The sequence below is a fragment of the Pseudorasbora parva genome, chromosome 10 (assembly GCF_024679245.1).
Source record: "Pseudorasbora parva isolate DD20220531a chromosome 10, ASM2467924v1, whole genome shotgun sequence".
Classification (NCBI taxonomy): Eukaryota; Metazoa; Chordata; class Actinopteri; order Cypriniformes; family Gobionidae; genus Pseudorasbora; species Pseudorasbora parva.
The window spans coordinates 38,978,928-39,239,519 of NC_090181.1; the positions used below are offsets into that span (position 1 = coordinate 38,978,928).

Sequence of the window (260,592 nt, forward strand, 5' to 3'; positions counted from 1 at the left end):
TTTGACTTGACTAGTTTAAGCATGCAGCTCATTGAAATCCTCTATAGGGTTCCTCAAAGGACCGGACTTGAGGAACCCTGCTCTATTGCGTATGCAACAGATCTCAGATAAATCTGCCTTATGCACAATTTCTAAAGAAGTTGTGCAACTCACATTTGAAGCAAACAGTTTCACTAATAAAGATGAACGATTTTGCCGCTAACCAGCGATCTCCATGCATCATCTGTGGGATTGAGCATTTTGACGGGACGGGCTGTCCCTGGTGCACACTAAACCTTCCAGTATCAGAAATATCACTGATGGAGCGTCTGTCAGTTTGTGTCCTTCATCGGATGAGTATAGAGCGATGCTGTCAAACAAACCATCATTCTGAAAGAGAACTGCATGTTGTAGTTCTTGTATGTTGTGAAAGTAGAACTGCAAGGGGAGGGGTCTCTGTCAGTGATTTAATCATAGAAATATTGTTGAACGAGATGACTTGTCCTTATTTTAGAGAGGTGACGATATTCAAATAAGGTTTTTAAAATGTAGGCGAAGTGTCACTAATTAAACAGCAAGTATATGTTCAGCTAATTGTTTTATATATATATACATATATATATATATGCTACATTCCAATCTCGGAGCCTGCCCTCGTAGAGCACTCCAAATAAGCTTATTTTAGTTGTTTACACCATTCAATCTTTTATAAGTGTGAACTTGTGAAAACTGCCACAGGTAGCTAATCGGACATTATATTCATTTTTTTTATTAAAGACTTATTTTTGGAATGTTTTTTATTAGGATAGGACAGCGAGTACACAGGAAGCGAAGTGGAAGAGAGAAAGGAGGGACGGGATCGGGAAAGAAGCTGCCCACAAGGCTATCAGCGCAGATGCATTTAGCTTACATAAATGTCATTGCAGGTTAAAAATCTATAAATCAAAATATTTATTTATTTATTTATAAATAATAATAATGCGTTTGATTTATATAGCGCTTTTCAAGGCACTCAAAGCGCTTTACATTGAAGGGGGGAATCTCCTCAACCAACACCAATGTGCAGCATCCACCTGGATGAAGAGAAAGGATAAAGAGAAATCTCTGCACCCAAGGCTCTGTCGCATATGGCCTCTATTGTGTGTACTGTACAGTGTGATTTCCAGTAACATTCATTTTAGGACTGTTTGTGATTTGGTGACTTAGGAGTTGATCAGGAGTTAGGAGCAGATTTAGGAGCTGGTTTTAGCACTAAACAGCTTTGTTCGTCGGCTAGAGGAGAACTGGCACCCCGACTGACCCGACTGTTTTCTCCCAAGGCTTTTTCCTCCATTCTGGCCCTGAAGGAGTTTTGGTTCCTTGCCACCGTCACCTTTGGCTTGCTCAGTTGGGGACACTTAAATTTGATCTTTATTACCGATCTGCCCGCATTGACACTATATGATAATTGCACTGAGCTGATGACATCACCGTTTTCCGAATCAAATTGCATGTTGCATTATTTTCCTGTTAACACTGTGAAGTTGTTTTATAAATATAAAGGACTTGACTTTGTGAAATACTCTCACAGCCATTATTTTTGAGTGTTTCTCCTAAATCGGCAAGTTAGGAGCTGCTTTAGCCTTAAGAGGTTTTGAGAATCAAACCCATGACACATTTAGTGGAACTATAAGCAACTTTAGGTGTGTTTAGTTTAGGGTTGAACTTTTAACAGTTAAAGGGTCAAAAGTACATGTCATTAACAATGTTTATCTGAAGTAATACGCCCTGATCTCCATGTTATCCATCCATGCTCATTAGGAAACTTGTTTCTGGACAGAACGTCAATTAAATATTCCATCATTACTGAAATTGCCTAAATCCAAAGCTGAATATGGTAAATAATTGAACTGCATAATCATTAACCAGAAAGTGTACAAAAAGCAGACAGCGGAAACTTGAATCTTAGCAAACAGGAAGGATGTCTAAACACAGTCTCTCTCCTGTGAGAGTTTAGCCGTTGATACTCAGAGCATCATCTAAGGCTATCCCTTTTGAAAACACTGACTCGTTCACTACTGCAAAAAAATGACTCTTTTGTTTGTGAAATCATTTCCTTTTTAAAATGAGGCAGTCACAGCGGTTCTAGTGCCACTCAGCCTTCCTCTCTAAACTCCATTATAAGACGGCAATCTCAGGTCAAGGCAATCAGTCGGCTTTAACAAAGAGAACGGCTGCTGTTCTTAAAGGATGAGATGCAGTGACTTTAATCACAGCTCCGCCTCAGGAAATGACAGCGAGACTCCTTTAACCAGACTAGTTAAGACTTCAGCTTTATGCGTAACTGAAAAATCCATGCATTAAAGGTGGAAATCAGACTAATATTGACTATATCAATTTGATGTTTAGAGTAGTGTGCCTGAAAAAAGGATGACCATATGAAAAAGAAAAAATGATTACAAGATATAGTGCCCCTTATTATGCTATTTTAACGTTTCCTAATTTAGTTTTGGAGGTCTCCAACAACAGGTTTACATGAAATGGTAAAAAAAAAAAAAAAACGTTCATTTTCACAAATAGACAGTTTTAGGTAATACTGCAGACGCTGTAAAACACAGCTGGCCCTGGGCCCTACGTAAGTATTTGGAAAGTCAAGGAGGATAAGGAGCAGGTCTTGCTCATTGCACTTTACTGGTCCAACCGGAACTGGTTCCCATAACATGAGCCCCTGGCCCATTCCACTGGACTGAAAGGAAACATCTTGGCTACTTGGAGACGTGTGTCCCGTCGCCATAGTTGCTGTACCTCCGCTGTACAGCCGAGTCGCTAAGGTCGGCTACTCAGCAGAAAAATAAACAGGGGTTGGACGACTTCAGAATCTTTTGCAGACTACATTTATGTCATGAAAGCAGAGTCAATGCAGAGTCGCCGATTATGCTAATGATGAACAAGCCTGAACCTCGAGCTGACACTGAACCTGGGTTTCCTTGTGCACAGCACTTCACACAAGGCTACTGCTTCTACATAACAGCTGATTTTGATCAGTTCTTTTGTCTTTGGGTCATTATATTTATCACAGATTTCTGCTCGCTCAGACACAGATAAAGTATTACAGTAAAGATTACATTTATATGAATTAATTCTACCTAGCACCGTCTCTCTACTAATAATGAAGGTGTGGGTTTTAGTTACAAAGAAATATATGTTAGAACTGTTTTTAAGCTTTTTTTACTGATAAATCACAGAACAATGTTGACAATACATCTCTGTGCTACTGAATGTTTCTTTGTGCACGTGAACTGTGCACTGTCTGTGTGTTTAATCGTTTGTAAATAAAGTGTAAAAGTGACTTTGGATTTGTCTGGCTATCACCAGACCAAGCTCAATTTAAAGGGGTGGTTCCGTGTTTTTTTTTCTAGGCTTGGTTGTGTTTATGGGATGCAGAATAACATGGTTTAATAAATCTTTTTTTTTTTAAACACCATATTTTTCTTATATTTGACCTTTATTCCACACCGCTGTCTCCACTGTCCTTTGAACAGCTCGTTTGCTTCCTGCTTCTATGAAGCCCTTCCCTCCAAAAAACGCAATGGTCTTAGATTGGTTAGATGGCCAAATGTAGTTTCATGTATTTTTATTGGCCAAAGTGCCAAGCACAGGTTGCCGGAAATGCCACACCCCTTACCATCACGTGCAGAAGTCACATCTGTGGTGTAAATAATTAGCCTGGGTCTGCCCTCCTACGTACATCCGCTCAATTTTCATTTTCCTTCAGTACTACGTCTGGGACTGCTGTGTAGTCTTAGGTTTTCTCCAAACAAATTTTTACCGGTCCAATCAGCGAACAGAGGGAGTGGCTGAGAACGATGCCGTTGATGTCGAGCGCTAGTTTGAGATGTAACGTAAGTTCAGTAATGGCGCGGAGAAAGATGCAAACTAAACCATTCATTGCATTGTGGCACCGCTGCCGAATATCCAGAAGTTAAAGCCGGAGCAATAACAGTCTTTGCTGGGGTTTGTTGGTGGCCAGCCATGATGTTGTGGCCCTCCAACAGGGTAAATTCGGGAAAAGTTTGAATTTCCAGATCGCTTCGTTAGTGAAGGAGTTGGCTGAAGCTATTCGGACGGTAGAGCGCAGTCTCGGGAGTGCCCCCCGGCCTGCGAGGGGCGATGGGGGTATGTGGTGTGACAGGCAGCAGGGCGAGGGACCGCGAAAGCGGGCCGGTGATTAGTGTTGACGAGTGCCAGCTGCATGGCACACCGGTCTCATCTCGCGGCCATGTGACGGGAGCATAAAAGGAGGAGCAAGGGCTGCGGAAGACGAGAGAGGACCAGGCCTGGATTTATGTTGAGTTTTGTTTTACGTGTTATTATGTGTTTGTGGGCAGTCGTCCGTGAGGGGCTGCCCACGTTTTATTTTGTGGGTATTTGCGGGCAGTCGTCCGTGAGGGGCTACCCGTGGTTTTACTTTCGTTTTGCCTATTCATGTTGAATTAAAGTTTTGAAACGTTCGCCGGTTCCCGCCTCCTTCCTTCCCATCTAAGATTCGTTACAAATATATTTTATATAAATAAACAATGTCCGCGGTGTGATTACATATAAGTTTGTTAGTGTTTGTAGCCGTTTGTTGGAGAAGTGAATCTCCCTAGCGTAGCCAAAACGCTTTGGCATAGATGCAACCAAAACACACTCAAAAACTACACATTTAAAAGACATGTACTTATAGGTTTAGGCCCATAAACAGCAGCTTCTGCCTTTAATGTGGGAACTGCTTCATCTTTTAGTGAGCCTTTGAGCAAATCCAGTATTGACCTCGTGAAGATTCTTGAAGCTGTCTTTTGTGAAATGTGCAGCACAGATGTCTAAATTTGCATTGTAACCAGCAGGAACTGAATTAAACACAAATTGTAACCATTGCTCCCGAAGTCCAGCATCCCGAGGAAGGCGGAACACAGAAGTCGTGCACTTGGAGTGAAAATAACTTTGGTTCAGTGGCATGTCAGCAACACTCTAGCCTACTGCAACAGCTCTCTCTTCCGTAATGAGTTCGCAGTCACATTGCCCTCGGCCACATTGTTGCGTGTTCGCGGGGGCAGTGTTCATGTTAATAGCAAGCGGCAACCACCCGCAATCTCTCTTGAAGCCAATCCGGAAGTAATGTAAACTGCAATTCCTCAACTGGAAGGGAGCATAATCTCTACAGCCTGGTACAAATTGTGGGTTTGGCCTGTACGGCTAATTTTGATCTTCATGACAACTGTGAAAGGGGTGAATTTTTTTATAACTCATTCGTTTACGTTATATAAAGACTTAAAGTTCAGCATAATTAAGGGCGTGGTTACAGGTGGGTAGCCATTTATCTGCTGTCTATAGTCACCTAAGCTCCGCCCACACTCCGCCTTTTTGCCTATTTTCTGTTATCCGGGACTCACGATGACTCGCTCGCAAGATGGCAACGCCCAGCTCGAACCTACTTTAAGCTTCAGAGCGGCTTGTTGGAATCCTATGGGTGACGTCACAGACACTACGTCCATATTTTTTTACAGTCTATGGTTAATAGCAAGGGTTTATGATGTCACCAACCCGGAAAGGAAGCTTGTTGTAGTCCAAACTGGTAGTTTTTATAGGCAATAAACTGCCATAACTATACATCATATCTCTGTTTGCATTGACCTTTCAGCGCAGTAACTTTGCAGATACTGTTTATGCTCAAGCAGCAACATTACACACTAACTAAAGTTAAAAAAGTGAAATCGCATGCAACCACCCCTTTAAGATTGAACATTGGTCTGGGGAGTCTGCTCTGTATTTTCTACTGTGAAAGGGGCGTGATCAACTGGCATTATTCAAATTACTCTGTACGCAATTGGATAATCCTTCAACGAATCAGACCACAAGAGGCATGATCAACAGGCAATGACCCATCACTTCTCTGTCTGTTATCTAGTTAAACCTGCCCAATAGCGTGCCAGGTGGATAAGCCAGTCTGTGATTGGTTCCCGCAAAAGTGTAACAGAATGAATGTACAGGTTTCCAGACTGAGTTGCCGGGCGAAATCAAATCGCTGGCAGATCAGGCTGGGTTTACCCAGTCTAGCTTCGAATCAATTTCTTCACAAAATGATTCACTGTTTTGAACCAGTTAGAACAGTCTAAATGCGAAAAATGGCCAATTGCAGGTAATGCCCTGGTCGATATCGGTCAGCAATATCAATGTTTGTAGCAAACATAATATGGGTGGTGATTTTTGTAGAAAGTAGTATTGATTCGGTTTTGTACAAAGCAAAGGATTATTTATTGTTTTTCTTTTGCAAAGCCATTAATAAAAACAAATGTGATTTCCATCAATATTGTTAAAAAAAAGGCAGTGGCTATTTACAATGTGCAAAAAATGGCAGATTCTGTTTGCACCCAATATAAATATAATCTTATTTAGATTCGGTGCAAATAGTGACAGAAGCAACACTACAGATCTGTCAATAGTGACAGATTCATACAAACTTGTATGAGATTTGTACAAAAGGTGAAAATATTAGCACACTATAAATAGACACTGCCTTAAAAAACTTCATCATTGCAACATACTGTATTACAAACACTTCATATGTAAAGCAGAGGACTACTGAAATTCACTCAAATGACAAATTGACTATTATTATGCAATCAGCAAGCCTGGACATTAGTGCACTTTAGCTGAGCTGATTCAGTCACCTGCATGATTTAAATCAAGACCATCATCTCATAGCTTGGGATTAAAAGGGATAGAGGCTTTCTGGTGTGTGTCCTTCATCCAGGAGATTAGGATTTTATTGAGCTCTGCAGGACTAAAAAGAGACAAAAGAGACTACTATTAATATGGCTCAAAGATTAGAGATCATAAGCAAATCATTAACCCTGTAAAGCCTACTGTATTATTGTTACGTACATTTCTATGGCCTCTTAATAATCAACATGATCAAAACCTTGATTAAAAAAACTGTGTACTACATGCTTTAAATTACATTGTCTGATTTATAGTTTATGCTTTTTTATTGAGTAAAATACCTTTTAGTATAGTGTAAAAATGTCCACCTTCAGCGATTATTGGATTGAAATCTTTACTTATTATTATTTTTATTAAGTAAACAGAAGGAGGACTTTTATATTGTTAGTAATATTTCAAGGTGAACACTTACTGGACTGTGGCAACTTAGATTTACTTGATTATCTAAACCGTGTTAAAATGTATCAAATATGATCTATCAGGCTTTTGAGAAATGTTTATTTGTTCATCATTATTATATATTGCGTTACATTATGTTTTAAATCTACAGAGTTTTGATAATAAAACGAAGCATTTAAATATAATATACATAAGACATATCATTGGGAGATAGAGCGACAACTGATAAAATCAGCAACTGCTCTGAATTGCATATTTAGAGGTGTTTAGAGGTGGTTTTTTCCTCCTCAAGTATGAGCTCCATTATTTGTATGTCATATGAGCCATAAAAGCCTGATGTATCAAATATGATATTCAACAAAAACACATATGCAACACTTTTTGACTAAAGGTTCGATTAAACTTTTCCATAAAAAAATGTCAGGCTTTACAAGGTTAGCACACTGAACATTAATACTTACTGTTAGTTTTTTTTTTTAAGCAAACAAGTATTTAAATCAACACATTTAGCAAACCTCAGTGAGCATATTTCCTATCATATAGTTAAAGATCATCCCACAAAACCGCTCTGACTCGTGTGTAAGTTCAGACACTTAACAAGGGTGTTTTCGTCTTAAGGGGTCACAGGGTCACATCACATGTCCTGTTTTGAAAATGAAGCAAGGCGTTTTCTTACAGGTTCTGAACGTCAGCGTACATCTATTGATTGCTGAAGTTCAGTGGAGGGTGGAGAGGTTGATGGGTCAAGAGATGGTAAAATAATTTACGGCTACAGGGGTCAAGTCATCAAGCCCTCGGGTCAGTGTGGAGAGGACAGTTCAATCGCGGTCTGCTCTGATAGCAGGACAGGTAATTAACATGACAAGGACATTACCATTATGTTTGAGATTCACCCAGCAAAAATTATTTTCTTACTTAGTATTTTTGAATAATTTTCTAGTACAAGTGTTTAAACGTTCTTAAATCAAGATACATTTATTTGAGAAGCAAAATAATATCAGATATTTTTAAGATTATTATTATTGAAAGAGTCTTTAGAAATTTATAAAAATTAATTTGAGTTTATGCTCAAAACAAGAAAAGAAAAAAATCTTTTTTTAAAAATGTTCTGACCCCAACATGTTTTCACTGTTATAAAGGTAGGGTTCTATGACATCTTTTGAAAGAGTATCACCTGATCAAAACACAGGCGATAGAATTTGTAAAATAATATGATCTTCAAAACATTAAAAGGGGGGTCTAATGCTATTTCATGCATTCTGACTTATTACTCTGTTAAAGAGTTGTATTCTCATGCTAAACATGGACAAAATTAGCCTGGTTTTACCAGACTCTCGTACATTTCATTTGTACATAGAGTCTGGCCACTCTCCATTGACAAGGGTTTATTTCCGCGAAGGCGGGCACCCTGTTGAGGTTTCGCCTGTTTCACTCATGGAAATCCGGACCAATTCAAATGTTTAAGTGCTTTTATTTTAATTTGTTTGAGCGGTGATGAAATATATTGCTCTTCTAAATACTTGCCAGCATTTTAAGGAAATTCAAGTCTATAAATGCATCCTAATAACAGCAAAGCAACCGTATGGTGTTCTGCAGTGGTCAAAAATTATTACAAACAGTGCATTTTGAAGTGATATATTGTTGAAAACTCAAGATGTGGATTCGGACAGCTGTTACATCAACACGACCTTGCGTTTGTCAAAAGCAATCGGTAACTCGGCCGGGGATTTTTCCGTGGGTGGTGAGAGACGGACGGCAATAAAATAACTGACCAGTGCCTGTAACTTAAATGATGGCAATACCTTCCGACCCCACGAGAAACAGTTACCGTCCGAATAGCTTCAGCCAACTCCTTCATCACTAACGAAGCGATCTGGAAAATCTAACTTTTCCCGAGTTTACCCTGTTGGAGGGCCATAACATCATGGCCACCAACAAACCCCAGCAAAGACTGTTATTGCTCCGGCTTTAACTTCTGGATATTCGGCAGCGGTGCCACAATGCAATGAATGGTTTAGTTTGCATCTTTCTCCGCGACATTACCATAGACAGTAAAAGAAATGGACGGAGCGATCCCATCGCTTACTACGGCGTTAAGTGATGTCAGTATAGGAGCACTCACTTCCTGATGGCTGAGCGAACTGCGCAGGCTCAGACTGAGCTTGACGACGTAGATGTGACGTGAGCCTCCTGTCTGACAGTTGTAGGTCTTCTAGTAGTTGTGGAAAGTGAAAGCTGAATCACGTTGTTTAAATATTTTCTCCCGTTGCTTTTGGCTCACTATGGGCTTCTCCCCATTCTTCCCCCTTGACTTTATCAGAGTTTATGTCTTCACGTCCCCCCAACTGTCTCATAGACAGTAAAAGATTGAACTACATCTCAAACTAGCGCTCGACATCAACGTCATCGTTCTCAGCCACTCCCTCTGTTCGCTGATTGGACCGGTAAAAATTTGTTCGGAGAAAACCTAAGACTACACAGCAGTCCCAGACGTAGTACTGAAGGAAAATAAAAATTGAGCGGAAGTACGTAGGAGGGCAGAGCCAGGCTAGGACAAAATGGGAAAGAAAGAAAAATAGTTGGCCATATAACAGAGTATTTCTGTGCCAAATACACTCCTTCAGGATTCAAATGAGTTTCGTAAAGCTCTCTATGATATCATAAAGGATGTGTGGCGAGGTGACCGAGCGAGAGACATGGGAGGAGCGAGTGGGACCGGGGACGTGATTGCGAAAGAGCATCACCTGTGAGCCACACCGGTCTCGAGGCCTCTCATGAGGGAGCTCGGAGGCATTTAAGGACGAGCGACACCGGTGAAGGACGAGAGAGGACCAGGCCTAGACTTTACGTTGCGTTTTGTTTATGTTTTGTTGTGTGTGTGTGGGCAGTCACCAGATAATGTAGTCTAAACAAGTAACATGTTTTTGGGAATAAAACATTACAATAACCCACACTACTAATGGTGATTAACAATCACTCAATGTATAACATCAAACCATGCAAATTATTATTATTATTGTTATACTTAATTCTCAAATTGTTCATGTTAGCAGCATTAGCATTGCGTGACTACGTGTATTTAGTGTTTATTAGCTTTACCTGAAGTAGATTTTTCAGTATAATTATTTTGCTTTTGACTACGGGTGAATCTCCAGTTGTCACTGATGACGTATTTGGGCCTTTCTGTATTACAATTCGCCATCAAAATGATTGAACAATTATTCCAGCTGCTGTGACGTGACGTAACGACGCAAAGACATGCTTGAATTTACAGCGAAAATCCACATACCACTCAAATTATAACACTATTATAAGCTTACCTTTGTGAATGGGGCTAAGATAAGGAGATAGCTTTGAATACTGGCATGTTGTGTACTTGCTCAAATTGATTTTGGATCATTTTTAACCAAAAAAAAGATACAGACTGCAGCATGTAGTTATTATACATTTTTTTGTTATCGAGGTAAGCTATATGAAAATAAGAAATGTTGCTTTGGCAAGGTAACTATCTGAAATAAAATACATTTAACTAAATTGTATTATATATTATACAAATATAAATATTTTAGTTTATTTCAACTAAAGTTCATTTTATTTCAAGCAAGAAAAGGTTTTTGTTTGTTTTAGTTAACTAGTTCAGTAGTGACTCCTGTGTCACAAAGCATAAAATCTCACTATTCTAAAACAAGTCTAATTTATTTATGCAAAAAATTTATTTTGGGTTGAAATATAACTTAGACATATACATATCCTTTCCCATTTTCATTAGAATCACTTTATATTAGGTGGCCTTAACTACTATGTGCTAAAATTTGAATTAATCATTTAATACAATGCACTTATTGTGTACATCCATGTTTTTACATTGTACTTATATATTTTTTTTAAATACCTACATGTAATTATATCTGTACTTATATTTTATAATTACACTGTTCGACTCTTCCCTTACACCTAACCCTACCCTTAAACTGAGCCATACCACTACACCTGTCATTAACTTTACCCGTATCCCACCTCTATCAGCAAACATGTTTTGCAATAAAATATAAACACAACAAGTACATTGTACTTTTTGATGTAAGTACATAGTAGTTAAGGCCTCATAGAAAAGGATGAACACATTTCAGAACATATCAGATTCAAACATGCATCACCCACGTGAGCCAGCTAACCTAACCTGACATTGTATTAACCTATTTTATTCTATCAATTATTTCTTTAAGAGTAAACTGAAGTACTAAAGGTCAGACAGTCTGTCTTTTTTTTTTTCTCTCCAATTTACTGGAAAGCAAGTATTCCTGATACCTTGCTGACATTTAAGCAGCAGCACCATGTAATTTTAGAGCTGTTCAAGCATGTCCCTTGTCGCTATATGAGTGTTTAATTGTTTAATGTCACTATATCTGTAATAAGTCGTTCTTGTAATGCAGTACAGGTCCTTCTCAAAAAATTAGCATATGTGATAAAAGTTCATTATTTTCCATAATGTAATGATAAAAATTAAACTTTCATATGTTTTAGATTCATTGCACACCAACTGAAATATTTCAGGTCTTTTATTGTTTTAATACTGATGATTTTGGCATACAGCTCATGAAAAATCTATAAAAAAAATTGCATATTTCATCCGACCAATAAAAGAAAAGTGTTTTTAATACAAAAAAAGTAAACCTTCAATTAATTATGTTAAGTTATGCACTCAATACTTGGTCGGGAATCCTTTTGCAGAAATGACTGCTTCAATGCGGCGTGGCATGGAGGCGATCAGCCTGTGGCACTGCTGAGGTGTTATGGAGGCCCAGGATGCTTCGATAGCGGCCTTAAGCTCATCCAGAGTGTTGGGTCTTGCATCTCTCAACTTTCTCTTCACAATATCCCACAGATTCTCTATGGGGTTCAGGTCAGGAGAGTTGGCAGGCCAATTGAGCACACTAATACCATGGTCAGTAAACCATTTACCAGTGGTTTTGCAACTGAGCAGGTGCCAGGTCGTGCTGAAAAAACAAATCTTCATCTCCATAAAGCTTTTCAGCAGATGGAAGCATGAAGTGCTCCAAAATCTCCTGATAGCTAGCTGCATTGACCCTGCCCTTGATAAAACACAGTGGACCAACACCAGCAGCTGACATGGCACCCCAGACCATCAGTGACTGTGGGTACTTGACACTGGACTTCAGGCATTTTGGCATTTCATTCTCCCCAGTCTTCCTCCAGACTCTGGCACCTTGATTTCCGAATGACATGCAAAATTTGCTTTCATCCGAAAAAAGTACTTTGGACCACTGAGCAACAGTCCAGTGCTGCTTCTCTGTAGCCCAAAAGTGGCTTGACCTGGGGAATGGGGCACCTGTAGCCCATTTCCTGCACACGCCTGTGCACGGTGGCTCTGGATGTTTCTGCTCCAGACTCAGTCCACTGCTTCCGCAGGTCCCCCAAGGTCTGGAATCGGTCCTTCTCCACAATCTTCCTCAGGGTCCGGTCACCTCTTCTCGTTGTGCAGCATTTTTTGCCACACTTTTTCCTTCCCACAGACTTCCCACTGAGGTGCCTTGATACAGCACTCTGGGAACAGCCTATTCGTTCAGAAATTTCTTTCTGTGTCTTACCCTCTCGCTTGAGGGTGTCAATGATGGCCTTCTGGACAGCAGTTAGGTCGGCAGTCTTACCCATGATTACGGTTTTGAGTAATGAACCAGGCTGGGAGTTTTTAAAAGCCTCAGGAATCTTTTGCAGGTGTTTAAAGTTAATTAGTTGATTCAGATGATTAGGTTAATAGCTCGTTTAGAGAACCTTTCCATAATATGCTAATTTTTTGAGATAGGAATTTTGGGTTTTCATGAGCTGTATGCCAAAATCATCAGTATTAAAACAATAAAAGACCTGAAATATTTCGGTTGATGTGCAATGAATCTAAAATATATGAAAGTTAAATTTTTATCATCACATTATGGAAAATAATCATCACAATATGCTATTTTTTTGGGAAGGACCTGTACATTTTAATATCCCCATCATATTAAATACCTTAACATGGTGGATAAAATGTAGTCAATTGATAAAGATGCTAATCATAGTAATTTTCATTCGTAATCATGTGAATATTTTTTAATTGTACTACTCTGGTTTAAACGGCCCTACTTTAACATTTTCTTAAAACCTGCATTTTATTAAGATATTCCAATATTCCAAGTTTTTTTTTTCTTCTGTGAATGAAATGTTTCGAACAAAACATCTTCAAGGGAATGTTGTTTTAACTGGTCATCAATTCATAGTTTTTTCCCTGTATTCCCATTGTAAAATCCCTTTAACTTTCATCCTTTAGGAAGTGATAAAATCTTTTTTAAAACATGGGCACAAACATCAGTTTACATTGACCCTTACCACTCCATCTGAGTCCAGTGTCCACACTCCTCAATGTGGCCTCTGGTGAGGTTGGGGATCTTCAAACAGAAACACATCTGATCAGTTTACTGAATGACATCACATGTAATCTCACTAAGTTTAGGCAAAGGCCCTGTTTACACCTAGTATTAAGATGCTTTTTGGTCAATCGGATCACAAGTGGACTCTAAATACAGGTGTAAACGGTCTAAAACATTTTGAGCTTGTCCTTCCAGAGGTAGTCGCAAATGTATCTGGTATAATTTATTAGACCCATATTAGACCCATCTGGACTAATTTATAAGACCAGATTGCTTTCATAGTGTAAACGCTCTTAGTTAACTGTGCTCGATCAGCAGCAAAAGACCGCCTAATGGTGAACATTATGGGAACTGCGCTAGCCTAACAGGATTTAAACTTTGTGCTTGGTACCTTTTTCTTGTTCAAACCAGACTTGGGTCTTCAACAGACAATGTTCTCTCACCATTTCTTATTTCTGACATGTTCAGCTGGTCTTGCAGCTTTCAGAGCACTAACTAAAGCTTATGCTCTCCATATGTTTTTCTGTTGTCTCTGTGTGCATTCATATGTAAATTGTGTGAACTTATTTTTTTATTAGATCAAAAGTTCTGGAAGAAACAAATTTACCAACCCATAAACTCTCAACCTAGAAGAAATCAGGACAGAAGTGGTCGAAAGTAGACAAAAGAGACCACTTGAACATTCATGAACATCTTGTAACATCAACATGAACATCAGTAAAACTCTCCAAGTTGTGATTAAGGTAATTCTTTCATGATGTAAACGCAGCATTAACATAAAATAATAACAAAAGCCATCTCACCAGGTTTTCCATGCCTGTGGCAAAGGCTGGCAGAAGAACGGGGTCCTTTCCTGCGGTCACCATTAAAGCTGGCATCATGATCTGTGATGGAGAAGCATTTTAAGTTATGTACTTTCTACTAACCAAATCAGATTTGACAGTCTTAAGGAACTGAATGAAAAACAAAACGTATATAGTTTATTTGAATGAACTCGGTGCATTATGCATGAAGAAAATTAAGCCTATTTCAGCTCCATTGAGAATTTTTTTCTTTTGATTTTGGGGTGGATTATAACTCAGATGAATACTTTACCATTTTCTTTAGCCTCACCTGGTATATGCTGAAGTAATATCACAATTTTATAAAAATTTCTTAAGACATATCAAGTTTGATTGCATTTACTGCGTGAAACAACATCTAACACCAATCAATCAGCATCAGTATTTTTTTTTTTTAAATAATAAAGATGCACAATTAGTGATGCACCCAGACTTAAAAAACTTGAGCTCAAGTAATGGAGGTGCATTGTAGGTGGATATTAGGGCAAAGGGAACAGACGCCATCTGCTCCACTCAGGCCACATGTTAGTGCTAGATGTGCTGTGGATTTGCTGGAATAAGGGGCACTTGGGTATTTCTGACAGTTATGGTGTCAGAGATCTGGTTTGCTGGCAGAGCTGGAGAACGGTGAGGACACTTGCCTTGCCCCTTGGCCTGGAACTCATCCAATGCCAGTTCCTCTCAATGTTACGGTACCAGTTCAGAGGACCCCTGGGACAAAACAAGACCCTCAGTGACAACATGTCATCCACCATGTGCATGAGCATGCATATATTATCAGTGCCTGAAATTTAAAGGTTTAGCTCAGATATAAATAAAAAATTGTCTTTCCAAACCCATATGATTTTCTTTCTTCTTAGTATTAAAAAATAAAAACAAAACTTTTGTTGTGGATAAAGTTGACATTTACCATCTGAAATCTCGCAATTACACACAAAGTAAGTAAAATAAGAAATAAAATAAATAAGTAAATATTCATATGCCTGTATATAAGACATAAAATAATACACTAACACGTTTCTCTTAAGGGGAGCTTCTTCCTCCATGTTGCCCTATTATTAATATGGTCGTAGGGTAATGAAAAAGCACACATCCCATCCAGACATCACTTTTGACCATTAGAAGAATCAGTGAGTTGTAGACACAAGACCTGATTCAATCAGATCGGTCCAATTCACAAATGAATCGTTCATTGTGATTTGCAAAAGGATTTTAGCGGTTAATTGAAGAGAATCAGTGAGTTCACAAATAGCAATATCAAACTGCTTTGAGTGATATCCTATATTGGACCACTAATTCCAATCATAACCTAAGCCCTAACAATAACTGGCACTGGCACTTAAAATCAGATGGAAATGAGAGCTTAGTACGGGTTGTTTTTCCCATTTTCTCAGTGTACCTGAAGCCGCTCTTGGTGTACTGCTGGACGTAGTACTGGAGAGCAGACTCACTCAGAATAGCACTGCGGGGTGGATCCTCGGACATCCCCACAAACAATCCACCTGATAAACAAAGGAGCAGACAAGGAAAACAACGATAAGGCCAGTGCAATCATGCAGGCTTGTGAGGCCTTCCGTTCAGTGTGTTCACCTTTTGTCTCAAATGCGACTCGAATCAAACTTGCATTCATTTCTCAATACAAAAACATTAAACCAAATCAGAAGCTGAATGAATAACAGAAGCCGTTTTAATTGCTGAAGCTAATGATGCTGCCAATCACTCTCCATTGTTGTCCACTCACCATCAACTAATACAAATTCCAAATATTAGTCATAGTTTGTTGTAAGTTCTTACCTCTCTGGCAGACTCCATCAGTGCTTAGCTTAGGAAATATACCCTGGAGATTATAAAGAGAAGATATTGAAGGTGGTTGCCTTTCAACCAGTATAACAAAACAGTGTTCATGAAAAACATTTCTTACCCTACCTTTAACGTTATGTTTAGTTTTGACCTTAAACCTACCATGTTCAGACAGGAATGTTCACATTAAAGCATTTCATGCAATGGGCTTAAAGAGTTTGCCCTTTTAAAGCAATTTAGTTCACTAATCACAGACAGTCATGAACTAAATATGATTTTCATTTAGGTACAATGATAGATACTAAAATTCACATTACTATATGGTTTCTAGAGTGTTTGTCCAAGTCCCAATAATATTCTAGTTTTTAAATATGACTCAGTTCCCTCCTTCACTGAAAGTGTGTCAGATTTTTTCATACAGTCCTTACTTTGTATTAAGAGACTGGGTCAGATTTACTAACAGCCTGCTCCAGCGCAAACCCTCTTTTGGTGATAAAAAACTACTCCCAGGATTTACTAAAGAGACAGTGAAAATTAGAGTTATTTTTGCAGCTGACCTTATTGCATATGCATTTATAGGAGCTTCCCTTTCAGATGCAAAATTTATGGGAGGAGAGAATTTTACATGAATCAAGCAAGGTGATTTACTAAGGTCTGTGCCTGTCAATTTACTGATGTTTGTGCCATTATTTACCGTCTAAAAAAGCATGTCTTAAACCAGACGCTAATTTGTTGCTTTTGGCAGATTGCGTTGGTCATTATGGAAATGATCCGGCTGTGTCTGTTCTTTAATTTGCATGCTGTCAGTAGATCGCACGCAGAACGACAAAAAAACAGCGTTTTTTTTGGATTTGCGCTCTAATGCTGATTTGCCAAGTTTAGTAAATCTGGCCCAATACTAGGAGTTCTTTCTTTTTAAATGGTGTTTCTACATGCATGATACATGCATGGATGTGAATGATACCTTTAATTGTGCAGCTGGTTGAGGAAAGCTGTACTGTATTACTTTTTCTTAGCGATCAGGCTTTCAGTTTTTACTTGACAAAGTTGACAGACCATTAAATGGGCTAAAAAAATCCAGACTTACATATATAGAAACCAGAATTTCAAAAACACTCCGCAACCACATTACAACACTCTAGCAACCATCAAAAAAACACAAAAAACTTGTTGACGCTGAAAAAAAAAGAAAAAAGGCATTGACTTTTTTAGTTTAGTAATGAATAAGATGGCTCTTTGTTGGGTAAATGGCATTCGGTTTGTGTCTCCGATGACGTGCACATGTCCTCCCCCACGGTGATTTCCTCATTTTATGGGTAGTACGTGCAGCAGAAGGGGATTGTGTCTAGAGATCCCCGTCTGCTCTGACACCACAGCCCACGCAGTCATTAAGATGCGGCGTGTGGCTACCTGCGCCTGAGTGATGGCCAGCCTGCCGTTTGTGATTCATTAGTCCAGGATCAGAGTCCCGGATGGGAGCCCTTTAAGTGGCCCTCATTATGATGCTGGGTCATTCAGCACCAACCGCATGGCTCGGCTCTTTGATCTCCATCAGGGATGGCTTTTTGATGCTGCTGATAAGCAATGTAAATTTCTAACAGATAACCGTGTCACTTTAGATGAAGGAGGAATTTTCCTTGTGGACAAGATTCTCACTCAAGCAAGATGTTGGCTAGTGTAACATGAATTATAACGCCTCTATTGAACAACTAATTAAGATTATTATCTCTGATAAATCTGCGTTTTAACTTCGTACTCACAAGTGACTAGAACATAGTTTTTGAGCCAAGAACCCTTGTTAAAGGATCATTTCACACACATATGTGCACACACACACATACACACGCGTTGGTCTATGTGGTTTACAGGGACGGCGTAATGGTTTTTTTATTGTACAAACCGTATTTTCTATCCCCCTACACTGCCCCTGCCCCTAAACCTACCCATCACAGGAAACATTCTGCATTTTTACTTTCTCAAAAAAAAACATCATTTAGTATGTTTTTAAAGCTATTGAAATATTAGGACATTTGAAATGTCCCCATCAACCACATTTATAGTGTAATACCAGTGCAATACCCATGTAGTTATACAAATTTGTGTCCTCATAAACCACATAAACAGGCTCACACACACACACACACACACACGCACGCACACACACGCGCACACACACACGCGCACACACACACGCACACAAAAACAAATTACTTGGAAAATGCTATCATTAGGCTTATAGGAATATAGTGCATTTACCAAAACACTTTTATGGTGTTTTTTTTCCTGTTCTGGTGTTGACAGACTTGATCAGTATGAACGGTCATTGATTGGATATGAGCTGCATTAATGTTTTTTCTATGCTTTGTATCAAACGCTATTGAAATAAAATGAATTAAAATCTGAAACTTACAATCTCACTACTTGCAAAAAACATCAGTTTGAAGGTTCGTTCAAGGTTTTTCTCCAATTCAGCCTCGGCAACACCCTGATACAAAAGAATATTTATATGCACAAATACTGATCAATTTACAGTAAGGTACTACTAGTTTACATTTGTTAATGCTTTGACTAACACTGAGCAGTACATTTGCTACAGTTTTTCTTTTTTTTTTTTTTTACTTTAGTTAATAAAAATACAACTTTGTTGTTTAATATATTATAATATAAACATTATTTGTTTTATATATATATATATATATATATATATATATATATATATATATATATATATATATATATATATATATATATATATATATATATATATATATATATATATATATATTATATATATAATTGCTAAGAAATGAACATCACGCAATTCATTGGTGATATTACTCACAGGCTTCTGAAAATATATCTGGTAATCAAAGATTGGTATGGCCTTGATTTTCTCCATTGGATTTGTTTTTGGATCCACAGGAAAAAGGGGTGTGTTGAGAGATGCCACGGCCCTGCATGTCAAAGGGAAATTATTAGTGTGATCACAAAAGTGTGATTTTTTTTAATGTGCGCAACATGACGACATGTATTCTTTTTAACCATTTTGTTAATGATTCTCTGCTTGAAATGTAGTACCTCACTCTCTCAGGATGATACTGAGCCATGTTCCACACCAGAGAACCGCCCCAGTCGTGGCCCACCAGAGTGACCTGAGGAATGCCCTGTGGAGCAGAAGGACTAACTTTTCAATTCATCTATGCAATAATTATCAAAATGGGTGAAATTCACAAATTCAAATAAATGACAAAATAAATAAATAAAATTGCGAAATATTTATATAAATACATACATACAAATTTCCAAAAGCAAAAAAAAAAAAAAAAAAAAAAAAAAAAAATTCACAGAAGGCTAAATTACATAAAATCGCTGATGGCAAACTTTTGAAGCAATTGTGAAGAAAATGTTTAATTAATCATAAGTAACGTAATTTTTTTTGCACGATTAACACCAATATGGTTTTGATGTCCCCGAAACTTGGGCCAAATTGTGTTTGAATACATCTGAATATATCAGAAGAGCAAACCGTCTGAATATATTTATACATCATGAAATCTCATGACCCTAGCAACAAGCTGAAGGATCAATGAATCCAAGTTTGATTCTACCTAATAACAGATAAATATACATATAAAAAACATTCATATTAGAGAAAACTATGTATGAATCATGTCACCTTTGTCATGCACTTACTCTATATAAACTGTGGTACACCTTATGTTGAGGGGATTCGCTATGAAATTGGTCTGAGATCCTCCCAGCCGTAATTAGAGCATTCAAAGGCATTGTCTGCACTTATTCCCAAGTGATAGTGCTTATAAGGAGTGAGATGTCATCTGACTCAGCTGACATCGACTGGAGACGTGCTAGAGTATAAATTTGTAAGTCTCGACTGAAGACGCCCCAGGCTAACTTAAGTCGTAGAGGAAATCTACCACACAGAACTGGCCCAGTTTTCTAGGCTACTCTCTCAGTGGAGAAAACACAGATAATTTCCCGTAGCACAATGTGTGTTTCTCTCTGCCTTATTTACATGATTAGACCACCAACTGTAGTAGGTAATTAGAGGATAATGACCTCCTTCACATCACAATGACAGCCAGCCCATTTGTCAATACCCGCTCTCTCCTCATCTCCATCACTCTTTCTCTCTCTCTCAGTCTCATTATCTTGCCGTTTCTTCGCCTCCTAAAGCTGAGCTTTGACTCTTTTCACTTTTATTTAGCTACCAGAAAAGCTAAGTTTATTAAATTCATTCACAATATGTACACAGTCATTATTATTCTTATGCCTAATATGATGAAAAGGTCTTTATTAAAGTTTTTTTTGTCCCCTCACATTGACATTTAGAATATCTAATTATAACATTACATGAATCATAAATTATATGCCTATTTTCAATTGAAAACATTAGTTTGCCTGATTATTTTTGTCTGTGGTTTCTATCCTAAAACAGCTGTCAAATATTTTGATAATTACATCTTATCTCGCATGTGCACATTATGACGATTAAGTGAAGTGTGAAGCTGCACTGGAATTCAAGCTCAGCGGCTTCTGTAAGCATGAAGCCCGCCTACTTTGATTTGATTGGGCATCTTTGATATTAACAAGCGGTGACCGAGAGGCAGCTCAGATAAGAAGATTAGAGTTAATACTATATTAGGCAATTATTTCACAACCTTTATCATATACATAATATGAAATATATGACCTAATAGCTGGCTATGGCCATAACTGATAAGCCTTGAACCTTAACTCGAGGCATTATCACACTAAAATAATAAAAGTTTTGGAAGAGAAAGCACACAATTATTCAGAAGTCCAATGTATTCTAAAGCAGGGCATCAGACTAACATATATATATATATATATATACACACACCAATCAGGCATAACATTATGACCACATACAGGTGAAGTGAATGACTATTCATCACAGCACCTGTTAGTGGGAGGGATATAAAAGCCTTCTATAACTACATTCATGGCACAACATGAACATGGTATCTCCTGGTTTCCACATCAGCAACGTTTAATGTGATATCTTTGGTTTATAACAGAGAATTCTGGGCTAAATTTAAATGCTACTCACTAGATCTTGCAGTGATATTATTGATACTGAGGCGAATTCAAATGCTTTTTCAATGGATCTCCCAGTGCTGTGTAGTAGTGGTTCTGAGCCTGTTCTGAGCTCGCGCTGCACTGTAATATTGCTCCGAGCTGACAAACTGTCTGCTAGAAGTGATAGAAGTATGATATTTTATATGCAACAAAAATATCAGTTCTTATCAGTTGGGCAACTTGGTAATTGCACCAGTGCGACCCATAACTAAATGTATTCGCACCACCAAGAAAAAAGGTTGCTCACAGTCTGGAAGCATTAAGATTTGTCCTCACAGAAATTACCATTACAGCCAGAAAGGAGCATTCACATATTTCCAGGTTTGTTCACTGCATTCAGTTATATACTTCTTCCTGAATTCTGAGCCTGGTTTCTCCCAAGGTTTATTTTTCTCCATCATGCCTTGATGGAGTTTTGTTTCCTTGCCACTGTTGCCTTTGGCTTGGCTTGCTCAGTTAGGGACAACATTTTTGATGTAAGTTATTTAACTAAATATCCAAATATAATTAATTTATTAGTCTTAATAACTATAATACTGATCTGCCAACATTGTCGCTATATGATAAATTAAAATAAGCTGATAACATCACCGTTTTCTCTAGAAAGAATGTACAGCCGAATTAAATTATTTTGCAATATCGTCCTGTCTAACACTGTAAAGCTGCTTTGAAACAATAGTCATTGTAAAAGCGCTATATATAATAAAGTTAATTCGACTGAATCATAAAGCTTCAAAAAGCTGTACAAAATGCCATGTACCAATGGATAAGCTCACTGGACAGCAAACTATTTCAGCAGCTGTGCAAAAGCTGAGTAGAGCAACTGTCCAGACAAAAATACTGCAATAATAATAATAAGCAATCTAGCATATAACATGACCGTTCATATTTTACTGTTAGAGGTCTACATTAAATCATCATATTTTGAGGTTCTTGGCTGTGGTAGAGAAATGGGACCAAAGATCACTGTGATCATGATCATTATTATACTGTGATCTTCATATAGCCTATAGGACAATGTCCCACTGCATGTCACTGACAAAGAACAAGCTGAGAGAGTCATACGTCGTAGCTAACAGACATTGATAAAGTCTGGTCAAGTGAAAAAGACTGTCCACAATAAAAAATGAATATTCAAACTGCAGATATATTGATATTCCTTCAAATAATCCATAGCAAAACCTGAAAAGACCAGCAAAACTTGTGCATGCATTTCAGGACAAATTCACTGAACGGTTGCACCACTTTTGCACACAGTGCACAAACACTTGTGTTTTATTCACAAACCAAATGCAAATCTGGTGTTATCTACATTACAGCCTTGAAATCCACTGGTCTGTTCAGCAGAGATTGTGAACCAACTCTTTTGAGAAAGATAAAAGAAAAATAATCTTTGTTAGATGCCCCTAAACCTGGGGGAATAATGTGCAACACCAGCTTAACACTTTAACGTTCACACATTCACTCAAGCAAAAGTAAAACTGTACTCAAATGAAAATGGCTTGAAAAGGGGAAACTGCTCTTGTTTTATTTCCTGTCATTAAGCCTCAGTTCAATGTGTCAGTTTAACACATGGTTCTCTTTTGAGAGGTGCAAAACAGCAGCACTCAATGATCTGATAATGAGCAACACTGAAACCGTAGACCAAACTAAAGCTATTTTTACACAACAAAGATGTGCTAAAAACATACAAGTTTTTCCCTTCGCGTTTTACGCATACAGACAAAATTGTTGTCAAAACGATCCCCTGTATTCACGAAAACGGCTAAAAATGATGTATTATGCATGCCAGGCCCGTACTTGACGATGTTACTTTGTAAAGAGTTTCTATAAACTGAACATATAATGCACAACATAACCGCTTTCACAAAACAGTTTGCATTTTAATGTACAATAAGCAAAAATAAAGTATGCAGCTAAGTTTATGTACAAGAAAAACAACTATCTGTACTGATTCTGTGGGTTGCCATTAGTAGATGTCAAAGGTTAGGAATCTTGAAAAACACAACTAAGGGCTTTTAATACTTCACCTCAGGGGTTTTAACCACAGGTTAAGGCCATTTTTAACCTTTTGTTTAGCAACATGCCATACTTTCTTTTTTAGTTTTGAAAAGGAGACAAACTTCTAACAAGAGCAGTGTCTTTACTTCAAAGTTGTGAGGAAACGGAAGTAGCGACAGATCTTTTCTTCTGTAATGTGAGACATACAGTAAATGCAACACATAATGCACGACATTACCGGTTTCACAAAACAGTTTTTGTGTAAATGAACAGGAAGGAAAAAGCACAAAAGAATTTCCATTTTTAGTTTTAAACAGTATCTTGTTGGCCCCTAAAACCGCCATTGTTATCTGAGCAGAAGCGGTTATATAACGTGTGCTGACAAACTGCTTGTTTTGCCACCTTTAACATTTACAAAACACATGCAGTTGCATTTGACAGTATATGATTACACTCGCGAATCCTTCTCCAAATTGAAAGTAGATCCTGATATAAATAAATTACTTGCAATGAGTGAGTCATTCGCTCTTAATCCTAGTCGGTACTTTTTAATGAATAATCTTTTCATGAATCGTAGATAAGTGCAACCAGCACGGACAATCCCATTATGTGCTGCCAATATATGCTCTTTTAATTCATTCTCAATTCAGACTGCAAACTCACAACTCAGTTAAAACATTGTTTCTTTTGCTGTGGCACTGTAGATTCAGTAGCAGCAAAGGAAACAGCATTTTAGTTCTTTTTTTCTGTCTGCTATGCAAAGGAATGCAGACATTCAGGAGCATAACGTATTTCAACGTAAACCAATTCATATTAAGAACCGGTTCACAAGACCCAAACTTCAGGTATGTCTAACATGACACCGCCCTGCATCAAATGTTTTTCAATAATATAATAAATTACCTTCCTCAATAATCCTGTGATTATATGTATGTGTGAAAGCAAAGACAGTACATACCATCTTATCCAAGAATGTCACCAAATCCTAAAAGGCCACAAAGGAGAGAAAAAATGTATCAATTTTGTGCAACATAACAGATCCGTTGTGTCTAATTTTTGATGGAAAAGTTTTGCTCACCAGCATGATCTGTTCTTGAGAGTACTCCTCAATGTCTGCACAGACAGATGGGAATAAAATAGAACTTATTCTATGTTCTGTATCTTTTCATACGATGTTAATAATAAATATTAGTTTACATGTTAACTGTATATTCTATCAGAAAGATGACCCTTAATAAAATGCTTACTTAAGCCTTAGTATTTTGATTGCATTGTAATCATTTTATAAAAGCAATTAGGCCTAATGACATGCACTGTCATTCCACACACAATTAAACGTCAAATCCCATCACAGACGTGACCCGATAAACACATTAAAAAGCAATGCTGCTAGTTTTCAGTCTCAGCATGATGTCGCAGCGATCACAAGGGAACGAGAGTGCTAGAATCCCTTCAGGCATTTATTTCGGTTACCTGGAAATTCATGCTGCTTGAAAAAAGGAAGCATGACATTTGAGCAAGTAGCGCACTCCGCACGCACACGTTTAAAACAAACTCTCAGCAGCAGTTTTTAGGATCTCTTACCCATGCATTTTAGGGTTTAATGCAATTGCAAACAAAGTTAAACCTGTCCTGCAAACATTGATGACAGTTACTGTTGGTAAAAAAACAAGACAAAAAAATATAGCTAATGTCAACAAAAGTAAGCAGTTCTCAAAGCATAAAAAAGTTCCAAGATCAAAAAAACATAACCTATTATAAATGCCTATCTTGAGTGTCCTTGATAACAGGATGCAATTTAAATAAAAAAACACTTGACTTCCTAACACGATGTTTTAATGAACAGTGCAAAAATAAAGCATCCAGCTATGTTTATATGTGTGCTGATTCTGTGGGTTGCAATTAGTAGTTGTCATAGGTTAGGCATTTTGAAAAACACAACTAAGCTTTTCGTACTTCACCTTGAGGGTTTTAACCACAGGTTAAGGCCATTTTAACCCATTGTTTAGGGATGTGCCATACTTTCTTTTTTAGTTTTGAAAAGGAGATGAACACTGCTTCTTCTAACAAGTGTCTTTACTTCAAATTTCGGAGAAAATGGAAGTAGCGACAGATCTTTTCTTCTGTAATGTGACATACGGTGTGTTAGGGTGGGCATAGTCGACATCGGTTGTGGCCTGTCCAGTTATAAAAAGGTAAAAAAACATGTTTTAAAAATGAAAACATGGATGTAACAGGTCCTATAATATGCATAAAGGGTGAATTTTCATTGAATGCTGATTTTACCATCCAAGACCTAGACAAAGAATGCATTAACAGCAAAGAAAATTCAGAAGAAAATACAAAGCATGAGACATAATGTATTTTAATTATTACAGACCAGGTGGTGCAGTGGAGTCACCGTATCCCTTCATATCAAGAGCCAGAACCCGGAAACCAGCATCGGCCAAAGCCGGAATCTGATGAGAAACAATAAAGAACAACAATTGTAACACTTTACAATAAGGTCCCATTAGTTAACATTAACTGAAATGAACTAATATTAGGAAATAGTAATAATGAGCACTAACACAACTACATTTACGGATTACTTATGCGATGCATATTTTTTTCGTACCTTTACTTTATAATTTAAAGTCTACTCTGTTTCAAAGTCAACACATGGCTTTTTTTGCTTTGGGTAAAGCAAGACAAACGGCATTTAGGTAAACGAGGAGACATGGAGAGCACTCGTCCTTTCTTGGAGATGGAAAAACAAAGTTATTTATGACCTGTAGGATCCAAAAGACTAGATTTGTTTGTCTATTGTAAGTATTAATGTAAAATATTTTAGATTTTACTATAGGCTATAACATAGGTCTATGTTTAAATGTTTTGCTACTTGAGCGAGTAACGTAATAAATAAATCTAAAGTACTAGGGTATACAAATATACAGTATAAATTAATTAATTTACTAAAATGTTGTTTAAATGTAGTGCGTTTAAACGTGACATATGTAACATGACATATAAAAGAGTGTATTGCAATGCTGACAAGCCATGGTCAGTAACAAAAAAATAATGGATTTGAAATAAAAAAGGAATGAATAAAAGTTGTGCTGTGGTAAACAACTGCTGATCAGTTGCACACTGCAGACACAGCATATGTGAAAGCACAACAGCATCGCATACACACTGCATACAGACTGCTGACTGAGTGTGTGTGAAACAGGCGTATTATGCCTAAGTGATTTAAACTTATGAACTTCACAGTCATTGAACTGAAATGAATCAACACTGACTTGACTTGAGCTGAATAGTGAGTGACACCATTGTTTTTTAGATATGCTTTACAGCAGAATTCGAATGCGTCTCATATTTGATGAAGTTTGCATCATTGGTTCTGTATCATTATCAATCAGTATAAAGCACTAAAGTAGCACTAAAGTAACTAGAGGATTGCATTTCTCTACTCTTCCTTTTATTATCCAAAGCAACTTACTTTTTTTACAAATCCCCTAAGGCGTATTATACCTGAGGTTTAATAGTGACAGCTCATGAATCACCCTTTTGGTATGGGTTACCAGCTCTGGGCCCGTATTTATCAAGCATCTTAGAATTACTCACAAGAACACTGCTAAGAATTGACTTGGAAAATTATTGGCTCAAAGCTGCGCTTAAACGTTAGTTATCAAGACTATCAAGTGTAGGACTAAATCTTAAGTGTCAGTCTTAGAGTTGATTTACGACACTTTGCTGTGCCACAAACAGGATTTTGGATGATGTCATAAGCATTAACCAATCACTGAATAGATGTCCTTTTTTTAAAAATATTCTCAGATAAATTAACATTGAATGGTGAAATTCCTAAGAAGAGGTTACATTCAACACACATTTGACAGTAAAGAGTTTTCAAGAGAATACATGGAGGAGGAACTGGCAGGTGGAAGCAGTGATTGCTACTGCGTGCTGAATTAGTTGAACAGCGTTTTTTTTTTTTTTAATAATAACGCCCAACATTAACCAGCGCTAAAAGATGATGCCGGCTCTGTCCAAATTGGACCGTTTGATTAACTGCTCGTCGTCAAACATTTCGAACACATTCTCCCTCTCTTGAAAGATTTGCACACGTCTGGTTCTCCTCAGTGCCATCACAAGCCCCTACTGGCAACTCCTAACCACTTGAGAGACCTCTCGAGCTGTCTTAAATAACTGGGAGAGTAAGAGTGATTCTTAGCGTTAAGAAATTTGATAACTTGCTTTTATACTTAAGTTTGAAAGTAGGAGAAAATGTCATGATTTCTCAGCACTTAACACTAAAATAGCAATTTGAGAAGCTTGATAAATACGGGCCATGATCTTTAACCTGCCATCGTTAAGCTATGCCAAACCCGATTTCATGATTTCACTATCTTCAAAAAGAGATAATGTTGATGTTCCTCACCTGATACCGCCAGGAAAACCAACTCTCAGGGAAGCCATGACACAGGAGAACCGGTGGTCCATCTCCAATGTCCACATAGTGGATCTTCACACCAGGCTGAAAAACAAAAGAATATACTTTTCCTGACCTTTTCTGTCAGCAGCACGTTGCTATTGAACTTTGGCACAATTATGACAGAAATAAGCATCATAAATTACCTTAATATTCACATATCCATGGGAGACTTTTTCAGGATCACAAAAGTGTGGCTGGAGGTCACCGGTGACCTGTTAAGTCAAGTCAAGTCAAAATGTATTTCTATAGCACATTTAAAAGCAACAGTTGCACCAAAGTGCTGTACAAAACGTTGAGCATATAAAAAAGAAAGCATTAAAAGAAAGCATGCAGTGAATGTCACACTATAAACATTATAAACACATTACTGAATACAATCAGAAAACTTTCACATAAAACCCTCACTAATCTTAATCAAAAGCCAGAAAGAACAAATAAGGTTTAAAACTGGCTAGCAGACCTCACATTACAGGGCAGACTTTTTCACAGTTCAGGGACCACCCATAGATTTACAGTAAAACCGTGGGACAGTTTACCCAAAAGAGACCCAAGTGCTCTTTGGGGAAAGTAAGGAATCAGAAGGTCGCTAATGTATTTTGGTGCGTTACCAGATAAAGCCTTGTACACAAAAACAGTAATTTAAAAAAAAACTATTCTAAACTTTACAGAAAGCCAAAGTTAAGTTGCTAAAATGGAGAAACGTGATCCCTCTTTTTTGGACAATTTGCAGGCGACAGATCGCAGTTTAAGGCAGACCAGAGTACAGGGAATTACAGTAGTCCAGACGTGATGTTATGAGAGCGTGGTCACAGTCTCTAAATCTTTCGGGGACAGAAACTGTTTTAATTTCGTAACCTGTCTCATATGAAAGAAACTGGCCTTTACCACTGTATTGATTTGTTTCTCAAAATGTAATGAAGAATCAAGTGTAATTTCTTGCATGTGGTTGAACAGTGGCAGAAAGAGAATCTAAATTAAAAACACATGGAGGTCAGAGGGAAACAGAGGTTGCTAAAAAAATCAGTATTTCACTTTTCCTTTTGTTTAATTGCAACAAAAAAATGATTAGCCATCAAACATGTTAAGCAAAACATCTCACACATATGTAGTAAATATACAGGTCCTTCTCAAAAAATTAGCATATTGTGATAAAGTTAATTATTTTCCATAATGTAATAATAAAAAATAAACTTTCATATATTTTAGATTCATTGCACACCAACTGAAATATTTCAGGTCTTTTATTGATTTAATACTGATGATTTTGGCATACAGCTCATGAAGACCCAAAATTCCTATCTCAAAAAATTAGCATATAATGAAAAGGTTCTCTAAACGAGCTATTAACCTAATCATCTGAATCCACTAATTAACTCTAAACACCTGCAAAAGATTCCTGAGGCTTTTAAAAACTCCCAGCCTGGTTCATTACTCAAAACCGCAATCATGGGTAAGACTGCCGACCTGACTGCTGTCCAGAAGGCCATCATTGACACCCTCAAGCGAGAGGGTAAGACACAGAAAGAAATTTCTGAACGAATAGGCTGTTCCCAGAGTGCTGTATCAAGGCACCTCAGTGGGAAGTCTGTGGGAAGGAAAAAGTGTGGCAAAAAACGCTGCACATGAGAAGAGGTGACTGGACCCTGAGGAAGATTGTGGAGAAGGACCGATTCCAGACCTTGGGGGACCTGCGGAAGCAGTGGACAGAGTCTGGAGTAGAAACATCCAGAGCCACTGTGCACAGGCGTGTGCAGGAAATGGGCTACAGGTGCCGCATTCCCCAGGTCAAAACACTTTTGGGCTATAGAGAAGCAGCACTGGACTGTTGCTCAGTGGTCCAAAGTACTTTTTTCGGATGAAAGCAAATTTTGCATGTCATTCGGAAATTATGGTGCCAGAGTCTGGAGGAAGACTGGGGAGAAGGAAATGCCAAAATGCCTGAAGTCCAGTGTCAAGTACCCACAGTCAGTGATGGTCTGGGCTGCCATGTCAGCTGCTGGTGTTGGTCCACTGTGTTTTATCAAGGACAGGGTCAATGCAGCTAGCTATCAGGAGATTTTGGAGCACTTCATGCTTCCATCTGCTGAAAAGCTTTATGGAGATGAAGATTGGTTTTTCAGCACGACCTGGCACCTGCTCACAGTGCCAAAACCACTGGTAAATGGTTTACTGACCATGGTATTACTGTGCTCAATTGGCCTGCCAACTCTCCTGACCTGAACCCCATAGAGAATCTGTGGGATATTGTGAAGAGAAAGTTGAGAGATGCAAGACCCAACACTCTGGATGAGCTTAAGGATATCGAAGCATCCTGGGCCTCCATAACACCTCAGCAGTGCCACAGGCTGATCGCCTCCATGCCACGCTGCATTGAAGCAGTCATTTCTGCAAAAGGATTCCCGACAAAGTATTGAGTGCATAACTTAACATCATTTTTTGAAGGTTGACTTTTTTTGTATTAAAAACACTTTTCTTTTATTGGTTGGATGAAATATGCTAATTTGTTTGAGATAGGAATTTTGGGTTTTCATGAGCTGTATGCCAAAATCATCAGTATTAAAACAATAAAAGACCTGAAATATTTCAGTTGGTGTGCAATGAATCTAAAATATATGAAAGTTTAATTTTTATCATTACATTATGGAAAATGATTAACTTTATCACAATATGCTAATTTTTTGAGAACGACCTGTAGATAGAGAGGGTCTCGATATCGTCTTTTTTGGAGGCAAGGAGATGACCCAAAAGCCTCCAACACAACAGATTGCTTTAAAACAACATGGTCTTGATGGGATCTATGTAGTTTAGGGTCAGAATTCCTTACTGCTATTCCTGTAAGCTTCTGGATTTCATTCAGAGCCTCAGTGATGTCCTTGACTTGAACAGCCGTTATTCCCAAACCTTCAGCTGCCTTGATGCTTTCTTCTTCCACATCCAGCCAGAGTGCCTTAAACAAGTAAATTAAAACAACATTTGGTTACATCCTTAACTAGCAGGCTTTGAATCGGCGGTGGACCTTCTGAAATAATTAACTGCACCTACTTCTTGAGGTTTAACAGACAATTTCTCAAGGGCCTTGTTGAAGATATCTGGCTCCGGGATTCTGGCACCAGCATGGCAGGATCGCAAAACCAGATCAAAACGGCTTTCCAAAACGGAGAGAATCCTAGCGATGGTATCTCTCTGAGGGGTGTCATCCACCCACACATTGGCCAGGACACACGTAGCAATGCCTTAATAGATAAATTAACATGCTTTCTGAGAAAAAGATAAAAGGCATATATTTATATTTTCATGCCATGCAATATACCATGACGCCGAAGGATGGTAGCAGCATCAAGAACAGTCTTGTTGAATTCTACCTGACCAATGAGATTGAAAAGCTTCTGAGCTGAGAATTGGTCAGGTAAAGAGACACCCTGATCAGCCGCTACCTTCTGACAATCAGCTTCAAACTCAGAAATCATCTGCAAGAGGTAAACGGACACTAATGACACAAGAGTAAATATTTTTGTTGCACTAAAGCAGACTGGATGCTTAAATGTATCATGTTAAATGCATATTATGCTGAAGTAAAACATACTGAATAGCACTGACTAAAAATATTAATCCTACTCAACAAGAAAAACATAGTTTAGTTTAGATATAATTCATTTTTATGAAATGTCAATGACCTGAGTTAGGGTGATTTTCCCTTTCTCCGAGCGATACAAAGCATTCTCACTGCCAAGTTTTGCAATCACATTCTTTATGAAACCCCTAGAGAGAGAGAGAGACATACCTTTAAAGTTTAAACCAGTTATTTTAATGGTAATGTTAATAAACACCTAATCTTAGATAAAAATGCTTAAAGTTATGTTGAAAATATAGTTTTGAAAATATGTTGAAAATATAGTTATAGTTTTTTATTCATATAATTAATAAATAAAATAGTCACAAACCTTGAAATACCAGAGGTTTCCTCGAACTTCTGAAAAGTCTGGGAGAAATTAGGGGAAACAACACCACCCCACAAACTAAACAACACTGCCTTCTTCATTGGAAAGTAGTTTTCCTTTTATTCAAAACGAACAAAAAAAGAACAGAGGAGAAAACGTTATAAACTTTGTCACGTGCTTCTGCCTGGACAAAACCACACAAAAAGAAAACACAAAGGACAAAGTTCATTGCTGAAAGCTGCCAAAAAGTAAAGTTCGGTTCTGTAAAGCCCTACATTTACCTGATATACCGCAGATTCTGGGAGAGTTCGCGTGAGTGACAGCAGTGACCACAGAATAGGCTTTTGCAACTTCTAAAATACTACTAGACTGCCGTGGTTTATGAACGAACTCGATGAATAAATACAAATAGTCCTACTATGGCGAAGGCAAAAATAATTGAATATTAATCACGTAACTTGACGTTCAGCAAATACGCGTGCCTGATTGGCTGAAATGCTGATCGCCAGAGGATCGATCGCTCGAGGGCGAATCGGCGAATTAACGAATCCTGGTCATCTCAATATTCAATAATACTAAATATGGTGGATAATATGCACAGGGATGCAGGAACGTATATAATTAGAGCAGGTCCTGGACGCCCCAGAAAGGTTACCAAGTAACGTCAACAGACCTATTTAATATTCATAAGCGATGCCTTGACTATAGTAGGCTATTTGAAAGCGCTCGAATGTCAAAAAGTTGTATTAATTGCAAACTTTGTCAAATGTTTGTATTTACAGACTATATCATTATTAAAGTATATACGATAATAAGTTAAAATATTATGCTATTATTAAATATTAAAATATATACAATAATTAAAAATATAACTATATTAATTAATATTAAAATATATACGATAATAAATTAAAATAATATGATAACTATATATTTAATTTGATAACGCTTTGTAATAACAAGAGCAAAAGTTTTTTTGTAGAATAAATAGAATCGGAGGAGATCGAAATCCTCAACACAAGAATGAACCGAGCTGGCTCTTGCATTAGGTGTATATGTGTGTATATGTATATAACAGCCTAATTCATTATTATGGAATATAATGTTTATGCGGATTGGCTAATCCTAAAACAAACTCATGTTAATATTTATTAAATTATTATTGATTAATGTTGGAGGATTTGTTTCAGTCTCCCCCTCCCACTGGTCCATATGGAGACGCACAGCATCATCATTGGCGCTCAGTCCGTCAGTGCGAGTCTGATGCCAGAGCAAACACTGCCCGACCATCACATCCAGCAGTCATGACAAGTCATTTCACACGTTTATAGCGGACTTCTGCCTGATGATATGGGGCTAAAACATTTGAAATTATGTTTGAAGAATCTGTGGCTGTTCTTTCTTATTGTGGAACACGTCAAACCTGGTAAGTGCAGTCCTTTTTTTATTAGCGAAATGATATAGTATTATGTGCTACTTATGTGTGTATCTATTTAAAATAATTTTCATTTTTGAATAAAACACGTAGCCTACAATGTAATGCAAAGTAGCCTACAGGTTAATCAGAAAGTTTTTGATGAAGTGGGCAATTGAGCGTTAGTATTTGATGAACGTGATTTCACTGAGTGCAACATGTTTCTGACCTGGATCATCATAGGCTATTGCTGATCCTGGAACAACATTATCTACCAATCAGATTTGAGGAATAGGGTTATAGTTTATGTGAAGTTTAGGCTTAGAACCAGGGTTAGGTGCTTCTATATCAGTGTCATTAGCTATTTCCCTCTGATTTTAGGGATAAATTGGGTGTATAGTTTTAGGGGTAGGGACATGGCTAGGACTAAATTGTTGTTAAATGTTACACAATTTGTTGATCCAGGAACATGTCTTGGCAAAAAATCTTTGTGACCATTAGTATTTTATTCTCATCTATCTGTGGATGAAATGCATATTAATAACATTGTATACATTATTTTGCACAACAGTAGTACATTTTATGCTTAGTAACACTTTATTTCAGTGTTCTCGTTACACATTACATGTAGTTTTTGTAGTAATTACTATAAATTATGCAACATTGTGTGCAGCTAACACTAAACCAAATATAATCCTAATCCTATCCTAAGCTTAAAGTAAATACGTGTTAATTACTATTACTCAAATAATTACTACTACTTGCGCTAACAAGATCTGAAAGTAATGTGTAATTCTATTTCTTACATTCTAAGTCCATTAGTCCAGCTTTAAACAAGCTAAAAATTCTGTACTTATGTATATAGCCTACAGTAGGAATCAAAAGTCATACATAGACATTCAGAAATTAATATAATTTTTTTCATTACAACAAATGAATTAAACAAAAAAGTATTGTTTTTTTTTTTTACCTCAATGTATGTTTGCATTGCATCGGTTCGTGTCCCCGTGTGACTCCACTCTGCAGATTCTAATGTGAAGTTTCCACACTCTGTACTAAGAAAAAAAAACCCATCACAAATCACCGGACGGCTGGATTAATTAGAGCTGACTGCAGTGATTAAGGAACAAATAGTAATTACAGTGAGGAGGCGGCTCTGCTCGGCCAGTCTTTTATTTCACCCAGCCATAACTCAGTTTGTGTGACGTGACCTCAAGAGCGACCTATTCAGTGTTGCGCATCCCGCACAGAACCTTTCCAAAACATTTATCAGACACTTTGTAATCAATTACAGAGCTGAATTAATCAGTTGTCTCTAATAAAATAAAGTGCATGATCAAGACCAGTCAGACACTCTAACATATCTCTTGCAGCGCTATCAGATGGTTGGATCCATGCGCATGCAGAAGACAAACTCTTTCAAAAACTCTTCATCGGTTACAATAAGTGGTCCAGACCTGTGCGGAACATCAGTGATGTTGTTATCGTCAAGTTTGGCCTCTCGATTGCCCAGCTTATTGATGTGGTAAGTTGATATTTTGCATGTTTTCTATGCTTGATACTTGTGTTGGTCATAACGGAGAGGCAAAAGCATCAACGCACTAAAACCTGCTGAAATGCATACAAATGTCATTTTTGGCCTGAAAAAATCTAAGAACTGAAGTGTGTGTTAATGCTAATAAGAGGGATTGCTAGGGTCTCTGTAATATTACAGTCTCCAGAAATGGATCGAGTCCCTTTTCATTTATTTATCTTCTAGACCAAATTTTTGACGCTAACGTCATTCTCTGATATTCTACAGGATGAAAAGAATCAAATGATGACAACAAACGTTTGGCTGAAACAGGTGACTGTCTTTATATTTAATTGAAGTGATCAATTATTGATATTGTGGTCAAAGTTTAAACCAACAACTAATCAATTAACCCTTCAAATAACCTTCATGGTGAAACCAAATACTATAAACACAAGATGTTCTCTAAACCTCAATAACCCCAAATTAGATCAATATCAATCAAGCAACTGATGAACTGGAGATTACGTTCAGTAGCCAGTTTTGCCTAGTGCTGACCAAAGAGACATATACACTGATGATCCAAAACAATATGACCGGTCACAGGTGAAGCGAATATCATCAATCATCTCCTAACAAGGCAACATATTAAAGTCTGGGTAGATTAGATTGTACGCAAACAATCAGTTCTCGAATCTTTGACATGGCCAAGTTGTTATGGTAAGGCGACTTCAGAGTATCTCTGAAACGGCAAGTTCTCAAGTTCTCTGAGAATTTACCAACAGTGTCCAAGGAGGGACAAACCACAAACCAGAGTGAGGGTGTTGGGCAACCAAGGATCATCGATGCATGAAGGCAACAAAGGCTATCTCGTCCATTCCAAGCCAACAGAAGATCTATTCTGGCAAGTCACACCAACAGAGTGCCTATGATGACCTACAGCGAGTGTCGGAACTGGACCTTGGACTAGTGGAAAAATGACGCCTTGTCCGATGAGTCCTGTTTTCACACATTATGTGGACGGCCATGTACTTGTGAGCGTTTATCAGGGGAAGTGATGCTCCGGGGTGACGACAAGCCTGAGGAGGGAGTGTGATGCTCTAGGAAATGTTCTGCTGGGAAACTCTGGGTCTGGCCATTCATAGGGATGTAAATTTGACACGTGGTGCCTACCTAAACATCGTTGCAGATCAGGTAAACCCCTTCATGACAAAGTCAAGTCACCTTTATTTATATAGCGCTTTTTACAATGCTGATTGTTTCAAAACAGCTTCATAGTGGTAGCTGGAAAATAATGCAACAGAATTTGATTCGGCTGTAAGGCCGCTCTGGGAAAAACATTTTGGTGAAAACGTTCCCTAGGGAAAGCTCAGTTCAATTCTCATATAGTGTCAATGCGGGCAGATCAGTTATATAGATGAATATTTTGTGTCCCCAACTGAGCAAGCTAAAAGCCAAAGGGATGGAGGAAAAAAAAAAAAACTCCGTCAGAGTGACAGAATGGAGGAAAAAAAACCTTGGGAGAAACCAGGCTCAGTCAAACCGTGTTTGATTATGATAGGCAACATTACAAGTTAGAAGTCAGATTAGATAGGAACATTCAGAATAGTTGTCTAGTTTCATCTGGTTGAAGATTGGCGTCATCACGCAGGAGACGGGTTTGTTGAGGATCAGTGGCACTCGATGCCGTGACAATGAGGCCTTCACAGGGGTGCAGTGGACATGGCGCAATCTGCAGACACTTTGGGGTTTGCGTTGTGGTCGTATCTAGGTGCAGGTACACAATCTGATCTGGATATGGCCTTGATCTGGCTGACAACAGTAAACCTCAGGATTAACAGAGACTAATATTAGCATAGATGTCATTCTTCTTATGATGTAAACAAGTACATCAAGTTTTATAAACCTGTCTCTTGCGTGATACCCAGAAATTTTGAATATTCCGATCTAATATGATTTCTGACCTGTAAGGTTGCCAGAATAATAATCATACACTGTTTGATAATAGGCCAGTTAGTCAGGAGTTTTGGTTCCTTGCCACTGTCTCCTTTGGCTTGGCTTGCTCAGTTGGAAACACTAAAATTACGATCCAAGTTATTCAACTAAATATACAAATAAAATTAATGAATTAGGTCTTATTTAATTCTATAAACTATAATACTGATCTCCCAACATTGTCGCTCTATGATAAATTAAAATGACCTGATAACGTCAGTTTTCTCCAGAATGACTGTACAGCCAAATCAAATTTATTGCAGTATTGTCCTGTTTAACACTGTGAAACTGCTTTGAAACAATCGTCATTGTAAAAGCGCTATATAAATAAAGTTGATTGATCGAGGAAGAGTTCCCAATGTTCAATAGTGTTCCCTGCACTTTCAGAAAAAAGGGACATTAATATCACTGGGATGGTACCTTAAGGTACAAACTGGAAAAAACTACCACTATGTACCTTTAAGGTACTACTATGTACCTTTAAGATACTAATACACACTCTTAAAGTACTGATATGTACCTTTTAAGCTACTAATATGTACCATTTAGGGATACAAAGATGTGCCTTTTCACTTTTGTACCTTAGGGTACCGCCCCAGTGACAGCACTGTACCTTTTTTTTGAGTGTGTTGGAGGTGGCCTCTTTCAGCAGGATAATGCCACACTGCACACATTGTTCAGAAATGGTTTGAGGAACATGATGAAGAGTTCATGGTGTTGCTCTGGCCTCTAAATTCCCCAGATCTCAATTTAACTGAGCATTTGTAGAATGTGCTGGACCAACAAATTTAATCCACGGCGGCTCCACCTCTCATTCGACAGAACTTAAAGGGTCTGCTGGACACAGGGCATCTTCAGGGCTCTTGTAGAGTCCATACTTTGACGTGTTGTTGCCGTTTTGGCAGCACGCGGAGGACAAATTGCATATCAGGAAGGTGGTCGTAATGTTTTGGCTTATCTGTGTATAGTAACACTTTACAATAAGGTTTCATTTGTTAACATTATTTAACTATTAGCCTTTTTATAGCTCAAACAGTAGAGCACAGCAATGCGAATATCATGGGTTTGATTCCCTAGGGAAAGCAACAACTGATAAAATGTGTATTGTGAATGCAATGTAAGTTGCTTTGGATCCTACAGGAATGGAACGATTATAAACTGCGCTGGAACCCCTCTGAGTTTGATAATGTGACGTCTATTAGAGTCCCATCAGAGATGATTTGGGTGCCTGACATCGTCTTATATAACAAGTAAGTGTTTATGAAACATACAGGAATATTTTGCCAAGGTGGTCATGAGATTTCGGACATTAGTCACCTCAAGTCAATTTTATTTTTATAGTGCTTTTTTTTACAATAAAGATCGTTTCAAAGCAGCTTTACAATGATACCAGGAAGATGCATCTCGGCTTCGTTCCTATCATTTCATTAAAGGTTATGTTTAAACTAACACGTGTCCTGTTAAAATTCTGGAAGAAAGTCCAAGTCTTAATGTCTCTATTAATATCTGCAGCCCCTAGATCCAGCGCTCTGTGGTTTCTGTAACATTAATATGTGAAATCAAACGGACATGGCGTGAAATAAGATGTTAAGCACTGCTGTAGTTGATTAAAAAAGGCGCATGTTTTAATCTCCTAATAAAATGTCAAATGATTTGTCTATTTGCAGAAACACCAGGTCTGTCTTTATCTAGGAGGTGAATTTGATCTCGACAAAAGAGAAATTGAGGTCCTCTTGCATCATCAGACCTGAAGCAAAAACGAAAATAGTGATGTAGATATTTTAAGTAATTATCACAATTGTCATGGAACATCTTCCTAGAGGCAATAAAGAAAGTTTGTACCCCAGATACATCAAAGACACTTCCTATAATTCATCCATATTTTAAAGAAAGCCCTTTTAAAAGGCTCATATAATACTTTTTGTGACTCATTTATAATGTTAGTAAAGTTAGTGAAGTGTTTTTTGGTCCTTTGATTGCAACATGCAATTTTCTTTTTTCTTTGCTGTGCCCTTAAGACTATAGCTCATTGCTTTTATTAATTATTTTAGTCAACAATGACGCATTAAAATGGTTAAAAGTGACAGTCAAGACACTTATAGGAACCCATCATACACCTGGTAAAATGTGACGCCAGGCAAAACGCAAGTGTTTTTTGCTAGTTTTAGCCTGATGCAGTTATCATTTTCTTTCAGGGGGGGGGGGGGGGGGTGATTCATGCATACTGAGCTTTTTACACTGTTAAAGACTTTAACAGTGTAAAAAACATAGACAAAGTTTCAAAAACTATCCTAAACATAGACAAAGTTTCAAAAACTAATGTTGGACGTTTGATGGAGTATTTCTGTGTTAAAAATACTCCTTCACTTTTTCGAGTATGGCTCGGGTTGACGTTAATAGATCGGAAGGTCCTTGTATGGGCCGTACGGGCTCTTCTCCCGGAAGGGTGCGCGCGAGCGTGACTAGAGCGAGAGAGGAAATGCACGCCCATAAACACTCTCAGCTGCAGATCCAGTCGATCCAGGTGCCGCACTCCACTTTATTCCTATGGGTGACTTCAACGCTTCAGCACAGCATTCCGGGAAGGCAGCGCTGCATTTGAACCGATTTGAACGCAGAAATGACGGGAAGCTTCACAACATCGCTTCAGTCGCGTCGCAAAAGTGGATCTCCACCGTTCACTGCTGTCAGGACTTTACCAAATCATACCAAAGAAGTGTGTTTTTGACAGAGCGGTCCTAGCGATAAAGGTTCGGTCCTGCTTTGGAAGCAGCCGGTGAATAAAACTGCTTCAAATGTCTATGCTGTTGGCTCGTCACATGAGTAAACATCAGTAAACGACACGATCGCGTGCTTCATCATTCAAATACGCTAACGGACTCTATTGTAGTTCTCTGTATAACGAGCAAAACCGTTTTGCTTGCTACTTTTAAGGTCTAGTCGCATACAATAGTCACTAAACCGAATCATGTCCTCACAAACTGCGAGTAAAGACACAGAAATGTTGACAGTCCACTAAATACAGTACATACCACAGAGACGGACATCCTGCTGTTGCTGTTTCTCCTGTTCAATTTATTCCAGCCTCCGAATGATTCTGGATCATATCTATTAGCTGAGCTCGATAGCCATGAGTTTCTCCACGCTTGAGGACGTCACCGTTTTGCGCGCTCATCATTCTTTAGCTCCGCCCACACGATGCGCCTCCAGGCACTCGGTTTTTTCCGGAAAGACTTGGTACAGCCCATATTTCTTTTATAAATATAATAAAACTAAAGACTTTTCTGAGATATGAAGGATGCAATACTACTCTATAGGTACTCAAGATTGACATGAGATTGACTGAAACTGAGTGTTTCACCCCCCCTTTAAAAAGCTAATGCACTCGCGCCCATCTGTTCGCTGGTCTGAAAACGAGGCGTGTTCAGGCGCATTGGTATTTTGAGGCAACCGGAAAAGACTGCGTCATTGACCAACAAAAACCTGGTCTAAAGTCAATAGTGCAGTATTTTTTGTGTTACATAAAGGTTAATAATATGCGCCTATAGGTGGGTGAACAACACATGAACACTGCTTATTACACACACAGGGATGCACAGCAGCACACAAAACATTTTGAAATATTAAAAATAAGGATTCCTCTCTGGAGAAGCGTTCAGTCTTTCCGATTGCAAATGCCATGGCGTGAGTGCAACTGGCTTTTAAAAGGAATAGAGATGATACTCTGATTGGTTTATAGCACACTACGCCTAAAACACACACCCATGACTCATAATGAGACTAGGGACAACCCTTTTAGACACCTTATTAAACTAGCAAAAGTGGATTCGGACATGCCCTAAGTGCACCTGCATCATGTGCTTCAGACCACGCGCTCAGATCGCTAAAAGAGATAGCTTGGCTTGCTCAGTTGGGGACTAAAATTGTGATGCAAGTTATTCAAAAAATATCCAAATAAAATTAATTTATAATGTCTTAATTAATTGTATAAACTATAATACTGATCTGCCAACATTGTCGCTGTATGATAAATTAAAATAAGCTGATAACATCACTGTTTTCTCCAGAACGACTGTATAGCCAAATCAAATTTTGTTGCAGTATTGTCCTGTTTAACACTGTGAAGCTTTGAAACAATTGTCATTGTAAAAGCGCTATATAAATAAAGTTGAATTGACTTAACGCATGTGGTTTTGTCTACAGTGCAGATGGCGAGTTCGCAGTGACCCACATGACCAAAGCCCACCTGTTCTACACAGGAAAAGTGAGTTGGGTTCCTCCAGCCATCTACAAGAGCTCCTGCAGCATCGACGTCACCTTCTTCCCGTTCGACCAACAAAACTGCAAGATGAAGTTCGGCTCCTGGACCTACGACAAGGCCAAGATTGATCTGGAGCAGATCGAAAACACTGTAGACTTGAAGGACTACTGGGAGAGCGGAGAATGGGCGATCATCAATGCCGTGGGAACCTACAACACGAAGAAATACGATTGTTGTTATGAGATCTACCCGGACATCACCTACTTCTTCATCATCCGCCGCCTGCCTCTGTTCTACACCATCAACCTCATCATACCCTGCTTGCTTATTTCCTGTTTGACCGTGCTGGTGTTCTACCTGCCATCAGACTGTGGAGAAAAGATCACGTTGTGTATTTCTGTCCTTCTTTCCCTCACTGTTTTCCTGTTGCTCATCACTGAAATCATTCCCTCGACGTCTCTGGTCATTCCACTCATTGGAGAGTACCTGCTCTTCACCATGATATTTGTCACCCTCTCCATAGTCATTACCGTTTTCGTGCTCAATGTGCATCATCGATCGCCCAGCACTCATAAAATGCCCAGTTGGGTCCATTCTGTGTTCCTGGACCTCATTCCCCGCTGGCTCTTCATGAGACGCCCAGAACCCAAACTAAAGCACCGCAACACGGCCAACCTCAGCGCATCCAAAAGCTGGCTTCAGCAGGAGAGCGAGGTGGACGGCCAGAGCTGTCAGGACACGGAGTTCGGGGTTGGGATGGGAATATCCACGTCCATCTCGTCCCCATCCGCCACGTCTCTGCATCTGTCCGACTCGGAGCCTTTACTCCAGAAGTACGAGCTCCAGCAGTTAGGACACGTGGTGAACCTGTGCCAGCATCCAGCAAAGCTCACAAACCTGGTGTCAGACCCCAGCCTTAGCTTCTCCCCGCGTGTCCTGCGAGCCCTGGAAGGGGTGCGCTACATCGCTGATCACCTGCATGCTGAGAATGAAGACTTTTCAGTGAGTGACTCGATCGATTATGAAAGCCCCTTTCTGCCACACAAGAAAAAAATCATATGCTGGTCAATCATAATCACGCGATTAATAAGTTATATTTATAGATAAAAGATAAAAGGGGGAAATTATGCCAAAAAGTCATAGTTATGAGATAAAAAGTCATCAAATGAGAAAATAACGTCAAATTTTTAATTTGTTGAAATAATGAAAATATAATTATAAGACAAAATGTCATAATTATTAGTCAAAAATCACAACATACTAAGTGATAATTATAAGATTAAATGTAAATAATGAGATAAAATGTTATAAATAAAGTCATATGAGATAAATAGTTGAACTTATGACAGTCATAATTATAATATAATGCCATAATTGTGAGGAAGTCGAATTTATGATATAGTAAGTCAAAATTATAAGACATAATGTAATAATTGTCAAAATTACATGTCATAATTATTATTAAAGTCATCAATTGAGATAAAACTGGAAATTGGCAAGTCAAAATTATGAGAAAGTCTAAATTATGAAATACTAAATGAGATCCTAAGCAATTATGAGAGAGTATGTTGTAATTTTAATTTATCTCGTAATTACAACTATCATAATATAACGTCATAACATTTGATAATATTTGAAATTGACATCGAAATTGTGAAAAGCCAAAATTATTAAATGAATGATGTGCTTTTTATAAGATTAAAGATCATAATTATGACAAGAAAGTTGTAATTGAGAAAGTAAAAACGTAACAAATCAAATTATTATTATATTATTATAAGATAAAATGTTGTGAGATTAAGTTTAAAAGAAAAACTAAAGTAGATATAAAGTTGCACTTATGAAAAATAAAGTATGGTAATAAAAATAAAGTTTTGTAATTGTTAGATGTCTTGAATTATAGAAATTTTGTTGCATTTACTAGAAATAAAATTGCAGTTATGACAAAAATGTTGACAAAAGCAATGATTTTTTTGTGTGTCTGAAGTACAAAAGAGCAGCGAATATTGCATCATGTTTTTCCACCATCTTAACAGATATTCCTCTGCTTCATGGCCACTGACCTCTTTACATTGATCAGTTTTCCTGCTCTGAGCACTTTTGAACGTGTTTGCTTTTTGACAGGTCAAGGAGGACTGGAAATACGTGGCAATGGTGATTGACCGTATCTTTCTGTGGATGTTCATCATCGTGTGCCTGCTGGGGACGGTCGGCCTCTTCTTACCTCCCTGGATATCAGGAATGATCTGAGTGCCTGCTTTAAGAGCCGCGGCACAGACCAACATCCAGGGACCTTTACCAGGGACCATTAAAAAGATAGCAAACAGTTTGTAAAAAAGGTCTTTTTATTTCATCTCCTTTTGATGAGAGATATCTGCTTATTCAGGGATTATTTGAGGACACAATTCATTGTTACAACAGGAAACACAACCGAGCTCTAGCTGAATGGCCTGACATTTAGCACTATCAAACTGCACCCGCGTCCTGTCGTTTCCATGCATAAACAGTGGGGCCGCCACCGCCACAATATGCAAAATTAACCTTTGGGAAAGAGGCAAACGCTTATGTGACCCTGATGGCTGGCAGTTCAATTCAGTTCACTCTTTACCCTTTATCCACCTGTTCAATGAATCGTAGATTACATTTCGTGCCGCTTTCAACAGCAATTATCTCCAAGGTCAGAAGGCAACTATTTATTTCTAACTTTGTCATCTTTGAAAACGCAATGCTTTTGATATTGCGAAGGTCGTGTAATTATGCTAGACGGGTCTGTGAACCGTGCGGGTCAATGATTTTTAAATGGGACCTGGGAAAAAAATGACGTTCTGCTCGTGCACTGAACTAAAACACTATTTTGCCAAACATGGAGAATTATTAAAGCCAAACAAATAACTAGGATCTTCCTTTATCACGAATGAATCATGACATGAAAATGTCTTACTTCATTAATAATGCAAGTGAGACTATCTGCCAGTCATTTCCTTTAACAGCTCTACTTCACAGCTAATTGAATAATGATAAATGAGACGACATCATAAGCATTGTCGCCCTCTGCTGATGGTAGTGTAAAGCACAACTGATCTAAGTCCTGCATTCCCAGTGGCATGGAAAACCTAGAAATAAACAATTTGATCATTTAATCACAAGGCAAAAATAGAAAAAAATGAGATTGATCTTTGTGAGTGCAAACTACATGAAAGAAATCCAGATTGGTTAAAATGTGAACATTGATGAATTTGAAATATATTAAATATTATATTATTTTTAATTTATGGAAGCACTGAAAACTCAGAACAATTAAAAGTATTTTTGTGATACTAAAGTTGTACTCTATAGAAATACTATTATATTGATGCTCCATTTATTTTCTATAAAAACATATGAAGGTTAGAGAAACAAATAAATAAATGCTTTGAAAATGACAAAACTGCAAACATCTGTATTTATTTCCTCCCACAAACTGCAGAAATGAAAACATTTGACTTAAAAATTATTACAAGCATACATTTGTGAAATTATATCTAAAAACATTCAACAGCGAAAGCACTGCTTTCGTTACCTTTCGGAAGCATAAATAAAGCGAGTTGTGCCAGGTCATTTACAATTAAATTCATCCTCTAGCTTTCTCATTGAATGAAACCACCCGTTTGATATCTAATCAGGGATCAGATCTAGGGTGTGGTGGATTTGGCTATATTTGCCCGCACTCTGGCCTGGTCCACAGCGTCCAGAAGGTTCTTGGAGTCCATGGCTAGCGTGTGAGCGGCCGTCAGCATCTGTTTCTTACACTCGTCCTTCAGAGACGTGACGGCGTTCTGCTGAGCCAGACGCATCTTACTGATCAGTTCGGCCAGATCTTTATTCAGCAACTTCTGAGTTCCTTCAATCTGGGGAGCCAGAACAACATTTTATACTACATTTAAAGGGATAGTTCACCCAAAAATGAAAACGTGATGTTTATCTGCTTACCCCCAGGGCATCCAACATGTAGGTGTCTTTGTTTCTTCAGTAGAACACACATGAAGATTTTTAACTCCAATCGTTGCTATGTGCTAGTCATATAATCATGTGAATGGGTAACAATTCTATGAGAGCAAAAAAAACATGCATGACGACACATTGATATCTTAAAACACAAAACGATCAGTTTGTGTAAGAAATCGAGCTGTATTTATATAATTTTTTACCTCAAATGCAACGCTATATCCAACAGCCTGGAACACGCATCACTTCCGGTAAGGTCAATACACACGCTCTGGCGTCTCTTCCGGTATACACAATCTGGCGTAGTTTACGGCAACGCCAGAAGTGAATCTCGTACACGACGCCAGAGTGTGTGTATTGACCTTACCGGAAGTGAAGCACTTTCCAGGCTGTTGGATATAGCGTAGCATTTGAAGTAAAAAATTATATAAATATGGCTCGATTTCTCACACAAACTGATCGTTTTGTGTCTTAAGATATCAATGTGTTATCATGAGCCACAGGGCTCTGTGCATGTTGTCTAAGCGTGTTTTTTTTTGCTCTTATAGAACTGTCACCCATTCACATGCATTATATAAATTCTTCATTTGTGTTCTACTGAAGAAGCAAAGACACCTAAATGTTGGATGCAATGGGGGTAAGCAGATAAACCTCAAATGTTCATTTTTGGGTGCATTCTGGGTAAAACCCTTGTGGGTTTGAATCCCACCATCTATGAGGCTTCGTTCAAAATATCTCACCAACCCAGCTAACAAAAATGTTCTAAGAACGTTTAACTTATTATCCCATTAATTTATGAAAACATTATTTTCTGGATGTTCTCTGCACATGAAAGGGGGATATATGTAGAATTCATAAACCCTTGTTATTAGCGACACTGGTGAACTGCAGCCAGCAACTTATTGCTCCTGCTCACACCTGTGCACACGCGACGCACATGAGACTGAAGGCCCTGATATTCTCAAGGCAACTTTCCTTTTTGTTCTTTGCTTTGAAGTAAAAATAAATGCGCTTTCCTCTCAATAACAAAAAAAAAAAAAAGCGATGGTGAGAAAACAGCCGTTAAGAAAGCATCTGATCGTAGTGATGTGGATTTGTTTGCACCAGCTCTGCAATTGACCATATGCATGGTTAGTTCCTGTTTTTCGATAAGCCAGCTTGGGCATTTCCGATGAATTGTTAGCTGCCATTCTGTACTGGCTGTACAGTGACACAAAACCATCAATGGCTGACTTTTTAACGTTGTATTATATTTTAATGCATTTCTTGTGCAATAAAGACTAAGCTAATGGGAATGTTGGAATAAGAAACACACAAATCATTTTCCAGCACTTCAATGTTATTTTTAATGTGATGACTAAAAACATTACTTGTTCATCCTTCTGATATCTCCTTTTGTAAAACCAAACGTTTCAAGAAGTAGGAAATACAACATTTTATAGAAAACACTTTAAAGGTGGACTAATTAACTTTTCCGTCTGCTAGAGGTCGCCTATTTAAAACAAAGGCGTCAAGTTTGAGCGCAGAATCGTGGGATATGTGGACTTCACCTCACAGCCGGTGGAAGAGAATCGGGATTAGCCTGACAAGTCAGACCCACATCAAGATGTTTGGTCTGGAAACTCACCATAGACAGGGCTCAGTCCGAGGGGCGGGATAAACGGTTGTCTTTCAAACTCCCTCTGCACGCGATAGGATAGCGCTACACCAACCGGAGCAACGACGGTGAAGGGGAGCTCGCTGACTGATTAAACATTCGCCGTATCCGGTCGGCTAAACTCCGAACACATCTTCCCTTTTTAAGAATGACTTCAGTGCCGCTCTTTGTTCTTTTCTCAGAGGAAAGCTTAACTCCAAGTCTTCCGGAGGCGCGGGCAGAGCTGAGTCGAAAGACCGCCGTTTGCCAGTTTCTGTGTTTACTAGAAGACTGTGTTACTAGAAGCACGCAAACGCAACTCGGCCGTCGTCATTATGGCCCCGCCCGCCGACTCTATAGCCTACCTACACGATGTGATTGAGCCGTCCAGATTCTGAGGAATACAGCTCAGATAGGAATTGAGAGTTGCTAGACCACACTTGCGGGCAAATTAAATTTGCTGCCGCTAGGGTGCGTCTAGATTTCTAGGCTAAATCGGGATAGGACTCAGGCAGAAATCAAGTTCATGGAAGCGATTACTGACGTTACTGTAGTATGAAGCGGAGCAGGACCGAGTGTTGTGGAGCTAAGCAAGGCCACTGGAGCGATAGTTAACAAGATGAAAGCAACACACAGGACTTTGCTTTTCGCTTTTCCGGTCATGAGAATGAGTTAACGCAGCTCTGTTTATCATATCAGATACATTTGTTACTCTGTGCGTTCGCTCAGCGGCTGCTGTGAGACTTGTTGCACACTGCTAAGAGTAGAGTGTTTCTGCAAAATAAAACCGGAAACCGAGGGTAACGCAGATATGATGCAATTGACAGGCGACTCGCTCAGACGTTCCGGTTCACTGGTTAAAATAGCAATTCTCACACAATTTACAAATAGTTGAAATATTTGGGATATTGTAAGAACTCAACTGAACAAAATATATAACACTGGCCTAGTGGTTTTTTGATATTTTACTGCAAAAATTTAACAAATTGCAGCTTTAATTTAAAAATAAGACCACAAAAAATTAAATACCACTATAACCAGTAGATGGTGGGAAAGGAGCATTTACTATCTCATATTAGCCATTTCCAGTAACATTTTTTTCCATACGTTTTGATTTTAAATGATTATTAAACATTAAAAAATCACTAGGCTTACAAATAAATTGTCAAAGTGATGTGTGACGTACTCACAAAGTCTCATGAAAAACATTGACTTTACTCACAAATGAATTACACAGAAAGCAGCACCGCGGAAGCTGTCAGTCGGCACACGTATTAAATCTCCCATTTTGTTAATGAATCTAACTAAAGTGCACAATAAATCTTTAATTTACACACTGTAAATTAAAGATTTATTGTTGGTGCCTTTTTTCTACATGAAAGTGTGAAACTTATCATCAAATACACTGCGTCACTGACAGATGCATTTTTTATGTCGTTTTACATTTGAATAACTAAATGAATGCTAGGCCTGACTATTTAAGTGACTATATTGTTATTTTATTATGAAGCAATTATTACACCATTGATGCTGTTAAAGTTACCTCAGGGTATTTAAGATACCGACACACCAACAAGTGACATTTAAATGGAAGTTTTCCAGCTGGATTATATTATAATAACGTTCCATGCATATGGTCAATCATGTCGACAGATGAGGTCATTAAAAATTACACTGCTAAGATGTTTGATTATAAAGTATATTTTGAGACTATTGGCTACATCGATCTGGCTATGTGAGACTATAGTTTAAATGAAAGGCTCTCTGGAATTTGTGAGTGACACATCCTTTTGATTTTTCCTGGCAAAAGTCACATTAAAATAAGTCTACAGGCTTTCATAGACAACCTATTAGTTTGAGAAAGGTATCGTTTCGTTAGCTGTTTAAATACAAAAAACGATTACATGAAAGTTTTTCCATACGACCCTCATTTTGTAAACATTTTTAGAACGTTACTTTTGAACGTTCCAAAATGAAACACATTTCAGAAAAAGCGTTCCATGAACAATGTATAAATAATCTTTCTGTTCTGTAACATTTTTAGAATTATATTGAAAGAACAGATAACTCTGACCGAATGTTCTATTAATGTTTCTGGCAAAATGTTTGCTTGTACCTATCCAGAACGTTCTGAGAATGTTCTCTGTTAGCTGGGAATTCACTACCTCCACACTTACTTCCGTTCTGATGGACTCGTGTAAAGACGGGAGGATCTCTTCCACACTTTGGATCAGATTCCGCAACGTCATTCCTACCGACTGCCAAATAAGACAATAATGACCTTATCAAACAGAAACGCGAGCATTAAGCATAAACGACTAGAAAGGTTCAAAGTTTCCCTACCTTCACCACATTGACGTACTCTGAGGCTGGTAACGTGTTGACATCGTTCTTCAGCTGTACCACGACCTTCACCATCTCCATGACGTTATGGTAAACCATGTCATCCGTGCGATCCAGTTCTGCTGTGGGCGCCGGCTATGATGTCAGAATCAGTCTGTGTTAATGTGTGTATCAAATCATTGCAAATAATGTTAATGTGTGGATTTTATCAGATCAAATTATGAGAATTTTTCTTGCATTGTGATTTAAACCATAACAGGGTTAATTTAGTTTCTTAATTTTTTTCATTAAAGGTGCTCTAGAAAGAAAAATTGAATTAACCTTGCCATAGTGAAATAATAAGAGTTCAGTACATGGACATCACATACTGTGAGTCTCAAACACCATTGCCTCCTACTTCTTATGTTAATCTCATGCATTAAAAAAAAAAACACAGAAAAATAAGTGAATCTTAACATAACACCAACTGTGACGCAATCGTTGGGGATCATTAATATGTACGCCCCCAACATTTGCATATGTCCGAACATGTTCATGTCAGGCGGAACTGACGGAGCCGAATCATCAGGTAAACAAGCGTAATGTGAGGATAGCGAAAACGGCAGCTCATGGAAATAAATGTCATGTTTCAGGCTGTGCAGGGGATGTGAGGACTTTTCATACCCTTCCCACAGATAAAAAATGTCAACAGTCATGGTTGATGTTTATTATAATCGGATACCGCAACAATTTAATTTAAAATTGTTCGTTTGCTCTGCCCATTTCACCGAGGACAGTTTTTCTAACCTGGGAATAAATATCAAGCAAGCTTTGTTCAGCCTCTAAAACTGAAGAAAGGGGCAATTCCAACTATATTCCTGCAAGCAGTAAATAGCGATTTTATCCACTTATTGACTGTCTAAACAATTTCTGATTGAATTGAAAGTTTTTTTTAGAGACCACATTGTCTAGATAACGCAAGATGCTAGTACAGTAACAATAGGAAACACCAAGTACCATACAAAACTAAATAGTGTGTCTAATGACAAAATATTATTTTGTATTACAAAATACAACCGTAGATATGTATGTCATACTACGTTAGTTTAGTTATTTACAGATCGCTCACTCGATCCTTCTAGCTAATGTAAACTTTTCCCCTTAAATAAGCCACATACCCTCTATGTAGATATTAAACAGTTTAACATATTGTTTCAACTCATTCTAGGGCACCTTTTTTGGTAATTTTGTTGCGTTTTTGTTATGCTGAAAAAGGCTACAGCCACTAGGGAATATCAGTTATAACGTTATAACTGATATTCCCTAGTGGCTGTGGCCTCTTTCAGCAGGATAATGCGACCCCACAAAGCAAAAATTGTTCAGGAATGGTTTGATGAGCACAACAATGAGTGAAGGTGTTGATTTGGCCTCAAAGTTCCCCAGATCTCAACCCAACTGAGCATCTGTGGGATGTGCTGAACAAACAAGTCCGATACATGGAGTCCCCGCCTCACAACTTACAGTCTTTAAGGATCTGCTGCTAATATCTTTGTGTAAGATACCACAACATACCTTCAGGGGTCTTGTGGAGTCCATGCCTCAACAGGTCATGGCTTTTTTGGCAGCAAGGGACCAACACAAAATAATGTCATAATGTAATGCCTGGGCGCTATATAAAATGCTTTTGTGGTTTTAGACTTGGTTAAATAACCATTTGTTTTTTACTTCTTTAAAAAGTTACCAGTCTATCAATTTTATTTGTTCCTTTCCTCTCATTTGGTGGTGTTGACCAAAACTACTGCAAAGCTTGGAGACAGGTTTCAGTTCAACTTCACCAGGGCTGAAGTCTAAAGATATTTGGGGAGGGGAATCTTCCCTCATCCTCTTTCTACTGACCCATTATCAAGGTGAGCTCAAAAGGCCCAAAGCTCATCAGGTTTTAGTCACAGAGCTCCGAGTAAAACCCGCCGCTTTGATTGCTGCCATCTGCTCGTCTGGAAACTTCCAAAGGACGGCTAACACCTTTACTCAGCGGCTTCAAAAAGAGATCAGAAGTCTCTGCTGCCCTTCAACCCTTTCCCTAGCCACATTAAAAGAGCAATTACCTGAGCGGACACCCGCGGGGGCTTCTCTGGGGGACCCTGGACATGAGCTGAGAGCGAAACACAGCAAAAAACAACGTGTGACAACATATAAAAGGCTTTACTGTGGATCCTGTAAGTAATCATTAAGATTATAACAGTATTGGCTTCTGAAATAATAATTATTAAAGGAATAGATCAGGAATATTTAATCATGTGAAACCAGCGGTGCATCAACAACAGTGTTACTATCATTGTTAAATAAAACTGAAGCTAAAACCATCAAAAACTATTATTTAAGGAAAAAAAAGAAGCTGTAATAAAATAAAAGGTAGCACTTTCTTTTAAGGCGACGTAGTTACACATTACTATGTGTACTTATTATAGTTACAAGTAACTAACCCTAAACGTAACTCTAGTAAGTATAGGTCCTTCTCAAAAAAATTGCATATGTGATAAAAGTTCATTATCTTCCATAATGTAATGATAAAAATTAAACTTTCATATATTTTAGATTCATTGCACACCAACTGAAATATTTCAGGTCTTTTATTGTTTTAATACAGATGATTTTGGCATACAGCTCATGAAAACCCAAAATTCCTGTCTCAAAAAATTCGCATATTTCATCCAACCAATAAAAGAAAAGTGTTTTTAATACAAAAAAAGTCAACCTTCAAATAATTATGTTCAGTTATGCACTCAATACTTGGTCGGGAATCCTTTTGCAGAAATGACTGCTTCAATGCGGCGTGGCATGGAGGCGATCAGCCTGTGGCACTGCTGAGGTGTTATGGAGGCCCAGGATGCTTCGATAGCGGCCTTAAGCTCATCCAGAGTGTTGGGTCTTGCGTCTCAACTTTCTCTTCACAATATCTCACAGATTCTCTATGGGGTTCAGGTCAGGAGAGTTGGCAGGCCAATTGAGCACAGTAATACCATGGTCAGTAAACCATTTACCAGTGGTTTTGGCACTGTGAGCAGGTGCCAGGTCGTGCTGAAAAACAAAATCTTCATCTCCATAAAGCTTTTCAGCAGATGGAAGCATGAAGTGCTCCAAAATCTCCTGATAGCTAGCTGCATTGACCCTGCCCTTGATAAAACACAGTGGACCAACACCAGCAGCTGACATGGCACCCCAGACCATCACTGACTGTGGGTACTTGACACTGGACTTCAGGCATTTTGGCATTTCCTTCTCCCCAGTCTTCCTCCAGACTCTGGCACTTTGATTTCCGAATGACATGCAAAATTTGCTTTCATCCGAAAAAAGTACTTTGGACCACTAAGCAACAGTCCAGTGCTGCTTCTCTGTAGCCCAAAAGTGTCTTGACCTGGGGAATGCGGCACCTGTAGCCCATTTCCTGCACACGCCTGTGCACGGTGGCTCTGGATGTTTCTACTCCAGACTCAGTCCACTGCTTCCGCAGGTCCCCCAAGGTCTGGAATCGGTCCTTCTCCACAATCTTCCTCAGGGTCCGGTTACCTCTTCTCGTTGTGCAGCGTTTTTTGCCACACTTTTTCCTTCCCAAGACTTCCCACTGAGGTGCCTTGATACAGCACTCTGGGAACAGCCTATTCGTTCAGAAATTTCTTTCTGTGTCTTACCCTCTCGCTTGAGGGTGTCAATGATGGCCTTCTGGACAGCAGTCAGGTCGGCAGTCTTACCCAAGATTGCGGTTTTGAGTAATGAACCAGGCTGGGAGTTTTTAAAAGCCTCAGGAATCTTTTGCAGGTGTTTAGAGTTAATTAGTGGATTCAGATGATTAGGTTAATAGCTCGTTTAGAGAACCTTTCCATGATATGCTAATTTTTTGAGATAGGAATTTTGGGTTTTCATGAGCTGTATGCTACAATCATCAGTATTAAAGGTCCCATTCTTCGCGTGTTTTCGAAGCTTTGATTATGTTTACAGTGTGCAATATAACATGAGTTCATGTTTCGTGTGTAAAAAAAACAGTATTTTTCACACAATTTACTTATCTGTATACCACTGTTTCCTCTGTCCTAAAACGGCCTGATGATTTCCTTGTTCTATGAAGTCCCTCCTTCAGAAATACGGAACGAGTTCTGATTAGGCCAGCGCTTCCAGCGCTGTGATTGGACAGCAGCTTAGCACACTTTGCCCGGAAAGGTCCCGCCTCTTACCATAATGCGCTCAATGTTATTGCAAAAATGTCTATATTGCCTTATCAATTTGAGCCGGAATCAGACCCGGAGAATATCGAAGAGGATCGATTACAACCTGCTCAGGAAAGACTTTTGCTGGATGTTTCAGAATGGTAAGCTGTCTATTCAGTAGTTTAAACTGATCATTACAAACACCAACAATCGATGGTGTCTGAATGAATTACTACACTTTTATATACTAAGTTTTTCGGATAAGTTTCAATTACCATCTAACGTTAGTTAACAAAGCTAAACAGCGTTGCACTTTGTGTCATGAGTTACATAAACTGTTAAACGGACCGACTTAAATAATAAAATACACTTACCGGTTGTGCACCATAAAAAACGCCTTCTCCAGACAAAGAGGGAACTGCATCATCTTTTAAGAATAATCTTTCTGCGAATCCGGCATTAAACTGATTGAGATTGAGGAAGCAGTCCTCAGCAAAATGTGCTGCACATAGTTTCATTGATCTCTACGTACAGCGTCCGTGGGAAGGCCAAACAAAGGTGATTTAACTCCGGGATGAAAATAACAGCGTTTCAATGGCATGGCGACAAACACACTCTACAAAAACAACGCTTCCTATTCTCGACCTGCGAGAGCAAAAGGACAACGCCCACGAATTTGCGTGTTCTTGTGGGAGGAGGGTTCGTCAACAAACGGTTTTAGTTGCGTCATTAAACCTGGCAGTGCAGAGGTGTAGTCCAAACCGGCCGTTCGCTGTAGGCTTTGAAAGGGAACTTCTGTTAAATAAAATATCTCGCTTGGCATTGAACTTTGAGCTTTATAATTTTACAGGTATTATTTATGCTCTAACAGCAACATTACACACTAACTAAAGTTTGAAAGATGGAATCGCAAAGAACGGGACCTTTAAAACAATAAAAGACCTGAAATATTTCAGTTGGTGTGCAATGAATCTAAAATATATGAAAATTAAATTTTTATCATTACATTATGGAAAATAATGAACTTTTATCACATATGCTAATTTTTTGAGAAGGACCTATATATATATATATATATATATATATATATATATATAAGTAATCAATATTAATTATTTGAGTAAGAATAATGTAACTACATCACCCTGAAATAAAGTGTAACCAAAAGAAATATCACGGTAAAAACAAAATTTTGGGAACTAATTGAAATGGACACAGAGCAGCAGTCCTATATTTGGACTCCTTAATACAGTTACATTTACAGACAGTTTTTGCAGGAGTGACAACTGCATTCTACATCCAAACTCACAACTGTACATTTTTTAGACTCACAACTGCATTCTTGAACCGGACAAGACAACTAGTCAGTTACTTCATAAAGTGCGAGTGCAAGAGAGCCACTGTGCACTGCACAAAAGCATGCCTACCATTGCGGGTTTTCATGTGTGGTTTTGGTAACTTGCAGTGACAGAGATACAAGGGCTTTAGATCTAGTCTCCGCTTCCGTCAGTTTTGTGCTACGCTTATACATGACTCAGTTGCTCCGCTCTCCACACAGATATAAACGCTGCTTTCGTTTAAAGGTCCAGTAAGTGATTTCTGAGAAACACTGTTGAGAGTGGATCGGACATAGCAGCACAATACACTTGTAGCTAATCAGCAGTAGAGGGCAGGTCCACTCATGATGGGGGAGGAGAGAGAGGGAGACAATCAGAAGTAGGGGCAGGTCCAGTCATCATGGGGGAGGAGAGTGAGCCAATCAGCTGTAAGACGCGTGTCCACTCATGATGGGGGAGGAGAGTGAGCCAATAAGCTGTAAGGGGCATGGCCACTCATGATGGGGGAGGAGAGAGAGTGAGACAATCAGAAGTAGGGGCAGGTCACTTATGATGGGGGAGGAGTGAGCCAATAAGCTGTAAGGGGCTTGTCCACCCATGATGGGGGAGGAGAGTGAGCCAATAAGCTGTAAGGGGCATGTCCACCCATGATGGGGGAGGAGAGTGAGCCAATCAGCTGTAAGGGGCGTGTTCAGTCATGATGGGGGAGGAGAGAGGACTCTTGTCATCTTAAAAAGTGAAAAGATTTTTCAGTTTTATGGACGCTGTCATCTTAGATATTACTTGGTCTCTGTCGCTATTGTTACTGGTAAGAGAAAACAGGACTGACTCTTGTTGCACGTTGATACAGACTGTCAGGACCACTGTCATCAAAGCTGATTGACTATAAGCATAGTTTGGATTGACAGTATGGTTATGTTCTGGGCAAGAACTCCCTGCGTATAAATGCAGCCTAGCATGGATGGGAGCAGGGAGAGCAGCAATAACCAGAACATAAACAACATATATGTACTGCAGATATCATTAATGTTGATATTTAAATGCACAAAATTATTCGGGAATTTAGTCTGATTCAGGGGGGGAATCAGACTACCAAATCCTGACTGACGAGTGGAGAAGTGGGTAAATGAGCTCTGGAGAAAGTTACATATGTAAGAAGAAGCTTACATATGTATGCAAACATCATATTCCTATAGGCCGACGTGATCAGCTGAGAGTCAGCTGATAAGAGCTTGACTAAGGTAACCCGCCAGAACTGACGCTATGCTTGATTTGAATGGGACATTGAGACAACAAAAGCGGTTGTCAATTCCAAAAACTGACAGTGTCAATGCAGCCTAAACTTTAATTAAAAGCAGTAAAATGAATAAAAACTAAAAATAAATTAAAGCTATATATATATATATACATATCACAATAATCCCTACAGCGAAGGATTAAAATAAAAATATAAAAATAAAAGCTATAATAGTATATATATATATATATATATATATATATATATATATATATATATATATATATATATATAGTAGATATAGTATAGTAGATATAGTAGACTAGTAGAGACTATATATTTATATTATATATGTATATATATAGTATTTCTGAAATGCTAAAACTGATCAACGCAGCATTTTTGAAACTGAACAGCAACTTCAAGGCTCTTATTACTTAAAGCAGCACTAGGTAACTTTTCAACCTTCATAATATATTTTTTAAGACTCTTGTGATGATACATCGACTTACAATAGGTTGAATGACACGTCTGCCATAGCCTGATGGGGTCTGTATCGTTTTTAATCGTACTTTTAAACTTCGGGTTTCGGGTAGTAACCCGAGAAAAAAAAAGAACTACAAAATTCGACTGCTTTACGGCACATACGTCACTTCCACCAACACACACACTTCCTTACATTCGGACGTGCGAGCCCAACTTTGTTCATCGGATAATATAGTCATGTCTGAAGCAGCAGAGACAAATAAGAAAGAAAAGGTTTTGTTGAAGGAAAGCAATAAGAAGAAACGAAAAAGTGATCGGATTAAAGGCTGGACGAGGATCAACATTGGACCAGCGTTTGCTCGTTGGCGTGAGCTGAAGGAGGCGTGCCCGACCGATGCTGTCATGCTTGCTATGGTTATTACCTACCACTCAAACATTGAACTGAAGTATCATATAGATTCTGTAAAACGCTAACCAATAGACTACTATAATGACGCTGGCTTGTAAACGTGAGCTTCGTGATTATTTGGCGTTTGAAAAAAATAAAACCCATGAAATTATATTCATATGACATGCTGAAACATATGCCACTGACTGTAACGTTACCTGGGATGAAGACATTTCACAAGCGCCGCCAGAAGAACACCTGCATGTGAACTCCTATGGTGAACTCCTGCAGTGTTCAGGGGAACTGTTAGTGCTGCACCAACCCACGGGGACGCTTTTATGAAGTTATTTGGCCCACCCCGCACCACTGTATATATTTTTACAACCCGCCGCGCACCCGCGACCATTAAATAGACATACGGGGTCCGTGGGTTATGAGACGACCCGCGCATCACTAGATCAGGGCTATCAGGGTTGTCATGTCAACAAATGCACGCGTGATGGCATCCCCTGTTGTAGGATGACAGAGTTTAGGACAGTAGTTGAGGAGATTATTTTTTCCCAACTGTAGGGGGACCCCGAGAGCAAAAGTTGCCAAGTGCTGCTTTAAAAAATACAGAGCACAATAATAGCATACAGGTTTTAATGATTGATTTTGGGTGAAATATTCTTTCAATTCCTGATTAAATAAAATATATGTAATTGTGTGTTAAAATGAACTGACCTTGTTTTGTCTCGTCTTCTGACATCTAAAATAGAGAAAATATGTTAGCAGTGTAAAACAGTGAAAGAGAACGGTCATGATGGGACAGTATAAAAGAAACGTTAAATATTTAGTATATTACCACTTTAGCCTTTGTGTCATCATTGGCAAATGGATCCTGAATGAGAAACATGAAGATGAAATGCTGTTCAACCTGATAAACTTTCATAATATACGTATTTTAAGAAACTAGATCAAATATAGGCTGGAAATACATGCAAAGAAAAGTCGTTTCAGTGAAAGATTACAATTACTAATATCGTTTTCTTCTGAATAATGTGCACTGATTAATCATGCATGAAAACATGACCATAAATAACCTTTTTTATTTAACAGTCTTTTTAAGCTGTGCTGAGAAAATATTTTAATTGTAAATCTGTAACTGAAATTATACTGTAACCTAAAGACAACATTTTTTTTTTTTAATTGAACATGGCAGGAAAGAGTTTTCTGGGAGAAGAGAAATAACATTTTGCTAACGCTCACATAAAAACTTTTGTTCCCTATCTGGGAACTCGAGCTGCATCGAAACGTTGTGAGAACGCCTCTGCGTGATTGCGTCGTGAAGCGCGTGTAGAACCAGTCCAATAAGAAGATCGAACGTCATAGGCGGGTGACGTCATCGACCGGAAACTATAAAGCATCCGCAAACACAAACAGAAACTAGCTTCTGTGCCTTCAGCAAGCGATCTGTGTGAACCTGTCTGTCTATTTGGTGTTTTTGTCTGTCTATTAGAGAGAATTTTCCACCTTTGTTAAATATATCTGATATATATTATAACATAAAGAGAGAAAGAAGATTATGGGGAGTGAACAGCATTTCACAAAGTGTGTTCATCCCTGCCCTCGTTACATCACGGGTGGGGATACACACTCATTGTGTGTGGCCTGTTTGGGAGCGCAGCACGCTCAGGCAGCCCTCGAGGGGGCTGCTTGCGAGCATTGTGAGCATTGTAAGAACACTGCGCTCCCGCCGGGCACTCTTCGAGGAGGGTGCTTCGGCTCGTGTTCCCCGTGGCTCGGGTCCCGCTGCTGCCGAGGTAGAGCGGCGGCTTCAGTCGTGGGGTTCACAGATGGACCTTACAGAGGGGTTTGGGATGGGCCCAGCCTTATCTCAGCCCTCACCTGTACCACTGTTACTCGTCTCGGGGTTTGAAAGCCCGCCCTGCGGTTTCTTCCTCCCCGGGCGGGGCGCCGGTGCTCCAACTATCCAGCTCTGAGGAGGTGGACGTTGAGAGCATCGCGACTAAAGATTCGCCACTTCAGTCACCTGTTAGTGAGGAGCTCATTGAGGTGCTCACGAGAGCTGTGGCCAGGTTAAATATCGACTGGCCGGCAGAAAGATCTGAATCCCTTCGAAAACAGAGTAAATTAGACGAGCTCTTCCTGCCCTCTCGTGCAGCAGAGCCTCAACGTCGGGGCCTGCCGTTCTAAGAAACCGGCTTTGTTGGTGGGTAAAGCGTACTCGGCGGCAGGTCAGGCCGTGGCGTGCCTGCATAGGATGGCAATTATGCAGGCATACCAGGCCGACCTGCTTAGGGACTTGGACGGTAGAGATGAGGTGGGGGGAGATGTCATTAATGAATTAAGGCAATCTGCAGATCTTGCTCTCCAGGCCACCAAGGAGACGGCCAGATGTGTGGGCCGTTCTATGGCAGCCCTGGTGGCCACGGAGGTTGAACCCCACCGAAATTTAGGAGAGGGAGAAGAGCTTTCTGCTCGATGCGCCGCTGTCCCCTGCGGGCCTCTTCGGTGATGCAGCACAATCTGTCACCGAGAGGTTCCAGGAGTCGAAAAAGCAGGCAGCGGCGCTGAAACAATTCCTCCCTCTCCGGGTCCAAGTCCCAGGGGCTGCTGCAGCTCAGCAGCCCAAAGAAAGACCGAGTACGAGCTCCTTACATAGGGCGCAGCAAAAGCAGAGCGTCGCCACCCGCACTCCTCCACAGAGAGAATGGGAGGCGGGGCGGTGCTCTCAGACGAGGCCTTCGAGGGGTAGGGCTGATCTGAGGACAGTCCTTATCGCCAAGAAGGCCTCCTCAAAGCGATCCTGACGGCAGAAGGGTCAGGCCGCTGAGGGTGATGCCCTCTAGGGGCCGCGCTGCCAACCCCGCCGCAATGCCGGGGTGTAGACGGTCCCCGCGGGCCACCCAAGTGCATATATATGCACACATAATTATTAAGCATGTTTCTTTGATTCACATCATGCATTGATATTGTCCTGACATTTTCTTTTAGTGGCCTTCTCAAACTTTTGCTGCAGCAGCAGTGTTTATTCCTGCCTTATATATTTTTTCATAATAATCTACTAATCTTCAGAAGAGAAGTGAATTGTGCCGTCTCGCTTGCGAGATCAAACCGATTCTCTCCATGTTCCGTGATGGACTATTTGCTGCACGTCACACTTTCAGGTGCACTCACTGGATCAATTCTGGATAAAACCGGAGTTGATAGAGAATGTTTATACTGAGCTTTGTGAGACCACTAAACCTGGTTGGAGTAAACCTCTAAACCTACTCTGAAGGAGTTTATTAAGCTAGCTTCATGCAACAGGCCTCAGAAGGCCTTTAAGAGAACCTTGCCAGAACATAAGCCAAAGTCCTGCGAACGTTTGCCGTTAGCTGGGATGGCTCTGACAAGAGACATTACTGATGACTCACCAGAAGCTTCTCTTCTTTCTCCAGCCACTTATTGTCCTCCAGCATTTCCTGTTTCTGCCTCCGTAAAGTTTCCTGCACACGCTGTTTGTCCAGTTCCCACAGCCGCTGGGCGTCTTCCTTACTGCTGGGCTCCATAAATCCACGATCCTTCACAAACACACAGAAACATTAACTCAGTGAGCTGCGGAAAAGTCCATCAATATGCCTACTCCAAATGATGCAGTCTTTAAAAAGTGGCCCAAAAATGTCTTCTTACACCATTGTTTTTAATTAAAATACTAAAAATATTATTACACATTTTTTTAAATTATCATTATTTTTTTTTTAAATAACTAATTAAAATAAAGCTGAAATAATGTAAATAAAAAATAAAAAAAAACTTTCAATAGAAATTATGCCTTGGCAACTAACTGAAATAAGAACTAAAATGGTTAAAACTGAAATAAATATAAATTAAACCAAAAAATTAAAAATATCAAAAGCACATAACATTTATAAAACTTACAATGAAAACTAAAAGATCACTATAATAGTATATAAACAATTATAAAACAGCACACTCTTGGACTATACCAATTTTTGTCAATAAGCATTCCTGTAGCTCAAACAGTTCATGCAACGCCAAAGTCATGGAATGCGAAAACTGATAGAAATGTATTTACATTGAATGCAATGTTAATGTGCCAAATGCATAAATATAAATGCATTGAATAAGAATGTCCCTCCCTCAAGAGTTATAAATACCATCTTGTTATAAATACCATATAGAGACCTGCTTTTGACTAACATTAGCTTGTAGCAAATCATAGTTTATCTGTGTCTTCTGTTGTGGTAACATTCATACTTTATTTCCTGTCTCAACTATGAAAAGGTCGCAAAGGAAGTGGCTAAAATTGATTGATTGCGAGAGTTTCTTTTTTTAGTCTATGGCACAAGCTGTCAAGGGTGTTTTTGCCAGGCTGTGAAAAACTAAAGGCTGCTTTTTATATTTAAAAACTGGATGATTTCTACCCACCTGAATTTTCTGTTTTAATAAGAAATATATCAACACGGGAAAGACAACTGTCTCTATTAAGCAGTCTCACTGGGTCGTTCAAGGTTATTTCAGTGTCCGGTGGTCTGTGTGTACAATTGGCCGTTTTAAAGTCTTATAGCTACACTGCAAAATATGAATTACTTACTTAGTTTCTTGTCTTGTTTTCCAGTATAAATATCTAAACTTTCTTAAATCACGTTATTTCAGCAGTTTGATTCATTAAGCTCCGAGGCCTCAGGAAGCTGTGTTTGAAATCGCCTATCACTATATAAGTCCTTTTTTGTCCCGCACAAAAACTATTCTGGTCGCTTCATAAAATGATTGTAGAGCCACTGTAGTGAGATGGACTTTGTAACGACGTCTTTAGTGCCTTTTATGGGTCTTGAGAGAGGAAATGACATTGGTGTCAATGAAGGCCTTTCTGAGCCATCAGATTTCAACAAAAATATCTTCATTTTATCTTAATACTTCTTGACCTCTCTGCTGCCTTTGATACGGTTTCACACGTCATTCTTCTCAATCGCCTCTCAAATCTCATTGGCCTCACTGGCACTGTGTACTCCTTGTTTAAATCCTATTTTACCAACAGGTAACAATACATCACCCTTAAGGATATTTGCTCTGGATTGGCGCCGGTCTTACATGGTGTGCCTTGTAAGAGGATCGGTAAGAGTAAGAGGACCTTGTAAGAGGATAGGATACAAGGATCGGTACTTGGCCCTCTACTGTTTAATATCTATTTGTTGCCTCTTGGGATGATAATCCGTAAACATGGTTTACATTTCCATTGCTATGCTGATGATACCCAGCTCTACATCAGTACTAAGCCTTCCACTCCTCTTCCACCAATGCCACTCATCAACTGCCTGAGGGACATAAAACTCTGGCTGGACAGTAACCTTCTTAAACTCAATAAAGACAAAACAGAAGACTTCAGTGTTTCAGTGTTTCAAAATCAGTGTTTGCTCCACAGTCACTTCTTAAGAAAGTTGATGACTTCAGACTTGATGTGGGTGGCTGTTCAATATCAGCATCTCCTCAAGTACGCAACCTAGGCGTCATCATGGATTCCACTCTGTCTTTCCAGCAACACATTAAGCACACTACTAAAACAGCATTTTACCATCTCAAGAACATCTCTAGACTCCGGCACTGCCTCTCTGACTCTGTATCCGAGACCCTAATCCACTCCTTCATCACGTCCCGACTTGATTACTGTAATGGTGTCCTGTTTGGTCTGCCTAGCAAAGCTACTGACAGACTCCAGTATGTACAGAACTCTGCGGCTAGGATGCTTACTCACACAAAACTTGGATCTCATATTACTCCATTCCTCAAAAAACTTCATTGGCTGCCAGTTAAATCAAGGATCAAATATAAATTTCTCCTCCTGACGTACAAATCTCTAAATGGACTTGCACCACAGTATCTGACTGATCTACTCCATCCTTACAACCAAGCCCGGTCCCTGCGGTCCTCAGACAAGGACCTGCTTGCTGTCCCAAAGTCCAGGCTACGGACGTTTGGTGACAGAGCCAGCTGTGTTGGTGCTCCTTCACTCTGGAACAAGCTTCCTCATTCCATCCGCTCTGCATCATCTCTAGCAACCTTTAAAAAACAACTTAAAACACATCTCTTCACTGAGGCCTATGGTCCATAACTGCTCGGTTTGCTCCCCCCCCCCCCCCTTCCCTTGCTGTTTGTTAAGCGTCCTTGGGTTTTGTGAAAGGCGCTATATAAATTACAGTTATTATTATTATTATTATTATTATTATTATTCATTTGTGTTCCGAAGATAAACGGAGGACTTACGGGTGTCGGACGACATTAGTAATTAATGACAGAATTTTTATTTTTGGGTAAACTAACCCTTTAAGAGAGTTTAAGTTTAAAAAAGAATAAATATCTGCCAGTGGGGTCAGAAATTTTTTTAATTAATTCAAAGGGAAAACAAGTTTATTTTTCTGACCCATTTGTCATAAATGTTTCTTCTTTTAGGGTGCGTTCACACTTGTAGTTCGGATAGTTTGGTTCGTTTGGTCCAGACCAAAAAACAAAAACAAAACATAATAGTCCTGGTCCGCTTAGCGTTCACACTGGCATTTTTAACAGCGAACCTAAAGTTACCGAAGCAAAGGCATAGGGAGACGGTCACAACCTGATTGGTCGGCTTATATGACGTAGGAGCTCGCTTACCGAACATTCAAAACAATGCTGTGTGCAGATTACACGCGCGGGCATTTTATGCCTGTACATATGGCATTATGTTTTACCAGAGAACTCTTGAAGAGCTCATGAAATGTTCACAACATTCAAAACAACACTGTGTGCTGGATTAAACGCGATCATTTTATGCGTGTACATATGGCATTATTTTTTACCAGAGAACTCATGAAATGCTCAAAACATTCAAAACAATGCTGTGTGCTGGATTAAACGCGATCATTTTATGCGTGTACATGTGGCATTATTTTTACCCGCTGAGAACTCATGAAGAGCTCATAAAATGTTCAAAACATTCAAAACAGCAGCAGGATTTCCTCCGTTGTGCAGAACAGAGAGGGCCGCTGTCGTCTGCACCTGCTAATAATGGGCAACACAGGAACTTTGATGAGAAGAGCCAGGTATGCTTTTTGTGTGTTTTTTCTAGCATTTTCGAAACGTGCTCGTCTGACCAAATATTGATTAGGCACTTCCTCGTTGCTCCACGTTTGCCCTGAATGCCCTCTAACGTTAAAGTAACTCATTTTGGATACACCGATCTTTCCTCGTCGTCAAATCAGCTGCATTATGCGTCGCATCTTGTGACATTATACGTCCGGTTTTTGGTCCGTTTACATGTCTTTGGTCCGTGTTGCGTTCATATATCAATCGAACCGCACCAGAGTTCGTTTGGAAGCGGACCGAGACCCATCTTTTTAGCGGTCTCGGTCCGCTTGTTTGGTGCGCACCAGGGTTCGGATGGCAGCGTTCACATATGTTCAAATGAACCGCACTAACCGAGCAATCGCACCGGGGTTCGTTTTAATCGAACCAAACATGACAAGTGTGAACGCACCCTTAGTGTCACTGTCTCTTGATGATGGATGTGGTCAAGAAGCTGTCAGTGATCAAAATATTGATTTTGAAGACGTCGAAAAAGAGTTTGGAGAATATGCTCGAGATCGCGAATATGAGCAGATGCTGAATATACTGGTAAACAAACTCTGACGAGGACAGATGATGATGGTATTAACATCTGCTCAAACTGAATCCTTCCAAGCTCCAAAAGGTAACGAAATAGGTTTTATTTTATTCTTCTGTAAGAGTAATTAACATCAGGAGTTTTATATTATCATGACAGGTAGAAATCTATCCATGTAAAATATAGATCCGGGTCGCTAACTATCATGGTCTATGTAGTTAACAATGATTTGTTCTGCGGGACTGTGTTTATTCCTCTTGCTTTTTGACGGACACCTGTGCTTTTAATATTGTAACCCAACCACGACTATATCGAGACACGTTTACCACCGCGATAGCGCGAATATCTTCAATATCGTTACATCCCTAGTCATGAGTATGAGGTAACGCAGCTCTGTTTATCATATCAGATAAATTTAATTGTGTTTAAAATTATATTATGAAATATAATTCATAATATAAATAAATAAAACCAGAAACCGAGGGTAACGCAGATATGATGCAATTGACAGGCTCAGACGTCCCGGTTCCTTGGTAAAAAAAAAAAAAAAAAAGAACAAATTTCTCACAATTTAAAAATAGTTAGACACGTTTGGGATATTGTAAGAAACTCAACTGAACAAAATATATAACACTGGCCTAGTGGTTTTTGGATTTTTTACTGCAAAAATTCTACATAGTGCACCTTTAAGAAATGTTGTATTTGTACTAGAAAGCAAGACAAAAATACTGAGCAACAATATATATTTTTTTGGACACACAGGAGCAGTATGTTTGAACTACTGAAGGCAGGTGGCGCTCTTACCCCCATACTGCCACGGTGAGGGGGGGACAGCGGCAGGGTTAGTCTGCAGCCAGATATGAGCGCAGACAGGCGTACTAATGCGCAGAGACTCAGGCAGCTGAAAAGTTGGCCACGTGAGTAAAAACACACAGAGAAGCAAAACTAAACCACACGCTAAAACATTTTTCACACAATGGCATGCATAACATGGCGGTTTTTAGCACAAATGCAGAAAAGCAGGCCAAAGCCACGCATACTGGAAATGGTGCGATTGACCTAGATAGATGTGACCAACATGAAGCTGTTTATAGGTACAAACAAAGGCGAGTACAGTTTATTTTAAATGCATCATCCACAGAATAAAATACAGGTATATTGCTCAGGAAATGTGATGGAAGTTAAGTTTCAATTCAGTATCAAACTTGTCTTAGATATTTGTCTTAAAATTTCTTTGAAATAGATACAAATTAAGCTATAAAAGGAATGTGGATAGCAGCTAAGACTATTTAACTGTGGGAGATTTTGTTGAGATAAGTTTGAGTTCATATTGAGATCTCAGAATATGAAACTTTGAGGAGATCTCTTCTGAAACTAGAGGAGTCTTTTCTCAGCAAAAGTCTCTCCTTTTAATTTAATGACGTCTATGAGAAAGAAATGAAATACTAAAGAGATGTTTCCTCTGGACCTGCATTTCAAACATTACAATGGAAATCTACTTATAACTACAAAGGGGCTGCAGTTTGTGCAGTTTAAGCAACTACGACAATAAAGGAGGAAAACTCACCTGCCAATGTAGATGTGGATTGAGAGTGTTGAAACCTGATGATTTCATTCTTGATGGCTTTTCATTCAAAAAATAATAGAGATTAAAAGTAAAAGAGTAAGTATGATAATAGTACAAGACAAACAGTATGAGAGAAATAGAGTTTGAAAAGACAGACACCTTCGGTGGAGCGTCAGCAAACGGATTTATGTTTATGGAGCGGGTTCTGCCTCTCATCTCTTCCACCTCCATCTCCTTCTCCATTTTATGAACATCACTGTGGAAAGCAAACAGACGGTTGATGTTATAGTTTGTATCATTTTTACACGTATTATTTATTATTATTATTTACATTTTATTTTATAATTTTTACATATACATGCATGCATACATATAGGGATGTCAAGGTACCAAAATTCCAGTAGTCTATACCATTTTCAAAAATATTATTAAATTCAAGAATAGTTGAGTTCATTATTTATGATAATACTCATTATAAGTAAATAATACATAAACACTTTAAGGCTGTATGCTGTTTAAACATTGTTTATAGATCATGTGAAAAATAAGCAACCATCTAGGCATAATTATTTTTATTAGTAGAGGTGTATTATTATTACATAGAGACGTAGCTAAATGGACTGTAGAACAGTAGCATAATAAATTATGTTAATTTCTTCACATTACACCTAACTTTTATTTTGATGGGTTGCCGTGAAGACCTTTGAATGTCTGTGTTCATGATATGACCGTTTCCTCAAATGAAACGGTAAATTCTAATGAAGTGATGGTTCATGCGTTCATGTCTTCATATAGTGACATGACAGCGAACGAGTGTCACGCGCTTGTGTATTTTGCAGTTTAATATTTTGAAGTTCAAATATACTCGGGAGTCCGTACTACAGAAATGCTGGGATCGTCACATTTTTAACATTTCAGTACCAACTTGGTACCGAAGTACCGGTACTTATGACATCCCTACATACATGCATACATATTTATTATATACTTTTTTATATTTATATTATTATTTACATTTTAGTTTAATTCGTTTTTTATTTTTAATCCTGACCACTTATAATGTTAGTCAGTGTGATTTACATGTTTATTTTGAATATATTTTTAACATTTTAACTTTATAATTAATCTAATATTTTGATATAATTTTGTATTTTATTTATTTATTTATGCAATATATATGTATATGTATTAGGCTGTCAATCGATATTTTTTTTTTCAGGTTTAATTGCACTCTTGTTGTGTGATTAAATGCAATTAATCGCACACTTATTGATTGTAAAATGTAAAAAAAAACTTAACAGAAGTCACAGTGTATAGTGTGTGTACAGAGCAACAACAACAAACAATATTGTTTTTATTTTAGATGTCAAACTGCCATACCCAACAGGACCACATGGAGACGCCAGAAATACTCCTAAATCAACTTGCTTCACTGCAAAAATCCTACGATTACTATTCACAACAACGTACACGTGACAAATTAAAGGGTTAGTTCACCCAAAAATGAAATTTCTTTCATTAATGACTCACCCTAATGTCGTTCCACACCCGTAAGACCTCTGTTCATCCTCCAAACACAGTTTAAGATATTTTAGATTTAGTCCGAGGCCTTTCTGTCCTTTGAATGTAAGTTTATGCCCACTTGCTGTCCACGTCCAGAGGGTAATGAAAACATTATCAAAGTAGTCCATATGAGACATCAGTTGCTTAGTTAGACTCTTTTGAAGTGTCGACAATACATTTTGGTCCAAAAATAACAAAAAATATGACTTAATTCAGCAGTCTTCTCTTCCGTGTTCCTCAAATAAAGAAACGGTTATAAATCATGATTCGGATCATGTGTCAAACTGGCAAACTGCTGAAATCACGTGACATTGGCGATATGAATCACGAATCAATCTGCTGATTCACGACCATTTGAATCTTTATTTGAGGTTTGAAAACAAACACTGAATAGAAGACAATGCCTATAAATGCCAAATAAAGTCGTATTTTTTGTTATTTTTGAACCAAAATGTATGGTCATCGCTTCAAAAGAGTCTAACTAACCAACTGATGTCACACATGGACTACTTTGATGATGTTTTCATTACCTTCTGGACGTGGACAGCAAGTGGGCATAAACTTACATTCAAAGGACAGAAAGCCCTCAGACTAAATCTAAAATATCTTAAACTGTGAACTGAGGTCTTACGGGTGTGGAACGACATTGGGGTGAGTCATTAATGAAAGAAATTTCATTTTTGGGTGAACTAACCCTTTAAACATTATCCTTCCTGTGTGTGTCTGAATATGAATGCAAAGTGTGATCAGTGATCGAGAACACACACATGGTTTGTTCTTTGCGCATCAATATAACAGTCTCTCACTTGCTTATTGTTTGACAGCAAAAAAGCGCTCTTCAGAAACAAATCGGAGAATACGACAGAGCTCATGCTTTAAAGCAAAGCACACACTGTAACAAACAATTCAGTAAAAACACGATGTGAGCTTCTATTCTCAATGATATGTTTGATGTAATCAGCCTACGGCTGGGCGATATGGCTTTAAAAAAAATCCCAGATTTATGATTGAAATAGTTTTCCCCCCTCCTACTTAAAATCAATCTGCAAACGACAAAGAAATTGTTCAAAACAAGTTCTAACTTTATTTTGTTTATGTAAAATATTTCCAGCTTGGTAGCGTACCCGAGGTTCAAAACTTTCAGTGAATAAACCCCCACTGGGTTTCACAGTATGAATACGGCACCATCTCTTTGGCCATATACAGTATACATATCAAAGGTTTATGAATTGATATGCAGATAAAATTAACTTTTATTAACAACAGTAATGCACAAAAAAGTATAGGGAAAATTTAAATATTATGCTCTTATTAAATATAGGTTACCATTGTTCTTTAATGTAGTCTCACACTGAACTGACCTAGAGCTTTAGTTTGATTATTAAAGGAACTCTTTACTTGTTGTCTGTGTAATTGAGTCAAAATTTGAAGTTTCTCATGAGACTTTGTGACTTCCTACTTTTCTCCATATATTATCTACTGGTTATAGTGGGCATTTCATATCTTTTTAAAATAAAAGTGCTTGTTTGCCACAAAATGGTCTACACGCATAAAAAAAAACAAAAAACAATTGAAGATTTCTTCCACAATACCCCTTTAAACTTTTAGTTTTACAAATCATCACATTAAAAATAACATTAAAATGGGATATTTTGAGCTTTGGAGTGCTGGAAATAAGTGTGAAGCTCTTAAAAACCTTGGAAAGTGCTTGAATTTCAATCTCAAAAAGTTGTACGAACCATGAGATAAATAATGACAATAACATTAAATCCACGTGGTGTTACTACAGTAAATCATGGTGAATGTTGATTTGGTCTCCTCCACATCAGCTCTGTTAGATCTGATATCTGAGGTTTATAACAGAGAATTCTGCGGCGAACGCTTCCACTAGATCTCGCAGTAGCGATGTTATTTAATTCTGTGGCGAATTTTAAACACTTTCTCACAGGATCTCCAGCGCTGTGTATCGGTGTCCTTCACAAGATCGGCCCGTGTATGAGCTCGCACTGCATTCGTTGTCCGCGCAGCTCAAATGAGTGCTCGGGGTAGTGCGGTTCGACTTCAAACACACTTTGCAGCGGGGTATTGTTAATTATTCTGTGAAAAACCGAACCAATTATGAATGACACTGTATGTTGTAAGACACTGTCCTTGTTGTTTGTGTACCCTATATCTATGGCAAACGTGCGGGTGAGTTGGATTACTGGATCACTGAAAACTTTCCCAGAGTTTAAAATGGCCTGATCACAAACAGAGAAGCAGAACCAGAAGAGTTAAGCCCTATTTACATGGGATTAGTATTATCTGGGGACCTCTGGTGATTTGTAATAATTGTAGAGAATGCCGGTGATCTTAATCCTGTGCGAATCGGCCATGTCTGTATTGTAAAGTAAAAATTCCATCACAAATTACCTACCATATTTTGCCGAACACAGAGGTCCTGTGAAAGTAGTCCCATGCGGATCAAAATCTCTGTGATTTGGCCAGGATTAGGCGGATCGTGTATAATTTTTGCAAGGTTTTTGTTTCCTGTGCGCATTTCTATCTTTATCTTTCACGAAGAATGGAGGCTGCATTCATAATGCGCACTGTAAGGAATTCCCGTGCAGCCGCACGGATTTCTTTCACTTTATAATGAGTATCAATTTGGGAGCTAATTGCTTAAATGGTGTGTTGAATATTATTATCAATACTATTCTTAATGAAAAACACAACAGAACAGTACAATGACAAGCTCGCTTAAATGGGCGCTTTTACATTTAGCTTTGAAACAGAATCTTCCGCCGTATATTGTCAGCTTCTCACTCGTGATAAATGAAATCTGACTCCTGCCGCTGGTCTGTGCTCAGTTCCGTTTTTAATTGTAGTGTCTGTTCTCTAACTGAACAAAATTATTTGTATTACTATAAAACTATCAAAATGATATTGATACACATGACTGTTTATGATTTCATACAGCTATATCTATAACGAAAAAACATTTACAAGTCTTGATATCATATCCGGGAAATAAGTCAGTAAATTTGAGTAAAATTACATTAGTTAATTATAAAAATTACAAATAATACTATATATATATATATATATATGTAACGAGTGAATGTTGTTATACTAGATTATTGAAATAAGAAGTACTTCACTATTAATTTTGGATTAACTTTTATTTTGAAATTCGTTTTGGAAGAAAAGTCTGACCTATAGTCATGTGATCATAAGCATAATATGCTTGTAATTTACAAAGTATTTTCATTTCTTTATATTTGTATATCTGTATTTTGGGTTTTTGTCTTACTGATTTATTTGTGCAATTGTAAAAAGTTAAAAACGTACTATGCGTAAGTGACGTCATGACGCAAGTGACGCAAGTGTGAGGTGAAAGCTGATGTAGTTTCCGTGCGCTGGATGTCATAGAGAGAGGTACGTTTTTACTAGCTCCTCGCAAATTTGCTTCAATTGTGTTAAGTAGTTGTTGTTTAGCGATTATCTGTGGAAAATGAATCAGAGGTTGTTAATTTGAAGTGAGAACATTAAGAGTACATTTAATCGATTTATGAAGTTTAGTAATGGCCGCTGTTGCACGTGCGATATGCTGATCGCGGTTTGTTATAGAACTATGCATTTTATGAAGTTAAATTTCCATTCATGTTACTTGAGTACTTGAGTTGAGTACATTTGTGAATGTGTTGTATTTGTTTATCTCTAATGATCCATAGGATAGTTAAATGCATTTTCTTGCATATGTATTTACATTGAGACATTATGTGATGATTGACAGACACAGCTAGACCAGAGATGTTGATGGATTGTGTCTGATGGTGTCTGTTTTGTTTTGACACAGAGAGAAACCTCAAATCGGACAAATAAGAGTAAACCATTTCAACTGCATCATCGTGTGGGCTCTTATTATTATTCGTTTAGAAATAATAAAAAAAACAGTTAAACACAACGCAGAAGAAAACCCATTATATATATATATATATGCTGTTTGAGCTCTGAAATGTGTACAAATGACTCCTTTAAAGGTTAAAACTGACAACCCTACAGGTCTTTGATGGCTACGGCAGACCCACCAGCAATGAAGCTGGTTTATAATTTTCAGAATTTTAATTTTAATTATTTTATTTTTTATATAATTGTTTTGAATTTGTATTATTATTTACATGTACAATATCTATTTATAATAATTTACATTTTTTACTACAATGTCCACTTACTGTACCACTGTACTTAAGTGTTGGTCAGCTTGTATTATTTTTATTTGCCGTTTGATGACTAGCGATGACGTACCTCAGCTTGCACACTAGCTCGGCGAAGCTGGGCCTCTCACGGGGGATGTATGCCCAGCAGCGAGTCATGAGGGAGTAGAGGGTTGGCGGGCACCTCTCGGGTTTGGGAAGACGGACGCCCTGCTCCAGCTGGTTTATCACATCCTTGTTCTCCAGCCAGAAGAACGGCTGCTGGCCTCCACTCATGATCTCCCACATGCACACAGCTGAAAAGAGAAGCACAGAAAGCCACTAAGAATCAGGAACTGCAAATGTTTCTCTTGAATTGCTTTATATGCTCATTGCAAAACTTTGAGACATTGTGAAAAGTTCGGTTCGTCACAAGAATCAGCAAGAATGACAACAGGAAATAGGAATTTACACCATGAAGATGGCTTAAAAAATCCTGATGATTACATTGATTTATTGCCTAATATGATCAAAACGGTGATTCAGCTTTGAAAAGTCTGCATTGCACTTTGCAAACTTGTCACAACACGTTGTGCATCTTTAAACGCTTTTATCTCACTAACGCTACGTCATGCTTCAAAGTCACCAACCGAACATCCAGACATCACTGGACGAGGTAAACCGTCTGAAGTTGATGGACTCTGGCGCCATCCATTTGATAGGTAATCGAGTCACGGAGGCTTCGGAGAGAGAACAAGGTGTCATTAGACAGCATTCAATATAAGAAATGAGAGTGTAACTGCTGGTAGTAGTGAGATACAAATTTAAACGGAGAGAGATGTGTGACAGAAGTCAGAACTTGCCTTTGTAATACTCTTCCTCTTCTATGTATCTGGACAAGCCGAAGTCTCCCAGCTTCACACAATCTGGTTTGGCAACGAGCACGTTTCTCACAGCAATGTCTCTGAAGAAAAAACAGTGAACCGAATAACTTTATTATTATCTATGCACCACTAAAATAGGCTTTGTGCAACCACATGCATGAAATATATAGATAACCATCAAAAGTAGATGTGCAAACGCTCCACAGGTGTGAAAAATAATAAAACACTCTTTTTTAATGCATGTGTGAGGTGTGACAAGTCCTAATTTTGTATTGATACTTATAATTATGAATGCATTTATACTTTTATTAAGCAGGGATGCATTAAATTGATCAAGCATGACAGTAAAGTCATTTATAATTTCTCTTTTGAACTTTCTATTCATCAAATAATTCTTAAAAAAATAACTATTTTCAACATTGATTATATAACAATAAGAAATGGTTCTTGAGCAGCAAATCCTCATACAAGAATGCTTTCTGATGGATTGTGACACTAAAGATTGTTCAACTGTTTAATAAGTTACATAATGTGATTGTAAGGTTTCGATTTTGTATTTGTGATGGAACTTACTGTAATGTAAGGCAATTTTTTACACTTTGTCTGAAAATAAAGTCACCATCATCATGATAATAATTATGTAATAATTCAGCTTTTAAATTGTATTTCACATTATTAATGTCTTTACTGTATTTTTGATCAAATAAATGTAGCCTTGGTAAGCAGAATAAACTTAAAATAAAATCAAGGTAGATATCCCTTATGAACAGAACAATTTATTATAATAAATTTATTATTATAACAATTAATAACAATTTATTATTGAACAATCCCAATGTGTAAAAATATAATGTGTTTTTAGTACTCTTACAATTTTAGCTAAAATAATTGGCAAGACAAAGGTATCAGTGTATTTATTCCAAAAATATTTAATGCTATTAAACATTTGAGTTTTGAGATGTGGTAGAAATGTTCATGACACTGAAAACTGCAGGGGGGCTGTTGAATCTGATTGGTTGACAAACGTTCTAAGGTGTGCTATTATTTTCACAGAAACTTACGACAAATATAGTTTAAGGCAGGTCTTGACTGCATTACCGTTTCATATAACGTCGCCAAATTATTTAAGTTTTTTTTTATGTCTTAAAAAAAGCAGACAACAGCAAAAGAACCAAAACCTACAGCGACGCACTTCTGCTCAATTTTCATTTCCTTCAGTACTCTGTCTGGGATATATTCTCTGTTTTTCTCCAGTCAAATTTTAACCGGTCCAATCAGTGAACAGAGGAAGTGGCTGAGAACGATGACGTTGATGTTGTGTGCTACAGTCTATGGTTTGAGATGACATATGTCATGAACAAACATTAGCAATTGGTCATGGCAGATCCAGAGTGGTTCTGGGCAGATCCAATAGTTTCAAACTTCAACAGAGTACACGGCTTCAAGAAAGTTAACGCTTGTCAATGGAGATTGGCCAGAGTCTCTCTACACAAATGAAATGTGCGAGAGTCTGGTAGAGCTAGGCTAAGCGACACTGACCATGCAAATAAATATAGAAAACAATAGGATAAAAACAAATTATTTGGTTAAATTACATAGGAAATACATATACTCTCTCTCCCGCTCTCTGCTCTCCCACTCATACACACACATACAGTGCGGACACACACTCGCAAAGAAAGGTGCTGTCAGCACTGCTCTGATAATATTATCAGTAAAATAGTTTAGCAAATTAAAACACTACATGACATTTCTCACTAGTGAGGTAATAACGACGCTGTTCTTACTGTTTCGTATTAGTAAACGCTGATGTCGAACACTGCTTATAGGTGACTAGGCTCTCTCTAATAACTCGCTGCATTAATAACTGCATTAGTCTGCTATCACTAATATCAGCCTCCGTTACTAGCTCTAAAATTACGTTTTGGAAAGAGCAGCGGATACTTAGGTTTAGTTGCGTAAAAAATAAGTCCTGCACACAAGTATTTTAAGAAAATATATATATAGATGAAATACATCATCTGAACAATGTTTTGAGGTGTGCTAACCATGGTATAAGTGTCGCGTCGCGACCACATTAGCACCGCGGGTGTGCATTATTTTTCTTGTTAGTGAAAAAAAAAAAAAACTTGAAAAAAATTAAACTTGTAAGAGTCGAAAAGGGCATATCATTTTGAATATGATTTCTCCACAGGAACAAAACTACTCATAGCTGAAGAACCACCCAGGCAGATTTTGTGTCTATATATACTTCACTGCAGTTAACAGAAGGTGTTCGACCTATGGCCTTCATTTCTTTTTCCATTGAAACAGACTTGAAATAAAGTGTTTGACACTCTTCTCTCCTGAGACAAAGTTATTAAAGTGAAAATTCATGAGAAATAGATGTTTGTAGCATGTCAAACAAACCTGATTGTACACAAATTCATAGGTTATAAAAGCCTTTCTGTTCTTCATAAATGTGTTTTTAAAACAATAACCAAACAAGAGCAAATGCCCAAAAATTTCAAATGAACTAGGTAATAATTATTCACAATAATAGTATAATGTATTTAAGCAAAAGAGAGACAGGTGTGCCGGCGTACCTGTGTACCATGTTAACACCCTCTAGGTAAGCCAGGGCTTTACTGATCTGCAGGCTGTACAGGATCAGGGTGACATTAGTTAGTTTTTTCTGGTTCTCCGTCAGGTAATTTCCAAGCTGAAGGAAACAGAAAAAAACGGATGACATTAAAGTCTGATTAACAATATTGCACAATGAGCAGGGCCAGATTTACCCCTTATTGTGAAATTGGCAAGAGTGCTTGATAACAGATATAACAGAAAGTGCCTTTAGAAGTCAAAATACTGCAATAAAACTGTTCATTAAAGGGGAAGTTACACTTTGGCAAAACTTGAGGGTGAGTAAATAAGTGAATTAATTTTCATTTTTGGGTGAACTATTGTTGAACTATTATTCTTAGTTTAGTGCTACACCTATCAAGGTTTTGCGTTTGCTTGGAGCCATACGCTCTTTTTTCCTCGAAAATAAGAAACAACAACCTGATGTCACTTGTCTGGCTATCACCAGACCAAGCTCAATTTAAGACTGAACATTAGTCTGGGGAGTCTGCCTTGTATTTTCTACTGCAAAAGAGGCGTGATAAACAAACATAATTCAAATTACTCTGTACGCAATTGGATAGTCCTTCAACCAATCAGACCACAAGAGGCGCGATCAACGGGCAACGACACATCGCTTCTCCATCTGTCATCATGTTAAACCCACCAATAGCGTGCCAGATGGATAAGCCAGTCTGTGATTGGTTCCCGCAAAATGAATGTACAGGTTTCCAGGATGAGTTGCCGGGCGAAATTAAAAATCGCTGGCAGGTCAGGCTGGGTTTACCCAGTCTGTAAGTTTGCATCATTAATTCTGTTATTTTCCTGGTAACTGCTGTGAAACTGAATAAAGGTGACTTGAGAATTTTCCTTTCTACAGACTTTCCTGTAAATGAGCAAGCCACTGTCAAGTCAATGAAATGAGTGAATCTCACCTCTCCGTGCTGGTAAAGCTCCATGACAATCCACACGGGATCCTCTTCGATAATTCCTATGAGTCTCACGATGTGCGGATGGTCTAGTTTCTTCATGATCACTGTATGATAACAATGATTTAAGGTTATTATTGTTCTATTCAGGCATCAGTTTGATTCTACAGGTGGAGGGTAAACTAAAGCAATTAGCCCCATGAAGCCATGGATTATAGTGAATTTGGAAGAGGTAAGGGCCGTTGTTAGTCATGATGTGGACCTGTTCTAAATTCACTGCAAATCACGGCTTCACTGAGCTTATTGTTATTCCACATACCTGGAAAGGTTTCAAGAATTAAACACACACACACACACACACACAAACACACACACACACACACACACACACACACACACACACAAACACACACGGTGCTATTGATAAAAAAATATTCTTCTGCTAAGCAATGTAGTTCTTCAGAAGGGGAATGGTTTCCAAGAAACATACAGATGAAGTGGCGCAGTACTGCTGATGTAATGCGAGCACAGGTGTATGCTTGTATGAGTAATTTACAACAGCTTTAAATGCAGGTCAACCAATCATTCTCAAGGACCAGAACAGTTTTATCACCACTTACAAGCTTCACTCATGAACTTCTCCTTCACATCAGCTGTGCAGTCCTTGCATGTCTTTACAGCCACATTCACTCTCTCCCCTGTCTGAATAAAGACAAGATTTGTGACGTTCCTGTCCAGGAAGCTGAACTTGAATAGTTTTCAAGTGATTTCTACTAAATCCTTGTGATCGGTTAAGCTGTATATTTTGGTATGTAGGTATATGACTGATGCACTAACCTTGCTTTTATAAATCCCATCATGAACCTCACCAAAGAAACCTTCACCCAGAATCCGGCCAAGCACAACGTCGTTTCGTGAGAGGTTGAATTTACTTGCTGGAATATAAGAGGAATGAGATAAAGATGTCAAATAGATAAATAACAAAAAACATTAATCAATCCCTTACAATATATTTTGGTTCTTACTTGCAACTGGTTTATTTTCTGGTATCTCTGAATAAATATCTGAACCTGTGAAAAAAACAACTTTATGTATCTAACTATGTTATATACAATGTATATATATATATATATGTAGTAGACACACACGCACACACACACACACACACACACACACACACACACACACACACACACACACACACACACACACACACACACACACACACACACACACACACACACACACACACACACACACACACACACATATATAGTTTTACATACTTCTGCTTTCCATGGCAGAGCTGGTGTTTTCCATACTGCTAGAAAATTAGACAGGATCAATGAGACATATCAGACATAAATCAAATAAATAAAAACAGGTATAAATATTATATCCATATATTATACACATATATGTATGCTGTATATAAACATTTACACTGATCAGGCATTATATAACTGGCATAACCTTCCTAATATTGTACTGGTCCCCCTTTTGCTGCCAAAATAGCCCTGACCCATCAAGGCTTAGACTCCACAAAATCCCTGAAGGTGTGCTGTGGTATCTGACACACGTTTAAGTCCTGTAAGATGTGAGGTGAGGCCTCCATGGATCGGACTTGTTTGTTCAGCACATCCCACAGATGCTCGATTGGACTGAGATCTGGGCAATTTGGAGGCCAAATCAACACCTCAAACTTGTTGTTGTGCTACGTGTCAAAGTAACATCCACATGGATTGCAGGATCCAAGGTTTCTCAGCAGAACATTGGCCAAAGCATCACACTGCCTCTGTTGGCTTGCCTTCTTCCCGTAGTGCATCCTGGTGCCATGTGTTCCCCAGGTAAGCCATGCACACGCACCTGGCCATCCATGTGATGTAAAAGAAAACATGATTCATCAGACCAGGCCACCTTCTTACATTGCACCGTAGTCCAGTTATGATGGTCACGTCCCCCCTCGTTGGTGCTTTCGGAGGCTTAGCATGGGCACCCTGACTGGCAGCCCCATACACAACAAACTGCGATGCACTGTGTATTCTGACACCTTTCTGTCAGAACCAGCATTAACTTCTTGAACAATCTGAGCTACATTAGCTCGTCTGTTTGATTGGACCACACGGGCCAGCCTTCGCTCCCCACGTGCATCAATGAGCCTTGGCCACCCATGACCCTGTCACCGGTTCACTGCTGTTCCTTCCTTAGAGCACTTTTGATAGATACTGACCACTGCAGACCAGGAACACCCCACCAGCAGCCATATCAACCTGTAGCCCAAGACTAGTTTCCCACTGAAGCTAAGCAGGGCTGAGCCTGGTCAGTACCAGGATGGAAGACCAACTGGGAAAACTAGGTAGCTGCTGGTAGAGGTGTTAGTGAGGCCAGCAGGGGGCGCTCGCCCTGTGGTCTGTGTGGGTCCTAACACCCCAGTATAGTGATGGGGACACTGTACTGTTAAAGAGCACCGTCCTTCGGATGAGACGTTAAACCGAGGTCCTGACTCTCTGTGGTCGTTAAAAATCCAAGGTTGTCTTTCGGAAAAAGAGTAGGGGTGTAACCCCGGCATCCTGGACAAAATTTGCCCATTGGCCTCTGTCCATCATGGTCTCCTAATCATCCCCCTCTCCTGATTGGCTTAATCACCCGGTCTCCTCTCCAGCAATCAGCTGGTGTGTGGTGAGCGTTCTGGCACAATATGGCTGCCTTCGCATCATCCAAGTGGATGCTGCACATTGGTGGTGGTTGAGGAGATTCCCCCCTTCAATGTAAAGTGCTTTGAGTGCCTTGAAAAGCGCTATATAAATCGAACACATTATTATTAATTATTATTATTATTACAAGAGCTGCAGTTTTGGAGTTGCTCTGACCCAGTTGTTTAGCCCTCACAATTTGGCCTTTCTCAAACTCACTCAAATCTTTACACTTGTCCAGTTTTCCTGCTTATATCACATCAACTTTGAGGACAAAACTTTCACTTGCTGCCTAATATATTTCACCCACTAACAGGTGCTGTGATGAAGAGATAATCAGTGTTATTCACTTCACCTGTCATAATGTTATGCCATGCCTGATCAGTGAGTGTGTGTGTGTGTGTGTGTGTGTGTGTGTGTGTGTGTGTGTGTGTGTGTGTGTGTGTGTGTGTGTGTGTGTATCACAGCTCACCTGCAGGGTAAAGGAGGTAGAGCGATTCTTGCATCTTTGTCTGATAAACATAAACGACAGTTAGTTTGTTATTCATATTGTGGCAAACACAGCGTATGGCAAACACTATGTGTTTCTATATTAGTGATGTTAAAGCACTGATGAGTTGAGACAAACGAGAGGAACTATTTACATTGGTTTCATTAGTGGATACTAATTTAATTTAGATAATGTTGGTTTCACAACCTGGTAACATAAAATAATAAAACATATGAACCTTTATTGGGCCGCACTATTATAGTCGCCTCGTTTCTGTGCTCCAAGCGACAGTAGCCATCGATTAAATCCACCATGTTCTCCGCGATGGCCAGAGAGGCTGTGCTGATCGAAAGAGGCTGAAAAGACAAAACAAAAAGGTGAAATCTTTTTATATGCATTATTTTAATCTTCATAAGAAAATAAAGGAAGGTAATCTGATTAATCAAGCCTTTATTTCAGAAAATGCATTCAGACACGTGTAGCTGTATTTACCTGTTTAGCTCCTTCTATAGATATGTGTAGCAGTGTCTTTCCATCATTCTCAAGGGTGTATTTAATACTTTGAATTTGCGCAAATGTAGCAAGACAGACCGGCTAATGAGGAAATATTAAAGAAAACTATGTTAATATGCATTAAAACCATTAAAAAAACTTGCATTACTTGAAATAAAAAAAGAAAAACCGTAAAAACGCATTCAAAATATTTTTAACACCATAATAGTATCTAACACTGATAAAATAACACCGGCACAAAATAAAAAAACAGATATAATAATAATAATAATAATAATAAACATCCTACAATGTGTATCTGGAGCACTCTGTCTCACACCAATGATTATGAGGCTATATTTTTCCACTGTGGTCTAATGACGAACAGAAGTGGTTCTTATCACTTCGGTGTGCAAGTTCTGCGTTTTAGAGTAAAGGCAGAGCGGTGAGATTGACATGTTAGGGGATGTTCTTACCACAGAGTTTTTATCTGTGCGTTGCCGGATACCTTTAGGGCCAATGACCAGATCCACAGAGACGCTCCATCCTTGCTGCAAAAGACATTTGCAGCATTTACGGTGTCACAATTACAGCTTGATCTACATTGGTCACTTAAAGAATACTTTGAATCATTCATTCATGCATTGCTAACAAAATGTGAAAGCGACATGTTATCTAAAATACAGAAAGATAACACAAGCACATTTTTTTAACAATTTTTTTTGACAAAAAATATTTTAGACAAAACATATTTTTTTATATGTTGTAAGAAATGTGTTAGCCATGGCAAAAGCTACTTTTTTGCCGCATTTAATTACACAAACATTTCCTTCCAGATTTTTATCTAATGCAATGACATTCACACTTCTGTTTTTATCTATACAACCGATCTAATCAAACGAGCAAATGGCACACATCAACCATTATTAACATGGCTGTAATTTACAAAAACAACAACATACCACCAGCTCACAAGGAAACACCTCTTCATCAAAACTGGAAAAGACAGACAATGTCTCAAAGAACTTCATGATACACTGCTCCTCCTTCAGCAAGGCAAACTGCTGGAACGTTTGCTGGATCAGTTTTCTCAAGTGCTTCGGCTGTTTTCCACCACACAAAAACCACAACTTGTTAGTGAGTACTGGATTGCTATGCTGCCTTATTCTCAAAGAGGTCAAGAAGAGGCTTTTACCTTCATACTGCTGATTAATTCTTGAGGAAAGAACAATTGCAGGCCGACATCTTTCCTGAAAGGAGCAGAAGTGCCATTAATGCACTGTGTGTATTCTTGTGTAAAACTATCTAACAGCACGAGACAAACTACTTACTCCAGCAGTTCAAAATTAGATTTTTTCTCCAGGCCGTTGGCATTCATATCTTTATAAAACCTCCTGTTAGAATTAAAGAAAAATTGAAGAGATGTCATTTGAAAATCACATTTCTGAAGCATTCTATGTATTATGTTGTCTTTCATTATTATATTTATGCATTTGACAGACGGTTTTATTTTATGCAGTTTTTGCATTCCTAAAAATCAAACCCATGACCTTGGTGTTGCTTGAGCAAAAATAAGGCATCATAAGGCGTTCCTGTAGCTCAAGCAACACCAAGGTCATGGGTTTGATTCCTAGGGAATGCAAGAACTGCATAAAATAAAAACAGTCAAAAGCATAAATATAATAATGAAAGACAACATAATTTTTAAATTAACACATGAACAGTTAGTTGTTAACCTTTTAATTAACAACTTTTTAATTAACATAATCACCATCATTACAAAGTGGGTTTCTACGGAGCCCTGCACATGACATGCAGTAAAAAAACTAGTAGGTTAAATCTTGTGCACAATTTACTATTTTTTTCCCTCGATTTAAAAATAGTGTGCACGTTTAACTAATTAGTCCCCCAGATTTGCTAAATCGTGTATACGAGTTAAGCCTAGTTCAGACTGCACGATTTTCAAACTCGTCGGGTCACTGCTCTTTTCACACTGCATGACTATCTGGGGTATCATTCAGTCACTGCTGTGTTCACACTGCATGATGGTTTGACGATAGAGGAGTTCACACTGCATGACTGTGCAAGAGGAAGAATCCCCGACAGCTCTCTCTCTCCGGTGCGCAAACTACGTTTCCCAACTACACGTGCAATGTGACAATTAAACGACGCGAGAACACACGTGAGATCAAACTCGCACGAGACTTGGAATTGTTATCAAAAATGATAAACTGCACAAAGTTTGCTTCAAATTGTATGTGCGCTGATTTGTGGAGAAAAAGAAAAAAAGATTATGGCGGAAGAAATTGTTGGAGAGACAGAGGGAGCCAGGATTGTGTTCTGTAAAGACAGTTTGAGGTTAATAAATAATTGTGTAATGTGCTGCTGCTGTGGCTGGATGTGCAAATGTTTGGCCTTTGTTTCGGTTTGATAGAATTGTAAATATATCTATTAAAATACTGATATTCTGCTCTATAACTCCTCCCCGAACCTCCCGCTGCCCTGTATCTCACTCTCTCATTGGCTGTCGGTCTTCGCCGATGTAATTTTCAGTCAGATAGCAGTTCACACAGTCTGAATCGCAGACAGGTCCAGATATTTAGCATGCTAAATCTCACCGGCGTCGGCGTATTCGTATTCACACTGCGTGATTGTGACTCGCGTGCACGAGCACCGATTTGCCTATGATCTCGGGCATTTGTCGGCGATTTTTCAAAACCTGTCGGCGACTCAAAATCGGGGCAAAAATCGTGCAGTGTGAACTCGGCTTTAGCAAATAGAGGGAACGAAATCGTAAATTGTACGCACTATTTACCTTTTTTTTCTTGCATGTCATATGCAGGGCTCCGTAGGGTTTCATCTTGTTATATTATAAATTGTGGTATTTAAAAAAAAAAAAAAAAACTTGATTTCATGTAAAGTACTTGGTTGGTTCTTATTGTATTTTTTTTGTGTGTGTAAAGCAAGTAAAGTTGTATTTCTTGAATGAAAGTGCTACACAAAAAGTTTATAATTATTTCTGAATATATATATATATTTTTTCAGTTTACCAACATTGTTAAAAGGTTTCAAAATCTACTGGAATAGGTTTTCATGCTTTAATGTGAGAAAACAATATCATTATTGTTAAAGGTCCCATGGACATTTTCATTTTATGAGGTTTTTCAACATTAATACGAGTTCCCCTAGTCTGAATATTGTCCCCAAGTGGCAAGAAATTTTGATCGGTGTAAACCGAGCTCTAGCTGTCTTTCTCTGCCTTTGAGAAAATGAGAGCCCAGACGAGCTCATCCCGAATTCTCCTGTTCTGACGTCATTTTCCTCCTCTTCCTCTGCTTTGCCCGCCCAGAGAATTATTAGAGAATGGATTCAGTTTATCAGTCGCAATGTCAGCTCAGGCTTTACCATATGGATTCAACAGCACCGCCACAAACAGTGAGTAAACAGTGTTCATTAATGCCTGATCTGGGATCAGTGACTTCTGATGTGTAGCTAATCATTCAAGTTCACACAGTCTTTCTTTATAAATCGTTTAATACGTTCAGTCCCGCCGCTGGACGTCTTGATGCATCAGCGAATCAAGCCAGTGACAAAAACCATCAACTTCACATAGTTTCTGTTAGAAGCAGGAACAATTCTGTTATTTAAATGATTAAACTACATAGAGCGATCAAAGAAAACACTTTATAATGTTCAGATCTGTCAATCCCACATAGCCTATATCTGCAGTGCACACTTGCCCAAACTGCTGTTAAGCTGCTCAACAGAAGCTCTTACTGTATCATGTCGATGTTGTGTTTGTGAGCTGTGGTGAAACCATTTTGTGAGAGAAATAACGTTGCAAAGTTCACTCGTGTTTATTCAGAGCTCTCAGATACAAACAAAATAAACTAGCGCTCTCAAAAACTCGGTACAATAACACTTCCTCAGCAATATTTCCCCAGCTCCGTCTCTCTGCCTGCGCCTGACTAAACCACGCCCCTTTTGCCATATCTCATTTCAAATGCAAAGAAGTCAGCCAATCACAACAGTGGGTGTTTTCACACCAGACACGCCCTGCTCAACGGCTGCCGTGAGACATGTTGCACACTGCAAGCAGAGTAAAGCGCTTCTGCCAAATAAAACCGGAAACTGAGAGTAACGCAGATATGACGCAACTGACAGGCGACTCCCTCAGATGTCATGGATCCTTGGTTAAAACAGCAATTTTCTCACAATTTACAAAGAGTTGGAAACATTTGGATATTTTAAGTACTCAACTGAACAAAATATGTAACACTGGCCTAGTGGTTTGGATATTTTACTGCAAAAATACTACATAATTTTTTAAGCAAGATTTCCTATTTCACATGTTCAACTTACCTGATCTCCAGACAGCCCAGCTGCAGAGCCATCCCATCACTAACTTTCCTAGCAATATGCTGCATGTAGTCACTGCGAACCTGCGGAATGACAACAGTCACACGCCTTTATTCGCCTTTTTAGACGTGCAAACCACCATCAAACAAACTGGCATCACTTCAGCGCTACATCAGACATCCAGGATGCTTCAGTGCAAATGGTGTGACTAGTGTTTCCTAAATAGGATATGGGGTGGTAATTTTGATGAAACACTCCCTTGTGTGACAGGTACCGACCTGCTGGTAGAAGTAGAGCATTGTAGTTTTGTCTTCTTTTAACTTCTGCAGGAAATCTGGAGGAATGTAACGGATCTTCAAATCATACCTGATCATGACAGAACAACAAAAACACGGTTAGTAACATATACATACAGAACTTATTTCCAGAACTGCAGAGGCGGACAGTAGTGGAGTATTTTTACTTTCTACTCAAGTACATTTTTAAGTATATACTTTATCAGTGTTTTTCTTTGGAAAACTATTACTTCACTGCATTCCAAAGCATAATACATAACGTCATACTTTTTACTGCACTACATTTCATGAATAAAAGTTGTTGTTTTCTTACCTTTAATACTTAATTACACTAAAAATGTTGTACTTTCTTACTTGTACTCAAGTAAAACTTTGAATACTTTTACTTGAGTAAAAGTATACAGTACTACATTTTAATGTAATTAAGTATTAAATAATATTCAATATGAAATGTATTGCTATAAAAAAGTACAATATTATGCTTCGGAATGTTGTGAAGTAAAAGTTTTCCAAAGAATAACTCTGATAAAGTACATATACCTGAAAAACAAATTTCTTGGAAATTAAAAATACTTCTTTTACTGTTCGCCTCTGCAGAACTGTAAGACTATACTGAGTAAAAACACCCGACATTGTTTGACATTGATTTTGATCATTCAGTCATCCTGCTTACAATTAAATCAAAAAGGCACGTGTAGGTCAGACAAATATAACATAACATTTTTAATGAAATAACCACAAATGTCTTTTTTGAGCTCACATCATTATCAGTATTATTCAACCCCCAAGTGACATTCAATCTTAGTTCTTAGTAAAACATCCTTTTACAGTTATAACAGCTTTTAAACGTGAAGCTTAGCTTGACACAAGTGTCTTGCAGCGATCTACGGGTATCTTCGCCCATTCATCGTGGGCAAAAGCCTCCAGTTCAGTCACATTCTTAGGCTTGCGCACTGCAACTGCTTTCTTTAAGTCCAGGAGTAACGCATTACAAAAGTAATACATTACAGTAACTTATTGCTTTTTGCTGTAACGCAGTAGTGTAAGGCATTACTAATCAATTTTCAGTAATATTTTACTCGGTACATTTCCAGTAACGCTTGCGTTACCCAGCCCCCCCCCCAAAAAATACAATAACACGAAAAAGGAAACGGAAAAAAAGGCGGGATACATTAACGCATGAAAAATGCAAGTTATTACCTGTTCGTGGTCATTCAATAGCCGCGTGTGGTGTCCAGGTTAGTAATTAAATACTAAATGACAGCTTCTGATATATTTTTGTATAGCGATTTACAAATTTTCATTTTCCTTCAATTCAGTAACTTACTTCAATTTATCTCCCTCTTGCTGGTGTACATTTGGATATTGTGTGACATAGTCCAGTGAAGGCGTACGTGTTTATTGCGGATTTTACAGAAGTGCCGCACGCATGATTTCAACCTCTTTGCTCGCGCTGGCCAGTGGAAAAGTGGCTAAAGAAGGTTTAAAGGCTCTGTCGTTTCAAAGAATAGCACAACGACAAGCGCGTCAAAGAACGGACGAGAGACGAGGCGCGCGCTGCTCTGCCAAACTATAGGTCTATAAACAACACTTGGGTGAAGATGACAGAATAAGACTACTGCACACCGTGACACCGTCGTTTAGATTTTTTATAGTAATACAGTCATTTAGTTCAGTTAGAGAACAGGCCGTTCAAATAAAAACGGAAGCATGAACCGAACGTGATCTTGAGCTGACAGATGATCGCAGAAGATTTGGTTTCAAAGTAAAATGTAAAAGCGCCTATTAAAGGGGGTTTGTCATTGTGTTGTGTATTTCATTAAGAATAATAGGCTAATTTTAAACCGAAACTAAAAATCTGCTTGGCCGCACAGAGCGCGCATTTACTAACGAGCTGTCATTCACGGTGTGCGCGCACTGGCGCGTTTTCAGTTCATATGGAAGCTTAACTTTTATAGGAATTCATTGAAAGCACTCGCTTTGCCTCCGCTCCCGTTATTAATGCCCAAGCGGCAGTGCGCATGTTCCTTTCAGTGAATAGTGATTTAAAAGCCCAGATATCGGTGTTGTCATCACACTTTGATTAACTGGGGGAAAATGTCCCCACCGTCTCATCCCTATACTGTACATTCGCGAGATGGATGCGCATTGCTTAGTTTATCAGAGATATGGACAAGAACGTAGGCTAGTCAAATGCAAATGCAGTCTAATACAACCTTTTTCTAAAACCGAAATAACTATGTCGAAACAATAAGAAAAGAACAAATGCGCATATTGTCATAACTTAGAGTTTACACAGTTCTGTTGTGTCTATGAACAGAAGCTATTCCCAGATATTGCCAGATAATCACTTTACCTCTAAAATAATACTTATAACATAGTTGGATCGTCATGATTTCTTGCATTGTCTTGAGCATTCACTTTTTGCCAATTCTCTATTGTTAGCCTGGATAGCCCATGTCATTATGCTTCATCATATCACCTTCTACTGGATGTAAAATGCCCTCTGCCTACATTTTAGAATGTTAAGAGCTACTTCTGAAGTTATTTTGGTGAAAGTAACTCAAAAGTAATACAGGAGTAATGTAACGCATTACAATTCTGAGACAGTAATATTGTAATGTAATGAATTACTTTTAAATAGCAGTAATAAGTAATCTATAATATATTACAGTTTGGAAGTAACTTGCACAACACTGTTTAAGTCCCACCAGAGGTTCTCAATGGGATCTCAAAAGTCTGGTGACTGCGATGGCCACTTCAAAATGTTCCAGCCTTCAATCTGCAACCATGCTCTAGTGGACTTGGAGGTATGCTTGGGATCATTGTCCTGTTGAAAGGTCCAACGTCTCCCAAGCCTCAGGTTTGTGACAGACTGCATCACATTGTCAACCAATATCTCCTGGCACTGAAGAGAATTCATGGTGCCTTGCACACGCTGAAGCTTCCCAGTACCTGCAGAAGCAAAACAGCCCCAAAGCATGATTGACCCCCCCGCCATGCTTCACAGTAGGCAAGGTGTTCTTCTCTTCATAGGCCTTGTTCTTCCTCCTCCAAACATAGCGTTGATCCATGGGCCCAAACAGTTCTAATTTTGTTTCATCAGTCTATTACTGTCTATCTCAAAACTCCTGTGGTTTGTCCACATGACTTTTGGCATACTGCAGTCGACTCTTCTTATTCTTTGGAGACAGCAAGGGGGTGCGCCTGGGAGGGCATAGAGGCCTTCATTACGCAGGGTGCGCCGTATTGTCTGAGCAGAAACTTCAGTTCCAACAGCTGACAAATCTTTTCTCAGTTCCTCAGCATCTTCTTTCTGCCACGACCAGTTAGCGTTTCAACAGTGCCCTTTGCCTTGAATTTGCGAATGGTGCTTCCTATCGTGTCTCTTGATATGTTTAACATCTTTGTAATCTTCTTATAGCCATTGCCCTTCCTGTGAAGAGTAATCGCCTCTTCTCTTGTCTTCCTGGACCATTCTCTTGACTTCAACATGTTTGTAACCACACCAGTAAATGTCTAGAAGTAGCTTTAAAGCTGCCTAATTGGTGCTTATAAGGCTTTATTGCTGCTCTCTGACATCCACAGGTGTTTTCAATACCTGATTGAAAACACTTCAATGAACCTCTGTTCTTCAGAGTGGTAGTCTTTAAGGGGTTGAATAATTGTGTCAATGAAGAATTCACAAAATAAACATTGACCACTGTATTACAAAACTAATTGATGTCATTTTAGTTGCATATGGTTCTTTAAGAAGTCCTTGTAGGATTTCATTCTGAATGCAATTACAAATGTACACTAAATTCCCTAAAACCATTTACAGCATTGGGGGTTGAATCATTTTGAACAGACCTGTACATACATACAAACAAACAAAGACACACACACCTCCACTCCGCCTCAACGTGCTGTTGTTCATATTTCTGCTCCACTTCTGCTATGGTGAGGTTCGGGTGCAGCCAGTGAACCTCGTCTGATTTGAGGTGTTTGAGCAACAGACCGTAACATTCTAAGAACATGATGTTGGGACCAAGTCGTCCGCTGTCCAGGATGGACTTGATAATTCTCTGTTTAAATAGAAGATTCAACATTATTTTTATATCACTAATAATTGTCATGAAAATAATGTCATAATGAGTGTGATCCCTCATTGCTTCATTATTGCATTAATTAATTATTAATGTGTAAAAATGCACGTTCATCTTCTCACCCTGATATTCCAGGAACTTTCACATTTGACCAGTTTGAAGTTCTTGCCCAGGTTGGCACTGTTGCTTATGAAGCACACTTTGAGGATTTTCACCGACCCCCTACAGTTGTTTCCCGTCTCGGCGGACGCCTGCGGTGGACCGGGAGGAGGCGGCTTCCATGACAACGTACTAGTGTCACCCGACATCTCTACACAGGCTCACCTGGCTATCAGCTCTGTGGAGAGAAATATCACATTCAAGCTCAGGCACGAATATGATGCAGCCGAAGGAAATCAATGCTTGACAAAATAACACAAAGAATTGTGAATTCTAGAGATGAATCCTTGTATTCTTAGAATCGATTAGTCATCCTGTTTTCAGTTAGCCTAGAAATCTAGACGCACACTAGCGGCAGCAAATCTAATCTGCCGCGAGTGTCGTCTAGCAACTCTCAATACACTTCTGAGCTGTAAAAACCAAACTCTGGTCAGGCCAATCACATCGTGTAGAGTCGATGGGCGGGGCTTAACATTATGATGGCCGAGTTGAGCTTGCGTGCTTCTAGTCACAGAAACTAGCGAACGGCGGTCTTTCGAATCAGCTTTGACCGCGACTCTGGAAGACTTGGATTTAAGCTTTTCTCTGAGAAAAGAACAAAGAACGGCACTGAAGTCATTCTTAAAAAGAGAAGATGTTTTCGCAGTTTTGCCGACCGGATACGGCGAATGTTTAATCTATCAAAGAGCTCGGGTTTACGTTGCTCTGGTTGGTTGAAGCTCTATATCCTATTGTGTGCAGAGGGAGTCTAAAAGACAAGCGTTTATCCCGCACCTCGGATTGAGCCCTGTCAATGGTGAGTTTCCAGACCAAACATCTTGATGTGGGTCTGGCTTGTCAGGCTAGTTTTCAGTTGATGAATGAATGGAATATTGTAAGGTGCCTGCCATCCAATAAATCGCAATAATATTTGTGCCTTGCTACACATTTGGCGCTGTGTCATGAGATTGCTCTGGCGCAGCTCAGCTCAAGAGAAGCAGCACATGAACTGATCTTCTTTTCCGCCTTAATACCACAGTGCGAAATAAACATGAATAAGCATCTGAAACTTACCGAAATCCGTATCACGTTACATGCAATCGCTCAATTGGTGTTTCAACTGTGTTTTACATCAGTAAAACAGCTTGTAAACAATGTCACGTAGCGTCACATTTACCTCAGAAAAACCCTATCCAGTGTCTATAAACTCGTTAGTCAGCTAGAAAAAATAACTCCAGAGAGGAACATTTAGCTTAATATATGCACCATATCACATATTCATTATCATTTTTAATGTTCTTCAATATTTAATGAATGTTTGAATAAATCTGGAAAGTTATGATGACAGCCACCATTTAGATGTTTACATTTCATATAACTTTTATTATAAAAAATAAATAAAAATGTAATTTATGTGTAGAAATGATTATTAAATCATGATTATTTCTTTTTAAATATTATAGTAGGCCAATGAAGCCTAGGCTATAACTAACTCCCGTAATTAGTTAAGAGTTTAGTTTCCCTTGAACAAATGTGTAATGTATTGTACCTGATATATATCTAAAATATTCAATCAATATTAATCAATAAAATCAATAAAAAAATGTATTAAAAAAATGAAATCAATAAAAATAGATATATATTGAATTGAATCAGAATCAAAATCGAACTGCAAGCTTGTGAATCGAAATAGAATTTTGAAATTTGTGTCAATACACAGCCCTAAAAATAATTAATAACACTTAAATTCTACATAGAAAAAGCTATTTGGAAAAACGATTAATGATAATATTAATAATAATAATAATAATAAAGGATAGATTATTACCATTAGTCCGCTGAAAATAAAAAAATTATAGTTATCAGAAAAATATCAGCTTAAATATATTTTATGTAGAACATAAACTAATAAAAGTTATGAACTAAAATTAAAAAGCTATAATAATAATAATAATTTGTATTATTATATAAATAATAATGTGTAATTAATTATTACAAATTAAGTATTAGTAATAACAACTAATATACTGTAAATATATTAATACTAATAAATTACTAATAAACAATTATTCTTCTACTGAGCATTAAAATTAATTATAATAAAATTATGATTCAAAATCTTAGAACTATCTGACAGTAAGCTTAACTGTCTTAAAAACAGCTTACATATAGTTTTATTTGAAATGCTATTAAATTTATTCTAAAACAATATTTTGACACATTTCATACACATCTCATTATTACACATCTCTGCAGTGTTTAAAGGACATGACGTTCTTGACTAATCGCACTATATTTCTACATGTCAGCACATGAGAGACCAATGCAACATTTCCTACCTGGACGCGCTCCATGTCTTTGATGTGTGAATGGGTTTACTCCTGTGTTACCATATGATGCCTGAGTCACAGGACAGACAACATGACAAGTAAAAAAAAAAACATGTTAAACAGCAGCAACAGCCTTTCAGTCTCTCATAGAAAGAAAATAGGAAGTGAAATGTAGCATGGTTAAGCTTCGCTAAGAGTCTTCTACGATAATATGAGCGGCAGTCCTACAAAATTTTGATTTTTAAACAAGAATATTTCTCTTAAACGAATCAGCATTATCTACCGCAACTCTGGTTTCCTGTCATGTGGTTTTGAGAGATGTTATAATATGCGTTTGGAAATAGTGAAGGTGTTAAAGATTCACACATTTGCCTTTGTAAAGGAAACAGAGGTAGAGAGAGAGGGCGAGAGAGAGATGTAGGACATTTTAAATAACTGTCCCTGAGCATTGCTTTTCTATCAAACTACATTTAGTTGGAATCAATTTTCAAAATATTGTGACCATTTTTTAAGATGGCTTAAATATTCATGAATCATAATGACATCCCACATCATGCATACACACACACACACACACACGCGCGCGCACACACACACACACACGCACTTCACCTGCTCAGATAAAGCTTCATATCTTTGACAATGCTCAACACTTGTTGTCCCACACCAACATTAAAAAAGCGTTTCATTCTGAATATGGAAACATCTAATAAGGTTGATAACACACCAGCACCTATTGAACTTCCTTCTTATTGCTACACTGGTGACTTCAAGGTTTGAAACTGTCATAATCTCAAATTCAAATATGAAAATGAAAATGCGTAACAGACCTGAAAATGAGCTGATGTTCAATCCAGCTTTCTGTCACTCTCTCGTCCGGTGTTTGTTTAATTCATATGAATCCAAACTAAGAGAGAGTGAGTTTAACTCCTGACGTGTGTGTTTTGGACACACCCCACGCGTGCCACTGACTTCCTCAAACTTCATGCCAGTTCATCTCTCTCTCTCTCTCTCTCTCTCTCTCTCTCTCTCTCTCTCTCTCTCTCTCTCTCTCTCTCACACACACACACACACACACACACACACGTATGTTAGGTTTTCAAGTTTTATGGGGACTTTCGATGGACATAGACCCATCAAACTACTTAGTATGTGAGAGACCACATAGACTGCATTAGAAGCTCTGTTTGTGAGGACTTCACATAGACATTGTTTTCCATACAAAGAAAATATTTGCTATAACATCCACAAAAAACATGGTGACATTATAAGATATTTCACAAATTATTAGATATTTTACCCTGGTAAAAAAAAAGCTCTTCTCTTCATACAAAGTTGTTTCTTTGACTGAAATCATTAAATTTTCTTGAATTACTTTGATTGAGTATTATGTGATAAAAACAATATAATAAACATTATATATTATTATCGTTTTTATTTTGTTTATTACATTTGTTTCCACAATTGACATAATTCACATTCTAATATACATATTTAACAAAATAATAATACAATGCTTTAAATTCTGATATGTTATAATAATATAGTATTTATTATTATTAATAATAATAACAACAACAACAACAACAACAAATACATGCATCCACACATACATACATACACACACACAACCACATACACACATATATACATACATACACACATGCATACACACACACACACACACACACACACGCATACATACATATAGACCTACATGCGCACGCGCGCACACAAACACACATACATACCTACATGCATACACACACACACACAACAGTGGGTCAAAAAAAGTATTTAGTCCGCCATCAATTTTGCAAGTTCTCCCGCTAAAAAATATGAGAGGCCTGTAATTTTCATCATAGGTACTATTCAACTATGAGAGACAGAATGAGAGAGAGAAAAAATCCAGGAAATCATATTGTCTGATTTTTAAACATTTTATTTGCAAATTATGGTGGGAAGTAAGCATTTGGTCACCTACAAAAAAGCAAGATTTCTGCTCTCACAGACCTGTAACGACTTCTTTAGGAAGCTCCTCTGTCCTCCACTCGTTACCTGTATTAATGGCACCGGTTTGAACTCGTTATCAGTATAAAAGACACCTGTCCACGACCTCAAACAGTCAGACTCCAAACTCCACTATGACTAAGACCAAAGAGCTGTCAAAGGACACCAGAAACAAAATTGTAGACCTGCACCAGGCTGGGAAGACTGAATCTGCAATAGGAGAGCTTGGTTTGAAGAAATCAACTGTGGGAGCAATTATTAGAAAATGGAAGACGTAGAAGACCACTGATAATCTCCCTTAATCTGGAGCTCCACACAAGATATCACCTAGTCAGAATGATCACAAGAACGGTGAGCAAAATCCCAGAACCACACGGGCGGACCTAGGTAATGACCTGCAGAGAGCTGGGACCAAAGTAATAAAGGCTACCATCAGTAACACACTACACCGGCAGGGCCTCAAATCCTGCATTGCCAGACGTGTCCCCCTGCTTAACCCAGTACATGTCCAGGCCTGTCTGAAGTTTGCTAAAAAGCATTTGGATGATCCAGAAGAGGATTGAGAGAATGTCAGATGAAACCAAAATAGAACTTTTTGGTAAAAACTCAAGCTGCCGTGTTTGGAGGAGAAAGAATGTTGAGTTGCACCATACCTACTGTGAAGCATGGGGGTGAAAACATCATGCTTTGGGGCTGTTTTTCCTACAAAGGACAACAGAGCTGTATAAAGGAAAGAATGAATGGGGCCATGTATCGTGATTTTGAGTAAAAACTTCCTTCCATCAGCAAGGGCATTGAAGATGAAACGTGGCTGAGTCTTTCAGCATGACAATGATCCCAAACACACCGCCCGGGTAACGAAGTAAAAAGTAAAAAGCATTTCAAGGTCCTGGAGTGGCCTAGCTAGTCTCCAGATCTCAACCCCATAGAAAATCTTTGGAGGGAGTTGAAAATCTGTGTTGCCCAGCAACGGCCCCAAAACATCACTGCTTTAGAGGAGATCTGCATGGAGGAACGGGCCAAACTACCAGCAACAGTGTGTAAAAACCTTTTGGCGACTTACAAGAAAACATTTGACCTCTGTAACAGTTTGAACTCTATCATTGTCAACAAAGAGTATATAACAAAGCATTGAGATGCACTTTTGTTATTGACCAAATACTTATTTTCCACCATAATTTGCAAATAAATTCTTTTAAAAAATCAGACATTGTGATTTTCAGGATTTTTTTTTCATTCTGTCTCTCGTAGTTGAAGTGTACATATGATGAAAATTACAGGCCTTTCTCATCTTTTTAAGTGTGAGAATTTTTGGTGGCTGACTAAATAATTTTTTGCCCTACTGTACATACATACACGCACACACAAACACACATACATACCTACATGCATACACACACACTTACATAAATACATACGTGCACACACACACACACACACACACACAATGATACATGCACACACACACTACATACATGCACACAGACACATATATATGCATACACACACGCACACGCACACACACACACACACGCACACACACACACACACAATGTAAAAACTCTTATGTTAAAGTTCGGTGTGTGTGTCATATTTTGTCATAGTGAAAGTGTGTTTAGAGGATGTTGAAGAGGAAGTGTGTTCTACAGCAGAGGGCACTACTGGTGTACACTGCAGATCTCTCCAGCGAATTACAGATTTACATGTGATGCATTTTAGATCTTGAAAACTGAACTGCTATTTGAAAACAAAAAAAAGTAATTGGAGCTGATGGCAGTGTATCTATGTGTCATGTGATCACTGGATCCTTTGGCTAAAAGATGACAAATGAACACTATTCAGACCTTCACCATGTGTCCTTTCACTTTCTAAAGAGGTAAGTAATTTTTGTTTTGACAGAATTTTTTGTTAACTACATCAAATGATGCTCAAAAAATGCAAGCAGATTATGACAATACACTTCAGATGCACAGAGAGAAAATATATTGATATAAATCTCCTTTCGGATCATGAAAATATCCTTTCACAACCTTCACTCAGATCAGAATGTTCTGTGCATCAAAATAGGCTGTCTAAAATAGTTTACTATTTTAGTTTACAATTATTTGTTTATTTCCTACATTTAATTTCCTCTTAACTGCATCAGTTTGTATAAATATTTAACTGGAGATGGAAACAGAAGGTTTCAGTTAACAGGTGCAACTTTATGATCAGATAAGATGATGAAAACCTCACTGCAGAACCAAGTACAAATGTTTCGATATTTCTTAAAGCTGAAGTCCGTTTTTTTTTTTTATTACAAGGGGGCGTAAGTTGTGAAATAATAGTGTATATGTTTTTAGAGTTTGCTACTTTATTCCTTTTAAATGAAAAAAATATAATGAAAAACACTGGAGAACATGACAAGACAGCCTAGGGGAAATAAATACAATTATAGCTAATTGTGATCTGATCAGTGACCATGTTTGCATGCACATAATTTGCTCATTATATAATAATAATAATAATAATAATAATAATAATACAATTTATTTGTATTGCATTTTACATTTGGAACAAATCTCAATGTGCTACAGTTAAAATCATTAAAAAAAATACTAATAGATTTAATAATTTAAAGTCATAAGTTCTCCTAATAGGAAATGTTTTAGTCCTTTTTTTAAAAGTCTGAAGAGCTTGAGGTGCCCTCAGATGGTCGGGTAGGGCATTCCAAATCCGAGGAGCGGAAGAACAGAATCACCCATAGTGCTGAGCTTAGTCTTAGGAAGATGGAGGTGATTTGAGTTTGTTAAACGAAGTGATCGAGCTGTAGTTGAAGGTGTGAGTAGTTCTTTCAGATTGGGGGCATTTCCATAGATGCACTGGTGGGTTAGAAGGGACATGTTATATTAAATGTGTTGATGTATATTACACGACAGTTACATTAGCATAACATGACCTAATTCTGATTAATATCGGACAATTCTTATGCGTGCAAACGCAGTCAGTGTCTGTGTAAATGACAGTAACAACCTTTTTGTACAACACAAAAGGCTCTCGTCCTTAAATAACTCACTTTTGCAATGTGGTGGGTTTATAACTACAGATTTTATAAATCACATGCATTGTGTATTGTTAGCTTACTGATTTGAAATGAAGATAAGTGAAAGTGTTCCGCTCACTGGACATCAACATAAGCAAACATAAAATTCACGTTCAGTTATACATGCATCATTTATCTATATTGAAAGCATAATGATTAATTAAAAGGAGACGATCAGCTCATAATTGACCCTTATTCACTATGAAACTGCTGATGGCAGCAAATCTGTCCATGCACGTTCACCACAACACATTCACAGAAACGCTGACCTTTCTCAACGCGTGAATGGAGTTGTGGCTGTAAGCTGACAATACGCGCTAAAACAAGAATAATGCAACCATGCAACTAAGATTTATAATGGCAACATTTACATTTTTTGAGTGGAAGATGCACATCGCAGGACCCCATGTACAACAACACTGTCATTATTGATTTTGATTCTGATGGTACATTTTGTAATGCAGCTTTCTATGCACCAATTACCATTGGAAAGCCATCGGAAACTTTTTATCCTCCTCCATTTTACAGATAAAGCGATGAGACAAATAATAGCAGGTTGAGAAAATAGCTTGCGGTTATACCCCGGAAGTCTCTCAGCTTAAAGAGAAAGATGACATTTCCTGAACTTCCTTGAACCCTCTCAGGCCTTTAGACATTTGCTGTGGCTATAAGAGTACAAGCACAATTCCTTAGTCAGCAGTATGAACTGAACGCACTTCCCATTTTCTGAAGTGCTGTTGAGTTATTCGTTTTTTTGTGTGTTTTTTTTAATGCGCTGTTCCGACCTCGTCTCTGTTTGTTATGATACGGTTGTGCATCTTATGGTATTAAGGGCATCTTGATGGGTCATTTTGATGCACTAAAAAACTGCATTACGGACAAAAAGAAAAGAGTGAGGTAAGCATTATCACTTTTTATCTCAGAAATACATGCAGCATGTGCATCTTCTAAAGATGCCCAAACTGCTAAGACAATTTTAAATACAGATATAAAACTGAATAAAAACAAAATCCCTTATTTTACATTGTCACGTTACATGTAGTTACTATAGTAATATCTATAAAGACACCTTAAAACAAAGTGTAACCAAAAGAGTGTTTGATTTTAATTATTAACCTCTGTTTACTGTCAATGAACAGATAGTCAGAGCATAATGTCTTAGTGATACTTGCATGCATTAACCTCAGCGGGGTTGCGGATCGGTGTTGCAAACTTTGATTGCGTTATAGGCACAGTTATGGTTTAAAAAAGCTCAATGCAGTCTAACATATGTTGAGCCAAATATGAGTGGCAGTTTTGTACAAAAAAACAAAACAAAACAAAAAAATGTTGCACTTGAAAACACAGCACCTGCACAGTTTACTAGTCGACTGTACTGTTATAAGCAATAGGTGAGTTGGGTTTACCTCAAGAATAGAGGTAGTTCAAATTAAACTTGAGATGTAACCTTTGAGATGCAACTAATTTTGAGATAAATAAATAACAGTCATATATATTATTATCTTAACTCATTTATGCTTGGGGCACACAAGATTGGATGCGTCATTGTATTAGTGGATTATTAATTGTATGCAAACACAAAGTAATTTCAGAAACCTATAACAATTGTCACTTTTGAAATATAATAATAATTTGATATTTAGAATAAATCGAATTTATCTTTTTTAAGATTTGAATATTTCACCCAAGCAATTTGATGGAGGAAAACATAATTAAGGCCTGATTTCACAGAAAAAGCCAGGATTAGGCCTTAGTTAAATTAGAACATTTAATTTTTATAAACGTGCCTTAGAAACAAACATTACTGGAGTGCATTTGAGACAAAACAATGGCGCTGAAATATTTTAAGTTATGTCAATGCAAGTTTCTTTCAGTTAAAACAGCTCAAACATGCATTTTAGTCTGGGACTAGCTTAAACCTCGTCTATGAATCCGGGCTTAATATTAAAATCTGATTTTATTTTTCTTTAACAATTGTTATAACCTGGGACTTTATGTATAAAACTTTCCGTAGAAATCATCCTAAAAGTGTGCATACACACAAAAGCTTTTAGATTTATAAAAGCATGTATGTGAACATGTGCAAAATTCCTTTCATAAAACCCAGTCAGCGGAAGATTGTGGCTACATGCATCTCCACCCCGAAGTAACCGTATATGGAGCTAACAACGCCTAGCTTTATTATTCATAAGGTCATCTGCATATCATTTCCATGCAAATTCTCACCTACATGATAGCATGTTTAACAATACAAGATATTATGAAAATATGAGATTATCTGCGGTCATTGCACTGCATTACATTACTAAAAATCATTCAGTATCCTTGCATTGTTTTAGAATAAATCTAAATAGTAAATACATTTCAGAGAAAGTTTTCAGAGAAGAGTTATTCTCAATATTGACCACTCCACTGGCCAAGTATTTTTAATTTCTTTAAGCAAATCAAATTGAATTAATTTTGCCTATAAGGTAATAGGAGTTGAACGACTTCCATTTTTTTAAAGTCGACATTATGTGATGAAAGTCGAGTCGATGTCGACTAGTCGCTGATGACATTATTAATAAACAAATAAACCTAAACATTGAGCTGAGACGCGAACTCGGGTCTTCTTGAGCACAGGACAGCTATGGCATATGACACAGCACTGCCCATAAGGTTATTAATCCTACATAACAGCTTTTGTATCAGTTCTATTGTCTTATGGTTGTTATATTTCTCACAGATTTCTGCTCGTTCTGAATAAGATACAGATAAAGTAGCACAATAAAGATTACATGTATATGAATGCATTACTAATTGTGTGTGAATTAATTCTACCTGGCAACGTCTCTCTACTAATAGTGGAGCTGTGAGTTTTAGTTATCAAGAAATATATGCTAGAACTATTCAGATTCTAAGCCATTTTATTGATAAATCCCAGAACTGTGTTGACAATACATTTCTGCGCTACTGAATGGTTTTGTGTGAGGCGCGCGATCTCCGCGTGATCAGGCTATGTGTGTGTGTGTTGCAATCGCACGCAGTTTAGCGCGATGATTAACTTATGTGTACAATAAGTGTGCATTCTCCCAATCAATTTTCAGCATCCATATGGTAATCAAACATGTCTTGTGGAGAGCTCTTGAAGTATGCATTTATTTGTCATTTTTAACCAAGGGGGTAATCTAGCGCTCGGAAAGCGTTCCACCCCTAGGGGCTGCCATTGCTAACCAAGCCATCACCTGCTGTTAGCATCCCATTGACTCCCATTCATTTTTGAGTCACTTTGACAGTGAATAACTTTACATCTGAGACGTTTAAAGACTCCATTTGTCCATTGTTTATTTCTAAAGAAACAAGACAATGCATAAAAGGCTCCGTTACCTTGTATCTTACACTATCGCCCCGTAGAAGCTGTTTTTGTAAAAATAGGCTAACTATTGCGTCATAACCAACGCGACTCTGTCGCACAGTTGAGAAATTACCGTATAGACCTGAGGAGACGCTCGCAGGCAATCTTTTACTGTCTATGAGACAGTCGGGGGGACGTGGAGACATAAAGTCTGATAAAGTCAAGGGGGAAGAATGGGGAGAAGCCCATAGTGAGCCAAAAGCAACGGGAGAAAATATTTAAACAACGTGATTCCGATTTCACTTTCCACAACTACTAGAAGACCTACAGCTGTCAGACAGGAGGCTCACGTCACATCTACGTCGTCAAGCTCAGTCTGAGCCTGCGCAGTTCGCTCAGCCATCAGGAAGTGAGTGCTCCTATACTGACATCACTTAACGCCGTAGAAGGCAATGGGATCGCTCCGTCCATTTCTTTTACTGTCTATGTTTTTAACTGTTCAAAACAGAGCCTGCGTGTCAGGAAATTGCTTATCCTGTTGCGCCCTCTATAGGCCAGCGACTAGTCGACGTCAAGCTTAAAGCGTCATGACAGACCATTAAGGTCGACTAGTCGGTGCAACCCCTATAAGGTAAACACATATTTTAGGATGTTTTATATATTTTTAATTGAAACTGATAGGCCTTATTTTTGGCAGTGTAAATAAAAAGTCTGAGTCTGACTCTTATTTGCGAATAGGGAGGCGTTCAGATTAGCCAGAGTTTTGTTCAGAGCGTGACCTCACTGAAATCTGCACTCAAAGCAGAGATGAACGTGCGATGTACGCAGCAGAAGATTCATTCAGCATACTGTTTTTGTTCTATTGCAGCAGCAAAAATAGTTTCAAACAAACACAGCAGGACCACAGCACATCTGATATGACCATAGACTGTAAAAAAATATGGACGTAGTGTCCGTGACGTCACCCATAGGATTCCGATAAGCCGTTCTGAAGCTTAAAGTATGGGCGAGCTGGGCGTTGCCATCTTGTGAGCGAGTCATCGCGTGTCACTCCCGGATAACAGAAAATGGACAAAAAGGCGGGATGTGCGCGGAGCTGAGGTGACGCAATGACTATAGACGGCAGATAAATGGCTACCACTTGTAACCACGCCCTTAATAATGCAGAACCTTAAGGCTTTCTATAACGTAAACAAATGAGTTATAAAAAAATTCACCCCCCTCACAGTTGTCATGAAGATCAAAATTAGCCTTATAAGCCAAAACCACAATTGGTTCCAGGCTGTAAACATGTTTTTTTCTGCTTTAAAGTTGACAATTTTAACATGGGGCTCAATCAGGGCTCAATGAGATTCTGCTCCCTTCTGGAGCCTGCCTCTAGTGGCCAGTTGAGGAATTTAAGTTTACATTACTTCCGTATTGGCTTCAAGAGAGATCGCGGGAGGTTGCCGCTTGGAAATGACTGGCATGAAGTTGGCTTGACGTTTGAGATTCGCAAATTAAGGGACCGTCTATAAAGTTACATACAACATCGGTATACACGTTTCTAACTTCAATAGCATTTGAAGAGAATGACTTACAGTCATAAAACTGAATGAAATGTGTTCATCTAAGTGACAGGTATGATGCACACCTTTTGGATATTTAATACAACAAACTGTCAAATCATATTAAAATATGGATATGCATTATTTCACTAGGATAATGTTAGGGCTCTTACACAAAAAAATGCTAGACTTAAATGCATTATAGCTGATAGAACACTAATGAGAATATTGCTTGAGAACACATTTACAGAGATAATATTAGATTAGACCAAATTATTATTATTTATGTGTTGCTATTGACGACGGCCATTATAAGAACATTATAAGCTGCTTGATTTATTTGTTGTTTGTTGATTTTCAAATGTATAACTTGTTGAAATGTTTAAAGTGTGTGCATCTGTTCTTTTTCTTAACACTTTCATCTAATTTGAACAAAACCGCGATAATATTGATAACCGTGATAAATTGGGTCACTATAATCGTGATGTGAAATTACCATACTGTTTCATCCCTATTTGCGAAACATTTAAAAAATAAAACGTGCCTTTCCTTCAAATTCTATCCTTCAAACACAATAGTATTGGGTTTCTCATTAGGCTACTGTCTGTCTGCACACAACACCAATAGCACCTGTGTGATGCACAGCTAGTATCACAGACTCATTTAAACTGGCCAACGGACCGCTCCATCATAGTGCGAGTCCTTCGATGTATGCCATTATACCATTTACGTTGCTTAGCCACCTGCTTAGACGCATTCAAGTATGCATCATTGATCATTATTAGTGTAAAATATTTTCTGCTATTTTTAAAACAATTTAAAGCACAATTATTATAAGCCAAGCAATTATTGTTAGTGAAAACGTTAAAACACAGCATGACATAGGAAAAGTGTTCAAAAGGAGCAATTCCACTACATGTATTTCTATGTAAAAAAAATTTTAAAAAAATGTTTTTTTGTTGTTGTCATTTCTGGATAATGATTTCATGAAATGGCAGTGCTTAACTCCATTAATGGCCATGTGCATTTTACTTTCACTTTAGAATTAGTGACATTTCGGGGGCGGCAGTTTGCTTGAATGGTGGGTTTCATTGATATTCTTAATGAAAAACACAACATCAGCATATAATGACAAACTCAATTAAATAGGCGCTTTTACATTTCGTGTTGAAACTAAATATTCTGCCATTGTCTTGTCATTCAGCTCCTTGCTCTCTGATAAATGAAATCGGACTCCTGCTGCTGATCTTTGCTGCGACTCTCTAGGCAAGTAATGTAACCGGTGTGCGGTCAACACTGTAAATTATCGCAGAAAGCCTACAGCCTAATATAACTGCTTCCTTATTAGATAGTATTAAAAATATCTAATTGGTAGTTTCCCCATGGTATCGATGTGAAAATTGTGGCCACTGATTTTGGAAAACTACTATCCACAGTGGCTGATGAGCAAAAAAAGTAACAACAACTTTGCCTCAGTAACCACTGAATTCCAAAAATAATGGACACCGTCAGTCAATGAAGCGAAAATTGTTACACCAAGAAAAAAGAGGGCAGACAGAAAAAAAGAACCATCAATTGATGCTAACCCGAATGCCATTTAGGTTTTAAGTCTCTCATTTTATAAATATCTATGATTTTTTTGTATTATTATATATATATATATATATATATATATATATATATATATATATAAATAATAATACAAAAAAGTCATAGATAAGGGTCGAGTTGATGATGTGCCTCAGTAGTGTCTTTTTTCAAGACAGTACAGATCTTTCAGTTGTGTTTGTCTGCATGCACGCATTGCTGCCTTTAAGTTTATTTCAAAAGGTCTAACAGTCGCCTTGTTCCACTCACTGGTCAGAGTCTGACGGCTTCACGCACTCATACTAAAGTGAAGATGGAAACTTTCGAAACCACAGTGCGCACTTGAGACACTCAAATGCTGTGTTAATCTGATTCATAGTTGAAAAAAGGATCTGTTAGCACACTTTCTTCAAACAACACACTCAACATTTGGTGTTTCTCAAACCACACATGGGTAAAAGTACATGCATTTGTTATTCTCTACATTTGGACACTTTGTTTTGTAAGACAAACCTCAGATTTGTAATACTTTCGGTTGAAAGAAAGCTTTAGTAAGTACATTTTTAAGCCAGTTTTGCTATGAGAGATATTAAATTCACTGAATTTACGTGAAAAGGTTTGTACACCAAAAATATATATCTTTCAAAGAGCTCTTAGATACAGATCAAACTGCCATTCCATGTTCTGAGAAGATCATGTGACAGGAAGTGATAAGATGGTGTCTATACTTCATATTCTAGATGTGAGAGGAAGCCTCAGACTGAGTCATGGTGTGAATTTACTGTATCTGCTGTGGGCGGAAAAATAAGATATTATTAGTTTGCTAAAGACAGATTCCAGTATGTATGAACATTTTTATTAATCTCAGGCACGATCTAGACTTTGACACGTTTAAAAAAATAAATGGAAATAAACTGTGAACAAGTTATATTCAAGTCAACGTGAAATAAAAATATGCACTAAGTGTGGATTTGGTTTTTGAACTGCTAACAAAGGCTGCATTTATTTGAACAAAACAACTACTATTGTTACAACTAAATACTAATTTTGAAATGTAATTTATTCCTGTGATGCAAAGCTGAATTTTCAGTACCATTACTCCGGTCTTCAGTTTCACATGATTCTTCAGAAGTCATTCTAAGGCCTTGTCTACACTTATATTTTTTTGTTTGAAAATGTTTTTCTCTCCGTTTTGGCCTTCCGCCCACACTGAAATGCTCTCCAAAGCCTAAAAATTTGAAAACGCCATCTTCGCATTGTAGTGTGGACTATGAAGACAGAGATATTTGAAAACGATGACGCATGTTTAGTCATGTGAGGCATATTGTACCAACCACTATTGTGCCAATTATGTGTTATTCACATTCACACAGTTGCTCAAATATGTTACTTTGCACACTTCATATCACAGTCTTGCAAGGATGACAGGAAATGTACTTGCATTTGCTGTCCTGTGGCAAAACACGATTTTAGTTTTAAAACAAACATAATTTGTTGACCAAGTGCGAACTGGACGCATCAGTGAATGGTGATATATTTTGCTAAATAAAATGTTCCTGCCAGAAGAATTGCATGATAACTTTGATATCTGTATCATCTCAATGAGCTTTTAGTGAGATAAATTTGGTGTTTACTGACGTTTTAGTGTGGATGAGAAACTTTTTGGAAAACGCAATCCAATGATGATTGTTTCAAAGCAGCTACACAGTTTTAAACAGGACAAAACTGCAACAAAATTTGATTCGGTTGTACAGTCGTTCTGGAGAAAATGGTGATGTTATCAGCTTATTTTAATTGATCATTTATAAGGGGCGGCAGTGGCTCATTGGTTCATGTAGGTTGTCTACAAACTGAAAGGTTGGTGGTTCGATCCCCGGTTCCACCTGACCAAGTGTCGAGGTGTCCATGAGCAAGACACCTAACCCCAGCTGCTCCCGACGAGCTGGATGGCGCCTTACATGGCTGACATCGCCGTCGGTGTGTGAATGGGTGAATGTGAGGCAAGATGTAAAGCGCTTTGGATGGCCATAGGGTCTGTTAAAAGCGCTATATAAATGCAGTCCATTTACAGTGTATTAAGTACTGAGTAATATAAATTAACTACATGTACTTACTATAGGGTTAGGGTTTGGTTTAACGTTAACTGCGTGGAATTATGCATAATTTACTAATTTTCTAGGGAGTAATGCAACTTTGCAACGTATTACTTTAAAAGTAACTTTCCATTACACTGGCACCAATAACATATGGAATCTTTATAACTCGCAATTGTGAGAAGAACAACAAAAGTCAAGTTGCAAATACCCGTATATATATATGTATATATATCAGTTATATGTCTCATCTCATCGACTTCCATTCAAAATGCATATATATATAAATGCAGTCCATTTACCATTTACCATCATTTACCGACAATTTTGGCAGATCAGTATTTTAAATAGAAATCTAGAAGCATTATAAATGTATGTTAATTTAATGCAGTCTTGCAGAATAAAAATATAAATGGAAAAAAAAAAGTTACTAACTTCAAACATTTTAATGGTAATCTAGTTCTAGTTCTGGTCTTTTTATTTCAGCAAAATAATATCTTGCTCTGTCTTCTTTTACAGGAAAACTCTATTTTTAAAATCCGGAATAACCAATGACTGAAAAAAGTTTCATGAGGACATTCAAACCACCATGTAATCACATCCCCTCCAAACATTAGTTTAACAGTACAGAAGTGGCACTTTAATCTTTCTAAAGATGACAGAAAACCTGTATGAGACGAATCAGTTCACCAACCACACCAACGGGACCTATTTGTTCCAGCACAGCCCAAGTGCGTTAGGAGTAACTCATTACGGTGTGCCAAACGTGAGCTTGATCCAATCATCTCCGATGTCTCCGCAACTCAACCACGAGCAACTAACATCACCTGGCACTCCAGCACATGAACTTTCTCCAATGCTTGACATGCCAAACAGTGTTGGGAACTGGGAATATAATCAGTTTGGAAGGTCATCATGGGGATCTTCGCATGAAGAAATATCCGAAACCAATCGAATGTACCCGTTTAACGTCACGTCTCAGAACAACTCACCAATGCCTTGCAAAGACAATGGCAGCGCTTCTCATTCTCAAAGGTTGGACTCGTTCTCGCAGGCCTTCCCTACAAAAAATATTCACCTTCTCTTTGGTGACAGTAACAGGACAGCTGATAAGCACTCAGAAAGTCCCATTTCAGGGGGTTTGCACTTACCACAAGGTCTTCAAGAAGGATCGGACAGGCAATCCTTGGAGTCGCCCATTTTTAATCCAATGATCAGTCAAGGCCAAACGCAAGCGATATGTGAACAATCTGGATTCCATCTGTCAGAGAGCCAACATTCATTGCAAGGCCTTTACCAAAACCACCAGCAGTTTCACTATGGATACCAGCAACACAAACAGAAAGTGAACAACATGGAGCAGGTAAACAGGAGTCTCCATAAGCCACAGAGCCCTTGGCATCATCAGCACGGTTATCAAAGCCACCCAATGCCATACCCAATGGCCTTGAATCAACAACAAAGAGGGATATTTGCACATAAAACTCACAATGATTCTCTAGAAAGCCAAGAACCTGCTCAGTCCCCAACCTACGACCCCCGTCAAGACTTTAAAGTCCCAGACCAGCAGATCTACCATTACCAGGAGCAACTGCATCTTCGTTCACTTTCCCAACCTGGCAATCCTTACCTCACCCTTCAGTCTCAAGATCAACCAATCCCTGCAAAGCAAAACAACATGTTTAGTGATCACTCCGCACCCAACACCCCCGTATTTTCAAGTCCCAAAGAAAATCAGTCTGGTTTCAACTTCCCTCATAGAAGTGAAGATCTCTGCAGTCCTGTTTATCAGAGCAAGAGTCCAGCTGTCTGTAAAGCTCTTCCACAGACATCTATAAGGGGAGATATTTTTCATAATTTCACCACACAGTGGTCACAGGTACTGTATTTTTTATTTTTTATTACTTCATTAGCAATATTTTGTATTTAAGTTAAAGGATTCTAAAACATGTCTTTCAGGCATCTTCACCAGATATTCAAGATGAGGCTATTTCACCTCATTTCAGGTTTGATTCTAACCCTAAATCAGTGCTTTTCAGAAAATTGTGATGTTAATGTTTATCATATCTTAATGCCTCATTTTTGCATTTAGCAGATAAGAGCTGGATGATAATATAGTTTACATATTGTAATAATATAAACAACCAAGAAGTGAAGGTTTGCTATAGTATATACGCATCACGATAGTCCGGGTTGGGGTAAATATTAATTTATAACAATTTGGGGTCACATTTTATTTTAAGGTGATGCAGTTACATTGCACTTACTGAAAGATTCAGTCCACTTTAGAATGAAAGATACACCTTTAATGGTTTGAGGGTGAGTAAATCATGGGGTAAATGAACACAACTGGAGTTATAATAAATATCCTGATGCTTCAGCACTTTATTTATTTGTAGCTTTTTTTTTAATGGCAATGAATGGGGCTCACAAGCAAAAAAGTGCATCCATACAAGTAATCCATATGGTTACTAAGCGCCTTCTGAAGCGAAGGTTGAATGCTGAAGATAGTCCGCCAGAAACTAGACATTTTCCTTTATGAATTTTTAAATGACTGTTTTTCTTACAAAACTCAATTCGCAAGTGTGCATGCCAAAGGCAACTATGGCATGGAATGTAACACATTTATATGTAATATAATATAATATAGTCGGTGGATTTTGATATCTGTAGAGCAGAACCTGGGTTGTCAAGAGAGGAGGGATCTCATGCAAAGATGAGATGCACCGTCTGTCAGAGGGAGTTCAAAAGTCTTCCGGCACTGAATGGCCACATGCGCTCACATGGAGGATTGCGGACACATCCCACACCCATCAAAATGGTACGAACTACACTCATATGGATCATCAATGGGATCGTTCGTGTAAAAGATGTCATTGGACATGCTGATTTTCCCCATGGCTTCATGTTTTTTTTTCTTTTTTTACCAGAGAGATGGGCACATTCATCTGTCTACTGAGGTTGCTCAAACCCATCCCATCATCTTACCTGTGTCAGTACCGGTCAAGGACTACCAGACCCCAAACAAACTTATGCTCAACCTTTTGTGCCACCAAAAAGATGATGAACAAAGCGGTTTAAATAAGTGTGGTGCACAGTCACCCCTCCCGTCTGTACAAAACCACCCTTCCTGTGTGAGTTTCTGGCATTAATACAGTTATTTTTAGCTGCTGTTTAGAAAATTAAAAGCTTAAACATTACGATCTTGAGCATCACTTCATCTTTCTGAGAATGTAGAAGACTAACTATACTTAAAATGGGTTTTAAATGTAAAACATTTTTAAAAACTTGATTTATGCTGGAAATATTTAGTTTTTTCTCACAAATCTATTTAATGAAAATCTAAATCTATTACAGTACATCTACGTTGAAGTAGATGACGTCCTATCAAATAACCCCTAAAACAAAAACGTCCATCTTCCTAATGCCTTCTGCCACCAGATTTGCATTAGAAAGTGGCAAATTTATGGCTGTGATGTAAACTAAAGGCTTCTGGCTATTTCATCAATCTCATGGCAATTTGTAATTATGTTATGCTTTGGGAAACCGTATGAATTTGTACAATCTGATGACTTATGCTTAGAGTTGGATCTTTATGCTTAGGTTTTTTTTTAAACTTTTTTTAATCATACAAAATCACCAGCTTGTAAAATAGAATTTCTTGTGAGATCGCATTAGCTATTTAAAGTCGGCATGAAACTGAGCGTCTTTCCTTCTCTATTGTGACGTACTATATACAGTGTTGGGTATAACTAGTTACTAAGTAATTAGTTACTGTATTTTAATGACTTTTCCCTTGAAAAGGTAACGTAAGGGATTACTCAAATGTTTTCTGTAATTAAATTACAGTTACTTTTGATGTAATTGAACTAAATACTGTGTATAGATTGTTGAACAATTATAGATAATAATATAGTGGAATTACATCAACATTTTTTTTTAAAATAACTTGAAAATGCATGTTTTTTCAGTATCCTTCGCACATTTGTAATACTTTGGACAGTTAAAAAGAAAAGTTAATGTCGTTTTAATATTTATTTGAATTCATTAAAAGAGCCGTTTCATGTCTATCCTTGAATCATTAACTTGTCGAGTTTGATATGGGATTTAGAAAGTAATTAGTAAAGTAATTAAATACTTTTAGGAGAGAGTAATTTCTACAGTAATCTAATTACACTATTGAAGATGTAATTAGTAACTAACTAGTAATTAATTACTTTTTTAGAGTAACTTACCCAACACCGACTGTATATTTGAGTGAAAAGACTTCTCAGAAAAGAAAAAATAATTAAGGGTGGGACTTAATTTTGTCCGTCCGGAACTGATGGGATGGTTATATCACTGTTTACTGTAAACTCATGTGAGTGACAGCTTGCTTTTTCAAATTAAAGTTTACAACGGCACATAAATTGTAAAATAATGATTAATAGTTTAATAAACACTAAAATAACTGCATAAACAAATTAAAAATAGGAAATAAATTTTCCAATTTACTCGTATTATTTGTGATCTACATAAACAAATTGTGTTTCTCTTCAAAACATGACTTCTTAGTTAATGCAATTCTCTAAAAATGTGCAATCTACTATAGTAAATTATAACAATAATAATAATTTTTGATGCTGACATTACTGAATGTGTAGTGCCAAGCATGCTTTTTATGGAATTTGTCAGTTTCAGCCATTACACATTACTTTTTGGGAAGAGTGGAACTTTTTCTTAGGCTGAAGACGGATACATATAGAATATGTTTTACTGCTTTATTTAAAGACTTAACATTTAGCCGGCTAATATGAGCAACTGTTGGCTAACAGTTCACTAGCTATATAGTATATGATTCAGTGATATGATAAAAAGATAAATTGAATAAATTAAATCCTATCATGGAACCATGTAAAATCCCTTTCAAAATGACTTAAAGGTGGTGTAAGTGTTATTTCAAAACTGTTTTACAAAACGGATTTGGGCAGAGTCTAATAACAAACTTGTAGCCAATCAGCAGGTATGGGGCGTATCTACTATTGATGGTGAGAAAAGAGCGCTCAGTGCACGTCATTATTATTTAAAACACACGACAGACATTAGCTGAGAACTAACTTATATGCTGGCTTTTGCTTGAATATGCTCGTGTCATGTTCGCTTGTTTGTTCATTTGCGATCGTATTGACGCTCAATTCAGCGATGATAGAGACCCGTTCATTTCCACACCATATGGAGCATCTAAATCTCCTTACTGTGTGTTTCAAGCGTCAGCTCACAAAATGTGACTGACAAATAAGATACTATACTCCTAATATATGTTTGTTTCCTCTTTTCATGATCTATATAACCCTTATCCGGTCATAATTGTAATATGTCGTTAGCTGGATTCGTGTACTATCAAGTTGTTCTTAAGAACGGTTTGTGTTTTTGTTATAGAAGGGGTGACTTTTTCATTGAATATTCAACCTGGATTAGTTACACACAGATTCTGCCATAGTCGTTGCCTGGGTTAATTATGTGTGGGGCGGAGCTGTCAAAATAGGGTGAGACCCCTTTGGGGGTAGGGGCGTGTTTGTTTGGGTGATTTGAAATATCAACAGCAGTTACCAGAAAGCACTTACCCCACCTTTAAGTTGATAATGTTAGAAAAAGAAAATTTATTAGAAAGTTATGAAAAACATTATGTTTGTGTTACTTAATTGAGTAATGTGATCTCTGATCAGATTTTAACCTCACGTGTCACATTACGCATTCTAGATAAAGAGATCCATCTCGGATGAAGAATGTGCACCAAAGCAGGTTAAGAAGAGATACCGTCACTGTCTGGTCCCGTTGATGATCCCTCCGGCCAGTGCCGGTCAGGAGTCCAGGGGTGCTGTGCTCTTCCGCAGTCAGCTGAGGACACCGAGCAGTTTGGGGGATGACGTGCCGTACACCCCTCCGCCCATGCTTAGCCCCATACGCCCAGGCTCGGGCCTCTTCAGTGCTGTCAACGGAAGAGGCAAGAGCAGCGGGGTCGGATCTGCTGCAGACGGTAGGGAAATTAAACTAAGATTATTATACCTCTATAGATCCTATGACAATAGCAACGATTAAAGAGTTATTTTTACTCAAATCAGGCCTGTTCACACCCAGGACCATAACTATAACGATATAGTTCTAAAAGTCATTCTAAATGTAAAAAAATATCAGAGTCCACCTCAAATAACTAAAATAGCACAAGGGGGAGGAATGATGTCGTTGGAATAATTTTCAGAACTTCTATTTCCAGTTAAAGGAAGTGTATGTAAGATTGTGGCCAAAACTGGACCTGCAATCACTTTCAAATGACTGTAGAGCGGTGTATCCCCTCTCCCCTCCCCCTGACTCGAGGTTACCAGATAGGCTGCAGGATCCAGCAGTGGTAACTAGAGCAGATCTGGCAACCCTGATGCCCAAACACTACTGACTTCTTGATTGGTAGATAGATGGAGGGCGGAGCTTCAGGCCAAGACACAGCATGTCAACAACATCATCAGTTAAGGGCTGCAACAACAACTTTTAAAGGTCCCATTCTTCGCGTGTTTTCGAAGCTTTGATTATGTTTACAGTGTGCAATATAACATGAGTTCATGTTTCGCGTGTAAAAAAACAGTATTTTTCACACAATTTACTTATCTGTACACCGCTGTTTCCTCTGTCGTAAAAACGGCCTGATGATTTCCTTGTTCTATGAAGTCCCTCCTTCAGAAATACGTAACGAGTTCTGATTGGGCCAGCACTTCCCACGCTGTGATTGGACAGCAGCTTAGTGCACGTTGCCCGGAAAGGTCCCGCCTCTTATCATAACGGGGATATACGCGCGCTCAATGTTATTGCAAAAATGTCTATATTGCCTTATCAATTTGAGCCGGAATCAGACCCGGAGAATATCGAAGAGGATCGATTACAACCTGCTCAGGAAAGACTTTTGCTGGATGTTTCAGAATGGTAAGCTTATGGATTAGTTTCAATTACCATCTAACGTTAGTTAACAAAGCTAAACAGCGTTGCACTTTGTGTCATGAGTTACATAAACTGTTAAACGGACCAACTTAAATAATAAAATACACTTACCGGTTGTGGTCCATAACAACGCCTTCTCCAGACAAAGAGGGAACTGCGTTATCTGTTAAAGGGGGGGTGAAACACTCAGTTTCAGTCAATCTCATGTCAATCTTGAGTACCTATAGAGTAGTATTGCATCCTTCATATCTCCGAAAAGTCTTTAGTTTTATCATATTTATAAAAGAAATATAGGCTGTACCGAGTCTTTCCGGAAAAAACCGAGCGCCTGGAGGCGTATCGTGTGGGCGGAGCTAAAGAATGACAAGCGCGCAAAGCGGTGACGTCCTCAAGCGTGGAGAAACCCATGGCTATCTCAGCTAATACAGATAATGATCCACAATCAAATCTGAGGGAGAAATAAATTGAACAGGAGAAACGGCAACATCAGGACGTCCGTCTCTGTGGTATGTAAGTTACTGTATTTAATGGCCTCTCCACATTTGTGTGTGTTTACTCACAGTGTATGAGGACATGATTCGGTTTATGGACTATTGTATGCGACTAGACCTTAGAAGTAGCAAGCAAAACGGTTTTGCACGTCAGAATACTGTAACGTTATACAGAGAACAACAATGGAGTAACCGTTAGCGCATTTGAATGACGAAGCACGCGATCGTGTCGTTTACTGATGTTTACTCATGCGTCCGTAGCCAAAAGCAGAGACATTTGAGGCAGTTTAAGTTAACTCACCGGCTGCTTCCAAAGCAGGACCGAAGCTTTAGCGCTGGGACTGCTCCGTCAAAAACACACTTCTTTGGTATGATTTGGTAAAGTCCTGACAGCAGTGGTGTGTAAATCCATTTTGAGACGCAACTGAAACAATGTTTTGAAGCTTCCCGTCATTTCTGCGTTCAAATCGGTTCAAATGCAGCGCTGCCTTCCCGGAATGCTGTGCTGAAGCGTTGAAGTCGCTCGACGTCACCCATAGGAATAAAGAGAAGCGCGGCGCCACATAAGTGTTCACGGACGACTGGATCTGCACCTGAGAGACTGTTTACAGCGTGCTCTAGTCACGCGCACGCGCACTCTACCGGGAGAAGAGCCCGTACGGCCCATACAAGGACCTTCCGCTCTTATTAACGTCAAGTAGACCCATACTCGAAAAAAACTCGCCGAAACTTGTGAGAAACCGGAAGGAGTATTTTTGACACAGAAATACTCCATCAAACGTCCAAAATTAGTTTTTGAAACTTTGTCTATGTTTAGGATGGGAATCCAAGTCTTTAACAGTGTAAAAAGCTCAGTATGCATGAAACAGCATTTCACCCCCCCTTTAAGAATAATCTTTCTGCGAATCCGGCATTAAACTGATTGATATTGAGGAAACAGTCGTCAGCAAAATGTGCTGCACATAGTTTTAAATTGTGATTATAATTTTCAGGAACCGAGTTAACCATAAACTGTAGCCATTGATCTCTACGTACATCGTCCGTGGGAAGGCCAAACAAAGGTGATTTGACTCCAGGATGAAAATAACAGCATTTCAATGGCATGGCGACAAACACACTCTACAAAAACAACGCTTCCTATTCTCGACCTGCGAGAGCAAAAGGACAACGCCCCCGAATCTGCGTGTTCTTGTGGGCGGAGGGTTTGTCAACAAACGGTTTTGCGTCATTAAAGCAGGAAGTGCAGAGGTGTAGTCCAAACCGGCCGTTCGCTGTAGGCTTTGAAAGGGAACTTCTGTTAAATAAAATATCTCGCTTGGCATTGAACTTTGAGCTTTATAATTTTACAGGTATTATTTATGCTCTAACAGCAACATTACACACTAACTAAAGTTTGAAAGATGGAATCGCAAAGAATGGGACCTTTAAATGACAATATCCTGGCCGGACTACTGTTGTCAGTGATATAAGTATTTGAAATGAACATGATTTTTTTAATGTCTAGTCACATATCAGGGCCATTTTATGATTAATTGAAAATACATTTCTTACATACAGTTCCTTTAATGAACGATAAAAAAGTTGACAACCTATCAGAATCTATCCTTCGTTATAGTTATCGCCCCTTTGGTGTGAATGGGCAGGCCTTTTTATTTTAGATGCATGGTGAATGCTTGTTACAATTGCTGTATTTTCACCATATATGCATTATCCATCTTTATACAAAACAGGTGTCGTGGATGACTGCAGTGAGGCTTCAAAGAAAAAAGTGTTTAAAGTAACTCCGTAAGTAGTTGTTTTTATGTAAAGACGGGTGCAATTCAATGCTACTAATGGAAACAAATGGAATGTTTTACATTTTCTGAAGAAAAAGTGAGTGTTACCTGTGCAAAGTTGCTGCCATGATGCTTGGTGTTGTGGGTGGTTGAAAGGAGTTCATCCTCAAGTCTCAGCGGCATTCTGTTCTTTAAGATGATGAGCACATGTTGATGGTATGAAATAAAAGAAAATATTATATTTCAATGCTTTTGTGTTCACACAAAACGTTGCACATGCTAGCGAAAAACTTATGAGAGAACACAAAGGTTTTTCACACAAATTAGGGATGTCATGAGAACCGATACTTTGGTATCAACATTTTCAAATCCTGACAGTACTTGTTTTTCTACAGTAGCCTACCGATGGTACCGGACATTAATGCACTAGGCCGATAGCATGTTTCTTCAGTAGAACACAAATTAAGATTTTTAACTCCAAACGTTGCTCATATAATGCATGTCAATGGGGTCTAATTACAACTAGACCCCATTGACATTCATCATACGAGCAATAGTTCGAGTTAAAATCTTTATTTGTGTTCTACTGAAGAAAAAGACACACCTAAATCTTGGATGCACTGGGGGCAAGCAGATTTACATCCCATTTTCATTTTTGGGTGAAATATCCCTTTAATGTGAGACATAAAACCTGCTAATGTCTACTATTGGCTGTCTCTATTATTAATGATAATCAAACGACAAAAGAAAAGCTTATATTTAATAGCTTCAGTAGCTCGTGTCATGAGAAATCCTGTCCCCCTGTGAAATAGTTTCCGGTTAGGACCCAACGTGCTAGCTGTTTTAAATGCCTGATCAAAAGCTCATACATTGTTCTCGACAAGCAATTGTTTAAAAATAAATTATGAATTCATTGTCATACTAAGTGCACACAAACAATATTTATTCTAAATATGTAACTGATAGCTATAATGGGAGGAATTACATGCCTAACATATTGTAAATTATTTCAATTGATAAACTAAGTTATAATACCCATACAAAATCACAACATAGTAATGTACCTACAATTTAATAATAATAATAACAATAATAATATGCAGAACAGGTGCACAAAATAAATACAACAGATTTTTTTTATTCTATAAACACTAAAGCGGGGCTAGGGCTTTTAGGATGTAGATTGGGTGCAACCGTGGTGTATAACTAAGCTAATCGGGTAGCTGTATGCTTTGCCAGACTAACTAAAAAAAACACATTAAGAACAAGATATGCTTAATTTTGCAACTTATATCTTCAGCTATATACTAGTATATGAAACATATGATTTGCAAGACATTAAAGGTGCCCTGTGTAAAAATGTAGGTAAAAATATCCAAAAAATGACCTACACGCATTAAAAGAATGAGAAGAAATAAGGGTGATGATGTCATTAAAAAAATGTCAAGTTATAGTGCTGCAGAGATATCAACCTTAATTAGCAGTAGCATTACTAGCCCCAGCCCGACAGGTATCGTAATACTAGTCTCGGCCATGGGAGGCGGTATGCGGGCATCATAACCACCAGCCAACCTGGCGTACTTGAACCTGATGTCAATCATGTGGAAAGTACAGCCCACTACTTCATTTCAGTTCAGGGAAGAGTGTGGACAGATGGCCGAACCCCTTGGCCCCTTAAATGTATCTAATATGATAAAAAATAGCTGTTTTTACCTGACCGGAAAAGCGGAAGTGCGGGCGCCCGGCGACTGTGTCCTGTCCCGTCATAATAAAAGTCCCGATACCCGCGAGCCGTTTAGAATAGGCGCCCTCCAGTGGACGAAAAGTTGCATAGTGCACCTTTAAAGACTATGTTAAAACAATTTAAACAACAAAAATCAAAACGTGATTTTTGTAAGAATTGTAATCAGGCACTAAACAGATTACCCATTAAAAGTTCTTTCAGCCAATACAATCGCTCTGGGTTCCAAAGCGAACACTATTTTACAGGGGGACAGGATTTCTTATGACACCGGCTGCAATGTTCTTCCGCAAGATTCTTCATGCAGTTTTGCTTATTAACCGCTAGAGCCCGAAAAGTTATGGACTACAGCTTTAACTTGTACAGTTATGACCATTCAGAGTTATTTTATATTTAATCGTTTAATTCCTGTGGTATTTTTAATTGAATACTACTATTAAACCTACCTACCAGAAAAAATATGCAGCATTGTTTAATTTGTGTCTTTATTCTAATGAATTTATTTATGCTACTGTTTCTAATGCATTAATTTCATTCTTGCTTCATTACTAACTATTGAAACAAGTTAGGCTACCTTTTTGAAATATTATATATATATATATATATATATATATATATATATATATATATATATATATATATATATATATATATATATATATAAAAGAAACGTTAATGTTTAAAGGTGCACTATGCAACTTTTCGTTCACTGGAGGGGCGCATATTCTAAACGGCTCGCGAGTATCGGGACTTTTATTATGACGGGACAGGGCACAGTCGCCGGGCGCCCGCACTTCCGCTTTTCCGGTCAGGTAAAAACAGCTATTTTTATCATATCAGATACATTTAAGGGGCCAAGGGCTTCGGCCATCCGTTTTGATGCGTGTAGGTCATTTTTGGGATAGTTTTACCTCAATTTTTACACAGGGCACCTTTAAGTATTATTATTAATATTTTACCGCATTATAGACTATGGTATGGGGTATTGTGTACTTTTTGTGGTATCAGTATAGCCTACTAGATTTTTGGCATCGTGACATCCCTAACACAAATACAAAAGCATTGAAATTGGTTTTCCTCCCATTTCATATTTTCCCCTCCATATCTGCAACAACAACAACAACAACAACAACAACAACAACAAAACCTTATTCACTTAGAAACCTAATATTACACTTCTACTCAAGTTGCATGCTTTGAGGTATGATAATCATAAAAGTGGTTTAAAATTTAAAAAAAAATAGGCACTTCACCTTTAAGCTACACATCATGTTACTGTCAACTGCTTGATTTATTGCATTTAAAAATGTCAGATTAAAATAACTCCGTAATCAGCTCTTTCATGTTCTCTACAGTCGCATTAATGTTGGTAAAGAATTTCAAGCAAAGATCCCAGACATTAAGAGTAAACCCCTCATAGAGGATGATAGCCATAATGCTGTTCTTCTGTGGTTGCCCACCAAAGACATGGACACCCCTGAAAACCAGCAGAAAGGTAACTAAAACACATTTGTTTTACTTTTGTGCTTAATGAGTTAAGTGCAGCAGCTATAGTGCTTTTACAAATGCCTACAAAGTAAAACATAAAATCATCCCCCAGAGTTAACTAGGCTAACTATGCAAAAATTATAGATTAAATAATAGATTCATATGATGTCCATGTTATTTTTAGGTTTCACAGTAAAAAAAAAAAAAAAAAATTCTGACTACCATACATTTTTTCCTGTTTCAGTGGACAATCTTCTGAAAATGGCTTGCTCTAGTGTACTACCAGGTGGCGGAGCAAACATAGAATATGTCCTTCATTGTCTTTTTGAGTGCAGCGGAGATATCATGGTAATTCTTTTTCTTATTATCGCTTACTGACACTAAAACTTGCCTAAACGGCCTTAAAATAACTATTATGTTCCAGAATACCCTTGAAAAGCTTCTCCTGTCTACGCTAAACACATCCAGCCTCAAAACAGACTATCATTACGCAGGTGCGTGACTGTTCATGTACCCAAAAATAAATAGAAGATCTTCATGTTGTCTTTCCTTTTACTGATATATGCAATAATTCCTTCCTGAGGAAGTATGAGATTAGAAATTACAGTAAGTCAAGGGACTTAAAATACTAAATGTGCCTCATTACAGTATTTCTTCTCTTATCATCAAACAGGATCAGACAGGTGGACACTTCAGGAGAAACGGCAGCTGAACAAAGCACTTTTAATTCATCACAAAGACTTCTATCTAGTCCAGAAAATGGTAGTTGCAGTCATGCAATAAAAATGAATCTGTTTTTTTATTTTATTTTTGTAAATACATTAGTGAGTTTGGTGACTGTGAGAATGTTTTTTATGTATTTAGGTCAAAACAAAGTCAGTGTCTCAGTGTGTCGAGTACTATTACACATGGAAAAAACGTTTGCGTCTGGGTACGAGAATCAGTGCAGCTCTGGCTACTCCTGTTCAAGACCAGCGGGTGAGTTACAACGCAGTTTACGAGTAATACTCCTCTGAATGTCTTATTGCATTGCATTAGGAAACAAAATATTTTTTTAAATATTAAAGCAAGTGTCATTGAAAGGTGCAGATGCTTTGATATAATCAATGTTATCTAATTCAAAGACATTCAGACATTTTTAAGAGTGATTTAAGTGTACACATACTTTCTGCAGTCACTTATTTATCACACTAGTTAATTATTACATGCATATTATTGTATGTCTGTTCATTTATGTAAGGAAATGATAAATATTTTTAATGCATAGCCTATATATTTCATTAGGGAGACTGGGCGATGAACAACACTCCAGAACCAAAGAAAGAATCCAACAGCAAAATATCAGAAAACTCCAGCGCCATGTTTGTCTGTGAAGTGTCAAACTCTGTGAGTGTCTGTGTACATACTGAAACTTCTAGGTGCTTTCTCCACTTCCTGTCATTTACTAGTACGCTCACACCTTTTTTTCTAAAGCATGCTGTATTAGCCTCTGCCTTCTGTCACATCTCTTGTACTCACTCATCTATATATAGACTCACCTTTCTTCAATATATCTATATTAATCTAAGATGTGTTACTGTGTAGCAATCACCAAGCACCTATGGATGTCAATTTACATAAATAATGATCAAGTAATCTATTAATCGATAACCTTAAAACCGAAGCGGATGCTATATTTATATTTATCATGTTACTTAACAGCCACTTGCTTAAAGGTGCCCTAGAATGAAAAATTGAATTAACCATGGCATAATTGAATAACAAGAGTTCAGTACATCAAGGTTATTTTCGTAAACGAAAACTGAAACTAAGACTAAAACTATTGGTCAAAAAACATTTTAGTAAACTGAAATAAAATTAAAAAATCTGAATAAATAAAAAACTAAAACTAAACGAAACTAACTACTCCTACTAAAAAACTAACTGAAATAAAATAATAATTAGCAAAAATAAATATTCGTTTTCGTTATTAATAAGCCCTATTTCATGTGGTGGAAAATCTGACTGTGGCGGTTGAGGGAGTGTCTGTATATCGCGCTAGTGCGCGTGAAGTGATCTGAGGAGGAGATTAACCGCTGCCCTGTGACGGACGCGTGCAGACAGGCAACACATCGCTAGTCCTAAACGGCAGTTCACAAAGAATCAACGCGTCCGTGGCAGTGAAAGGGGAAATAACACAAGGTAACGAGATGCACGTTGAACTTCTTTTAACTTAAGCTCACTGTTTTAGAAGCAGGCGCAAAAGTCAGCAACTAGTAGCAAGTACTAGCCTACTGTCCGTTTGAGATTTCATGTTTGCATAATATTGACAGGCTCAAAGGTATTATCATAATCATTTACTACTAATAATATTATTGTCTGTGTGGAGACATTTCCCCACAAAATAGGGAATACCAGGACACACATACACACACGTTTGTTTCACTATATAAGTGAGGACATTGCATGGACTTCCAATGATTTTATATCAGGTTAATGATATTTTATATCCCCTAACCCAATCCCTCTCCCCGAACCTACCCATCCCAAGAACGTGCAAAACAATAGATTTAAATAAAAACATGTTTTGGCCGATTTATAAGCCTTTTTAACTAGTGAGGACCAGTCAAATGTCCTTACTAGTCAGTTATCATAATATTTTACTAGATAAGTGAGGACATTGGTCCCCTTTACAATTATAGCACAACACACACACACACACACACACACACACACACACACACACACACACACACACACACACACACACACACACACACACACACACACACACAGCACAACAGTGTGTTGGCTGTATTCAGATGACTTAAGCTGTGGTCTTACACTGCTAGCCTACATTGTACTACTGAAGAAATTAAAATAAGCTTTTAATTGTTTAACAATATTTCATCTTTGTTATGAATGAGTTTGTCTGGAATTTATAATTTTTACTTTTATATTTTACGTTGCATTTATTTTGTTCTTTAAGATAGATCCTCTGAGTATTACCCTATGTCAAAAATATCAAATATAATTTTTTAATATCAAAATATAATTTATTTCATTTTTAATCTCCAGATCATTGTTTGTATAGGTCATAGTTTGACTTAAGCTTTTTTGCTCAAAGGTGAAGACCCAACTTTATGCATGTTTTGTAAGACCTTCCTGGGTTTAAACAATAATGCTTGTTTATCAAGTTATTTCACTTAAGGATGTTTAGTAAGATTAAACTCTAATCAGTGCAAACATTAAACTTTGCTGAAATTAAAACCCTTGATTTGGTCTCTACACTTCATTATGGTAACTCTGCTAAACTATAATTACTAAAACTAAAACTGAAACGAAATAAATAAAAACTAAATAGAAATGTATTTGCAAAATAAAAACTAAACTAAAACTAGCAAAACCATTTGTAAAACTAACTAAAACTAAACTGAAATTTGTAGCAAAATTGAAAACGATAATAAAATAAAAACTAATTTCAAAAAGCAAAACTATAATAACCTTGCAGTACATGGACATCACACACTGTGAGTCTCAAACACCATTATTTCCTCCTACATATGTAAATCTTGTTTGTGAAAAACACCACAGAAAAACAGGCCATAACGCCATCTGTGACGCAATCGCTGGGATCATTAATATGTACGCCCCCAACATTTGTAAACAGCAGTGCATGCATCACGGGAGGATAGTGAAAATGGCAGGTCATGGATATAGATGTTATTTTCCAGGCTGTGCAGGGAATGTGGACTTTTCATACCCTTCCCACAGAAAAAAACTGTCAAGAGTCATGTATATCTATAACCAGATACCGCAACAATTTATTTAAAAGTTGTTCGTTTGCTCGGCCCATTTCACCATGGACAGTTTTTCTAGCCTGGACAATAGCAGGCTTCACTTAGCTTCTGATACCGGAGAAGCGGCAATTCAAACTATATTCCCGCGAGCAGTAAGTAGTGATTTTATCCATTTATTGACTGTCAAAACTATTTCTGATTAAACTAAAGGTTTCTTAGTGAGACAACATTACGATAATATCCCCTCCCCCTGTGTTATCTAGACCCCACGCAAGTTGTTAGTACAGCAATAATAGGAAACTCAAAGTAGTATACATCAGTATGACATATGTCAAAGTTAAAGGTAGGGTAGGTAGGAATTGGTTAAAAAACTTTTTTTCCAAATTTGTTTAAACTTTCTTTATATATCAATACATAATTAAAATATAAGTACTCTGAAAAAGAAAGTATAAAAATTGAGTGTCTGTAGACCTCTCACGACTGTTTTAAAGACAGCTCATTATTTCCATTCACTCCACCTTCTTCCTTCTGGGCTCTTTCCAAAGCCACGCCCCCAAAATACACGAACGCGCTACACTGGCCGCTCAGCTGGAAGACGCATTATTTATCTCAGACCAGCAGTGTGCATGTAGAGACAGAATCAGAATCACATGTAATAAAACATAACTTTATCAGTATGAATATAAACCAATAAGATGTCTTTTAGTACTCACTATCAAGCTAGATTACCGATACTGGTAAAGTTTAAAATATATTTTTGTTTGATTTGGTAACGAGCTAGTTATCTTTATAAGGCAAAGAAAATGGGTAGCATCATGTTTTTCCAATAACATCAGTTATACTGTGATGAAGATGAATTTCGGGTAAGATTCATAACATATACTGTGTTTTGCATGTAAGAGTTTCCATGATGAAAGCATTGTTGATTAGTAGCTAAAGCTAACTTAGTTCTAAAAAAAAGTTCCTGGATGCGGTGTACTCGCTTTTACACATGCATTTTGTTATCTAAAGTTAAATTTTGCGAAATTCAACACAACAGCGATCAACTTGAGCTAAACATATTGAGTATTTATCATCTCTACTAATGGCTAAGTGTACTACCTACCCTACCTTTAATAGTATTTCCTGCCAGTGTAGTCATACAAATCTACAAAATACAACTGTAGATACATATGGCAATCCCTTTTGTCTGATAGAATTATAATGTAGCCTATAGGCTATTTTCATCAACAACACACAACTCAGGAGATAACTATGTTAGTTTAGTCGCTTACTGATCGCTCACTCGATCCTTCTAGCTAACGTCATCTCCACCGCTTGAGTTAAAATGATAGTAATTTGACAAGGCATCGTCAATTTGTTAAAATAAAAAACAATATGAAAAAAAAACCACTGTAGGCTAACTTACTGTACTGTAAAAAAAAACATATTTGTGCGCTAACGTTACTCAGTTCGCTGTTTAGTTTGTGAAGAAGCTATCATTGTAAAATCAAACAGTGGCATTACAGTAATTAAAATGTTCAAATTCAGCACAACAGCGATCAACTTGGCTAAACATATTGAGTATTTATCATCTCTATACTAATGGCTAAGTGTATAACATTGTAACTTTATGCTAAGTAATGTTATTAGCTATATTAGGCAGCTTCATGTGCTCTTGATACATGCTTCATGAAAACATAAACCAAAAAATGTATAATCAAAATGAAAGATGACCTGTCCAGCAGAAATACAGCCAGCAATGGGTCGTTTTTCAGGTCCCTCAGTTCTCACCATCGTTGAAAAGCCACGCTGATATTTACTCGCGTTAGATTTCTTTGTTTATCCAAAGACTTTCTGTGCATTGCCTTTACTCGTACTGTCTTCTTTTTTGCATTGTTTGCCTTCGCTGACTGCAAAACCCTGCACTGTGAATTTTGAATGCTCTTTCTCTGCCATTATTTTGCCTAGGTTTCTTGCCTCTTGAACTGATTAAATCAAATGAGCACTCGCATGTGGGCAGATCCTGTAGCGAAAGCGGTGGTCGTCATGGTAGCGAGAGAGAGTGACAGTCGCCCAAGCCAATCATTTGTTTCGTCCCGAACGAAAATAATGAGCGGTGTTTATTGCAGATTAAAAAGTCTAGAGTCACTCGATTTTTATACTCTCCTTTTCAGAGTACTTACATTTTAATTATGTATTGACATATAAAGAAAGTTTAAACAAATTTGGACAAAAGTGTTTTAGATCAGTCCTACCTACCATACCTTTAATAGTATTTCCTGCCAGTGTAGTCATACAAATCTACAAAATACAACTGTAGATACATATGGCAATCCCTTTTGTCGGATAGAATTATAATGTAGCCTATAGGCTATTTTCATCAACAACACACAACTCATGAGATAACTATGTTAGTTTAGTCGCTTACTGATCGCTCACTCGATCCTTCTTGCTGACGTCATCTCCACTGCTTGAGTTAAAATAATAGTAATTTGACAAGGCATCGTCAATTTGTTAAAATAAAAAACAATATGAAAAAAAAACACTGTAGGCTAACTTACCGTACTGTACAAACAACATATTTGTGCGCTAACATTACTCAGTTCGCTGTTTAGTTTGTGAAGAAGCTATCATTGTAAAATCAAACAGTGACGCATTACAGTGATTAAAATGTTTTTAAAATGCTAAAAACAAAGTTGTGACAGCTGTCGATTTGACTTAACGTGTAAAGTTAATGTTATATGCTAGTTCACATCATGTAGGCTGAAGTTATAGCACTGACGTTACGTTTTGCCTCAAACTTACCACTCAAAAGTGTCTATTTCCAATCTCAAAACAATTGGTTGTTCCTCAAAATCTTTCTCTTCGTCAGAAACAGGCAATTTCTGGGGTTATAAATGGACAAATTTAACCCTTAAATAAGTCATATACCCTATATGTAGATATCAGGGAACAATTTAAAATAGTTTCAACTCATTCTAGGGCACCTTTAAATGGATAGTTCACCCAAAAATGTTCCATAATTTGCTCACCCTCGAGCCATCATATGTGGATATTTTACTTTAGAATGTGTAAATATGGAATTTTTCTTTCAAAAACCCACCAGTTCACTTCAAAAGGCCTGTATTAACCCCCCGGAGCCGTATGGAGTACTTTTATAATGAATGGATGCACTTTTTTTGGCTTCAAATTTTGGGCTGCCATTCACCGGCATTATAATGCTTGGAAAGGCCAGGACATTTTTAAATACAAATTGTATTCGTCTAAAAGAAAGGTGTAGTATTCACCTAGAATGGGTTGAGGGTGAGTAAAATATGGAGTAAATTATCCCTTTAACTACCACCAAATAAGTATTGTTTCAAAGCTTAGAAGCTTGCCTTTACAGTGTGAATATAAGGAGTCACTTAACAAATGCTTTTAATTTGTGACCTATTAGAAGTGCTCTATTTTCATAGTGCGGAAAAAAAACAAAAAACGCTTTCCATGAAAATGTGCTCTGTAAAATCATAATAGCCTACATAACAGACTTGTCATGTATTGTTGAAAAGGCTTTAACTGAAACAAACATGGTTGTTGTATTAGTTAGAGACCAAACTACACCGAGTATTTGTATAAAAAAATGGATGCACGCGCAAACAGCTGTATACACGAGTGTCACTTTTTTTCTCACAACTTTGCGCAACATTAGTAACCTGCAAGAGATGGCATATCTTCATTTAGAGAAGGTGGTCTCGAATAAGCCTAAATACAACATAAGACAATGTGTTGATCACAGAGTGACCTAAAGCTATAGGACTTCTGGGATCCAATCACATCATGATCATGACACAGTGTTTTCCAACGTTTTTGAATGTTAAATACAGAAACTAATGTTTCAAAATCTCCCTAATAATGGAGATGACAATTCTTTGCTAACTACACAATAGTTGAATTTTTTTTTACGATTTGCTAAAAAAAAACTCTACATGAGATGATTTGATAATTATTCATTCTGAAATGACATGCTGTCGTTAATTACTCACCTTTATGTGGTTCCAAAGCCGTTCTGCGGAGCACAAAAGGAGAGTTTTATGCAATTACGTGTCTGAAAACTTTGCATGAACTTTACACTTAGGCATATTCTTTCAAAAATATGCCAAAGTGCGCTTCTTTTTAACAGTGGGTCTTTTCCATATAACTTCTGTCAAGCTGCAAAAACACTACAAAAGCACAATAAAAGCACCATTTAATACTTCATACAGCAGATCATCTTTCCCTCTGAAGAGTCTTATTCCATAATAGTTTCCTGATTATTATTAAAACCAAACCAATTTAAGTGTGTTACTCAAAAACACTTAGTAATGACCTATTGTATGACTTCAGAAGATTTGGAGAAAAAAAAAATTGTGTGCCTACTTTGCAACTTATTACTGATGTTCTAAGGAAAAATGGGGTTGGAGCAAATTAACATTTGTTTCTGGTTAAACTATTACCATTTTTCTCCCAGCAGACCAATGGAGAAACATGGAACCAGAACAATCTCCGACTACTCTGTAGCTCTCCAGCCGAACAGAGAGCGCCCACATTGTCCCAGTCTTTGGGCTCGGCTTCGGTGAGAAGTTCTCCCTCCAACAGCACCACCAGTGGAGACACTGAGTCAGCCCTCGTCTTTCCTTGCACCGAGTGTGGAAAGTAAGCTGCGTTCTGAGTCAAAATCAGAAACAACTTCATCCCGTTATGAATCAGTGGTTGTGGTTTGATTCACAATTTACCTCTTTTCATAGGGTGTTTTTGAAGGTGAAAAGTCGAAATGCCCACATGAAGACCCACCGGCAGCAGGAGGACACACAGTTCTGGCAGTGTCACAGGGTTCCTGAGCAAGAACATCTGATTGTGACACATGGTTGCAATGTTACACCACTAAAGCAAGCCATAAACCTTCATTCTTTACCATATGACAGAACCACAGAGGTGAAAACATCCTTAAATGATATGTGCAGTGAGTCAGTGCAGGAAATAGATCACACTCTGAAGACATTTCCTGTCTTACATAGTCCACTGGACTATATTCCAAGTTAGCAGCTTTCAGCTAACTGAATAAGGACATTCTTTGTAGACTGTAAAACAGACTCCTTTATGTAAATGGTACAACTATATATGTATAATAAAATTAATAAAGCTATGGCATATCTTTCTTTTAATTTTAAAAAGAGTAAAAACAATGTAATGTACTACTATATTTTCTTGTTTATCAGCATCTGATTTTGTATCACTTTCCATTTGTAATTAAACACCAGGCGATTATTAAACACTCACATTCACAACACATGGATGCAACACGCAATGCATTTGACTTTACAAAAACAGTTCATCAGCGGTGGGATTACCGCGGCTACTACAACTACTACAGCATAAAGCTAAAGGGTCTGTCAACAATTCATGAGCACAGATTCAAAAAAAACCACAGCCAATCATTTAAGATAGATCTTCGACATTTAAACAGTTTAAGCACAAAAAATGTCACAAGCACATTTGCATATAAGTGTAAACTGTATGTTTAGCTTGTTGATCGATGGGTGTTTTGAACTTCTCACAACTTTTTAAAATAGTAAAAATTGTGACAGTATGCAACAATATCTTCTATATTTCAAGCAAAAAACATTCAACATAATTACGTCATTACCCCTGTTTAAAATGGATAATAGCAGTGCCGTTCACTCGCCGGTTTGAGCAGGAAATGATTCAGCATGGCCACCTGATGTAACAAGATCCACTCACTTGATCCACTCGTTTAAAACTGCTTACATTATATTGACGTCTACTATATGAATTTATTGGTAACGCTTTATTTTACAGTGGCATTGTTACATATATTACATGTACTTACCACAGTAATAACAGTAAATTATGCATAATTACATGCAACTAACCCTCAACCAAACCCTAACCTTGTTACTTAATATTACTTGCTAATTAAATATATAATTACACTGTACCAATGACACATTGTCATAAATAAAGTGTAACACTATTTAGCTAATAAACATCTAAATAATTACAGCTTTGGAAATTAATTATCTCCACAAGAGATTGATAAAAACAACAGGTTTCAGCTGGTATTTCATAATTGAGACAGACAAAACCATTGCTAATAATTCTGATAGCATACCAGATGAGATGGATTCGGTACTTGCAATAATGCATTCACTGTTTTGTTTATTTTTTTGGACAATATTTGCGTATTCCAGCGGATATTCCAGCATGTTCAATTCTCTCCACTTTTTAGGCTATTAAACAACACAAACCTTTTAAAACTGTAGCTTAAAATGAATGCTTATATTCATGCTTACATTTATGGGGAGCTGATAGACCCCCCTGACATTTTATTTATGTTCTCCATTTGAAAACATTAGACTTTGTAAATTTATTTTGCTGTTAATATGCTGTTGTAATTAATAAAAAGATGCAACAGCAGTAATGTTTGTTTTATTTAGGCAGTTTGAGTTAAATTAGTTGGAATTATTTTACATGCTATATTCATTACCTATTTGATTATTATATTATATCAAATATTTTATTTAAAAATACACTTTAGTGTATTGAGTGCTGTACTGAGTATTTAGTGCACAAAATTTTTCTTATTTTTAAAATTATTTTAGATTTATTGATGTAGAAGTGTATTTTGTTTCGTATGTAAGGAAGGAGGGAGTGATATTGCAAAAATTACAGTATTTAAAATGTTAAAGAAAACCTCTCAGGTATGTAACCCTCATTTCCTGAAGGAGGGAAACAGAGACGTTACGTCACCATCACTGACATTTTGGGGAAACACATGTGAGCCCAATCACCCTTGAGTGTAAACTAAATAAGCCAATGTACATTGGTGTGCTAGATTTGCATCTCACGCTGTTCCCCACACTGTGGGTATAAAAGCAGAACTAGTGGAGCTAGTGACTTGGCCACACAGTGGTGGTACAGCAACTGTGGTAATTGGATGTACTGTCTCGGTTCCCTTCTTCAGGTAACGAGGGTTACACAAATAACTGAGAAGTTCCCTTTTAGTAGGTCACGTTCACAATTTTACAGCAACATCACTGATGTATTGACATCCTTAGGAAAATGCCACGGTTGCTGCTGACTTATAGCACCCTGCATGAGAGTCATCACCTGTGTTGCGCATGACCCACTCAGAGACTATTGGATAACACTGGGAAAGCATACTCTTTCCAGAGGAAAGGAAAGCTGCGGAAAATCCATCCTGCCCAAAGGGATGTCTCATGTGGCAACATGACATCATGACTTTGCGTAAACATACACGCCACTTCCTAAAGCCAAGTGGCTTGTTATCTGCATGCATTTTGAGCTATCCGCGTGTATATCTACGGCGTGTGATTCCGCGTGAATGTCTACGCCGAAACAAACCATTATGTGTGTTTTTTTTTTGGAAAATGTAAAAATGCTGAATGTTTCTTGTGATGGGTAGGTTTAGGGGCAGGGGCAGGGGCAGGGACAGTGTGTGTGTGATGGGTAGGTTTAGGGGCAGGGACAGTGTGTGTGTGATGGGTAGGTTTAGGGGCAGGGGCAGCGTGTGTGATGGGTAGGTTTAGGTGCAGGGGCAGCGTGTGTGTGATGGGTAGGTTTAGGGGCAGGGACAGTGTGTGTGTGATGGGTAGGTTTAGGGGCAGGGGCAGCGTGTGTGTGTGTTGGGTAGGTTTAGGGGTAGAGGCAGTGTAGGGGGATAGAATGAAACGGCGTTGATCAACACGCTAAAAAGTGATTATGCGTCTTGATAGCACAAAATGGCATACGAATTGTCTGCATGTGGAGATTACACATATGGACTGACAATTTGGAACACTGAGTGTATTTATCCTGTCCATAGAAGAAAAAATGGTACAGCAAGAGTGGGTCTCAGGTATTATTGGCTGCTTGAGGCAGGCACAGATGAGGATACCAGCTCTACACAAAGGCTAAAGAATCTAACGTGTTATGTGTCGCCCAGCCTGCAGCTCTACTTGAAGACAGCCTTTCTCTTCTGCTGACATTCATAACAGACAAAGATCTGGTCTGAGGACCTAAAGCTCTGCATTTAGTCTACGTAGAGACGTAAAAAGCACGGATGGGAATGAGCAAAGCTAGGGTTCGGTCTGCCTCCTCCGAGGGCAGTGCTTGCAGTTTCACCACCTAGTCCCTGAATGAGTGATGGGAACCATGGACATTTATCTGGATAACATGAGAGTTGGTCGGGCCAAATTCCAGGCACAATTTTTTGACTAAAAACACCAGCAGGTCGCCTGCCCTCTTGATGGAAGCCAATGCCGTTAGGAGTACTGTCTTCAACAACAGAATGTTTAACTCGGCTGATTGCAAAGGTTCATTTAAAGGACGCTCTCTGCAATGCCATAAGTATCTTCATGGGTCTTCCTGGGGAGAAGAGCACCACTCGACAAACAGGTTCTATTTAAACGCATAGAGCAGGGGTCGGCAAGTATTATTGTGCCACGGGCAAAAACAAAAAACCAATCACCACTAGATGGCGGCCAAGAATACAGTCAAGTGATAATTTAAGAAATAAACTGATAAAACATACAACTAGAAATGCCTGACATAATGAAACAGTGTTTTTGTAACTGGTAGTGAGCTGTTTCTTTGTAAAATATTAATAAAAATTAATAAAGTAGTGACATGTAACCTGGCAAGTATCTTCATTCACCAACTTGCAACACAGACCCCTGTGCTAAAATACACATGGTAGATGAGAAATGGATGAAAATAACTAAGGGTGCGGTCACACTTGTCATGTTTGGTTCGTTTAAAACGAACCCTGGTGTGATTGCTCGTTTAGTGCGGTTCATTTGAGCATATGTGAAAGCTGCCCTCTGAACCCTGGTGCGCACCAAACAAGTGGACCGAGACGGCTAAAAAGATGGGTCTCGGTCTGCTTCCAAACAAACTCTGGTGCAGTTTGATTGTTTTATGAACGCAACACGGACCAAAGACATGTAAACTAACCAAAAACCGGACATAATGTCACAAGAAGCGACGCATAGTCAGCTGATTTGACGTCGCGCCTTTGTGTATGCAAAATGTATAACGTTAACGTTAGAGGGCAAACGTAGAGCAACGAGGAAGTGCCTCATCAATCTTTGGTCCGACGAGCATGTTTCGAAAATGCTAGAAAAAAAACACACAAAAAGCATACCTGGTTCTTCTCATCAAAGGACCTGTGTTGCCCATTTTGCATAAGAGACGGCCGCTTCTTTTCTGCATACAACGGAGGAAATCCTGAATGAATGAATGAATGAGGCATTTCTATAGCGCTTTCATATGTACTACTGTACACCCAAAGCACTTCACAATCATGTCAGGGGTCTCTCCTCAACCACCACCAGTGTGCAGCATCCACTTGGATGATGCGACGGCAAGCACAGTACAACGACGCCAGTGCGCTCACCACACACCAGCGAAAGGTGGAGAGGAGAGAGGGTGATAGAGCCAATTCAGTGGATGGGGATTATTAGGAGGCCATGATTGGTAAGGGCCAATCAAGGGAATTTGGCCAGGACAGGTTACACCCGTACTCTTTTACGAGAAGTGCCATGGGATTTTTAATGACTGCAGAGAGTCAGGACCTCGGTTTAACGTCTCATCTGAAGGACGCCTGGTCCTCCTGGTGCTGTTTTGAATGTTTTGAACATTTTATGAGCTCTTCATAAGTTCTCAGCAGATAAAAATAATGCCATATGTACACGCATAAAATGATGGCGTTTAATCCAGCACACAGCATTGTTTTGAATGTTTGGTAAGCAAGCTCCTACGTCATATAAGCAGACCAATCAGGCTGTGACCGTCTCCCTGTGCCTTTGGTTCGGTAACTTTAGGTTCGCTGTTAAAAATGCCAGTGTGAACGCTAAGCGGACCTGGACTATATGTTTGGTTTTTGTTTACTGGTCCGGACCAAACTAACCAAACTAACCGAACTACAAGTGTGAACGCACCCTAAAAATAAAAATAAAAGAGGACTTGAATAAGCCCATTAATGAATAAGCCCATAAGCCCAACTTATGTTTTATTATTTCCTCTTTCCATATTGTAAATAATAAATGTGTATTTTAATTAGCTTGTAACACAATGGAGCCTAACTTATTGTAATAATTATTTGATCTAGCATTATTTTACAACAAGAGAAAATGGCACTAAAGAGTCTAAAAAGGAAAGTCCACAGTGAAAACACGGCAAATCAAAGAAGAATGGAAAGACAGCTATGCTTTCATCCTACCTGGTTGTGTGAATGCAAAGCCGGTGCAACGAAGTTGTGGCTGTTTGAGACGAAGTATGGCACCTTTTTGCTGGTTGTCTTGTCAATATTTGTGATTAAAAAAGGAAGCTGAATTTGATATGTTACTGTTCACGTGTTGGTGCTGAGGCCTTGCGTTATAAGCAAACGTTTCAATGGTTCACTGTTTGTTTTATCATACCACAAATTTCATTACAGCTCTTTTAGAGGCATGTCTAGCGATTTATTCCACAAACTCTTGAATATCTTTCAGAACTTTTCAAATGAAAAGTTCTCAATTCTTCCCAAAATAACACATTGCGGCAAAAAAACGTTCTCGTACTTTTTTTGAAGGCAAAATCACTAAAGACAAATTGATTTTGAGTAACTGTTGTTGTAATTTCTTTGGGTCACATGCCAAAGTAGTCCTGAACCCGGGTCTTTCCGCATGGGAGTCTGATGCTCTAACAATGCAGATAAAAGCTGCAACTTTTTGCAAAAGCCACTTGACGTGAGGGGAGTTTACTTGCACAGCTTTCACTGGCTCACCTCCATTACACTATCATGACAGATATATTTCAGAATCAGCCGCTATCAAAACAATCTGGCTGCGGGCGTGGGCCAAATATTATCGCTAGCGGGCCAATTTTGGCCAAACCACTGGGATAGAGGGTAGGGTAGGACTGTACTGATGAGGACGGAGGCAACCGAAGATACGTTTCTGTATCAACATCTTGTACGGCAGCTAGTGCCAGGACTGATTCAAGATTCTTTCTTGCGTACAATGAAGTATGGGCTGTAAAACATACTCTTCAGACGATCTGGGAAGTGCTAGCCAGGCTACCAGCAACAGTACAAGCATGACCAACAGATGTACCCGCAGTGGGGCAGTGAGGTGGAATGCAGGGATCCGACTCAGACAGTATAGCGGCTTGTAGTGGGGTCTGAGTGTGCAGTGCAACGCTTGCCTTCTTCCAAAGTTTGGCAGAGGGTGTGCGAGGAGGCCTCTTCCCTTAGTCCTCGACAGATAATGTGCTGCCTGCTGATGATGAGGGAAAAAAACAAGGATTCTCCACCCTGCCCTCTTCCAGATGTGGGAGTGGTGCGGTCACCATCTCTCAAAAAACTGTCCCCTCCGTCTCTGGGTTGCCTATCTCAGGGACGCTTTACTTCCGCTTACCACCTGGCTTGGAAACAACCTGGACGGCTCACTTGCGACTGGCTCCACGCTGTGGCCTGGGTGAAGGATGCTGCTGAGGCTTAGCAGGAGCGGAGACCGTGGAGGTGCTGCAGCCTAAGTGGTGGCAGTAGCTGCTCGCAGGAGCATGATGTGTTGAATCGCCTCCATCTTCTTCTGGGCAGCAAATAAGTGCTGGGCAAAGCTCTCGACTGCATCACCAAAAAAGGCTGGCCTGGGAAATTGGTCCAGGAACTGCTGTTTATTGGTCTCCCTCATGACCGCCAGGTTCAGCCAGAGATAGCACTCTTGGATCACAAGTGTGGACATTGCCTGACATTGCCTGACCATTGTGCAGAGATTTTCACCGCCCAAAGGGCAAGGTCCATCACCGTACAGAGCTCATTCAAGAGCTCTTGGTTAGCCCTACCCTCGTGTTTGTCAATCAGCACCTTGGCATGATGGTCCTGCAATAGCACCATAGCATGCAGGGCGGAAGCTGTCTGTCCACAGACTCTGAAAGCCTTGCCTGTGAGAACGGTTGAGAACTTGCGGGCCTTGGATGGGAGGCGGGTTATATATCCAGGAGGAAGCGGACAGTGGACACAACTGCATCGCAACAGTCCGTTCCATCGGGGGGGATCTCCAGGTACCCCTTGGCTGCTCCACCATCGGAGGTAGTGAGGGGGAAAGTGAGGGGGTAACAGACCAGTTCTGGGGAGAAAAATGTGCCGTCTATGATCTAGTGACCTCCTCATGTACCTCCGGGAAGAAAAGCACTGGGTCAGGGCACTAAGAACCACCACGAGCCACCCCGAGAAACCAGTCTCCTAACCTTGAGAGTTCGGGACATGGAAGAGGCCTCCACTTCAGCCTGACTCTCTCATCGGCCCGGATCAGGCTGGATTCCCAGAAGGAGGCATTGCAGCCGAGTCTTCATTCTCAGATGACTGAAGCTTCCTCTCAAATGCTGCGATCAACATCTGATCATTAGCAGGAGCCCCAAATGAAACCACTGTTCAGTTCAGTGCTGTTGCTATAATTGTCAAAAACAGAAATAAAACAAATAAATATCAGCTCTATATCAGTTACACAAACAATAAATAAATCTATATTGGTCAATCTCCGCTAAATACACATGCTTCATGTTGCAGAATTAGGCCGTTGCTTTTCTGAACACAGACTTGGTCATTTTCCAATCTATGAGTTCAGAACTAAAGTATATTATATGGCGTAACAGTAAGAGCAGCATCAGATTTTTGTGACTGCAGTGCAGACTGAAATGATGGGCATTTTTTTACAGCAACACACACACACACACACACACACACACATGTTGGTCTATGTGGTTTACAGGGACTCTCCATAGGCGTAATGGTTTTTATATTGTACAAACCGTATTTTCTATCCCCTTACACTGCCCCTGCCCCTAAACCTACCCATCACAGGAAACATTCTGCATTTTTACTTTCTCAAAAAAACATAATTTAGTATGTTTTTAAGGCCATTTGAATTATGAGGACATTTGATATGTCCTCATAAACCACATTTATAGTGTAATACCAGTGTAATACCCATGTAGTTATACAAATTTGTGTCCTCATAAACCACATAAACAGGCTCACACACACACACACAAACACACACACACACACACACACACACGCTCAGGGGTTTTCCCAGGGGAAAGGACATGGTGATACGGAAATGATGAAAGAAAACGGTGTCAATGTAGATATAATTAGTAGTTAGTAGAGTTTTAAATTTTAATCCAAATGAATGAATGAGCAAATAAATACATGAATGAGCACTGCTGCAGTGAGTTGAGAAAACGTAATACAAACAAAACATTTTCCAAATAATATTTTGACCTTTTTTTCACAAAATAAATCTGCCTTTTACACAAGAAACTAAACAGAAGCATTTAAAAAGTGTTGGGGGATTTTAGGATCCCTTTGCACAAAGGATATTTTGGGGTTCCGTGGCATCTAAAAAATTGAAAAACCCTGCACAAAAACATTGTTTCCTGCACTTTTGAATACCTGCATTGTCATTTGCATGCAAACCATTCCACATTGATTCAATCAATGCACAAAAACATGTTTGTCAGAAGTGGGATTCGAACCCACGCCTCCAGGGGAGACTGCGACCTGAACGCAGCGCCTTAGACCGCTCGGCCATCCTGACATGCTACATGCTAACAGTGCTGGGAAGAAAACTTTCAACTCATGACCCTGCAACAGAAGTAAACAATCTGCTCAGCTCGGAAGCAAAAGACAAAGATGTGTTGCATCCGCTTCCATATTTATACACACACCAGGGCAGAACATGGGATGCAAATCTCACGCCAATATAATAAAAAAATCATTATCATTTTCATGCAAACCATTCCACATTGATTGACCTGCACAAAAACAATGTTTGTCAGAAGTGGGATTCGAACCCACGCCTCCAGGGGAGACTGCGACCTGAACGCAGCGCCTTAGACCGCTCGGCCATCCTGACATGCTACATGCTAACAGTGCTGGGAAGAATACTTTCAAATTGTGGTCAGCTACTTATTACAAATTATATGACAAAAACTGTAGTTAGTAACATAATAAATTACACATTTTATTTTATATAATCTGACTGCTCTTTGATTACTTTTGACTTGGCAAATTACATTGAAAGGAATAAGACAATACTGTGCCTATTGATATAAAAATACAACGAGAAAGAAATATATTATTTACCATTCTATTTTATTATTATCAATAGTATACTGTAAACTGTAGTCTGGGTATTAGTATTTCAAAATTAAATACAATCTAATTACAATGACAAAATATTCTACATTAATATTTACATGTAGTACTAACCATCACTGCATGCTAATGTATGCTAGTTTTAGCATAGCTGTGCTAATACACCAGACTACATGAAAGTGTACCCATTTTAAAAGCTTTAAACATAATGAAAATCTTGCATGCTGTACAGTTTGTAACAGTGACATTTCCCATGGCGGGTTAAATGATTGTAAAATACATGTTGAGCTAAGTTCAACAAGTATAATTTCATGTGCATATTTTTCTACTTCTGTTACATATTTTTTCAGCCATAGCTTCGAGATACCTCCTTGAAACTACTTTTTGCAGGTTGGTATGATAGCGTCGTTGACCTGTACGTTTGGTCTGGTTTGATCTAAATAAACATCGTTCTATTTTAACTGTCGGTGTTTAGTATTTAAGTTAATCCTCATTTTTAATCATTTCCCAACCTAAAGTACTTCTAAAGTAGCCACTGATGTCACGTGGTAACTGTTACTTCTCTCAGCGCTGGTCGAAATGAGCCAATCACAGTAGTTTATGATTATAATTAAATATACGTCATTGCAAAATTACTATGTCGAATTTTGTGTATATATTAACCACATATAGTTGAATTTATAATGCTTAAATGTTTAATTTTTAACAAAAATAAATGTTACCAATAAGACAAAACACTTAAATCCGATCTCAATATAGTTCAAAGGCGGATTCGGCGTCGTGGCCTTTGAGCGCCCCCTGGAGGAGAAGTCTGCATGTAGCACAGACTATAATAATTAGTTAGTAACGTGTGCCACCCAATGGTCGAACTCATAGACCGTAAAAAAATAGGTCGAACTCGATCTGGCATTTTATTTGCTAAAATAATATATATATATATATATATATATGTGTGTGTGTGTGTGTGTGTGTGTGTGTGTGTGTGTGTGTGTGTGTGTGTGTGTGTGTGTGTGTGTGTGTGTGTGTGTGTGTGTGTGTGTGTGTGTGTGTGTGTGTGTTTACTGCATGCACGTGTAGGGAACCGTTTAGTGCTGATATGGAGCACGTAACTAAACACGCAACACTGAACTAAACAAGGAACAGAGAAAACTACTTCAGTTTGCAATCGAAATACTTGGTTAATTTACCATCTAGATGATATAATGTAGACCATGACATAAGAAACTATTATGATATGCAATACAATGTAGGCCTAACCTGCACTTTTTTGTGGTTACATAGGCTGAATTGTAAAATTGCATCATAAAATATTTTAACCTAATTATGCATTATAAAAGCCAAGGTAACTGCGTGCGTTCAGCGGAAGAATATTGTTTAAGGTTGTGCTTCGGCGCGCGTGACTGTGCAGATATATGGCTATTGATAATTATCATAATTTAAAAAATACTTTAGTGTATGTGTGCAAATAAACACAACCATAATAAATGTTACATCAAACATCATTGATTAAATATATCAGCTGAACATCATATCTAGCACAATAATAGCCTACAACTAGGCCTAACCACGCGAATAATAAATCGCCATTTCTTAACATGCTAATCTCTACAAAACAAATGATTATATATATCTGTTTCAATATTACAAGAGCAACGCCTTATATTACTTACAAACAATGTGCTTAAGAATTAAAATGACTTTCATCTTTCGCTAATGACATGGCATTTCTCTCGAGTGGATTTGACATACATAGCCAACTCGATTATTTCTAGATATTCACATAATCGATCTTAAACAAGCAAGGAATAAAATTAAACTCACTTTTCTCAAATGGATGCACACAGTTAATCAACACAAGCACTGCACCGACGACTTTTGGAACAGTCTTCCCGGGAGAGCTACGGAAGCCCTAACGACCATTGATAGAAATAAAATAAAATCTGTCTTATGTCGTGACTCGTGATCACGAGTACATTTTCTTATGATCTCGAAATAATGAAGAAATACTGCACTGCACCCGGAGTGTACCTACTGTTGCTGTATTGAACACAACGTTAACGTGCATCTGATCTGATCTAAGGATAAACCGTGCGCTGGAGCTTTCTGCAAAATCTTTGCTACGCATAATAAACATTTTATTTGTGTAATTAACGTGTTTAAATGATCAAAAGCGCAGGGGGAGTGCCTTCAGAAGGATGGCAGATTATTCTGTAACTATTCTAAAAAATGTTTAGTTTCGATTCAGCCCATTTTATTTTCCTCATTCGTTTGAAATAACATTACATAATTTGTTTACTATCCAAAAGAACAAACTAAATTGATTAAAAAAGAAACACGTTTTAAAGAGATGCATAATATTTAATTATAGCCTATATTAGATGATTAGTAAATTGCATTTTGCTTTCAAAAAACTTTTGCAGCGTGTTTGTAAAAGGGGTTTTTATGCATGTTTGGCCTGAGTTGCTGTTGAATTTGCAGTGTTCTGACCAGTAGGGGTCACCAGCGTGGGGCGTTTTGCTCGTGTAGAAACAGTGAATACATTTGCAAAGTAATTTTGGTTTAATTGATTCAAAGCTTTGATAACGCTTAATTTCTCCCATCATTAGTGACAAGTAACCTATGCATCTCCCACACCACAAGTATATACTCCTATACAACTAGTAAAAAAGGTTCAAACATTCACTGATGCTCCAGGAAAGTCAAGTCAACCTTATTTATATAGCACTTTTACAAAGACGCTTGTTTCAAAACAGCATCACAGCGTGTTAAACAGGACAATATTGCAACAAAATTTGATTCGGCTGTACAGTCGTTCCTGAGAAAACTGATATTATCAGCTTATTTCCATTTATCATATAGCGACAATGTGGGCAGATCAGTGCTGTAGTTGATACAGTTAATTTAGTAAAAAAAAAAAAAAATGTGTGTATATTTATATTTAACGAAATGTTAGTGTCCCCAACTGAGCAAGCCAAAGGCGACAGTGGCAAGGAACTAAAACTCCATCAGGGCATGATGGAGAAAAATAAACCTTGGGAGAAACCAGACTCAGTCAGGGTGCCAGTTCTCCTCTGGCCTACACAAACATGATTATTATTCTGGCAACCTTACAGGTCAGAAATCATATTAGATCGGAATATTCGAAATTTGGAGGTATCACGCAAGAGGCGGGTTTATTGAGGATGATGCGCTGATTACACAGGAATATGAATATTTGAAGGATCGGAGTCATCACACCAGAGACGGGTTTATTTAGGATGACGTGTCGAGAAAACAATTATTGAATATGAATATTCGAAACATCGAAGGAAACATAATACATTAAGAGCCATAATGGAAGTCAATTAGGGCTGGGCAAAAAAATCTTAGTCAATGGGGCAAAAAAAGCCACGAAGAGTATGAGGGAGAAAAAGAAATCTGATCCTGTACAAAAACTAACAATGCATCACTCCTTAAGTTGTTACTAATCTTTGACATGCCCAATACTGTGGTAAGAGGTACACAAAATATTCAGTCCACAATCACTTTTTATATTGAAAATAAGTCATTTTGTGAGTGTGTGTATTGTTTTTTTTCCAAATTTCTAAATTCTGAAAATCATTTATGAACTTGGTAATTAGTCCGTAACTTTTTTGGCTAAAAATGATCCAAAATAATTTTTTGAGCAAATACATAACCAGCCAGTGTTCAAAACTATCTGCTTACCATAGCTCGATGTACAGCAGTAAGCTTGTAATAATATTTTAAATTCCAGTGGTACTGGTGGATTTCCCCGGGAAATTATATGTTTGCGTCATTACGTCACATCTGTACACATAAAAAGGAGTCCCGGTTAGCAGTCTATGGCATGTGAGGATGTTGGAAGTGGAGATAGCCTTTTCTCACACCACTTGATAATTAAACTTATCAATTTGATTGCGGATCCAAAAGGTTCAAACGACAGTTACCAGTGACAACTGGAGATTCATCCGTTGTAAAATGCAAAAGTCTTCGGACTTCAGAGTAAAAAAAAAGAGAGAGACTTCACCCGGGCGATGCGAAAACGAGGATAATTAAAGGTGGCGTGAACTCCGTGTTTGGAAGGGGTTTTTCAGCTTTTTTTCTGCTGAACAGGTAAGAAATTTCAATGGTTGAATTAGGCTATGTAACAGCACACCTGTTCGCTTAATTCATGCAGTTAAGGAAGGAGTTTTCCTTTGTTGTGCCTTTTATCGTTTTGCTATGTGCATTATGGTAACATCAGTTATTTTGTGCTTGCTATGAGAGGGATCTTCACCTCTACTCCACATTAATGTGCTATGACGATTAGAAATTAGACTGCACAGAAATGGAAACTGTACTACAGCCCTAATACACATTAAATGTAGTCACGCAATCCTGATAACATTAACAGTTTGAAAAATTATAATTTGCAGTTTGACGTGATATGATAAACGATCGTTAGATTAACCATCGCGATGTATTGCAATGCTTTTTTCTCCTTAGTTGGTCAGAACAAAAGAGGATGGTCTACTGCCAGGGACACGACGTTGCCGTCGGACCAATGTTTGCTGGGCCCAGCAAACATTTGGACGTTTAATGGCCGTTGAAAAGACGTCAATCCTACACGTCCCGTCACGGTTGAAAAATAGTTCCAAAATGAAAGTTGAACCGACGTCTTTGACGTCATCTGGCCGTGAACTGCACGTCTCTTCTGCGCGTCCCTGGACGTCTAAATGCGACGTCTTCTGGCTGTTTAAATGTGTTGCTACATAATTTACGTGTATTTATAAGCCTGCATATATAAAATAATTACACACCCATTGTGTAACATCGTGAAAGGCAATTATGACGTGAGGTTTAACACTTCTTGACAAAGGTTCAAAAAAGGTCCAAAATAGGTCCAGTCAGACCTGAACCTCCATACAACGTTTTAATCACGTGCATCACAAACAAGAACACATTGTGGACATAAGCAAAAAAAAAACAGCATGTTCTGATTTACCACAACATTTTATTGTTTTGAACAGCCACAACTTTTCCTCTTTATTTATTTTGCATCATTGTTTAACATCTGTTAACCAAACTAAAATACCAAATTCAAAATACTGAATTATTAGCCTATACCCAGCAAACATTTGGACGTTTAATGACCGTTGAAAAGACGTCAATCCTACACGTCCCGTCACGGTTGAAAAATAGTTCCAAAATGAAAGTTGAACCGACGTCTTTGACGTCATCTGGCCGTGAACTGCACGTCTCTTCTGCGCGTCCCTGGACGTCTAAATGCGACGTCTTCAGGCTGTTTAAATGTGTTGCTACATAATTTACGTGAATTTATAAGCCTGCATATATAAAATAATTACACACCCATTGTGTAACATCGTGAAAGGCAATCAGTTATGGCGTGAGGTTTAACACATCTTGACAAAGGTTCAAAAAAGGTCCAAAATAGGTCCAGTCAGACCTGAACCTCCATACAACGTTTTAATCACGTGCATCACAAACAAGAACACATTGTGGACATAAGTAAAAAAAACAGCATGTTCTGATTTACCACAACATTTTATTGTTTTGAACAGCCACAACTTTTCCTCTTTATTTATTTTGCATCATTGTTTAACATCTGTTAACCAAACTAAAATACCAAATTCAAAATACTGAATTAGCCTTTAAGATAACATTTTACAATAAGGTTCAAAGTTAACATTAACTAATAATGAACTGCACTTATAAAGCATTTATTTATTTTTGTTAATGTTAATTTCAGCATTTACTAATGCATTATTAAAATCTTGTTAACATTAGTTAATGCACTGTGAACTAACATGAACAGCTGTATTTTTATTAACTAACGTTAACAAAGATGAACAAATACACAGTAACAAATGCATTGCTCGTTTCATGTTAACTAATGCATTAACTAATGTTAACTAATACAACCTTATTGTAAAGTGATACTGGCTATATAAAGGGATAGTTCACCCAAAAACTGAAATCTGCTGAACACAAAGATATTTGGAAGAACATTTGTAACCGAACAGATCTCAACACATTAACTACTAAAGTAGGCAAATAATATAATGTTAGTTAATGGGAGGTTATATCTGCTTGGTTACAAACTGGCTTCCAAATATATTTGTGTTCAGCAGAACATTGAAAGGGATAACAATGAATTTTCATTTTTGGGTGAACTATCCCTGGCTTAAACACATTAAAGTTGTTTGGCTCATTTTTGTAAGCACCACCCCAGCTCTTCCTGTATAGGGCTTCAGGTGTTCCTCCATCGCTGCATCAATCTCAGAGTCTGGAGCATTCGGGTTGCACCTCTTCACAGCATCTGAGGGAAGAGAATATATATATATTTTTTTTAATGAATAAAAGGGAAAATGTGAGGTAAGTTACATGCATTTATTCTCAAAATAGCTTAATGGAGTACAGCTAAATAAAAAAACAATGGAACAACATGTATAGTAATAATAATAATAATAATAATACATTTTATTTATAACGCACTTCATTCCGAAGAATCTCAAAAGTGCTACATGGGAAAATGACAAAAATCAATAAAATAAGTAAAATGATATAATAATAAAAACAATCAACACATAAAAAAATTACATTTTATTTTATTGTATAAAAGATGTTCTGCTTTAAATGGGTGTTAGATGGGTTCATCAGTTGGGGGATCAGCATCTGTCCGCTCCCTCTTCAATACCACTGTGCTGCCCTAAAAAAAAAAACTTAACTAGGTGTGTGACTGTGAGAAAGGCCCTTTACTAGGTGTGTGTCTGTGAGAAAGGCCCTATACTAGGTGTGTGTCTGTGAGAAAGGCCCTTAACTAGGTGTGTGTCTGTGAGAAGGACCCTTAACTAGGTGTGTGTCTGTGAGAAGGACCCTTAACTAGGTGTGTGTCTGTGAGAAGGACCCTTAGGTGTGTGTCTGTGAGAAAGGCCATTAACTAGGTGTGTGTCTGTAAGAAAAGCCCTTAACTAGGTGTGTGTCTGTGAGAAGGACCCTTAACTAGGTGTGTCTGTGAGAAGGACCCTTAACTAGGTGTGTGTCTGTGAGAAGGACCCTTAACTAGGTGTGTATCTGTGAGAAATACCCTTAACTAGGTGTGTGACCGTGAGAAAGACCCTTAACTAGGTGTGTGACTGTGAGAAAGACCCTTAACCAGGTGTGTGACTGTGAGAAAGACCCTTAACTAGGTGTGTGACTGTGAGAAAGACCCTTAACTAGGTGTGTGTCTGTGAGAAAGACCCTTAACTAGGTGTGTGTCTGTGAGAAAGACCCTTAACTAGGTGTGTGTCTGTGAGAAAGACCCTTAACTAGGTGTGTGTCTGTGAGAAGGACCCTTAACTAGGTGTGTATCTGTGAGAAAGACCCTTAACTAGGTGTGTGTCTGTGAGAAGGACCCTTAACTAGGTGTGTATCTGTGAGAAGGACCCTTAACTAGGTGTGTGTCTGTGAGAAGGACCCTTAACTAGGTGTGTATCTGTGAGAAAGACCCTTAACTAGGTGTGTGTCTGTGAGAAAGACCCTTAACTAGGTGTGTGTCTGTGAGAAAGCCCCTTAACTAGGTGTGTGTCTGTGAGAAGGACCCTTAACTAGGTGTGTGTCTGTGAGAAAGACCCTTAACTAGGTGTGTGTCTGTGAGAAAGACCCTTAACTAGGTGTGTGTCTGTGAGAAGGACCCTTAACTAGGTGTGTATCTGTGAGAAAGACCCTTAACTAGGTGTGTGTCTGTGAGAAAGACCCTTAACTAGGTTTGTGTCTGTGAGAAAGGCCCTTAACTAGGTGTGTGTCTGTGAGAAAGACCCTTAACTAGGTGTGTGTCTGTGAGAAAGACCCTTAACTAGGTGTGTGTCTGTGAGAAAGACCCTTAACTAGGTTTGTGTCTGTGAGAAAGACCCTTAACTAGGTGTGTATCTGTGAGAAAGACCCTTAACTAGGTGTGTGTCTGTGAGAAAGACCCTTAACTAGGTTTGTGTCTGTGAGAAAGGCCCTTAACTAGGTGTGTGTCTGTGAGAAAGACCCTTAACTAGGTGTGTGTCTGTGAGAAAGGCCCTTAACTAGGTGTGTGTCTGTGAGAAAGGCCCTTAACTAGGTGTGTGTCTGTGAGAAAGACCCTTAACTAGGTTTGTGTCTGTGAGAAAGACCCTTAACTAGGTTTGTGTCTGTGAGAAAGACCCTTAACTAGGTTTGTGTCTGTGAGAAAGACCCTTAACTAGGTTTGTGTCTGTGAGAAAGACCCTTAACTAGGTTTGTGTCTGTGAGAAAGACCCTTAACTAGGTTTGTGTCTGTGAGAAAGTGAAAGACAGGTGGGCTGAGATGTCCCCTAAATAGATAAATGGTACCAATAAAAAGTATATTAAGGAACAATATATTTTTTTGATTGGCATATGGCCCAAATTACATCATATAAAGGATACATTAATAAGTTACAGTAATAATTTTGAAGGTATCATTTAACATACTTTCTATTTATATGTTCGAAATAACTTTTCTACTTGGCCAAACTCAGTACATTTCAGTTGACAATGTAGCATCATTTCTTCCATTTCATTCGTGTCAAAAAAGTAAAACTCAAGCATGTTAATCAAATAATACAAAATGTACTTACCCAAAAGTAGATTTTTAATAATATATCGATACAACTCCCCAATTCCTCTCCTCGTGGTTTTTCAACGGTCCCGTCCGGTTTCCGGGAGAGCATATCTCGTGAGATAATATCCTATCGCGGGATTTTGTAATATCGCAAGCTGAATTAGTAAAAATAGATTTTATTTATAACGCACTATTACTATATATTGTTACTACATCTTGGCAGCACAGTTTTGGCTATCTTCATCCAAATCAGACCTAAATGGTGAATGGAAATGTATCTGTTTTACATAAAAATAATAACGAAATACATAAAACAGATTGGGCAAAAAATACTAAATGCAGCTTTACAATCACTTAACCACATGGACACTTTGTGATTATAATTAATTAAATTAGATAAAGTACATATATTTATTTTGCATGCAAATTGTGTATTTCATAAAGATAATTCCTGTTTTTTTCCTACTATCTCGCTTGACGTCAGTGGACGTCTTATTCACAACCTCTTAAAAACTACTTGGTGCACTTAAATTAATTATTGCAGCATTAACCAATGTGTAAGGTAAGCACAGCTTTTGCATATTTCACAAGGATTTCATAACATAAGGGTCAGGATGGACTATAATTGCACGTGTAAAAGACGTCACCAGGTGCACGTCCTCTCACAACCGAATCACAACAGGAACAGGGTAAATATTGAACTACACGGAGCTAAAAGTCAAAGTAATAATTATACATACAACTCCAGAGAACTGTAGACACGAACAAACGTATCTGAATACATTTTAAAGAAATGTTTCTGTATTACACATTTTTACTGATTCATGCCGTCCTACCGCGACTATTTTTGGCCAGGGACACGACGTTGCCGTCGGACCAATGTTTGCTGGGTAAGATAACATTTTACAATAAGGTTCAAAGTTAACATTAACTAATAATGAACTGCACTTATAAAGCATTTATTTATTTTTGTTCATGTTAATTTCAACGTTAATGCACTGTGAACTAACATGAACAGCTGTATTTTTATTAACCAACGTTAACAAAGATTAACAAATACACAGTAACAAATGCATTGCTCGTTTCATGTTAACTAATGCATTAACTGATGTTAACTGATACAACCTTATTGTAAAGTGTTACTGCCTATATAAAGGGATAGTTCACCCAAAAATGAAAATTCTGTCATGTTTCAAACCTGTATACCTTTCTATGTTCTGCTGAACACAAAGATATTTGGAAGAACATTTGTAACCGAACAGATCTCAACACATTAACTACTAAAGTAGGCAAATAATATAATGTTAGTTAATGGGAGGTTATATCTGCTTGGTTACAAACTGGCTTCCAAATATATTTGTGTTCAGCAGAACATTGAAAGGGATAACAATGAATTTTCATTTTTGGGTGAACTATCCCTGGCTTAAACACATTAAAGTTGTTTGGCTCATTTTTGTAAGCACCACCCCAGCTCTTCCTGTATAGGGCTTCAGGTGTTCCTCCATCGCTGCGTTCCACCTCTTCACAGCATCTGAGGAAAGAGAATATATATATATATATATATATATATATATATATATATATATATATATATATATATATATATATATATATATATATATATATTTAATGAATAAAAGGGAAAATGTGAGGTAAGCTACATGCATTTATTCTCAAAATAGCTTAATGGAGTACAGCTAAATAAAAAAAACAATGGAACAACATGTATAGTAATAATAATAATAATACATTTTATTTATAACGCACTTCATTCCGAAGAATCTCAAAAGTGCTACATGGGAAAATGACAAAAATCAATAAAAATAAGTAAAATGATATAATAATAAATACAATCAACACATAAAAGCATTACATTTTATTTTATTGTATAAAAGATGTTCTGCTTTAAATGGGTGTTAGATGGGTCCATCAGTTGGGGGATCAGCATCTGTCCGCTCCCTCTTCAATACCACTGTGCTGCCCTAAAAAAAAAACTTAGGTGTGTGTCTGTGAGAAAGACCCTTAACTAGGTGTGTGTCTGTGAGAAGGACCCTTAACTAGGTGTGAGTCTGTGAGAAAGACCCTTAACTAGGTGTGTGTGTCTGTGAGAAAGGCCCTTAACTAGGTGTGTGTCTGTGAGAAGGACCCTTAACTAGGTGTGTGTCTGATTAGAAGGACCCTTAACTAGGTGTGTGTCTGTGAGAAGGACCCTTAACTAGGTGTGTGTCTGTGAGAAGGACCCTTAACTAGGTTTGTGTCTTTGAGAAGGACCCTTAACTAGGTTTGTGTCTTTGAGAAGGACCCTTAACTAGGTTTGTGTCTGTGAGAAGGACCCTTAACTAGGTGTGTGTCTGTGAGAAGGACCCTTAACTAGGTGTGTGTCTTTGAGAAGGACCCTTAACTAGGTTTGTGTCTGTGAGAAGGACCCTTAACTAGGTTTGTGTCTGTGAGAAGGACCCTTAACTAGGTGTGTGTCTTTGAGAAGGACCCTTAACTAGGTGTGTGACTGTGAGAAGGACCCTTAACTAGGTGTGTGTCTGTGAGAAAGGCCCTTAACTAGGTGTGTGTCTGTGAGAAAGGCCCTTAACTAGGTTTGTGTCTGTGAGAAAGTGAAAGACAGGTGGGCTGAGATTTCCCCTAAATAGATAAATGGTACCAATAAAAAGTATATTAAGGAACAATATATTTTTTTGATTGGCATATGGCCCAAATTACATCATATAAAGGATACATTAATAAGTTACTGTAATAATTTTGAAGGTATCATTTAACATACTTTCTATTTATATGTTCGAAATAACTTTTCTACTTGGCCAAACTCAGTACATTTCAGTTGAAATCTTCCATTTCATTCGTGTCAAAAAAGTAAAACTCAAGCATGTTAATCAAATAATACAAAATGTACTTACCCAAAAGTAGATTTTTAATAATATATCGATACAACTCCCCAATTCCTCTCCTCGTGGTTGTTCAACGGTCCCGTCCGGTTTCCGGGAGAGCATATCTCGCGAGATAATATCCTATCGCGGGATTTTGTAATATCGCAAGCTGTATTAATAATAATAGATTTTATTTATAACGCACTATTACTATATATTGTTACTACATCTTGGCAGCACAGTTTTGGCTATCTTCATCCAAATCAGACCTAAATGGTGAATGGAAATGTATCTGTTTTAAATAAAAATAATAACGAATACATAAAACAGATTGGGAAAAAATTACTAAATGCAGCTTTACAATCACTTAACCACATGGGCACTTTGTGATTATAATTAATTAAATTAGATAAAGTAAATATATTTATTTTGCATGCAAATTGTGTATTTCATAAAGATAATTCCTGTTTTTTTCTCGCTTGACGTCAGTGGACGTCTTATTCACAACCTCTTAAAAACTACTTGGTGCACTTAAATTAATTATTGCAGCATTAACCAATGTGTAAGGTAAGCACAGCGTTTGCATATTTCACAAGGATTTCATAACATAAGGGTCAGGATGGACTATAATTGCACGTGTAAAAGACGTCACCAGGTGCACGTCCTCTCACAACCGAATCACAACAGGAACAGGGTAAATATTGAACTACACGGAGCTAAAAGTCAAAGTAATAATTATACATACAACTCCAGAGAACTGTAGACACGAACAAACGTATCTGAATACATTTTAAAGAAATGTTTCTGTATTACACATTTTTACTGATTCATGCCGTCCTACCGCGACTATTTTTGGCCAGGGACACGACGTTGCCGTCGGACCAATGTTTGCTGGGTTAGGTCTGAGTTGGATGAAGATAGCCAAAACTGTGCTGCCAAGATGTAGTAACAATATATAGTAATAGTGCGTTATAAATAAAATCTATTATTATTAATACAGCTTGCGATATTACAAAATCCCGCGATAGGATATTATCTCGCGAGATATGCTCTCCCGGAAACCGGACGGGACCGTTGAACAACCACGAGGAGAGGAATTGGGGAGTTGTATCGATATATTATTAAAAATCTACTTTTGGGTAAGTACATTTTGTATTATTTGATTAACATGCTTGAGTTTTACTTTTTTGACACGAATGAAATGGAAGATTTCAACTGAAATGTACTGAGTTTGGCCAAGTAGAAAAGTTATTTCGAACATATAAATAGAAAGTATGTTAAATGATACCTTCAAAATTATTACAGTAACTTATTAATGTATCCTTTATATGATGTAATTTGGGCCATATGCCAATCAAAAAAATATATTGTTCCTTAATATACTTTTTATTGGTACCATTTATCTATTTAGGGGAAATCTCAGCCCACCTGTCTTTCACTTTCTCACAGACACAAACCTAGTTAAGGGTCTTTCTCAAAGACACACACCTAGTTAAGGGTCCTTCTCACAGACACACCTAGTTAAGGGCCTTTCTCACAGACACACACCTAGTTAAGGGCCTTTCTCACAGACACACACCTAGTTAAGGGTCCTTCTCACAGTCACACACCTAGTTAAGGGTCCTTCTCAAAGACACACACCTAGTTAAGGGTCCTTCTCACAGACACAAACCTAGTTAAGGGTCCTTCTCAAAGACACACACCTAGTTAAGGGCCTTTCTCACAGACACAAACCTAGTTAAGGGTTCTTCTCAAAGACACACACCTAGTTAAGGGCCTTTCTCACAGACACACACCTAGTTAAGGGTCCTTCTCACAGACACACACCTAGTTAAGGGTCCTTCTCACAGACACAAACCTAGTTAAGGGTCTTTCTCAAAGACACAAACCTAGTTAAGGGTCCTTCTCACAGACACACACCTAGTTAAGGGCCTTTCTCACAGACACACACCTAGTTAAGGGTCTTTCTCACAGACACACCTAGTTAAGGGTCCTTCTCACAGACACACACCTAGTTAAGGGTCCTTCTCACAGACACACACCTAGTTAAGGGCCTTTCTCACAGACACACACACCTAGTTAAGGGTCTTTCTCACAGACACACACCTAGTTAAGGGTCTTTCTCACAGACACACACCTAGTTAAGGGTCCTTCTCACAGACACACACCTAGTTAAGGGTCTTTCTCACAGACACACACCTAAGTTTTTTTTTTAGGGCAGCACAGTGGTATTGAAGAGGGAGCGGACAGATGCTGATCCCCCAACTGATGGACCCATCTAACACCCATTTAAAGCAGAACATCTTTTATACAATAAAATAAAATGTAATGCTTTTATGTGTTGATTGTATTTATTATTATATCATTTTACTTATTTTTATTGATTTTTGTCATTTTCCCATGTAGCACTTTTGAGATTCTTCGGAATGAAGTGCGTTATAAATAAAATGTATTATTATTATTATTATTATTATTATTACTATACATGTTGTTCCATTGTTTTTTTTATTTAGCTGTACTCCATTAAGCTATTTTGAGAATAAATGCATGTAGCTTACCTCACATTTTCCCTTTTATTCATTAAATAAATATATATATATATATATATATATATATATATATATATATATATATATATATATATATATATATATATATATATATATATTCTCTTTCCTCAGATGCTGTGAAGAGGTGGAACGCAGCGATGGAGGAACACCTGAAGCCCTATACAGGAAGAGCTGGGGTGGTGCTTACAAAAATGAGCCAAACAACTTTAATGTGTTTAAGCCAGGGATAGTTCACCCAAAAATGAAAATTCATTGTTATCCCTTTCAATGTTCTGCTGAACACAAATATATTTGGAAGCCAGTTTGTAACCAAGCAGATATAACCTCCCATTAACTAACATTATATTATTTGCCTACTTTAGTAGTTAATGTGTTGAGATCTGTTCGGTTACAAATGTTCTTCCAAATATCTTTGTGTTCAGCAGAACATAGAAAGGTATACAGGTTTGAAACATGACAGAATTTTCATTTTTGGGTGAACTATCCCTTTATATAGGCAGTAACACTTTACAATAAGGTTGTATCAGTTAACATCAGTTAATGCATTAGTTAACATGAAACGAGCAATGCATTTGTTACTGTGTATTTGTTAATCTTTGTTAACGTTGGTTAATAAAAATACAGCTGTTCATGTTAGTTCACAGTGCATTAACGTTGAAATTAACATGAACAAAAATAAATAAATGCTTTATAAGTGCAGTTCATTATTAGTTAATGTTAACTTTGAACCTTATTGTAAAATGTTATCTTATAGGCTAATAATTCAGTATTTTGAATTTGGTATTTTAGTTTGGTTAACAGATGTTAAACAATGATGCAAAATAAATAAAGAGGAAAAGTTGTGGCTGTTCAAAACAATAAAATGTTGTGGTAAATCAGAACATGCTGTTTTTTTTTTGCTTATGTCCACAATGTGTTCTTGTTTGTGATGCACGTGATTAAAACGTTGTATGGAGGTTCAGGTCTGACTGGACCTATTTTGGACCTTTTTTGAACCTTTGTCAAGAAGTGTTAAACCTCACGTCATAATTGCCTTTCACGATGTTACACAATGGGTGTGTAATTATTTTATATATGCAGGCTTATAAATACACGTAAATTATGTAGCAACACATTTAAACAGCCAGAAGACGTCGCATTTAGACGTCCAGGGACGCGCAGAAGAGACGTGCAGTTCACGGCCAGATGACGTCAAAGACGTCGGTTCAACTTTCATTTTGGAACTATTTTTCAACCGTGACGGGACGTGTAGGATTGACGTCTTTTCAACGGTCATTAAACGTCCAAATGTTTGCTGGGACAGCGCTTCTCCTGACAGCTGCACATTTGATTCCTCCGCGCTGTGCCGACCTGGACACCTACTCACGTAGAGTTGATAATTCCGCGAATAACTGCAATTGCAGTTTTCGAACAGAGATGGCGACAAAGAGGAAAAACTACGGACTGCAGCTTTAAAGAGTATTTTGTTTTATTATTATTTTGGTACTGGATAATTTGTACTGAAGAGCCTCTTAAATTAATAGATGTATTCATTCCTAAACTATGGTGCATTTCCATACTCAGTAACATAAATAATAGACTATATATTCTGGGCAAACCTGGTGGGATGTCCCCACCAAAGCTGAGACCAAACCTACGCCCCTTGCCGCACAGTAAAAAGTCACGCCTGAAAAATATCTGGGACTATAATTAAATGATCGTGCTTCCCCTGCTTATATCCCATAGATATTCCCTAGAGACTAGAGATTTATGCATTTTATTTCTGAACAAAAAAAATCCTCAGAAATCCTCAGATCGAAGGAATGTTTGGCCAGAGGCTAAAGAGTAACAGCCAGCAGAGGAAGCTATTTCTGCATGTTTTCATCCCACAAATGGGTTCTCCCTTCTTAAGAATGACTTCAGTGCCGTTCTTTGTCCTTTTCTCAGAGAAAAGCTTAACTCCAAGTCTTCCAGAGTTGCGGTCAAAGCTGATTCGAAAGACCGCCGTTCGCCAGTTTCTGTGTTTACTAGAAGCACGCAAACGCAACTCTGTCTTCATTCTGTTAAGCCCCGCCCACCAACTCTATACACATGTGATTGGCCTGACCAGAGGTTTTTTTATTTACAGCTCAGAAGTGTATTGAAAGTTGCTAGACGACACTCGCAGCAGATTTGATTTGTTGCCGCTAGGGTGTGTGTCTAGATTTCTAGGCTATTATTTTCCTGTTAACACTGTGAAGCTGCTTTGAAACAATCGGCATTGTAAAAATGGCTATATAGATAAAGGGGATTTGACTTGACTTGTTGCAATAATAGTCAAAAACAGAAATGAAACAAATAAATATCAGTTATATATATCAGTTACACAAACAAACAAATATCGTGCACATATTCATGCAAATAATACGTATTGGTAATAAAAAAATCAATAATTGGTCAATACAAATAGGCTATTGCATGTTGCAGAACTAGGCCGATGATATTCTGCACACAGACTTGGTTAGTTTCAAATCTATGACAAACTGTTGTTGATAAATATAAAATGGTATGGAAGCTATTTCTTAATCTTTGTATTTTGATCGGTAGGTACAGTATTAGCCTATTCAATTCAGTGTAATAAATGAGTTAAGTTAAAAGTAATCAAAAAGTAGTCAGACTGTATTACTTGTGTAATGTAATGGAATATGTTACTAACTACAGTTTTTGTCATGTAATTTGTAATAAGTAGCTGACCACATTTTGAAAGTTTTCTTCCCAGCACTGTTAGCATGTAGCATGTCAGGATGGCCGAGCGGTCTAAGGCGCTGCGTTCAGGTCGCAGTCTCCCCTGGAGGCGTGGGTTCGAATCCCACTTCTGACAAACATGTTTTTGTGCATTGATTGAATCAATGTGGAATGGTTTGCATGCAAATGACAATCCAGGTATTCAACAGTGCAGGTAAAACAATGTTTTTGTGTAGGGTTTTTCAATTTTTTAGATGCCACGGAACCCCAAAATATCCTTGTTCGAAGGGACACCCATCCTAAAATCACCCAACACTTATATATATATATATATCCCTGGGAAAACCCCTGAACGTGTGTGTGTGTGTGTGTGTGTGTGTGTGTGTGTGTGTGTGTGTGTGTGTGTGTGTGTGTGTGTGTTTATATTACAAATATAAACACACTAGTGACATTTATATTACCAAATGTCCCTACAATGTAAATTAATTTAACATACTACATTATGTTTTTTTGAAAATATAAAAATGCAGAATGTTTCATGTGATTGGTATGTTTAAGGACAGTGAAGGGGGATAGAATGTACAGTTTGTACAGTGTGAAATACATGATGCCTATAGAAAGTCCCCACAATTCACAAAAACGTACCGTGTGTGTGTGTGTGTGTGTGTGTGTGTGTGTGTGTGTGTGTGTGTGTGTGTGGGGGGCCTGGTAATCCCTACGTTATGGGGACAAAAAGTCCCCATAAAGATGGCAATATCCGAAATACTTAATAAGGAAAACATCTTATAAATCACACAGAAGGAGTTTTTTTGAGAAAGTAAAAATGCAGAATGTTTCCTGTGATGGGTAGGTTTAGGGGCAGGGGCAGTGTAGGGGGATAGGATGTACAGTTTGTACAGTATGAAATCCATTACGCCTATGGAAAGTCCCCATAAAACATGGAAACATGACGTGTGTGTGTGTGTGTTGCTGTATCATTAGGCCATATTTTTTGCATGCTCTCACACCATTCTTATATATCCTGTTTTACATATAGTTTTTCCTATAGTCAACACACTCTCACGAGACTACACCAGGAGCAAACAATCTGCTCGGGTCTGAAGCGAAAGACAAAGATGCTTTGCATCTGCTTCCAAACTGCAGGGCAGAACATGAGATGCAAGTCTTATGCTAATGTGATAAAAATTAATTATAATTTTCATGCCAGCCATTCCACATTGAATCACCTGCACAAAAACAATGTTTGTCAGAAGTGGGATTCGAACCCACGCCTCCAGGGGAGACTGCGACCTGAACGCAGCGCCTTAGACCGCTCGGCCATCCTGACATGCTACATGCTAACAGTGCTGGGAAGAATACTTTCAAATTGTGGTCAGCTGCTTATTACAAGTTATTTGACAAAAACTGTACTTAGTAACATAATACATTACACATTTTATTTAATATAATCTGACTACTTTTTGATTTTTTGCCTATTGAAATAAAAATACAAAGAGAAACAAATATATACTTTACCATGTGTCAGGGTTTAATAACTAATGTTTAAAACATGAAAAAGAATTAGGGAAAATCACTTAATTAAGAATGATTTACTGCCATTGTGTGAATCATGTAATCAATAAAATGTAATGTAACGTATGAGTGTTTTAAAATGTAATCTAATAACGGCTAATGGCTACATGTTCTTAATCCATATTTACCTTTCTTTTAATGTCTGATATTTACATCTGTACCTTTGGTCTAAATAAATAGCGTGTTATTTTAACTGTCAGTGTTTAGTTCTAATTAAACTAACGTTACTATTAAAGTTAATCATCTTTTCTTTTTTCTTCTTTTTTTTAATCGTTTTCCAGCCTAGAGTACTTCTAAAGTAGCCATTACTGTCACGTGGTAACTGTTACATCTCTCAGCGCTGGTCGAAATGAGCCAATCACAGTAGTTTATGATTTTACATCATTTCATAATTGTACAGATATTACTATGTCGAATTTTTGTTTACATATAAACTATATATAGTTGAATTTATTATGATTAAATATTTAATTTTCAACAAAAATAAATGTTTCCAATAAGACAAAACACTTAATCCGATCTCAATATAGTTCAATGGCGGATTCGGCATTGTGGCCTTTGAGCGCCCCCTGGAGGAGAACACTGCGTGTAGCACAGACTATAATAATTAGTTAGTAACGTGTGCCACCCAATGGTCGAACTCCACAGCTGTTACAGTTCCGATTGTACAGCATGTATCGAGTCGCAGTGTTCAATTCCAAAGATCTGACATTTTATTAGCTAAAATAATATATATTTAAAAATATATATATATATATACACATGCATGTGTATTTAGAGAGGAAAACATACGTTTTGTGTGATTATCAGGGTGTCCAGAAGGGAACCGTTTAGTGCTGATATGGAGCACTAGTCAACACTGAACTAAACAAGGTACAGAGAAAACTACTTTTGAAATACTTGATTAATTTACCATCTAGATGATAATGTAGACCAAGAATATGACATGATATTCAATACAATGTGGCCTGCACTTTTTGTGGTTGATACTGGATTGTAAAATTGCATTTTAAAATACAACCATACTTAAGTTTAAGTTTGCATTTTAACTTAATGTATGCATTATAAAAGGTACACTATCGGTTAAAAACTGCGTGCGTTCAGCGGAAGAATATTGTTTTGGTTGTGACTCTGCGTGACTGGAGATGAATATTGTTAAATTATCATAATAATAAAAAAAAAGTAGTGTATATGTTTGGCTTGCAAATAAACAATCATAATAAATGTTACTTCAAGCTCAATTAATGAAGTCTATCAGCTGAACATAATATCTAGCACAGGCGGGCGAATATTAGCTAACTTATAAATCGCATTCAACATGATAATCTGTACAGAACAAATAATGATATATCTGTTTTAATATTACAACAGCATCACTTAATATTACTTACAAACAACGTCCATAAAAAATATACGACTTTCATCTTTTGCTAATGTCATTAGCTATAATTTCTCTCGAGTGGATTATATGACCCAAATACTCGATTATTTCTAGATATTCACATGTATAATTGATATCAAACAAGTAATTAATTAAATGAAACTCACTTAAATGGATGCACACAGTTATTAATAATCAACACAAACACTGCTCGCGACTTCTGGAAAAGTCTTCACGGGAGAGAGCAGATGATTGTTTTTGTCACGCGCATTTGTCATGCGCAATCATTTCCGTCAATGGCCACTAGATGGCGCTTCAACAACCTTTGGAACACCAAGCCTAGATTGATTCAGGATATATTATGAGCTCTGTCTTGTCTGGCTATCAGTATTTTCTACTGCACAAGAGGCGTGATAAACGAGCACAATTCAAATGATGAGAAAGTAGAGGCGCAATATTAAAAGCCGCCCACACTCTCGCAGATGCAGAACAATTCATTATGTTGGTGTGAACTAAACATTTATGGAAATGTAGAGATGTATGATGCGATGACTAACAGACAGTGGATAAATGGCTATCCACCTGTCACTCAAAGTGACCTTAATTATGCAGACGTTTGCAAAATTAGCCGTATAGACCAAAACCACGGCCTTCATGATAACTGTGAGGGGGTGAATTTTTTTGTCTGCTGTCTGTGAGACACCTCAGCTCCGCTCCCGTCCCGCCTCTTTGCCCATTTTCTGTTATCCGGGCGTGATGTGCTGCCAAGATGGCGACGGCCAGCTCGTCTCTACTTTCCGCTGCAGAACTGCTCCTCAGAATCCTATGAGTGACGTCACGGACACTATGTCCATATTTTTATTTCTCTTTGAGTCTTTGAGTTAAACCCGCCAATAGCACGCCAGGTGGGTAAGCCAGTCTGTGGTTGGTAAAGGTTTCATGAAGCATTAAAATCTTTAGAAATCGTTTGTTTCGAATCAGTGGTTCAGAGCATGTAGTAAACTGTGTAAAGTCACATGATTTCAGTAAACAATGCTGTGTTGCTGTGTGGCAATGATCTCAGTGAACCTATGAATCATACAGATTCACTGAGTTTTGTACATTTGTAGACATTTTAATTAGACATTAGAGGCTATAGTTAAATGAATAATGTAGTCTCTGTTTGGCCTGCGTTTCTGTTGAATTTGCAGTGTTCTGACCAGCAGGGGGTCACCAGCGTGGGGTCACCAGCGTGGGCCGTTTCACACACTTCAATACAGTGAAGGATTTTGCAATTGATTTAATTGATTCAAAAGCTTAATTTCTCCCATCATTAGTGATAAATAACCTATGCCTCTCACTTACCATACATGCCAAGTAACCGGAGACTTTAACACTACATTACACTAAATATTCAACTGTATTACTGATCTGCCTGCATTGACACTATATGATAATTGCACTGAGCTGGGTGACATCGCCGTTTTCTCCAGAGCAGCTGTACAGCCGAATCAAATTCTGTTGCATTATTTTCCTGTTAACACTGTGCAGCTGCTTTGAAACAATTGGCATTGTAAAAAGCCACATATAAATAAAGGTGACTTGAAGTGAAAAGCACTGATTATCTTCATCACGGCACCTGTTAGCGGGATATATCCGGCAGCATGTAAACATTTTGTCTTCAAAGTTGACGTATTAGAAGCAGTAAAATGGGCAAGCAAAGGATTTGAGTGAGTTTGACAAGGGCCAAAATGTAATGGCTAGACAACTGGGTCAGAGCATCTCCTAAACTGCAGCTCTTGTGGGATGTTCCCGGTCTGCAGTGGTCAGTATCTATCAGTGGTGAACCAGCGACAGGGTCATGGGCGGCCAAGGCTCATTAATGCACGTGGGAAGCGAAGGCTGGCCCGTGTGGTCCAATCAAACAGACGAGCTACTTTAGCTCAGATTGTTCAAGAAGTAAATGCTGGTTCTGACAGAAAGGTGTCAGAATACACAGTGCATCGCAGTTTGTTGTGTATGGGGCTGCCAGTCAGGGTGCCCATGTTGACCCCTGTCCACTGCCGAAAGCACCAACAGTGGGCACGTGAGCATCAGAACTGGACCACAGAGCAATGGAAGAAGGTGATGAATCATGTGTTCTTTTACATCACTGGGTGGACAGGTCCGTGTGTCGCTTATGGCACCAGGATGCACTATGGGAAGAAGAAGGCAAGCCGGCGGAGGCAGTGTTGGGTCCTGCCATCTATATGGATGTTACTTTGACACGTACCACCTACCTAAGCACTGTTGTAGCCTATGTACACCCTTTTATGGAAACGGTATTCCCTGGTGGCTGTGGTCTCTTTCAGCAGGATAATGTGCCCTGCCACAAAGCAAAGGTGGGTTCAGGAATGGTTTGAGGAGCACAACAAGTTTGTAGCCTAGAAATCTAGACGCACCCTAGCGCCAACAAATCTAATCTGCCGCGAGTGTCGTCTAGTAACTCTCAATACCCTTCTGAGCTGTAAACGCCAAACTCTGGTCAGGCCAATGACATCGTTTATAGAGTCTGTGGGCGGGGCTTAACATAATGACGCCAGAGTTGCGCTTGCGTGCTTCTAGTAAACACAGAAACTGGCGAACGGCGGTCTTTCGAATCAGCTTTGACTGCGACTCTGGAAGACTTGGAGTTAAGCTTTTCTCTGAGAATCGAACAAAGAACAGCACTGAAGTCATTCTTAAGAAGGGAAGATGTGTTCTGAGTTTTGCCGACCGGATACGGCGAATGTTTAATCTATCAACGAGCTCTGTTTCACCTTTGTTGCTCTGGTTGGTTGTAGCGATATCCTATAGAGGGAGTTTGAAAGACAACCGTTTATCCCGCCCCTCAGATTGAGCCCTGTCAATGGTGAGTTTCCAGACCAAACATCTTGATGTGGGTCTGGCTTGTCAGGCTAACAAGTTTGATGTGTTGACTACAAAATCTCCAGATCTTAATCCAGTCGAGCATCTGTGGGATGTGCTGAACAAACAAGTCCGATCCTTGGAGGCCCACCTTGTAACTAACAGGACTTAAATGTGCTTAATTGTGTGTGCTTAATAAATTACATCAAATCGAATTACAATAATAAAAGGCCTTGATATTTCACAAAATCTTAAATGTATTAAATAAAGAAACAGTTTTAACAGCTTTTTTGTTTGAGCTCTCCATAATAGTGACTATATCGTTTTCTAAATCTTTCAATAACACAGAAAAAATTTGGTTTCTGATTGCTGAATTTACACCAGTGAATATGTAACTTAAGTTTAATCACAAGATTAATAATGTATGCCTCATTTTCCAGATTATTTTCATAATTTAAAAAAACATATTGCATATGCATATAGCAAAGAAAAAATGCACAACAATTTGTCATTAATTTGTTTGGAAACCTCCCACCACATGTCAAGTCGCCTTTATTTATATAGCGCTTTTTACAATGCTGACTGTTTCCAAGCAGCTTCACAGTGTTAAACAGGAAAATAATGCAACAGAATTTGATTCACCTGTACAGCCGCTCTGGAGAAAACACTGATGTTATCTAGCTAAGTGCAGTTATCTTATAGTGTCAATTCAGGCAGATTGGTAATTTAGTTAATAGTTAATTTATTTAGTAATTACATTTATTTGGATATTTAGTTGAAAATTTAGTGTCCCCAACGGAGCAAGCCAAAGGCAACGGTGGCAAGGAACTGAAACTCCTTCAGGGCCAGAATGAAGAAAAACCCTTGGGAGAAACCAGGCTCAGTCGGGGTGCCAGTTCTCCTCTGGCCGACGAACAAACAGTGTATGATTATGATTCTGGCAACATTACAGGTCAAAAGTCATATTAGATCAATACTGTAGATATTCGTAAGATTATTTGAAAGGGTTGCCACAGCGTAGACTGGTTTAATGAGGATGCCGTGTCGATGCGGCATTTACAGGGGAAGTTAAAGGGATAGTTCACTTTAAAATGAAAATTCTGTCATCCTTTACTCACCCTCAAGTTGTCCAATTTAGTCCAATAGTCCAATTTAGACATTCTACTAGCTATATGTAACTTTGAAACTATGTCAACTAACTGTCATTAGAGTATTAGTAGACCGTCAGTAGACTGGTAGGTTATGGTTAGGTGTTAGGGTGTGGGTTAGTAGAATAAGTTGAATTGCAGTTGCCAAGTTACTTATAGTCAGGAGGATGTCTGTTGGGGAACCAACAAAATAAAGTTTTAGTAAATATTAATCAGACAGTCTACAAATACTCTAATGACAGTTAGTTGACATGTAGTTGCAAAGTTACTTATATTTAGTAAAATGTCTAAAGTGGACTATCAAAATAAAGTGTTACCAGACTTTTTTTCTCAATCTAGGCGATATGCAACAGTTGTTTGCTAACCAATATTTTAATATTACTCACACAATAGAGAAAACTATGGCTTCTGCCCCACCTCCAAACTTCTCCTGGGTGGATCCTGGTAAGGTGGCAGGACTGGCAATGCCACGAATGACGGCCCACTACCAATACCTGCTGAACAACGGCATCAAGCATCTGGTGACCCTGTGTGAGCGCAAACCTCCTTACCACGACACCTGTCCAGACCTCACTCTTTATCATATCAGGATCCACGACTTCTGCGCCCCGACATTTGATCAGATCAAAAGATTTTTGTCCATAGTGGAGGAGGCCAATGCGAAAGGACAGGTAAAACAATTCTTTATGCACATCTTTGTTTTTCAAATATTTATTAAAATCTCTGTGTTTGTGTACTGGACTTTGGCAGGCTGTTGCGGTGCACTGTTTGCATGGTTTCGGCCGGACTGGGACAATGCTTGCCTGCTACCTGGTGAAGAGCAGGAAAATCAGTGGAATCGATGCCATTAATGAGATAAGAAGCATACGCCGAGGGTCTATTGAAACCCGAGAGCAGGAACAAATTGTAGTGCAGTTTTATCAACAAAATAAGGTGTAAAATAAGAACACTTTATTTTTTGATGCAGATGTTGAATAATGTTATATGATATGAAGCAATAAAAAATATTTTTTTCCAATGCATTTATGTATTATTATGGGCAGGCTATGTTGCTATCACCTAAATACATCTGAAGAAGTAATGCAACTGTAAGTCACTACGACATCCTGCTATTTCCACTATCAATACATTCCTACAGGATATTTCTAGTACACTATGTGAAAAGCAGTGGTGCATTCAGATAAACTACCACCTTTAGTGAATTAAATCGATTTACCTTATGTGTATACAATTTTTTTAACTTCTGGAAACAAATAATGAATTATTCAACCTTGTCTATGCCTTAAGACACCATATTGTCTGAATGATGGACAAGTAGCCTCCAGGAAAAAAATATCTTGGTGGTTTGCCTTTTCATCAGGACACTTTGACTTTACTTGAAGTAGCCATTGCCAAAGAAAACAGCCGCTGACGCTCCTTAAACGTCAGATTCTCAGGGGCTCGCTGTGATTTGAAGCTTTTGTGATCCACTTCACTGCAAGGAAAAATAAAGTTACACTTTATTTTGATGGTCCACTTTAAACATTCTACTACATTTACATTTACATTTATGCATTTAGCAGACGCTTTTATCCAAAGCGACTTACAACTCAGGAGAACAGGAAGCGATCCGTCAAGAAGAGGCAACGAAACACAAAAAGTGCCCTAAATACTAAGATTTGTACACTGCTTAGAGTAGCAAAGACCAGAAAAGGAAAGAAGAAAATAGAAATAGATTTGTTTTTTTTTTTTTGTTTTTTTTAATGTAAGATTAAGTGCTCATGGAAGAGATGAGTTTTTACCTGTCTTTTGAACGAAGTGAGTGATTCTGTTGTGCGTATGGAGGACGGAAGATCGTTCCACCAACCCGGAACAATGAAAGAAAAAGTTCGAGAGAGGGATTTCATGCCTCTCTGTGATGGTACCACAAGCCTTCGCTCATTAGCTGAGCGAAGGCTTCTGGTGGGTGTGTAGACGCGTACTAACTATAAGTAACTTTGTAACTAACTCATTAGAGTATTAGTAGACCGTCAGTGGACTGGTAGGTTATGGTTAGGTGTTAGGGTGTGGGTTAGTAGAATAAGTTGAATTGCAGTTGCCAAGTTACTTATAGTCAGGAGGATGTCTGTTGGGGAACCAACAAAATAAAGTTTTAGTAAATATTAATCAGACAGTCTACAAATACTCTAATGACATTTAGTTGACATGTAGTTGCAAAGTTACTTATATTTAGTAAAATTTCTAAAGTGGACTATCAAAATAAAGTGTTTCCAAAAATAATAATGTGAAATATAAAAAGTTGTCACAAGGGCTATGTTAGAATCAACATTTTAAAATGATTATTATTCTGTATTTAAATTCTGATTGTTTTTGTGAATTCTGTCCTCCACATTAAAATTTCAATACCACTGTATATAACAAAAAACTTCTGGGTAACAAAGTAAACACAATAAACACAGATTGACATACAGTAAAATAATTGTCAGAAATAAATAACTCAACTGGGATCTCAGAAATAAATGTCAGATTACACCTTTTCCACCATATAAGTTAAAATGACAGTCATTTGACAAGGCTATTCATTTTGTAAAAATATAAGTTATATATTTATATTTTTGAGAACTGAAGTAGGCCTACACTGTAAAAAATTATTTAGAAAAAGAGTTACCTGGTTGCCTTAAAATTTTGAGTTCATTGAAATTAAAAATTTGAGTTAATACAATGAATTTTTTTTTAGATTTGACAACCTTTATTAAAATATTATTAAAAGATTTTGTAAGCATATTGGGTAATTGTGTGTTTTTTTTCTGATGATGCAGTGAAACATGCCAAATAGTGCTATTTTCGTGATTTATCAATTTTTTTATGTGGTTCAGATAGAATAATATTTTGAGTTTCTATTTATTAAACAAATTCCCTTCATTGTATCAACTCAAATTTTTAATTTCAATAAACTCAAAATTTTAAGGCAACCAGGTTACTTACTTTTTTAAGTTAAACCAACAAAAATCAACAATTTTTTTTACAGTGTATGATGTTTTTGCATGCTTGAATTAAGAGTACATCACAGTCACTGTATAACGCTAGCCTATATTGTGACTAACATTATATAAACATGCAATATCGTTGACGAAAATGTAGACTGAATGACACTTTTTAAGCAGAACATCTCAAATAAAGATTTCTTAAATGCAGCCTACTTGTTTATTGGGGTTTTCAGATCATCCGTGCACGAGAGAGAGCTCGTGTGTATATGGATCCCAGATTGGACATGTTTAGGTAAATCACTGGATATGTTCTTTTCACAGAAAAGCTCTGTTTGGGGGATTTAATTACTGAAATCTGGCAACCGGGTGATCTGAAAACACCAATAAACAAGTAAGCTGCATTTTATCAATCTCCATTTGAGATGTTCTGCTTAAAGTGTCATTCAGTCGGTCTGTGTTCTGTCAGGACAGTCAGGGCCAGGGGCGTACCTAAGGGGGGAAAAGTTAGGACGATTCTAAGGGCCCATGAACTTTTGGGGCCCCCAGAGATCGGTTTTATTAGTAGTAACAGTACTAATGAAATAAAAATTGTAAATGTATTATCTACCAGAGTAACAAATAAAACAAAATTATGTCTTATTTCTGGCAAAAAAAAAGATTTCCCCCCCATTTACTGGGTGGTTCCGTCCTGTTCTGCATAGGCACTATCACTGAGTGAGATCAGATGGCAATCTGTCAAATTAGAGATGTCTTCGCACTCTACAACGAACTATAAGTTAGAAATGTCTTCGATGATCTCATTAGAGATGTCTTCGCAACTCTCAATTCACTTCTGAGCTGTAAACGCCAAACTCTGGTCGCGCCAATCACATCGTGTATAGTCGGTGGGTGGGCCTTCGTTGCTCTGGTTGGTTGTAGCGCTATCCTATCGCGTGCAGAGGGAGTCTGAAAGACAACCGTTTATCCCGCCCCACGGATTGAGCCCTGTCAATGGTGAGTTTCCAGACCAAACATCTTAATGTGGGTCTGGCTTGTCAGACTACCTAGGCCTACTACCAGTCAAAAGTTTGAGAATGGTAAGATTTGTCAAATGTTTTGTAAGTATCTTCTGCTCACCAAGGCTACATTTATTTGATCAAAAATACAGCAAAAACGGTATTATTGAGTAATATTTTTACAATGTATTTTTTTTCTACTTGAATACATTTAAAAAATATATATTTTATTGCTGTGATCAAAGCTGATTTTATCCTCATTGCTCCCGTCTCAAGAGTCACATAATCCTTTAGAAATCATTCTAACATGAGGATTTGATAATCAACAAACATGCATGATTATTATCAGTGTTGAATATTATTATCAGTGTTTTCTCAGGGTAATTTAATGAAAAGAAAGTTCAAAAGCACTGCATTTATCTGAAAGAAAAAAATATGTAATAATTTAAGTTCTTTCTCAAAAAAAAAAAAATTCTATTCATCAAAAAATGCTAAAAAATTGTTTTATACAACTGCTTTCAACATTGATAATAATCATTAATGCTTCTTGAGCAGTGAATCCTCATGTGATTATGAGATAGAATGATTAGTGAAGGATCATGTGACACTGAAAACTTGAGTAATGATGACAAATTCAGCTTTGATCACAGGAATAAATTACACTTTACTATATATTCACATAGAGAAGTTATATTACATTTGAATAATATTGCACAATATTACAGCTTTTTTGTATTTAAATGACATAAATGCAGCATTGGTGAGCAAAAGAGACTTTTTTAAAAACATTTTTAAAAATCATAACGTTCTCAAACTTTTTTTTTGAGTAGTGTATAATTAAATTAAATTAAATTAAATTAAATTAAATTAAATTAAATGGCTGACCACGGTTTTGGATTGCTATAGGCTGTCCTGTATGTTTGGGTAAGATAGGGTACCAAGCTCATATTCTTTCATAGGGCCCAAAATTGCTAGCTATGTCCCTGGTCAGGGCTCACGAGCCTCTTTGCTGAACAACTGAACTGCTGTGAGCTGTGAGCGGCTGAAATAAGCCAATCAGAGCAGAGCTCAACATCAATATTCATGACTCTTCCAAATAAGGCAAAAACAGCATTACATCCTAGGGACAATTTCTAGGGTTGTAAATGGACCTGTAAAACTGTATCTGGACAATGTTTGCCCTTAAATAAGCCACATACCCTCTATGTAGATATCAGAGAATATTTTAACATATTGTTTCAACTCATTCTAGGGCACCTTAAACATGTCAGGCTTTACAGGGTTAAATTTAACTAAAAATGACTTTAAATTACTATTAAAATAAACCTAGGTTTAAAAATATTTACTAAAGTAAGCCATAAAAATCACACTCTCCTCTATTTTGGAGAGCTAAAAAGCTGTGAAGAATTATGAGTTTATAGTTGAGACTCACCTAGATGACAACTTCCTGTCATATCCTATAGATTCATGTTTGATTCCATCTGCAAATCCATAAATCAGTGTTAGACACATTTATCAAGAAGTCTAAACCAATAGAAATTAGCGATTGATTCTAAAATACCATCCAGTACCTTTCAAACTGTCTTCTTGAGAAAAGTGGCCTTCCTTTTGCTGATCAGATGCGGTTTCATTCTTCTCACAGTTACTCTAGGATGACATTAATTAAATTACTTTTAGTGTTTAGTGTCTCTCTATGTGTGGTATGTTGTTTTTAATACCTCTGTTTCATGATATGTTTTATATTGTCAATTGTCAAGGTAAAAATGTATTTTTGACCACACCAGGAATTGTTTTGTTGTTTTGTTATAGCTATTTTATTACATGATGATACTTGATTCTGACTGGTCAATCGCGCATTGTGTCCAGCGGTATGTTATTATTCCCAGATAACAACCGCTCATCCGGGTATTACGAGTTATCTTGACTGGTACTACTTCTAAGCTTAACGCTGGCGCCATCTTGTGGCTGTTAAATACTTAACTGCCATGGGTTACAATGGACGACTTCAAGACGGGTTTTCTTAATAAAGTTTCAAATATAGATATTTTTCTTACACAAACGCATCGATTCGATTCAGAAGGCCTCTATTACCCCATCGGAGCCGTGTGGAGCACGTTATTTGACGGACAGTTGCATTTTTATGGACTTCAAAAACAGCTACAGATACAACTACTGCTTGGATTACCGTTAGCCTGGACTTTTTAAATATAACTCCGATTGTATTTGTCTGAAAGAAGAATATCATATACACCTATGATGACTTGAGGGTGAGTAAATCATAGCCTTGGTTTTATTTTTGGGTTTCCTTTCAGCATTCATTTTCAACATTTAGCATATGGTAAAAACAAATCTTCAGCATAAAAGTTTAAAGCAGTTTGGAACTGTTTTTCTTCAAGGAAGCTTTGCGTAAGAGCTAATAAAATATTTAATCAAAACAAAATTTTGTGTCTAATTTATTTGAGACTAGTAGCCGTGTAATAAGCGGGATAATGTACACCCAGCCTGTTGTTATTGCAGAATAAACCCCTTCAGGGTGATGCAAGACCCCTCTGCGATAACAACCTGCTGTTATCTTCAAATAAATAAATAAAACTGTAAAAAAATAATCCAATGTCTCCAACTCCAATTGAAAATTTTCTAGTGACTGATCACATCTATATTTTTCAGTGGGCCAAACTGGATATCTGTGAATTAAATTGCATCAATTCACAGAAATTCAATTTGGCCAACTGATGAATTTAGATGTGATCAGTCACTAGAAAATTTTCAATTGGAGACAATTTTAAATTGGATAAAATTAAAAATGTTCAATTTTTATTTATTTTTTTGTTTTTTGTTACAGTGTTAAGGGATAATGTACGCCACATTATCCCTTACGTAACACTGTAACAAAAAATTCCAATTTAAAATTGAAAAATATAAATTTTTCCAATTTAAAATGGTCTCCAATTGAAAACTTTCTACACTGTTAAAAAATTATTTTAAAAAAGAGTTACCTGGTTGCCTTAAAATTTTGAGTTCATTGAAATAAAAAATTTGAGTTAATACAATGAACATTTTTTGAGATTCGACAACCTTTATTAAAATATTATTAAAAGATTTTGTAAGCATATTGGGTAATTGTGTGTGTTTTATTTTTGATGAGCAGTGAAACATGCCAAATAGTGCTATTTTCATGATTTATAAAAAAATGTATGTGGTTCAGATACAATAATATTTTGAGTTTCAAATTTCCTTCATTGTATCAACTCAATTTTTTTATTTCAATAAACTCAAAATTTTAAGGCAACCAGGTTACTTACTTTTTTAAGTTAAACAACATTTTTTTACACTGTAGTGACTGATCACATCTAAATTCATCAGTTGGCCAAATTACATTTCTGTGAATTGATGCAATTTAATTCACAGATATCCAATTTGGCCAACTGAAAATGTAGGTGTGATCAGTCACTAGAATATTTTCAATTGGAGACATGATTTTTTTTTTTTACAGTGTTTGTTTCAGTGTACACATAAGAAAACTCACCACTACATCACTTCCTGTCTGAAGCCACTTCCGTTCTGCCCCGAAATGGCTCTCATCATCCTCATCCTCATCCTCGTTCTGCTGGTACTCCTCTAGTCTCTTCTGGAACTGCAGCTCTAGAGAGAGTCTGCGCAGACGTTCACTCTCCTCTAGGGTGCGCCGCACTTTGTCCTGCAGCTGCTGCACTTCCTGTTCCAGCAGGTCTGTTGGAGGGAGTTTACTAGTCTTGTTGACCACTTTTTGCTCAAGATTAACCCTTAAATGTTGTGAGGGTGTGTTATTCTGGGATGTCTTCACAGATGAGTGGAAGACGACAGATTTTTTCTTGAGTGCCGGTGGTCTATGAGATGGTGATGTAGTGCCCTTATGTTGATACTGATGGTGTGCTGGAGGAGACATAATTTGGGTGTCCACAGGCTGGCGGAATGTGCTAAATGAAGGACTGTTGGCTTGTGGCGAGTAAGGGACGTCCATTCGTTTCGGCTGTGATAGAGGCACAGACTGGGTGGTTGTTGGCACCTTCCAGAGTCCATTTCTGAGTCCCATGCTGGACAAGCTGGAATCCATTGGACTTATGGTTGTAAGGCTATTCCATTTGCTCAGTTCTCTGTGTTTCTTCAAGTACCTTGATCTGTCTACTAGCGGGTGTCCTTTTTCTGCACTCCCAAGATTGTCTTGAGAGTGTGCCTGTTTCTGTGAGATACAACATTTGAAGAGTCAAAAGTTTGGGGTTACTACTAATCTGCCACAATTCTGCGCACGCAAGCTCATATTTTGAGCGCGCAAAAGGGCATTTCGCGCGCGCATTTTGCTTAGAGAAATGTTCGTCGATAAGATAAAAAAATAAAAATAAGATACTGATGTGTGTTTGTCAAATGGTAGACATTTGAACTTAGAAATAAATGTAAAAGACTTTATAACAGTGTTAAATTAGATTTTCCGTGTATATTTCCATTCCCTTGTCCGCTGTAGAGTAATGCAGAGTCTTGTGAGAGGTTGTTAAGCCAGCGGCAGCCTATCAGAATTTAGCAGTCTCATCTCTGATTGGCTGGAATTATGTCATATTGTAAACGAGTTGTGTTGAGCAAGCGAGCTGTCGAGCAGTCTGAGCGGGTATCGGAGCACAAGCAAACGAGACGTTGCGCATGTGAAATATAACATCCAAATAAGCTTATTTTAAATGCAAAATGATTTTCGTTTGCTCAAAATACTCTTATTTGCAAAACGGACATTTCTCCGCAAAACTCAGTTCACGCGTGCGCGAAATGCCCTTTTGCGCGCTCAAAATATGATCTTGCGCGCGCAGAATTGTGGCAGAATAGTGATCTCATACAAAAGCCTCTACAAGCCACTTCGGTCAAAAATTAGATAATGATACTGAGTAAATGCTCTCTGCATATAGTATAAGTAAATACAATACTTTCACTTTAAACTCACTCTATCCCAGCCGTAGCCAAATCAGAAGTACCAGTACTTAGAAACATAGGAGTCTGACAAAAATGCTTATTTTAAAGAACACCGTCAGATGGACTTAGAGGCTTTTGCATCTGAAGTCGTTGTTCGTTATTTATGAATGTGGGTGAAATAGATTCTGATTTTGTATGTGTATACACACACACACACACAACACGCATGTGTGTGTGTGCGTGTGTGTTTTCGTGTTTTCTATCCTGGTGGGGACTTCAACCTGAATGCACTAAAAGACCAATACACAAATACCAAAATGTTGATCTTTTGCAGATCCCTGGAGAATGCAGAAATGTGCTGAGGTTTTTCTTGGGCTCCATGTACTTTAGTGCTGTGCAGTTTGGATGCTGGGAGGGTCAGATACTCTCTGTGATAAGTTTCTGTGTTTAAAAGAGCATTTCTGGGTTTCACCTGGGTGAGATATAGAAATATGAGACAAGATATAGTAAGGTCAACCAAGCAAACATGTTTATTATCATTACCTAAAACTGAAACTGACACAATAAACATTAACTGAAATAACCTAAAATATAAAAATCTTATGATAAAAAAAAAAATGAAATAAAATTTTAGTTTTAGCAGGCCACCACGCTTCAATGGCATGGTTCCCACCTCAGTAGGGAGCAACGAAGCTCACATCCTCCGCTCTGAGGTGATGGCAAAAGGAGCCGTGGAAATGCATAGTTATACAAATCCAATTCAAAATATTAACAAAAACTATAATAGTATATTAATGATACTCACGGAATCCATCAAATTGTCAGTGGAGAAAGATAATGTCTTTTCACAGGGAACTGAATCAACAGGCGTATCTGACGGAAATAGAAATTGAGCTGTACAACCCACAAATAAACAGAAAATCATGTGCAAATCTAAGCACTCACATGTCAGGTTGGGATTTGAACGAAACTCCAGTTTGAGCAATGTCTGGTTTTGTTTTGTGTTTGCTCTGCTGGTTGTGTGCTGGTTTCTAAAGGTTTCTGGTGGTTTTGATGGACCAGACTCTGATGGTTCAGCACTATCACAGAGATCAGAGACACTGGACCTCTGCTTTAAATGTCCAATATTTTCATGATCTAACAAGCATGAAACAAGCATGGGTACAGTATGTTCAAAGTCATAGATTACATATTGGCTATACAAGCATTGCTCTCACATAGCTGATTTGTTATATAAGTGTTTCAAGTGGTTCATAATAATTAAATGTATATTAACTACCTTTAGATGCTGTTTGTGGCAGCTGGGTAAATACTCCCTCAATACCATAATATGCAGCTGCTGACTTGAGAGTTTCCAGTGTTACAACTGATCCAGTGTGCATCATTATCTCTGCAGCCCTGTAAAGGATCATCAGTTATTGTCACATACATGAGAGGTGCAAATAACATTAAATAATTAAGTAATATTCTGGTTACTTCACCTTTCCTGTGACACTCCCACAAGACTTTTGCCATCCACACTCAGTAACTGATCTCCTGGATTCAGTCTGCCATCCTTCATCAAAACTCAATAGTAAATAATATGATGCAAATAGGCATATTTAATGATCATGATTTTTGTTCTTGATTTTTTTTTTAAACAATAATGAAACTGACCACATTTGCTGCTCCTCCCTGGACGACAGATTTGATAAAAATGCCAAGCTTCGCCTGTCCAGCCCCCTGAAGTAGTATATGAGGAATTTATGTAAATCAATCAATTAGTCCAAGTGGAAATACATACAAAATGATTTTTGTAGAGTTCATTTGTACTGTAGATAAGTTTTGATATTGTATTACTATAAAATTATGGTACGTTTTCATTTGTTAATGCATAGCTAATATAAATGAACAATGCTTGGTAAATTTCTTGCAGCTTTTATTAATCTGTGTTAAAGGGATAATTCACCCAAATATGAAAAGTCTATGGGGGGTCACCCATTTTTTGATGAAAAAAAACATTTAATGTTAGTTAAAAATACAATTATTCATTTTTTTGTTATTAATAGTGCATTAACCAATGTTAACAGACACAACTTTTGACTAATGTAGTTAACTAATGTTAACAAATAAAACCTTATTGTAAATTGCTACAAAATGACTATTAATTGAACTCAGTCTTACCTTGGCAGCTACAATGCTCACTCCCATTCCACCATGCAAAGGTTTCTTTAGAGTTATTTTCAACGGATCAGGTTTCTAATATTGATAAAATATAATGTATAAAGAATGCTTCAGAATTATTTGCAGAAAAGCTTTAGGTAAGCATGAACTGAAATAGCAGTTAAATGCATTTACAGCTCCTCCATAGTGCAGATGTACTTGATGGATAAGGAAGAGGTTAATTACTACCTCATCAATTATTTGCCATTTTTAGGAATTGTTACTGTATTTTTATGTTTAATCTGTAAATAAGCAACATACCCAGGGTGAACACTCTGTGGAATAATCTGACAGGCCAAAGTAAATGGTCCAAGTCCCAACACAGTTGGAATGAGAAACCAATTTGCAGAGACCTAGAAAAGGTGTAAGTTTGTACATTTTTGAAAACTGTAACACGACTGTGTGGTGAGACAAATAATAAACAAAGAAGAAGAGTATCAACCTTTAATAAGGCACAGAGCAAAGTTCAACAGTGATAGCAACACAACTCACATGCAGATGACCCAAGACCCGACCATGAACACAAACAGAACTGAACAGAGATAATGACACAAACACCTGAACACAATGACACACACTTGAACTGAGTAAAGAATCAAATTAACATCCATGTTGACAAACTAATTGGGCAGGGAGGTGAAAATGTGATGTCCATGTGATGAAAACATCTCGGTAACACATGTACGCCTCGTTCCCTGAAGGAGGGAATGGAGACGTACATCGCACTAATTATCGGAACTAAATTGGGATCCTACCAACACGCCAGGATGATGGCCCTTCCAGCTCTCTACTTGAGCTCACTGAACCGCCCCCACATTGGAGCGAGAAGTTAGGGCTCTAAGTTGGAAGGTCACTCAGTGTGACTATTGGATAATGCTGGAAAAGTGCGCCGTCTCTACACGGAGGTCTAGCGAATCTAGCGAATGTGTTAGGTGTTGATCAGCCCACAGCTCTACATATATCTGTCAGCGAGGCGCCTTGAGTCATCGCCCAGGAGGAAGCCACACTCCTAGTTGAGTGTGCTCACAACCCGAACAGGCAAGGCACATCTTGGGACTGTTATGCCAAGACAATAGCATCCACTATCCAGTGGGCTAACTTCTGCTTGGAGATAGCCTTTCCCTTCTGCTGGCCTCCATGACAGATGATGAGCTGTTCTGAAGTCCTAAAGCTTTGAGTTTGGTCCACATAGGCGTGGACGGGACAGAGCAAAGCTAGGGCTGGATCTACCTCCTTCGAAAGACAGCGCTTACAGGTTCTGAGCTTGGAAAGGAGTGGTGGGAACCTCGGGCACATATCCAGGCCAGGGTCTCAGGACATTAGAGTTACCTGGCCTGAATTCTAGGCGTGATTGGCTGGACAAAAGCACATGCAGGTCCCCAACTCTCTTGATGGAGGCCAGTGCAACCAAGATTACTGTCTTCATGACCAGGATCTTTACCTCAATGGATTGCAAAGCCTCAATGGGAGGGCTCTGGTGTGCTCTGAGTACCAGAGCTAAGTCCCAAGAGGGTACCGAGTTTGGACGAGGAGGATTTAGCCTCCTCGCACCTCTGAGGAACTGGATCATTAGGTTGTGCTTCCCTAAGGACTTCCCGTTAACTGCGTTGTGATACGCCACTATTGCAGTAACATAGGCTACACTTTAAGGGTGGAGGGAGACAGACTTGGCACTAACCAGTCTTGCAGAATAGAGAGTACGACACTAACCGAACACCTTCGGGATCTTCATGGGGTGCGGACACCATCTCCACTGGAGCAGCTCCTCTTCTCCCTGGGCTGACCGTCTCAGGGCCGCTTGCCCTTGAGCTTGCTGCCGGCTTTTGCGGGACCCTGGGCAGGTTGGGCACCACCCTTGTGCCCGGCACCCTGCTGCCTGGGTGGAGGATGCTGCTTGGGCATGGCAGGGGCAGAGGAGCAATGAGCAAGTGGAAGCACTGCAGATGACGAGTTGGGTGAGGCAGCAGCTGGTCATCGGGCAGGATGTTTTTAAATCGCCTCTATCTGCTTCTGAGCCACCAAGAACTGCTGGACGAAATTCTCAATGGAGTCGCCGAAGAGACCAGCCTAGCAGACAGGGGCATTGAGGAACCGCACCTTGTTGGTATCATGCATGTCAGGTGGTGTTCAGAACTACCTTTGCGCAGTTCCTTTTGAGCTTTGGCCTGGTAGACCTGCAGGAGCACCATGACATGTAAGCCTTGCCCATCAGAGCAGACGAGAACTTACACGCCCTGGAGAGGGACGCAGATTAGACGCCGGTCAGTGACAGTCTTAGGACACAGTTGCTTCACACCCTCAAAGTGTACCGCTGGGCCCGGCTTGTGGAGCGCTGGGGCTGGCCAGTGGAAGCCTGGAGCGGCCTGTGTAAGGTCGGAGCAGGGCTCGTGGAAGGTTGGAGCGGCCTCGTGGACAGCGAGTACAGGAGAGTCTGGAGCGAAATCCAGGAAATACGGAGCAGGCACAGGAGAGTCATGGACTAGAATCCAGGAGGCACTGAGCGGTAGAACCACTCCCAAAGTCTATTAACTCTGGCGTGGTCGCGGCCATCATGGCTGGAATTGAGGGCTTAGCAGCAGCCCTCCTCCTCGGCCGTCTGGGCTTAGGCGCAGTACTGGAGGGATATGCGGAGGAAACTGGGTGAGGGGGAACTAACCAGGCCCTATGTTTTTTGGACGGGACTGGACGTGGAAGACACGTATTCTTACGAACATCTTCAATCTCAAAATCAGAACAATTTAGGAACAAAATCAGATTGATTGTCTCAACTAGGGAAAAGGAACAGGCAGGTTCCAGGAAACAAATAGTGCCTCGTCCAAGCCTATCCATGAAGCTCCACCCTCCATCTATCTACCAAATCACCAAGTCAGTAGTGTTTCAGCATCTGGGTTGCCAGATCTGCTCTAGTTACCACAGCTGCAGCTACAAATGTTCCTGCTGGATCCTGCAGCCTATCTGGCAACCTCGAGTCAGGGGGGACGGGGAGAGGGGATAGTGATTGCAGTACCAGTTTTGTCACAATCTTACATACACGTCCTTTAACTAAGACTAAACCCCCCAGGTTTCATTAGAAATATCTTTGTGTTTCAAAGATTAACCAAAGTCTTATGGGTTTGGAAATACATATAAATGTGAGTAAATGATGACAGAATTGTAATTTTTGGGTGAACTATCCTTTAATGCTGTGGCAATATTATTGATGTGACTGCACTGACACTATTGGACGAGAGGTAAACGAACTGAATTGAGAGGGATGATGACATCATCATGTTTTTTACAGAGCTGCTTTATAGCTGACTTGAACTCGTTTTTTATCATTATTCCTTATGTTACTGTTTATCACTGTAAAGCAGCTTTGAAACTATCTGTATTGTATAAAGCGCTGTATTGGCTTTAATAGTACCTTTGCGACATATGGGCTCTAAAAACTCCTGAAATCCCATCGGAATGCCACGCATGGAATCGCATGAATAACCATCCTCAGGCATAAGGAAAGGCAGGTGAAGCTCCAGTTCCTCTTCCAGTTGGATTTCTCCTCCCTCTCCTCTCAAAACGTCTGTTGTGGTCTCCGCCAAGGCAGCTACGTGCTCTATCAGTGCCTATAAATGACAAACTCTATGTAGACACCACTTTCCAGTGGGGGCATAGAACAATCATGCATAGCTGTTTTGATTTTTGTGTGAGTTATCATTTTCTTTCACTTACGGGTGGAAAGTGGGGTTGATTTGGGGCGTAGTGATATTTGCTCATGAGTGCTCTTAGCTGTAGGGAGTTCAGCTTATAACATGTAGACTGAATCATCAAGGCGTCTCGTGTAGAGTAAAAAGACATAGTCAGGAGCATCGTCGTCTGATGAGGAGAAACATGGGGCAGATATTTTGATGTTGATAAAAATCTAAATAATATTGTTCAAAAAACACTTAAAAATAAAGGGTCCAAAAGGGGGATTTCACAGCCATGTTATAGAACAACCATTTTTGGTTCCCCAAAGAACCTTTCAGTGAACAGTTCTTAAAGGGTTAGTTCACCTAAAAATAAAATTCTGTCAGAAAATTAAGATATTTGTGTTGAAATCCGATGGCTCAGAAAGGCTTTTATTGACACCAATGGCATTTCCTCTCTCAAGACCCATAAAAGACACTAAAGACGTCGTTACAAAGTCCATCTCGATACAGTGTCTCTACAATCATTTTATGAAGTGACGAATAGCGCAAAAAACACATAACGACTTATATAGTGACGGGCGATTTCAAAACAAAGTTTCAAACGTTATGATCAGCGTATTGATTCATGATTCAGATCACGTGTCAAACTGCCGAAATCATGTGACCGAATCATGAATCGATGCACTGATTCATAACGGTTCGAAACTTTGTTTTGAAATCGCCCCATCACTATATAAGCCGTTTTTTTTTTTTTTTTGCACACAAAAACTATTCTCGTTGCTTCATAAAATGATTGTAGAGCGGCTGTAGTGAGATGGGCTTTGTAACGACGTCTTTAGTGCCTTTATGGGTCTTGAGAGAGGAAATAACATTGGTGTCAATGAAGGCCTTTCTGAGCCATCAGATTTCAACAAAAATATCTGCATTTGTGTTCCAAAGATGAACGGAGGTCTTACGGGTGTGGAACGACATTAGGGTAAGTAATTATTGACAGATTTAAAAATTTGGGGTGAACTAACCCTTTAAAGGGATAGAGTATATAAAGTTCCCCCTAAAAATATAATTTAAAGGGTTAGTTCACCCAAAAAGGACGATTATGTCATTAATGACTCACCCTAATGTCGTTCCACACCCGTAAGACCTCCGTTCATCTTCAGACACAGTTTAAGATATTTTATATTTTGTCCAGGAGCTTTCTGTCCCTCCATTGAAAATATATGTACACTATACTGTCCCTTTCCAGAAAGATAATAAAGCCATCATCAAAGTAGTCACCAGGGTGAGTAAATGCTGACTTAAAGGGTTAGTTTGGTCCAAACAATAACAAAAACGACTTGATTCAGCATTGTCTTCTCTTCTGGGTTTGTTTTCAAGCCACGTTGGTGACGCAGTGCTGATGTGCTATCTGGTGTGTGCAAGCTTTCTTTATAGTCTGAGGGAGACTGTGGAGTCAAGAACGCGGATTGAAAACAAACCCGGAAGAGAAGACAATGCTGAATCAAGTCGTTTTTGTTATTGTTTGGACCAAACTAACCCTTTAAGTCAGCATTTACTCACCCTGGTGTTGTTCTAATGCTTTATGCCCTGGACCACAAAAGGAGAATTAAAAAAAAAAAAGTCCCATTCATGCTCGTCTATAAAATGGCAGTGAATAGCAACCTGATTTTTTAAAAAGATGCAAAGGTATCGCAGAATGATCCCTCAAGAAATGCACTGTGTATTCCAAGTGTCTGAAGAAACCTTGGTAACAAAAATATTTTATTAGTTAACATTAGTTAATGTATTAATGAACATTAATACATTATGAGCAATAGGCTTCATTTGTTACTGTATTTGTTAATCTTTGTTAACATTAGTTAATACAAATACATCTGTTCATGTTTTTCCCCATGTTAGTTCACAGTGCATTAACTAATGTTAACAAGATGTTAATAAAGTATTAATAAATGTTGAAATTAACATCAACAGAGATCAATAAATGCTTAATAAGTGCAGTTCATTATTTTCATACGTTCTCACGTTTACTGATGTAGTTAACTAATGAACTTTACTGCACGTTGGTGGTGGTAGAGGAGAATCCCCCACTCTATATGTAAAGCATAAATGTAACAAATTATTATTATTATTATTATTATTATTATTATTATTATTATTATTATTATTATTATTAGTATGGTTAATATAATCATCATGTAACCTATTAATTGAACAAAATATTCTCTAGTGGCACATTTTCCAGAATTTTAGAATATTAAAGTGTTCTTCACACTTAAAAAAAAACAAACAAAGAATGGTTCTTTGAATAACTGTTCACTGAAAGGTTCTTCGGGGAACAAGAACAGTTCCATAAATATGATGTTAAATGTTTTTCATTCAGCCATAGATGCCAATAAATAACCTTTATTTTTAAGATTACATCATTTTGCATGTTGCATTTCTCGTCGTCTTCTTTTCAGATACGCTACCTGGATTATACGACTGAGATGGCAGTCCACAGCCAGCTCCAGCCCTTGTCTTTCCGCCCAGGCCTCTATGTGTCCCAGACGCTGCCGTAGAGTTTTGCCCCAGTGATTCGAGCACAGCTTTGATCCTGGTGCAGTAAAGCGGTTCAAGATCCAGGCCCCCATGAAGTGAAAGAGTTGAGAAAAGAGCTGGATGCCCAGAGCGGGGTTGACCCGACATCTTCGGAGCAAACTCATGGTCTTTATGAGAGTGTTCAAGACGCCTTCTAAAAAACAGAATAAAATCTTAGTATGCATGGTACACACCCAATGTGCAATATCACCATCTTTAATCCAGAAGTTTTATCATCTGAAGCAATTTAAAGGGATAGTTAAACCCAAAATGAAAATGATCCCATAATTTACTCAGCCTCAAGCCATCCTAGGTGTATGTATGATTTTATTCTTTCAGGGTGAACTATCCCTTTAAGGTTGTGTTTTTTACTGCACAGAGATAAAAGTTCACTGAGCATCATTTGTGGGCTTTGAACCTGTACTCAGCCTGTACTAATAGGGAACATTCAGAACTTCAGATAACATTTGGGCAAGGTTCTCTCAAAGTTATGAACAAACGTTATTCCAGTTCTTTCAAAGTTATCTGGTCTTTAGTAAGCGTATCAAACCAACATTAACACAGATGTTCTTCTTACATCAGTTATGGAGATTAACAAGAGCTTTTGTAAAGATTGCAGATGATGCCAACACTTACAAAGACTTCAGACGACGCCAAAATTGGCACACAAACATGTAATCTTTTACATGTCTCATTATAAACACAAGGTATAATAATTTCCGTTGTTAATAATGTTCATATACATGTTGTTAAAGGGACAGTTCACTCCAAAATGAACATTCTGTCATCATTTACTCACATACATGTTTATCCAAACCTGAGTGAGTATCTTTCTTCTGCTGAACAACAAAAAAAAAAGATAATTTGAAGAGTGTTGGCAACCAAACAGTTGACAGCAAATTTTGACTTTATAGTTAAAAAATACTATGAGAGTCAATGCATAGGTGCGGCCAACCGTTCTTTACTTACATTTTTCAAAATATATTTTGTGTTCAGCAGAAGAAAGAAACTCACACAGGTTTAAAACAACATGAGAATTAGTAAATGATGACAGAATGTTCATTTTGGGGTGAACTATCCCTTTAACTAACCAATTACTTTCTGATCGCAACATTTTCTGTGAAGCTTTGAAACAATGTGCATTGTGAAAGGCGCTATAAATAAACTTGATTTAAACTGCATTGAAAAAGAGACAATGAGGATGTACCCATTTCTTTGGACTGAGCTGTTTCCTTTTTTACATCAGCAAAGAATTCAGGCAAGTGGTTTTCAAGATCAACCTGAAGCCGATGTGACAGGTACCTGAGGAAGCATCAACACTTAATTAAATGTTCACAATACATTGCCCTCGCAGCAAACATCACAATGCAATCCCGCTTTTATCATCATACCTGAAAGCCTGTTGCACAAGTTGAGCAAGAGTGTTCTGAGCCTGGAGTGTGATATTACACAGATCTCTGTCCCGTCTGACGAAGTTCAGGAGCTCAGATGCATTGGCCATCCAGAAGGCAAGAGCCACTGCGATGTTCCTCTGTTTCTAAACAGGAAACAGAAGCAATTATGGAAATTATCAGGGAAGTTAGTTCATTGTTTATAAAATCTTGAAGCCATTGAGCACATCATACATTTTTAATAAAGATTTTAATCTACCTCAATGATGTCTTGAATCAAGCTCAAAGTCTTGTCAAATATAATGCAGAGTCTCTGTTCAGTCTGTTGGTGAGGTTTTTTCCTCTGCTCGGGTTGGCTGGTTAAAAACCGCCCAACCAGATAAAACACATATGCAGGCGAGAGCTTAAAGTGAATCGTGGAGCTGTTGATGTCATTTATCACAGCACGCAAGAAACAATCCTCATCTGAAACAGAAATCCATGACGTGAAATGCAAAGGACATGAGTCGTGCAGAGAATTGTGAATTTGTGCAGAATGAGTGATTTTATTGTGCCAGGATAAGCAAATGTACCTTTTTCCTTTAAAGAAATGCTAAGCGGGAGATTCCATTTCACTTTCATGTAGTCTTGTGTCACGCTGTAATGAAGAGGAAAATATACCATATTTTTGGGATAATGAATGTTGCTTTAAAGGAGTGGTTGAACTTTTACAAGATAAAACGTCTCTGATGTCCCCAGAGTGTGTATGTGAAGTTGTAGCTCAAAATATCCTACAGCTAATTTTTATAGCATGTTAAAATTGCCACTTTTTGAGGGTGAGCAAAAACCTGCCGTTTTTGTGTCCCTTTAAATGTAAATGAGCTTCAAGAACTCCAGTTAGCAGCTCTGATAACCTCATGCAACAGGCAATGAAACTCTTCAGCTTTTTATGTTCAAAACGGAATTGGACAATGATGGAGAGACTCAAAAAGAAGTGACAACATGTAGAATGCAACAGGACGTTTCTGAATGGTTAGTTGATGGATATATTTAGTTGATATGATGTGGAGTTAACTTCAAGTCATTGATTAGCATATTCTGTCATGATGATAATCTATAAATTCTCAACATGGCTTCACACCATTTGTTGCATGCTCTCGGGGGCGGGGTTTATGTAAATTCCAGGGTTAGTGATGTAACTAACCCGGGAGGAAGCTTATGTAGCCCCTATACCAGCCATTTGTTGTAGTCCTTAAAAATTGATTTCTTTAAAAGAAAATATCTCCCTTTGCATTGAACTTTCAGTGCTGTAACTTTGCAGATACTGTTCATGCTCAAGCAGCAACATTACACACTAACTAAAGGTAAAAAAGTGACATTGGATGCAACTGATCACAATTAAGTAAAATAAAGGTTGTGACAGTTAGTTTCACTGGTGTCAACAAAACCGTTGCTTTTATACAGATACTTGCACGCATTCTGTATGGCAGATTTTTTCTAATACACTGAAGAAAAAGTTACATTTACTTAATTTTTCTCTTGCAATTTTTTGCACACACATTTCACATATAGAACTGAGTAAACTCTACTTAACTAAGATATCTATAGAACTTAACTATATAACTAAGAAAATAAATAACTGTAGTTTGTTGAAGTTTACTTTGCAATACTTTTGATTAAATCAATATAATACTGAATTCAACTATGCTTTAAAGGTTGTATACTTTATTTAGAAACATCTAAGTAAATAATACAATAGATATTGTGTAGATACCATTAGAAGTAACAAAGCTAAATTAACAGTAAATAATTAAAAATTAAAATAATTAATTTAACAACATGTAACATAAAACACTAATGTACATATTGTTATTTCAATGAAGTTATTTCACGCAGGGAATTCTGGGAGTTCTGGAAACTGTCTGTTGACTAGCAGATTTTAACCATAGCATTTTTACAGTCCTTTACCATTAAAATCCTGATAATTTTTTTTTTTTTACGTTTATTTTTTTTAAAGAATGGGCCTATAATACTAATCCACCTCACAAATATTCACCGCAGAAATCTTTTAGGTTGATATTGTCATGATATATGGTTAACAAAAAAAAAATGATTTCCTACCTGTTTGTTTTACTTTCATAGACATTGTTCTCCAACTTTTGACTACGACAAACTTCTTTTTCCATCTCTTTCTTTTTAGTCTTCTCTTTCCTTGATAAAGTCCTTTTAAAATTCTCAATTACTCCAACTTTTTCCTTTTTTTCCAGACAGCCATTCTAAAAAAAAAAAAAAAATGTTGCTTTATTTCACTCCAAAATCCTGATAAAACTTATTTGTAACAATTTACAATAAGGTCCCATTAACATTACAAACAATTAATATATGTATTAGAATATATTTTTTATAATCTTACTTCATATTTTCCATTTTTACTTCATGTTAATTAATAATAATAATAATCATAATAATAATTCATTAGATTTATGTTGCGCTTTTCTTACTCAAAGCGCTTTTACATATAGAACCAATGTGCAGCACCACCTGGATGATGCGACGGCAGCCATTTGCGCCAGAACGCTCACCACCCACTGGCTGATTGGTGGAGAGGAGACCGAGTGATTAAGCCAATCAGGATATGGGGATTATTAGGAGGCCATGATGGACAGAGGCCAATGAGCAAATTTGGCCAGGATGCCGGGGTTACACCCCTACTCTTTATCGAAGGACATCCTGGGATTTTTAACGACCACAGAGAGTCAGGACCTCGGTTTAACGTCTCATCCGAAGGACGGTGCTCTTTGACAGTACAGTGTCCCCATCACTATACTGAGGCGTTAGGACCCACACAGACCACAGGGTGAGCGCCCCCTACTGGCCTCACTAACACCTCTACCAGCAGATACCTAGTTTTCCCAGTTGGTCTCCCATCCTGGTCTGACCAGGCTCAGCCCTGCTAAGCTTCAGGGAAACCAGTCTTGGGCAACAGGCTGATATGGCTGCTGGCTACAATTAATGTAGTTAACTAATGTTAACAAATGAAACCATATTATAAGGTGTTACCAAAAAATTTTACTTACAAATTTGATTTAGTAGAATGACAGTGATGTCACACACACCTGTAAAGTGTCATTCCTCAAGACAAATCGGCCATCTGTGTCTTTACTCCAGTTGAGTTGAACCACCAAGGGCTTTTCTGAAAGGTCCAGTTGTCTTTCCTCTAAATGGCAAAAGCACAGAACAATATGTGACTGGCAACAACAACTGAGAACATGCCGTCTCCAAACAAGCGTTAAATTCAGTCCTGCTGTCACCTTGATTTTTTATGACTTCATATAATGAATATGGGAACGGACTGAGTGTCCCATCATGCTGAAACTTCTCCAGCAGGGTTTCAGTGACCTCTTGTGTGGTAGTAGCGCTTGAGATTGAAATGCATTTGGTGGCACAGTTCCCTGAAATATGGTCTTGGAGGTAGAAACGGACAACTCCATGGAATACAGAGTCCTAAAGAATATAAAAAGGGGCAAATCTATTAAATTATGACCATATAATTACTGTAAGCAAACTAATTTAATATCTCAGTGATTTATCGTAGACAGCAATAAGATTAATTGGAAAACAAATGGAGAGTTTTGCTAACTCTCCTAAAAAAAAAAAAAAGTCCCCAGCAATCTCACATCTCGCCAGTCAAACCAAAATCTATTTAGACACCTTCAACATTTTCTCACATTATCACAGTTTATATAAAATATGACAAGAACTCAAGAGTTAAACTGTCAGAACAAATTCATCTTGATAATGTCAAATAACTTTGATAAGTAATGGATTACAATCGACCAATCTGTCAACTGTTAAATTACCAATTTAGGTCAACCAATGACCAAGCAATTCTTAATTTTGTTCAGTCTATGCTGTAAAATGTTGCATAAACACTTAAGCAAAACATGATCAGGTCAAAGTGCCTGAATAATTTCGGTCCCAAATTTTAATCAGTTTTACTGGTAGTCAACTGTAGGAAGAAATTTTAGGTAGTATATGTTACAGTTTACTTTATTTTGCTATCTTCACTCACATAATATGCAAATGCCATCTTGACAAAAAGTGTTCACCTCATCAGGTCCAGTGATCTCAAACAGGCTGAGTCGGTTTGAATTCCACTGTCGAATGTTCTCCTGAAGTCTCCTGCGTTCCTCTGGACCTCTCTCAGCGCCATGGCCCGAATCAAGAGCATTTCTGTTCTTTTGCTTCATAGCTTGACAAGCTTTGTTTGTTATCACATAAAGATATTTTTTATTAGTTTGTATTTTTAGCAGTCAAAGCTGCTGAGGCTCACTAACCTTCACGCTTTTCTCACGTCTAATGCCTGGCACTGATTTTTTCCCAGCGTGTTTAACATTCAGACTGATGGTTGATTGTTCAGGATTGTTTGTCCCATTAACACACAGCAGTTGAAAGGCTAACCTCATTTCCCAGGATGCCCTAATGTATAGGGTACAGCAAAACTCACAAACAACAGGGAGGGTCCTCGTTTGACCGTTCAAGCATAGCATACAAAATGCTCGATTTTTAGGGCAAAATTGATTGTTGACTAATATAAATAGTAAACTGAAATTAAGTGGGGAAAAAATACACAATCTGACTAGAATGGGTGTTGCTGAACATGCCCCCAAAAATGAATGCAATAAATGTACCCCCTTTGTTCAGATTCAGACACTAAGACATAATAATAGAGAATTTATAGGTCACCACGTGTTAATTAACATAATGTATTGTGTGTCTCTAAAAGCATCTCTTTATGAAAACTGAGTTTCATGGATGACTGGATGTGAATTATGAGCATGAATATAAAACAGGTTAAAGAAACACTAACACACATTATATGACTATCTCATAGAACACTGAAAATGTACATATAGACCTTAGATGTTACAGTTTTTCTCGATTGCTAAAACACAACTCATGAAACAATTCACCATTTTCTCACAACTATAAGTTAAGATATTAAACTTAATTTCAGGAGGAAAAGGCCCATCTAATCTTCCAATTAACACCAAGGTTTAAAACCAGCAGCTAACCTCTTGCCATTGTTAGTTCTTGCAGCATCCCTCCTCCTTAATTGCTCCTCCTTTTTTTTTGTACAGTTTTGCCTGTTATAGTGGGGCAGTCAAAGCTCGGGTATAATATCCTCTCCAAGCTCCTCTATAGCAGACAGCAAGTCAAATGTTTACCACTTTCACCAAGATTAGTTTTTTTTTTTTTTTTGTTTTGTTTTTTTGTTTAAGCACAATTTTAAAGCCAAGGCTAATTTTGTCAAAACACTACACACAATTCACACACACAAAAGTAGCAGAGCACCTCATTCGTTAGCTAAATGAAACACTTCTTTCAAAATTGTACAATAATTTGACACTGTATGGCACACACATGGTTAATACAATCTGATTCTGTTTGATAAATTTACACACTGCTGTTCTCAATCTTAAACACTTCTGAACACACAAACATTCCTGCTTTTCAAGAAATTATATAATCTGGGTTTGATTAATTTTTATATTAATTAAAATGTTATTGTTAGAGTAAACTAAATATATTGACCAAACAGTACACACAAGACCAGGGGCCTGTACCATGATGGTAGTTTAACAAACTCAGAGTTACATGATTAGTTTAGGCCAATCTATTCAGGCTTTGTTGGTCCCATGATGCTGATCATCAGCTTTCTGTCAACTCAGGCTTTGATCCTGAGTTCAGGAGTTTAACTGTGACATCAGCAGTGAACAGCCAATCACACGCTGTTTATCAGTGATGTGACATCAGCAGTGAACAGCCAATCACACGCTGTTTATCAGTGATGTGACATCAGCAGTGAACAGCCAATCACATGCTGTGGATCAGTGGGACTGAGATTCATTTCTCTCTTCTGCAGAATATTACATGATTGAAAAATTAAGAATCAAACAAATTTACACAGCCAGAAGAAAAGAAATGAAAGAGGACAACTTAAAGAAAAATATTGCTGCGCCAATGCAAGTAAAAGTTATGAAGTTAGTTTAGGTGATATATAGAGAACTGAACATTTAAGCTCACATGTAGTAATTTTTATAGCTATATTTATGGATTTTTAAAGCTAATTTGTATGACCTTTATATATGTAATTTATATACATTTTTAACAAATGATTAAAGATACACTATACAACTTTCCGTCCACTGGAGGGCGCCTATTCTAAACAAAGGCATTTGATGGCAAAGTGTGAGCGCAGCATCTTGGGACATGTGGTCTTCACCTCACAGCCGGTGGAAAATAGGACTCGGGCAGAAATCACATTCATGCATGCGGTTATTAACGTTACTGTAGTGTGAAGCAGAGCAGGGCCGAGTGTTGTGGAGCGATTGTTACAAAAATACCCGCCTCACAAACACCGGGACTTTTATTATGACGGAACAGGACACATTCACCGGGCGCCTGCACTGATCCGCTCTTCCGGTTATGATTATGAGGTAACGCAGCTCTGTTTATTATATTAGATACATTTAAGTGTGTTGAAAATTATGTTATGACGTTACTCTGTGCGTTCACTTGTTCACACCTGAAAAATAAAACCCGAAACTGAGGGTGGCGCAGATATGACGTAATTGACAGGCGACTTCCTCAAACGCTATGCCGAAACGCCCCGGTTCTTAGTTAAAATTGCAATTTTCTCACAATTTACAAATAGTTGGAAACATTTGGGATATTCTAAGTACTCAATATTTATAATATATATATATATATTCACTATGGAGGAATGGTCTCTGATCTCTTGTCAGGTGTTCTCCAAACTCCTCAGGCATTATAGGAGAAGACTCAGAGCTGTTATCTTGGGAAAAGGAGGTTGCAAAAAGTATTGTAATTTACCCCCCACTTTCAATTATTTTACTTCAATAAAAAGGTTAGATATTTGTGATTTTTTTTAAAATAAAAGATAAACAAGGATTAACAATGCAGATATTTTTACAGCCATCTTTGATATTTTATGAATTTATGTCATCCACACTGATTAAAGCACTTTCATTTTGACTAATTCAAATTTGTATTCAAAAACAAAACATCCCTGACTTTGATCTATTATTTTTTTATATTTCTGAAGTGGATAATTAGCTTTAGCCCTTATATGAAGTTTGTTACTGGTTCCTGTAACATAATCTGTGTCTCACATGGGTTTCTAATTTTACTCACCAATGTTATGCAGGATCTATATCAAAATATCAAATGTGTCCATCCGTCCTGGTAAACCCTGCATTATGGGAACAAAATGTCCCCACAAAGATGGCAATATCCAAAATCCTTGTCCTTCTGGGGAAATGTTTTGGTCCCCATGAGGAAAATAGTTTATAATTTTTTTAAACTAAATTATGTTTTTTAAATGATAAGAAATGTAAAAATTGCTATAATTATAACAATGTTATGATTTGGAAAGTGTTGTGTGGTGTATAGGTTTAGAGGTAGGGGTAGTGTAGGGGAATAGAAGATAGTTTGTACAGTATAAAAACCATTATGTCTATGGAAAGACCCCATAAAATATGAAAACACAACAAGTGTGAGTGAATGAGTCCCAGCTCTGGGATTGCACAAGTTAATGCGTTCTCAGTGCTGGGTTGCTGCAGGAAGGGCATCCATCATAAAACGTGACAAAATGGCTGTGCAGATTATTCCACTGTGGCGATCCCTGACAAAAAAAGAGAGCATACCGAGAGAGACGGAGAGAGAGAGAGAGAGAGAGAGAGAGAGAGAGAGAGAGAGAGAGAGAGAGAGAGAGAGAGAGAGAGAGAGAGAGAGAGAGAGAGAGAGAGAGAGAGAGAGAGAGAGAGAGATGCTATATCAAAGATAATAAAGAGCCAATAATGATAGTCACAATAATTTAGTAGGAAAACGTGAATATTATTCTCTCTATCTGTACTTTCCAGAACATTTCATCAAAGTTTGCCCAAATGAATGCACCATGTCACCATTTCACAAGTTCTGAGTTGTTGGTCTAACCTCACGTCGCTTTTACTGTCTTGAAATACGTAACACGTGCATATGGTGTAATACAGTAGTTTAGATATTGATTTACAAGCATGATGCGCAAATATGTAATATAAACTTTATTTGTGAATATGCGTGAGAAATTGACATTCAGATTAGTCTGTCTAATCAACCGACTGCATGTCTTTGTCTCTGAGCTCTTGGTGTTCTTCAGACAGTGTGTCTGTGAGGGGCTGCATCTCCTCTGTGAAGGTGAGCTCCTCTTCGGCCTGCTGCTCACCGTGAGCGGCCTCTGCACTCTCAACACAGCTGTCTGAGTCCTCGTAAGCCTCGGGCGGCAAATGGCGGCAAATGGTGAACGCTGCCGCGAGCTCCTGTAGCCGGGCCTTCTCAGCTTTCAGATTGACGAGCTCTTTGGTCAGCGGCGTTGCATTTGCAGGAGACTCACAGATTGGATCACTGGGGGTGTCTGGATTTTGACTGACCACTTCTGATGAGACTGCCACTTCCTCTTTAGTTACTGCAACTTCCTCTGTTGATTCTGTAGCTTTCTCCGTAGTGACGGACGCAGCAGCCGCTGCATCGTCGGCTGCGGCCTGCTGGGACCCATGCAGCTTCTGATACAGTGTTTTCCTCTCGTCTTGAAGCGCTCTACAGAGGTTCTCCAGTTTCTGGGTCTTCAGGGTGAAGAGTTCAAACTCCTTCTCCTTCAGTGTTTTCTGCAGGAGAAAACCGGGGTCATTTTGCTCCATATAAAGACTTTCAGCAGTACTGAAACACTGTGTCAAGATTCATTCTTTTGATTCTACAACTAGTTATTTAGTTGCAGTTATCAACTATTACAGTTACAGTTATCAAGTATAGATATGGATCGCTGCGTTCTGCAGTATACAGTAGTACAGTATATAATATACTATAATATAGTAATATGATATATGAACTGAGCAACTTACATCTGCAACCATATCAAGAAGAGCTTTATTGCAGCCATCAAAACGGGACTTCCAGCTCACTGCCTCCTTCTCCAACTTTTTCATCTTCTTTGCCATCTGTAAAACAAATCAACATCTTAGTTCAGTGTCGTTTTAGTATCGTTCATGTAGGACGTCCTGCTTTTGCAGAGTTAGATGCGTTTCTGGGTCAACATATTTTGTTGATACTGGAACAACATTCCTGTCTAAAAATGTAATGCTAACCACCCTAAACCTATCCTAAACAGTACCGATGAGTCTTCCCTAAAATCAGAGGGAAACGGTCGGTGAATAACACTGGTGTAGAAGCACCTAACCCTGATTGTAAGCCTAAACCTGACATAAACCTGATACTTTTCCCTCAAGCCTCGTTTACATAAGTGCGTTTTTAATTTTAAAATGCATAACTTGTGCTACGGTTACGCCTTTCGTCTACACTAGGGTGATCAAACGTCCTGTTTTCAAGTTCTGTCCTGGCTGCTTTGTATAAAGTGATGAAAATGTCCTGGTTTTCATTATTTTCCATTGAGCCATTAAATTGACCAGCACTCGAGTATCATTTGGGTATCTCAGTGCCGGGCCGAGTGTCCTGGTTTTCGGTAATCAAAATATGGTCACCCTAGTCTACACTATACTACTTTTGACTCTGGGGTTGTGTTCCAGTGTAAACTGACCAAAATGAACCCTTTTGAAAACGATGACATGGCTTCCAACATTACGCTCCCTTAACACGACATTATCAGATCAGGACTGCGTTTCTCAAAAGCACTGTACACGTACGTTGATCATATAGAGACCATTGGTGGCTTTTTTTTAACCCTTTAACTGATTTCTCAACCGCACGGTAGACCTATACTTATAGTGTTAAAAAATGCAGTCAAAAGAAGGAGATGAGACAAATTCTTCTACAGCTCTTCTTATTTTGGCATGGAGGGATGGGACTTTTCAGTTTTCAGGTGACAGTATTAGTTTGCACACTTCAGTCGGTCACACAAAAGGATGAAGTTGCTGATTGGTCATCAATATAGCAAAATATAAGATAAATACATAAACACCTGTTTGCCATAATTTACCAAAAGTATGCATGACTGTAAGGTATGTCTGTAAAGGGATAAAATAGCCAGCTAGTAGGACAGACTGAAGTGTGACAATAGGGCCTTCTGAGAGTGGATTATGAGGATGTCCAATGGGATATTTTATTGTTTTCATCAAGCAGACAGTAAAAACAAAAAAACATATATATACACAATATCAATAATATTACTCACACATACACCGATCAGGCATAGCATTATGACTACTGACAGGTGAAATGAATAACACTGATTATCTCTTCATCACAGCACCTATTTGTAGATGGGATATATTAGGCAGCAAGTGGACATTCTGTCCTCAAAGTTGATGTATTAGAAGCAGGAAAATGGGCATATGTAGCAAGCAAGGATTTGAGCGAGTTTGACAAGGGCCAAGTTGTAATGGCTAGACGACTGGGTCAGAGCATCTCCAAAACTGCAGCTCTTGTGGGCTGTTCCTGGTCTGCAGTGGTCAGTATCTGTCGAAAGTGCTCCAAGGAAGGAACAGTGAACCGACCACAGGGTCATGGGCGGCCAAGACTCATTGATGCACGTGGGAAGCGAAGGCTGGCCCGTGTGGTCTGATCAAACAGACGAGCTACTGTAGCTCAAACTGCTCAAGAATTTAATGCTGGATCTGATAGAAAGGTGTCAGAATACACAGTGCGTCGCAGTTTGTTGTGTATGGGGCAGCACAGCCGCTGACCAGTCAGGGTGCCCATGCTGACCCCTGACTGCGCTGAAAGCACCAAAGGGGGCACATGAGCATCAGAACTGGATCACGTTTTCTTTTACATCACGTGTGTGCGTGGCTTACCTGGGGAACACATGTCCCCAGGATGCACCATCGGAAGAAGGCGAGCCGGCGGAGGCAGTGTGATGCTTTGGGCAATGTTCTGCTGGGAAACCTTGGGTCCCCCATCCATGTGGATGCTCCTTTGACACGTCCCACCTACCTAAGCATTGCTGCAGACCATGTTCAGCCTTTCATGGAAACGGTATTCCCTGGTGGCTGTGGCTCTTCCAGCAGGATAATGCTCCTGACACAAAGCACAAATGCATCAGGAATGGTTTGAGGAGCACAACAATGAGTTTGAGGTGCTGACTTGGCCTTCCAATTCCCTAGATCTCAATCCAATTGAGCATCTGTGGGTGTGCTGAACAAACAAGTCTGATCCATAGAGACGCAACAGTGCAACTTATAGGACTTAGAGGATCTGCGACAGGTCAGGGCTGTTTTGGCAGCAAAATGGGGACCAACACAATATACGAAGGTGGTCAAAATGTTATGCCTGATTGGTGTATATATAGTACAATCAATCTTACAGGACTTATAGGATCTGCTGCTAACATATTGGTGCCAGATAAAACAGCACACCTTCAGGGGTCTAGTGGAGTCCATGGCTCGACGGGTCAGGGCTGTTTTGGCAGCAAAATGGGGACCAACACAATATAGGAATGTGGTCATAATGTTATACCTGATTGGTTGTATTTATAGTACAATAAATGTATACTGTACTAACATTGTTAGAAGTTTCATTCAACATTCAAAAAACTGTAAATGTAAAACAAGATTTACCATAAACTGACATTTCAACCGTACAGTAGAGTTTAAAATCTTTTAGTTAAAAAAGATTTTTCTTTACAAAAAACAGCCTGAGGTCATTTTTCATATGTTCCATAATAAGAATTTTAAGAAAAATATTTTTTTAATTGGCTCCTTCTAGGGGTGAGAGTTAAAGTTTTTTTTAATGCTTTTGGGAAACGAAGCCCAGAGCCGTCTCTCTCAACTGCTCTGCAACACACCAGCTTAGATGTAAACTAACACGGAGATGAAACTGCTTGCTTTGCTGACTTTATGGTCCTTTTTCAGCTGTTGTGCAGTGTGTATAATACTGCAGCTGTCTACATGCACACGCAACAACTGTTTACACTTGTACTCGCATACCCAGTGTGCATGAACGGTCATGTGACGTCTTCTCGGTAGTGAAGAGTAGACAGAGTTTGTTTCTGAAATGCAATGGGATATAGGATAATTTTAATTTTAAAACGCCATTTTAAAACGAATAGGCACTAGTGTAAAATGGGCCTCCAATCTGATTGGATGATTGGAATGTTGGAATCAACAAAGATGGTGATCCAGGAACATGGTGAAATCACTTGGTGAAATCAGGGTCTGCATATGGACTATCATAGCATTTATTAATATTTGCTTTAATTTCAATGTTCAATTAAATTTAGTTTTTTTGTAATTTTATTCATTGTTTTTTTTATTGTTTTGTATTACTATAGGTTTATTTATTTTTTCCAAATTTAGTGTTAGTTTTGGATTGTATTAATTTGTCCGTTGTAATTTTAATGCTTCAACATAAATGTATTTCTGTTAGTTGTAAAGTGTTTTTTTTTATTTTTTATTTTTTATAGTTTTAGTAAACAAAGATTTCAACCAGACAACATATTTGAAAAGTTCATTTTGGACATAACCACATTTCTGAAAAGTGTTCAATAATATCTTTATGTTGGCCTTTGATTATATTTTTAGATTACTGATTAAAAATGTATTTTGATATTTCTACAATAGTATTTTTACACATACAGAACATGCTTGTATTACAATGTTCTTCTTCATTGAAGAGTAATACATTATACACTCCAATGATTCTTTGGCAGGGTGTATGATTCCATGAAGAACCTTTAATATCCAAAGAACCTTTCCATTTCACAAAAGGTTATTTGTAATGCAAACAGTTTCTTTAGACAATAAAATGGTTAGAAAAAAATTGTTCTTTGGGGAACCAAAAATGGTTCTTCTATGGCATCATTTTTAAACCCCATTTCTGGTTCTTCCTGGCACCTTTATTTTTAAGGGTGTACTACTCAAGGATTTACCCACTATAAACTAAATGTGTCAGGGATACACACCTTGTCCATGTCTTGTTTGAAGCTGGCATACACACCACTGCTCTTAGATACTGTCCCTTGGAATTCATCAAACTTCTCCGAATATACAGCAAGCTAACAGGAAAAGTTTGTTATTTAGAGAACAAATATGATTAAAGAAAGAAACTAGATAAATGTAATATTTAATGTATATTTACCTGGGCCTTCAAATCAGTCTCTTGTTCTTTGAGCAGTTTAACGTGTATTTTGGCCTCTGCTGTCTGCTTCAGTAACTGGAGAATGCATAGAGATCGGAAGCAATTAAACAGAAAAAATAGTACACATATTTCAGGAGTTAAGTGCATTGCTTAAAAGCAAAATGACAATAATTCATGGTTTATATTTCTCTGGGCTCAACAGGCTCAAAATAGCACCAAGATAAACTACCAAATGCAAGATTATTTATGCAATACACATTTATATGCATTTGGGGGCTTTTTTTCTTTAGATATTTTACTTACAATCTCCTTCTCCAGTTTGTGATTCGCCTCAGTCTCTTTGAGGATCACGTTGGCCTTCGCGAGTTTTGTCTCCAGTAATTTCTGCTGCAGGTCTCTGTGCTTGAACACTTTTTCAAGATTCTGTATGAAGGCCAAAAACTTGATTATACAATTAATCTTAAACTCTTTTTACTACTATCCAAATTATACTTAAAGGATCACTCCACCATGTGGGCAAATGCATTTTTGTCTCAGTGCATGCATTGTTTTAGTTTGGCAGGGTCACCGTTAGCTTAGCTTAGCATAATGAATGGAATCCTATGTTGCCAGCTAGCATGAGTAAAAGTGATCAAAAAACACTATATTATGGGGAACACAGGCAAAGCACTGATTGGGCGCAGCGATAGGATAGGATCTGAATGATAGTAAAATAACACTGAGTCTGGAATGATATGATCTCATGTCAGTTTTCCGTACCGCCTCTCGCTGGTCATATTTTGATATGAGGTCCTTGAGTTTCTCAGCCAGGCCGCTGTTCTCCTCGCACAGTTTGTTGTTGCGGCTGCTGTGCTCCTCGATCTGGGCCTGGATGTCCGTCAGCGTGCTCTGGAAATGCGTGGTGATTTCCTTCCTCTTGAGATCATCTTCACGACACCTCTGTAGAGTTTCCTCCTGCAAAAAAAGCGTCATCAGACAGAAATGCATATGAGTTGTGAGTCAACGTCTTATAGTTCTAGTGACATTTTTTTTGTCATCATGACATAAGTTTTGCTATGTTTGTTTCCGGCACGATGACTCCGATCTTTCAAATTTTCATACTCTTGTTTAATAGACGCGTCATCTTAAATAAACCCGTCTCTTGCGTGATACCCAGAAATTTTGAATATTCTGATCTAATATGATTTCTGACCTGTTAGGTTGCCAGAATAATAATCATACACTGTGTGTTAATCATAGACTGTAAAAAAATATGGACGTAGTGTCCGTGACGTCACCCATAGGATTCTGATAAGCCGTTCTGAAGCTTAAAGTAGGGGTGAGCTGGGCGTTGCCATCTTGTGAGCGGGTCAACGCGTGTCACTCCGGGATAACAGAAAATGGGCAAAAAGGCCGGATGTGCGCGGAGCTGAGGTGACGCAATAACTATAGAAGGCGGATAAATGGCTATCCACTTGTAACCACGCCCTTAATTATGCAGAACCTTAAGGCTTTATATAACGTAAACGAATGAGTTATAAAAAAATTCACCCCCCTCAGAGTTGTCATGAAGATCAACATTAGCCTTATAAGCCAAAACCACAATTTGTACCAGGCTGTAAACATGTTTTTTTCTGCTTTAAAGTTGAGAATTTTAACATGGGGCTCAATGAGATTCTGCTCCCTTCTGGAGCCTGGTGGCCAGTTGAGGAATTGCAGTTTACATTACTTCCGTATTGGCTTCAAGAGAGATCGCGGGAGGTTGCCGCTTGGTGTTAATAGGCCAGAGGAGAACTGGCATCCTGACTGAGTCTGGTTCCCTTTCAGTCGGTCACGTTCGACGTACGTCAGAACTGAACCGACGAATGGGATCTTACTTTAGAGACCAATCCTACTTCGAGCATCTAACAACGAGCCAATGAAATTTGGCATGCGATCACGCATTCCACGCTCCGCCCCGCAGCGCGGGTATAAATAGGAAGTGGAATGGTAGATCAGCGCTTTCTACTTCGGAGCCGAACAGTCTTCATTGCTGTTTCTACGAAGAGCTTTCTGACTACGAGTCTTGAATATCCTGTGAAAGAGTTTGCCAGTGCGGGTGATACGGCGCGTCAGCGAGAGACCGTCACTTCAGTGATAGAGTGTACAAAGAGCTTTGGTTCGCTGAGCGTTTCCTTACACACACACATTACAGTTGGTTCGCTGGGCGCTCACACATACATATCACTGAGAGCTCACGCAGGCTTGCACTATCGAACTGCGTGGAGCCGCGGTCATCTCCCTGAGTGCTTCAGCACTAAAAGAGCAAAACTTCCATTCACAAAAGAGCAACACGGTTTGACCCTGCGTCTTTTTCAAGATGTCATTCAAGCCGTGTGTTTCTGGGTGCGGTCGATTTCTGTCCCCGCTTGACGGACACGTTCGTTGTCTCTCGTGTCTGGGCGCACAGCACGCTGAGGCTGCGTTCGTGGATGAGACATGTTCCCATTGCGGGAATATGTCCATTGCAGTGTTGCGGTCCCGTCTCCAGTACCTCAGAAGAGGTGGAACACCATCGTCCATCCCCCGATCTAGTGGTCCTCCAGCTGCAAAGCAGAGGGCTACTACTTTGGCTGATGACCTTGGTGGGGACCTGAGGGTGTCGGTCAGGGTAAACCCGACGGGTCTCACGGCTCCTCGGGCCCCTCCCCCCTCCACTGTACCGGTGGAGCTTCCGGAAGGGCGCGCTGACCTCCCACGTGGAGCGCCAGTCGTCTCTTTTGGGGCTCCGGCGGAGGACCAGATGTCGGTTGCTGCATCGGGGGATGAGCTAATGGGTTCCGAGGATGAAGACTCGGCTGCGTTGCCCCCTTCGGGTGTGACAGCGTTGCCCGAGTCTGACCCGGAACTTACGGCTATGCTTGCCCGGGCCGCCGCAAGTGTCGGGCTTGAGTGGAACCCTCCACCACGTCCCGAACCTTCGCGGCTGGATGATTGGTTTCTCGGGACGGGTCGCGCTGGTTCTCAGCGTCCCGCCCCGGTGCCTTTCTTCCCGGAAGTGCATCAGGAGCTCACGAAGTCCTGGGTAGCGCCGTATAGCGTACGCCAGCGATCGACTGACTCCTCCATCCTCACCACTCTCGATGGTGGTGCAGCTAAGGGCTACGAGGGGATCCCTCCAGTCGAGCGGTCGGTTGCGATGCACCTGTGTCCTAAGACCGCTGCGGACTGGAGGCACGCCCCGCGTCTCCCCTCCCGGGCGTGTAAGTTCTCGTCCGGCTTGACGGGCAAGGCTTACACAGCCTGCGGAGAAGCTGCATCAGCTTTGCATGCCATGGCGCTCCTGCAGGTCCACCAGGCCAAAGCGCTCATGGAACTGCACGAGGGTGGTTCCGACCAGGCAGTTATGCAGGAACTGCGAGCCGCGACGGACCTCGCCCTCCGGGCGACGAAAGTCACGGCCCGCTCCCTGGGTCGGGCGATGTCCACCTTGGTGGTCCAGGAACGCCACCTGTGGCTGAACCTGACAGACATGCGGGACTCGGACAAGGTTCGGTTTCTAAACGCCCCTGTCTGTCAGGCCGGCCTCTTCGGCGACGCCATCGAGGACTTTGCCCAGCAGTTCTCGGTGGCCAAGAAGCAGACGGAGGCCATCAAAAACATCCTGCCCCGGCGGCCCGCTGCTGCCTCCACCCAGCCGCCCGGGGCAGCCCCCCAGTCTGCTCGTCGCCGAGGGCGTCCTCCAGCGTCCGCCTCCGCCCCTGCCAAGCCCAAGCAGCAGCCTCCACCCGCGAAGCAGGGCGCCGGACGCAAGGGGGCCGCCCAACCCGTCCAAGGGCCCGCCAAACCTGCCGGCAAGCGTAAGGGGAAGCGGCCCTGAGACGGGCAGCCCAGGGAGAAGAGGAGCTGCTCTGAGGGAGATGATGTCCGCATCCCTCCCACCCCCCCGGAGGAGGACCGGGGGGGCAACACTGGTCACAACATCTCTGCCGCTGGCTCTCCGGAGTCCAGCGGTACCCACATTTTCACCAAAAGAGCAATTTCCTCTCTCTCTGGGCCCCAAGAGGGTCAGGTTGGCAGTGTGCGACGCCCACGGGCCTTGTCACTCCTTTCCTACCCTCCCGTCGCCAGGGGGCAGCTGTGTGGGCCTCGAGGACGCCCCCGGGCCTTCTCACCCACACACTGCCTCTCTTGTGAGCACTCAGTCAACACTCCGGGCCGCCCACGGGCCTTCCGGGTCGGGGCTGAGTGCTTCACTTCCCTGCCTCCGGGCAGTGGACAGCAGAGTGGGCTCCGAGGACGCCCCCGGGCCTTCTCACCCACTCTCTGTCCAAACCAGGAGTGCTCAGGCAACACTACGGGCCGCCTCCGGGCCTCCCGAGTCGGGCCAGAGTACTCCGCTTCGCTGCCCCACCCCGGGCACGTCTGTGGTGCCGTTGGTCCCGCTTGTACGGTCTCTGGGGGCCTGGCTAGGTCTCCCCAGGCCGTCTCGCTGGCTCATCCGTACCATCAGACTCGGCTACGCGATTCAGTTCGCACGCCGGCCACCCAAGTACAAGGGCATCCTCTTCACCTCCGTGCGAAGCAGCGATGCTCAAGTCTTGCGGTCAGAGATCGAGGTCCTACTGGCGAAGGACGCGATCGAGCCGGTTCCTCCAGCCGATATGAAGACGGGGTTTTACAGCCCCTACTTCATTGTGCCCAAGAAAGGGGGTGGGTTACGGCCAATCCTGGACCTGCGAGTTCTGAATCGGGCCCTGTTCAGGATGTTGACGCAGAAACGCATTTTCCAATGCATCCGTCCCCAGGATTGGTTTGCAGCGATCGACCTGAAGGACGCGTACTTCCATGTGTCTATTCTCCCTCGACACAGACCGTTCCTACGCTTTGCGTTCGAGGGGAAAGCATATCAGTACAAGGTCCTGCCCTTCGGGCTGTCCCTGTCGCCCCGCGTCTTTACGAAGGTCGCGGAGGCAGCCATTGTTCCACTCAGAGAACGCGGCGTTCGGATTCTCAACTACCTCGACGATTGGCTGATCCTAGCCCAGTCGAAGGACCAGTTGTGCGAACACAGGGACCTGGTGCTCAGTCACCTCAGCCAGTTGGGCCTTCGGGTCAACCGAGAGAAGAGCAAACTCTGTCCCACACAGAGGATCTCTTATCTCGGTATGGAGCTGGACTCGGTCAACCGGACGGCGCGCCTCACCGAGGAGCGAGTCCAGTCGGTGTTGAACTGCTTGAATATGTTCAAGAGCAGGACAGCGGTCCCACTGAAATTCTTTCAGAGGCTCCTGGGGCATATGGCATCTGCAGCCGCGGTCACGCCGCTCGGATTGCTTCATATGAGACCGCTTCAACGCTGGCTCAATGGCCGAGTCCCGAGGTGGGCGTGGCAGAGCGGTCAGTACCGGGTCCCAGTGACTCCTTACTGCCGCCAAACCTTCAGCCCGTGGTCCAGCACTTCGTTTCTCCGGGCCGGGGTGCCCCTAGAACAAGTGTCCAGGCATGCTGTGCTATTCACGGATGCCTCCACCACGGGCTGGGGGGCCACGTACAACGGGCATGCAGTTGCTGGTCTGTGGACGGGGCCGCAATTGCATTGGCATATCAATTGCCTCGAGTTACTGGCAGTACATCTGGCACTCCGCCGCCTCAAGGGGCCGCTGCGTGGCAAGCATGTACTGGTCCGTACGGACAGCACCACGGCCGTTGCGTACATCAACCGTCAGGGTGGTCTACGCTCCCGTCGTCTGCTCCAACTCGCCCGCCACCTCCTCCTGTGGAGTCAGAAGCAGCTGAGGTCGCTTCGGGCCATTCATGTCCCTGGTGTGCTGAACCAGACAGCCGACGAGCTCTCTCGTCAGCCGACACCTCCGGGAGAGTGGCGACTCCACCCCCAGGCGGTCCAGCTGATATGGGACCAGTTCGGAGCCGCACAGGTCGACCTGTTTGCCTCTCCGGACTCGACCCATTGCCAGTGGTACTATTCCCTGACCGGGGGTACCCTCGGCACAGATGCACTGGCGCACAGCTGGCCCCGGGACCTACGCAAGTATGCGTTTCCCCCAGTGAGCCTTCTTGCACAGACTCTGTGCAAGGTCAGGGAGGACGAGGAGCAGGTCTTGTTAGTTGCGCCGTATTGGCCCAACCGGACCTGGTTCCCAGAACTCACACTCCTCGCGACAGCCCCTCCTTGGCCGATTCCCCTGAGGAAGGACCTTCTTTCTCAGGGACGGGGCACGCTATGGCACCCGCGTCCAGACCTCTGGAATCTTCATGTCTGGTCCCTGGACGGGACGCGGAGGTTCTAGATGGACTACCACAAGCTGTCGTAGATACCATCGCTTCAGCTAGAGCCCCCTCTACGAGGCGCCTCTATGCTCTGAAGTGGAACCTGTTCGTTGAGTGGTGCGCTTCCCGCCGGGAAGACCCCCGAAGGTGTTCGATCAGTGTCGTGCTTTCCTTCCTGCAAGATGGGTTGGAGAGAAGGCTGTCTCCCTCCACCCTCAAGGTATATGCTGCAGCAATAGCAGCGTACCATGATGTAGTAGAAGGTAAGTCCGTGGGGAAGCACGACCTAATCGTCAGGTTCCTCAGAGGTGCGAGGAGACTAAATCCTCCTCGTCCATCCTCGATACCCTCTTGGGACTTAGCTCTAGTGCTCCGAGCACTTCAGAGCCCTCCCTTCGAGCCTTTGGCGTCTTGTGAGCTGAAAATCTTGTCAATGAAGACAGTGCTCCTGACGGCATTGGCCTCGATCAAGAGGGTAGGGGACCTGCATGCACTTTCGGTCAACGAATCGTGCCTAGAGTTCGGGCCAGGTAACTCTCACGTTGTCCTGAGACCCCGGCCCGGATATGTGCCCAAGGTTCCTACCACTCCCTTCCGGGATCAGGTGGTGAACCTGCAAGCGCTGCCTTCGGAGGAGGCAGACCCAGCCCTGGCTTTGCTGTGTCCGGTCCGCGCTCTTCGCGCTTACGTTGACCGGACCCAAAGCCTTCGGACCTCAGAGCAACTCTTCGTCTGTTACGGAGGCCAGCAGAAGGGAAAGGCTGTCTCCAAGCAGAGGTTAGCCCACTGGATAGTGGATGCTATAGTCTTGGCCTACCAGTCCCAAGACGTGCCTTGCCCGTTCGGTGTAAGAGCTCACTCCACTCGGAGTGTTGCTTCTTCCTGGGCGCTGGCGCAAGGCGCCTCGCTGACAGACATATGTAGAGCTGCGGGCTGGGCGACACCTAACACGTTTGCTAGATTCTATAGCTTACGTGTAGAGCCGGTATCTTCCCGCATCCTCGCCCCCAGTGGCCAGGAGCGCTAAGTGCCCGTTCTAAGTGTCGGCTTGCGAAACGCCACTCCCGCCCTCTGGGCCGGATACGTGCGTCTATTGTCTCCAGTTGTGTTCCCCGGGAAACCGGCTAACCCTGTCGAGCTCCTCCGTCACCCCTCCGGTGTCAGACGTTGCGGACCGTCTGACGCCAGGCCTGCACCCGTATGCTTGTGAAACGTGGCTGTAGGCTGGGTTCCATATGTAGCGGTTCCCTCACGGCGACCCCATATGTGTATTCTTCCACGGTATCAGCTACCCTTCGGGCTAGCCCCGTGTCTTTCCCTCGACAGAGCCCGCTCTGTCGTCTCTGGGCGTGTTCTTTCCCCCCTTCAATCAGGCTGGAACCACCCCAGAGACTGCCATATGTTGCACTACCCTGCCAGGTTAGTCCTTATGTGTATTCTGCCACCTCTCCTTCCCTGAAGGACGTGGCCCCGCAGCGTACCCTCTCTCTCAAGTACGAGGTAGGCACGCTTTCCCAGCGTTATCCAATAGTCATTCTGAGTGGGTCTTGCAGAAACAGCAGTGACTGTACTCCCTGCTTGGAGCCCTGACTTCCGTACCATACTAGACGGTGCAGTGCGCTCAAGCAGGACGCTGGAAGGGCCAGCATCCTGGCGTTTTCCATAGGGATCCCATTCGTCGGTTCAGTTCTGACGTACGTCGAACGTGACCGACTGAAAGGGAACGTCTCGGTTACGTATGTAACCCTCGTTCCCTGAAGGAGGGAACGGAGACGTACGTCCCGTCGCCAGATGCTGTGCTTCCGCTGGGAGTCCGGTCACCTTTCGGCTCCTCAGTAGGAAAAGCGCTGATCTACCATTCCACTTCCTATTTATACCCGCGCTGCGGGGCGGAGCGTGGAATGCGTGATCGCATGCCAAATTTCATTGGCTCGTTGTTAGATGCTCGAAGTAGGATTGGTCTCTAAAGTAAGATCCCATTCGTCGGTTCAGTTCTGACGTACGTCTCCGTTCCCTCCTTCAGGGAACGAGGGTTACATACGTAACCGAGACGTTTCTCCCAAGGTTTATTTTTCTCCATCACGCCCTGATGGAGTTTTGCTTCCTTGCCACTGTCGCCTTTGGCTTGCTCAGTATGATCCAAGTTATTTAACTAAATATACAAATACAATTAATTAATTAGGTCTTATTTAATTCTATAAACTATAATACTGATCTGCCAACGTTGTCACTATATGATAAATTAAAATAAGCTGATAACATCACTGTTTTCTCCAGAACGACTTTACAGCCAAATCTAATTTTGTTGCAAAATTGTTTAACACTGTGAAGCTGCTTTGAAACAATTGTCATTGTCAAAGCACTATATAAATAAAGTTGATTGATTGATTGATGTTTGTCAGTAAATGGTGATATTGAAATATAAACCCTTTTACTGGGATTTTGTATTTTTAGCCATGCAAATCTAAGAAATGTACTTTAAATATAACTTTCCCATTAGTTAGATCCCAAATAAATAACATTAACTAACAATGAGCGGCAATATGTTTGCTTCAGTATTTATTAATCTATTTATGTCTATTAGTAAATGTTAAAATTATGAACTGAGAATGATAAATGCTTAAGAAATATTTTCATGGTTAGTTCATGATAACAAATATAGATAACTCATGTTAAACCTTATTGTAAAGCGTTACCACTTTATGACACTTTTTTTTCTTTTTATTATTGATGAGCAGGTTTTGATTTGTGCTCATTAGTAGATATCAGGGTTTAAAGCAATATAAGATGGTTTCACACATCATATCCATGAGATGAGATCCAATTGGCACCTTTAATGTCTTGTTGTGTCTTTGCAGCTCCCTGCACAGGCTTTCTAGTTTACTGCGGGCCAGGACAGCTCGGCTGTGTTCACTCTGAAGCTGATCCTTCTCCTTCAGCACCTGGAGGAGTTTCTTCTGCAGGACCTTCAGCTGTTTCTGGTCTGAGCGGTGCTCTTCCAGCTGCAAGTTATCGGCACACAAAATGTAGGGATTTTACAGAAATGCGACGATGTTTACAGAAATATGAAACTTAAAATTATAATAAATATAAATTTAATATACGTAAATATAAAAAATATAAAGTTAATTCATTCATTCATTCATTCATTCATTCATTCATTCATTCATTCATTTTAGGATGGACTATTGGAAATGTTTGAAAAAGACATATATGGGACAATAAAACTGCCCTGAAATAAAATATATTTTACACATGCTATGCTAAACATAGCATAAAATAAAATAAAAAATCTAGTTGGATGTAGTGTTGTCACGATACCAAAATTATGACTTCGATACGATACCAGACTAAAATATCGATATATCGATACTAAATCAATACCACAGTTAAAAAAAAAAAAAAAAAAAAAAAAGATAAGATGCTTAATACGACAACAGAACTTGTTATTATTCATTGTTATTTTTTACTAAAAATTCATGTGGCCAGCATGTTCCTTAGGGTTGGGCATCATTTTGATTTGAACAATTATTGATCAATTACTATTAAAATTATCTCACAAATTTTTGCTATCTCAATGTATTTTTTACAAGGGGTAATTGTGTTGCAATAGCTTACACACATCACAAGAAAGCTTGATTTCGAATGGTAAATTGAATTTAAAAAGACGACTAAACAGTAATAAAATAAGAACAAATAAACAGATTACAAAAAATAGCACAAATAAATGCAATAGAATAGAAGATATAAATTAAACAGACTGCTTTATTTTTCAGGTAGGTCTAACATTCAGATAAGAAACTGAATAAAAAAAATGCATAGTAATTACATTTAAAACAACATTGGATAATGTTCTTTGTAAAAAATTCAATAGCGTACAGATGAAACTATTAAAGTTACACAAGTTGATCAGTCAAGAGCAGTGTGATCGTTTGTCTTTTTGTAGTTTGAATAACAAATGAGTGCGGTCCCTTTAAGACTAACGGACGCATGGATTTCGAAACACTGTTCCTGTTACTCGTTCTTCCTGAACTGTTTGCAACTGTGTTTACGTTAATACTCTTCCAGATGTGCACTGATAATTCTTTGAGTGTATTTGACCAATAATAAGCTGGAAAAAGAAGCAAATGTTTGCACTTGTATCATGTCAGAGGCGGCTTTATTACGGTAGGCTATGTGTGTTCAGATGTGAGCACGAAATCTGCGGGGATTAGTAGAATTAATTTATGGGCAATCCCCTGCGAAATTCAGACCGTTCACACACTAACACTAACACACTGTCATGAGGAAAAAGTCCAGCAGAACGCGCGTTCGCCGTGCTCAGAGGTTAACCGGGCTGAGTGAGAATATGCCGGTGTGTGTGTCAACTCGCTGACGGTCAGAGAAGGAGAGTGCAGCTGGTATCGATACTGTAAAAACTGAGAATCGTATCAGATATTCCAGTATCGATACATATCGAAATATCGATATTTTTGACAACACTAGTTGGATGTATGACGGAGTATTTCTATGCCGAATACCCTCTATCAGGATTCAAATACATTTTGGAAAGTTTTTTCCGAGTATGGCCCCGATCACATCAACCAGACCGAGAGTAAAAACACGGCCATCAACAAACTTCATTACATTACGGGAGCCGTCGGCAGCACTGTCATTTTGTGTTTAGACCACGAAATCAACAATGTCACTAAAGAAGTGTGTTTCGTATACCTCATGGGAGCCAGAACGTGTATATTGACTTACCGGAAGTGAAGCGCGTTCCAGGCTGTTGGATATAGTGTTGTATTTGAGGTAAAAATGATTTAAATATGGCTCGATTTCTCACACAAACTGATCGTTTTGTGTCTTAAGATATCAATGTGTTGTCATGAGCCACAGGGCTCTTTGTGCATGTTGTCTAAGTGTGTGTTTTTTTTTGCTCTCATAGAATTGTTACCCATTCACATGCATTATATGACTAACACACAGTAACGGTTAGAGTTTAAAATCTTCATTTGTGTTCTACTGAAGAAACAAACACACCTACATGTTGGATGCACTAGGGCAGATAAACATCAACTTTTCATTTTTGGGTGAACTAACCCTTTAATTCATTGAAAGTCTTTGGGATGTGCTGGAGGAGACTTTACAGAGTGCTGTACTCTTGCATTGTCAAGAACACAAATGTGTGCACCTCTTGATGGAAATAACATCACAACATTTTTTTCCATCAAGAGGTGCATCATTATTTGGTCAAGATCATTGTGATTATATAAATGTTTGCCCTTGTAGCTTAAAAGCTATTTAAGCATCACTCCAGCATATAATGTTGGGAATACAGTGTTTGTAGGTGTGTTGTTAAAACTCTTTTTTAATGTTTCAAATGCAAAACTTTGCTGATGATTGTACTCACCAGTTCTGCGTGTTTTTTGATGAGAGCCTCTAGTTTCTGCTCAGGCGTTCCCAATTTATTCAGGCTCTGCATGAGCAGCATGGCTTCCTTCCCTGTGATTATTGACACAATTTAAAGTGTTAAAAGACCACATTGGCAGTGATTCTAATGGTGTTAAATATCTTGCATGTGACTCACCGAGGCCTTTAAGCATCTTCTTCTCCATTTTCTGCTCTTTGGCCTTGCCTGGAACAGCCTCTTCCTCAACATCCTCAGGCTCACCTGGCTGTTCGCTCACCTGATAGGTGTTGATAATGTCCTCCAGCTGCTGACTCAGATCCTCAGTGAGGTCATGGGTCACATCAGCCTTGCTGTCTCCATTTGTTGGTTGGGAACAGCTCTCCATCCTGATGATATTCTGCTACCGAGACAGAGCGGAGTCAGTGAAAATGATGGGATGAATTTGTTGCTTTTAGATTGAACAGTAGAGCCATTTACAAGGGTTCGATTCATATTAAATGTTATGGTAGCACTATATTGGATATTGGGTAGGATTAAGGATGTAGAATATGGTCATGAAATTAGGTATTAAAGGGTTAGTTCACCCAAAAATGAAAATTAGCCCATGATTTACTCACCCTCAAGCCATCGTATTTGACATTCTTCTTTCAGACAAACATAATCAGAGTTATATTAAAAATGTCCTGGTTCTTTTTCTTACACAAATGCATCACTTTGCTTCAGAAGGCCTTTACTCACCCCCCGGAGACATGTAAAGCAGTTTTATGATGGACAGATGCAATTTTATGGACTTCAAAAATGACCCAACAGTTACTGCCATTATAAAACTTGGAAGAACCACAACATTTTTTAATATAACTCTGACTGTCTTCATCTGAAATAAGAATGTCATATACAGGATGGCAGTAGGGCAAGTAAATAATGGTATAATTTTTATATTTCACTTTTGTGTAAAAAAAACCCTTTAATATAATAATAAACAGCCAATAATCTAGTAATCTGTTCCTAGTAATCTGCTAATTCGACACTAGTTAATAGTGCACCCTAAATAAAGTGTTACCAATGCTATTAGAATGATTCCTGGTTTAGAAACTACTAAACTATGCAAAATGAAACTATGTTTCATCTTGTGCTTTATCACGAGATTTGATATTATATGGTAACACTTTAAAATTATAGGTTTCATTTGTTAACATTAGTTAACATGAACTAACAATGACCAGAAGCACTTCTACGACAGCGTATTTTACGTTAATCTCACCATTTAATAATAATACATTCTTTATATCAAAAGTTGAATGTGGTAATTAATGCACTGTCAAGTCAAGTCATCTTTATTTATATATCACTTTTACGATGACGATTGTTTCAAAGCAGCTTCACAGTGTTAAACAGGACAATATTGATCTCACAAAATTAGATTTGGCTGTACAGTCGTTCTGGAGAAAACAGTGATGTTATCAGCTTATTTTATTTATAGTGACAATATTGGCAGATCAGTATTATAGTTTATAGAATTAAATAAGACCTAATAAATACATTTTATTTGTATATTTAGTTGAATAACTTAGATTAATATATATATATATATATATATATATATATATATATATATATATATATATATATATATATATATATATATATATATATATATTGTTTTAAAACAAATAATTATTTTAAACAAATTACAGAAATGTTTCTTTTTAATACCTTTGGGTGTGTGTGTGTGTTTGTTTGTTATAACATTTTAATTAAATGGCTGTTTTAAAGGTGATGTTGTGATAAAAATTACTTTTGGGGGGAAAACGTACAGTTCGAAACGTACACGTCTATATTATGATTTGATTTATAAAATAGAAATATATGATTATTACTATTATAATTATTATTATTATTTTTATAATTTCTTTAAAAATCAGTTTGGCATGATGATAATGATATAAAAACAGAAATGTTTTAATAAAAAAATAGGCTATATAGAGATTTATTATAAGGCTGATTGTATCACATACATCTGCTTTGAATTTGATTGAATTCTTACTTATTCTAAAGAGCTGTTTGGGGTTGTTTACCCCCTGAGCTACAGAGCACTGTCTGTTTCCCCTGTTCCTCTGGTTAAATTTAGCCGCTCAGTCCGGCTGATAACTCCCCCTGATTTCACAAGCACATGGCACCTGTTCATGGCCTGCAGTCTATTTCAAGAGACCCTTAATATGGTCAACTTGTCTCCTTATTCTCCAGCATGTCAATGTTCATGAATGTTCAAATGTTGTAAAATTGCATTACACCTTAATTTTTTTTTTAAACCATACATTTAAAAATATATATATTTTAAATTCCATTGTTGTTGTTTTTTGTTGTCATCCAGTTGACCTACACTGAACCTTCATGTACTGCGATGTACTCATTCCTCTTGCACGGATATTTTCAAGGATTCAACCAAGACCTTATCTCTGAATTTCAGCCTAAAACATGCTTTTACACTGAAACATGCTTTTCATGCAGAAAACATTTTGAAATATATATATTTACTTTTACAGAATGGCAATCAAACATCCAGTCAAGCTATTTCTCTTTTTTTTTTTTATTATGATGAGACATTGGGTAAGTTCAGGAGGAGACGTAAGGAAACACTTACCAGCAGGAGCAGTGAGAGAATGAGTGGCGCAGAACTGAGCCGAGTCGCTGTCAGGACGAACACAGCAGCTGTGTGAGGCAGACAGACCTCAAAATAATCACAGCAAACACAACACACTGAGCTGAGCTGATTCTGTGCAAGACCATGCTGACATTCAAATCATGCTCTGCAACGTATGTATGTCACATTCAAATCATGTTCATCTAAAGATTATCTGTGTGACTTTAGTCAAACACTGTTTGATTGTTGTGAAATGTGTAAATATGCAGGATGAAGCCGAAAATGTTACAAAACAAACCAGAGCATTTTAAAATTGATTTTAATATACTATAATTTGAAACTGAGAATCTCCTGAAATGTAAAATTCCAAGTCTATTTTAGGCCTTTATGGTTTTGTTTTACATTTTGATGTTAGTTTCATGAGAATTAAGCACATTTTCTCATAATTTTTTATTATTGTCATGTAACAAAAAAATATATATCATGAATTGGATATGGGAAAAAACAACAACATAGTATTTCCAGCATGGCTGCATAGCGCCTTCAATTTATGATGATTTAAATAAAAAGAATAAAAAAACGATATTACAATATGAAATTATGTATTTCATGAAATCTCAAGAACATGGTCACACTGTAAACCCTAACACTCAAAATAATTCATTGGTTTGAGTAGAGGCAACTCAAATTAAAACAAATTAGTTCTACCAGAAAGATTTGGAAGCCAGATGAATTGCAAAAAGTAACACATTTATTGATAGCCCTGAAAGTATGATAATTAGAGTTCCCTTTATTGAGGGAACTCGAGCTGCGTCGAAACGCTAGGGGAACGCCTCTGCGTGATGCGTCATGAAGCACTCGTGAAATCAGTCCAATAGTGGGGAGATACGTCATAGGCGGGTGACTTCATCGACCAGGAAGCTATAAAGCACACCCGGACCAAACAGTCACTAGCTTCTGTGCCTTCACAAAGTGCTCTATGTGAATATTGTATGTCCATTCATTGTGTGTCTTGTCAAAGAAATATATTATGGCAAGCGGTCAGTTTAGGCGTTGTGTCACTCCCTGCCCACGTTACATCACGGGTGGGGATACACACGACCTATGTGTTATGTGTTTGGGGCTCGATCATGCCCAGTCAGCTCTCGAGGGGGCTGGCTGCAAGCATTGTGAGAGACTTCCAATGCGCACATTAAGATCCAATGGGCACTCTTCGAGGAGAGTGCTTTGGCTCGCGGTCCTCAGGGCTCGGGTCCCGCTGTTGCCGAGGCGCAGCAAAGGCTCGCGTCCTGGGGATCGCAGATGGATCTAGTGGCGGGGTTAGAGACGGGTGATCCCCTATCTCTGCCCTTACCCGCTGGATCTCATGCCTCAGATTGTCAGTTGGAAGCACGCTCTGCGGTTTCTTCCGCTCGTGCTGAGGCACAAGAACAGCAGCACTCCAGTTCCGAGGAACTGGATGTTGTTAGTGTCGATGAATGTGATGATCTTGTAACGCCATTACACACACACGCTCAGGAGGAGCTCTTGGAGGTTGTGAGTCGTGCCGTGGCCAGATTAAGTTTAGATTGGCCGGCCGAGCGGCAGGAAACTCACCAACAAAGCAGACTGGACGAGCGATTTTTGCCGTCTTATTCACAGCCTCCAAGGTACGGTGGCTGTCCTGCAGGCGTATCAAGCCGACCTGGGGGATATCAATGAAGAGTGTGAGGAAGTGGGAAGGGAGAGAATCGCTGAGATTAGGAGAGCCGCAGATCTGTCTCTTCGGGTCACCAAGGAGACGGCCAAATCCATCGGCCACTCTATGGAAGCCCTGGTGGCCACGAAGAGACATCTGTGGCTAAATTTGTCTGATATTAAGGAAAGAGATAAAAAGTTCCTGATGGATGCGCCCATTTCCCCGGCCGGCCTCTTTGGCTATTCCGTTAATACGGTGGTAGAACGATTCCAAGAGGCATTTCAGCGCTTCCTTCCCCGAAAAATATATCCCTCTGGGGCTGCCTGGCGGGGGCAGCCTCAGCCGAGTACGTCCTCCTCCAGTCAACAACGAGCGCAACAAAAAGAGAGCGTGGCCGCTCGGGCCCCCCCACAGAGAGATAATCGGGGGTCCGGGCAGCGCGCTAAGCTGAGACCTTCCCAAGGTAGGGCAGACCTAAGGTCTGTCATTATCTCTAGGAAGGCCTCGGCTAAGAAGTCCTGAAGCCAGAAGCTGAGGACTTCCGATGGCAGTCCCCTCCGGGAGAGTGCGGCTCGCCGAGGCGCCCGCTCTCTCCCGGTGCCATCGGGGGGCCGGTCTGCCAACCCTGCCACCACTGGTGCTTCAGGGCGTGGCGGTCCCCGGCGAAAGTATATCTCCATGTCCGCCCGGAAACGTAGCGGTGTGGGGATGATCACGCCCTCTCAGGAGGGCTCTTGGGCAGTCAGTTCAGTTGCTCCCTGCCGGGTATCCGTTACAGGACACCGGGCTGACCGCCCAGGGAAATCCAGAGACCAGCCTCGAGAGGCTGGTTCCCTTAGCAAACTTTCTGGCTGCGTGGAAACTTCTGCCGAATGTCTCAGAATGTCCTGCTCACAGTAGAAAAAGGGTACAGAATTCAATTCGGGTCACACCCGCCCATGTTCAGCTGGGTTATTCCTACGGTAGTAAGCCCCGAGCAGGCTCTGGTCATGGAACGAGAGGTACAGACTCTGCGAAAAGAGGCTATAGAACGGGTCCCTCCCCACTGCAGAGTCAGGCTTTCACAGCCGGTACTTCATAGTTCCAAAGAAGGATGGAGGGTTAAGGCCTATTCTAGATCTGCGTCGGTTAAACAGAGCAGTAAAGAAATTAAAATTCAAGATGCTCATGATAAAACAGATCGTGTGTCACATCAGGTCCGAGGACTGGTGTGTCACAATAGACCTAAAAGATGCTTACTTCCACATCTCCATCCTTCCGCAGCACAGACAGTTCCTCAGGTTTGCTTTCGGGGGCGAAGCTTACCAGTATCGAGTTCTGCCATTTGGCCTAGCTTTATCGCCCCGCACTTTCACGAAGTGCGTGGATGCAGCTCTGGCTCCGTTGTGACTCCAGGGCATTTGTGTGCTCAATTATATCGACGATTGGCTGGTGTTAGCGCAGTCGAAACAGCTGGCGGTTCAGCATCGAGATGCTGTTCTTGCCCACATGAGAGTGTTGGGGCTAAGGTTGAACGGAAAGAAAAGTGTGTTGGCACCTCAGCAGAGCATTACTTTTCTGGGGGTAGTGTGGGACACGAAAAGAATGTCGGCTCGGCTATCTCCTCCCAGGATAAAAACGATCCTGGATACCCTGAACCAGATAAAGATGGTCAGTCACTTACTGTGAAACACTTTCAGAGAGTGTTAGGGTTGATGGCAGCAGCGTCCAACGTGATACCTTTTGGCCTGCTGTACATGAGACCCTTACAGTGGTGGCTCAGGACCAAGGGGTTCTCCCCAAGGGGAAATCCCTTTCGCTTGATCAAGGTCACGTGGCACTGCCTACGTGCCTTGGTGAAGTGGAAGGATCCTTGGTTCCTGTTCCAAGGTCCAGTTCTGGGGGTTCCTTGTCGTCGCGTAACGCTAACGACGGATGCCTCCCTAACTGGCTGGGGGGCGGTCATGAGTGGCCGCTTGGCTCGGGGTCTGTGGAGCAGTCATCAGCTCTCCTGGCACATAAACCAGTTGGAGCTGATGGCCATGTTCCTCTCACTCAGGCACTTCCTCCCAGACCTTTGGGGCCGCCATGTGCTAGTTCGGTCTAATTCTCCGCAGGGTTATCCCCTTTGACTCTGAAGGTGTACGTGGCGGCTATATCGGCCTACCACACGCCTTTAGAGAATGTGTCAGTAGGGATACATCCGTGGGTCATGCGTTTCCTTCATAGTACTATGAGGCTGAGGCCTGTGGCACGCTCGAGGGTGCCTACCTGGGACCTGGCCATAGTGTTGGAAGGCCTTATGTTAGCCCCGTTCGAGCCGATAGAAGAAGTGTCAGAAAAGTTTCTTAGATTAAAAACGGTATTTCTTCTGGCCATCTCGTCCCTAAAGAGAGTAGGAGACCTACAGGCTAAAGCTAGAGTCCAAGTCAAGTCTCAAAGTCTCTGGGCTCGAGTCCAAGTCAAGTCTCAAGTCTCTGGGCTCGAGTCCAAGTCAAGTCTCAAGTCTCTGGGCTCGAGTCCAAGTCAAGTTTCAAGTCTCTGGGCTAGATTCCAAGTCAAGTCTCAAGTCTCTGGGCTTGAGTCCAAGTCAAGTCTCAAGTCTCTGGGCTCGAGTCCAAGTCAAGTCTCAAGTCTTTGGGCTCGAGTCCAAGTCAAGTCTCAAATTCTCTGGGCTCGAGTCCAAGTCAAGTCTCAAATTCTCTGGGCTCGAGTCCAAGTCAAGTTTCAAGTCTCTGGGCTCGAGTCCAAGTCAAGTCTCAAGTCTCTGGGCTAGAGTCCAAGTCAAGTCTCAAGTCTCTGAGCTAGAGTCCAAGTCAAGTCTCTGAGCTAGAGTCCAAGTCAAGTCTCAAGTCTCTGGGCTCGAGTCCAAGTCAAGTCTCAAGTCTTTGAGCTAGAGTCCAAGTCAAGTCTCAAAGTCTCTGGGCTCGAGTCCAAGTCAAGTCTCAAGTCTCTGGGCTCGAGTGCAAGTCAAGTCTCAAGTCTCTGGGCTCGAGTCCAAGTCAAGTTTCAAGTCTCTGGGCTCGAGTCCAAGTCAAGTCTCAAGTCTTTGAGCTAGAGTCCAAGTCAAGTCTCAAAGTCTCTGGGCTCGAGTCCAAGTCATGTCTCAAGTCTCTTTATTATAATAAGCCTCTTAAGTGTTGCATCACGTACAGCGACTCATCCAGGCTGTGTAGAACACTGCAAAGCTATAAGGAATTCAAAGCATGTAATATGTTATTTTGACACCTATCTCTATTAACATACCATATCAACTTTGATTTTGTTATATAACTGTAAACAGGCTATTGCAACATGACAAAAACACCAAGAATGCTTTACTTTTAAGATAATATCTGTATTTTACCGCAGAATGAACGCACAGTAGGCCTACAGTACAGACCAAAAATGTAGGTTCTCTCTGTCGCTGAATTAAAATGATAATGCGGACCTGTGAGAGCATCAGCACCACAACATATTGGAGGAGGTCCATATTCCACGAGTAGGAATACAGTGTGTTTCCCTATTGAACTGCCGCTATTTTATGTGGGTGCGCCAAGCGGCAACCTCCCGCGATCTCTCTTGAAGCCAATACGGAAGTAATTTAAACTGTAATTCCTTAACTGGCCACTAGAGGCAGGCTCCAGAAGGGAGCAGAATCTCATTGAGCCCCATGTTAAAATTCTCAACTTTACAGCAGAAAAAAAAAACATGTTTACAGCCTGGTACAAATTGTGGTTTCTTAAAGTTCTGCATAATTAAGGATAGTGGATAGTCATTTATCTTCCGTCTATAGTCATTGCGTCACCTCAGCTCCACGCACATCCCGCCTTTTTGCCCATTTTCTGTTATCCGGGAGTGACACGCAATGACTTGCTCACAAGATGGCAACGCCCAGCTCGTCCCTACTTTACGCTTCAGAGCCGCTTATCGGAATCCTATGGGTGACGTCACGGACACTACGTCCATATTTTTTTTATTTTTTCATTATGCGTATCCTTTGGCAAGGTTGTTTTTGGCTGAGCGTAAGCAAGATAAATGTCGGCGTCAGCATCTGCAAACTCAGACGTGTAAGTAACCATCTTTTATACTCTGTGAATTAGGATGGGATTGGTTAGGTCTGAATGTGACCCATGACATATTGAATTCATTGACTCGTCCTGGCAGAAGTTACGCTAAAACATTCATATCCAATGAACTGTTAGTGTGAAGTGTTTTGAACTTTTAATTTTTAGTTATCAAAACTGACTGATAACAATTAACTGAACTGTTTTATTGTTTTTTGTTTTATGAACTTCTTTCTTTTCATTTAGACTTAAAATAAGTTGTGTCCAGCATGATGGCTCCGATCTTTAATCAGAAGGAACTGGACAAATATTCGGACTGTTACGATCTAATATGACTTTTGAACTGTAATGTTGCCTGAATCATAATCATACACTGTTTGTTCTTTGGCCAGAAGAGAACTGGCGCCTGACTGAGCCTGGTTTCTCCCAAGTTTTTCTTTTCTCCATTCTGTCACTCTGATGAGTTTTGGATCCTTGCCACTGTCGTTTCTGTTGCCTTTGGCTTTTGGCTTGATTAGTTGGGGACACTAAATATTCATCTGGCTGCATTGACACTATATGATAATTGAACTGAGCTGGATGACATGGATGACATGAATGTTTTCTCCAGGGGTGCATTTCGCAAAAACATCTTAGCCAACTATGGTCGCAAGTTCCGTCATAATCAACTTAGATCAACGAGTCAGTGTTTCCAAAAACCATCGCTCCAACAAACGTTTGCAAACAGCATCGCAAACTATGGTTGTAATGACAGCTCCTCTTAAGCTGTGGTTAGAAGCAGAGTTTCTTGTGTGCATGACATGTGGACTTCATAAATCTTTATCTTGAACCAAATAAACATTTAGTACAATCCATATATTTTATTTAGAATACATACAAATGTAATTTGTCTTTTAGTTGTCAAGAAATTTTAAGCACCCTTTTTTGGTGCTCTTGTGCTCTAGAACGTAAGAACGAGATTGAATCTTGAAATAAAGCAAAATAACTGAGAAAAATAAGAATTAGTCCTCAGATGCTATGTCCATAATTTATAGCAAAAAAAAATATAGAGTTTGATCTCAAAATAATTAATTAATTAAAATAAATTATTATTCCACCTGCGTGACATCATTAACCAGTTTTGGGAAACAGTTGTGACTAGCTGATTTCTATGGAACTGCCTTTGTCTCAATAAAACTGAACGAAACTATCAAAAATATACCATTACAAAAGAAGAAAAACACACTGAAAAAATGAAAAGAAAAAATGAACTCAGTCACACAAATGTAACAGGATATTCAGTATGATTCATTCTTTGTTAATGTTTTTCAAAGATTCGTTTTCGCAAATTGTGGATTGTGAATGCATTGCCAAAGATTTTGCTTACGTTTCTCAGTTTTTCGTTTGCTGTTTTGACACAAACCTCTCGTGGGGGCGGGCTTTACAGTGATCTACTCTGATTGGATAAAGAGCTTTTGATGGACAGGTGGAATCATATGATCTCGCGGTGCTTTGTATTAGGCTAGTTCTTAAAGATGAGCTCTCAGGAGAGACATATGGAGTGGTGGCGGCTTCATCTTCATCATCTTCTTCAGCCGCTTGTTCTTCAAGACAGCAATAAGTTTGTGTTATTAAAGTAACCAATCAATTAAAGTTGTATCCATGTACAGTGTGCAACAGTTCTGGCTTTATTTGACACATGAATAATTGTAAAATGTTTTATGTATATCAACAGTGGCGTAACTTTGTTTTAAAAAGTGGGTCGGATGAGTGTGTGTGTGTGTGTGTGTGTGTGTGTGTTGGGGGGGGGGGGGGGGGTGATTTATATTAATATGTCCAGAAATCAATTAAATAGTTATTATAGCTAATATAAATTATAATAATATTATAATTATAGCTAATATAAACCTCATGTTTAATTCCTGCATCTATACTGAATATCATTAGTGGTTGTATATCAAGAGCAGGGACAGTTTTTTAATGCATTTTATTTTATGATTTCACCGGATTAAAGTCTCTGCAACGGCGTTAAGTGATTAAAGCGCTCGTCTGTGTGTACCATGCGAGACCGCGGAATGGAATCGGGTTTTTCATCACGTAAGCGTATGCCGAATGAAACTGGTGAATTTGGTAATGCGCTTCAGAGGTTGGCTACTAAAGCATATCCTTCAGTGGGTTCAGATACGCAAGACCTATTGGCTAGAGATCATTTTATTACACATGTGGGAAATGGGGAAACTCGTATGCGATTACGTAGTGTTAAACCTATCACTTTAGAGGAAGCCATTAATATTGCAGTAGAATTTGAACTTATTCAGGGGTTAGAACAGTGCACGGTCCCTTCTGATGCTAGACTACGAGGCCTGCAAATGTCTGTGGCAGAAAGTAAGGTAGATGCGCTAACGGGGGTGGTGGATGCGCTTCGTAATGAAGTACAGATGCTACAAAAATTTGTGCAACAGCTCCTAGAGGCGGTCCCATCATTAAAAGCCGCGCCACCTGTAAGTAATGTTGAGCAACCAATTATTAGTAGCGCTGGGAATAGGCAGGTGCAACCCTTAGGGGGTGGTTGCCTGCCCCAAGTCAAGAACGTTTTTGTCAGTTGGCCTCATCGTTTCAAGGCAACCCTGGGATTTTCCTTGCGGCTAAACTAGGTGGGTGTGATGTTAAATTGTTACTTGATACAGGCGCACAAGTTTCCATAATACCGAAACAAAAATGGCTTATGATCACAAATGGGGGGGAACCTCATGAGGGCGTGGTGAGTGTGGCTAACGGGGGAGGATGCCGATTTTGGGGCGTTGGCAAACTGTTTGCCAATTTGATTCTCTTGCTGTCATCGCAGAGTTTCTTGTGGCGGAGTTGTCTGCATAATAATGATATGCAGTCCTGCGATGTGATTGTGCACGCTGATACATCTGTTCCACCCCGTAGCGAGGTTTTGATTACGGGGGCGGTGGACTGTGCGTTTGACAGGTTGCAGGGCATGCTAGAGCTGTCGGCCTCCTTGGGAAAACCATTGTGACCTTTTAGTTGCAAGGGTGGTATGTAGGGTTTGTTGCCCGTTCGTGTAATTAATGTCACTGATGATACCCATATTTTAAAACAGGGAATGAAAGTTGGTATGTTATTTTGTGATGCTGTGGTAGAGGGAGGTTGTGTGTCTATGGGTAACGCGCTCTCCGTTGACTTGCTTATAGAGCGGCTAAATCTGCACGAAAAGGGGTTTGGCAATGCTGAAATGCGCACGGTGTGCGAATTATTGTGCAAGAACATGTTGTTTTTTAGCATAAATGATGCAGATTTAGGGAGAACGCAAGTAATAACGCATCAGATTGAGACGGGGGATGCTAAACCCATTAAATTACCTCCACGTCGTGTTCCTTTCCATTTACAAGCTGAAGTGGCTGACCATATTAAGGATATGCAGGTAAATGGAATTATTCAGCCGTCATGTAGTCCGTGGGGAGCGCCTGTGGTCCCTGTACGGAAGAAAGATGGGACACTTCGTTTTTGTGTCGATTATAGGCGGTTGAACGATGTGACCCAGAAAGACGCGTACCCCTTACCGCGTATCGATGATGCGTTGGATAGCCTTGCTCATGCCCGATGGTTTTCCACTCTTGACCTGGCCAGTGGCTATTGGCAGGTCGAGGTGGACCCTCAAGATAGACATAAGACCGCATTTATAACACGACAGGGGCTATTCGAATTTAATGTTTTAAGTTTCGGATTATGCAACGCACCAAGTACGTTCCAGCGCCTTATGGATTTGGTGTTGGCGGATTTGCAGCGGACAACTTGCCTTGTTTACTTAGATGATATTATTGTCTTTGGCAGGACATTTGGGGAACATCTACAACGGCTTGAGGAGGTCCTCTGTAAATTGCGCCACGCTAATCTAAAGGTTAAGCCGTTGAAATGCGCATTGTTTGCCACTCAAGTTAATTATTTAGGACACGCTATATCAGGAGATGGAGTACGAGCAGATCCAGCTAAAATTGATGCGGTGAGGCAGTGGCCCATACCGGTAAATCAATCTGAGGTACGAAGTTTTGTGGGGTTGGCATCATATTATCGACGTTTTATTAAGGGGTTTGCTGAACTTGCGCGACCATTACAACGCCTTATGGAGAAGGGTCGAAAATTTAAGTGGGACGATGAGTGTCAACAGGCGTTTTTACAGCTTAAAACAGCTCTTGTGACCACCCCAGTTCTCGCATACCCAGACCCACATAAGGCATTCATTCTGGACACTGATGCAAGTGATGTGGGGATTGGTGCAGTTTTATCACAGGAGGTGGATGGCTTGGAGTGGGTTGTGGCGTATGCGAGCCGAGCTTTAACGAAACAGGAACGCAAATATGCCACTACAAAAAAAGAGTTACTTAGTTTGGTTGTATTTACTAAATACTTCAAACATTATTTGCTCGGGAAAGAGTTTGTATTGCGTACGGACCACAGCTCTTTAAGATGGCTTCATAACTTTAAGGGGTTAGAGGGGCAGCTGGCTAGATGGGTTGAACAGTTGGCCAATTTTCAATATACAATTGTGCATCGGCCTGGGAGAAAGCATGTTAATGCGGATGCGCTTTCACGATTACCATCGTTTGGCCGTAAGCGAAGAGACATTTTAGATCCGTGTTTGGATGGTAGCGCATCTGTCTGTGCTGTGCGGAGATCGGCTCCTTCTGAGGAAGTCGAGGTTGAGGATGAGTTGGTAGGGGCACAGAAGACGGATGACGTTTTCCGGCTGGTGGTTCAGTTGTGGTTGCGGGGGGAGGAAGGGCTTGCGGAGGCACAGACTAGAACGGAGGTGAAAGGATTTTTGCCTGTGTGGAGTCAATTGGCGCTTGAGCGAGGGCGGTTGGTGCGTAAACCACCCTTGAATACTGATGCGGCGTCAAAAATTCAAGTGATCCTTCCAAAGGTAATGGTCCCAGATGTATTGCAAATGTTGCATAATTCGGCAACAGGTGGCCATCTAGGGGTGCAAAAACTACAGGCAAAGGTAAAAGATCGGTTTTATTGGCCTGGGTGGTTTGGGGATGTAAAGAAATGGTGCAGAGACTGTACCGAGTGTGCTTCTCGTAAGTCCTCAGGTCTAAATGTCCGTGCCCCCTTACAGCTTTCTTACGTTTCTCGGCCTTTTGAACGGGTAGCGGTAGATATTTTAGGACCTCTGCCTATGTCTGAGGGGAAGAATAAGTATATCCTGGTTATTGGGGATTACTTTTCGAAATAGACAGAAGCGTTTGCACTCCCAAATCAAGAGGCAGTATCTATAGCTAAGGTTTTTGTGCAGGAATGGGTGTGTAGATTTGGGGTCCCACACAGTATTCATTCCGATCAAGGTCGTAATTTTGAGTCAACATTAATGACGGAATTATGTCGTCTATTGCAGATGCATAAAACGAGAACAACAGCATACCATCCGCAATCGAATGGCATGATTGAACGTTTTAATCGGACCTTGATTTCTATGCTGTCGCTGTTCATAGATAGTAACCAAATGAATTGGGACATACTCCTGCCCTATGTTATGATGGCCTATAGGAGCAGTACGCATGCTACTTCAAAGTTTTCACCGTATAGGGTGCTTTTTGGACGGGAAATAGTTCTGCCTGTTGACGTTGTCCTGGGAGTGGGAGAGATGGAACGTTTCGATTCCGTAAGTGATTATGTGGTGAAAGTAGCTGAAAGTCTGTCTACTGTAGCAGATGCTGTGAGGATACACCAATTTAAGGCATCAGGACGGCAGAAACAATGTTTTGATTTAAAGGTTTCTCATCAATTTTATACAGAAGGAGAATTGGTGTGGGTAAACAATATGGCCCGTAAGTGGGGGCTATGTCCGAAATTACAAAGGCATTTTGTGGGGCCATTTGTTGTTATGGAGCGAGTCACGGATGTTTTGTATCGAATAGCCCCGCGAGAGAAAGGATCTGAACGAGTTGTGCACTTTAATCATCTTAAGCTATATGTCTCTAATTCCTTCGTAGGGATACCTGAAAAGCAGACTGATTCGAGCCTGTTGTTGGATCCTGCGTTCACCCCTGACTCTGCGCTGCCTGACTCTGCGCTGACTCCTGATTCTGCACCGCCTTCTGATTCTACCCTGTCGTCGGGTTCTGCGCTGACTCTTGATGCTGCATTGCCTCCTGATTCTACCCTGTTGTTGGATCCTGCGTTCACCCCTGACTCTGCGCTGCCTCCTGACTCTGCGCTGCCTCCTGATTCTGCGCTATCTTGCGATCCTGCGTGGCTGGGTAATACTTTGCGGGATGGTGTGCCGCCTTCTGCCCCTATTTTTCTATCTGTCCCTAGGCTGGATATGGCTGCTGATCTCGCTGGGGATGGTGCTACGGAGTCTGTAGCCCGTGAGGCACAATATGGACTGATTGAGGGACGGTTGGTGCGGGCCAGAAAGTTACCAGCTCGGTTGAGGGATTATGAGTTATCTGTTTGACTCGAGGACGAGTCTCTTTTGTCTGGGAGGGGGATAGTGTAGTAGGTTGTGGGAGTGGCTATGGTTAACTTATGAGCTACACGTAATTAAATTAATGTGCACAGGTGATGCGGGTGAACCCTGATTATTTATGGAATGGGTGCGGGACGCTCGAGAGAGACGGTGTGAATTGCGTGTGCGAGGAGCTCTCATTTGTTGTCTCCAGCGGTGAAGATAGTCAGTTAGTGGGGGGCAAATGTATTAGAGAGTTAGGGGTTCAAGCGCTGGATAGGAGAGCTCTTTAAAGGCACAGAATGAACTGTTAAGTGATCTGACCCGCACCCGGACTGTGTAGGATGCTGAACCGGAGAGAATAATTTAAGCCTACTCTGATGCAATCGACAAGGGGAACCCCCGAGTGACTTCCCTGCTGACATGATCCCGTCCCTTACGACTGCACCCATAACAAGGGGGGTAACGTGTTTTATAAAGTGTTGTGTTTTAACTAATAATAAAGTAATTGATTGTAAACTGCCATCCTGGTGTAGTGTTCTCTGCCTTCATTATATCCGGTTGTTACAGTATTATGCGCAGGTCAGAGAGCACCTGTCCATCAAAAGCTCTTTATCCGATCTGAGTAGATCACTGTTAAGCCCGCCCCTACGAGAGGTTTGTGTCAAAAGAGCAAACGAAAAACTGAGAAACGTAAGCGAAATCTTTGGCAATGCATTCACAATCCCCGATTTGCGAAAACGAATCTTTGAAAAACATTAACAAAGAATAAAGCATACTGAATATCCTGTTACATTTGTGCAACATCAGGTTTGATCACGGATGCCATTTGAAGGCCACAGACTAACATTATGCAAATTTGTTACATAGGTGTCACATAACCGAAGGATGCAGACAGGTAAGTTGTATAAAACAGGGTTTATTGAACAGAGGCACAGAACTGGGCAGGAATGCAGAGTGGTGAAGTAAAGAACAATAAACAGAATGTAGACTAAGCTTGAAAGTAATCTTTATTGCTATTGCAGATGAATGGATCAGAAGCAGATGAAGGGCAGATGTCGGATGAAAGAAGATGGGTAAGGATTCCAATGAGCGGGTAAGTATCAGGTAGTGAGTCTTTTAGTGTTTGAATGGACGAGACCTGACAAGGGCGTGTAGGAGGGGTGACTGGTTATGATGATCTGTGGCCTAGAAATCTAGACACATCCTAGCGGCAGCAAATCTAATTTGACATCTAAATCACTTTGTGTATACTGTAGAGTCGGTGGGTGGGCTCAACATAATAACGGCAGTTATTGAGTTGAGGAGGTTCCGTCGGCTACTTGTAAACAAAGAAGCTGGCGAATGGCGATCTTTCGAATCATCGGAAATACATTTTGGTCCCAAAAGAACAAAAACTACGACTTTATTCAGCATTGTTTTGTTTATCTTCCTGTTTTGTTTTCAATCCTCAAAAAAAGATTTGAACGCTTACGAATCAGCGTATTGATTCATGATTCGGATTGGGTGTCAAACTGCCAAACTGCTGAAATCACGTGACATTGGGGACCTGAATCAAGAATCAATAACCTCATTCATAAGCGTTCAAATCTTTATTTGAGGATTGAAAACAAACCCGGAAGAGAAGACAATGCTGAATAAAATGTAGTTTTTGTAATTTTTGGACCAAAATATATCTTAGATACTTCAAGAGATTCTAATTAACTAACTGATGTCACATATGGACTACTTTGATGATGTTTTTATTCCCTTTCTGGACATGGACAGTATAGTGTGCATACACTTCCATACGCTCTCTGACTAAATATAAAATATCTTAAACTGTGTTCCTAAGAGGTATTACAGGTGTGAAACGACATTAGGGTGAGTCATTAATAACATCAATTTCTTTTTTTGGTGAACTAGCCCTTTAATTCCTTCCTTTATGCCTGATTAAATGAGGAGGATGAACTCTCCACTTAGGCTCAGGCTGTTAAGATAATACAAAATATAATCAAATTCAATTTACATTTATTTTTTGATTTGTTAATTTTGCTGACATTGTTTCCACTGGACTTAAAAATGCAAAGATGACTCTATATAGATTTTCATACAACATCCAAAGAGACAAGTGATATATTATTAACATTAACATTAACTGTTATGAAAACATCAGACATTGCATTTTATTTTATTGCCATGTCTTGGTTTCTTTCATTTACTTTATGTCTTTTGTCAGCTGTTCCCCCATTATGCCTGAAAAGGCCTGATTTTTCTGCTGACGTAGTTGAATGGGGATTATGTGAGGAGCACATGTCCAGTCCTTTTGTTTTTGCCTTTTTGTTGTCTTTTTGTACCTCATGGGTAAATCGATGAAGGTAGAGCAGATGAAAGGGAAACATGCATTGACAGGAGCTGCGCAGGTCAACAGGAACAGCAGCGTTTGAGCTGGAGCTCAGCAGAAGGCAACAGGTCTGAAATGAGGGCAAAGCATACAGGCTATTTAAACCTAAAGAAAAAAAGACATTATCATGTCCTTAAACTACATCAAGAACTTCTATGAGGGATGCGTAAGTAAGACAGAACCAAAGTGTGCTGATGATTTGCTTTTTCTTGATGTTTTATTATTTATTGTTGCGAAATCAAGTTTCCTGCATTGATTATATTATATTTTTAATAGGTGCTTCAAACTAGTGACAACCTTGTCAACAGATTTTGTGTGTGAACATTTTGTTTGTCTCTATTTTCATCATTAAAGGCACAATATGTAAGATTTTTTAATTAAAATATTCACAAACCACTAGAAATTGCTATATATTTGTTGACTGATATATAGCATAGCATAGCATACTTACATTATCCCAAACGTTTCCAACAGGTTCAAATCAAGAAAAATCCGCTATTTTAACCAGGACACAGACCGTGTCCTTGCTTCACCTGTCAACAACGTCATATCAATGATACCCTTGATTTCCAAAGATGCTTTAATATATTATGTGTTTTATTAGACAGACTTTATTAGACAACATAATAATTATTGTTATACAGCTCAGGTTAGTCTTATTGTTTGAATAGGTTGTTTTCTTGCAAACTTACATACTGTGCCTTTAAATGATATTACTGTAGGCTATGTGTATTTTGCCGTGCATTTGTTTGAGATCTTTACTTTCACAGTTATTTTGCAAATAAGACAATATTGTCCTACAGAATTTCACAAACAATGAGTGGAAAGACAATTTTAGATCTGACATGATTCAACAACAACATCAGCTCATTCTGTGTGTCATACGTTATTATGGCATTCTACATCAATGCATATGCGAAAAACTTTCCGGTTTCAGTCCGATCACGTGTTTACACGTCATATTAAACGGATTGGAAAAGGTTTCTCCCATCTCTCTCAAACCATATTGAAATCATTCTTATTGGGCTTATTCTGATTAAACCGACTGCAATGCTATACTGTTTTCTTTTGGTAGCTCCGGCCTCCAACTGTGATTGGTCAGTTCCACACCCTGTTTTTTGGCTCCGTGCGTATGTTCTTCCTGGGTGTTCTGGGATTTGCGGTTTATGGGAATGAGGCCCTTCACTTCAGCTGTGACCCCGACAGAAGGGAGCTCAACCTCTTCTGTTATAATCAGTTCAGACCTGTAACGCCACAGGTAAAGTTTACAAAACATCTGCTAAATACATAAATCTAAAAGCACTTACACTGCATTTCTCCTCTCCTCTTGCTTCTCCTCTTGCTTACTTCTTAACCTGGTGTATGTTGTGATGAATATTGTTGCCTCTTTGACAAAAGCATCTGCTAAATGCATATATAAATGAAAATCTGATGTTGAATGTTTTAACGGAATATAAGATTTACCAAAAATATTATTATGACTAAATTTTGAGTTAAAAGTCCAGTTATAAAAGGTTGAAGAGTTCCCTTATCGAGGGAATATGGGCGGATATCACGGGCGGATGACCTCATTGATCAGGAAACTATATATAGCACCCCTGAACCAAACAATGTCAGCTACTGTGTCTTCACAAGCGCTCTATGTGAAATTGTTCTGTCTATTTGATGTGCGTTTGTCTCTCAATATATAAAAAAAGAAATGGCGAATCAGTTTAAGCAGTGTGTTACTCCTTGCCCTTGTTATGTTACGGGTAAGGATCCACACAAGCTTTGTGTGGTGTGCTTGGGACCGGAGCATGCCCTGGCAGCTCTCGAGGGGGCTGCCTGTGAGCATTGTAACCATGCGTTCACACCGCCGCCGGCGAAAGCGTCAAAATTCGCTCTTGCCGCCCCGACAACGACGCTGTAGAAAGCTCCGTGGACGTGCTGCCGCTCTGACGTAGATCGAATGTTTTTTCTTTTTTTAAACTGTATTTAAAGAGGCCGCAAATCAAACAAGCAAGTTTGATGTATACTAACCACAAGTAGGGTACAAATTAACTTCATGAAATCGTTTAAATGTGAAAGTAAGAATTAATTGCATACCCAACGAACAACGAGCGTTGTAGCGCCTGTAAAATAGTGTTGCGCGACTTCTTAACAAATTACACATCACTATGAATGATCTTGTCATAAATGATAGGGAAACCCGCACAGCAATGATCAACCTCTCCTACAATTTGCTTGGGAACTAATGTGATCGGAACCAAAGTTTACAGGCCTGCGTTATCTGGATTTCTCTCAAGCGGAGCACTTCTACATTCTGATTGGTTGCCGCCTGTTGCCGCCGAACCGCGTCATATCTCATTACCATAAAGTCGAGCTGATTTCAACTCTCCTCGATGCCCAAATCGTCCAAGACACGCAGCGCCGCTCTCACCGCCGGAGCTCACCGCCCAGCTCCCATTGAAAATGAATGACTTCCGGCCAGCTTGCCGCTCTCGCCGCCGGCGGTGTGAACGCACAGTAAGAAGCTGCCAATGAGAACTTTCCGGTCCCGCCGAGCACTCTTTGAGGAGGGTGCTTCGGCTCGCGTTCCCCAGGGGGCGGGTCCCGCTGCTGCCGAGGCACAGTGGAGGCTTTCTTCCTGGGTTTCGCAAATGGATCTAGCAGCGGGGCTAGAGACGGGTGATCCCCCTTAGCGGCCTTTACCCGCTAGATCTGACACTTCAGTTCGCGAGTCAGAAGCACGCGCTGCGGTTTCTTCTGCTCGCGCTGAAGCGCAGGTGCAGCGACATTCTAGTTCTGAGGAACTGGATGTCATGAGCCTGGGAGATGAAAACGAGGATTTTTCGCCACCTCATCTACACACACACGCAGGCGGAGCTTATTGAGGTTATTACTGGTGCTGTGGCCCAGTTAAATCTAGATTGGCCAGCCAATGAGCAGGAAGCCCGTCAGTCAAAAAGTTAATTAGACGAGCGCTTTTCTGACAGCATGGTCAATTAGCTCTGCTGACACTTCAGGGATGTGCTGGTCATGTCCAGACGAAAGTCCACCATCTGGCGCCTATTTAGCGTTGATTTAGATATTCTAGGTATTATCAACTGGCCAGAGTTTTGAGAACACAATAAACATGATGGAGTATAAAGTGTTAAGAGCTCGCTAAAGTACTGGAGAGCTAAACGATTTAGTGCTTTGTAAGGAAGATTTTAAAATGTATGCAATGTTTAATAGGGAGCCAGTGCAGTGTTGACAGATCTCGGCTAATATAGTCATACTTCCTAGCTCTAGTAAGAACTCGAGCTGTTGCAGTTTATTTATTAAGCGAGCAGAGCAACCACCCAGTAGAGCATTGTGACAATATGCCTGTTTTTGGGGTATTTTATTTATTTATTTATTTATTTATTTATTTATTTATTTATTTATTTATTTAATTTAGTATATTTCCAGTAAAAAGTCTGGATGCACTACCATTTCAAATGTTTGGGATTTGTAAGATTTAAAAAAGAGAAAAGAAATTAAGAAACAAAAAAGGTCTTTGGTTACGACTGTAACTTTAGTTCCCTGAGAACAGGGAACGAGACGATGCGTCAGCTTGACGCTACAGGGAACACCTCCAGCGTGACCGGTGTCTGAATCGCTATCCAATCACATCAATCCTATTGACCGACGACAGCCTCTGATGTCATCGACATGCGACCAGGAAGTATATAAGGGCGCCTTGCAGACACAACCGTATCCACTTCGTCTGAAGGGACTGTTCTCAGGCAGGTCCCGAGGCATGGCACCATGAAGAAGCGTCTCGTTCCCTGTTCTCAGGGGACACCCCAGCCAGTCACTATTCGGGAAAACTTCACCGAATGCCACCAGGGAGGCCTGACCTGGCGTCACTATGCGGGGCGCTTCTGTCTGCAAACCTTGTCTGTTGAAAAACAGAGCCTCTGGAAACTCGAGGCATCCAGCTGAGGGACTGCAAAACATGCAGTGTCCGCATCAGGCCAGACCTCAGAGACAGGCTATCCTGGAAAACAGCCCTCAGCGTAGTGCTTTCCAACCCTTGCTAGTGAGGGAAGTCAGCTGCTTGATCCTAGGATCTACCGAACACATACATTACAGGGGGGCTCAGGAGGCCTGAGAAGGCCTACGGGCTGATCTCACAGGGAGGCCCCGCGGGGCCTACGACCAACTGATCAGGCCCAGGTGGTCGTAAGCTCACAGACGACCCTCATAAGAGGGGAGCTCTTAAGCCTGCCTGGTAGGTACCATGCTGTAGGCATCCTATGCAGGTCCCCGTCCTGTAGGGACCGCATAGCAGCAGTGTCATCTCGTCATGCTAGAGTATGCGACCGCCATCAGGTGCTGCCGGCTAGGACCTGATGGTAAGAACGACTAGCTGTCAGCATGAGCCAGTTATGTCTCAGTCCAAGGAGCTCGTTCCCCCCCCCCCCCCCCAGGGAGGCCCGAAGGAGCCTCTACCTGGCACCGTTGATGCTAGCTGTTTAAAGCCGCATGCTGCGCGAGTGTCCAAACAATGGAGCTTGCCCTCAGGGAGTTCTGGCCTACTACCTGGCAGCTAGCCCTGCTAACGGCTAGCTTGTCACTGAGACCGGACCTGGGAATCCCTTCTCAGGGGGGCCCGGAGGGGCCTCTCACCTGACACCACGTTATACCGGCTAACCGAGCATCCAAGCTCGGGGGCTCACCCACAGGAAGGCCTGGAGAGGCCTGATACCTGCTAGCCGGATGTGCAAACCATCATTACTACCTGCCAGCTACTCGTAGCCGGCACTGGGGCCGGGGAACGACCTCAGGGAGGCCTGGTGAGGCCTGCTACCTGATAGCAGACCATGCTAGCCGCCCTGGCTAGAAAACATGCTCACTGTCATAGGAACCGGGAACCGGGGGCTCACCCTAGAGAGCCTAGAGAGGCCTACTTCCTGTTACCCAGGGGCCGAGGCCCTGGAGCACCCCCTCAGGGGAAGCCAGATGAGGCCTGCTGCGTCCCAGCAGGCCCTCAGGAAGGCCTGGTGAGGCCTACTACCTGTGATCCAGCGCTGAGGCCCTGGAGTACCCCCTCAGAGGAAGCCAGATGAGGTCTGCTGCGTCCCAGCAGGCCCTCAGGTAGGCCCCGCGAGGCCTACTACCTGTCATCAAGTGACTGAAGCCCAGGAACATACTGTTACCACAGCAGGCCCTCAGGGAGGCCTGGTGAGGCCTACTACCTGCTGTCCAACACCTGAAGCATGGGAATACCCCCTCAAGGGAAGCCCGGCAATGCCCGGCATCTTCCCCGCTTCTAGTGCTTCATGATAGGTTCTTTTCCATAAGCATGTAAAAGGACCCCGAACCTGAGGGAGGTGCCCGCTCACCAGGCCAGACGGGCAGTCAGAGTCTCACATCCGCTCATCACTGGCCCCGCCCGGCCTGATGTAAATCACAGAGGGAAAAGGTGGGAGGAAGGGCTTCATTCTTTATCTACATGCCCTAGTGGGCAGGGTTTTATCCCGCCTTTGCTGGTTCCAGTCTTTGTCACCGGCCCTCTTCCTCCGGTTCCGGGTGTCCCGCCTCTTTTGTGCCCTACTCCGCCACGGAGGGGGCGCCCAAGAGGCAACGCTTGCTTGTTGGTCCCGCTTGCAGGCCCCCCCCCCCCCCCCCCCCCCCCGATAAAGGTTCTTCAGCAGGTTGGCTTTGCAAGCCTGCAACACCACCATGGTGTGTAGTGCCGCTGCCGCCTGACCGGCTGACGTGTACGCCCTTGTACGCTCAAACGTTAAATTGTTCTCAACGGTTTAGACGGCAGGGTGGGAGCTCTCTGTGTTGATGCCCGGCCAGACGCGAGATAGTTCACAAACGTCTCATCAACTGGCGGCATCAACACGTACCCCACCTCGGCCACTCCCTCCACATCAGTGAAATTAGCCCGCTGACGGCTGAATAAGCGAGCCGAAAACGATCTGCTCGTGGAGATCGGGGAGGAATGGAAAGCTCCCAAGAGCTGGAGGGTTATGGCCGGAGAGAAACCGATCATCCAGGCGATTCGGACAACCGATCTCTCCCCTAACGCGCCACCATGGCACCTGAAGACGATCGGCGGCCCATTCCATACCCTCCAAAAGCTCCCCGTACATGGGGCAGGATGGCTGGGAGGGTTCAGCCTCAGCCTCACCACCCTCCACTTCCATCCCTTGCTGAAGTGGGAGCTCCGCGGCTGACGATGAGGAGGAGTCATAATTCAGCTTCTCCTCCGGCGGCCGCCCCTCGTGATCTGGCCCATCGCCAGTTGTGTTGTATGGGGATGTGAGAAACCCACCCAAAATAGCATCGGTTAAACAGGCGTCGGTTAAACAGTTTTTTCAGTTTTTCAGTCGATTTTTTTTCCTGGTTCTTGACGGACAAACCAATTTGTCAGATGTCCTTATATACATATATGTCTTGCCACTATTGGGCAAACAGGTGTGATCCTTAATTACTACAATTTGCCTGAATAATTTGTAAGCTAGATTTATGTCTATTTTTTCACATCTTCGTGGCACACCACAATGATTTCCGTCATCTCATGTGTTAATATTTTTTTAGTGTAACAATTTATGATTTGCAGAAATAACTGTTGCATCTGTGTAGATTACATGAGCAAAGTGTATGCGCATTGTGCACGCTATACATTATGGTCAAGCATGCGCCCTTAAAATAGCATAATGAACAACGCGCAACGAGCCACTGACTTTAGACTAGTTTTTTTCTGGTCAGTGGCGCAATTGTTTAATGGAACAGCAAAATAGCACCAGGGATTGTTTGCACCGGAACACGCCACCTTATTTTGCGCTGGGGGAGCGCAAGTTCATTCACTAGTTTAGCAACGTGCTTCTGTGGAGGGAAAAGCGCGCTTTACGTAGGCCCAAAATAGGAATTACACATGCGTCGGTGTACAAAGTCAATTGCGCTGGGTGCAAGATAGGGCCCGATGTGTTACTGACTAAGACAAAACAGTCCTTGCAAGGCGCCCTTATATACTTCCTGGTCGCACGTTGATGACGTCAGAGGCTGTCGCCGGTCAATAGGATTGATGTGATTGGATAGCGATTCAGACATCGGTCATGCTGGAGGCGTTCCCCGTAGCGTCAAGCTGACGAAGCGCGAGTTCCCTTTCGAAAGGGAAGTTAATAAGTGTATTAGAATATTTTTTTGTTTCAATATTGTCCTGTTTAACACTGTGAAGCTGCTTTAAAACAATCATCATTGTAAAAGTGATATTTAGTCTAGTAGCCAGCCCTTAGAGCCCCATTGTGAACCCGGAAATGTTTAGTACACAAAAGTTTTATTGCAGAAATATGAAGTATGGGTCTTGAGCATACAGAAACTGCTGGATGCTAATTTGCATATGTTCAGAAATTTTTATAATTATTATTATTAGCTTAATCATCCATTTTGACCACATATTTTGCACTGTAATTGCTACAATATGTGAGTCGTTTTAGGCAATTTAGAGGAAGATGCTGATTATATAAGTTGACTTGACTATATTAAGCAGTTCTTTTTCATTTTCTTTTTATCAAAGGGTCCTAAAACATTTATTAATAATTGACTTATTTATGTATTTGTTTAGTAATTTGCAGTCAAGAATTTAAGTTAAAAAAAATTACCGCCTTTAGAAATATTGTATTGAATATTGGAGAAAATGTGACAACTAGCCCCAATCTATGCACTGTAAAAAAAATAAGTGTAATGAGTGTAATTATAACTGTAAAATATTGTAAAAATGCACAGAAAAAAATGTTAGTGACCTAACAATAAGTTTTATACTGTAAAATGTAATGTTTTTTTTGTAAATATATTTACATTTTTACTGTATTTTATACAGTATTATTCTGACCACAGCTTCCAGAATTTGTTTTGTAAAAACAATGGGATTATATCTATAATATTTTTTATTATTATTTTTTTTACAGTGCAGCTATTTTTCTTCTTCTTTCTTTTTTTTTGTGCAGGTGTTTTGGGCCCTGCAGCTAGTGACGGTTCTTGTTCCAGGGGCTGTGTTTCATCTGTATGCGGCATATAAAAACATAGATCAAGAGGATATTCTGGAAAAACCAACGTACACAGTGTTCTACATCATTTCTGTGCTGTTACGAATCGTCCTGGAGATGGCAGCATTCTGGCTCCAGAGTCAACTCTTTGGATTCCTGGTTCATTCGCTGTTCTTCTGTGACGCCAGCTCACTGGAGAAGACATTTAACTTCACCAAGTGTATGGTACCGGAGCACTTTGAAAAGACCATCTTCCTCAGCGCAATGTACATTTTCACCATTATCACCCTGATTCTGTGTATGGCTGAGATTTTTGAAATCCTCTGCAGAAGATTGGGATATTTAACAAATCAATGACAATCATAAACTTGACAATAACAGACAAAAGAATGCAAATGTTAAAGTTCATTTTCACATAATCAAACTGCAGGATGGCACGGTATCCATCCAGGTGTTTACATGATTCTCTACCTCACTGTGAGACACAGACATATGTGTTTGTAAATATTTATAATAATCTACTAATTTTACTTATTCTCTAACATGATCACTGTGTAATGCTGATTGTTGTATTTTAATATTCTCTTTTGACATCAAACTTTATTGTATTATGTTTTATTGTAGACTGTTTCATTGCAAACATTAAATCTCTTTCTTCTCTCATGGCCATGGAGTCTATGGCCCTATCATACACCCGGTGCAATGCGACGCCAGTGTTTTTTGCTATAGTTTCAGCCCGACGCAGTTATCAATCTCATGTCCTGTGCCACATTGTTTTATTAATAAATACATGTCCACCCTTTTGTGCTGGTCTGAAAACGAGGTGTATTCAGACGTATTGTTGGCACATTGACCAACATAGACCGACAAAATCCTAGTCTAAAGTCAACAGTGCAGTATTTTTTTGTGTTATATAAAGATGTATAACCATTAGTAATATGTGCCTATATAGGTGGGTGCACAGCGCATTTACGCACACATTTTTAAATATTAAAAATAAAAGGATTCCTCTCTGGAGAAGCATTCTTTCCACTCGCAAATTCCACAAATAAAAAAAGTGAATCCGCCATGATGCGAGCGCAACTGGCTTTTAAAGGGAAAGGGAGATGAGACTCTGATTGGTTTATTGCACATTACGCCTAAACAACCCGATCACAGTAAATGCGTATGAATAGTATGAGTGTGCTACACTGTAAAAAATGTTTGTTGGTTTAACTTAAAAAAGTAAGTAACCTGGTTGCCTTAAAATGTTGAGTTTATTCAAATTAAAAATTTGAGTTGATACAATGAAGGAAATTAGTTTAATAAATAGAAACTCAAAATATTATTGTAATTGAACCACATAAAAAATTTGATAGATCATGAAAATAGCACTATTTGGCATGTTTCACTGCGTCATCAGAAATAAAACACACACAATTACCCAATATACTTACAAAATCTTTTAATAATATTTTAATAAAGGTTGTCGAATCTCAAAAAAATTTCATTGTATTAACAAAATTTTTTAATTTCTATGAACTCAAAATTTTAAGGCAACCAGGTCCCTTTTTTTCGAAATAATTTTTTACAGTGTATTGATGGTGCGAAAAACGCACGCCAAAATTAGTTTTGGCATATACATTCCACGACATTGCACACTTGAACTATTTATACGGATTTTCATGAGATCCACCTGGCCTAAAACACACCCATGACTTATAAAGAGAAAAGGTTCAACCCTTTTGGATCATGTGCCAGGCACACAGACCGTTTTTTTCCATTGTTAAACTAGCAAAAGTGGATTCAGACCTAAGTGAACCTGCGGCATGCGCTTCAGACCATGCCCTCCTTAAAAAATAGGGCCCATAGAATCTTAAATTCATTAGAAAATTCACAATTGCATAGCCTAATGAAAATTATAATAATAATAACTTGGTAACATTTTACAATAAAGTTTTATTAGTTAACATAAGCTAAGAATAATGAATACATTTATTAATCTTAGTTGTTTTTTTTTTTAGCATTTAGTTGTATTTCTTATCACTATTATGCTATGCTAACACTGAGCACCCAGAAAAGCGCTATATAAATGCAACAAAGTATTTTTACTATTATTACTATGCTAGTCAATGGCTGCTGAAATCTGTTACAAACATTCTTCCAAATATCTTCCTTTTTTGGGTGAATTATACCTTTAATAATGCAAAATGCAAAATAATGCAAAAGAAGCATATGGTAATGTTTTAAAGTACGAGGGCAAAATGAATCTGAAACAAAAAAAACAAAAAAAAATTGAGCTGGAATTAAATGTCCTTAATCATCTAATGTGTTAATTATATTTAATATGAATATTGCATTTTGAGGTAAGAACATTGTCAACAAGTTTTTATGATAGAACTTTAATTTCAGTTTTTTATTCTAAAGGACATCTTGTAATCAGAGTAAAACAAAACAAACAATTAATAATTAAGAAGAAATCAGCTGCCTTTATGGGCAAAACAAAAGAAATATTCATGAACATATTTATGAACGTCTATAAACGATGACCAGTCCATAAGATAAATATCAGTTGTAACTTCTAAAATGCCATAAATTGAAACTATATACCTCAAAATCTTTAATATGCAATACTGTAAACATGACATGAAAGTTCCTTCAGTATAAACTCAGTTTAACTTTACCATCTCAGCATTTTTAAATACTCAGACTTTTAAATACCATAAACTGACTGCTACTATCAATAAGATTAATATGAGATAGCACTTATACCTTCTTTAAAGACATTTAAAATGACTTAGGCTAAAAAATGCATACATTCAAACAGTCAGACAAGTCCACCAGACAAAACCCCTTCATCTGATGACAAGGAAAACCTGAAAAAGCAACTATCCCTTCAAATACACCATTTCATTTTTTCACTCTTTTCTTCTACACAAGACACTCTCAAAAGTAATTACAGTACATGATAGTGATTGTGTGTGTGTGTGTGCGTGTGTGTGTGTGTGTGCGTGCGTGCGTGCATGCGTGCGCGTGTGTGTGTGTGTGTGTGTGTGTGTGTGTGTGTGTGTGTGTGTGTGTGTGTGAGCCTGTTTATGTGGTTTATGAGGACACAAATTTGTGTAACTACACGGGTATTACACTGGTATTACACTATAAATGTGGTTTATGAGGACACAAATTTGTGTAACTACATGGGTATTACACTGGTATTACACTATAAATGTGGTTTATGAGGGCATTTCAAATGTCCTAATATTTCAATAGCTTTAAAAACATACTAAATGATGTTTTTTTGAGAAAGTAAAAATGCAGAATGTTTCCTGTGATGGGTAGGTTTAGGGGCAGGGGCAGTGTAGGGGGATAGAAAATACGGTTTGTACAGTATAAAAACCATTACGCCTATGGAGTGTGTGTGTGTGTGTGTGTGTGTGTGTGTGTGTGTGTGTGTGTGTGTGTGTGTGTGTGTGTGTGTGTGTGTGTGTGTGTGTGTGTGTGTGTGTGTGTGTGTATGTGTGTATAAACACGTAAATATGTGTGCGTGTACTGTATGTGCACATATAATTGACTTAACAGTGACTGGAATGTTGTGTCATATGATTAATTCAATGAAAAAAATCATCTAAAATGATTCAAAAGAGCTCCAATATTGATGACACGGCATTCAGTCTATCAGCTCGCTAGAAAGTGCTTCAAATAGTCATCTTAATGCACAATACTTAACACTTTTTATATAATAATATGCAGATCTATATTAAAAAATGCCTTGTAATGACATTTCTTTGCTTAAGTGCAGAAAAATCTAAAGTTGAAAGGAAACGAGGTATGATACACTTAGAAAAATACTATATGGTGGAGACGGTTTAAACAAAAGGGCTGTTTGAAGAATTTATAATCAACGTTTTTAGGTTCATAATCTTGAACGCACATAATGCAGTTAAGTTATAAAACTTAAGTTATAAAGGTGCCAGCAAAAATATACAACAGCATACAAGGCAATGTCGTAGCACAGCTTAATGCAATATGCAAACTTTAACATACGTAATAAGTGCAATCTCAAAAAGCAACCACAATATCTCATATTAGTTAACCTTAATGACCACCACTATTGTTAAGTGCATAAACAGGGTACATCGAATGACTTTCTCTCTTTGAGGGATATGCAATCATCTTCTTAAAAGGCACAAGCAGAAGTCAATGAAGACAATGTCAGTAAGAACTGCGATCAGTGCTTTGTATTATACTTGGGGCTTGATGCACTTCCTGTTTAAATGTCCTCTGAAACACAGATCTGCAATTTAAATAGTTTCATGAAATATATATCTAATATTTTTTGCACGTATTGTTGTTAATACGAAGCTTATACATGTGTATAGTTAAAATTGGTATGGCAGGTATAGAGAATATGGCATGTGCGTTGAAATGAACGTAAATGCGAGATGTTGTGCATATTCTACGTATAATGTGTTTCTGACTATGTTACAAAAACTCCTTGGTCAGACATAAAGGCCAAAAACACACCCTAAGCAAGTTTGATTTTGTGCATTTTTACCTTCAGAAATGTGTCAGACTGCGATGTATAATGCTGCTAGGGGGCGCTCTGGGTCATTCTTCTCTTAAGGATCAGCTATTGAGAATTTAGCAGAGCAAGTTAGTTAAAGTTTGTTAAACTTGGCTTGTTTACAGCAGCTACCTGAATAATAACACATCCAGTTTAATGGCACAGACACTTAAAGGTAACTCCATCGCCCCTTGAGTACAGAAGTATCGGTACAACACAAGAACGCACGTGAAGTATGTCCAACACAACCATTCACTATGTTTGAATACTTGCATAAAGTATGTTTCTGATCTGAGCTTGGATTTAGTTTTACTTTTGAATGCGATTATACAATGCTTACAAAGTCAACTTTTAGGTGGTTTATCGGCGGCATCTTCAGATGTGATTCTGAGGGAAGCAATAGCTTTTGCACAGATGTAGACGCTCTCCTCCTTTTTATCATCTTTGCTATGAAGGCCAGTGGAAGAGGTTGCTATTTCTCCACTGTAGGCCACTCCAGGATCTAGGACAGGGGCTGAGGTCCGGCCAGAACGAGCCGTTTCTAATATTTTCCCCTGTGGAATTGAGGAGAGCGTATTCCTCTCTCCAGCAGCACCAGATATCGATGTGGAGGGCATTCTTAACCCCCCAATAGGGACCATCGGAACAGGTGTTGGCACCTGTCCTTGAGAGTGCAAAGGCAAATGGCTGAAGATGTCTGGCTGCAGGGTTGTGGACAGATCCTTACTACTGCATAGGCCAACAGGAACATACAGATTCTGAGGAGTAACCCCTTGATCCTGAAAAAGAAAAAGATGTTGTTCATGGTGCTGACCAGTTCATTCAGGCATGTAAGCTGTTTTTAGATAATTAAATACAGGCATCAGACTTGGTGTAGTTTTGGTTACACTGTCAAAAAAGAGTACAAAATTGGGGTGGTACCCTTAAAGGGATACTTCACTGCCTTTTCATATTAAACTATGTTATTCCCTTAACTAAAACGAGTTGATACATACCTCTCTCGTCTCAGTGCGTGCACTTAATCTCTCTGACACGCAGTGACGACCTGATAGCATTTAGCTTAGCTCCCTAAGCCCAGTTCATTCACTATGGTACCAAACAGAGATCAAGTTAGAAGTACCAAACACCTCCACGTTTACGATAGTTTACGGTAGTTGAAAGATCAGGTATGGTGACAAAATAAAACGTGGCGCGTTTATAATTAGATTAAAAAGGAGAACTATAATGTATGGCGGAATAGCACTTCTGAGAGTACTTCGGCTAGGCGCAGTAAAAAGTCCCGGCCGAAACATCTTCCCTCACATCTCCCTATTGACAGAAATGAGAGCGTGAGGGGGAGGTGTGAGGAAAGATGTTTCGGCCGGGACTTTTTACTGCGCCGAGCCGAAGTACTCTCAGAAGTGCTATTCCACCATACATTATAGTTCTCCTTTTTAATCCGATTAGAGAAGTACCACGTTTTATTTTGTCACCATACTTGATCGTTCAACTACTCGTGTAACTGTATTTAAATAGGGAAAACGTGGAGGTGTTTGGTACTTCTAACTTGATCTCTGTTTGGTACCATAGTGAATGAACTGGGCTTAGGGAGCTAAGCTAAATGCTATCAGGTCGTCACCGCGCGTCAGAGAGATTAACTGCACGCACTGAGACGAGAGAGGTATGTATCAACTCGTTTTAGTTAAGGGAATAACATAGTTTAATATGAAAAAGCGGTGAAGTAACCCTTTAAGGGTACATTTTTGTACCTCTAAGTCAGGTGTAGGTAAATTCAGCCCTAGAGATTTGATGTCTTCCAGAGTTTAGCTCCAACCCTACAAAGCCACCATAGTATAAAACGTGTGGCTCCCGGCATGCATTGCAGCATTAAGTATGTCACCAATGTTGAGAATCAAATGCTGATTCTTGATATCTGTGTGCATCTAAACATTTCCCTCTTCAGAACGTTTTTAAAAATCATTATTTAAAATGTCTAATCTGTGGCAAGAAAGTATTGTTGGTGAATATTATTCACATTATTCATATTTGTTTCAGTGATGAGTTTAGACAAACATTAGTCTTCATGATACATTTTGTTTATGGCTTCTTTTGTTTTGAACAGATTATGTTTTGTTAACACTGTAACAAAAACCACAAACTCACATAAAAAGCCAAGAGTCAAACTACATGAAAGACTAATCTCCATAATGGTGAGCAAACATTTGCAATAAAACATCAAAATCTAAACCTCTGTTAACTCTTTCCCTGCCAAACACGGAAATTTCCGTTATTTGTGAGAAAACGCTTCCAGGCCAATAACGGAATTTTCCGGGTTTCCGTGTTTTCACTGTCGGGCGCTAGGGGGCGCTATTGCGCATCTTCTGAATAAGTACTGAATCTCCTGATCAAAACAAACGTGAGGAAGACGCAGTGAAACGAGCGATCGCATGTAATCATATGCATATTAAAAATAACGTGATCATCCTCATTAAACGGCATATGAATCAAAACTGCATAATGTTACTGAATGAAATGTGGACCCAGGATGAGCTAAAGGACTGTGTAAGCATTAGGGGTGTTGATGGACTCGATCTACTCCATCTGTGTTTGATCATCGCTCTGAATCTGATCTGGAAACAGTCTTTCACAAAAATTTTATTTTCTCAGCTTTTTGTTCAAAATGTTGCTTTTTTTATGAAACCTACCCATATTCAATTGTTGATAAAAAAGGAATGCATGAAGCTAGAATAAAACGATTTTTTTTGTTTAAAAGAAGAGGGTCAAGTCTTTATTTTGATATATTGCATGCTCAGATATTCATTTAACAAAATATTCTATGGGCTATTAAATTTTGGTGAAAATTGTCAAAAACCCTGGCAGTGGCTGGCAACTTTTTTTTAAAACGCTGGTGGGGAAAGAGTTAATTCTCAATAAGAGCTTCTATAGATGTGTATCAGGGTTGGAACCAAACTCTGCAGGACAGCGGCTCACTAGGAGTGAACTGAGGAAAACAATGGTATATTTGTACCCTAAGGACCAATTGTGTACCTTTAAAGGTACAGTTATATGTTTTGTTCCCCAAGGAACAAAATTGTACCTTCACTGTACTTTTTTTTCTGAGAGTGTATGAACATTTGTATAGTAAGTATTTGTAAATGTTATGTCCTTAAAAGGGTTTCACCCAAAAATGAAAATTAGCCCATGATTTACTCGCCCTCAAGTCATCCTAGACGAATACTACAGTCCGAGTTATATTAAAAAATGTCTTGGCTCTGCCAAGCATTATAATGGCAGTGAATGGCTGTTTCCTTTTTGAAGTCCATAAAAGTGCATCTATCCATCCTAAAACTGCTCCACACTGCTCTGGGAAGTTAATAAAAGCCTCCTGAAGCGAAACGATGCATTTGTGTAAGAAAAATATCTATATTTAAAACTTTACAAACTGTAATCTCTAACTGTCGTACGCGTGTTCACGAGAGACGGGCGTTCCAGCATACGATGTACCCTGTAAAAAATAAAAAATAAAAATGTACTGGTAATTTTCTGCCAGTACATTATTCAGTAATTTTACGGAAATTTCCGTTGACCCTTAAAACACAAACTAATGCAATGTGTAATTCAAAATACAGGTAAAACACCTGTAAAAAAAAAAAAACAATACGGAAATTTTCTTCATATTTATACAGTACATTGTGCCCTATTTTTACTGACTTTTTTACAGTAGGACGCTCCGGTGAGAATATGTTAGTTCTTGTCAGAATCAAGTTTTGTTTTACTTTATCCTCTGTGCTCACACTTTCGTCAGCGGAGCTTACCCTATGTCATACACTGGAACACCAGTCTCTCGTGAACACCCGTACGACAGTTAGTGGAAGTTAGAGATTACAGTTTGTAAAGTTTTAAATATGGATATTTTTCTTACATAAACACATCGCTTCGCTTCAGAAGGCCTTCATTAACCCCTCAGAGCTGTGTGGATTACTTTTATGATGGATAGATGCACTTTTATGGACTTCAAAACGGACACAACCATTCTCTGCTATTTTAATGCTTGGATTAGCCAGGGCATTTTTTTATATAACTAATTGTATTCGTCTGAAAGAGGAATGTCATATTTCACCTAGGATGACTTGCGGTTAAGTCATGGGCTAATTTTCATTTTTGGGTGAGTTGCATTGCACTTGGTCTTATAGCATTATTTTGAAGAATCTTCATGACTCTTTTATTCTACACAAAGAGAGTTCATATATAGGAGCAATAGCTGTCAAAAAGGACCAAACGAGTTTATTGGCTTCCCACATATGTTTCAGAGAAAAACCTAAAAGCATAAGAGTAAGGAATGACATGTAGCAATGACAGAATTTTAATTTTGTTGGGTGACCTATGCCTTTAAGGCTGAAAACTGCAGAAACACGTACAAATGCTACATTACAAAATTAAGAAGTGTACTTTATGGTTTTTAGACCTCACTAATATAGTTATATAAAAGTTGGTGAACCCCTTACAGAATCTGTAAAAATGTGAATTATTTTGACAAAATAAGAAATGGATGTTATTTTTATTTAGTATACTGTCCTAAATAAGATATTTAACATAAAATATGTTTACATAGTCCACAAGACAAAAAATATTGCTGAATTTATAAAAATGACCCTGTTCAAAAGTTATTACATATTCTTAATACATGGATGATCCACTGCTGATTTGTTTTTTGTTTTGTGATGGTTGTTTGTTCTGAGCAGTTAAACTGCTTCAGTGTTCTTCAGTTCTTCTCAAACACAACTACAAAAGTTTAAACATTCACTGATGCTCCAGAAGGAAACACAATGCATTAATTTTTTTTAATGCAGTAACTGTTCAGGACAAACAAGAGACTCAAGAACAACCATAAAAATAATAAAAAATAATGTCCCTTGGATAATTCAGGGAACAACACACAGTATCAATAATCAATAGTTAATAAACTTTTGAATGGGGTCGTTTTAATAAATTAAACTATTTTTTGTCTTGTGGAATATATGTAAGCATTTTTTATGTAAAATATCTTATTCATAACAGTACAAAATAAAAAAATAACACATTTGTATGATCCCTTTTATTTTGTTAAACATTTTCAGAGATTCTGCAAGGGGTTCACAAACTTTCAAGCACTGTATTTCTGATACGAATAAAATGATTAATTCAATATAAATATAAAGTACAAAATATAAGGTACACTTTATTATTATACAAATAATAAGGTACACTTTTGTCTTCAAAATTTACAACATGCAATCATTCAGTAAGCAGTCTAAGGCATTAGCATTGCCAAGATCATGAGTTCAGTTCCCAGGGAAAGCAAGAATTGTTAAAAATGTGTTCCCTGAATGCAATGCAAGTCACTTGGGATAAAAGTGTCTGCCAAATGTGTGAATGTAAAAGCATACCATTCCCGTGTCTGAGTGCACTCCGATGATTGGTCTAAGGGGAGAAGCTTGAAATCTCACACTCCTTCCCGGATCCATGAGGGTCCTGTGCTGATAAGACCCCCTCCGTGGAGACACGGCCCTGAGCACTCCTTTTTGTCGACCCAGCGGAGACTGTGCTCGCTGCCCCGATGGGTCCGAACCTGTAGGTCTTACAAGTGACAGCTGCCGGATGGGTGAAAAATCCCCTCTGATGGTCAGATCTCTTCTTGGAGAAATGGCCCTTAAAGGAGACGAATCACGGCATGACAACAAGTGACGTTGTGGCGAGAGATCTCCTCTTGGAGATATGTACCTCTGGCGAGGTGAATCCCAACAAGGCGACAGCAGCTGGGGCGGGCAAGACTCAAAGGAGCTGCTTGACTGCTCAAAGGTCAGATCGTCCTCAGTACTCTGAGAGGAAACTTCAAGCTGTTCCTTGAGTAGATTGCAGCTTGGGTCAAAGTGTTTAGGGAGACAACCGGACAGACATGGCTTGTTGACTGCATAGGACTGAGGACTTGTGCTTCTGGACAGCGTTTTTGGTGTAGAATCACCATCGCATTCATCATCTTCATCATCATCTGGTTCATCGTCATCTGCACCATCAGAGTCTTCCACATCTGAGAACTGATGTTTAATGGTTGTTTCCAATGGCATAATGCCGGAGGACTTCTGTGTGTCATCTACACAAGCAGTGAGAGTAAAACATTTGACATTTTCTGATATTTAGGGGTGTTAATAACTAGTTTGGATGCCATGTTACAACTAAGAAAACCCTGATAAGAAAACAGATTTGCTACTGTAAGCTAGCAACTATTCTATAGAATAATCAGAATAAATCTTTAACAATTGCATTAAAAAGTAGTTTTCTACAGTGAAGCTATCGTATTGTAAATGAGAATCAAATACTTTATTAATAAAACTATTTCCTATAAACATTTATGGTGATGCTAACACCTTGCTACTAACAAATGCAGTTAAACTAAAAGCTTTGCTTAGTGATAGTACTGCCCAGAATTGCAGAAGAAGTAAAGTTCCTACCAGCATCCTCTGTATTGTCCATGGCTGTGGGTGAAACTCCTAGTTCAAGGCATTTTTTCATGTGAGCTTTTGACTTCATATGCTTGGTGAGATTCCCTAAAAAAAGACATGGGTTATTTTTTTCTTCTATCCCAATCTTTTGCAATCATTCTGTAATGAGAATATGGTAAAACCAACCTTTAGTTTTAAAAGCAAATTTGCAACACTTGCACATATAGGGTCTCACATCCGTGTGTGTTCGTATGTGTTTCTTGAGCATGCTTGGCTTCTTACAACGAATGCCACACTCTTCACATATATACTTTCCTCGACCACGACCCCTCACATACACGTATTCCTCATTGGACTTGTACCTGATAAAAATAAACAACCAAAAAAAAAAAAAGAACACTTTTATTAGGGGGGCATTTTTACAGTCACGTATCAATATTACATTATCAAAGTACATATCCATACCCTCCTTCAAAAATCTTCACACGGACTGTTTCTGTTTGCCTTATGGAAGATGCAACATCCTCTCGTAAAGATTTGCACCTCTGGCTTATGTCTCGTATCCTCACGTCCTGTTTTGAGTCTTCCTCTCTGTAGTCCAGAGTTACCTGTAACACCACAGCACACTCTTTGGAACAGATGGCTAAATAAATACTGTATCACTGTAAATGTAAATGTAACAAATCAGAAAAAAAACAACAACAGGTAACAAACTTGTTCTTGCTTCAGTCTCCAGGGGGTGGAGGTCACAAGTACTCCAGGCTGATGCATGGTAGCAATTGAATAAATAGCATTCTGCCTCCCCTGTTTAGATCGGAGTAGAGCAAGAACCATCCCAGTGCTAAGATCGGGTGGGTTAGGGTTATGGCATCTCACAAACCATGAGGCATACTCTGAGAAATGTGCAACTGTTTGGGTGCTATTTGGCTTAGTGGAGTTGAGATAGCACCAGCTCACACAAGTAGTCGTGTGAAGACCTGGGAACTTGGAGAACAGTAAAGCACCAGTGATTGCAGTGGGCATTGCACCTATACCAGAACCAGAACAATAACTAGCCATCATGTGTTCAGGTGTTGGTTTACATTCCAACATAGCAGCGTCTTGAGGAATTCTGGCAGAAGACTGTAACTTTGGATTGCTGTAAAAGTCTTGGCTGGCCTCATCCATATCTACTACCTCAGTGGGCTCACATGGATCTGAGGTGTTTCCTAATTTGAAACCTTTCTTGGGACTTTCTTTTTCACCTTCAAGATTTCCTAACTCAACAGCACTAAGCTCTTCAACAATCTGGCCATAAATGTTCTCATCTTTGACTCGTTTTTGCTGTTTTGCTTCAATGAAGAGTTCGATGCTACTTGCAGGTGATAGCATGCGCTTGTTTGCTCCCCCACTGGGGGCCTCCGTTGTCGAGATGGTTTTTGAGGTTAATGATAGAGGTATGCCTGTATTAAGCTTTGCTGGTGATGCCTGTGAGCTTTGCAGTAGTCGCCCAGGGTGCCCCGATACTGGAGATAGTTCACAACCTATGCTTTTTTGTGGCATAACAATGGCAAGACTTTGACAGGAGGATGTTTTATGTTCTATGCACGATATAGGATTGTTTGTTTGAGAATCCAGAATATGAGATATGCTAGTGTATGTTATGTTTCCATAAGATGGTACCTGCATCTGAATTCTGACAGGAACTAACAAGCTGGACGTGCTTTGACTGGTTAATGCTTGCTGAGCTTGTGAAAGCACTGCTATCGTTGACAGAACATTGCCTAAACTCTGAGAACAATCTTCCTGGGGTTTTCTTAAGTTAATATAAGATTCAGATGCATTGGATTCTTCAGGTTCTTTCTTAATTAGAAGCATTATGCTATCCATGTCATGAACATTGCAAACATTTGGTTTAGCATATTGAGATGAGGCTTGCACAGGGCTGTATTGTTTGTGTGGTGGAAAAGGACTACCGGAAATCAAAGAGTACCTAATTTTCTCAATGGATCCCTCAGGTGTAAATGGTTTGCTAGGTGAGGTTGTTCTCTTGCACATTTCACTGGAGATTGTGCCACTTTGTGTCTCTGGTTCACCACTTAATGATGCCTGCCTAACCAAGAAGGCCCTTCTACGCTCTTTAACCTCCTCCTGCCTAGATGTAGATGAAGGAGAAAGACTGCCATAATCAAAAGACTTGCTTCGAAATTCTGGCACCTCTGAGGGTAATTTATAGGGTGCCTGCTCTGAGGCAGAACGTCTCATCTCTCTGTGATGACTTTGCGAACTTCCTGGCACAGATAAAAACTCCAAAGGCTTATTAAATTCATCTGGGTTGGCTTGGGACACAAGGTTAAGGGTCTCCTCTCTGTCGAGTGACTGGGAAAAGCTTGAGCTGTGAGACAAATTGCTATCTTGACTCGGGCTTCTGGAGAGACTCGTGCAAGCAGATTCAAAACTAGATTCTCCGGAAGAGCATTCCATCTCTGCTAATCTCAAGCGTTTCTTTTTGGGTGGTAGTTTTTCCATTGGAAACTGTGACAGGGTTTCACTCCTTTGTGGCCACTGGAACTCTTCAGCATGTTTTTCCTTCTGCTTGACCGATACATCCAGAACTTTTTCCGGTCTGTCAGGCTCCACAGTTACTCTAATCTCTGGAACTTGGATACCAGATGGTGGCTGTTTAGGCATGTGAAGTTTCTGGTGCACAAAACCGCTGCTTCCCCATTGCCAGTCTACTCCTTCTGTTTTTTGAGCCTCCATGCTATGCTCCTTTTCCATGAATTTGTAAATGCCAATTTTGTCCAAGGGATGTGATCTAACATCACTCAACTTTTCCGAAGAGTTTAGTCTGTTTATTGAATTTGTGTGCTGAATGACAGAGATAACATTGCTGCCAGCCCTTCTCTCAGCATCAGAAAAGGAAGTATCTAAAGTAGTTTGCATTGGTTCCTCTGAGTGTCCAGAAGGCTTGACTTGGATGTGAAAGTCTTCTTCCTCCATGACATTTTTGTCTTTTCTTCGTTTTCTTGTAGAATTTTCAGATAAACAGCTTGGAGAAACGGAACACAGATCAGTTTCTTGACAGTTTTCTGCACCCATTTTGGAATCATCTATGCTGTGAATTTTCAAGTCTGATTTTAAGCTACAAGCCAAATGAGTGTAACAGTCGGATTCTGCATGTCCCTCGTTAGCAGAGTGCTCAAATGCAGCTTGCCGCATGAGTCTCCTCATACCCATTGCACCCCGGTAGGTGACATCAGCACCTGTCAATCTCTCATCAAATGAATTACTGCTTCTTAGCCCTTCTGGTGCATTTAGATCCGAATTAGATGAGGTTGGAAGAGAATTACTGCGCAAGAATACACTACTCTCTGATGCTGTTTCCAGAAAGTCAGAGCTAGGGTTTTGACATTCTTGGTAATCTTCCTCTTGGAAGGACTCTGAATCAATTTTTATTGATCGAACTAAGTCCTTTTTGCTTCTGTGAATTGAGGAGTCGGTGTCAGCAGGGATCATGCCTTTGTTCAGTGTAATCATGAAGCTAGATGTGGCTTCATTTATGTCTGTCATGCAAGTTTGTACAGTGATTGATTGCTTTGGCCTGGCCGTTGGTCTATAACATTTCCCAAACATAATTTCTTGATACGATTTGGCACTTGCGCTCGACTGATTGAACTGTTGCTCTGCGCTCTCAGAACGTGAGAAGTATCCCGAATCAGTGCTGCCTTTACTGTATGAACTGGGCAGGGAAAGCGACTGATCAGAGTCTTGACTTTTCTTCTCTGATAGCCGAAGTGCCAGTCTTTGCTTGATGGAAGAGAATTCAACCATTTGGTCCACCTGAGCAATAGTCGCAGGTGTCGTCATTTCCCGGAACTGCCATAAAGATACTTTTCCTGATGACCCTGTTTCCTTTTTGACTGAAGTCTGAGCAGAGCACATGGTTTCCCTTTTTGCCTGTTTCCCTCCTTTTTCTTGCACAAAACCCTCTATGTCTTTGATATGACTTGATATATCCAAGGACAAGTCCTCCACAACTTCTTCATCACTGTCACTGCTCTGCTCAGCATCAAAACGCATCTCGCCCTCTGCCACAGTCAACTCCTCATCCATATGCTTGCTGTCTTTTTCTGAAAATGAAACCAATCCTGCTTTTACTGCATGAGTATGAGATTTTCTGTGTTTGTACAGGTTGCTCTTCGTTTTAAATGAGAAACCGCATGGAATACACGGATATGGTCGTTCGCCAGTATGAGAACGGATGTGCTTCTTCAGTACGCTGGGTTTAGCACAAGCTCTCCCACAATACTGGCACACATACTTCCCAGTCTTAACAGACTTCTGCTCCTTTTTATGAAGACCCTCTGACAGCAGCTCATATTCTGACTGAAGATATCGTTTGTTTGGGAGAGGAACGTTCTTCCTCCTGAGCTGGATGTGACACTGCTCTTTAGATTTTGAGGTAAGAATATTTCCTGAAGCAGGGACCTGTGACTCCATACCAGGAGATGGACTTACAGCTGGGGCCTGGGGTTGCTCCACAAGTCTTATTTTGTCCTCTGAGCCAGAGGATTGGCCTCTTTGGGTCATCTCAGATGGCAAGTGTTTTTCGTCATCTTTGAAACTGATAATCTGTTTGGAACGTTCCACTTCACCTGAGGTTTTAGTAGCCTCCATTATAAGGATTTACTAACTACAGTTGCTACATTGCCCTTGGTTTTGTGACAACAAACATCGTCTTGCTTTGATTAAATGTTTCTCTTAACTTGGAAGTTTAATCCTTCAGTGCTTTAAACAGTGCTCTATGATTGTACAGCAGTCAGTCCACCGGCATCATTTTCAAAAATGATGAAGTAATCCTTTCCATATGTTCAAGAGCATGGCTCAGTCACGTTATTTAAAAATTGTCTTTATCTCTATATACATTTAGGCCTGGGCACCACATCCAAATTGTCTGCAAACAGGAAAAAACATGTTATCAGCAAACAAATTCAAAACTTTTTATTCACTTCATAATGAAGTATAGCTTAAAGGAATATAATTAATTGTTACTTATTCATGAAACAAGCAAAAGTTTTCAAGCCAAAATGGCCCATAAACTCACCATGCCCTGAGTAGAGTGTTTCTGAAGGCAGTGTGCCAGCACCATCTCTGTGTCTTTCTGAGGTTTGTGATTGATGCGAAGGTCGTCTCAAACTGCAAGGTTAGGAATTCCTCCATTAGAGAATTATCCGAAACTACAAGTACAACAAGTCCATTGCTGTGCAAGAATAATAGGTGAGTGCAATTTATCTGTGTAACACCATCAATCACCATCAATCTGCACTCTAATCTCTAGTTGTAATGTTGTTGATGCTATTTAAAGAAAAACTATCCACCAAGGGGCTAATCCTGAAATATGAATGAATATTAATAATTCAATATTACACATTTCCTCATTCATGTTTTTGAATGAAATTAACACTTTTATACAGCAAAAATACACAGTACCTTCACAGTAAAGATATTTACAATGTTACAAAAGATTTATATGTTATATTTCAAAGTTGTTTCACAATTATTATTTAAATTATTTACAATTATTCAAAATTGATCATATAAAGACAATTTTCTTGAGCAAAAAATCAGCATATTAGAATGATTTCTGAAGGATCATGTGACAGACACTGAAGGCAGCTTTGATTACAGAAATTAATTACATAAAAAAACAGTTTTTTGTCAATTGTAATAGTATTTCACAATAATAATATTTTTTACAGTATTTCATCAATTGAAAGTTAGCATAAGATGGGAATGATAAGGATGGACCCAGATGTTCAAGATTCAGGGAAACAAATGTAAAATATCTACCGCTGAAAACCCCCTATTGAGCCACTATTCTGAATATTGTGTCTACCACAATATACAGTGTATGTGGTTACGGCTTGGTGTATCTTATTAAACAAACATGTCAAGTACCCTCAGTGTAAAGAATCTAAAGACTAGTGAATTAACTACACCTGTGATGCAACACTGGACAAATGTCTGACCAAATTCCATTATATTAAAGTTAAAAATGTACTACTCTAATAAGTCAACAGGTAGTGCCACAATATGAACACGATATAAAACAATAATATTGGAACTTATACCACCTCTGCCTAAACAATTTGAGAAGACGTTCAAATATAATTACCATCTGCATACATCAGAGTGTGCATAATGAGGTTACATAAGGTTATCTGGTTCAAACCTCATAATTGGGACATTCAAACTCTAAAGCCATCAGAGAAGAAATATCAAGCTCTGCCAGGCTATAAAACCTAAAACCGAACCTTGACATAGTCTACAATGAAGTCAAACGATTCCCACGGGTTGAGTTAGTATCTAAACAGCCTGTCTGTCTGGAGATAGGAAGCAGAGAAGAGAGTTGATGTAGGATTGACAAAACACAGCGATCAGATGTGCTTTTTTCAAGGTCAGTCTCAATCCTGCATTGTCCTCAACACATTAAATGAGGAATATGGTGGATAAACCTGCCAGAGGCTAAATGCACCTTTAAAAACTGGGCTGACAAGTATAAATGGTGCCACAGAATTCAGTATTCAGACACGAGGCAATAATCTGTCAAAGTAATGTGATGTGAATTCATCATTTAAGAACAACATCGAAACTCGTCTATAACAGGGAACATAATACTAGAAGTGACCTTCGATCATCCTTTAGATGATCACACATGTATCTGCATTAATGCATCCACACTACGACAACAACCCGAGGAACACATCAAAGCCAGAGGCGGGAAAATATAACCAGACTCAAGAGAATGCCATTACGTCATATCAGCCCCCATGGCATCACTGCCCAGCGGAATGCCTGGCATCTCATGAAATACAGCTGTGTTGCATCTTAAAACTATAGCAGGCACAAGAGCTTATCGTACTTCGAAAAAGGAGTGCGGTCAAGGACCGACTTTGACGAGTGACCTGCTTTTGAGTCCCAGTAAGACGTATAAAACACACTGACTGCCATCAACCTACAAACCTGGTGTCCAAATTCAGCCTTGTCCAATGTCTCCAGTCAAAAGCAGATGTTCTCATAATTCCTGCTTCCCGTATTGGTGTACATCACCTTCAAAAAAGGACAAATGTGCCAGGAATAAGTCTCAACAGTCATCCATGTCTTGCTCAATAAGAGTACATTAGAAGACCTACAGATGTAAGCGAGTCACCACAGAAAATACCTCACTGAGACGCGTATCCAGGAACAAAAATAGAAAAGGGACCCTGTGAAGGGTTATGCAACGGCCCACATTTGAGCCACTTTTGCATCAGCGCAAAGGAGAAGTGACCATGCTGCTGTCCTACTGTTGGTGAAAAGAGACTGAAAAGCAGAAAGGCTTAGAATAGAATAAAACAAAACCTTAACCGCACGGAAATAAAGTATTCAAGCCATGTATAGAATTGTACACTCTTACTATTTCTGCAATATAAAGTATAACTATGGCAGATAATCTAAGAGTAGCACGCTACGCTGTTCCAAACACAGCATTAGGCTACGCATGTACAACTGGAACTGAAAGTCCTGATAGTTGCAAATGCCAACTGTCATTAGCCATCTAGTTCATGAGTGTCAAAACAAAATCATAACTGGCATTTGCTCTTTGAACATACATGCTCCTGGTTTTATTATACATTATTTGTTGATGCTGCGTTTGCATTCATAATCTTTCAGAAAAATGTAATAATGCAATAATGCCCATCCAATTTTTTAGCTCCCTTAGCTCTGGAAGTAATAATTTTTCCTATACATTGTAAAAAAAAACAAGTGGTTTAACTTAAAAAGTAAGTTACTTTGAGTTTATTGAAATTAAAAACTTGAGTTGATACAATGAAGGAAATTTGTTTAATAAATAGAAACTCAAAATATTATTGTATCTGAACCACATAAAAAATTTGATAAATCATGAAAATAGCACAATTTGGCATTTTTCACTGCGTCATCACAAATAAAACACACACAATTACCCAATATGCTTACAAAATATTTTAATAATATGTTAATAAAGGTTGGCGAATCTTAAAAAATGTTCATTGTATTAACTCAAAATTTTAATTTCAATGAACTCAAAATTTTAAGGCAACCAGGTAACCTTTTTTCTAAATATTTTTTTTACAGTGTAGGGATTATTAAAAAATAATTATTTATAAAATATAAAAATGTTTCAGATTTCAATTCCAACCCTGCTCCAACACACTTGTCTGTAGTTATCAAGCAGCCCTGAAGACCATGGTTAGCTAGTTCAGGTGTGTTTGATTTGGACAGAGGTTGATCACTCTTCTTATTTATTTTAGGTTTATTTTATATTATTTTATATATTAAACACACACATATATATATTTAAAATCCCTTTAAATATATATATGTGAGTTCATCCAAAAATGAAAATGACCCCATGATTTACTGACTTTCAAGGCATCCTAGTTGTATATGACTTTCTTCTGTCAGAAGAATACAATCGGAGTTATATTAATAAAATTAATTTTATAAATCTCAGATTGTTTTTGACTGAAAGAAGAATGTCATATACACCCTGGATGACTTGAGGGTTAGTAAATCATGGGGTCATTTTCATTTTTGGATGAACTGACATCATTCATAGTGCTTCATGGTAGTAGGCGATAAGTAAAAATGGTTAGAAAATGTTTAAATAATGTGGGCTGATGGCTTCTACAAAAGCATATACCATCAATCAACAACCTTGAGGCTCATGGTAGTGCTTATTTAAATATATGTTATAATTAAAAATCAATATCCCTATGGATTGTTACTTTCGGAACCCCACTGTCACACTCTAAATTGCTCCGGCTCTGAAGCAACATTCCTTTTATGCTGACGTCATGAATTCCTCTGTCATCATGACATCATTAAGTTCCTTTTCAATCAATTCCCAGTCAATAACTTGACATGCATTAGCAGACGCTTTTATCCAAAGTGACTTACAAAGAGATAAAGCAAATGTGTTATATGATGTTTTAAGTAAACAAGTAACTGAAAGTAAGCCCTTGTTCAGGGTAGTAAATCCTCACATCTCAATTGACGTGTAACCTTGACCTTTCAACACAATACAATTTACACAGCTAAAAATACTTGACCTGCCGTGACCATCATCTTAAGTTACAGCGGGGGAAGACAACTGGGTACAGAGTGGAGGGGGTCAGGATAATGTGATACAGTACAGATACCATCTGTAAGTTGTAGTCTTAGTCTATTAAGTAACATTATAGCCCTCCAGTATTACAAAAGCAAGCAAGTGTCACTATTACTATTGCTTATAGTCAGAGCTAGTGATTTGATCAAACGGTAATCATTGTGTTTTGGCGAGCAACTCATTTTTCACAATTTGTTCTCTGGACATGAATGATTTCTCAACTCTTGAGTCTTGATAAATGAATGAAAACACTGAAAAAATATGATTTTGTTACTAAGGTTTTTTTTTTAAAGTAGAAGCCAGGAACTGGCAAATGTTCAACATACTTTAAATAATAAACTTTAAACAATAAGCAAACAACCAAATGTAAGTAAAGCGGCAGCCCCTCACAGTCGACTGCTGTGAGAAAAGGTCCAGGCCTGGGCCTCTCTCATCTTGCACAGTCATCAATCCTCATTTTATCCTCCCGGATCTCCTTCCGTGAGACTCAAAACTGCCGTGGTGTGCAGGTGATGCTCATTAGCAATCATTCTACCAGCCTCGCTCCATTCCCAAGGCTCTCTGCCTCGCCCTCCTTGCCACAATACTGTATTATCATGCCCGGTCAGTAGTTTGTAAAAATATGCATGGGCATGATTTCACTATTTTAGCTTAATATTTTTGTTTACACAGACAAAATAATGGTATTGCTTTCACAAACTTGCACTTTGAAATCAAAAGTTTTTATTTTCAGACCCCCAAAACGTCACTGTTGTGTAAATGGTCGGCCAAATCACATTAAAACGCTTTGTTTTTACTTTACACTGTTAAAAGGTTAGATTCTCATGCTTAACATGGCCACACAAAAACCCCCAAAAAACTGAGTTGGACATACAGTATAACGGAGAATCTCGTGTCAAATACACTCCTTCAGGATTTTATTATCAGATCAGTTGATGGCCCTGCGCCCAGACATGACCAGCACATCCCTGGAGTGTCTGCAGAGACCGTGTCAGTTAGTATGATCCAAGTTATTCAACTAAATATACAAATACAATTAATGAATTAGGTCTTATTTAATTCAATAAACTATAATACTGATCTCCCAACATTGTCGCTATATGATAAATTAAAATAAGCTGATAGCATCACTGTTTTCTCCAGAACGACTGTACAGCCAAATCAAATTTTGTTGCAATATTGTCTCATTTAACACTGTGAAGCTGCTTTGAAACACTCGTCATTGTAAAAGCGCTATATAAATAAAGATGATAGATTGATTGATAAGTGTCTCCTGAATTTGCCTCACCGACACATCATCCTCAGTGAACCCGTCTCCAGCGTAACCACGCCAATCTTTTGAATATTCATATTTTTATGTAATTGACGCGTCATCCTCAATAAACTTGTCTCTTGCGTGATACCTCGAACTTTCGAATATTCCGGTCTAATATGATTTCTGAGCTGTAAGGTTGCCAGAATAATAATCATACACTGTTTCATAATAGGCCAGTGGAGAACTGGCACCCCAACTGAGTCTGGTTTCTCCCAAGGTTTATTTTTCTCCATCATGCCCTGATGGAGTTTTGGTTCCTTGCCACTGTCGCCTTTGGCTTGGCTTGCTCAGTTGGGGACACAAACATTTTCAACTAAATATCCAAATAAAATGAATTACTAAATTAACTGTATCATCTACGTATATCACTGATCTGCCCACATTGTCGCTATATGATAAATTGAAATAAGCTGATAACATCACTGTTTTCGCCAGAACGACTGTACAGCCAAATCAAATTTTGTTGCAATATTTTCCTGTTTAACACTGTGAAGCTGCTTTGAAACAATCGTCATTGTAAAAGCGCTATATAAATAAAGTTGACTTGACTTGACTTAATAAGTTTCAGAGCGTTTTTTTATGGCCTTGTATGAGGGTGGAATTCTTTCTATGGGACCTCACTCTCACACTTTAGAAGCAGCATAGCAACACCCAAGCAATGCTTCAACTGCCATAACATTGCATGGGCAACTACCACTATATTCTAGAATAATGTTTTTTTTTTTTTTGCTGAGTCAGGAAAACTGTATGTATGTCCAGTTTATATGAAGCATTATTAGTACTGAAGCAGTCCTCAGAATAGTTTATTTATTTTCACAGAATGCAGCAATTCATCATAGTGACACGGCCAGCCATTGGAGCAGGAACGTTTGCACACTATCAAATCACATGCAAATGTGCAGATTTCTGCTGGTCAGCAGACTCATGTGGAAAAGCCGAGCAGGAAGACCCGCTGGGACAGACCATCATATTTATAGAGAGACGAGAGACTTGACCTTCAATGCCTGTGGAGGATCAGCCATTTCAGGGCCGTACTTAATATGTAGCATTATAAATCTAATGCAGAATACAGAAAGCTACAGTGATCAGTGATAAGTATATAATATTGTAAAATAAATGTGCATTCATCTGATGCAAAGCTGAATTTTCTTCAGTGTTATGATCTTGCAGAAATCATTCTAATATGCTGATATGCTTCTTAAGAAACATTTATGATTATCAATGTTTAAAAAATGTTTGCTGCTTCATGTTTTTGTGATGTGATGCAATTTTTTTTACTTCAAAGCAACAGTCACTTTTGATCAATATAATGCATCCTTGCTAAACGAAAGTATTAAAGTCTTACTGACCTCAAACCTTTAAGCATTAGTGTACATATACACACATTTATATAATTATCATGCGCTTTACTGTGCTTTCTGCCAGAAGCTCAAATGTACATTTCTTAAAATGACCTTTAAAATTTCTTATTCTGCACACCATATTTACATATTTAAAGATCTAATATCCTGTCATTAACTGATTAATCATCATTTTCATCAAGTGTATGTGCAGATTTCTGTCAGCCTTGCAAAGGTTTGATAATTGCACTAAAAGTGTGCCATATGCAAATGGCCTTGATCTGGAAATTATACTGTAAATGTCACTCACCACGCATGTGTTGTGCAGAAATGAGGAAAGTTCCCATGGCAACAAAAATGGCTATTTCTGCTGCACTCCACGCTCTTTGTCTCACATAAGTGGATATTCAATAGGCCAACAGGCATCCTCAATAACCCTCCTGCACTTGTGACATCACATGCTCACTAAACCCCCTTACAGCACACAGAACAGATAAAAATCTGTAAAATCACATACCTTTTTCACCAGGTAACCTAAAAATGTGCTTAGTTTGACATTAAGAACATTAACAGAAAATGAATTCCTTAGTTATCCATTTCCATTTTGTACCAAACCTGTGTATTGTTCTATTTTCTATGGAACACAAAAAGTTCAAAATTGTAAAAAAAATATTCACACTGCTTTTTCATGTGGAAACAATGCTCCAAACAGGGGAAAACACCTTTAATGTAGTCCAAAAGGTTCTCCCAAAAATGTCATTACTTATACTTTATAAAATGTATACTTCTTTTTCATAAGGGTAAAGTATATTTAAGTATTCTTTATTTAGTAAGTATACTAATATATCACTGTACTAGTAGTAAACCTTACATGTACTAGTTCAATATCGTCAGGATTTACTAAAGACACACCATAATACATTAGCGATGAAAAGGCGTGGACAGAGTTATTTTTGTGGCTGGCCTTACTGCATATGCATTTGTAGGCATTTCCCTTTCAGGCACAACATGTATGGGATGGAGAGTATTTAAATGAATCATGCTTGTCAATTTAATGGTCTTTTGTGACATTATTTATCATCCCCCAAAAAACATGTCTTCATTCTATAATGAATTAATGCTTAAGCAATCTTCTATTGTTTTTTTCTGCTTTTTCTTCACCTGTGTTTTGGTCCAGAGATTATATACTCTTTCAGAAGATGTGTAGTAGCGCCCCCATCTAATTATAGCCGGGAAATTCAGTCAGTGATGGGGAAAGAGTAAAGTAGATTTAATGTCAATTCCTGTGTACACTCAATGGACTAGCCTAAACAAAAATTCAGATACTCAGAATTAGGATCATATCCATTTTCAAACAATGTAAGTTAATAATGTGTGTATAATGTGAATTTGTATTTAATAGGCTATTTAATTAAAAGATTAAACACAACTACAAGCCAAGAATAGTAGTAAAAACATTATTAAAGTAATCCATGGGACTTCTTCATTGGTCTAATCTCAATTTTATGAAGCAACGCAAGTTATTTGTTTGCACAAAAAAAAAAAAAAAAAAAAAACATAATTTACCCCCCTTTCTTTTTTTTTTTTTTTACAAAATATTCATCTCAAACATGTGCACGAGAGCACGACATATGCGTGTTGTTGACACAAGAGCAGACTTTGTTGAATGAACACATTAATATTTTGTAATTATTACACTTTTCTGTTTAAAGTGTAAATATAAAATTAATGTCTACCTTGGGGCTTGAAAGTGGTAGTTGCTTAGCTGTCAATGGAGAGGCGGAAATCTCTCAGAGTTCATTAAAAAGATATATTTGTGTTTTCTTTCAGTTTTGGAACATAAGGGTGAGTAATTAATGACACCGTTTACATTTTTTGGGTTAAACCATTTAACCCTTTAATGCATTAACTAAAATTAACAACCCCACTTTATATTAGGTGGCCTTAGCTACTATGTACTTAAATAAAATAAAAATGTGTACAATGGTGAGGTGTAAGGGAAGTGACAACTAAAACATGCATGTACACAATAAGTGCATTGTATCAAATGGTTAATTAAATTATAAGTACATCGTAGTTAAGGCCACCTAATATAAAGTGGGTCCAAATGAACTAACAATGAGCATTTCATTTCTTACAGTACTTATTCTTCTTTATTAGCATCATTTAATTTGTATTATGTATTAGTAAATTATTAAACTAATATTAACTAAGATATTCATTTGTTAGGTCAGGTTAATACGAGACAATCCATGCAAACAGTTTTGTCATGCATCTGTCAATTTGAAGATTTTTTTTCAGACTAGTGGAAAGAAAACCTCTACTAAAATACACTTCTTAAGTGCATTTTTTATATAGCATTTGATCTATTTGAATCTATAGATTTAAATTACAGTATAGGCCTACATATTTTTAAAGTACTCTTGAGTCAGATATCTCCACTTCAGCAGAAAACACATTGTATAGCTTTATTCCCCTCTATATTATAAAGGTTTTTAAAGAGGGTTTGTTCATATATAATTTGCCTGAATTTATACATTTTATTCCTAGAAAAAATCTGGTTATTGACACTATTTTCAGATTTATGAAATGATAAAAAAGAGATATCTAAAATAACTTCTGTAAAAACTCTATGTCCACAAAAAAATAAAATAAAAAATGAAACAAGATTTTTGAACCTGGCTTTAGCCAATGTTTGTATGCAAATGTGTGCATATTTAATTAGATAATGCCTCATTTGCATATTTAAACATAACATTCAAATTTCAAACATTCAAATTTGGTTGCAATTTTTAATCAATTAACTGGGGAAGTATGGTGATACCTTTAAGTTTTAAAAAAAAATCCTATTCACCTGGGGTGTCTTGCATTAAATAATGTAGTTAACTAATGTTAACCGAATGACTGAAGAATAAATTATAAATAAAAATAAAACAAATAAGTGAATATGATGCACCAGTATATGGAACATGGGACAAAATGAATGATATACTAAAACTAAAAATGAGTTAAAGTTCAGCCCATTCCCCACACAACACATCTGACTCAATTGAAGCGCTTCAGAAGTCTATTATGCTAGTCATATAGACGACTGTTATGAATCTCTAATGCTTTTTTTTGTTTTGTTTTTTTGAGGTATGGAGTAAATGTCATCTATTTGAGCAATACTGCGACGGTACGCCTTCGCTCCTCACAGTACATCTTCCCAGTGTCTCTCATACTAGAGAAGGTCACAAGCTTTAGATCTGGAATAAATGCCTGGAGTTTCTGTGAACAGTGTTCTCTGATCACCATGGCAACACATGCTACAAAAGTGCTATTTCACAGTGAAGCCCAACAATGAATAGGCTTCCATTCAAGTGTGCGAGAAACACTGGAATCATATGACATCATGATCAAACCCATTATGACATGTCCAGATAGAATAAATGCGTGTCCAAACAAGCCCATACAAGCCCTGTTGACCAATAACACCTCAGGTGACTAATATTATGCCAATACTTAACACGCAAATCATTCAAAGAATATTTATAAACCCATAAAACTCATCTCTCTTACTGGGTCCCCAGAGCATCAACAGCAACCAAAAGTCCAATACTTCCTGCATCCCCACCAAGTGCCAGGATAAAAAGCCTTCACATTATCATGTACAGATCATGTTTTAGTTTCAATTTACATGCTAACTCTCTCACCTGGCCAGATCTTCTCATTCAAACCCATTCAGCTCCCTCAGGTCAGGTTCCCATCCTCAGTGTGTGCCTGCCAAGAGTCCTATTTTACACTGGCTTCTTTCTGTTAGGCACTGCTAAAATCCTCTTACTCACAAGAGCAGTGGGAAGTAAGTGGAAAATGATCATGTTTCTTGGCATAAACACGTGTGTGTTGATTGGCTGAGGGCTGATGTCCATCACCGTGACAACACGCTGCTGGCAATGGCTGCAGCCGGAGAGGAATATACACAGGGACAGAAATAGATTTCTGCTCACTCCGGAGCACCACAATCCCAGCACAGTGGAAGGGAGGGAAAGCCGGAGGGAATCTGAGACGGAAGATGAACGCAGACATAAGAAAGCAAGGACATTAGCTTAGAATATCACACCTGCTCCGCTGTGTGGGCAGAGCCGCACTGTTCTGGTGAAGAACATTAGTGTGGATTTATTTGCACAACTTACTTAAGCTATTTCAAGAATAAAATGCATATTTGAGCTGTTTAACTAAAGGCAACTTTCAGTGACATATCATAAAATATGTCAGCGCCATTGTTTTGTCTCAGATGGATACCAGGAATGTATTTTTTATAAGGCACGATTATAAAAGCTACTTAAATGTCTTAATTGAACTAAGGCCTAATCCAGGCTTAATCCAAGATCTGTCTGTGAAACCAGGCCAAAAATAGATAGTTCACCCCAAAAAATTACCCTCATCATGTTGTTCCAAATCTGTAATTTTCTGATCAGAGTTTTTTTCTTCTGTTGAACACAAAATATCTTTTGAAGAATGTCGGTAACCAAACAGCTGATGGTAGCCGTTGACTTCCATACTATTTTTTTGATTTTTGATTCTGATGACATCCCTCTGCACTCCTCATCAGATTTTTTGCCCAATCAGATGCTCTCTAGAATCTGAAGCCCCGCCCCCTACATTAGGCCTATAAACATGTAACCCCTTCTGCTCGAAACGGGATTTGATCCCGGGTCTGCCGGCATGAGAGACCATAACCCCTGCTCGAAACGGGATTTGAACTCGGGTCTGCCGGCATGAGAGACCATAACCCCTGCTCGAAACGGGATTTGAACCCGGGTCTGCCGGCATGAGAGACCGTAACCCCTTCTGCTCGAAACGGGATTTGAACTCGGGTCTGCCGGCATGAGAGACCATAACCCCTGCTCGAAACGGGATTTGAACCCGGGTCTGCCGGCATGAGAGACCGTAACCCCTTCTGCTCGAAACGGGATTTGAACCCGGGTCTGCCGGCATGAGAGACCGTAACCCCTTCTGCTCGAAACGGGATTTGAACTCGGGTCTGCCGGCATGAGAGACCATAACCCCTGCTCGAAACGGGATTTGAACCCGGGTCTGCCGGCATGAGAGACCGTAACCCCTTCTGCTCGAAACGGGATTTGAACCCGGGTCTGCCGGCATGAGAGACCGTAACCCCTTCTGCTCGAAACGGGATTTGAACCCGGGTCTGCCGGCATGAGAGACCGTAACCCCTTCTGCTCGAAACGGGATTTGAACCCGGGTCTGCCGGCATGAGAGACGGACGCTTTAACAAGGAGGCTAAAGGCTGCAACCTCCAGCGTCAGTCGATAGAGCATCTCTTGGTGAGGTTTTACTCGCACAGCAACTACTAGTTGGCCTCTGTTACAAATAGACGCTGAAGCTGCGGCTAAAATCAAAGTCATTTGTTACCACATTTACTATTTTCTGCGTGGTAAGAAAAAGGACAGTGTAAATATGCTTTCCATTGGGGTGAATTAAGTCTGGTTTCATGTTAGTCACGTAAATCTCCACAGCACATTAGCAATTAGCAATAGCTACCAGATAGCGATAGTTAGCATGTCCAGAGACACTAGCACAGAGAGGGGCATGTGCAAGTCGCAGCAGACCAGAAAACACATTGGACCCATTTGAATTCTGCACAGAATGCTGAATTGTAAAGCGATATGGAGGAGATCAACAGCAGAAACGATTAGAGATTAGGAGGAAACTGTTGCTTTCCAGAGCTCAGCAGCTCTGGTTGTGCTGTGATATAAACTAAACACTATTTGGCTATTTTTAAAAAGGGGAGGAGCTGTTGGATATGTTTTAAAGCCTACTGTATCCTATGCAATACACAAAAAAGGCCTTTAAATTTTATTTTGGTCCATCCAGACAGTCTACTGTAGTAACTTTGCAACTTTGCAACACTTTATTTTGATGCTCCCCAACAGACATTCTACTGAATTAAGTGACTTTGCAAATACATGTCAACTATAATTCCACTAACCTAAAGTCTACTACAGTCTACTACTCTAATGAAAGGTAGTTGACATGCAGTTGCAAAGTTACTTCATTCAGTAGAATATATTTTGGGGAGCATCAAAATTAAGTGATATTAAGCGGACAGTCTGCTTATACTCTAATGAGAGTTAGTTGACATATTTGGAGTGTTACTTATAGTCGGTAAACCAAATATTGTTGGTTTAACATAAAAAAGTAAGTAACCTGGTTGCCTTCAAATTTTGAGTTCATTGAAATTAAAAATTTGAGTTAATACACTTATCACTTAATACTTAATACTGTATCTAAGCAACATAAAAAAATGTATAAATCATGAAAATAGCACTATTTGGCATGTTTCACTGCATCAACACAAATAAAACACACACACAATTACCCAATATGCTAACAAAATCTTTTAATAATATTTGAATAAATGTTGTCGATTCTCAAAAATGTTCATTGTATTAACTCAATGTTTTTATTTCATTGAACTCAAAATTTTAAGGCAACCAGGTCACTTATTTTTTTAATATTTTTTTACAGTGTAGAATGTCTAAAGTGGACCAAAATGTAACCCGTGCTAGTTCAAATCTTCAACCTAAGCAATAGTAATAGTGATGTTTAAAGTTTCAGTAAACAAAGCAATTGTGTTTTAACAGATGCATGTGTGTTTAGCCACATCTGCATTTCAATGATCATTCTTGATTCACAGACAGACACAGCCATGCTTTAATGGACATGGTCATCATTCATTGTAAATTGTTTGCTATCCTGTGATTTGTAGAAGGTCAAATTGTCCAAACTGCGGTGACATTAAATCAACAGCTTATCCAGAGCATCTTAATACAACGGAAGTCAATTGAACACTAGTACACATATTAATTTAAAAAATTGACCAGATTTCCGCCCGGATTTGGCGTACCCAAATTGAAAAGTTTCCCAGGACATGCAGTGGTCTAAATACACAATTTTGGTGTAAATTTACAGGAAACCATTTGAAGTTACATAAAACACTGGCAAAAGTAATGAACAAGTAAGTTTATTTTGTCTGAGCTATAATAGCTTTCAGCTTATAATAAGCTTTCAAATGTACCCCATATGAAAAGAAAAGCTTTTTAAAAACACTCACCACAGGAACCTTAACATTTTATTTTTGTGTTGACTTTTTTTCTGTTTTTAAACTATGTTTAATATCAATTGTATAACTTTTCCATTGGAATTGAATAATTAAAAAAAACCTAAAATATTTTTTCATTGAGAGCTGACCAATTGATTTAACAATATTGCATAATGCATCTCCTGTTATGACACATTGTACGCATGGTAATCAACCAGAGTGACTTTTTCTTAAGTCTAAAAATGTCATTGCTTCTAATCGTGTTATCTCACATGATGAAGTGCACAAATAGGAAACAGGACGAAATCCCCTCGCAGAGCCCCTCATTCTGTCATACTACATGTAATGGAAGATTGGCTCTGGAACCCCAAAGGTCCTTCCTACTTTACCTCCCAACGGCAGGCTTTACTCGCTCAGACCAGACATCAGCACAAACACCATCAGGACACCTGCAAAAACAGACACACAGTTGCATGTGGAAACCAAAAGGCAATACGGAAAACAGGCCCAAAAGGGAATTTCATATACATGAGGAACATTATGTTGCTAATTCTGAATTTTCCCCCTGCCGAGTGAGTTAAAGGGGCTGTGATGTTCATAAACAGTGCAGGACTATTCTTGGCACAGCTGCCCTGAATAACTCAGATAGGGAGTTTCTGATATGGGAGCAGTGGGCACGTGTGTCTGAATGCAGCATGTGATGCTCTCCGATTCCAAAGGCGGCCATAAGCAGAGCATTGTGGGTAGCTCAGGCTGCCACACACTATATTCAAATTAACATGTCTCATTTAAATCAAATTCAAAAGACAAAATCCATTTTATACGTACATAACTTTAAGTTAAAAGTATTTAACTTCACTAAGGGGGTTAAAGGGATAGTTCAAGGCAAGGCAAGGCAAGTTTATTTGTATAGCATATGTCATACCTAGTGGCATTTCAAAGTGCTTTACATTAAAATTAATTAAAATAGTGATAACATATGCATGAGAAATAAGAATACCATGTGTAAGAATAAAAATAAATAAAAACAAGGATAATTAAAACAGTTGTAAAGAGAATTAAAAAATAAATAAAAATAAAATGGTCAAATACACAATAGTGGTTTGAAATAAAACATTCTTCAGTTTACAGTCTACATAAATGGATCTTAATTAGAACACCTCTCATTCATTTCTTTCTCAAACACGTTCATAACATCCATTTCAATCATTATTCCCTGATTTTTACTCAGGAACCTTCTTGTTAAACCCATTTTCACTCATCACCTTTCCACAGATTTACACACTCAAACCTTATTGTCAAACTTACTATTTCCATCAAACCCAGTTTTCACTCATCCTATTTAACTCAAATGAACATATAAAAAAAAATCAGTAAATGCACAGCTAAACAGATGTGTTTTGAGTCTGGATTTGAATGTGGCTACTGTTGGAGCACATCTGATCTGTTCAGGAAGCTGGTTCAGCTGCGGCTGGCATAACTAAAAGCAGACTCTCCTTGCTTTGAGTGAACTCTTGGTATTTCTAACTGACTTGATCCTGCTTATCTGAGTGATCTGTTGGGTTTGTATTTAATCAGCATATCTACAATGTATTGAAGTCCTAGGTCATTGAGTGTTTTATAAATGAAATCGATCCTAGATGTAACAGAAGCCAGTTTAAAGACCTGAGGACTGGTGTGATATGGTTATATTTTCTGGTTCTGCTCAGAACCAAAAAATGAAGGTACTGTCATTAATTACTCACCCACATGTTGTTCAAAACCCATAAGACTTTCATTCATCTTCTGGACAAACAAAATATAGTTTTGATGAAATCCAAGAGCTCTCTGTACCGCTACGCAACTACCACTTTCAAGTCCCAGAAAGAAAGTAAAGACATCATAAAAGTAGTCCATGTGACTCAATTTCATGAGGCTTGAAGGATTAACCTCAATGGCCAGCAGCCATATCACTCTGTAGCCCAGAACTAGTTTCCCACTGAAGCTAAGCAGGGCTGAGCCTGGTCAGTGCCATGATGGGAGACCAACTGGGAAAACTAGGTGTCTGCTGGTACAGGTGTTAGTGAGGCCAGCAGGGGGCGCTCACCCTGTGGTCTGTGTGGGTCCTAACGCCTCAGTATAGTGGTGGGGACACTGTACTGTCAAAGAGCACCGTCCTTTGGATGAGACATTTAACCGAGGTCCTGACTCTCTGTGGTCATTAAAAATCCCCAATTTGCCCATTGGCTTCTGTCCATCATGGCCTCCTAATAATCCCCCTCTCCTGATTGGCTTCATCACTCTGTCTCCTCTCCACCAATCAGCTGGTGTGTGGTGAGCGTTCTGGCGCAATATGGCTGCCGTCGCATCATCCAGGTGGCGCTGTACATGGTTGATGAGATTGCCCTCTTCTATATGTAAAGCACTTTGAGGACCCAGAAAAGCATTATATAAATGTAACAAATGATTAATTATTATTATGAAGCGACACGAGTGAAATCTGAGAGCTTTCTGCCCCACCATTGACTACCACTTTGACTCGGATGGGTCCATTACCCTCGGACTTGACTGCTTGCCACAGAGATCATAAAACTAATCTATATCAATTGAGCATTTTAGTCCAACATTTTCAGAAGAGACACAATCACTTTATATGATGAACAGGTTGAATTTAGGCTTTTATCAAGTTTTATGATCATTAAAAATGGATCATTATATATGGATAATTTTCTTACAAAAATGCATTATTTTGCTTCAAAAGGTCTTTATTAACCTCCTGGAGTCGTATGGATTACTTTTATGATGCATGGATGCGCTTTAGGAGCTTCACACGCTCAGGAACTATTCAATGCCATTATAGAGCTAGGAAGGCCGAGGACATTTATTCATTTAACTCCGGATATATTCTCCTGAAAGAAGAATGTCATATACACCTATGATGACTGGATGTAATAGGATGCAATTTTTTACACTAGCTAATCATATCAGGGCCTTAAGGCGCAGTGTTGTTATTGTTAACTAAAACTATTAATTCTTGTATATTGAAGTAAAGCTGAAATAAATAGTAAAGAATGCATGAAAAACCTAACCTTAAATGAAAATTAAATGAGAATTTCTTGGCTAACTAATAAAAATAAAAAATAAAAAAAAAGTTTAAGGTGCACTATAGATTTTAGAGCAGCGTTACCTCATACTCATGACCGGAAAAGTGGAAATGGTGCCGGCGACTGTGTCCCGTCATAATAAAAGTCCCGCTGCTCAAGAGCCGTGTGCTGCGCAACAATTGCTCCAGCGGCCTTGCTCAGCTCCTCTAACACTCGGTCCTGCTCTGCTTCACACTACACAGTAATTTTAATAATCACATCCATCAACATGATTTCTGAGTCCTTTCCTGATTCTTTTCCACTTGTTGTGAGAAATAAAAATTAAATAGTGTAAAAAATAAATAGTATAAAAGAAATTAGATAGATAGAAATATAAATATTAACCAAAATTAACAAAACTTAAATAAAAAAT

The 260,592-nt window shown here is 39.1% G+C and overlaps 9 protein-coding genes and 4 non-coding genes across 23 annotated transcripts; 5 read left to right on the forward strand and 8 right to left on the reverse strand.

Moving 5' to 3' along the window:
- Positions 1 to 6,585: 6,585 nt before the first annotated feature.
- On the reverse strand, positions 6,586 to 32,156 carry ephx2 (epoxide hydrolase 2, cytoplasmic). Its single transcript, XM_067456066.1, has 20 exons — positions 32,005 to 32,156; positions 31,727 to 31,839; positions 31,460 to 31,544; positions 31,096 to 31,252; positions 30,828 to 31,018; positions 30,610 to 30,732; positions 27,929 to 27,997; positions 27,732 to 27,827; positions 25,689 to 25,767; positions 24,387 to 24,421; positions 24,267 to 24,293; positions 19,265 to 19,350; positions 19,029 to 19,140; positions 18,597 to 18,671; positions 16,181 to 16,223; positions 15,786 to 15,888; positions 15,028 to 15,097; positions 14,348 to 14,428; positions 13,504 to 13,562; positions 6,586 to 6,781 (listed from the first exon to the last, which is right to left on the reverse strand). Exons 2-20 carry the CDS (start codon positions 31,822 to 31,824, stop codon positions 6,697 to 6,699), a joined length of 1,674 nt encoding a protein of 557 aa, XP_067312167.1. The 5' UTR covers positions 31,825 to 31,839; positions 32,005 to 32,156; the 3' UTR covers positions 6,586 to 6,696.
- Positions 32,157 to 32,987: 831 nt separating this feature from the next.
- chrna2a (cholinergic receptor, nicotinic, alpha 2a (neuronal)) lies at positions 32,988 to 44,195 on the forward strand. The gene is made up of 6 exons (XM_067456075.1): positions 32,988 to 33,149; positions 34,511 to 34,662; positions 34,939 to 34,983; positions 37,786 to 37,895; positions 40,849 to 41,908; positions 43,031 to 44,195. The coding sequence occupies exons 1-6, from the start codon at positions 33,074 to 33,076 to the stop codon at positions 43,154 to 43,156; spliced, it is 1,569 nt and encodes a 522-aa protein (XP_067312176.1). The 5' UTR covers positions 32,988 to 33,073; the 3' UTR covers positions 43,157 to 44,195.
- A 135-nt stretch (positions 44,196 to 44,330) lies between these two features.
- Positions 44,331 to 110,326, reverse strand: ptk2ba (protein tyrosine kinase 2 beta, a). Of its 4 annotated transcripts, XM_067456073.1 has the most exons (32): positions 105,885 to 106,018; positions 105,547 to 105,656; positions 90,752 to 90,812; positions 88,397 to 88,611; positions 88,075 to 88,253; positions 84,169 to 84,256; positions 83,894 to 83,973; positions 80,863 to 80,925; positions 80,727 to 80,781; positions 80,494 to 80,634; positions 80,008 to 80,082; positions 79,532 to 79,633; positions 79,278 to 79,395; positions 79,022 to 79,061; positions 77,143 to 77,180; positions 76,882 to 76,926; positions 76,694 to 76,791; positions 76,477 to 76,558; positions 75,863 to 75,963; positions 74,912 to 75,027; positions 72,306 to 72,406; positions 72,093 to 72,182; positions 71,555 to 71,759; positions 65,864 to 65,960; positions 65,705 to 65,761; positions 59,918 to 60,064; positions 57,343 to 57,378; positions 57,222 to 57,246; positions 50,954 to 51,000; positions 48,870 to 49,004; positions 48,704 to 48,784; positions 44,331 to 44,793 (listed from the first exon to the last, which is right to left on the reverse strand). In XM_067456073.1, the coding sequence occupies exons 4-32, from the start codon at positions 88,580 to 88,582 to the stop codon at positions 44,578 to 44,580; spliced, it is 2,844 nt and encodes a 947-aa protein (XP_067312174.1). In that variant the 5' UTR covers positions 88,583 to 88,611; positions 90,752 to 90,812; positions 105,547 to 105,656; positions 105,885 to 106,018; the 3' UTR covers positions 44,331 to 44,577. The 4 variants fall into 4 exon arrangements, with proteins under 4 accessions (XP_067312174.1, XP_067312173.1, XP_067312172.1 ...); XM_067456072.1 differs by lacking the exons at positions 105,547 to 105,656; positions 105,885 to 106,018 and adding an exon at positions 110,192 to 110,326; XM_067456071.1 differs by lacking the exons at positions 105,547 to 105,656; positions 105,885 to 106,018 and adding an exon at positions 91,573 to 91,737.
- Positions 94,427 to 127,044, forward strand: LOC137091543 (transcriptional-regulating factor 1). Of its 3 annotated transcripts, none has more exons than XM_067456069.1 (15): positions 94,427 to 94,628; positions 104,915 to 106,274; positions 106,355 to 106,401; positions 107,069 to 107,216; positions 107,326 to 107,529; positions 110,135 to 110,411; positions 113,583 to 113,637; positions 116,724 to 116,863; positions 117,101 to 117,204; positions 117,281 to 117,350; positions 117,530 to 117,618; positions 117,721 to 117,834; positions 118,141 to 118,242; positions 125,104 to 125,288; positions 125,381 to 127,044. In XM_067456069.1, the coding sequence occupies exons 2-15, from the start codon at positions 105,051 to 105,053 to the stop codon at positions 125,673 to 125,675; spliced, it is 3,054 nt and encodes a 1,017-aa protein (XP_067312170.1). In that variant the 5' UTR covers positions 94,427 to 94,628; positions 104,915 to 105,050; the 3' UTR covers positions 125,676 to 127,044. The 3 variants fall into 3 exon arrangements, with proteins under 3 accessions (XP_067312170.1, XP_067312168.1, XP_067312171.1); XM_067456067.1 differs by lacking the exon at positions 94,427 to 94,628 and adding an exon at positions 96,477 to 96,731; XM_067456070.1 differs by lacking the exon at positions 94,427 to 94,628 and adding an exon at positions 96,477 to 96,731 and having other exon boundaries at positions 125,107 to 125,288.
- A 7,109-nt stretch (positions 127,045 to 134,153) lies between these two features.
- trnal-cag (transfer RNA leucine (anticodon CAG)) lies at positions 134,154 to 134,236 on the reverse strand. The gene has a single exon. It is a non-coding gene; the product is annotated as a tRNA-Leu (tRNA).
- A 235-nt stretch (positions 134,237 to 134,471) lies between these two features.
- trnal-cag (transfer RNA leucine (anticodon CAG)) lies at positions 134,472 to 134,554 on the reverse strand. Its single transcript has one exon. It is a non-coding gene; the product is annotated as a tRNA-Leu (tRNA).
- Positions 134,555 to 138,704: 4,150 nt separating this feature from the next.
- Positions 138,705 to 159,522, forward strand: dusp23b (dual specificity phosphatase 23b). 2 transcript variants are annotated; one of them, XM_067454699.1, is made up of 3 exons: positions 138,705 to 138,909; positions 158,898 to 159,175; positions 159,255 to 159,522. In XM_067454699.1, exons 2-3 carry the CDS (start codon positions 158,906 to 158,908, stop codon positions 159,441 to 159,443), a joined length of 459 nt encoding a protein of 152 aa, XP_067310800.1. In that variant the 5' UTR covers positions 138,705 to 138,909; positions 158,898 to 158,905; the 3' UTR covers positions 159,444 to 159,522. The 2 variants fall into 2 exon arrangements, with proteins under 2 accessions (XP_067310800.1, XP_067310799.1); XM_067454698.1 differs by lacking the exon at positions 138,705 to 138,909 and adding an exon at positions 153,769 to 153,983.
- On the forward strand, positions 151,592 to 151,674 carry trnal-cag (transfer RNA leucine (anticodon CAG)). The gene has a single exon. It is a non-coding gene; the product is annotated as a tRNA-Leu (tRNA).
- On the reverse strand, positions 152,783 to 152,865 carry trnal-cag (transfer RNA leucine (anticodon CAG)). The gene has a single exon. It is a non-coding gene; the product is annotated as a tRNA-Leu (tRNA).
- A 145-nt stretch (positions 159,523 to 159,667) lies between the features above and the next one.
- LOC137090752 (afadin) lies at positions 159,668 to 181,506 on the reverse strand. Its single transcript, XM_067454700.1, has 23 exons — positions 181,318 to 181,506; positions 180,520 to 180,712; positions 180,325 to 180,425; positions 179,330 to 179,484; positions 177,802 to 177,866; positions 177,489 to 177,694; positions 177,230 to 177,375; positions 177,046 to 177,140; positions 175,730 to 175,992; positions 173,305 to 173,448; positions 173,003 to 173,198; positions 169,861 to 169,952; positions 169,561 to 169,635; positions 169,054 to 169,119; positions 168,879 to 168,952; positions 168,677 to 168,795; positions 168,343 to 168,534; positions 168,203 to 168,270; positions 167,711 to 167,869; positions 165,992 to 166,684; positions 164,037 to 164,112; positions 163,898 to 163,946; positions 159,668 to 159,978 (listed from the first exon to the last, which is right to left on the reverse strand). Exons 1-23 carry the CDS (start codon positions 181,456 to 181,458, stop codon positions 159,861 to 159,863), a joined length of 3,486 nt encoding a protein of 1,161 aa, XP_067310801.1. The 5' UTR covers positions 181,459 to 181,506; the 3' UTR covers positions 159,668 to 159,860.
- Positions 181,507 to 185,092: 3,586 nt separating this feature from the next.
- txlnbb (taxilin beta b) lies at positions 185,093 to 204,747 on the reverse strand. Of its 2 annotated transcripts, none has more exons than XM_067454702.1 (10): positions 204,640 to 204,747; positions 202,176 to 202,398; positions 201,999 to 202,090; positions 199,438 to 199,608; positions 191,117 to 191,311; positions 190,661 to 190,780; positions 190,358 to 190,432; positions 190,182 to 190,274; positions 186,169 to 186,264; positions 185,093 to 185,934 (listed from the first exon to the last, which is right to left on the reverse strand). In XM_067454702.1, the coding sequence occupies exons 2-10, from the start codon at positions 202,381 to 202,383 to the stop codon at positions 185,380 to 185,382; spliced, it is 1,605 nt and encodes a 534-aa protein (XP_067310803.1). In that variant the 5' UTR covers positions 202,384 to 202,398; positions 204,640 to 204,747; the 3' UTR covers positions 185,093 to 185,379. The 2 variants fall into 2 exon arrangements, with proteins under 2 accessions (XP_067310803.1, XP_067310802.1); XM_067454701.1 differs by having other exon boundaries at positions 202,176 to 202,395; positions 204,640 to 204,707.
- A 14,544-nt stretch (positions 204,748 to 219,291) lies between these two features.
- LOC137090754 (gap junction epsilon-1 protein) lies at positions 219,292 to 227,537 on the forward strand. Its single transcript, XM_067454703.1, has 3 exons — positions 219,292 to 219,330; positions 220,240 to 220,422; positions 227,132 to 227,537. Exons 1-3 carry the CDS (start codon positions 219,292 to 219,294, stop codon positions 227,525 to 227,527), a joined length of 618 nt encoding a protein of 205 aa, XP_067310804.1. The 3' UTR covers positions 227,528 to 227,537.
- A 3,038-nt stretch (positions 227,538 to 230,575) lies between these two features.
- On the reverse strand, positions 230,576 to 253,819 carry hivep2b (HIVEP zinc finger 2b). 4 transcript variants are annotated; one of them, XM_067456079.1, is made up of 9 exons: positions 253,688 to 253,706; positions 245,174 to 245,260; positions 243,255 to 243,346; positions 238,883 to 243,104; positions 238,634 to 238,776; positions 238,355 to 238,530; positions 238,178 to 238,273; positions 237,116 to 237,819; positions 230,576 to 232,489 (listed from the first exon to the last, which is right to left on the reverse strand). In XM_067456079.1, the coding sequence occupies exons 4-9, from the start codon at positions 242,825 to 242,827 to the stop codon at positions 232,055 to 232,057; spliced, it is 5,499 nt and encodes a 1,832-aa protein (XP_067312180.1). In that variant the 5' UTR covers positions 242,828 to 243,104; positions 243,255 to 243,346; positions 245,174 to 245,260; positions 253,688 to 253,706; the 3' UTR covers positions 230,576 to 232,054. The 4 variants fall into 4 exon arrangements, with proteins under 4 accessions (XP_067312180.1, XP_067312179.1, XP_067312177.1 ...); XM_067456078.1 differs by lacking the exon at positions 253,688 to 253,706 and adding an exon at positions 245,373 to 245,390; XM_067456076.1 differs by lacking the exon at positions 253,688 to 253,706 and adding an exon at positions 245,344 to 245,383.
- Positions 253,820 to 260,592: the final 6,773 nt, after the last annotated feature.

Excerpts from the sequence above, each read along its gene's own strand:
- ephx2 (XM_067456066.1), bottom strand. The coding sequence starts at position 31,824 with ATGAAGAAGGCAGTGTTGTTTAGTTTGTGGGGTGGTGTTGTTTCCCCT. Across the intron at positions 31,253-31,459 it reads GGAAAATCACCCTAACTCAG|ATGATTTCTGAGTTTGAAGC; the intron begins GTCATTGACATT and ends TACCTCTTGCAG. Across the intron at positions 30,733-30,827 it reads TGTCTGTTAAACCTCAAGAA|GCACTCTGGCTGGATGTGGA; the intron begins GTAGGTGCAGTT and ends TACTTGTTTAAG.
- chrna2a (XM_067456075.1), top strand. The coding sequence starts at position 33,074 with ATGGGGCTAAAACATTTGAAATTATGTTTGAAGAATCTGTGGCTGTTC. Across the intron at positions 37,896-40,848 it reads GACATCGTCTTATATAACAA|TGCAGATGGCGAGTTCGCAG; the intron begins GTAAGTGTTTAT and ends TTTTGTCTACAG. Across the intron at positions 41,909-43,030 it reads CTGAGAATGAAGACTTTTCA|GTCAAGGAGGACTGGAAATA; the intron begins GTGAGTGACTCG and ends GCTTTTTGACAG.
- ptk2ba (XM_067456072.1), bottom strand. The coding sequence starts at position 88,582 with ATGTCGGGTGACACTAGTACGTTGTCATGGAAGCCGCCTCCTCCCGGT. Across the intron at positions 77,181-79,021 it reads CTACCTCCTTTACCCTGCAG|CAGTATGGAAAACACCAGCT; the intron begins GTGAGCTGTGAT and ends CTAATTTTCTAG. Across the intron at positions 49,005-50,953 it reads CCCCGCGGGTGTCCGCTCAG|CCGGCGCCCACAGCAGAACT; the intron begins GTAATTGCTCTT and ends CTGACATCATAG.
- LOC137091543 (XM_067456069.1), top strand. The coding sequence starts at position 105,051 with ATGACAGAAAACCTGTATGAGACGAATCAGTTCACCAACCACACCAAC. Across the intron at positions 113,638-116,723 it reads AAAGTGTTTAAAGTAACTCC|TCGCATTAATGTTGGTAAAG; the intron begins GTAAGTAGTTGT and ends TGTTCTCTACAG. Across the intron at positions 117,835-118,140 it reads CTCCTGTTCAAGACCAGCGG|GGAGACTGGGCGATGAACAA; the intron begins GTGAGTTACAAC and ends ATATTTCATTAG.
- dusp23b (XM_067454699.1), top strand. The coding sequence starts at position 158,906 with ATGGCTTCTGCCCCACCTCCAAACTTCTCCTGGGTGGATCCTGGTAAG. Across the intron at positions 159,176-159,254 it reads AGGCCAATGCGAAAGGACAG|GCTGTTGCGGTGCACTGTTT; the intron begins GTAAAACAATTC and ends GGACTTTGGCAG.
- LOC137090752 (XM_067454700.1), bottom strand. The coding sequence starts at position 181,458 with ATGAAGCAAAAGAACAGAAATGCTCTTGATTCGGGCCATGGCGCTGAG. Across the intron at positions 175,993-177,045 it reads AGCTCAGTCCAAAGAAATGG|AAGGCGTCTTGAACACTCTC; the intron begins GTACATCCTCAT and ends TCTGTTTTTTAG. Across the intron at positions 168,796-168,878 it reads GTGGGAGTGTCACAGGAAAG|GGCTGCAGAGATAATGATGC; the intron begins GTGAAGTAACCA and ends GATCCTTTACAG.
- txlnbb (XM_067454702.1), bottom strand. The coding sequence starts at position 202,383 with ATGGAGAGCTGTTCCCAACCAACAAATGGAGACAGCAAGGCTGATGTG. Across the intron at positions 202,091-202,175 it reads GAAGATGCTTAAAGGCCTCG|GGAAGGAAGCCATGCTGCTC; the intron begins GTGAGTCACATG and ends CAATAATCACAG. Across the intron at positions 190,781-191,116 it reads AATATGACCAGCGAGAGGCG|AATCTTGAAAAAGTGTTCAA; the intron begins GTACGGAAAACT and ends GCCTTCATACAG.
- LOC137090754 (XM_067454703.1), top strand. The coding sequence starts at position 219,292 with ATGTCCTTAAACTACATCAAGAACTTCTATGAGGGATGC. Across the intron at positions 219,331-220,239 it reads AGAACTTCTATGAGGGATGC|CTCCGGCCTCCAACTGTGAT; the intron begins GTAAGTAAGACA and ends TTCTTTTGGTAG. Across the intron at positions 220,423-227,131 it reads TCAGACCTGTAACGCCACAG|GTGTTTTGGGCCCTGCAGCT; the intron begins GTAAAGTTTACA and ends TTTTTTGTGCAG.
- hivep2b (XM_067456080.1), bottom strand. The coding sequence starts at position 242,827 with ATGGAGGCTACTAAAACCTCAGGTGAAGTGGAACGTTCCAAACAGATT. Across the intron at positions 238,777-238,882 it reads GGAGACTGAAGCAAGAACAA|GTAACTCTGGACTACAGAGA; the intron begins GTTTGTTACCTG and ends GTGGTGTTACAG. Across the intron at positions 232,490-237,115 it reads TGCACTCAGACACGGGAATG|GATCAAGGGGTTACTCCTCA; the intron begins GTATGCTTTTAC and ends TTTCTTTTTCAG.